This window comes from Phyllostomus discolor, chromosome 1 (genome assembly GCF_004126475.2).
Source record: "Phyllostomus discolor isolate MPI-MPIP mPhyDis1 chromosome 1, mPhyDis1.pri.v3, whole genome shotgun sequence".
NCBI classification, from domain to species: Eukaryota; Metazoa; Chordata; class Mammalia; order Chiroptera; family Phyllostomidae; genus Phyllostomus; species Phyllostomus discolor.
In genome coordinates this window covers 45379330-45667687 of record NC_040903.2, presented here as the reverse complement: position 1 = coordinate 45667687, position 288358 = coordinate 45379330, and the positions used below count along the sequence as shown (strand labels likewise).

General features: G+C 36.5%; 2 protein-coding genes and 2 long non-coding RNA genes across 14 annotated transcripts; 2 read left to right on the top strand and 2 right to left on the bottom strand.

The window, feature by feature from the left end:
• Window positions 1-68181: 68181 nt before the first annotated feature.
• On the bottom strand, window positions 68182-74478 carry LOC118499734. The gene is made up of 2 exons (XR_004902255.1): window positions 70376-74478; window positions 68182-68624 (listed from the first exon to the last, which is right to left on the bottom strand). It is a non-coding gene; the product is annotated as an uncharacterized LOC118499734 (long non-coding RNA).
• On the top strand, window positions 74476-230568 carry ANKRD17 (ankyrin repeat domain 17). Of its 9 annotated transcripts, none has more exons than XM_036021904.1 (34): window positions 74476-75125; window positions 137048-137201; window positions 143562-143718; window positions 147143-147290; window positions 147539-147686; window positions 148827-149060; window positions 153721-153815; window positions 155661-155898; window positions 157320-157511; window positions 157878-157987; window positions 159891-159978; window positions 163032-163159; window positions 163408-163551; window positions 163953-164055; window positions 165511-166263; window positions 170461-170606; window positions 178551-178662; window positions 178797-178942; window positions 182980-183122; window positions 183666-183879; window positions 184556-184731; window positions 185846-186008; window positions 189276-189371; window positions 190882-190998; window positions 202042-202213; window positions 203318-203768; window positions 204267-204422; window positions 206264-206413; window positions 207672-209308; window positions 216794-216991; window positions 226797-227045; window positions 227562-227740; window positions 228125-228289; window positions 229166-230568. In XM_036021904.1, the coding sequence occupies exons 1-34, from the start codon at window positions 74709-74711 to the stop codon at window positions 229223-229225; spliced, it is 7839 nt and encodes a 2612-aa protein (XP_035877797.1). In that variant the 5' UTR covers window positions 74476-74708; the 3' UTR covers window positions 229226-230568. The 9 variants fall into 9 exon arrangements, with proteins under 9 accessions (XP_035877797.1, XP_028363538.1, XP_035877819.1 ...); XM_028507737.2 differs by having other exon boundaries at window positions 170458-170606; XM_036021919.1 differs by lacking the exon at window positions 74476-75125 and adding an exon at window positions 91740-92474 and having other exon boundaries at window positions 170458-170606.
• A 5051-nt stretch (window positions 230569-235619) lies between these two features.
• Window positions 235620-248241, top strand: LOC114492577 (cytochrome c oxidase assembly protein COX18, mitochondrial). 3 transcript variants are annotated; one of them, XM_028506952.2, is made up of 6 exons: window positions 235622-236111; window positions 237222-237322; window positions 240198-240361; window positions 241050-241171; window positions 243161-243268; window positions 245939-247117. In XM_028506952.2, exons 1-6 carry the CDS (start codon window positions 235692-235694, stop codon window positions 246110-246112), a joined length of 1089 nt encoding a protein of 362 aa, XP_028362753.1. In that variant the 5' UTR covers window positions 235622-235691; the 3' UTR covers window positions 246113-247117. The 3 variants fall into 3 exon arrangements, with proteins under 3 accessions (XP_035877787.1, XP_028362753.1, XP_028362752.1); XM_028506951.2 differs by having other exon boundaries at window positions 235623-236111; window positions 241047-241171; window positions 245939-248241; XM_036021894.1 differs by lacking the exon at window positions 241050-241171 and having other exon boundaries at window positions 235620-236111.
• On the bottom strand, window positions 247128-249577 carry LOC118499727. The gene is made up of 2 exons (XR_004902245.1): window positions 247682-249577; window positions 247128-247639 (listed from the first exon to the last, which is right to left on the bottom strand). It is a non-coding gene; the product is annotated as an uncharacterized LOC118499727 (long non-coding RNA).
• Between the last annotated feature and the right edge of the window lie 38781 nt (window positions 249578-288358).

Sequence of the window (288358 nt, the reverse complement as noted above, 5' to 3'; positions counted from 1 at the left end):
TTATCCAAAGAGAGGATTAGAATGTACCCAAACTTTCATGATCATGGTTGTTCATGACAGTATGAAAATTTAACCACATGCATAAACATGTCCTATGCAGATAGGGTTCTCCTTTTCACCCTAATTGCTTGAGTGCTTGCATTAGTATTACCTACATAGAATGTCTTCAGTTTAGCTCGTAATTAAGCAATTCCAAAAACACTAAAATTTCCCCATCCAAAAAAAATCTGTCAAAAATTAAGATTACAATTAGAATAATTGGTCTTTTATTCCAGAAGGATGAAAATAGTCCAGAGATTGGTCCAGCAGTTTGTGAAGTAAAAGTTGTTGAGATCCATGTTAAGTAAGCTAATAAAGCATACTAAGAATTAATAACATGAATATATTCAGTAACTTCAATATTAATGAATCTGTATACAAAAATGTGTTGCATTTCTATACACTAATAATGAACTATCACAAAGAGAAATTAAGAAACAATCTTATTTACAATTGCATCAAAAAGAATAAAATACCTAAGATAAATTTAACCAAGGGGGTGAAAGACACATATGCCAAAAACTATAAGCCAATGATAAAATTAATTCAAGAAAATACAAATAAATTAAAATATATTCCATGTTTATGGATTGAAAGCATAAATATTGTTAAAATACCCATACCACCCAAAGCAGTCTACACATTTAATGCAATCTCTACCAAAATTCCGATGGCATTTTTCATAGAAAGAGAAAAAGTGTAAAATTTGCATGGAACCACAAAAACACCAAATAGCCAAAGTAATCTTGAAAAAGAAAAACAAAACTGGAGGCATCACACTCCCTGATTTCAAACTACATTGTAAAGCTGCAGTAATCAAACAGCATAGTGTTGGCATACTAGACATACGGCTCAACGGAACAGAATAGAAAACCCCAAAATAAATCCACACATGTATGGTTAACTAATTTATGGCAAAGGAGCCAACAACATACAATGGAGAAAGGACATTTGCTTCAATAAATGATGCTGGGAAACCTGAACAGCTGCGTGAAAAACATGAAATCAGACTACTATTTTAGACCATAAATAAAAATTAGAATGAAGGAGATGGGCAAAATGATTGAAGAGGGTTAAAAATTACAAACATCCAGATATAAAACAAATAACTCATGTGGATATAATGTATAACATAATGACTACAGTAGTAAGATTGTATTGTATGTTAGTAAGACTGTATTGTATAACTTAAAGTTGCTAAGAGAATAGACCTTAAATGTTCTCATCACAAGAAAACAAATTTGTAACTATGTATGTAAGGATGGATATAAACTGGATTTATTGTGGTGGTTATTTTGCAACATATACAAATATCAAACCACTGTGTCATTCACCTAAAACTAATATAACATTATATGTCAATGAGATCTCAGTTTTTAAAAACCCAACTTAAAAAAAGGAATAAATAGATATCTGTTGAATTTAAGAGTTAAGAAGGTAAAATTGGAAGAGTAACAAGAAAACTCACAGACACATAACCTACTATAGATCTTTGACGGGTTAAATAAGAATTACATAAATATGGAAAAAAGTTGATACAAATAATTAAACTTGTCCAAAGAGTCTACCCAAATCACCTCTTCAAGGAAGCCTTCCAGACAGCCTGTGACCCGGAGTGAGTTACCATGGTCCTGTCCTTTCCCCTAACCCACTGTGCTTACAGTCCTCCCTGAAGTGGTGGCCTCCGCTTATTTCTCTTATCCTCCTCCCAGGTGTGGCCCTTGAGACTGAATGCTGTGCCTTTATTTCAGTGCCCCCAGAGCCTACACAAAGAAACATTCAGTAAATATTGATTGAATGAATTGGGAATGGAAAAAGTAGAAAGAGAGGATATTCTTTCATGAAAAAGGGGCTGATTTGTAGACAAGACAGTGCAGGAATAAACTTACACTCCTTTTAATAAATGACAAAACTCTCTACATCTCCCAGGTTATGAAGGAGTTAAGGCCTATGCTGAGTTTCTTCAATTTGCTTCTCAACATCCATGCTATGCCCTTCTCAACCCTTATCTATGTCACAGGAGGCTGACCGTTGTGAAGTGTATCAACTGAATCCCTTGCCCACTAGATTCCAGGGAGTCTGTCAATGGGAATCCCTAGTGGCAGGTTGGGCTTGGTGGGAGGATGAGGTGAGAGCAGTAACTTCCCAGGTTCCTGACCTGCTGGTCACCACGGGAAGGCTGCATCTCTGTGGAAAGCTTCAGTTTTGGTCAGGCAGTCCTCTCCCTACAGCTACCCTCTCTGAATTCTGGAATCTGTCCCCTTCTCTTGCTTCGTGAGGCCTAGAAGGAGCACTATCTCCTTATTGTACTAGCCCTGGGATAGTCTGCTTTTCTGAACTCTGCCCACACCTTCATAAGCAGTCCTCTTCTGAAACTGCCTTCTTGGAGGTGTCTTCTGATTCTTTCCAGGACCCTGACTATGCAAAGGCCTTACTTTACAATTACCCGTAAGAGCTTGAAAAAGGGACTAATTTTACAGTTGATAGTAGGGTCTTTGTTTTTTAATCCAAGGATATAATAATAAGTATCAAGAGGACCTTTTGAGGCAGTGTTAATTAGAAGAGGAGGGTTATAAGGTGCATTGTGGGCAAGAGTCAATGCACTGGGGATTTACTAATATAAACTATAATTACAAAATAACAGAAAACAGTCTATCAGCTATAATTCAGGAAAAACCTTATCATTGCCAAATTTTAGCAATGATGAAATTTAACCTTGAAATTTTAAAGAACAATAAAATATTAAGTATCATTATCCAACAACTTTGTCCATTATACTATCTTTTTTATACCTTGTGTTCCCAATGCTTAGAATAGCACCTTGTGCATAGGAACTGAGGAAGTCTTTACTGACTGAATTAACTAGGAACAACACTAAACAAACAAACAAACAAAGAGAAAATGTCATCTTATACTTGCACGAAGGGGAATATTAAGTAGCACTCTGGCCCTTACCTAAAAATAAAAACATAACGGACCTGAAGATGGATGGAGAAATAATAAATACTCATGAATAAATAAACGAAAATGATTGGAATGTAAATACGCTAAAATAATTGGACCTGTATGACAAAAATAGATCACATCTGCTGCCACACTGTCACGCACTTCACATACACTTCAGTCCTCACACTCCTGCCCAGTGGAGGTAGTCAAAGAAGGCTTGCACAAGGAAGTCATATCTGCGTCAACTCAGGGAAGGGGGAGCAGAAATCATCCACAAAAATGAAAGAACAAAGAAAGTTTAGATAGAATGCTACCACACACAAATAAAGCAGATGCAATAGAGCAGGATGCATCTCAGGAACCTCAGACACTTCCGTAATGAAAAAAGGAAGAAGATCGATGGTAGACAAAGCAGGATTTTATCCTGAAGACCACGGAGGCCCATTATTTCTACATAAAAATGCCATTATCTAAACATTGTTTTAGGCATGTATATGGAGCAACAGAGAAAAGATGATTGTTACCAATACTAAAATAAGTAACGAAGATAACTATAAAGCACTTTCAAAACACTAGTTCTTATTTTTCCTAGGTTATTGCTATACAGCTCTTTGCGCCCCTGTCCTATTGTACCAGTATACTGTTTCAGGCGCACGTATGGCCTGGGTCCCGATACTGTTCCATCTGTCAGGCAGACTCCCAGTGGTGTTCAGACCAACCACGTCTTTTGAGGTTGCCCGTCCTTTGTGTAATGTGTTGCTCTACAGCACTCACTGGGACAAGAGTGCCACCTTGTGTTGCATCACCGACTGCTCACAATCTTCCCACTTGAGCCACTTGTGCATGAGGCCACTCAAGTTTCCTCCCAGGAGTAATTTGGAAAACAAAATTGTTAACAAATGTTTTGCCAAATACAACAGAGAGGAAGCCCAGGACCTTTTTAAATATAGGAATAGTGCCACTGCCTGAGTTTAGTAGTTTGGTTGCTACATGCTGGAAAACGCTTAACCTGTGTCCTTTGAACTCCTGCTATGATTGGTTTTAAGAGATTTATGGGGTTTTTTAAGTTAAGTTTAAAAACACAACTGAAATTATAATCTGGGACTGACATAGGTTAAGTGAAAACCTACCCTGTTGTCTTTCACAGAGGCCTATTTCAATAACAAGTTCTGAGAAGAGATTCCAAAAGGTTATTTGAAAGTACATTCTTTGATGTCTGAAAAAGAGGCTGTAAGCCTTTGCAGACCGACCAACTATTTAAACTATTTTTTAAAAATTATTGAAGAAAGACATTTCCTTAAATTCCTGGAGAAGGACCATGCATGGATTCTTTCTGCCTCCTCCTCCCCACACTTTTCCACAGGCAGTTTTGCTTTATTTTTCTTTTCTTCTGGCTTCGTTTTTTTCATATTTGTTGCAAAATGAGTTCCCACTACCTGAAAGTTTATTGCTATTTTCTTAATAAAAGTAGGAGAAAATATATTGTCACTACACACCTAAAAATGCCTCTGTGTGCACATGGTGAGCTTGTAATGTAAATTGACATTTTGTACAAGAAAATAAAACCTGCCTTTACTGAGCACTTTACATATATTAACTCACTGAATCCTCACAAAAATCTGCTAATGTAAGTATTATTGTTCTCATTTTATGATGGCAAACTGAAACTCAGAAAGCATTACACAAGTTCACATACCTATGAAATGGTAGAGTCATTTCAAATGTAAGTCTCTCTGACTCCATACACCTGTCCCCATAGTCATTATGCTTTATTGCCTCTGACCATAAATCTCCCAATGATAAGGATATACTAGTACCAAGTACCTCTAAGTGCAACCCAAAGACACAAATTTGAAAATAAGATGATCATTCAAAATTTACTGCAAAGCTACAGTGATCAAGACAGCATGTAGTGGCACAAGGAGAGACACATAAGTTAATGTAATACAATTAGGAGTCCAGAAATAAACCCATGTATCTATGGTCAACTGATTTCAGGCGAGTGCAAAGACCTTTCAAAGGAGAAAGGATAGTCCTGTCAACAAATGGTGCTGGGACGAGTGAATAACCACATGCAAAATAAGGAAGCTGTACCCTTATACCGCACACCATATACAAAAATTAACTCAAATGGATGAAAGACCTAAATATAAGAGCAAAAACTATAAAACATAAATCTTTGTGACCTAAGATTAGGCAGTGGTTTCTTAGACATACCAAAAGCACGAGCATCCAAAGAAAAAAGATAAATTGTATTTTATTAAAATTTAAAACTTTTTGCTCCAAAGGATGACATCAAGAAAATGAAAAGTCACCCCAAATGACGAGAGAAAATTTTTGCAGATCTTTTATCTGATAAGGGTCATGTACCTAGAATATGCATATGTAAAAAAGAGAAACTCTTGCAACTCAATAACAAAAACAAAAATAACCCATTTTAAAATGAGCAAAGGATCCGAATAGCTTAGTATTCCAAAAAGATACAGCACCAGTCAATAAGTACATGAAAAGCTGCTCAACATTATTACCCATCAGAGAAATGCAAGTCAAAACCACAGTGAGATATCATTTCACACCCCTATGACTATTTTTAAAAAACAGGAACAATAAGAAGTGCTAGTGAGAACGTGGAGAAAACAGAACCTTCTGACACTGCTCATAGGACTGTAAGATGGAGGAGTCACCTTGGGAAATAGTCTGGAAGTCCTCAAATGGTTAAAGACAGTTACCAAATGATCCAGCACTTCTGTTTCTAGGTATATATCCAACAGAAATGAAAACATAATCACACAAAAATGTGTATATAAATGTTTATAGCAATATTTTTCATGATAGACAAAATGTGGAAGCCACCCACAAGTCCATCAATTGATGAAGGGTAAACTGAATGTGGCATATCTGTACAATGGAATATTATCCAGTAATAAAAAGAAGTGAAGTAATGATACATGTTACAACATGGGTGAACCTTGAAATAACTGTGCAAGGTGGAAAATATAGTTTCAAAAGACCACCTATTGTATGGTTTCATTTATATGCATTGTCATGAGTGAGCAAATAGGCAGAAACAGAAAGCAGGGCAGAGGAGGATGAGGAGATCGAGGGGCAATGTCTAGGGGATGCAAAGCTGGGGGTAGTTTCAGGGCAATGAAAATGTTCTAAAATTGATTTTGGTGAGGGATGCCAAACTCTGTAAATATACCAAAAGCCTTTGCACTGAATACTTTGAATAGGTGAATTGTATCTCATGTGAATGATATGTCAATAAACCATTAAATTCAAAGTTGTACGTGACGGCCATTCAGCAAACTCAGAGAGAGACCTAGAAAGGAAAAATTACTTACTTAGAGTTATACAACTAATTAGGATAAGTCTCTGATAAAGCGGCCCTCCTGTCTCCTCACAATAAAGTTCACCTTTTTTACATGAAAAATCTTAAAGTGAAAAAGCAATAGAGTAGGGCAACTCAACTATGAACTGCCCAAATGAGTAACTATTTCAACGAACAAATTGAAACATATGCTACTACTGATGGATGCCATTTATATTCAACAGGGCACTTAAAAAGAAGCAAAATTATTTCCATTTAATTTTGGAAACATAAAAAATAGAGTCTTGATTTGTTGTTTCAATGATAGATTTAAGTAAATTATAAAGACAATGTTAATGCAGATTAAACTTCAAAGTGTATCATTTCATACCACATTGTAACAAAAAATTGGACAAATATTCTTTCAGCATTTAAAAACTACCTGACTTAGGAAAGAAGTCACACACATGACTGGCAAATGTGTGAAGTTGCTCTGGTTTTTCTTCCATCTTACTTGTTAAAGCGAATTTACCGACGAATATTACGCTGGAACCATAGGGCAGCTTTGGATACCAGAGTTTGGTAAAAACCAATGAAAGAATTCTTTGAGAATCATTTGGCTATATGAAATTCACAATATGAAGCATTATATACTTTATTATTATTTGTAAAGTGTTACATATCCCTTATGTCAATAAACTTTATAATAAACATGTTAAATATATGCATTCTTTTTTCAGAAGTGTAGTTATTCAACATTTACCAGAAAGCACTAGGAATAAAGAGTTTCTGATATTCATCAAATGCTTTCATGTTCATATAATTAAATACCTACAAAGTGTAAGTATCTTTCTCTAATTGCTATATTAAATAAAAACATGTAGTCTCCTTTTTAGTTAAAAATCTGACAGAGTAAAAAATTGGCTTAGCTCACCTCTTGCAGATACTCTCAAAACCCAAAGTAGAGAATATGACTTAAATGCAAATGGATGGTTGAAGTTCAAATAAGCTTCAGATTAAACATAAGAAGATGATAAATAAGTGTCAACGATAGATTCTTAAAATGTTCCTGGTTTTGATGGGATAGAGAGATAAAGAGAAAAAAAAGGGTGAAGAATCTTGAAAAAAGAAAAAAGACTACAGAAATAAGAATCTAGGAATAAAAAAAAAACACTCTAAGCCTTTACATCTTTGACCTCAAAAAATATTGTGGGTTAAGATATTTTGTGATAAAACTCCAATGATAGTTTAGGTTTCATAAAAGTTTTTTGTTTTGTATCATTTTTACGCTGAGAGTACTCCCTGGGACTTTAACTGAGGTCTCAAAATGAGCAGACTTATTTCATTCCCATGAATTCCACATCAGAATAATATAGCTATTGTTTCATTTCATAATGTGGTACATGGAAATAAGATGCAATAATGTCTAGAATCTATTGCATTTAAAAGATTAACTTATGTAAACAGAATTTTTAACTTAAAAAGAATGATAAAAATGGCCTTGACAGTTTAAAAAAATTTTTTAAAGTAAAGTTCTATATACTAAAACTTATGGGGTACACCCAAAGTGCACCCAGAGGGAAATTTAAAGTTTTAACTGCATTTATTGGTTGGGGGCAGAAGAAATGGCAAAGAAACAATTAAAAAAGTAGAATATGTGCCCTGGCTGGCATAGCTCAGTGGATTGAGCGCGGACTGGGAACCAAAGTGTCCCAGGTTCGATTCCCAGCCGGGGTACATGCCTGGGTTGCAGGCTATAACCCCCAGCAACCACACATTGATGTTTCTCTCTCACTCTGTCTATCTCCCTCCCTTCCCCTCTAAAAATAAACAAATAAAATCTTTAAAAAAATAGAATATCTAACAGTTAGATATTTGAAAATGTTAATAAAATAAACAAATTTTTAGCAATGAAGGGGAAAAGAAAGAACTTACACAAATAAACTATATTAAGAATGAATAAAAGAAGAAACTCTTAAAATCATACAATACTATAGTTTACCAACACTTTATGCTTTTATACACTCTATTTTGTTGATTTCCATAGATAGTACATCCACATGGTCTAAACTTCAGATACTCCCAGCGTATATGATAAAAATTGTCCCACCATATCCTCTAACTACCTGGTATTTCTCCCAAAGACATCTCAGTGTTTATCATTTACTTGGGGATACTTCCAAAGACATTGTATTCATTTACAAATCAATACAAATATGACCTTTCTTACCCCTTCTATCACACATAGAATAAATTTAACTGGTAGATTTAAAAGAGTTTCTCTGACAAAATTTTATAGGTATATGTCAGAAACATTCAACAAACAGATCATTCTTGCTTGTGACCATCGTTTCAGACAACAGAAAATGAGGGAGAGTGTCACACAAACACAAGCATAGGCTGGCCCATTTAATACCTACTCCACCTTCTTAGAACAGGCAGAAGCCTCTAAAACACTGACTTTCCTGGAATCTCTTTTGCTCAGGTTCCAGACGTGTTTGGGGCTCTGCTATGCAAATTTACTCATGTGAAACTTTAAATTGGAAGTGAATCAATGGGAAGGAAGGCTGGGTGCCGATCACTTTGCTGTGGGAGATTGTAACAAACAGTGTGATTCCTCAAATCAGCAGCCAAGCAGAGGTGATGTGATTCTGGAGCTCCCAGCAGAGAAACTTCTGTATACTGACTGGCAGGTAACTTCCTGATTCAATGGATTCCTGGTCATGGCAGAGATGGTAACTTCTTAATTTGTCAACTTCTTGATTGCAGCACCGGCAGTGTCTAACCTGATGGCCCACTTCTGTCATATGGATTGTGCACAGTTCCAGAAAAGTCGGACAAAAGTCTCTTTTTCACCCTAGCAGTGTATCTCTAGGTAAGCCATTTAACCTCCTTTAGGGCAAATCCCTTTTTCCCTTCTCCTTGAAAATTTTTATTTAGTTTTTTAAATTATGTTATTTTTGTTCAATTACAATTGTCTACATTTACCCCTCACCACTACCCCCCACCCCAGCCACAAATCCCATTTTACTTAGTGTGAAATCTAGTGTCTTAAACTAAACCCTGACCAGCACACTACACAATTTACTTTTGAACTAAAAGTGGAAAAAGACAATATGAAAATAGAAGATTGTATGTGACTTTCGTTTATAAATATAGATGCAGATTCCTAAATAAAAACTAACTAATCTAATTCAGCTCTGAAGAGCTAGAGATAGAGTGACCATGTAGGTTTTATTCCAGAAACTCCAAAGGTAGATCAACCTCAGAAAACCAGTTGGTATTAATCACTGAATTAATAGATTAAAAGAATAACATTATTATTTCAATTAATTGAAAATGCATCAGAAAAAGTCAATATGCATTCATAATTTTTAAAAAAGTATCAATCCAAGAACAGAAGAAAATGTGTTTAAGATAATTTTTAAAATCTTCCACAAACATCATGAAAGACATAAATCTAGAAATATTCCCTTTAGAATCATAGTATACAGGTGCCTCCTAGAGCCCCTGATTTTCATCAGTGTGCTGGAGTTCTCAGACAGTGAAATCAGGAAACAAAAATAACAATTATAAAAATTATAAAGAAGAAAAATTTTTTCAGTATTCTTCTTTGCCCTCATTGTGTAGCAATAAGCTTATTACTCTTCATAAATAGGATCAATCACCTCTGCCAATACGCAAACCTCTTTTTTTTTCATTTGTCCTATGGTATGAATTGCCCAAACAGCCAGTTGCATGTATTGATTTTCAATTCAATTAAACTCTACTTTTGTTCCCTGGTGGAACCATTTGTCTACATATTAAGACCTCTAAACCAGTAAAAACTAGTGCTCTAAAGACAGAATACAAAAAATTTACAAGTAGGGTATTGTGGTGCAATTCTGTGGCCCACCACTTACAGTCATTGCTCCCCAATACATGCATTCTGGTTATAGAAAAAACTATACCACATAGGGGTTGCTGGTTCTGAGCATATAATGCATCTTATAAAACAACAGTCTGACCTCTGAAGATACTGCTTTCTCACCTAGCACTACAAGTTAGTCTTCAGTAGTATATTCTTACAGCCTGTCAGGCAGATAGAAAGGGATAAACTATAAACTATGAAATCAGCTCCTTGAAGACAATGTCGTATGGGATACATTGAGTGTAAATAACTCACTCAGACACCCCATGCAATAGTGGTGCTGACAAAAACATGGCCAGCAGAGAAATCCAATCTACATGCTTTCTGGTTATGTGCACTCCACCTGTGTACTCTACTCCACTGGATGGTGCTGTAGCAGAAAGACCCTAGGGGTGGCCCTCAAGATCCCCACCTCCTGTTGTAATACCCTCCCCCTGCATGTGGGCAGAACCTGACTTGGTTGTGGTCAATAGACTGCATGGAAAAGGTAATGGAATGTCACCCCTGTGACTACATTATATCACAAAATAGAATAGATATCATTACTGTGGTTATATCATGTTATTAAAAGTCTCCATCTTAACACACTGGAGCTAGAGATTCTCCTTTTGTATAGAACTGGCTACATAAATTGTGGTGCCCAGTACAAAAGCATATTCAGAAGATTTTGTTAAAAAATTATTAAGAATGTGGGCTGGAATAGGAGTAGGGGGGAGAAAACTGTACTTGAACAATGATTAAAATAAAAAAATTATTAAGAATAAAAAAGTTGTGGTACATTTACATAATAAAAAAAAGAAGGAAATCTTAACATTTGTGACAGCATGAATGGACCTGGAGATTATTATGCTAAGTGAAATAAGCCAGAAAAAGACAAATACCATATGATCTCAGTTATATGTGGAATCTAACAAACAAAATAAACTGAAGAACAAAACAGAAACAGAGGCATGGACACATGGAACAGACTGACTGATCTCAGAGGGGTGAAGAGACTGGATGAAAGAAGGTGACAGGACTAACAAAAGAACACACATGCATAACTCATAGACACAGACAGCAGTGTGGTGGCGGCCAGAGGAAAGGTCAGTGGGGGCTGGGTAGAGGTGGACAAAGGGATGGAAAAGGGGGACATCTGCAAGAGTGTCAAAAATAAAAATAAAGTTACAAAAAAGGAATTTCAAAACAGCTACAAAAAGCATTAAACCAACTGCTTTGGGGTGTGAGGAAGTAAGTGGCCATGTTTAAGAAAAGTACATGTCAGAAAATGTGGACCGCCTCCAGACCAGGGCCAGCAAAACGCTAGAGGCATCAATCATATGACCGACAACCTGAATGAGGTTAGAATTGGATTCTTCCCCAATCCAGCCTCCAAATTACAATGCAATCTGGCTGACACTTTGATTACAGCCTAACAAGATCTTGAGCAAAGGACTTGGCTTAGCCATGTGCTGACTTACGAGCCATGGAAACAATGAAATAATAAATGTGTATGGCTGTAAGCTGTTAATTTGTGATCATTTTTATGCAGCAGAAAAACAAATGGATTGACAACATAAAAGGTTGAGGATAAGTTGCTGTTGTTGGCAAGTTAGGCATCCAGCAATGGTAAACAAATCAGTATTCAGGAGTAAACACTGAGTCCATGTACAGCCTCTATTCCTGCAGGATGGCCCTCTTATTCATGAGCCTATTGGAAAAGCAATGATGTGGCCGTAGAGAGAAGCTGACTGACAGTTAAAGGAATTGTTGTTTTCTGCATCTGATTATTAAGACCCTCTTCTATGGAAAAGACCCTTTGATGAACATTCACATGGGATGACATTCTCCTGTTCTGGTCTACTAGAAGAGGTCTACCCATGTTTTTCATTTCTCAAGCCCTCTTGTCTCTAAGATTTCAATCTAATCTTCTTTCATCCTGTTCCATTAGCCAATGACCATGAATGAATATGGATTTGTGACTCAGGCCACACCTTGCATGAAACTTGAAAAATATCTGAAATACTTAAAATCCCACCCATGAGGAAGAATTCCTTCTTATGGTCTTCAAGGGTCAATCCTAAGTGAAGTTGTAAGGCAGCAGCAGCTCACCTCCACATGGTACCAGCAGCACATGTAGCTTTATTTGTTAACCAGAGTCAAATATTTAGAGAATGAGGAATTCACCCTGAGGTCCTAAATGAGGTTGAGGGAGAAATAACAATGTAGTAGAAATAGTATGCTCAGAGTGTGAGTCATTGGCGTGTGCAACTTACTTACATTTCTAGATATTTTCAGATTTAGTTTGATAAATCCTACCCACTTGAGGATGGAATGCTGCAGGACATGACCAACTTTTTGGTTATTTTGATTTGATAACATGTGGTTAATCATGGGCAGCTATGATCAAGCAGTTAGTTGGTCTCACAGCCAGGATTTACTGTCTCTTATTATGATAATCATTCCAATTTGCCTCTATTGATTAAGGACATCTAATTAGCTACTACCAAGCTAAAATCTTCTCGTCCTCACTGAAGCGAAGGGAGTCCATAAGGTGCTGGCACTCTCCTCCCCAGTGAGTTTCTCAAGATTTTAGTAAAGGGGTTGCCTTCTGTTTCCATTTGAGGAACACAGTTGAGTGAGAAAAGCAGAATGTGTACAACAAATTAATCCAGCATTCCTGTTCATTCTTTTCTCTTTTCTTCTCTATGGTATGCCAATGTCTTTCAATGTGAGCTATTGTCTACATTTATCAACCAACAAAGAAAACAATGAAAACCACTCCCAGATGTTCAAGCTAGTACATTAGAAGTCAAATTCTGATAAGAGTACTCATGTAAGTAAACTCAGTTAAATTTTAAATTATATTCTTCCTTTTTTATTGGTCTAGCATGCTCAGATTCCATTATCATACAGACCAATACATATGATAATGGAATCTGAGCATGGTCATATATACAGTTTTAGGACATATATATAGTTTTCAATATACATCCTAAGTTAAAAATTTGAGAATATCATTCCTTTTTTAAAAACTGTTCAGCACATTTATAAACAATACTCCCTGCTCACTCCTAGTGCCCATTAACATCAGCTAGCATTTTTAGTTGGAAATAAAAAATAACAAAGTTCTTTTGACTTATGCAAAATATGAACTTATTAAAAGAATTTTGCATAACTCATAGAATCATTAGGAAGCCTAGAAAATTAGAGATGGGGCTTTGCTCCAAACATCACACCATAGAAGTGGTCAAATGAGAAGCCTGCTGTGGCCCCCAGCAAGCAACAGTTGTTGCGGCCTGCACTGAAAACAGTGCTGGGTCTGTACACTAAATGACACCAGTGGGATTGATGCGACTATTGCTACATAATGTAATCATGTTGCAATGACCTACACAGCTGTCCAGAGTTCCTCTTATCTGACGCACTGACTCCCCATTCTGAGTACAGAGCCAAGATTATGTGTCCATATCCTAGCTGGAAGGGAATGGAGGAAGCATTTGACATTTTCAGAACTGTAACAGAAAGGAGACTCTGCCTTTGACCATATTTATAAAATAGAAAGTTTTGAAAGCATAGCAAGGCAAATTAGTTGATAAGCAGCCACGATGGATGACAAATGCCAACTATGGTGAAAGTTGCATGTATACTATATGATCCACAAATTTGACCTCTAAAATTTGGAAAGAAATTGTACATATGTACAAGACAGGGACAAGTATGCTTTTTGATGTGTTGTATATAATAACAAAAATGTGAAGAGAATTCAAATGCCATTGATAGAGAATTGAATAAATACATTGTGATATGTTAATATGTCATTTTTAATTTGGGTATCAAGAAACTGTTGTGTCTGATACAATGCTAAGCACTGTGAGCAAAGATTGGGATGGGATGGGGAGAAGTTTACAAATAAAAGTTTTTAAAAGACTGCCTGTGAGATGCTCCCTATGGAGCAGAAGGACAGACTTATATCAGTAGCCCATCTGTAAAGTACCAAAGGCTCAAATGAATCAAGTATATGGTGCTGTGAGGGTACACTTAGAAGAACATAACTGCCTGCATTAATAGAAAAGGCATCACAGAGGAAAAAGATACAAATGTAAGTTGGGCCTTAAAGTACACACAAGAGTATAAGCAGGAGAGGTGAATTCCACACAATGCAAATTTTATTTGTAAAGTCACTAAAGCTTGTAAAACACACAGTGTTTTACTGAAAAGTGCTTTTAGTATCTGCCATGCCTGATATTAAACAGACAAATAGTGCTCTGTATGCATACTATATAGCATGTAAGGAAAACCTCTGGGGGGGATTTTGTTTCTTCATAAGATCACCTTCAACCTCAAACTAATGTAGAACAAAACATAAACAGATAGAAAAAGAATGTAACACTCCAATTTCTGTTCACTTAGACCTCTAACATTGCTATTCTACACTCTTCAAAACGTTTTCTAGAAATACAGCAGTCATAATTTGGCCAACTGAAGATAAATAATGTCTTCACAGAAAACCAATCAATAAGAAAATTGATGCCAAAATATTGGACAACCCAGAATAAATGGATAAATTCCTAGAAATACACAACCTGCCAAAACTGAATCATGAAGAAATAAAAAATCTGAACAGAGTAATTATTAACAGGGAACTTGAATCAGGACTCAAAAACCTTGTAACAAAGAAAAGTCCAGAACCAAATGGTTTCACTGGTGAATTCTACCAAACATTAAAAAAAAAAAAAAACTAATACCAATCCTTTCTACAGTCTTCCAAAAAAATAGAAGACGAGGGAACATTTTCATACTCATTTTATGAGGCCAGCATTACTCTGACACTAAAACTAGAAAAGGATACCACAAGCCTTGGTAGAAAACGACAGGCCAATATCCCTGATGAACACAGATGCAAGAATGTTCAACAAAGTATTAGCAATTTGAATTCAACAGAATATTAAAAGAATCATATACCATGGCCAGTTGTAATTTTTTCCTGGGATGCAAAGATGGCTCAATATACACACATCAATCAATATGATATGCTACATTAATAAAATGAAGAATTAGAAATCATCTTATTAGATGCAGAAAAGCTTTCAATAAAATTCAACAACCCTTCTGGATAAAAACTCTCAACAAATTAGGTGCAGAGGGAATGTACCTCAACATAATGAAGACCATAAGACAAGATACAGCTAACGTACTCAATGGTGAAAAGCTAACAGCTTTTTTTCCTAAGATCAGGAAAAAGACAAGAATGTCCATAGTGCCTCCTGTTTAACATAGTTCTATGTTAAAGTCCTATGTTAGGCATGAAAGTCCAGTTTGGCATGAAAAAAAATAAATAAAAGGCATCAAAATTGAAGAGAAAGAAGTTTTTGCTTCTATTTGCAAATTATATGATACTACATAAAGAAAACAATAAAGACTCCATCAAAAAACTATTGAAACTAGTATACATATTCAATAGTTGCAAGATACAAAATCAATATACCAAAATCAGTTGCCTTTTATATATTAACAATAAACTATCAGAACAAAAGAATTACAAAGGCATTCTTAATTACAATGGCATCACAGTGAATAACTATCTAAGAATAAATTTAAACAGGTTAATGAAAAGACCTATACACTGTAAACTATGAAATTCCTAAAACAATCTGAGAACACACAACTAAATGGAAAGATATTTCATCTAGATATGTTTTGGAAGAATTCATATTGTTAAAATGTTCCTTCTACTCCAAAAGTCTGCACATTCAATGCAATTCCTGTCAAAATTCCAATGAGATTTTTCACAGAAACAGAAAAACAATCCTAAAATTTGTATGGAGCCATAAAAGACCCTGAATAGGCATCTCTGAGAAAAAAGAACAAAAACAAAGCTGGAGGCATCACACTTTCTGATTTTAAACTATGTTACAAGCTATGGCATTGGCCTAAACAGACACATAGGTCAATGTAATAGAATGGAGAGCCCCAAAATAAACCCCCGCATACATATATGATCATTTCATTTATGACAAATGAGCCAACAATACACAACAAGGGGGTAGTCTCTTTAGTAAATGGTGTTGGGAAAACTGGACAGGTACACACACAAAAATGAAACTATACCCCTATCTTACACCATAAACAAAAATCAACTCAAAATGAATAAAAAACTTGAATGTAGGACCCAACAATCTCAACCTCCCAGATGAAAGCATAGAGCTTAATTCCCTCGATGTTGGTTTTGGCAGTATTTTATTTTAATTTTTTATTAAGAATAGTTGGTATACAATGTTATATGGGTTCAGGTGTGCAGTGTAGTGATTCAACATTTTTATACCTTACAATCTGAGTACCCACTAATTCTGATAATCAGCTGTCACAGTGTAAACTGATCACAGTACTATTGACTCTATTCCCCTTGCCCTTCACCACCCCCAACCCCTTCCCTTCTGGCAACCATTGCTTTGGTCTCTGTTCCTATGAGCCTGTTTTTGTTTTGTTTTATTTTTTCATTTGTTCTTTGTTTTAGACTCCAGGAATAAGTGAAACCATACAGTGTTTGTCTTTCTCTGTTGATTTATTTCCCTTAGTATAATACCCTCAAGGTCCATTCTTGTTCTTGCTGGCAATGATGTTTTTTTTAAATTTGACGGCAATAGTAAAAGCACCAATAGCAAAAATAAACAAGTGAGACTAAATCAAACAAAAAAACTTCTGCATAGCAAAAGAAACCATCAACAAAATAAAAAAGCAACCTACAGAATGGGACAATATATTTGCAAATCATGTATCTGATAAGGGGTTAATATCCAAATTATATAAAGAACTCATACAATAGAAAAAATCTGATTTTAAAATAAAGGATATGAATAGACACTTTTCCAAAGAAGACATACAAATTGCCAACAGGTACATGAAAAGGTGCTTAACATCACTAATTATCATGGAAGTGCGAATCAAAACAGCAACGAGATGTTACCTCATAACTGTTGAAATGGCTATCACCGAAAAGCCACGAGATAACAAGGGTTAGCAAGGAAGTGGAGGAAAAAACCCTTGCTCACTGCTGGTAGGGATGGGAACTGGTGCAGTCACTATGGAAAATAGTATGTAAGTTCTGCAAAAAATTAAAAACACAACTACCCCATAATCCAGCAACCTCACTTCTGTGAGTATATTCAAAAGAAATTCAAACAGGATATTGAAGAGATATGTGCACCATCATGTCCACTGCAGCACTGTTTACAAAAGACAAACTATGTAATATCTTAAGTGTCTATCGATAAGTAAAATTATATATATGTATATATAATATGTATAATATTATTCAGTCATGTGAAAGAAGAAAACTCTGCCATTTGTGATAACATGGAGGGAACTCGAGGGCATTATGCTACGTGAAATGAGCCAGACAGAGAAAGACAAATACTGCGTGGTATCAGTGATATGTGGAGTTTAAAAAAAGTTCAAACTCTTACAAACAGAGATTAGAAAAGTGGTTTCCAGGAGGTGGGAGATGGGGCAAATGGAGAGAGGCTGGTAAAAGGGTACCAACTTTTAACTAACTATAAGATTAATGAGTTGTGAGGGTCTAATGTAAAACATGGTGACTCCAGTTTGTAACACTGTGTTGCATAGTTGGAATTTGCTAAGAGAGTAAAACCGAAATGCTCTCACTCAAAGAATAAACAAGCAAACAAACTGATGGATACAGTAATTAAATGGGATCCTTTCACAAAGTATTCATTTATCAAATCACCATTATGGACACTTTAAATATAATCTGGTTTGTCCATTGAACCTTAATAAACTAAAATTTTAAAGTAAAAATACAGTTGTTACTTTTCCACATTAAGCAATAAAAAACTTTTGAAAATGATGCCATCTAGTGGCATCACACTTACAAAATGAAAAATAAAACAGTACATCAGCCAACCAAGTTTCCTAGGAAAAGTTTCCTTAGCAGTTTCAAATAAACAAATGTCACAATGTGCCTCTGCGGGAAGAGAAAGCACTCTGCATTCAGGCTGCTGAGATTTTAAAATTGGACTTCATCATTTACTAGCTGAATAACCATAGACAAGCTGTTCCATCTCTCTGTGAAGTTCACATAAAAATAGCACCTCCTCTCAGAGTTCGTAAGAATTTATGGGAAAATCTATATAAAGTTGTTTAGCACAGAATTTGGCCCATAGAATATACATGATAAATAGTAATTATTATGTTACTTGATGGGAAAAGTCACTGCCAGTGAGACTGAAGTTGCAGTATTATATCACTTAAACTATGGCACTTAATTTTGTCCATTCTTATTGCAGTAATTCTTGAAGTAGTAGAAACATGGTATCGGGATGTGCTTGCTGTCTAGATGGTAGGTGTTAATGACTGGTATTCTCTAATTTTGAAAGATCCCTGAATCAAACTGGGATTGTGATTTACTGTCAAAAGATTTATGACATATAATTTACCCCTGATTTAGTCTGCTGACAATTCTACAAGAAAATATAAATCTTTCTATTGGAGCTTTGCTACTTGGTTAAAAAAGTCTTGGCCTTTATAATATGTAATCAGCCCTGTCTCTCTGGAACTGCTTCTCTCCACTTCTGATATCCTTTGAGCTATAGCATTGCTCTGACTTTTATTTTCCAGTCCTTGAAGCTTATTTTAATGTGATCTCAACTGTCCAATGAAGTGTAAGTAGTGTGACTTTTTACGATGTCTGACAAAAATGTGTCCTAAAAGCTCCAAGGACATGATGATAAAGTGTTAGTCCAATGGCAGCACTGTTGAGAATTCACAGCTGGGCAACCAGCAACAGTCACAGTATTTCTTAGTGGACAGGAATCAGCCTGGGGGTAGGGAAGCATGCCACAGGACTCTGTCATGAACACCACTTCTTTAATATGTCCTTATCAACAAGTTGGGTAAATAGAGCATGCTTTAAGTTGCAGAAAATTCTAGATAGACTGATGCCGTACGCAACCCCCAAGATGGTCCCAATGATTTCTGCCTCCTGGTAGTCACACCTTGGTCTAATCCCCTCCCTTGTTTGTGAACAGTCCTAATGACTCATTTATAATGAATATGATACAGCAAAAGTGATGGGAATCACTTCTGAAATTAGGTTACAAAGAGACTATGGGTTTTATTTTACATGTTCTTTGCTCTATCATGCTAACTTACTGTAATGTAACCCAGTTGTTCTTATGGAGAGGCCCACCTGGCAAGGAACGGAGGGACACCTATGGCTAACTACCAGTGAGGAACCAAGGCCCTCAGTCCAACAGCCCATGAGGAACTGAATCTGCCAACAACGACCACATGAGTGAGCTTGGAAGCAGATCCTCTCTCATTTGGGGCTTCCAGTGAGACTCCAGCACCTGACAGCACCTTCGTTAGAACCTACAGAGGGACTCTGAGGCAGAGGCACTCAGATGAGCCATGCTCTGGATTGCTGGCCCACAGATCATAATGTGAGATAAGAATGTTTGATATTGTAAGTCACTGTGTTACGGTGTAATCTGGTATACAGCAAAGGATAACCACCACAGTTCATCAGGAGTCAACAAACTATAGCCTGTGGGCCAAATATGGTCTTGGGACTGCCACTGTATGGCCCATGAACTTAGAATAGTCTTTATGCTTAAAAGAGTTTTTTGTTTTAAATAAAAAAAAAGAATATGTAACAAACACCCATGGCCCACAAAGCCTAAAATATTCAGTATCTAGCTTTTCATAGAAAAAGCTTGTCACCCTGCAGTAAATAATATAGCCAATAAGAGAATCGAGATTCAAAATTATCTTAACAGATTACAATAAAAAAGTGGCGTAAATGAGATAAAATTTGGCAGTCATTAATAAAAAGTTCTGCCCTTAAATTCAAAAATATAATCTCAAAAATATATTGTAATGATCATGTGAAAAGGATTAGAGGATTTTAGTGGATCCTAGGCTCACAAAGAGCAAAAAATGTTATGTGAGTGCTTTAAAAAGAGCTAACACAATCCAAGATTGCATTAAAATACACATAAATCCAGTTCATAGAGAAATATAACCTCAAGACTATTCTATATTAGACCACATGTGGAGTATTTTAACATGGATCATTTAACAGCTATCTAGAGATCATGGGAAAGACTTCTGCTTATTTCAATGGAAAAAGTTTTAAAATTTATTTCTTTAACTAATTTCAAGACACATTTTAAAATCACATTACAGGTAGAACAACTAGTGTACAAAACTATGTATTTTATCTGTTTTAATCTCTCTCCACATTTTTATGTGATTCTTCCTTTGATGCCTATTCATATTTTATAACATATTTATGTTCTTCTGCCTGTTTTCTTTCCATATTTACACATAGGGAAGGGAAAGATATCCAAGTTCATATCTGCATTTGATTATGGAGGTGGGAAACTGTCTGTACATTCAGCTGTATTGTGCCCTAAGTATCTTTATAGCTTCTTGAAATTAGGTCTATCTCCATTTATCTGTGTTCACAAGCTGTACACATCTGTGCCTACAAATATGTCTTTGAAATTTGAGATAAAAGTCACTGCAGAAAAAAATGCATGTACAAACAAAAAGCAGATAATTTTAAACTAAGTCCACATTTATGTATGTTATGAATGACAAATGTAGAAACTACCAAATGTTTCAATTTATTTGAGTTCAAAGGATTTTTTAATCAAAATGAATTAAAGACTTAAATGTAAGGCTCAAAACCATAAAAGTCTTAGAAGAAACATAAGCAGCAAAATCTTGGACATTTCTCATAGCAATATTTGTTCTGATATATCTCCTTTGGAAAGGGAAGCAAAAGAAAAAATAAACAAACAGAACTACATCAAACTAAAAACTTTTTGCACAGAAAAGGAAACCATCAATAAAATGAAAAAAATAACCATTCAATGAGAGAACATATTCGCCAATTACACATCTGATAAGGGGTGAATATTCTAAATTTATAAAAAACGTATGAAAATCAATGCCAAAAAATCAAACAATCCAATTTAAAAATAGGCAAATGACTTGAATAGATACCACTCCAAAGAGGACATAGAGATGGCCAATAGACATATGAAAAGATGCTCGACATCACTAATCATCAGAGAAATTCAAAAACCACAGTGATGCTTCACCTCACACTTGTCAGAATGGCTATCATCAGTAACAGATAAGGGAACCCTCGTGCACTGTTGGTGGAAATGCAGACTGCTGTAGCCACTTGGAAAAAAGTATGCTGTTTTCTCAAAAAATTGAAAATGGAACTGCCTTATGACCCAGCAGTTCTACTTCTGGGAGTATATCCAAAGAAACCAAAACACTAATTCAAAAGGGTATATACACCCCTATGTTCATTGTATCGTTATTTACAATTGCCAGAATTTGGAAGCCCAAGTGCTCATCAGTAGATGAGTGGATTAAAAGGCTGTGCATTAAACACTAATCAGTCATAAAAAGGAATCTTTTTGTGACAACATGGATGCACCTGGACAGTATTATACTCAGTGAAATAAACCAGTCAAAGAAAGACAAGTACAACATGACTTTACTTATATGTGGAATCTAATGAACAAAATAAATTAACAAACAAAATAGAAATAGACATAGATATAGAGAACAGACTGACAGTTTCAGAGGGCTCAGGGGTTAAGGGGCTAGGTGAAAAAAGTGAAGGGATTAAACAAACAAACAAAAAAATAGACAGCCAACATTATGGTGATTACCGGGGGGTGGGAGGAGGTAGAAAAGGGTAAAAGGAGAGTAAAAGGGGGACAAATGGTAATGGAAGAGACTTGACTTGGGGTGGGAATACACACAATACAATATACAGATGATGTACTATAAAATTGTATACCTGAAACCTATATATTTTTATTAACCTATGTCACCCCAGTAAATTCAATTTTTAAAAAAGTATTTTTGAAGACTTACTACAGATATGATGTACCTCCCATAGACTCAATTAACTCCATTCATTCCTTACATACAAACTCTCCTCTCCTCTTGTTTTTGTAGAAAGCTACTGTTTTTTATTTAACCTTTATAGTCCACGACTCCTTGTTGTTTGCTGTTACCTCTGAGAAATTGTTCTGAATGGGGTGAGCAGTGACTGAGTAAAATCCAGTGGCTTCTCCAGCTTTCATGCCAGCAGGAGGAATACAATCAGGGAGAATGGCGATAAAAATAGCCTTTGATGTTAAACCGTGAAAAGCAGAACTCTGGTAACACCAAAAAATCCCTTTTAGGAAGTGTATTTCCCCTCAACACAAGAGAACAATGACTGCTATTTTCAGACTCTGAAGGAAGGTGCAGATTTTACTAAGCTGACTCAGTGGTGAAAAGATACAAGAGAGATTAAAAGAAAGAGAAAAACAAAGAAAAGGAGAAAATTGGATACTGTGTCTGCTCACATTGAATCACTATTTGAATGAGACCACCTAAGCACTCAAAATAAATTTAAATCCGAAACTTATATTTGTGTAGTGCTTACAGTTGACCATGTATTTTCTCTAAATCCAATACTGGTAGTCCTCAACAATAAATTTCATTTAATGTTTAAGTCATAGATCATGATACTCTATAAAAACTTTTGATTGCTAAGAATATAGAAGGAAATCACCATTATAATATGTTTCCTAATTATCAGTGTCTCCATAAGAAATTATTTCTTATAATATCTAATTTGACTATGATAACTACAAGATGAAAAAATACTTTTAAGTCATTTTAATAACTTTGGGGAAAAGAAGAGAAAACCAGGAATAAAGAAAACCAATAAGTTAACTTGCTTGTTAAAAAGGAAATTACAAACATGTATGGCTAGCCTTCTATTTATGTATTTATTACAAAGTAATTTACTAGAGATTATTGAAAGTATTCAACATGTTTAAAAGATGACTAAATGCTCAGTATTCTTTCACTTGTCTGAGAATTGAAAGCCACATGTCAAGAAAATATTCTTTTTGGTATGAAGTATATGGTTAAATGCCCACTGCACCTTAATTTTGAATTCGACTTTTCTTTGTTACCGCCTATTGGCCATAACAGATTTTAATACATAGGTCATCTAGAAATGAAAATTTCTCTAGAATTAGTATGGTTTAATATTTATTTTATCATTTAATTATGAAATATGCTATTGTTTCTATTATTAAATATCATCATTATAAATTATATATACATATACATATCATGCAGAACTTTATTTTCTCCTGATTTTATGAAGTAAACAAACAGAATGGCAATAAAGAAAGGGAATATTAGTGACATGCTCCTCTCACACAGTTGCTGCGTTGTTTCCTCTGCTCTCTTATCACGGTCCCCATGTGTGTGTATTTTAAATGGTTGCTTTCAGTACAGACTAAATGTTATGCCTTAATGCATTTTCACTTAACATTATATCAAAACTGTTCTTCTACTTACTACATAGATTCATAATTATTATTATAATGTGCAGATACTCAAAGACTTTGCAAAATGAGATAGGGTGCTAAAATCAGAAAAGTCAGCATTTGTGTTGCCTGAATCAATACCAGAATCACTACCAGAATCAGTAAGTAGAGACAAGCATCCTTATGGGCACTTTATTCAGATGCCAGCGATCTGAGGAGATGACAGTGGGTTATGTATCATTAAAACCATTTTAACAATCTGACAGTAACCAGAGGGGAAATGGGGGGGGGGGGGGGTGGAGGGAAAGGTTTTCAGGAACTACTACAAAGGGCACATGGACAAAACTAAGGGGGAGGGCGAAAGCAAGGGAGGGAAGGGGGTTTGGCTGGGGTAGTGGGGAGTGGTGGAGGGGAAATGCAGACAACTGTAATTGAACAACAATAAAATAATTTTTTAAAAAACCATCTTAACATTTCACCTCAAGCCAACATTTTTATAAAGAAAAGGAAAGGGTAGGTAAGGGGTTTGGGAAAAAGGTTAATAAGACAGATATGAGTCGCAGTCCAGTGGCAATTTTCCTAGTATTTCTTCCTGTACAGATCAACAGTTCTTGATCTGCATCAAGATGTTCCCTCCCTGGAACACTATGGCTTAGAGACTGTTTCCATGGATGAAGACACCCTGGGGCACAAAGGTTGAATTGTTCTTCGAGTCCTGGAGTCACGTAGGTCATGTATTCCAGTTCCTAGAATAACTTTCCATGTGCATTAAACACATGGAAATATTAAATTTATCATATTTTAGCTGTATTTATACAGCTGAAACCTTTAACTCTTGAGTTCCTCTATCATTCCCCACTGTTAGTTTTCAATTATCTCATTTCTGAGATTAGTTTCATATGCAAGTAATCATTTTGCTGTTGAATAAACAGTCCTTCCACAAAGTAGAAACCATCCTGCAGGCAATTTGACATGACTAAAGGTATAAGATACATTAGTGGTGGTGTTACGATTTATCTCCACATGTACTGAAAGCATAAAACAATTTTTAGTACAGTTACTAAAAGCTGCACACTCTCCAGCTGGGGCTACATCTGCAATTTTTAAAGAAAACATCTCCCTGTCCTTTAGAGTTACCATAGGATCCCAATTATAAATATTGGGCATCCAAAGGTCCAGTTGCTTTTCTTCTTAGTTGGCTTTCTGGGGACCCTGTCTTCAAAATCTTGAGTAACAGCTTATCTCCAGGCTCAAAGGAATGTAGCAAACCTGTGAGGGAGAGATCTCTATTACAAGCGAAGTCAGTTCTGACTTAGATGCTGTACATGATTCTTTACCTTCACTTCTTGATCTACATATGTGCCTCCACCCCAATCATAGCCTGAAATGGTTACCAATACACAATTTCATAAGGACTCAATTAAATCCCATTTTGAGGAGCCACCCTTATGGCAAGCAGGGCAAGAAGTAAAACTTAATCCTAATGTAGATGGGTTTTTTGACTACAAAAATGTAGTTTGCCTACATTTGCCTACAAAATGTAGTTTGGCTACATTTTTCTTCAAGATGTGATTCATCTTGTCTACCTTCCCAGAAATTTGTGGTCTTCATGTGGTGTGAAGTCTCCACTTGATTCCTAAAAATTTACTAATCTTTCCTATAATTTCTGAAACAAAAGCAGGTCCATTATTGCTCCATATGCTTGCTGCTGGGTAGGACTAAGTGAGGTATTATTTCCCCCAGTAGGGCTTCCATCACCTCAGAGGGTTTCTCGGTTCTATAGGATAGGACTCTACCCATTATGAAAAGATATCAGCAAAGACTCAGGTAAAGTCTCATCTGGGTCAAGTCTATTTGCCAGTCCTCACACAGGCACTGCCCTTGGTACCATTTCCCTTCTTTTTTCCTGGTGGGAATCTGTCTTAGGATTGTTCTTCTGGCACACATGGCTTTGGGACCTGTGAGCCATGGTTTATTACAGGTGGTTCAAAACCCCAGCCCTTAGCTTTCTCTAAGTCTGCAGTTGAATAGTCAGGGTCTAATTGTGACAAGTCTAGAGCAGGTACCCAAAACACTGTTCCTTTAGCAGCTTCTTTCACTTCCTGGCTGGCTAGATTGTCTCCTTTAGCCACTCCATGTCCTCTTTCTGACACCTGGTGCAGTGCATAACTGCCACCTGTAAAGGTATTTCAACAGTCTCTAATAATGTAAATTTTCTGTTGTATGCTTAATTTCCTTTTTACTGGAGATCAATGGACCTTTTTCCCTTTAGATACACATCCACTCTTTTTTAAATCAGTTCTGCTAGAATAAACGCCATCAATTGTTTCCACATAGTCATGCATTAGCATAACCAAGTCAGGCCCTGGCACAAGGGAGGTAGGATTTAATTTACTTATAGTTTTGAGTTGCTTGGCACCTGCCAATTCTTTCAGCAGTGAGCCACAGATTTCCTTTTTGCTCTAGCAGGTTTAAGGAGTACATAAATGGTGATAGGCTGTCCCGGGGAAAACTTCAGCTTCCTGTAAAAACTTGCAGGTGGCTGCCACAGCTCTCTAACAGGCTGGCCACCCTTGGACAGTGTGATCTAGTTTCTTTGACAAGTACAGTAAGAGTCCTTTTGCCAGGTTCAAGCAGAAATCCAAGAAATCTTACTGCTCATTGGCCAATCTGGGCCTTCTGCGCTGAAACTTTGTAGCCACAAGATGCCAAGTGGTCCAAGGTAGCTATAGTATTAGTTAAATGATGCATCTACATATTGTAACAAAGTCTCTCCTTCTAGTTTTAGATCTTTTAAGTCCTGGCTCAGGGTCTCCCCCCAAATTAGGGGCTTATTGAACACTTGTGGTAATGCTGTCCAGCACCTCTGAGTCTTGACCCAAGATTCTAGGTCCTACCATTAAATGCAAACAATGATTGAGAGTCTTGGTCAACTGGAATGCAAAAGAAAGTTTGTTTTAAGTCTAATACAGAATCTCAGAGGCTGTCCATGCAGAATGGTATACCCCCCATCAGAGGGTATACCGTTCTGCACAATGTCATCAATGTCATTTATGGTCCTTAAATTTTGTATTTTATGGGGAGAGGCAGGGCTGAATGAGTCTATATTTCTGAATTATTGGGCATATTCCTTCTAGGGTCTCTTTTTGCAAGAGACCCTGCCTCTTACTGGGAGTCCCCACCTCTTATTCAAGGTCAACTTTAACAGGGGAGGCTTGCTTGCTTCCCCTCCCTGCCCCTCAGCAGCCCACACAAGGGTGTTTACGTGATTCTCAATTTCTTTTGGCCACGGTTGCTTTTCTTCTTCTTCCCAGTTTCATAATGAACTGCTGGGAGTGCTCTGGAGGTACCTATAGATGAAGCTGTTGTTCTTCCAGAGAGACAGTGATTTGAGCATGGAGTTTTGACAACAAATCCATTCCCAAAGAGGAAAATTGTATCTCTCACAGCACCTTCTGATGGCTTTATGAAAAACTGGCTTTCAGATCTTCCAGAAATTCTAGTTATAATTCAGTTGGAGGTCTATTGACCATAGACTATATCATTCTGTTATCAATCAAAAAGGTACACAATTTGTCCCCCTCTGTTAATTTTACCTGCTGTTCCAGAAGTGACTTTAATAGATTGTTGTAATGATTGATACTCTGGGCCCCATCATTCATCATCAGACCTGTTTCTTTTCCCCAATATAACTCTCAAGTTCTCAGACTCTGACCTCTTTTTCCCTAACTTGGACACTAATTTTTCAGTGCTCCTTTCCCTTACAACACAACTTCCCTGCCCTGGCAGGGGCTCATCCTTCATTGAATTTAGTTCCCTGATGGGTCTGAGATGAAGAGACCTATTCCCTTCCTTCGGCTCATTCACCAAGTGAGGAAGAGGATCCCTTAGGGCTGGAGGAACCAGGGGAACACTCACCATGCTCACAACAGCCATCCTGATTTTCCTGGTCCTTCTGTTTTCTGAGCTTCTATAAATTCCCCTTTCCCTGGATCATTGTTACAGAACACAACAAGGGGGGCCTGGGATGATATACTATTACTGAAAGAGGCCCCCAGGTCCGTTATGTCCGCCGCCAGAGGAAAGACGTCTCTCAATACCAGAGATTTGTGAAAAGGAAAGGAAATGTTTATTGAATGCTATACTAACTTAAAGTAGGGACCTAATGTCTTTACCAAAATCCCAAAGTCCCTTAAAACACCCACAAACACACAGTCCTTCTTTCCTTCCCCCTTTGTCCAGTCCAGAGTACCGTATCTCAGGAAAAGAAATAGAAGTCCATGGCTCAGGCAGTCCTCTAGTTCTTCTCAGTTAGTACTCCCTCTCAACTGGGAGACCTCCCTGGATTCCCAGCACCCTCGGCTGAGTCACCGGGATCTCTGCTAAAACCAGGTGGTGGTTCCCCCTTCTAAAGCTGTGGGGGCCCCACTCTGCCAGGCCGCGTGGTTCTCTCCTCAGGGATGTGGGAGTCTCCACTCTGCTAAAGACGCGTGGTTCTCTCCCTCAGGGCTGCCGCGTGGTTCTCCCTCTCTCAGGGCTGCAGGAGCCTCCACTCCATCAAATCCGCGTGGTTCTCCTCCTTAAAGCAGCATGATTCTTCCTAAAGCATCATGGTTCTCCTCCCTAAAGCAGCATGGTTCTCCTCCTCCCAATGGCCACCAAGTCTGGGTTTTAAATCCCCGCGGCCAATCGTCTCCTGCAGTCCCATTTCCGACTCCTCCCACACTTGGCTTCACATGCCAGAACTCGTATCCTTCCAGCTTTACTGGGCTGCCATCATGAGTCTGGGCAGGCATGGCCCCATGTCCTGGAGCCAATCCTCTCTGAGCTCCCACGCAGGCGCTGTAACTCAGGGGACCCGCCCCCCCCCCCCAGTTACATCTGGGTGGGGAAGTTACTTCCATTCCCCTGGCTTAGAGCTGATCACAGCTACTTAACATATCTATGCAACCAGCCAAAGGCTATAGGTATGTTAAATGACCACTCCAGAGCTTAGCTGCAAGGCTGTTGCTATGCTAAACAGCTCTCAATGGCCCTGCTCCATTTGTCCCTTCCCCCAACCCACACCCTGGGCGGGGGAGGAGGGGGGATGGAGACATCCCAAAATCTCCTGGACACCTTAAGTTCTGGACCTCATTTCAAATGCCTATTTGGGGCCCCCCTCTTGGCTGCACCCTGTAACATCATTAACCTATTTATTTTTAATTCTGCATTAATATTACAGGAAGTCATAAATGCCTGTACATAAGGTATTTCATCCCATTTCCCCAATCTGTGACAAAACAACTCTAATTACAGTATGGCATAGTAGTTTGAAGACCCATTCAACATTTCCCTGAGCCTAGATTCTACATAAGCCAGGCAGTATTACAGTAAAAAAAGCATTTCCTTAGATTCATAACTATAGGTTGACCAATCAGCCAGAATTCACCCCACAGGGCTGTTTCCTGGAACAGAGGTTCTCCTGCCCATTCTACCAGACAGAACTCTGTAATCACACAAACCAGAAGGCACCTTGATTCCTGACAATGGTTCTAAGTCACCACCTGGGGCTACAATTCTACCTGACACAGCTCTGTAATGTCACACAAACCAGAAGGCAACTTAATTATTGACAACCATTCCAAATCATAACCTGGGACTGTAATCATGAACCAGAAAGTGTAGCAATTCAATCAAAAGTGAAGGCAATGGGGAGTGCCAAGAATCAGAAAAGGAGAGTCCCCAGGTGAAATCACTTGGCAGCTGCTAGGGAGTCCCCATATCTGCACCCACCTTCCCCCCCCCCAAGTCCAGGCAGCCAATAAGACTCCCTGCCAAATACCCAACTTACTGGAGAGTCCTGAAGGTGTCCCACCAGAGTCACTAGAAAATGAAACCAGAAAAGCCAGCATTTGTGCTGTCTGTTGCTACCTGAACCAATAAGTAGAGATAAGGATTGAATCTTTATGGGTGCTTTATTGAGACGCCAGCAATCTGAAAAGATGGTGGGTTATGTGCACTAAACACCATCTTAACATCTCATCTCAAGCCAACCTTTTTATAAAGAGAAGAAAAGAGTAGGTGAAGGGTTTGGAAAAAGGGTGACTTAACTAAGAGGTTTAGTCTGGTGGTGGCAGTTTTCCTAGTAGTTCTTTATCCTTTGAAAAACAATTCTTTATCTGCATCACAAACATTCTCTCCCTGGAACAATGGCTCAGACGCTGTCTTGATCAGTATCACCTGTGGAAGTTCAGCTGACTACTCATGTCCACAAGGAGTCACTTACTTGGTAAATTCTTCACTATCCCCTCATTTTATGGATGGGGATACGCAATGTGTTCCCTGTTCTAGAACTACTTGAACTGATCAATTCACCCTAACAAACCTCAAAGAGATTGACGTATGATGAAACTAAGATAATAATTCATTAATTTACAATAAGAATAAAGGGATAAGCCGAACTTCCTATATTTGCTTCCTATATTTGCCAACTATCACATTGTCTCACTCTAGGCAAGCTACATGTGATGGTAAATGATAAGGAGATTAGAATGAGATAGTACAAACAAAAAGGCTCCCTAATGTAATTTGAATACCTATCCATAGTTGCTTCAGGCACTCATAAACAAGGTGAGGTCCTAATCAGTACTGGATGGGCACACCTGTTTTGTTTTTAAGAATTCTTTTTTTTTTTCCATCACAGAGCTTCCCTACCCCTAATTAACACATCCTTTCATGAAATGTATCAACAAGTTCATTCTGTTACACATATTATACTATACAAGCTCTGTTTGGGAAAAGTCCAGCCATTGTTAACATAATGAGAATGATTTCCACGAAATCAATGTAACCTGGCAGCCAACGAGAGTGGACTGGAATGCGCATGTGTGAACAATTACAACATCACTGGACTAGTCAGTAGAGGCCGTAGATGCCTTTCAGTGCACATGTGCAGTGTGTGGCTGTTGCATTCAAAATGAGTGAGTAGAGCAATGAATCTGCATCAGATTTTGTGTTAAGTTTAAACACTCCTCCATGGAAACTATGCAGATGATTCAGAAGGCCACAGCTATGGGCAACTGGTGATTGGCAGCTTCATCACAACAACACACCCACTCATGCATCACATCTCATGTAGTTTTTTCATGAAACATCAAATCACCCAGGTGACTCAGCCCCCCTACAGCCCAGTTTTGGCACCCTGTGACTTCTGGCTTTTCCCAAAACTGAAAACATCTTTGAAAGTGCAGAGATTTCAGACTGTTGATGAGATTCAGGAAAATGCAATGGGGCAGCTAATGATGATTCCAACAAAGGATTTTGCAGAGTGTTTTGAACAGTGGAAAAGATGCTGGGAGAACTGCATGAGGTCCCAAGTGCCTATTTTGAAGGGGACTGAGGTGTCATTGTCCTATGTTTCTTGTATCTTGTCTCTTTTTCAATAAATGTCTCTATTTTTCATATTGCATGGCTGGATATCTTCTGGACACACTTTGTATATAATCTTCTGTCCTCATCCATTAAGCTTTAATTTTACTGTCTCACTCTTGCAAAAAAATAGTTTTTTCTTAAATCTTAGTTATTGATAAACACTTTATTATTGCTTCCATGTACCCCAAATATCTTTTAAAAATGTCAACATTAAGTTCTCCACCATAATTTATTTATTTAAGCAATTCACTATCATTGGCCATTTGTAGTTTTCCCTTCCCCACCCTATGAGATCATAATGCACATATTTTTTCTTGTTTGGAATTTTGCTCTAATATTCATAGAATAAGTGCTAGTGAGTATTAGAGAAACAAAGAGAGAGGATATTATATAACTTTTTATATTTTCTGCCTAATAATTTCACAAAATGGTTTGAGTAATTTATACTGATACCCGGAAAATATAAGTATTTCAAAATAAACTCACCATTAGTCATGATAATTTCCCTGAAATGTTTAGTATTGGAATAAAAAAATGTTGCTGTTTCTTAATGCATTTTAATTACTACTGAAACTGGTCATTTTCTCATGTTTCATTATTTTTTTATTGTTAAATGAATCAAATTATATCCCTTGTTCTTTTTTTTTTTGAAAATGTGAACTTTAAATTATCATTTTGTATGACCTCTTTATCTGATACAGAAGCTAATATTTTCCCAATTTATTGGGAAATAATATTTTTAATTTAAAAAATCCAGATATATTCTGTTTTGTAAACCTCTTCAAATTGTGTTCAAGTCACCTAATATATTTTAAAGTTTCCTTTTTTGATAAAATCTTCCTCATTCACTTCCCCATTGTTTCAAAATACCTGATATGTCATATGTTAAAATAAGTAATTATATAGGGATCCAAGGTAGTGGAGGAGTAAGGGGAAGCTACACTAAACTCCTCCAGGACCAATCTGGAATTACAACTAAATTGAAGTGAAATCATCCAAAATAACCAACTGAACACTAGCTGGAGAGAAGCCTTATAACCACAGACAGACAGAAGAAACCACTTCACCACAATGTGACTGGTAGGGAGCATGAAGGAGATATGAGAGGGCTGGCTTGGCTCCCATGGGGGGCAGCTGAAGTGCTGGAGGGATATTTCAGTGGCCAGGGGTTCCCCCTGATAATTGTGGGGTCTAAACCCAAAGCTAGGCTCTGGGTTTAGTACCTACAGTACCAGAACCAGAAAGGAACCCAGATGACATTCATCTGTGAAAAGCAGCAGTTTCTGTCTGCCAAGGATAGATAGCTAGAGACACAGAAAGCCTCTTAAAGGGTCAAAGCACAAAATTTCATTTACAGCCACTACTCTGGAAGCCAGCAAAGGGAGGTCAGAGTAGACTAGAGATGTTTGAGGAGAGTCTGGGGTTGGTGACTCTGGGGAGAAAACTGAAGGAACAGCCACCAACATCCCTGTGCTGAATCATCACCCATACTGCAGGAGACATTGCTCTAGCAGAGCACACTTCTCTGAATGGCATCAATAGATGAAACCATACCCCCACCTGCAGGAATTCATTCTGTAGGGTTACACTCTGCCCAACCCTGTGGTGCTTAAGCCAGGCTGCTGATTACAGTTGGACTAGATTAGCAATTGAGCAGTTTAATGACTAATTAGTTTAACAATTAAGGCAGAAAATACAAAAGAATATACATACTTTTCAAGTGCACATGGAACATTTTCTAGAATAGATCTCATGTCAGGACACAAAACAAATCTCAATAAATTTAAGAAGACTGAAATCTCATCAGGCATCTTCTATGACCACAATGCTATAAAACTGGAAATCAATCACAAAAAGAACACTGAAATACATGCAAAGACATGGAAGATAAATGACATACTATTAAACAATGAATGGGTTAAAAATGAGATCAAGGAAGAAATCAAAAGATAACTTGGAACAAATAAAAATGAGGACACAAAAATCCAAAATCTGTGGGACACTGGGAAAGCAATCCTAAAAGGGAAATTCACAGTATTACAGGCATAACTCAAAAAAAAAAAAAGAAAGAAAAGAGAAGGTAGGAAGGAAGGAAGGAAGGAAGAGAAAAAGCTCAAATAAACAATCTAACCTCACACTTAAAGGTACTTGAAAAACAAACAAAGCCCAAAGTGAGTAGAAGGAAGGAAATAATAAAGAGTATGGCAGAAATAGATGAAATAGAATCTAAAAAATCAATACAATAGATCAATGAATCCAAGAGCTAGTTCTTTTAAAAGATAAACAAGATTGACAAACCTTTAACGAGGCTCATCAAGAAAAAAAGAGAAAGGTCCCAAATGAACAAAATCAGAAGTAAAAGAGGAGAAATAATGACTGACACCAAAGAAATACAAAGGGTTGTAAGAAAATATTATACAAAATCATATGCCAGCAAACTGGACAACCTGAAAGAAATGGATACATTCCTAGAAAAATACAATCTTCCAAAAATAAATTAGGAAGAATCAGAGAATCTCAATAGGCATATTACACCTAATGAAATTGAAGCAGTAATAAAAAAAACTCCCAACAAACAAAAGCCCTGGACCAGATGGCATCACAGATGAATTTTACCAAACATTTTGAGAAACAGTAATGCCTCTCCTTCTCATGCTATTTCATAAAATTCAAGAGGAGGGAAAGCTCCCAAACTCATTTTATGAGGTCAACATTATCCTAATTCGAAAACCAGATAAAGACACTACAAAGAAAGAAAATTATAGGGCAATATCCCTGATTAACATAGATGCTAAAATCCTCAACAAGACATTAACAAACTGAATACAACAATGCATATATCAAATACATACAACAATGCATACATCAAAAATGTCATTCACCATCATCAAGTGGGATTTATTCTGAGAATGCAAGGTTAGTACAACATTCACAAATCAACACATGTGATTTACCACATAAAGGAAATGGAGGATGGAAACCACATGATCATATCAATAGATGCAGAAAAGCCTTTGATACAATGCAGGACCACTTATGATCAAAACTCAGCAAAGTGGAAATAGAGGGAACATATCTAAACATAATAAAGGCCACATATGACAAACCAACTGCCAGCATTATTCTCAATGGGCAAAAACTATAAGTTTTCCCCTTAAGGTTGGGAACAAGACAGGGATGTTTGCTTTCACCTCTCTCTTTCACATAGTGCTAGAAGTCTTAGCCACAGCAATCAGACAAAAGAAAGAAATAAAAGGCATCCAAGTTGGAAAGGAAGAAGTAAAACTTTCTTTATTTGCAGATAACATGATACTGTACATAGAGAACCCCAAAGATTCCACTAAGAAACTACTAGATCTGATAAATGAATTCAGCAAAGTAGCAGGATACATAATTAATATCCAGAAATCAGTTGCATTTCTATGTGCCAATAATGAACTAACCAAAAGCAAAATAAAAAAAAATCCCATTCATAATTACTTAAAAAGAGGAAAATACCTAGGAATAAACCTAAACAAAGATATAAAAGACCTGTACTCAGAAAATTATAAGACATTGAAGAAAGAAATTGAAGAAGATACAAATAAGTGGAAACACATACCATGTTCATGGATAGAAAGAATTAACATCATTAAAATGTCCACACTACCCAAAGCAATTTACAGATTCAATGCAATTCCTATCAAGATTCCAATGATGTACTTTACAGAACTAGAACAAATGTTTCAAAAATTTATATGGAACCCCAAAATGTCCACATAGCAACAGTGATCCTGAGTAAAAAAAGAACAGAGTTGGAGGAATCACCCTACCTGATATCAATCTACACTACCAGGATACAATAATAAAATAAACTTGAGTACTGGCATAAAAACAGACACATAGATCAATGGAACAGAATAGAAGGCCCAGAAATAAACCCACACCTTTATAATCAATTAATATTTGATAGAGGAAACAAACACATACAATGGGCTAAAGATAGTTTATTCAATAAATGGTGTTGGGAAAATTGTAGAGATATGTGCAAAAAAGAAACTAGACCACTTTTTTACACCACACACAAGAATAAATTCAAAATGAATCAAAGACTTATGTGTTAGACCAGAAACCATAAAAATCCTAGAAAAAAACATAGGTAGCAAAATCTTGGACATTGCTTATAGCAATTTTTTATTGGATAGATCTCCCTTGGCAAGGGAAAAAAAATAAACAAGTGGGACTACATCAAACTAAATAGTTTTTGCACAGCAAAGGAAAACATTCAAAAAATAATAAAATGAAAACCCACAGAATGGAAGAATATATTTTTCGATACATCTGATAAGAGGTTAATATCCAAAATTTATAAAGTACTTAAAAAACTCAACACCAAAAAAACAAACAACCCAATTAGAAAATGGGCAAAGGACCTGAATAGACACTGCTCCAAAAAGGGCACACAGATAGCCAATAGGCATATGAAAAGATGCTAAACATCACTAATGATCAGAGAAATAAATTAAAACCACAATGAGATACTCATCAATAAACTGGCTATCATCAATAAATCAACAAACAGCAAGTGATGTTGAGAATGTGGAGAATGGAGAACTCTTTTGTACTGTTGGTGGGAATGCAGACTGTTGCAGCCACTGTGGAAAACAGTATGGATATACATCAAAAAAATTAAAAATGTATCCACCTTTTGACCCAGTGATCCTACTTCTGGGAATCTATCCAAAGGAACCCAAAACACTAATTTGAAAGAACATAAGCAGCCGTGTTCATTGCCGTGTTATTTACAATCACCAAGATATAGGAGCAGCCCAAGTGATAATCAATAGCTGAGTGATAAATAAAACAACTATGAGACATTTACATATTAGAATTCTACTCAGACATTAAAAAAAAAAAGAAATTTTTACCCTTTTCAACAGTATGGATGGACTTGGAGAACATGCTAAGTGAAATAAGCCAGTCAAGGAAAGACAAATACCATATGATTTCACTATTATGTGGAATCTAGTGAACAAACTAAACTAACGAGCAAAACAGAGACAGACTGATGGAGAGCAGATGACAACTAGTGGAAGGAGGTGGAGGAACAGGGTAGAGGGATGGAGCAAAAAGGAAATGGACTCATGGGCATGACAACAGTGTCGTGATTGCTGGGGGCAGAGGGATATAAGGGGACTAAGTGGCAACAGAAAAAAATACAACAAATATAAAATCAAAAACATTAAAATAAAAATTTAAAAAAGAAAAGAAACAAAAATGTGGTTATGTTTCAGAGAGAAAAAAAGAGAGAGAGCAAGTTTTTCTCTCCAGTATTGCTCAAGAGATTCATCAACCATTATTTATTTTTCATTATACTTTATTGTTATGCTATACAGTTCTCTTAATTTTCCTCCTTTGCCTCCCTCCACCCAGCACCCCCACTCCCTCAGGCAACCCCCCACCATCATTCATGTCCATGGGTCATGCATATAATTTCTTTGGCTACTCCATTTCCTATATGGCACTTTACATCTCTGTGGCTATTCTGTAACTACCTATCTATACTTCTTAATCCCCTCGCCTCTTCGCCCATTCCCCTACATGCCCCTCCTATCTGACAACCATCAAAAATGCTCTCTGGATCCATGATTCTGTCTCCCTTCTTTTTTGCTTAGTTTGTTTTTTAGATTCAATTGTTGATAGACGTGTATTTTTGCCATTTTATTGTTCATAGTTTTGATACTCTTTTTCTTAAATAAGTCCCTCAAACATTTCATATAATAATGGTTTGGTGATGATGAACTCCATTTGTTTTTTCTTGTCTGGGAAGCAGTTTATCTGGCCTTTGATTCTAAATGATAGATTTGCTTGGTAGAGCAGTCTTGGCTGTAGGTCCCTGCTTTTCATAACTTCGAATATTTCTTGCCAATTCCTTCTAGCCTGCAATGTTTCTTTTGAGAAATTAGCTGACAGTCTGATGGGAACTCCCTTGTAGTTAATTAACTTCTTTTGTTGCTGTTAAGATCCTCTCTTTATTTTTAACCTTTGGCATTTAAATTATGACGTGTCTTGGAGTGGACCTGTTTGCATCCATCTTGTTTGGGACTCAGTGCTTCCTGGATTGCTTGTCTATTTTCTTCACCCAATTAGGGATTTTTTTTTTCATTATTTTTTCAAATAGATTTCCAACTTCTTCCTCTTTCTCTTCTCCTTCTGGCACCCTTATGATGGGAAAGTTGGACCTCTTTCTTTGGATCCTTTTTAATTCTTGTTCTAATTGGTTGTTTTTTTCTTCCTTGTGTTCCAAGTCATTGATTAGATTCTCAGCTTCATCCACTCTACTGTCATTTCCTATAAATTTGGCTTTATTTCAATTAGTGTATCCTTCATTCCTTGAGCATCCTGGTAACCAGTGTTTTGAACTGTGCATCTGGCAAATTGCTTATCTCCATTTCATTTAGCTCTTTTTCTGGAGTTTTGATCTGTTCTTTCATTTGGGCCATGTTTCTTTGTCTCCTTGTTTGGGCAGCCTCCCTGTGTTTGTTTCTGTGTATTAGGTAGAGCTTCTATGACTCACTGCCTTGGGGCACAGACTTCCCTACCCAAGCTGGGTACTTGAGGTGCGCACTTTGTGTGGACTGCGTACACCTTCTGTTTGCAGCTGAGTCTTGGTTGCTATTGTCAGATCAATGGAAGGGGTGTGCCCATTCCAGTCAGCTGCAAAGCCTGGCTATGACCACTGACCACCAACCTCCACCCTCCATGGAGGATTGGCTCTGCAGGGGCAGGTTGGTGGTGCTTCAATGGTGTCTATAGCTGTCCACTGGGTGCACTGGCCCTGGGGTTTACTGGGTGGTGCAGGCAAAGGTCAGCCCCTTTGGTTTGCCTGTGGTTTGCCTGGGGCCACCCTGCCAGAGCTATAAAGCAATCTGAGATGGCTGCTACTTGTGCAGTGCTTGGAGATTCCCAAGGAAAGCCAAGCTGTGAATCAAGATTGGGTGTCGCTAGTGCCGAGCCTGGGGCTCACTAAGGCCAGCTGTTTTTTTGTTTGTTTGTTTGTTTTTTTTTTTATAGGATTTAGGAAGTTGTGCAGTGTAAGCCAAGACCAGCCATTCATATGGAAAAGCAGCTTAGGTGGACCTGTAAATTGGGCAGGGCAGAGTCTCTGGGGATTTCCAAGGTGGGTCACACAGTGTTAGTCAGGTTAATGGAATCCCAGATATGGCACCAGCTTGCCTCTTCTATGGCTTTGTTGGGGAAGGGTTTAGAAAAGGGACAATGGCCTAAGCTCATTTTGATACCAGACACTTCAGTTCTTCCCTGTATGCCCCTGGTGCCTTTCAAGCTGCTACCCCAGTGCTGGAGGCCAGAGGGAGTAAGTATGAGTAGGTGAGTCCATGTGTGGGTTCTTTAAGAGGAACTGCTTTGGGTTCCAGAATTTTCTTCCACCAACTCACTACTCACTGGTTTTTGCAGCCAAAAATTGTGGGGACTTATCTTCCTGATACTGGAACCCTGGCCTGGGAAGCCTGGTGTGGGGCTGGGACTCCTCTCTCCGGAGATGTCCCTCCTGAATTTGTCTCCATCAATGTGGGTGTGGGGCCTTCCCATTCCAGCATCTGCATCCCTCTTCTATCAACCAATCTTAACAATGAATAAAATCCCTATGGCCTCACATCCACCATGCACTACACAGAGGTGTCCCTGAGAGAAGCAGCTCAACTGCAAATCAATGACAAAAATTGAAATTACTTCCTCTGTGAATTTTGATTGGGCTCATATTCAAAACTCTTATCTGTTTTCTTTGTTCAGTATGTTTTAATATGTAAGACCCGTTTCCCACAGCTGAAGTATCACAGGCCTCAATTTGAGCCGTCCCAGAGAATTACTGCCTTTTTTGTAGCGCACCCCATAAAGGGATTTATAGATCCTCTTCAATTTATAATGTGGTTACATCCTGAGAAACCCATTGTAAGTTGAAAATATCCTAAGTCAAAAAGGCATTTAATGCACCTAACCTCATAAACATCACAGCTTAGCCTAACCTACCAGAAATGTGCTCAGAACACAATATCCAAAATACACTGGCAACTTGGTACACCATATAGCATAGGTCATTCACCCTTGCAGCCGTGTAGCTGAGTAGAGCTGCAGCTCGTCAACACTGCCCAGCATCATGAAAGAGTATTGTACCACATATTGTCGTCTCCAGAAAAGGTCTAAATTCAAAATTTGAAGTGCAGTTTCTACTGAATGCTATCACTTTTACACCATTTCTAGTAAAAAAAATTGTATGTCAAACCATCCTAAATCAGGGACCATCTTTATTTACATTGGGTCTTCCTGAGCTTCTTTTTCTGACTACATAACATATTATGTCATATTTACTATATTATCTTATATGTTACATTTTATTTTTGCTCACTTAATTCTTTTTCATTTTGATTTGCATCTCAGTAGTCTAAGGGAATGCTAAATCTAATAATTATACATATTGAAATAGGTTAAAAATAATATTCTTCAAAGTATAATAAATTATCTCTATTACATATACCAGCTATCAAACTCTGCAAAAAGAAAAATGAAGGAAAGGAGAGAAGAAGAGATGAAGCAAGAGGGAATGAGAACTTACAATTATGGTCATGTAACTTTTTGTAGCATAGAAGTGAAAACACAAACTGTATTTTTTTATATTATTTGTAAATGACTGCTGTTTTTACTTCCAAGATGCAAGGCTCTCTACCATTCCTGAGAATAAATACTATCCTAGGCTTCAGTCACACTTAGACATTCTGTAAGGTACAATTTTGTTTATCTTCCATCCTTTGTGTTCCCAGATTCTAAAAACAGGAATGTAGAGATTTAGATATATACCCCTCAGGGCAACAAAGAGAGCCTCTCAACTATGCAGGCAAGTCTTTTCCTGTTAGGCTGGTCTCCTCTGTTTCACTGAAACCTTTATGTGTGTTTTTAAATTGTCCCAATGTTCAGCAGTAATGTATCAGAAAATGAAAAGTAAAAAAAAAAAAATTGTGCAGAAGACCTTGGATTAATAGCTCTAAAATAATTAAGGCACTTTGAGGTGGCGACAACTAGCATTTACAAGAAGAAGATATTGTTACAATTCCTTGCTCTTAGTGTAATATGAGTATGAAAAGGAAGGGGAGTGGGGGGAAAAGTCAAATATTAAGATGCTTACGCAACTCCCGGGTTAGCCCCACGACTGTGTTTAAATGATCCCTGGTATTCACCCAATGTATTCAAATCACTCTGAAGGACAATGATTTTTAAGTCTTTACCACCCTCAACAAACATATTTGAAGGTGGATTAGCCTTTAAGAGATTAACAACAATGTTTTCAGTTAAGACTTTAACTGGGCCAATAGGTGGCTCAGTTTGCAACAAAAGTTATTATTTGTCCTTTGAACATGGAGCCAACCAAAAGTACTGAAAGTTGTAGACTGTCACAATTGATTTTTTATTATTTTTTTAAATTTTACTTTTTAATTGCAGTTTACATTCAATATTATTATTCGTTTTCTCCGTTGATTTTAATATACCAGGTTTAACATTAACCCTAAAACCCTAATTGAAAAAGAAAAAGTTTTTTAAAAAACAATATATCTTTGGTAAGGATATCTAACTTAAATTTTCAAAAAGATATTATTGGCCCTTAAATATCCTAGGAAGAAAGTGATTTTTTAAAATCTGTTTATGTTTTTAAAATATAAAATCTTAATAATCATGCCATAAAATTATATGAAAATAATTTCTGCTTCTTCTTTACATGTTTATGACCTTCAGTTAATGAAAACAGAAATTTCAGCCTTTAGATTTTATGTACTGTTGATTTTTTCTATTAATGTTTCATCATACCCATTTTTACATGTTTTAACTTCTAGCTAAAGGTTCGAGTAGAAGGCACAGAGTAGAAGTTGTACAAATTGTTGCCAATATAATCAATCTCCTTTGAAAAGTATTTTCAACAATGAGCCCCTATTCAAACTACCTCCAATCTACTCGACTTCTCAGGTCCTAGTGTTTCCATAATCTGAACCTAACTTTCCTACTTTATTCCCAATGAGGCTGAGCGCTCTTCCTCTCTTCTGGTTGGGCCCATTAAATTCATTGGTTCAATAACTATGTGTTGAGCGCCTCCTAAACAACAGGCACCAAACCACAATGTAATGGTGGCACGGATCCAGAATCAAAAGTTTTTTGTAAAAATTAAAGGAAAAAATATATGTCAAGTGCATAGAACAGTTCCTAGCAAATAGTAAGCCTTCAACAAATGTTAGTTATTACTAGGGAGCATATAGTGTTTAAGAAAAAAAATTAAAACAATATTGGGTAAGTGCAATTCCAAGGGAAGTAAGGGGTTTATGGCAGGGCAAAACAAGGCAACTACATTGTCAGAAAAGGCTGCCCAGGGAAGTGACATCGAAGCTGGATCCTGAAGTATAAGTTGCAGTCAGCTTGACAATAGGAAAAAGGAGTGGTCTAGGTGAGGAGAACTTTTTGTGAAAAGGCCCAGGAACGAATTAACATGGTACTTTGGAGAAATTGAACGAAATTCAGTAGGGCTGAAGAATGAGAGATGAGTCCAGAGGAGTGGCATAAGATTTAGGTCAAAAGATTCTGTAAGAGAATTTTAACTTTACCCAAAAAATAATAAGCAATTTGGGGATTTTAAGAAAAAAGACATTTGACCATATTTGGGTTTGCAAATTAAGGACTGCAGGGTGGAAAATAGATTGGAGGAGAAAGGGATTCTCTCTTGTACCCTACAATTATGACATGCTTTACTATACTTCATGACCAGATCAATACCATAGTAGTTTGAAAGGCTTTCTTCACTTTTGAGCTCTCATTGACCACTTTCTTTTACATTCTAACAGTATTTTTTTTATTCTGACAATACACCTTTAATGTATAACCTCATCATAATGCCAGTATCTGAAGAGAGAAGGGGTGAGAGGAATATTAGTCATCTGTCTTTCCAAGCACAACTCCAAGAAAAACTCACAAGGTATACAGGTGGTGTAAGTTGGATTCCTAAAAAGTACACTCTGAGACTGAGTTTAGTGTACAAGGAGTACCCATAGGATTGACATCTGTGGAGGGAGGGAAAGGAAACAGGAGTGGGGAGAAGAAGTCAAGCAACAGCCTTAACCAACCTTATGAAAAGCTTTGGAGCTAGAATGGACTTTCAGATGGCAAAGCCTTTATTCTCTAAATCAATCAGCTATTGAGGATGGGACTTCCTGTGCCTCTGTAACTAGGGCAATTGCTGAAGGTGCTGAAAACTCTAGGTAAATATCTCCTTCAGCAGCAGAGGCCTCAGTACTTCATTGAATGGGATCTAGGTGGAGTACCACATACTGGGTGGGATAAGATGGCCCGGACTGCTTATCCAAAAAACCTGACCAAGTTGACCAAAATCTTTTTTTTATTCTTTTTCTTAATCATTGTTCAAATACAGTTTTCTCCTTTTTACTCCCAACCCAGTCCCCCCCACCCCTCCCCACTTCCCTCCCATTACCACCCTCCCCTTAGTTTATGACCATGTGTCCTTTAAGTTTGTTCCTGTGAACCCTTCCCACTGCCCCCTTAAATTCCCTCTACTCTCCCCTGTGGTCACTGTCAGCCTGGCCTCTATTTCAGTGTCTTTGGTTACATTTTGTTTGTTTCTTTGTTTTGTTATTTAGATTCCTGTTAAAGGTGAGGTCATATGGTATTTGTCTTTCACTGCCTGGCTTGTTTCACTTAGCATAATGTTTTCCAGCTCCATCCACGCTGTTGCAAACGGTAGGAGCTCCTTCTTTCTTTCTGCTGCATAGAATTCCATTGTGTAAATGTACCATAGTTTTTTGATCCATTCATTTACTGATGGGCATCTTGGTTGCTTCCAGCATCTAGCTATTGTAAATTGTGCTGCTATGAACATTGGGATGCATAGGTTCTTTTGAATTGGTGTTTTAGTATTCTTAGGATAGAGTCCCAGTAGTGGAATTGCAGGGTCAAAAGGCAGATCCATTTTTAGTTTTCTGAGGAAGTTCCATACTGCTTTCCATAGTGATTGCACCAGTCTGCAGTCCCACCAACAGTGCACTAGGGATCCCTTTTCTCCACAACCTCTCCAACACTTGTTGTTTGTTGCTTTGTTTATGATGGCCATTCTGTCTGGTGTGAAGTGGCATCTCATTGTGGTTTTAATCTGCATCTCTCTGATAGCTAGCGATATTGAACATTGTTTCATGTGTCTTTGGATTTTCTGTATGTCCTCCTTGGAGAAGTGTCTGTTCAAATCCTATGCCCACTTTTTAATTGGATTCCTTGTCTTCTTAGAGTACAGTCTTGTAAGTTCTTTATATATTTTGGAGATTAAACCCTTGTCTGAGGTATCATTGGCAAATATGTTTTCCCATACATTTGGTTCTCTTTTAATTTTGATACTGTTTTCTTTGGCTGTGCAGAAGCTTTTAATTTTGATGAGGTCCCATTTGTTTATTCTTTCCTTTATGTCCCTTGCTCTAGGGGACAAGTCAGTAAAAAATTTTCTGCGTGAAATATCTGAGATTTTCCTACCTACGTTCTCCCCTAGGACTTTAATGGTGTCACGTTTTATATTTAAATCTTTTATCCACCTTGAATTTATTTTTGTATATGGTGTAAGTTGGTGCTCAAGTTTCATTTTTTTGCACGTGGCTGTCCAGTTCTCCCAACACCATTTGTTGAAGAGGCTATTTTTACTCCATTTTATGTTGCTGCCTCCTTTGTCAAATATTAATTGACCATAGAGACTTGGGCTTATTTCTGGGCTCTCTGTTCTGTTCCATTGGTCTATGTACCTGTTTTTATGCCAGTACCAGGCTGTTTTGATTACAGTGGCCTTTTAGTATACTTTAGTGTCGGGTATTGTGATCCCTCCTACTTTACTCTTCTTTCTCAAAATTGCAGCAGCTATTCAGGGTCGTTTATAATTCCATATAAATTTTTGAAGTGTTTGTTCTATGTCTGTGAAATATGCCATTGGTACTTTAAAAGGAATTGCATTGAATGTGTAAATTGCTTTGGGTAGTATGGACATTTTGATGATATTAATTGTTCCAATCCATGAACATGGTATATGTTTCCATTTGTTTGTGTCTTCCTTGATTTCTTTCCTGAGTGTTATATAGTTTTCTGAATATAGGTCTTTTACCTCTTTGGTTAGGTTTATTCCTAGATATTTTATTTTTCTTTTTGCTATTTTAAATGGATTTTTTTCCTTGATCTCTGCTTCTGATGTTTCATTGTTGGTGTACAGAAATGCCTTTGATTTCTGGATATTGACTTTGTATCCTGCTGTTTTGCCAAATTCATTTATTAGGTCAAGCAGTTTTTTGGTAGAGTCTATAGGATTTTCTACATATACTATCATGTCATCTGCAAACAGTGACAGTTTTGTTTCCTCCTTTCCGATTTGGATTCCTTTTATTTCTTTTTCTTGTCTGATTGCTGTGGCTAAAACTTCCAGTACTATATTGAACAGAAGTGGTGAAAGTGGACAGCCTTGCCTTGTTCCTGATCTTAGTGGAAAAGATTTTAATTTTTGCCCATTGAGTATGATGCTGGCTGTAGGTTTCTCATATATGGCCTTTATTATGTTGAGGAACGCTCCCTCTATTCCCACTTTGCTGAGTGTTTTTTATCATGAATGGGTGCTATACCTTGTCAAATGCTTTTTCTGCATCAATTGATATAATTGTGTGGTTTTTGTCTTTGCTTTTGTTTATGTGATGTATTACATTTACTGACTTGCGAATATTGAACCATCCTTGCATCCCTTGAATGAATCCCACTTGGTCATGGTGTATGATCTTTTTAATGTATTGTTGGATGCGGTTTGCCAGTATTTTGTTGAGGATTTTAGCATCAATGTTCTTCAGTGATATTGGCCTGTAGTTTTCTTTCTTTGTTGTGTCTTTATCTGGTTTTGGAATTAGGATGATGTTGGCCTCATAAAAAGAGTTTGGTAGTCTTCCATCTTTTTGGATTTTTTGGAATAGTCTGTGAAGGATAGGTGTTAGCTCTTCCTTAAATGCTTTGTAGAATTCTCCTGTGAAACCATCTGGTCCAGGGCTTTTGTGTGTTGGGAGTTTTTTGATTACTGCTTCAATTTCTTTTGTTGTTATTGGTCTGTTCAGGCTTTCTTCTTCTTTTTCATTGAGTTTTGGAAGATTATATTTTTCTAGAAATTTGTCCACTTCACCTAGGTTTTTAAATTTCTTGGCATACAGCTCTTTGTAGTAATTTCTTACAATCCTTTGTATTTCTGTGGTATCTGTTGTAATCTCTCCTCTTTCATTTCTGATTGTGTTTATTTGGGTCTTCTCTCTTTTTTTCTTGATGAGTCTGCTTAAAGGCTTGTCGATTTTGTTTATCTTTTCAAAGAACCAGCTCTTGGCTTCATTGATCCTTAGAATTGTGCTTTTACTCTCTATGTCATTTAATTCTGTTCTGATCTTGGTTATTTCCTTCCTTTTGCTTGCTCTGGGCTGCCTTTGTTGTTGTTCCTCAAGTTCTTGTAGACGTAGGGTTAGGTTGTTTGTTTGGAATGTTTCTAACCTTTTTAGGTGGGCCTGTATCGCTATGAATTTCCCTCTCGGGACTGCCTTGGCTGTGTCCCATAAGTTTTGGGTTGTTGTGAGTTTGTTTTCATTTGTTTCCAGAAACCTTTTGATTTCTTCCCTAATGTCATTCTTGACCCATTCATTGTTTAATAGCATGCTATTTAATCTCCATGATTTTGAGTGTTTTTGTTTTTTTTCCTTGGGGTTGGTTTCTAGCTTCAGTCCCTTGTGGTCTAAGAAAATGCTTGGTATGATTTCAATTTTCTTGAAATTGTTGAGGCTTGTTTTGTGTCCTATCATGTGGTCTATCTTTGAGAATGTTCCGTGTACATTTGAAAAGAATGTATATTTAGCTTCTTTTGGATGGAGGGCTCTGTATATATCAGTAAAGTCCATTTCATCAAGGGTATTGTTCAATGCCATAATATCTTTGTTGATATTTTGTTTAGAAGATCTGTCCATTTTTGATAGTGGGGTGTTAAAGTCTCCCACTATAATTGTGTTGCTGTCCATATCTTTCTTGAAGTCCTCTAAGATTTTCTTTATGTATTTGGGTGCTCCTATGTTGGGTGCATATATATTTACAATATTTATGTCTTCTTGATGGATTCTTCCCTTGAGTATTATGAAGTGACCTTCTGGGTCTCTCTTTATGGACCTTTTTTGGAAGTCTATTTTGTCTGATATGAATATTGCTACCCTGGCTTTTTTTTCCTGTCCATTTGCTTGGAAGATTTGTTTCCAGCCCTTCACTTTCAGCCTGTGTAGGTCTTTTATCCTGAGGTGGGTCTCTTGTAGGCAGCATATATGTGGGTCACTTTTTCTTATCCATTCAGCTATTCTATGTCTTTTGAATGGAGCATTTAATCCATTTACATTTAAGGTTATTATTGATAGGTACCTATTCATTGTCTTTTATGTACAAGTGTTCCTCTCTCTCCCTCCCTCTCTCTCACTCTCTCTCTCTCTCTTTTCCTTGTCTTCCTTAAAGCAGTCCCTTTAGAATGTCTTGCAGAGCTGGTTTGGTCGAGGTGTATTCTTTTAGACTTCTTTTGTCTGGGAAAATTCTTATTTGGCCTCCTATCTTGATTGAGAGCCTTGCTGGATAAAGTAGCCTTGGTTGCAGACCTGTGGTTCTCATTACTTGGAGTATTTCTTGCCATTCTCTTCTGGCTTGGAGTGTTTCCATTGAGAAGTCAGCTGTTAGCCTCCTTGGGGCTCCCTTGGATGTTACTTCCTGTTTCTCCCTTGCTGCCTTTAAGATTGTCTCTTTGTCTTGAAATTTTGCCATTTTAATTATGATGTGTCTTGAGGTGGGCCTCTTTGGGTTCCTCTTGATTGGGACTCTCTGTGTTTCCTGGATTTGTGTGACTTTTTCTCTCATCAAATTAGGGAAGTTCTCCTTCATTACTTGTTCAACTAGGTTTTCGATCCCTTGCTCTTCTTCTTCTGGTGTCCCTATTATACGGATATTATTACGTTTCATATTGTCTTGCATTTCTCTTAATCCCTCTTCATTCTTTCTGAGCCTCTTTTCCTTTTCTTGCTCTTTCTGGATGCTGTTTTCTACTTTGTCCTCCAGCTCGCTAATCTGATCTTCTGCTTCGTTGATCCTGCCTTTCATTCCTTCTACTGTGTTCTTCAGTTCAGAAATTGTATTCTTCATTTCCTCTTGACCTTTGTTAAGAGTTTCTATTTCCCTTTTCATGTTTATATAGTTTGCAGTGAGATTGATGTAGTTTCCCTCTAATTTCTGAAAGCTCAATGTGAGTTCATTGAACTTCCTGGTAATCATTGTTTTGATTACTCACTATCTGATAGTTGTGTTGCCTCTATTTCATTTAGCATTTTTCCTGAGGCTTCCTCGTTTCCCTTCATTTGGGGGTTGTTTCTTTGTTTTCTCATTGTTCGTGTGTTTCTTCTTTTTTCTTCTTGTTTGTTAATTTGATCTGTTCTGATTCCCTGTAATTATGGTGTGAACCTCTGTGGTAGAATATTTGTGAGATTCAGTGGTGCAATCTCCTTTGTGTATCCTGGTGTCCACAGCTTCCTCCACTGTGGTGTCTTCTCCTAGGCTGGCTCGCCAAAAACTGTCACAGGTGTGCACAGGTAACCAGGTTCTTAGTGATCGAGGACAAAGAATTGAACCGAACACACAAAGTTTTTAGCATAAAGAAAGAGGGAAGATTTATTAAGTTATAGTACACTCCACAGGACACGGGAGTGGGCCAACTCTGAGCAGAGAAGGGCGACCAAAATCTTTTTAAACTTCATACATAGAAACCTAATCATACCTCCTAGTAGCTGTGACCTCCTTCTTGGAAGGATGAATTTCCACTAGAGATAGACAAGTAGAGAGGAGGACTGTGGAAGAGAAGAAAAAGAAACTGAGTTTGTACTGAGCTCCAACCAGAGCCAGAACATTTTGGAGGAACATATCCAGGCATATAGGTTAAATAGGCATCTGCTGTTAGAAGGCTACTATCAGCTAACTAGAGACACAGTTCTGTGAACTCCTACAGTAAATTAGACACAAAACTTCCCGAGTCTAGCATTCCCACAAGTCATGGGATAACTATTATACCCGATGCTCTCACTCTTGAAGTATATATATATATATACATACACACACACACATATGAAGTATATATACATATACATATGTGTATATGAAGTATATATACATATACATATGTATATATGTATATATAAATATGTGTATATGTATACACACATACACATATACATGTGTGTATATATGCATGCACATATATATATACACACACATATATCCTTAAGATATATCTAGAATACCATATGCCATGTACATATATATTATGATGTTCTTTTTAAATATTTTGTGTATTTATTTTAGACAGAGGGGAAGGGAGGGAAAAAGAGAAGGATAGAAACATCAATATGTGACAGAAACATTGATCAGTTGCCTCTTGTACACCCCCCAACTTGAGACCTGGCCCACAACCCAGCCATGTGCCCTCACCAGGAATGGAACCAGCAACCTTTTGGTTCATGGGATGACACTACACTCTCTGAGTTATACCAGTCAGGGCTATTATGGTATTCTTGAAACAGGAAGCAGATATTAACTGTGAATCAACAGTTGACTGCATGATCTATTTTGCATCTGTGGCTCAAATTCAAAAAGAAAAATGTATGTACTCTACTCTTTAAAGATTCCTATGTCCTCTAAAATTTCACAGCTTACATATCTATGGCAATCCCTCAACCCTCTTTGCTTTTTTTGCTGAGGGCCTGGTACTCTTTAAGAGAAGAATGAGAAACCTGAATTCTACTAGAATTATTGTAACTTCAAAGCTGCCCTGGTGTGAGGCTTCTCATTCCCAAGGCCTTACAAAAAAAAATTCAGAGGGAGCATGAAGTCTAATCCCTATTCAAGAGAATATTATCAGTCCCCGGCTGGGTAACTCAGTTGATTAGAGCATAGTCCCCATAGGCCAAGGTTGTGGGTTCAATCCCCAGTCAGGGCACATACAAGAATCAACCAATGAATGCATAAGTAAGTAGAAAAAAATTGATATTTTCCCCCCTCTCTCTAAAATCAATAAATAGAAAAAAAATTAAAGAGTACATTATCAGAAAAATGGTCTTCTAGATACACTTGGAGTAATTCAAGTACTTGGTGATACTCTATAGTCACTGGAACATTCAAGTGTTTTTCTGATTATCCATGATAAAAAAACATAGCCTCATATAATTTCCTGGGTTTTGTGGCCCTAGGACCACTATATGATCTTTACCTCTGAGGAAACTCCAACAAATGTATCTTTGAGAGCTTTGGATTTGAAATGTCTATGCTGGATTGTATCAACAATTTAGCCAATACTGAAAACTACATTTCCCAAAATTTCCTCCCTTCTATGCTGTTAGGTTAGAATTGACCGAAAGAAGAACTGCATGAAATCTGGAAGGCAAAAGTGAAGCAGAAGTCATTACTCTGTGTAGGTCATTGAAATAAGAGGTGGTGACAAACACAAAGAAAGCATCAGCAAGTCTTCACTTGTCCTCCCGTGCATTTGGCTCATTTTTCTGGATGCTGACCTTGTTGGCCAGCAGTGATCCCAGGCCTTCCACCAGCTGCTTGACTGTGGTCCCACCATGGCAATAGCTATATGAAGTAATAACTTCCAAGAGGCAGCAATTTCCATTGACCTCGCCACGAGTCTCTCCTTGCTGTTGCACTTTGGCAGCCTGAAGTAGTGGGCTTCTTGCTTTTTCCTGCAAGTTTTGACTTGTCCACTAGGCAGGTATTTTTAAAATACCAATTGGTGATGGTTTCTCTGAGGCTCTAACTCCCTTCTTTTAAAATTTCATTTCCACAGCTCCTTTCACATTTTATAAGTCCCTTATTCCCATAAACTTTATAGTGGCTCTGTCATCCTGACAGAACTCTAAATGATACCCTTTCCAGCCAAGCAAGTTAGAGGAATCAGATATCAGTGGTCTACACATGGTAATTACCTTTCAAAAGTGAAAGAGCTTCTTCACCTCAGTCTCAATCATACCCTGCCATCCATTTCCTACTCTCATCATAAAAATCAGCCTCCATCATCTCCATGGAGGAATGCATGCCACAGGGGTACCTCAGGTTGAGGTAAACTCTGCCCCTGCACGTATTTCTGGAGAACACATCATATAGGTCAATGATTAATTACACAATATATGAGACTGGACATGGTCACTGTAAACACTGTCTTTAAAACCTAAATTCACTTACTTGAGAGGACTTAAAACTCTTCCATGGCCTGATATTCTTAACAAGGAACAGCACAAATGACAAGAAAGCTAAACGTATGTCAAGTGCAGTGTACCATATTCTTCTGGGAAGTCAAACTCCATATCATATATATACTAGTAAATATAAGGCAAGATGATCCTATAATTTATTGATAGACAAGGCATATATGTCCGAGTGTCTTTGCTCAAAGACTGACATGGCCCTACAACTGCAGATAAGAGTAAAACATGTCATCATGGGGCAACATGAGGCAGACACTTGGGTCAAGCAGCATCTGAAGGAGATCCAGAATTACAGCAAGTAGCCTTGAAGAATCAAGATGTTGCTTCACCACCCTGGCCAGGTAGCTGGATTGGAGTGTGGAGTGTCATCCTGATATATCAAGGCAAGGTTGCAAGTGCAATCCCCAGGCAGGGCACATACACGAATCAACCCATGAGGACATAAATAAATAAGTGGAACAACAAATTGATGTTTCTCTCTCTCTCAATCAATAAGTAAATTAAAAAATTAAAAGATGTTGCTTCACCAAACAGAATCCCAGACAAATGTTGTCCTGGCTGCTTACTGAGGTCCATTCAAGACCCTAAATATGATGCATGAGGATGTCTGGTGATCCTTTTTCTGACAAAACTTTCCAATGTATAGTTTTTGTTTCTGACAAAACTTTCCACTGCTGACAAGATTTGCATCTAGAATCAAAGTAGTTTCAGGATGCCCTGGGAAAAACTATGCACTGATCCCTCAGAACTCATTAAAAAACTGTTACCATGGTTTGTGGTAGCCCTTCTCTTTCTTACAGATTTGGTATAATTCTTAGTGCTTCCACTGAGATGGGGCATAAAGTATTCTTTACATTGGGTCATATTCTGTTTCAGGGCTTGCTGCCTTGCTGATTAAGGAGGTGTTCTATCTCCTTAAACTACCTGAAAATTGAGAGTGAGTCTATGTATTGCAATTAGTCTTGTGTTTCTAAAGTGCATCCCTCAAAATCTTCAATGTCTGAATTAACCCCTCTCCTATTCATGATCCACAGATGAAGTTTAAAAAGAATGGTCAACCAGATAAAGAAAGAAAACTTTTACAGCTACATAACAAATAAACAATATTACTAAGTCACCCATCTCACAGCAGAGAAGTTGGCCTTTAACAATTTTTATATAATCCCTCATCAACAAATATGGGTGCCATGCCCACTGCTTTCCTTTATGCTTAACATCACCATCACTTTTGTCACAAGTCTATTCCTGGAAGAAATCCAAAACAATCAAAGGAGTTATGGACATCTGATACGAAGCTTTTGTGGTTTCTACTATCATCCATGCCCCAGAGCATGTGAGTTTTAATTTCTACAGCCAGCATTGTCCAGATCTTTCAATGTGTGGATTGCCAATTTCTATGTCTATGACCACCCTGGTCAAATCCTTTAGCTACTTCCCACCATCTGTCCCCATCAAAGAAATTCACCATGCCTTTCACCCATGCTTCCATTATATAGCAAATTGTATGGTCACTCATCCTCTACTTCAACCTCATCACCATATTACTTTCCATTCCCTTTCTTCAGATCTGTCCCCATCCTTTCTTTTACTTCCAAACTTTAGTAAAGACCCCAATGTAACTGCCAGGACTTAATCAGAAAACTCCACTATATCCTTAGAAACTTCTCGGAGCTCCCTTGCTTTAACTGAAATCTGGCTGTCTGTCCCCTGTAGACACCACTTCTCCTAAGCCCCTCTCTAGTGCACGTCTGTTGGCAGGTAAATAAGAAAGTTATTGTCTAATAGCTCCTATTTTCTTAGTAAAATAGGAGATGAGATTATCTAAATGTGATCAAGGAGGTGTGTGGGGGTGTGGTTGGAGATTGGAGTAAAAATTGCCCTTCATTTTCAAATCATCAGCAAGTTTTATTTGCTCTGATTTCAAAATACATTTTGAATCCAACTACTTCCAGCTTCCTCCACTATGAACACAGTCTAAGCCAGCATTACATCTTGCCTGAAGATACCAAATCAGCATTGCTGCCTGGTCTCCCTACATCCCTTTTGTCTCCTCCACATACACAACTAAGACAATCTTTTCAAAACACATAGCATAGCACTATCTGGCTTAATACACTTCAGTGGCACCCCATCTTTCTTTGGGTAAAGACAGAAATCTTTACAAAGTTCCTCTATGATTGGCCTTTACTTGCTTCCTAGACTCATTTTGCAATATGCTTTTATAGCTTTCTGACACAATGGCAACAATAGTGTTCTTTCAACTACTTGAAGCCACCATAATTCCTTTTACCACAGGGATTTTGGATGAATATAGTTAATCCCTCTTCTACCTAGTTAGTTCCTACGTTCCCTTAAGATCTCAAATCAACCATAATTTCTCAGGAAAGCACTATTATATTCTCTTATAGTACCATGTACTTCTTCATTATAGCACTTACATAGTTATATTTTTCCCTTAATTACAGTTACATTATTATATTTATATTTGGCTAATGGGATAGTTACAATATTATATTTCGTAATTATGCTCATTAAATAATTTTTGGATTAATGCAAAATTTCTTCCCCCTCCTTAGCTTGTATGCTCAGTAACAATAGGGACCATGTCTGTTTTTGCTCACCATTTGTATCCCCAAGTTCTAGCCTAGTGTCTAATACATAGATGGTCAGTGCTCAATAAGAATCTATTAAATAAATGAAATCTTAAGTTGACAGTCTTAAACACTGAGGGAGACAAATACAGGAGCAGATTCTGTGGTTCTTCTCTTAATAGATAGGTACCACCCACCCATCACTACTTTCTAGCCTATACAAGAACAAGGTTCCTGACCCATAAAGTGCAGACCTTCCATGTCTAGGTTTACCATCCTTGTATCCTATATTCATTTTTATTAATCCCTGTACACATGGGCTTAGAACTCCACTTTGAAACTAATACCTTTGCCACTTACCCCAACTGCCAGGGATGAGGAGCCAAAATACACAATAGAAAATGATCTGGACTTTGCCATTATTATAGCTAGCCCTGGTACTTCATCTGGTAGAGACAGTACTTAGAGGAAAAAACACATAAACAACCACAGATGTAATTCCCTCATGTAAGGTCCAGTGGTCTTGGCTGAGGCACTGCTCCATAAGCAGAAATGGGATTTTGGTCCCTACAGAAATGGGGTTGGATTCCTACAGAATAATGAAAATGAAGTAGTCTGAAGTGGGAATGATCATTAGAACATTTTTTTAGAGCAAGCCGAGAATCAGAAAGAGGAAACCAAATACCAAGTCTAGTTCAAAGGACAGGCACAGGACTATAAAATGGGAATGGAGCCACCATCAGAGGCCAGATGGACTATGGAATGAATGAGTGCAGATTAGGAACCGGGGCAGGCAGGAGGGGGGCAGTGTACACTACAATTATAGTGAACAGATCAGAGCAGGCAAATGCCCGAAGCTATGGCCATACATAACTTATTTAAGACATATAGGAGGAATAGAACTTCAGACCAAAGAGAACTGATACCTTTCAGGGCAAGCCCTGGGAAAGTCTTCCCTTCCTTGAGAGGGGAAGCCTGGGTGTTTGTGTAAAGATCAGAGGGAAAATCACCTCACTAATCAGTTTCCTTTAATTCAGACACCTCACATATTCAGCATGTGACCCATACCCAAGATTCTCTGGTAACTAACAGGGAGCTTCCCACAGTCTAGCCCTTCTCACATCTAGAGTTCTAATACACTACCTCATTGCCACCTTGCTTCTGCCTCCCACTGTATTCTTGTGTCGACACAAATGACTCTGAACTGTCCTCTGGCTTTTGGCCCAAGCAATATCCATTCCTTGTTTCTGACAACATACTGAATTTTATCAACTTGCTCTCCAGCATTTTACTTTGGGCAATGATTTATACTTATTTTTTTTCCTCCTTTTGTTTCTAGCTACCCCAGATAATGAAGTAAACTACCTGATTTTGCCTCTGGAGTCCCTTATCTAGCATGAACTTGAGTGGCTGAGTTCTCTCAACATGTCTTAAACCTTCCCACTCTCAGAGCAGCAAGGGCAGGATTTATAGAATATGTAACTTCATGTGCATTTAGTTATTATCTTTTTTGTACTTATATTTCTAAAAATCCTCACCCAAGGATATGTTTATTGATTTGAGAGAGACAGAGAGACATCAGTGTGAGAGGAAACATTGATCTGTTGCCTCTCATACATGCCCTGACCAGGGACACAACCCATAGCTAGGTATGTGCCCTGGCTAGGGATCGAACTCACAACCTTTTGGTGTATGGGATAATGGTCCAACTAACTGAAACACTTGGCCAGGGCTAGTTAGTTTTTAAATAATTGGTCAATTTCTTTTGTTTCCTGTATATAGGCCTTACCACACTAAATAAATATTTACTTTCTTGAGGAATAATATTGATTTTATATTACCTCTCTGGTGCTTATAATACTGAGTTCCTAATCAATATGTTGCATTTGCAAATAGTGACAAATTGTAGGTGAGATACAATGGGTTTGGCAATCTTAAACCTAATTAAATACTACCAGATCCCACTTAACACTTCTACAATCAAATTTAATAAAATACTATAGTCTTAATAAATAAAATAATTTTCAAAATTATGTGTTCATTTTCAAAGAATGCACATTATCAGACTTGGCCTGGTAGTTCAGTTGGTTAGAGCATCGTTCCAATACAACAAGGTTGCGGGTTCGATTCACTGTCAGGGTGCATACAAGAAGCAACCAATGAATAAATAAATAAGTGGAACAACAGAACTCTCTCTCCCCCCCCCCCGCCTTTCCCTCAAAATCAATAACAACGAAGAATGTCAAATCATAGGAATTTATAATTGGAAAGACCCTCAAAAATTATTTAACCTAATACCTCGATGTATTACTGACAATCTGCTTAATATTAATATTGATCTCTAAGCCTGTGGAAACAATCATAGAAAGTTAACTTACGAGGTAGGCCAAGGGCAGGTTCCCTGCAAAAAATGACATTCAAAGCAAACTCTGAATTACAGGTATGAGTTAGCTAGGCAAACAGAGGATGCACAAAGTATGAATTAAAAGCACGGGGTAGGAGAGGCAGAAGTGTCTCTAATATATATATAATTATATACATTCATAATCAGACAAAATAGATTTCAAAGCAAATAATATTACCAAAGTTGAAAAAGCACACAAAATGGACAAATTGCTTGAAATACACAAATGACTAAAATTCATTCCAGAAAAAATACATAACCTAAATAACTTTATTACCATTAAAGAAACTGAATTCTTAGTTAAAAACTTTCCCACAAAGAAAACACTATGCCCATATAACTTCAATGGCAAGTTTTACCAACCATTTAGACAAGAAATAATACAATTCTACATAAACACTTCTAGAAAATTGATGAAGAGGGACTACTTCCCAAATCATTCTTTGAGGACCACATTACTTGATACCAAAACCTGAAAATAACACTATAAGAAAACTAAAGGCCAGTGTATCTCATGAACATACATGTAAAACTTCTTTTATTGATTGATTGAATTTTAGAAAGACAGAGGAAAGGAGAGAGAAAAAGGAGAGAGGGGCAGAGGGATGGGGAAGAGAGAAAGAGAAACTGATTTTGTTGTTCCATCTACCCATGCATTCATTGGTTGCTTCTTGTTTGTGCCCTAACCAGGGATTGAGCTCACAACCTTAGTATATTAGAATGATGTTCTAACCAACTGAGCTACCTGGCCAGGGGCATGCAAAACTTCCTAACAAAATACAATAATCTACAACATGGATAATGAATCATGGCCAAGTGGGATTTATCTCAGGAATGTAAAGTGGGTTTAATAGTAAAAAATCAATGAATGTAATTCATTGCAATAACAGACTAAGAAAGGAAAACCACATGTTCACCTCAGTAAATACAGAAAAGGCATTTGAGAATACAAAATTTGTGCCTGGTAAGAACTCTTATAAAACTAGAAGGAAAAAGAAACTTCCTCAACCTGATAAATGGCATATATAAAAAACCTACTGTTAACATTTTACTTATAGTGAAGGACAATGTTTTCTTCCAAAAATCAAGAACAAGGAAATGATGTCTATCTTACCACTTCTAATAAACACTATAGTGATGACTCTAGCCAGAGAAATTGGGTAAGAAAAAGAAATAAAAGACATCAGACTGGAAAAGACAAAATATAATTCCCTTTATTCATAGACAATTGATTACTTAAATCCACTCAACATTGTCCACCAGCAAATGACTATAACCACTCCAAAACAATTATAACTAGTTGAATTGAGAACACTTTCAATAAATTTGACTGTAACTAACATCACATCCCATTTTTCTTCATTTTTATATACATTACAGTTTGGAGGAGCCAAATATAAATTAGCAAATCTTGCCATACATCTGTGCACAAAACTTTGCGTAATGGATTATTGTTCTAGTTACTGATCTGGACTGGATACAAGAATTGGTAGTGGCATGACATGAGGTAGCTTCCTCAAGTGAGGTTGCTACAGGGATTGCAGGCCTGGAAAGGACAGTTTTGACATAAAGAGAAGAGGGGCTGCTGGCAAGGAAGATACAGTAAGGTTTCAGATGTTTTGTGGACCATTTCATTATCTGAATTCACCCAAAAGTTCTTAGGGTCCCATTATATCCCATATCTAAAGTTCCTGTCTACACATCAGCCCTAGAAACTCTGTAAATTCATTTTAATTTGATTTGGAAGACCAGACTCTACATTTTATTTTCAGGTATGATTGCTTTAGACTTAAAGATATAAGAGTTTCTTTCTCTATTTATTGATTTATTGATTGATTGACTTTCCCTTCCAATCCTCACCCAAAGATATGTTTTTTATTGCTACTAGAGAGAGAGGAAGGAAGAGAGAGAGATACATCAATTGTTTGATCCTCTAGGCCTCACAGAGGCCTGAACCTGTAACCTAGATGTGTGCCCTGACAGAGGACTGGACCCACAACCTTTTGGTGTATGAGATAATGCTCTAACCAACTGAGCCACCTGGCCAGGGCACAAGAGTTTCTTACAGGACAAGAAGCTCTTATTTTAGACCTCCCTGAATCTCTAATCTTGCCTGAGCCCAGAATTTAAAATCCAGGGTTTATTATGGCCTTTATTTAATGCTTCTTGGTACACTTAAACGCAGACAGCCCACCTCACAAAACTTGTACTACTCATTCTCACTGTTGTAATATGGTTTCTAGTCTTGCCTTCAGTAGACGCCTCATTTTGGGCTATCACAAAGTGGTTATTTAAGTAAAAGATTTCTTGGCTCCCACCTGCTGATGCTAGAGAGTATTTTTGCTTCCATAAAACGCACCCAGGTCAGTTAACCAATCACAGGCCCCCCCATTTTCTTGAAATGATGCTGTCTATAGCAACTTTTGGTACTTCTCTACTGGTCAGAGTTATGTTCAAGACTGTGGAATATACTGTAGTTTAAGCAGAACGAGATATATTACAGAACATTAAGTGACTTACAAAATTATTTTAGTGGACAGATGAAATTGATTTTAGGTGAGCTTCCAGAATTAATACTTAAAGCCCACAATTCCCAATAGTGCCACCCTGAGAGTGGGGAGCAAGTGATGCTCCTGCCAAGGTCAGTAAGGTGCCTGCCAAGTTTAAATCATAGCTGAAGCATCTGGCTCCTGAACCCTATGTAGCTCTCTTGCTAAAGGTTTTGGGTAAAAAGGATCATCATGGTTATAATCAGAAAACTTCCTCCCAAATCTTATTTATGTTTTTAGAAGTTTCCATCAAAATTTGTACCAGCAAAATGCATGTCCTATATTCCTATACATTCTTTCTCTCTCCTATTCTTAGTTCTGACTTCAACACTTTCATAATTTGAATGTGTTTGAATGAGACTACATCAGATATGGACCCCTATTTGCAAGGAAGGCTGGGAAAAGTAGTTTTTACTTTTCCAATGTCTTCTGTATAGGAAGACACATTAGGAGGAGGTTAGGCCTTTCTGTTTCCCTGCATGTAATGCTTGATCCGCGCTCCCCATCCCCAACTACTTGCACGCTTCTCTTCCTCCATTAGTTCTCTGTTCAGCTGTCACTTTTAGGGGGTCATTTCTAACTATCTTGTGGCAGATACAAGTTTCCTCCTCATTCAGCACACTCTATCTCCCTTTTCTTTTTAGTTTTTCTTTATGTTTTATTCTCCAGCTGAAATAGAAGTTAAATATGGGCAGGAATGTGGCTTATTTTGTCAACAGCTGGGTCCTCACTGTCCCTTAGTCCCTTACTGGAACTAAGTAAGTGTTCATTATGTGCATGAATTAATGGTGAGCCACCAAATTCACTAGATGCATTATAGATATCTTTGGTTATAAGAAACGTTTCCTTGTTTGGTTGGTAAAATTTATCATATTTTTCCTTATGGATTATGCTTTTTAGCATTTTGTTTATGAAGTCCTAACCTCATATGTAATACACACACACACACACACATATATATGTATATAATTTTTTTAGTTTCAAACTTTTACTTTATTATTAGTTTTTATGTATGGTACTAGGTGGGGTACTAGTTTCACTTTGTCCAGTTGTCTCATCATTTACCGAATAGTCCATTTTCCCCTCTAAATTATAATACCCTCTCTGTCGTGTACCAACTACCCACATATGAGCAAGGACTCCCCCAAACAGGAATTTATTTACAAAAATTTGTGTACTTATTCTTACATGTTTAAACTATGATCACCTTCAAAGTACTCTCCATTTGATGCAATATACCTATCAAGACTGTTTTCCACTGTTCAAAGCAATTTTTAAACATGTTAATTTTGATGGCTTTTTATGCTTCCACCATTTTTTGTTTCACCTCTTCCACATCGGCAAAATGTTTCCCTCTGAGAACTTTTTTTCATCCAGGGAAACAAAAAGAGTCACTTGGGGTGAGGGGTGAAGTCAGGTGAATAGGGAGGATGGGGCATGGAGGTCAAGCCATTTTTGGTCAAAAACTGCTGAACACTCAGTGTGGTGTGGGCAGGTGTGCTCATAAATCACCCAGCATGAAAGAGCAAACACATTGAAAGATTCTTAAAAAAAAAAAATCACTGAAGCCTCTCACAGCCTCTCACAACAATGCCAGCTGGTACACCAATAGAGATCGGTTCTTAGAACACTCACGTAGAATGGGAAGCCTGTACTGCAAGGGGCCCGCCCTCCAGAAGATAGTTCCAGTTTGGGGGGGGTGCCCCCTCATATCTATGTTTCTGATTCTGGACTTGCTATTGCATTGGTCTATTTCTGTATTCTTGTTCTATTATTTCACTGCCTGCTTTCTTTGATCCACCCTGAAAATTCATATGCTTTGATTAATATATTTACACCATTGACATTTAAAGTGATTATTGATAAAGTTAAATTAATATTTATGTATTTGTTACTATTTTCTATTTGTTGCCTTTGTTCTTTGTTCCTATCTTTTGACTTCCATATTTTTATTTCTTTTGTGTTGTTATTTGATTCTATTTTCTCTCCTGCCTTAGCATATCAGTTATAATTTTAAAAAAAGATTTTTAGTGGTTTTCCTAAGGTTTACAATATACATTCACAACTAATCCAAGCCCACTTTCAAATACACTATACCATAGTGTAATTTATAACAAAATATTTCTAATCCCTTCCTATATCCATTGTATCAGTGTTGTTGTTCCTTTTACTTATGCATAAGCACATACAGGCATACTTTATTTTATTGCAATTTGCTTTATTGTGCTTCACAGATATATATATATATATATATATATATATATATATATATATAAAGAAATTGAAGGTTTGTGGCTGCCTTGAATCATGCAAGTCTATCAGGGCTATCTCCCCACTTCGTGTCTCTGTGTGACATTGTAATATTTGCAATATTCCAAATTTTTTCATTATTATTATATATGTAATGGTGATCTGTGATCAGTCACCTTTATTACTATTGTAATTGTAATATGGGGCACTACAAAGCAGCACCCATATCAGATGATGAACTCAATCAATAAATGTTGTATGTTCTGGCTGTACTGATTAGCAGTTACCCCATCTCTCTCCCTCTCATTGGGCCTCCATATTCTCAGAGACACAACAATATTGAAACTAGGACAATTAATAACCCTACAAAGGCCTCTAAGTGTTCACTAAAAGGAAGAGCCCCACATCTCTCACTGTAAATCAAAAACTAGAAATTATTAAACTTAGTGAGAAAGGTGTGTCAAAAGCTGAGACAGGCTGAAAGCTAGGCTGCTTGTGCCAAATAGTTAGCCGAGTTGTGAATGCAAAGGAAATGTTCTTGAAGGAAATTTAAAGGGCCATTGCAGTGAATACACAAGAGACAAAGAAGCAAAACGGCCTTATTGCTGACATGGGTAAATTTATAATGGTTCAAATAGATCATACCAGCCACAACATTGTTTTAAGCCATAGCCTACTCCAGAGCAAGGCTGTAACTCACTTCAGTCCTATGAAGGCCTACAGAGGTAAGGGAGCAGCAGAAGGAAAGTTTGAAGCTAGCACAGGATGGCTCATGAGGCTTAAGGAAAGAAACTGTCTCCATAACATAAAAGTGCAAGGTGAACAGCAAGTGCTGCTGAAGAAGTTGCAGCAAGTTATCCAGAAGATCTAGCTAAAGACAGTTGATAAATGTGGCTACTCCAACAGATTTTCAATTTAGATGCAACAACTTTGTATGTATTGAAAGGAGATGTCATCTAGGATTTTCATAGCTAGAAAGAATTCAATGCCTGGCTTCAAAGCTTCAAAAGACAAGACTGATTCCCTTAGGTGCTAATACAGCTGTTGGCTTTAAGTTGACACCAATGCTCATTAGTTACCCAAAATCCTAGAATACTTAAGAATTATGTGAAATGCACTCTCCCTGTGATCTATCAATGGAAAACAAAGCCTGGATGACAGCACATCTGTTTACAACATGGTTTATTGAATATTTTAAGCCCACTGTTGAGACCTACTGCTTAAAAAAAAGATTCCTTTCAAAATATTACTGCTTATTAACAATGCACCTGGTCACCCAAGAGCTCTGATGCAGATGTACAATGAGATTGATGCTATTTTCATGCCTGCTAACACAACATCCATTCTGCAGCCCATGAATCAAGGAGTAATTCTGACTTTCATGTTTTAGTATTTAAGAATGTACATTTTGTAAGGCAATAGCTACCATAAATAGTGATTCTTCTGATGATTCTGGGTAAAAGAAATTGTAGTAAATAGGTCTTTAGTACTGTAATGGGAAGGTGTGGGGAGGGGGAAGTGTTCCATTGTCCTCTATAGGTCTCAGTCTCTGGTGAATCTCTGCCCCTAGGCCAGTGATTTTCAACCTTGTTTTTTAATCTTATGGTACACATAAACTAATTACTAAAATTCTCTGGCACACCGAAAAATTTATTTTTTGCCAATCTGACAAAAATAGTTATAGTTTTTATTGATTTACAAAATTAATAATAATAGTAATAATAACCCATACTTTTGCTCCAAAGCAACTTTTATTGTTGTTGTTCTGGTTCTGTGAAATACACCTTGGTATCTTGATAGGAATTGCATTGAATCTAGGATTTTTAAAGATATATTTTATTGATTATGCGTTTACAGTTGTCCCATTTTCCCCCCTTTATTCCCCTCCACCCTGCAGAGCCCCTCACACCTGCATCCTCCCACCTTAGTTCATGTCCATGGGTTGTATATACAAGTTCTTTAACTTCTCCATTTTCTATACTATTCTTAACCTCCCCCTGTCTATTTTCTACCTATCATTTATGCTACCTATTCCCTGTACCTTTTCCCCTTCTCTGTTTCTCCCACTCCGCCACTGATAACCCTCCATGTGATATCCATTTCTGTGATTCTGTTCCTGTTCTAGTTGTCTGCTTAGTTTGTGAGTGTGTGTGTGTGTGTTTTGTTTTTAGGTGTGGTTCTTAATAGCTGTGAGTCTGTTGTCATTCTACTATCCATATTTTTTATCTTCTTTTTCTTAGATAAGTCCCTTTAACATTTCATATAATAAGGGCTTGGTGATGATGAACTCCTTTAACCTTATTGGAGAAGCACTTTATCTGCCTTTCTATTTGAAATGATAGCTTTGCTGGATAGAGTAATATTGGATGTAGGTCCTTGCCTTTCATAACCTTGAATACTTCTACCTAGCCTCTTCTTGCCTGCAAGGTTTCTTTTGAGAAATCAGCTAATAGTCTAATGGGAACTCCTTTGTAGGTAACTGTCTCCTTTTCTCTTTCTGCTTTTGAGATTCTCTTCTTATCTTTAATCTTGGGTAATGTAATCATGATGTGCCTTGGTGCATTCATCCTTGGGTCCAACTTCTTTGGGACTCTCTGAGCTTTCTGGACTTCCTAAAAGTCTATTTCCTTTGCCAGATTGAGGAAGTTCTCCTTAATTACATTTTCAAATAAGTTTTCCATTTCTTGCTCTTCCTCTTCTCCTTCTGGCATCCCTATAATTCGAATGCTGAAACATTTAAAGATGTCCTGGAGGTTCCTAAGCCTCTCCTCATTTTTTTGAATTCTTGTTTCTTCATTCTGTTCTGGTTGGATGTTTCTTTCTTCCTTCTGCTCCAAACCATTGATTTGAGTCCAGGTTTCCTTCCTGTCAGTGTTGGTTCCCCGTAGATTTTTCTTTATTTCACATAATGTAAATTTCATTGCTGCCTGGGTCTTTTTTATGCTGTTGAAGTACCGAGTGAGTTCCTGGAGCATCCTGATGCGTGGGCTTGTGTACAATCTAGGACCCTGTGGATCTCTCCAATGTATTCCCTTGTGAAGTTGAGAGTTTCTCCTGGTGCTGCCCCAACCCCCACAAGTGTTTCCAATCAGAGGTTTGAGGCTTTATTTCCCTGCAGTGGAGCCCTGGGTTGCACTGTCTGTCTCACTCCCTGGTTGTTCCTCCTGGTTTATCCACACACAAATGTGGGACTGTCCAGTCCACCAGCCACCACCTTGCCTCGAGACCCCTCCACTCCAGCTGCCTGTCTCTGCCCGTCCTATCAGTCTGGATGAATATTTCTTCTTTAACTCCTTGGTTGTCAGACTTCCGTACAGTTCAATTTTCTGTCAGTTCTGGTTGTTTTTTGTTTTTAAATTTGTTGTCATCCTTCTTTTGGTTATGTGAAGAGGCACAGTGTGTCTACCTACACCTCCATCTTGGCTGGAAGTCCATGAATCTAGGATTTTTTAAAAAATGGGTGCCTATATTTGTATATAAAAATTTCTGGTACCAAGTATTAACCAATCAGATGCAACCTTATACCATCTGACTAATAAGATACAGCTGTATTATATGACCTATATATTTATGGTTCAAGACAAGGCATTCACACCTGACAAGCACTATGTTGGCTGTTGTCACTTTTGTATTTGACAATGTAAGGGAAAAGTGGTCAGTGTCCCTGACTAAATAGTCAGGTATTGCATGTTTTTTTTTTTTAAATTTTATTTATTTTTAGAGAGGGAAGGGAGGGAGAAAGAGAGAGAGGGAGAAACATCAATGTGCAGTTGATGGGGGCCGTGGCTTGCAACCCAGGCATGTGCCCTGACTGGGAATCGAACCTGTGATGCTTTGGTTCATAGCCTGCACTCAATCCACTGAGCTACACTAGCCAGGGCCAGGTATTGCATGTTTTAAAAATTCTTGTGGCACACTGGTTGAAAATTGCTGCCCTAGAATGAATTTCAATAAGCCTTCTTAGTCTCTTCCCTTCTCTCCCTTATCTCCCCTTAGGAGGGACAGGATGGCTAAAGGGAGCTACAGTTGGGTATTTCCCTTCCCTAGGTAGGATAGACTCTGATAAAACACCCCAGCAGGTTAGGCTTTGATAAAATAGTCTGTTTTTAGGGCAGGCCTTGTTAAGAACATAATGCTCTGGCATATTTCGAAATGGTTACTTTCCCCTCCTCCTGCAAGAAATATGAACACCAAATTTACCTCCAATATTCACCAAGAAGACCTGTTGGGCTACTGAAGGTAAAACCCACTAAAGCATTGGGCTCCCCTTTGATTAGATCTCCTGGGGTTTTAACTTCTCAGACTTACTCACTGTAATAAGCCTGTAGCAACTTTTTTTTTTTTTTTTTTTTTAATTACAGTTCAGGTTCCTACCACAGGGCAGGTTCTCATGGAGGTTTCTGTGCTAGTATGTTGCAATTCTGTGTCCATTTGTCTTGTGTATCCATTTTGGGCTAGTGGTTTGTTCTGTGACCTCCTTTCTCTAATAGAAGTACATAGGGCTTTTTTCAGCTGGTTCAGCTTTTTGCTGTGAGGATGGAATGTCAACTTTTAAGCGTTTTATATGCCAGATCAGAAACTGTGCATTTTAAAAATTCATTATGTGTGAAAATACCAAAGGTTAGTTTTAAATTTATTCTATTTTCTGGGTTAAGTTATATAAAATATTTGCATACTTGAGGATTTAAGGTTATGGAAGAATCCCTTGTGTGTATGTCCAGGGCCTATTATTCTATTTCCTGCACAAAATGCCTTCATAAATTTTGCACTTGTGTATGAGCTATATCAGTACCCTAAATAGTGTATATCATACAGTAAATATTTAATAAATATTTGTAGGATAATCAATAAATGAATGACTAAAAGATCACCTTGGGAATCCATGGAATCTTTCATGTATTACTAGGTCACTCCCCAACCTTCTAATGGACTTAATTTGTCCTGAGAAAGAAACAAACTAGGAATTGTTCTAACTTTTAATATTGCTTCTAGTAGCTAATATACTTGCTTGCTCTGAACCTGAACTCAGCAAATGTTTCTCTTGATGTTCAACTTGAAAGTAACAAATTTAGGAACTCTCAGATCTCTATGTAGGAATTGTTCTATGCAATAACCACTTTAAATCTTCCAAACAAAGAAGGACAAAAATTGTCAAACTGACATAAAATGGAACATGAAAGGTAAATATGGGTGGCTTATTTGTTTAATAACCAAGAGCTAATGCACATTCTTAGTTGTAGATTATCCTTGGCATATTTTAAATCACAGATGCTTTCTCTTTCTATCCAGAAATCTCTAAGTTTTTCCATTCAGATTTGTTCCCTTCCTTATCCAACTTGGGCATACAAACAGAAAAGCAATGCTGATTTTAATTTTAATCTATGTGAAATATAAGAAATGAGACATCTTTGAACAAAATTAAATTTAAAATATATTTATTATTCAACAATATTTAATTGATTATGAATTATGTATCAACTATGTTCTACCAAAGTGGCCAGTAGTTAATCAGTATTTGTGTTAGATTGTCATCCATCTGGTCCTCTGTTTAACTATTTCCTATTTGGCCCTTTTCAACTCAAATGTAACTCCCCTCCCCCCAAACAAAAGCAAACAAACAAAAAAACATGTAAACACGACAACAATGAAATAAACCAGGTGACAAAAATGAGGGAATGCACTGGACATAAGACAGTATGAGTTTGTGGAATTCTGGAAACCATAAGGAATTGTAGAGAGTTGATCTTATATAAAAGCACGCAACCTTCAAATAATTTTGAAATGCTATGATGATAAAATATAGCCATGTCCATATACCAGTTTTAGTTATAGGCTGCCAGATTGTACTGCTTGTCTTAAATAAATTGATATATTCATTATATCCACAAAACAAATGGTATTATTGAGGAAATGTAATGCCATGATAATATGCTCACATATTTTTTAAAAGCATGGTAAAAAGCAGCAGCAGCAGCACTCTCATTTTATTTAAAATACATAGAAAACACTGAAAATGTCTGTATTAAAATGTCATCAGTGGCTATCTCTAGCTGATGGAATTATATATTCTGCTGAGTGTTTTCCTGTATTTTCTTAATGTTCTACAATGAACATGTATTGTTTTTGCAGATGGAAATACATTGTTTTTACAAGGTAGAGAAGTTATGTGGCAATATGGAACAAAATGGAGTAGAATAAGATCAGAGGCATAGATTAATACTATTGCTTAATATGGGTGAAAGATGGTATAATATGGGTGAAAGATGATAAAGCCAAATTAAGGCAATGGCTGTGAGAACAGAGAAAGTAATACAACATAAGACAGAAAGAACAGGATTTGACGATCTTAGATTTTTTTTTTTTTAGGGTGAAGATAAGGTTAAGAAAACATTAGCTTAAACATGGTGTTTCCTTTGGTAATCTTGGATCTATGTGGGGTAGATATATGGGTTATAAATTCATTATCCTTCAACATGATAAGTGAAATTGTGACCCTAAATGAGATTCCTTAGGGAGAATATATAAAGTAGAAACAGAGCAATGGTCTGAATTATGGGGAACTTTTAATAATTAAGAGCCAGATAGAAGAATAAAAAAGCATATAAAGAAAACTAAGTAGGAATGATTAGAGAGATAAGGTTTCAAGTAGGATTTGGCCCACTACCCTAAAAGAGAAAGCTAACACAGAAAGGTCTCAACTGGTTTGAGGTCTTTCTCTGTACTTGGAGAGATCGATAAACTTATATTAGGAAATTTGTGAAGAATGTCTAGTTTAGCTTTGTCCTCCAGCCTCCAAGAAGATTGTCTAGAGACTGAATTCTCATTTGATCCTCCATGCTGTCCTTGTCAAGTGTTGCTAGGAACTGGAGGTATAAACCTGTCTAATCCTGAGGATGAATTGACAGGCCTATTTGGTTTTCATATAAAGCAACATCAACCAAATAGTTTTATTAGTAATGAAGTAATATTTTAGCTTCCATTTCTACCCTTTGCTTTATTTCCCAAATTGTTCAGAACCTAGCCAAGAGGGGAATTAGTTTATTGGGATCTCCGTGTAAACTGTAACAATTGTCAAATTTCACAAGTCAGGCAAAGAGCAAAAAGGCTAATGATTTGGCAGTTAGGAAGTAATCACAAATTGCTGTCTTCCTTCATAAAGTTAGTTTCCGTAGGGAAGGCAATTAAGGAGTGACTCCACGGTGGTATTGGTGGGGCAGCTGTAACTACTACCCCAATCCTTGTTCTGTAAGTTTCTCTAAGTATAGGACTCTGCCACCCAGGGAAACAATACCAGTCAGGGTGATTTTATTTGCAAATAAAATGTACCTTAAAAATGGCTTAAATGAGGGTGGCTGGGGTAGGTGGGAGAAAAGGCAGACCTTAGTGGCCAATTAGTTAATAAAGAACAATGGGTGCATCCACGATCCTGGCTTGCAAATGATATCATCTGGTTTCTACCCTGTACTGCTCATATCTGCTTTCCTCTGTTCTTGTTATATGGTAAGAAAGGCTTGTTCCATGCTGTGTCAGAGATAGTCAACAGTACATCCAGCCTCAGGAAAGTTTTCATAGATGGCTCTAGGAAGATTGGCTTGGCTCATATACCTATCTTCACAGCAGGGAAAAAAAGTCACATTTTTTTTTTCCTATTCCATGTTGGTTGTATTTTTATCTTTTCTTTTTAATTGGTGTCCAACTACAGTTTTCTGCCTTTTCTCCCCACCCCTCCCTACCACTCCAGCCCTCCCCACCTCCCTCCCGTTTCTAGCCCCCCCTTTGTTATTGTCCATATGTCCTTTATAATTGTTCCTATAAACTCTTCACCCTTTCCCCCCATTATCCCCTCCCCTCTCCCCTCTGGTCACGGTCAGCCTGTTCCCAATTTCAATGTCTTTAAAAGTCACATATTGACTGCTTTATTAGTCAGGTAGAAGAAAGGAATTTCTAGAAAGGATGGACATACAAAAAGTAACTGTTGTCTACTACATTCCACTCTTTGGCTATCCAGCATCTATATTTGTGCTTCTTTCAGTACATATAATTTTAAAAAATGCCCTAGTCCAAGACAATGTAATTATCCCATAGACAACTCTTCTCCCCAGTGGTAGACATGCCCAAGTCTCATCCAATTATTGCATCTTGCCTGAAAACCAAGACTTCTGGATAATGTGCATTTCTGTTGGTCAGGTCTGGACATAGCTCTTCATGGTACAGCATAATAAACATAATTTTAAATAGTGGCATATACTTAACAAGAGCAAGAGCACCCTAATTACCTATTAGATGAGGTCTTGGTCAGTTAATCTAGTGGTCTTGAGTTTGCTCTCTGGAAGGCACTCCCTTACCTCTTGCCCACACATAAAGGATACTGGAATTAGGCAATCATAGGCCTTTGTTTGCAAGGCTTCATGTTTCTGTCAACATAATTCTCTTGCAATCTTAGCTGCCTGCTGGCCACTTTGCTTTTCAGTAACTCTGTAGTTTAGAAACCAAAAACAGAGACAGTATTTCAATGCTTTCTATCCCCTTGCAATGGGTTTCAAGGTTGGAATGCAATACCTATCTTCCAGCCAATTAAACTAAGTATTTCTATTTCGACCTTTGTAGCCAAAATTATAATCTGAAGAATGCGTTTGGGAGAAATACGGCTAGGTTTTATCTCTGTTCCCTTGCCCCAAATTCCATCTCAGTGAATGGCTTCTCACAATATGACTAATTTGGCAAACGTTGCCAGACAAGATATATACAGCAAGAGATGCCTGAGGTGAGCAGGATTATGCTCTTTTTCCAGGGTTTGAATGACATCTTTTAGTGTGTTTCCAACTCCCTACCTCTGTTTGCACTAACTTTAGCTCAGGAGAGAGAATATGGGTTTTCCAAATCTACAAACTGCAGGCTGTTTTGATTCTTAGATACATGGCTTACTGCATACATGTGGAAAAGGGGTGTCAGAAATACATTCCTTTTGCATTTAATTAGCTAGCTTGAAATGTATCTCTTGTAGGACCTCATTAATGGACACACTCCAAAACCCTGACATTTTTTCTACCAAATCCCCTAAAACTTCAATCTTTTATAATATAAGATTATATCTTCAATATAATCATCTAAGACCTAAAATTCAACAGGCTGTTTGCTACAACATAGTAAGTTTTGCCAAAATCCTCACCAGGGCTAAGAAATTCTTATTACTGTGCATCCTGCCTGACTCACCAGTTCTACATTTCAGGGGGGCTCCTTTGTTGATGACACTGGTGCAATCTTATGTACTTGTCAGGTATAAAAATCCAAACCTTGCTATTCTGAGATTTCTTACTCTCTTCCCATTTCACAGTCTGTTTTGAATTTCACATCAATTTTGGATTCAAGTTCAGGGAATTTAAAGTTTAAGGTACTATTAGGCTCTTTTCATCTCTGCGAGATTTTATCTGGTTGCTAAAGATAAGTTCTTCACCAGCATGATACAGGAAGAGGGGCATCTATTGAATTTGTTGCTGAAAGGTCCATTGTTGCTACAATTTGCATCTATTGTCAAATGTGACTGTTTTCCCTCCACCCTTAACTCAGAACTTACTGATGTTAGTGTCCTCTCAATAGGATCCTCTGCCCAACCCACGGATTCATACCACTGCCTCTGCCATGAGTTTCCATCACCTTGTACTGCAACCCCCTGGAAAGCAATGGGGCTCTCACTGGAAAGCAATTGTACTGCAGCAACCCCCTGGAAAATAAATTCACATTCCTTTTCAGTCCACTGTAGTCAATACGCAGGAGTTATCCATGCTGCCTGGTCCTCTCCACTTAAATGTATTTTGCTGCCGTTTCTAGATTAGTTGCCCATGTGAGGCATATTTCCAGGTGGATGCTGGGCACAAGCCATAAGCTCCCCATTTTTTAATTCCAAAGTCTTCCTGGCTGTATCTATCCCTTCTTCCTTAAGGTTTCAACCTTCAGGGAAGAGCCAGGAAGTATGTGTCTCAATTCTTGGGCTCTTTTCCCCTCCTACAATCCCTTGACTCTGCCTCCATTTTCTTCTGATTTCATTCTTGGACAGGTTCTCTCTACATGCTGGCCAAAGCCATAGTTCAAGTTTTTTGCTCAATTCCAGAGTGAGGTACTTTTTCTCAAGTGTTAACCCAAATGATGAGACTGTCTCTGATTGGCTTCATTTTGTTAATTAACCTGCCCATTCCCGAACCAATCATTATAATTGAGGAATAGGGTACTTGGGCTGGCCTGATTCATGGGACCACCCTGTTATGGGAGTTAGGACCAGGTAATGGACGGTTGCACCTGGAGAAAGAAGGGTAGGTCTGTATTAGAATAAACTCTCATCTCAATGACTAAACACAAAAGAATGCACATTATCTCTAACACAAGTATTCCTAGTAGGCAGGCAGCTATCCTCCAAGAAATGATGCAGGAAACCAGAATCCTTCCACATTGGGTTTCATCATCTTCAATACATAGCTTCCAATACAAAGGTGTTTATCCTTCCTCAAGTTGGTAGGGAATGGGGAGATTTGGGAGGACTTCACGTCATATTTTTATGGACTAGAGCTGCAACAGCAGCACATCACTTCTACTCACATTCGTAGTTAGAACCTAATTGGCACATGTAACTAGTTAGCCTAACTGCAAGGGAGGCTGGAAAGTGTAATCTGTGTGCTCAGAAAAAGAATCTAGTGTCTTTGAGTCCACAATTATGGTCACTAAATATTTATTTTACCTCTCTTCATACATAAAATACATCCTGCCCCAATGGAGACAACTTAAAATTTTAACCAGTCACTAAGTCAGGCTTAAAGTCTAGATTTTTAGGTAACTCTAGTCTTTTTCTTTTGGTCCAGATGCAACCTATGAACTAAAAAGACAAGTTCTCTCTCATATCACCCCATGTCCCAGAAAAACAATGTACAGGGAAGGTGAGGGACATGTAAAAATGCATTCATGTTTAGAAAAGAGAAAAATGTGACACTAAGCAATACACATGCATAGCAATAAAGAAATAATGCATAGGCATTTTGTGATCTGTTTCTCTCCCTCAAGAGTGGAAGAAGTTTTGATAAGACCTCAACCTAGTCTTTGAGAGGAACTCCCTTGTCCTCTGTCTCTGTATGGACCTGACACCAGCCTCTGAAATGTCCTTTGACCATCGCTGCCCATGACCACATCCTATGTAAATATTGGGGAGCTGTAAAGCATTTATGCCCCATTTCCTACTTATGCAAGTTTGGGGTTCAACAATTGCCTGTTTTAATACCTGAACACTATTTGAACCAGGTTCATGATTTGATTAATAAAATTCCTTCAAAAATATATTCTTTTATCTATTTACTTGCAGTAATTCTCCCAAAATTCTTTCTTACATAATTGTCAAACCTGAATTACTTTTTTGCTTCCTTGTTCCCATGACAGTTTCTCTAAAATGTCACTGCAGTGAAAATCATGGTGTTGGAGGTGAAAGCCAGAGCCTTCATCCGATATTTGTTCTGGAACTGTATCTTAAGAAACTGTACTCAAAGCCTTTTTGTTTCTTTTCTTTTTTTACTATTCAAGGTCTAGAAAAAAATATCTCTTCTAATCCTTTCAAGTATCTCCATGCACTTTAATTTCTGCAATTATTTACAGAGCTTATTTCTATAGTAAAATCCATCTGGATGTAAAATGTAAAATTCAAAATATACTATTACTTTTATTCTTTTGAACTATTTTCCTCTGGACTACAGTCTCAATAGATGGGTGATATGCTTTTCAATTATTGCAGGTAACAGTTTTACCAATTATTTTGCCACTACAAGACATGAGTCTCCTTCCAGCCTCTGATATCAGTTTATTCAACATGTGCTGTTATCATTGCAACACAACATATTTTAAGTTATTGTCTAGGCAGTACCCCACTTCTGATACCAATTTCTGGATCAGTTACGGTCATTCTTGTTCCTGTTAACATATAAATTCTCAAATCTAAATTTTCTCTTCTGTAATAAGTCCAAAAAGAAGCATTTTCTAATTTGGAGGTAGCTGTCTTCCACGTAGTGATTTAGCCAGTCATGCTCCTTCTCCCTCCTAGCTCTGGTATCTCTAATATATAGTTTTCAGGTCTACCATATGCACTAGCTTCAAGCTGATAGGGCAAGATGAAGGGAGAATGGGAGGACCTCATCAAGCCTGGAAATGAGCATATTATGTTCATTCATATCTCACTGACTAAAAGTCAGCCACATGGTCACAACTAACTGCAAGGGAAATTTAGCCTAGCTGTATGACCAGGGAGAAGAACTAATTCTCATGAGTGGCTGGTCAAGTCTCTGCTACAAGATTCTAAAAGAAAAAAAAAATACTAGATAAAAATAACAGGAAGTCACTCCATTCTAATAGGTTTGACCTTTTCCTATTGGTTCCACCAAAATAGTTTCACTACTATATAAAAAAGTAGCAATTCACTTTCTTCTAAATAATGGGATTACTTTGAAAAGAGCATTTCTGATAGTGTAATAGGTACAGAATTTAGACTGCAGAGGGTTAATGAATGAAATTCAGATAACAAAGAGACATTGAACATAGAATACTCTTTAAAGCTTGACTGTGAAGGAAACAGTGGAACTAGACATGTGGAAGATTAAAGACAGAAAAGATAATAAATGGAAGAGAAAGATGATATGGAACTAGGGTACAGATGAATAATACATCTTTTGTAAGAGCGGGGAGTATTTCATTCTTCTAATACTGGAGAAGAACAATGAAGTATCTAATTTCCTAGCATTTAGAAAAATTGAAGGAATTTGTGCCTAACACCATTAATTTTCTTGCAAAGTATGAAGTAAAGTCATATAATGAAATGCGGCTGGAATTTAGACTGCAAAAAGTATTCTGGTGGGAAGGGAGACAAAGGTGCTGAAGGATATACAAAGTAGGAGGGAGAAATCTAGCTGAGGTTATAGAACTTAAATCTGTAGTGGTAAAATATACAATGTTGCCTACTGTTCTGCACAGGAACTCAGCAACTACTGTAACAGATGATTGGTACTTTGTGTGTAAATTTAGTACAACTCTTATTACACCGTAAAGCCTTTGGAAGCAGATACTTTGATGTCCTAAACTATGCACACAGTAGGCACATGACTAATTTTTGCTTGAATGGATTGATTCAGTCATTGCCAATTCTGCTATAGTATTCTGTAGGGTACTGGCAGCTGCCCACATTTCATTCGGGATGCCAATGCCAAAAAGAAAAAAAAATGCTAAAAAAATTTCAGGCATATGCAGCTAAACTTAGCAGTCTTAACATGGCAACTATGTCAGCTGAGATATACTTTTTATCTTGTGCCAGCACATCTGCTTTTGACGTTTACTTCATTTTCCTTATGCCACTGTGCTTTAACTGGATCAGAAAGAGATAATTCTGAGTTTAATAAGCTAGGCTATTATTTTGAAAGTCTCAGACTTTCGAGGTTCTTTAGACAACAACAATAAATTCAACCCCCCCATCACAATAGTCTTTCACAGAGGTGCATAGACAAGGTTGTTCGTGATGCACACTTCATAGATAAAAGCTTAGTGGGTGAGGGGTGGGAGAACTATACCGGGGTCTTTCAGCGAATCTCCTGCAAAGTCTGGCACAGATCCTGTTTTCTTCTCCACTTCGGAAATTTACCGTTGTAGTGATCGGAACTCCTTATTTACAGAAACATATACTCAGATTCAGGAAGTCTATAACCCAACACAAACTAGGCAGAGTGCTCTTTCCCTTACACTAGGCCCTCTCTCAAGATCCAACCCCCAACTCCCGATTCGGCAGTGGGCAAAAAGAAGGCCGAGAACAAAACAGTGTACAACAATGCAAAATGAGGCTCCACCTCCCAGACCTGGTGGTCCCGGGCTCCCGCTAACAAGGTGTCTGGATCGTGCTTCCGCACTGGCTTCCCACCCAGCCGGAGCCGCTCCTCTGCTGCCTGTCCCAAGCACCGAGAAACTGCCCGCCCGCGGGAGCCAGCACCGGCCCTTGAAATCTCACTTTCGTCCACTCGCGCGCCACTCAGGCGACGCCTGATGGCGTCACGTGTACTTCCGCTTGCGGCTGCGTTCTAGTCTAAAGCGGGGAAGGAAGAGGGGATGGCTAAAGGGTTGTGAGAGGAGGAAATAGCGAGGAGAGAGAATAAATCGCGGCATTCGCGGGTGCTACGGCAGTAACCGCGGTTCTCCTCTGTCCCCGCTGTTCCCTCCTTGGAAGTCGTCCTGGGCACACTTTCCTCGCTTCTTTGTAGTCTCCCTTCTGTTGAGTCTCCCGACACCCGGGTCTTCCTGTACGTCTCACCCCCCCGCCTTGCTCCCTTACGCTCCCCCCTTCCTCCCTCCCATCGCCAGGCTCCCCGCCCTTAGTATCGCGAGACGAGGTGAGAGCTGGCGGAGCGGCGGCGGCGGCGGCTGTAGAGGTGACCGAGACGGTGGCGGCGGAGGCGGCACCGAGTGCTGTGTCGGCCCCGGTGCGGCAGAAGTCGCGGTAGAGGTAGCCCCCTACGCCCCTCCCCCGTCCGCGCCCTCCCTCTTTCCCTGGGGATGGAGAAGGCGACGGTTCCGGTGGCGGCGGCGGCGGCGTCGGCGACTGAGCGAGAAGGGAGCCCCCCGGCGGCGGCGGCGGCGGCCCCCCCCGCGGCGGCGGCGGTGGTGGAGGTCGGCGGCGGCGTTGGCGGCGGCAGCGGGGCTTGCTCGGCCTCGTCTCCTCGTGGGATGGTGCGAGTGTGCGACCTGCTCCTGAAGAAGAAGCCGCCGCCGCCGCCGCAGCAGCAGCAACAGCACCACAAGGCCAAGCGAAACCGGACTTGCAGACCCCCTAGCAGCAGCGAAAGCAGCAGCGACAGCGACAACAGCGGCGGCGGTGGAGGCGGCGGCGGTGGAGGCGGCGGCGGCGGCACCAGCAGCAACAACAGCGAGGAAGAAGAAGACGACGACGACGAGGAAGAGGAGGTTTCTGAGGCAAGGGCCTGCTTTAAAGGAAGGAGGGAGGAAGGGGCTGTAAAGGGTAGGGGCCGAAGGTGGGAGGGCACTTGAGGTGGGACAGATTCCCGTGGGTTGATTTGTCTTAGGGGCCAGGCGTCCACTGCCCTCTTTCTTTCCCCGGCCTAATTCGTGAGGTGTGGGGCTGTGGGGGAGGGTAGCTGACACGTGGGGGTGGGAGGACCGCAGAGTCCACAGAGTTGGTGAACAGTACGTTTTCCGGGGGTGGGGGGACCTGGTTAGATTCCCTCCTTGCAACACCAGGTGGGATCGGCCTGGGGTCGGTAGGGCCTTCTTATTTCTGTGGTGGGGTCGGGACCAAAGCGGTAGGGGTAAGGTAATGATGGGTAGATGAGTCTCTTGCGGAACGACCGCAAGTTGGTAAATTTCTCGCAATTGTGAGGTTTGAGGAGCAGTTTGGGGGGAGGTAAGGTTGTAATGGATTTAGACCTAAGTGTATATGTGAGAGACACGTGAGAAGCTTGTACTTTTCCATACTCTTCAGCTGCAGGTTTTTTTCATAATGTGGCTGCCGAAGGAACCTTCACTTCCTCCATCTTTCAAGGGTTTTGCGTGAACTGATCTTATATCCATATACATTTATATAAAATGCAGTAGATGAGAAATACATATGATCCTTACAAGCATATTCACGTGTATCTTGAAATGCTTCCTTAGCGAGGAAGAATTGTTAGGTGCTGCTGTTTTCCAGATGCTACGGGGCAGCTAACGTGTCTGTGTGGAGCCAGCTTTGGTAGTGGTGAGTTGGAATGGGAAGGCCTCTTGGTTTGTCCTAGTGCTCTGGTTTCATAACTGTTTATAATTGTTCCTGGGACCACAGACAGGCGGCGTTGCAGGACCTCTTTCTTCACAGAAGGCCATGTTACCCCGCAGCTCAGTAAAACATACCTTCCTGACAACAAACTAAGGGTTAGCCTTACTTGTTACCAGCTTTTTTGGTAACACTCTTGTCCACTCTGAAATGGAAGCTAGAAAATTTTGATGTGGATAAAGAAGTTGTAACTTAAGGCAGCTGAAGGAAACAGCTTTAAAGGCTGATTATGCATTTAGTTCTGAAACAACAACTAAATTTTCTTGAAGTACCACTTGCCATTTATTCTCTTCCACAAACACAGAGCTTAACTTGGCTCAAGGCTGGTTTCTTTAAAATTGCATTATTGGATCTTGGGTTCTTTTCAAATAGAGAAATACCTTTTAAACAGTTTGAGACTGGCCTGTGAGTAGAACACCTGATTCTTTTTTACCTCAGACTGTGTGATGTTACATAAGTAGAGATGTGACCGTTCAAGTATGTATAGCAAAGAGATGAACACTCCCTGCTATTTCACTAACCTGTTGAATTCTATGGGTAGGCTTGTATTGATAGATTTTGTATTGCCCTAGTTGGATGTTTCAGAAGGTAGGCTCAGGCTGCACTTGAAACATTGAAGGATGTGATGGGATCCTTCTTCCAATAAACTCTATAGGTAGGATTATTCAATTGCATGGGTTATTCTCAGAGATGAGAAACATTGTACAGAAATCTAGTTCAACCCTTTTATTTTAAAGATGAGGAAAACAAGGCTTAGAGGAAACTGGTGGGTAGTAGCAAAAATAGGAATCAGAGTTTTCTAATGGTTCAGATCAGTACACTTTTTTTATGACAGTTTTATTTCCTTGTATTCCCTTCCTGACCTCTTTCAAAAAATAGGCAGCAAATTGCATGCCTGTTTTTGTGGTAACACAATCATACAGCTATGGGCAAAATACCAATAATAAGATGTTAGGTTCTCCCACACAATGTCAAGTTCTGGTTTAGAACTCAATGTCAAGTTGAGTGCATTACTTACTGGAATATTATGCTATAAACTTCACATACCTAGGTAGTTTTGTTCATTGTATTGGCCTGATAAGCAAAACTTTTAGTTATTTCTTAAATCATGTAGAATAGTCATAAGTTTAGTAAGTGTGTTCATTTTGTGTTGGTTTTCCCTGAAAAGCAGAAAAGGTGTATGTTGACTTTGATCAAGTAGGTTTCGTTGTTTTTGATTTATTTTGTCTTCTGCACAGTGGTGTAAACAGTAGGTTTGTTACTTGTTTTGACGGCAAGTCAAAAGAAGTAAGAAAGTACAGCCATTTAAAATAAATCTGTACAGGTACATGATGAGGGATGAGTAGACAGAAAGGAGCACAGTATGCCTACAACTGCTTGTATCCTTGACCAAAATAAATAAATAAACCTAACAGTCACTGTATATTATAAGCTAAATCGATCACTTCTGCAATGTTTTTCACTTCATTACCATTTTATTGCCATGTCAGCAGAAGTTGAAATTTCTAGTGTTAGGCAATCATGTGGTTAATACTCATATTTAAGTCCTTTTTCTAATTCATTATGTTATTGGCTATACAATGAAAAATGTGGATAACATGGTCCTTGAGATTATCCTAGCATTAAAAATCACAAGGTTAAAGAGGACTATAAAAAGTTATTGTTTTGGGGTATTTAACCTGAGGAGATGGAGGATAATTTAACAACAGTATATATGTTTGTTATGAAAAAGTGCTAGCTGGATATTCACTGTATCTGCTAAAAGGAAAAGTTGGAAAGAAAGGAGATACAATTTAAACGAGCTTTATTTGAATGTCGAAGAACAAGAATCTTAATTTTTACTAAACATTAGAATAGGTTAATAAGATGGGTTTTCTGTTCAGTATTTCAGAATAGAATAATCATGTTTTAGAATATATGTAACTTTGAATATACCTGGGAACAAAAATATAAGACCAAGACCTATCCCTTCATTTGACACAAAACTTTAGATCAGAAATGGAAAAATGTATAATTATCTTGTCTTTTCAGTGGATGGCTGACCAATATGGAGAACAGAAATGTGTATTCTAACAGCTTTTATGTCCTCACAGCTTTTTGTTACAATATACATTTCTGTTTTCCATATTGCTGTGATGTACTTCTTTTCAAATTAGTGGACTAAATTAAATTACTAACTCAAGTACTACAAAGAAAAACATGTTGAAATTGCAAGTTCATACTTCATTTCAGAAATAACATTGCATTCTACTGAATGTGTTTTTAAATGTAATTAAACTGTGTCAGTATTTGCTAAAGCAGAAATCAGGGAAAGAACTTGTTTAAAAGTAGGACTCATGTACAAAAGTAACATTTGTGTGTGCATAAAATGAAAATGTAGCAAAAGTTAATCAGAATCCCATATATTTTTTATAGATAACTTAAGGCTTTAAATTTAAGGGACAAACCTAGTAAAGAAATTTTAGACAAGGGAAGCCAGTAAATAAATTAGTACTGACTTAGTTTCAAAAGGATTTGGGGGAATCAGTTTCTTGACATGAAAGAGGTAGGGTTGAAAATAAGAGAGAAATCTTATTTCAGAAGTAGATTGTGTTTCCATAGGTTCACTTCCAAATCTTTTTTGTTTGTTTGTTTGTTTTTAATGGAAAAATGCCATTTAATGGTATTAATGGTAGTAATGGTAGTATCCCAAATAGCTCCGAGAAGCTTACTTGTTTCCCATTTTCATCTCTTAATTGATGAAGCAGTATTTGTAAACCAGACATTAGGCTCTTTAAAGCAATAGTTGTGTCATAATTATCTTGTCTCCTATTCTGCATAGTACTCGATAAAAAACATTTTCCATGAACTCGTTTAGGAAACCAAGAGAAGTAATGGTGTTACTTTTTCTTGGATCCAGGGCTGCTGAATAGTTGAAGTTTGAATTTCAGCATCTTTCAGTTACTTAACTCCTTCTCTTAGTGATGATGATCCTCCATGTGAATTTGGGAGAAAGGCACTTAAACTAATAGACATTGAATATTGAAGGTCTGAAAAGTACCATAAGCCACCTAGATATAGATACATTTTTTAAAAAAACATAATAAAAATTGTTACTTATTCAGTGCCTATCATGTGTCAAGTCTAACATAATGGTTAAGAGCATGGCTTAGAACTTGTATTCAAATCCTTGATCCATCACCTTGATCTTGGGCAAGTTACTTCTTTCTCCCTCAGTTTTCTTGTATGTAAATGGTGATAATAGATTCTACCTTACAGCATTGCTGTGAGATTTAAATGAATTAATACAGTTTTCATATATTCTCATTTTATTTTCACCATAACCCTATGTGAAATAGGTGTCATTGTATTTGTTTCATTATTCAGTAAATGTTTGGAGTTTTGTACTCTATGTCAGGCATTTTGCTCTACTGGGTAGGCAGTGGTGAGCAAAACTGTCTTAAGACACATTGGTTTGAAAATGTGCAGTGATGAAATACAGATTTGGGGAGGTGTTGAAATTAAATCGTTACATGTATATCTGAATATTTTGAGAAGTATACAGATGTTGGATGGAGGTATTTATTTTAAAGGCAAAGATACTAGTTTAGAAGGGTTCTAGGTAACTTCATTAGTGTTACATAGCTAATACGTGGCAAAGTGGGGCTTAACCTGTGTTATTTTGATTCAAACCTGCTCATTCATTCACTCATTCACATGCTCTGTTATGTGAATTGGTTTTATAATGTTGAGTGTAAAGGAACATCTTTGATGTTGGCATATTGGATAATGTTAAGATACATTTAGATAATACAGAGTAATAGACTTTTTGGCAATAGGGCCCCCATTGAAGACAGGTTAACTATCCTGAGTTTTTCTTTCCTTTTCTTCTGAAAAACATTTAAAGAAAGAAATACAGAAAAGTACAGGTAAATATATCTATATATCACAACTAGAATTAACAGTTATTAACAAAATGAAACTTTGTAGTGAAAACTGCCCTCTCTAGAGGAATCCTGTTTTGCTTCTCCCAGCCTCTCAAGATTTTTACTTTTAAGGTTATCTTCCTTATTTGAGCAAAAAAAAAAAATCCGTTTTAAATAGGAGTTGTTAATTTGGAGTTTTGATAGGTAGTTGATGGTGCTTATAATTTTTTTCTTTCTTCCCTACCTCCACAGTATGTGTGCAAAAGAAGTCTGTGACTGCCTACTCCCTCCCACCATGTTATTTTGAAACTTTCTCACTGCAGTGGTGGTGGGGAATCTGGCAGGCATTTGTGTGGATAGTTTGTAATTGGGAAACTGTGGTAACAAAGAAGGCCTATTTGTTTTGTGAAGTAGGGGAGTCCAAGATTTAACTGTTCTTTTTGGTAAACTAGCCCTATATTTACTCTCTCTTCTCTTAAATTTTCATTTTTTGTCTTTTAATTGATGAAGCAGTTTTCATCTAGTCTGCTGTGGGCTTTTAGATCTGGAGACAGAAACGTTGTCTCATACATCTTTATGTCTCCTACTGCACTGGGCTATATGTATTCTTTAAGGCTTAGCATCTTCTGTTGGATTTTCATAAAGTCTGATCTCCAGAGTAAAAGTAGTTCATAAATATTACTTCTTTAGCCAGTTTTCTGGAAATATTTGGAACCTCAAATCTTAAGGTATTCAAACTTCATTGCAGCTGTTTATGGCGGACCTCTGTCAGATGTTTTAATTGGACTGTACTCAGTTTCATACAGTCATTGTTAAACTTCATCAACCTAATCAGGGTATTGTAAAAATTTTCACTGTTGAATAATTATCAAAGCAGCACATTTGTGACTCCCAGAAATTCACTAGATTATTCATTAGACTGCTTCTACTGGCATCCAGTTAACTAGGAAGTTGATTTTTTGGGGTGGGGGGCAGGGTGGTCCTTGAGGCAGTATATTTGCTCTTCTAACAGTATTCTATTCTACATTTTTATAAAGGTAATTTACTGGGTTAGGGAATGTGCATATAGTGAATTTCCTTATAATTTCTCCATATTTGACCATATATGAAAAAGAATTTTTGCTTCATAATTGTAGTGCCTGCTAATACCACTTAGGTTTTTGTTAGGGCCAGTAGGGGGCACCAGTATTCTTGGTAAACTATGCCAAACCTGACTTGACTTTTTTCAACTTTCCCCTTCTGGAAAAGCAAGTATATTAAGGGATTGAAGTTAATGGGTAAATATGAATATACTTCTAGTCCGTTGAACCTTTCCTGTCTGGTAGAGTTATGCTTATCCATTTGCCATCCAGAAGCAAATTACCCCTTACAATGCTTATTAACTTTTTTTTTTTTTTTGGTCTTTGGAAAGTATCTTATCCCATCATGAGGGGAAGTGGAACGTGGAGCAGTATAGTTATCATTTATCCTGATTTATAATTTGGGATTTTAATTGTTGAAAGCAGCATGTTGAATTTTATTTTCACCAAGAAGGCTATGAAATTTAAGATTAATATAGGCCAAATCATTGAAAGGAAAACTGAGGTCACTTTCTGTCATCCTACACAACTCAAATTAGAAAGCGACACTTTAAGTTTACTTCTGAATGAGACTAGAGACAAAAGAGGGTTAGGTAGCAAACAATGTAAAAATCACAGTACTTCAGGAAATCATTTTGGAGCCAGTGTTATTTAGTTTCTTTATAAAACAAGTTTGATATATGATGTAGTCTCTCTCCAAAGGTACAGGTAGATCATATTAAGTTGTGGGGATGGGAGTGAACAAGACTGTTGGGAATAGGTCGAAAATGTTAAGTAGGTTTATTGGGTCATGGGTAAAAAATGTTCTTTTTGTGGTAAATGGTCTGACACTAAGTTCAGTATTATAATGAATAAGATTAAATAAGGTATTGGAGATAACCAAAATCATAATCCTTATTTAAATAAGGCAGCTATACAAAATACGTTTTATACTCACATATATATATATATATATATATATTTTTTTTTTTTTTTTCTGCATGCTGAATTTCTGCCTGCATGAAAATGTCACTAAAACTAAGGAAGTTCTAGAGGGAGGTAGTTTAAAAATGTTTGGAGGTTTAGGGGTGGAAACCATGAACAAGGAGGACTGCAGATTATACTTAATTATATTCTTATTGCTTGGTAATTAATGTTCAAATTAACCAGCCACCCAAACTGAATAATACATAACATGGAGAAAAATGTGAGGTGTATTAAATAGTGATATTTTAGTTTTGAAAATAAGTCCTTGTTTCTCATTTCTTAAAATTATTGAAAGTACAGAGTAGACATGAAAAATTTATGAAACTAGCCTATAGCTATGCATCTCTAGCAGGGCATGTCCCTTTCCTAGGTTGTCATTTGGTCTTATTTAATCTTTTATTTCTTTTATCCTCTTCCCCTGCCCCCCCACCAAAAATCCCAGAAAAGTAAAAACATTAAAAATAAAAATAATTTTAAAACCCTATTCTGAAATTAATTCTTGATCTGAGTTTTTCCTCATGGATTGTCTTTAATTAAAGGATCTTTGATTAGAAACTATTCAGATAATTGGAAAAATTGGTTTTATCAGTTTTGAATTTGGAATAAATAACATAGAGTTCTATTTTCCTTTTTCTCTTTTCAATCACCGTAAATATGAGAACTGAGAAGAAAAGGAAGTGTTCCTGTTTGTGTTACACCAGTTCAATCTTTGACACCATTATTATCTCTCCTCTGTGCCATGTTTCCCTCTTTTTACAAGTTAGTAACAAGAATAGTTCTGGTGCAGAGCCTCTGATTGTATAGCTTTTACCAGTGAGAGATGCAATATAAGAGTTAATTCTTTGCTTGACAAACATAAGTATTATTTCCTTTCTGTGGCTCTTCAGTATATAATAATCTCAGTCATTTCCCTCTCAGTGGATTTGAAAAAGTTTGCTACATTTAAAATCATAGCTGTATGTGTTGAATTCAGTAACTTCATACATACTGTAGTTAGTAAAACTTTTAAACTTATATACTTAAAAACAGCACAGTGATGTAATTTTTTTTTAGAAGATGTATCACTATTAGTATATTTTTCTAACTAAATTTATTTAAGAAGCATTGAGACCCAGCAAAATTACTTGTGGATTATGAGGGATTTGAAGAAACTGAGACAGTATTCCTAGCTTTATAAAATTTAAATTTTGTTGCGATAAAATGATAATAATTTAAAACTCTGAGGATGATTTTAATCCTATGTAATTCCTTTACTTGGGACTCTGTTTTCAATGTAACTGTGCGTTTAGAATTGGTCTCATTATAGGGGTTGTTTTGTTTTTGAATACTAGTAGGCTACACTTTTTATCTTTTAAGAGTATCCTTTGAAATGCTCAGTAGTATTTTGTTTTTTGGGTTTTTGTTTTTGTTTTTTTTTTTGGTAAGATGAGGTCGGTACGTGATGATATATTGTAGAGCATACTTAACAATAAATTACACCAAAGAATTATCCTGATTTTTATCCTGAAGATTTTGTAGTAAGAAAAGAGGTTGCTTAGCTGTATTAATACACTTGTCGTTGCTGCAGGTAGATATATGGTGAACCATGAGAAATTGAGTTATAGGACAGTGGTAGGGTACAATATTAAATAGCTTTTAAATTTGATTTTAAATAAAATGTTCCTATTAATATTATTATTAAACATGCATATGCATAGAAACATACATATTTATGAAAATTTGACAAGATCAAATATATCTTAAGAATATAAAAATTAGCTAATGATCCTACTCTCCAGAATTAATCATTATTATTTTAAACTTTTATTTTTCCTTGGTGTGTTTAATCAGACTACAAATTATGTCTGCTAAAAGTTTAATTGATGAGCATTCTTAAAATATATCAGTTGAAGAGATGAGATAATGATTATACATTTATTTAACTAAAAATTAATGAATTTATACTTCTAAAAAAGAGAGTCTTCTAATATATAAAGGCTTTATCCTACTCTTTGCCAGGATAAATGCTGCTAATAGGTTGGTGTATATCAAATGTTCTGCTTTCTTTCTTGGTGGAAGAGTGTGTGTGTGTGTGTGTCTGAGAGTACATTAGGATTTGCCTCATTGTTCTCATTTATTATGAATGTTCCATAGTATGAATGTGCATAATTTACTTTTATGTTGGTAGACATTTAGGTTTTTGAATATACTGCTATTGCACATACAATAGCAGTGCTGAAATTAACATTCTTGTACAGTATTTTTGAGTAAAAAATATTTCTTTGAGATGGATTCCTGGACATGGAATTGCTGATCCAGAGGTTTTGCACATGTTAAATTTGATGAACACTCCCAAGTTTTACTTCTATGAGCAGTGTATACGAATGCTGCTGGACATGGTCAGCCTTTTTAGTTTACAAAATCTTTTAAAGATGGTATTTTATTTGTTTTCATTTTACTGATTACTGTTGATGTTGAGTAAATTTTCGTGTTTATTTTTCTATTGGATTTCTTTTGAAAATTTAGTTTTATCCTTTACATATTCTATTAAAGTTGTTTTCTTAGTGACTTTTTGGTGCTGTTTATATTTATGGGTATTAATTCTTCACAGTGTTGTTACATATATATTCTCTATCTGTTTATTTTCATGATGTAGAAGAATGTTTATTTTTGTATAGTAAAATGAATTATTCTTTGATGACTTCTGAAAACCCTCAACCCCATATTTTTTTAAAGCTTTTAGAAATGTTTTCCAAAGATACATTGATTTCTTTTTGGATATAATAATTTAACTGTGTTCATTTATTTACTTTTTTCATGTAGCATTTCACTTTGTGGATCAGTTTTTGTCTCTTAAAAAGTGCTACCCTCTTTGCTTTTATAATATTATCCTCTCCTGTTTCTATGTTACTAGTTGCTTTTTGTTGTTCTTTCTTCCTCCTCCTCCCTTCACTATACATTCTTTGATTATTTAGTATCTCTTTGCTGAGTCCTGGGCCCTTTTCCGTCTTGTATGTGGGCTCACTTTTTAGGTGATTTTCTCTAGTCTAGTGTGTTTATATACACATTTACTAGTGACTCTCAAGAGTAATTCTCCAATTTAAACCCTTCTTTTTGAGTACCAGGTGGACCTTCTGGCCACCCAACATTTCTACAGTCTTTTCTTCAAACACAATCTTCTTCCCTTCTCAAGAGAATCAATCCAAAGTCCTATCCAGTTACTCATATAAATTAAAGTGAGGAATATCTACATAATGCTTTTCCTCCTAATTCAGTAGTCTGTAAAGTAATAAACAATGTATCTGTCTCTGTTTTGCCCCACCCACTATACAGTGGTGAATAGGAATAGGATAATAAAGGTTTTTTGGAGAAGGGAAGAACAGAAAGTAGATAGCTGTCATTGGTCCATATTAATAATGAAATCCTCTGGGCAGGAGAGTACTTTGCCCTGGCAACTATGTAAATTCCTTGGTTAAACTCTGATTTAGCTATGTGGGGGATTGCCTTTTTGACTATTATGTGTGCCCTTGGCTTTGTTCTTAGGTAATTCTTCCTTGTTTGTTATCTTCCCTTGCCACATCTGAATTAGTAGGCATTTGAGAATACGACATCCCTAAGGATCGCACAACTTTTGTAACTCCCTACGAGTTGGTATAGATTAGGGACTATAAGGTTAAAGTTCAATCATAGGTTTTTATAGGTCAGTAATATAGTTTGGTGGTAAAACTCTTTCAAATGCTTCATAGATTTCTATTGTTGGTACTGTGTGAGAATAATTACAGCAGGATCTCTTTTATGTCATAATTTTTGACAGTCTACTCATTCTCTCTCTTACTAGTCTCTGTGTTAGGTTCCTCTCTCTCTTTCTCTCTCTCTCTCTCTCTCTCTCTCTCTCTCTCTCTCTCTCTCCCTCCCCTCCCTCCCTCCTCCCCCTCCCCACCTCCTTTCTATATGTGTGTGTTGCCTCCCCATCTTGAGGGCATCTGAAATAATAGGCCTGGATGGTGTTTCAGTTAGGGTTTAATGAAAGAAGCAGAATAACCAGGAGATTTATAATATGATAGAAAGTTAGGTATGTACTAAGAGATTTATTACAGGGAATTGGCTTGTACAATTCTAGGGGCTGACTAAGCAAGTCCAGAATTTGTAAAGCAGGAAGTTAGGGAGGGAAGATCTCAGACAGGTTGGAACCCATGGGCAATATGCTTTCTCCATAGGCAGTCTAGAACGAGGATCCAGGAAGAGCAGTTGCAGACTCAGCTGCTGTTTGGAGTCTCATTTGCCAGGAAAAACCCATTGTCTTTAATAAAGAGTTGGACTAGGTCAGGCTCACTACGGATGATCACCCTAGGTTAAAGTCACCTGATTGGGGATTTTAAATACATCTGCAGAATTCTCCCAACAGCACCTAGGTTAGTTTTTGAATAATGGAGAAGGTACTTACAAAATGGCTGCTGCCCTCCTTTCCTTTTAGTTTAGCCTAACCAAGTTAACACATAAAAAATCATCAAGGGTAGGAAAGCAACACTATTAACCTGATGGTGTTTGTTACAACCTGGCAGAGAACCTTGGAGGTCACAAAGTTATCTCCTTGTACAGGGAGAAGTAGCTGCCTTTTCCAAATGGAGAGGCCTCAAATTACTGGGCTCTTAGTGGTTAGAATTTGCTGTTGAGGAGCATTGTTTTTATGTCTATCTCTACTTGCAAACCACCTTATTTTTAGTTAAGTTGATCTTTCTGGTTGTTCTTTAAACAGCCAACACACATCAGTATTCTGAGTTTTCCTAACTGCTTTTCTTGGAGGTACACATTTGGTAGTAATGTGATATCCCTACCTTTTTCACAGTGGCTTTTGTAAACCACTGTTAAAGATGCCCATTGAGATTTTAATTGGATTTACATTAAAATTTCTAATATTTTACAAATAGATAATAGATAGTAGATAGGTGAAGTAGATAGGTAACACTGAGCATTCCCATCCATGAACATGGCATGCCTTTTTTTTTTTTTCAGGCCCTTCTGTCTTTAATGAAATTTTACAGTTTTCTTATAGGTTTTGCACATTTATTGTGGAGTTTAGATTGTTTTGTAACTCTTATTGCTATTATGAATGGCATTTTTTTCTTCCATTACACTTTCTAATTAGTTATAGTTGGATTATAGAAATCTATTGATCTTGTGTATGTAGTCACTAAACTGAATTGTCATGTTGAGTTTATTCTGTGTGTTTTCTGACTAAACTGTTGTTTTGACTTTAGTAAATGATTTTTGTCTTTTGTCTGTTCTTTTTCAACATTTATACCTCATTTGTTTTTCTTCTATTGTGTCAGTTTTGAACAGTCCCTAAATGTTAACTAGTAGTGGTAGTACAGGCTTATCTTTCTTTCCATTAGTTTAATGGAGTGCTGTTGTATCACTATTAAGTATAATGCAAATATCCTGTACTAACTGAGTATATCTCTCTTAGCTTACTATGTTTTATCAGAAATACATACTGAATTTTATCAAATGCATTTTTGGCATCTATTTAAATGATTTATTTCTCTCCCCTCCCCTATGTCTATTCATGTAATGAACTACAATAATAAATTTCCTAATATTAATCCTATCTTTAGTATGATGTAGTATTCCTTTAACTCACTATTGGATTTGATTATATCAACATTGTAATTTATGTTTTCTGTGAAGATTATCCACTTTTTATTAGATTTTCAAAGTTCCTGGGAGAAACCATGAATAATTTCCTTCCTTAAATCAGTCTTGAAAAGATTTGTGCTTTGTAGATTCAATTTATATGCATTCTATTTCTTTTTAATTTTACATGTTTTATTTATAACCATATATGCCACTGAGAAGTGGCATATTCCTTAGAAAGGAATTTGATCAAGTGCTTTATCTGATCTCTTTATAGTTTATTAATTTTTAAGTGGTTTATATAATTTGGTCTGTACCTCTTATTTTTTTAATAATTAAAAATAATTGTGGTAGAGAAAAACAAATTACCATTTTATACATTTAAATGTAAAGTCGGTAGTGTTAAGTATATTCATATTGTTGTGCAACATCTCCAGAACATTTTCTCCTGCAAAACTGGCCCTGTATACGCATTAAACAACTCCTCCCTTCTTCCCCGACTCCTGGCAACCATCATTCTACTTTTTGTTTCTTCGAATTTGACTTCTTTAGATACCTCATACAAGTGTTACCATACAGTATTTATCTTTTTGTGACTGGCTTATTTCACTTAGCGTAATATCCTTACGGTTCATCTTAAGTGGGCAGTCTTTGGACTTGGACATTTTTATGTACTTGTACTATTAGGGCAGGACCTGTGAACTCGAAGAATGTGTTTCAGTTCTCTTTCATTATCATTCCAGTGTTCTTTAGTTTTGTTTCCATGTTTTTAAAATATGTGTCAAATAAACTATATATTCCAGTGGCAAAAGTGCTAGACCAAAGGTACATGGGTCTGTTTTTGTAATTCCCATTTTAGTATGTGTGTCAATGCCATATTTTTAAACTATAGTGGTTTTGTAACAGTTTAAGATGTGCTAGGCCTAATGTCAGCATTCAGGCCCTATTTAGTAATCTGTTTTCTCTGGATGTCGTTCTCTTTTGACGCTGATTTGTCCATTAAGAGCCAGATAAAATATAACTTCTTCTCTGGGGTATTCGTAACACTTAGCACATTGAATAATTATAACCTCAGTAACTAATATTTTAATAACTAATATTTTCATGAATGCTTACTATATGCCAGGCAAGTTATAATTACGTATAGTATCTCATTTAATTTTATGACAGCTCTAAGGTAGATAATGTTATTATCCAAATTTTATAGTTAAAAAATCAAGGCAAAGAATAACTTGCTCAAGGTCATAAAAATGATAAAAATGGAATAAAATATGGGCAGTTTCACATCAAAGTCTGCTTTTTAACTCCTGTAATCCACTGCCTCCTTTCTATTCTTTATGATTTCCCTAGTAATGCTCAAGAAATATGTTTTATGTGAGTGATAGAGTTCACTAGCTCATTTGATCTTGCATCTAGGTCCTTGTTATAGATCTTTGTGAATGACCTCTTACTGTCATTTAGGACCTACCTCTAGATCGTTACACCTAAATATTATAGTAATACAGTTCTGTAACATTTTTAAGAGTTGGTTAGAACACCAGATTATAAGGCAAACTCCCCTTGCCCCCCAATGACTTTATCATAGTGTAGCAAGTTAATGTTGCTCTGTTCCGTTGCATCTTATTTTCCTGATCCCATCCATTTTGGGAAAAATTTATGTGATTGATCTTGAAACATTTCATAGACTGTGAGTGAATACTATTCAGCTTTGCTAGAACATCGAATCCAAGTACATGTCTTGTAGATGACCTCTTTTATAGTAAGTTCTTAAAATGTGAAGTGAGAAGAATGCAGGTTTAGACCCTGTTATATCTCTTAATGCGTGCTGTCAAGTAAGTATGGTATGCAGGCTGAATCTCAGATCCTCACATAAAAGGGACACAAGAATACCTTCTTTTGGTGGGGGGAGGGGTCAGATTAGATAATGTATGTGAAAACATTTGTAAACTACAAGGATCTCCAAAATTTTAACTAAATATTAGCTATTAAAGCCGAACTATGAGGAACAAAGGAGAGCTTTGTGCAAATGGGATTACTGACTAGTAAGTAAGATGTTTGGCTGTTTTTAAAAAATACAATAAAAATATGTAATTTAGAAAAATGTAGCTTTTTTCTTTTTCCATTTAATTTGAATTTTTGTTGAATTCATAGATTGCTAATCAATTTCTTTAGCTGTAATTTTGCATTTGGGATAATTTATTTTCAGTGGAACCAGTGTTAGCATAGAGAATGGGAATCTGTAATGAAGATTTCACAAATGATAGTTGTATGGGATAGATGTCCTTCTAGGATTATATTCTGGATTCATTAGATCTTTAATATTTAAATAGAATACGTTCATAAATTTGTTCAGAATTTAAAAATCTATAGTACTTTATCAGACTGTTAATAAAGAGGGACATAAGATTAATGGGGGAAAAGATAAACTCTTTATCTCTTTTTTTCGGAATTATGGAGCAAATCATATTTCTGTGACTTCTCTGCCATAGGCTTAGCAGATGATTATATGGTTCTAGATAAAATGACAATGCATTAAAGCAAAGATATGACCATGCTCTTTCAGAATCTTTAAAACATCCCTAACTTGCTGTAGATTGCTTTCACTTATAGCTTTTCTACCTTTCTTTTCTTACTCTGCTGCTATATAAATCATCTCACAGGATAAAATCTTCTCTACCCTTCAGCCCAGCTTTCTGGCTCCAACCCAAACACTAGTACTTCAGTTCTCTTGACTAGATCCAAGTAATGGAGTATGTTTTAAGTTGTGAATGTACCTTAGTATGTGGGAAGTCTTACCTATTTTAGCTTCTCACCAGATTCTTGACTTCTCTGCCAAGACATAAAACACAGAACTTGGTATTGCAGCTTTTTGTTTGTATGCATGAGCAACTTTATGGTGTATTTTGTAGAGTTCAAAGAACAGCTTTACTAACAAGACAACCCATTCATTGGCTTAGACAGCCTTGAACATTAATAAGATTCATTCATCTTAATCAAATACTAAGGTCTTCTCGACATCACTACCAGAAGCAGAAGTTTCCCTTGAAAATCTTAAATAGCCATTAGGAAGAAGGGTCAGATTCCAATACCATTAAACCCAGGGCGTGTGAGCGCTTGGCAGTTTCTGTGTCTGATATAACATTATATTCCATTATGAAATAATCCATTGCTTTTGTATTTCCTTATCAATATTTCTGGAAAAAAGGATTACATGGAAAGAATTTGAAATCAACTTGGGAAACTTGCTTTTGAATTCTGCTTTAATAATGGGTAACTTTGGAAAGTTACTGCTTAACCTTATTTTCTTCATGGTGGTGCTAATAATACTTTTCTGACAATTTTTCTAAAGAATGGAGATATCTGTATATCTAGTATACTACTGGCTTATATGTTGGAAGTATTCATTACTTATCAATTTTTCTGTATTTAATTATTCATATAATTCTTAAATGAGATTGTCATTGTTATCTTGCAGTCAGGAGCAGTTTTTACCTTTTTTAGGTCATGGATTTTAATTAGATTCTTACAAAAATTATGGACCTATTCTCCCCCAAAATGTACTTATATACATAGAGCATTTTACGTTTTGTTTCAGGAGGGTTGTAGAGTCCTTCAGGCATAGGCCAATGAACCATGGATTATGAGCCTTAGGTAAAGGTACCGGATTTTTATCTTCCATTCATTGAAGAGTTCAATGATGTTCTGTGCTCTTTATCACCTCCAAAATTATAAAGTACCTTATAAACAACCTTTTCCCTACCTGTGCTCTAATAATCACACTAAGAGCTACAGAATTTTTCTTCCAGGGTTTACCACTGTGTAACTATTCAGAGAGGGTTTTTGTATAGTTGTAGATTTAGAAAATTTTAAATCACTACACTAGCATTATTTCCTTGTTCTTTTTGAGATAATTGGAATCTTGACTTAAAAAATCTAAGAGATAATTATAATATAATTGGATTTGATACGTTTTTTCCTCCCTAGAGGCATGAAGGCTGCCTTATGCAGTAAGATGTACTTAATAAAGTTTACATCTATTTATTCATTATATGTTTAACACCAAACTATAATGCTTTAATTTCATTTTTTGTGCTTATTTTGTAGTATTATCCTAACTTTTCTTTTAAATGTGGTAAATGGAGCAAATTTTTAAAACATTTTTTTATTGATTTGAGAGAGAGGGAAGGGAGAAGGAGAGAGAAAGAAACATTGATTTATTGTTCCTCTTATGTATTCATTGGTTGATTCTTGTATGTGCCCTGACTGAAGATTGAACCCACAATCTTGGTTTGTAGGAACAACATTCTAACTAAGTCAGCTACCCAAGCAGGGTAACAAATTTCCTTAACTTCCTTTCTTTTGAACGTCCCACTGATACTGTTTAAAGATTGAATTAAATTATAGTTCTGAAAAGCAGGAACAGATGTTGTTATATTAGTCAAAACTATGATAAAGAGGAGCAGAGGACCTCATTAGCTCTCAAACTTCGTGTTTGCATGTGTGTGGGGAAGGAGGGACCAAGATTCTCCTTAGGCATAGATAAATCCAGATTTGTATAGTGTCATCAGTACTGTTTTTCTCTTATGTTTTTCGTCTCTCTTTTCTTTTCTAACTATATTTTCAGCCAGGCAATGATGGCTGCCAAAGGAGAGAGGTATGGGATTTTCTACCCAGATCTGGTCATATGGCCACCACTGTGATGGTTGGAAAAAATCACCTCTACCCAAATCACATGCGGTATTTTCCGTAGACAATAGGGATTATTTTACTAGAAAAAGGGGGTGGGGGAAAAAGCATCTTGAGCAGTAAAATTACAGTTCACAGTCCACTACAGGTACCATCAGAGGACCAGAAATTTTGGAGAAGATAGAAAGTTCACGAGATCGGATTGACAGCAAAATCTCAGAGGAAACTGGAACCCAAGATAACAGAGGTAAGCTCAGGTTTTCTTAGGGGAATCTCAGAAAGGCTCCTAGCTTGGAGTCAACCAATACAAAGAACAATAGTGGGCAATTGGGTAGTAATCAAGAATTTTTAAAAGAATTATTTTCCAAAGTGCTGTTAGGTGGGCCTTCTTGCTGCCCTTTCTCCAGTCTAAACAGCTCTGGTGGCAGTAGTGCCTGTCCTCAGGCCTGAAGTCTAAGAACTGAGCTCTTAACAAAATATATCAACAGTTCAGTAGGACAGCTACTGAGATGTTGGAACCTAAGAGAGAAGCAATAGCATTAAGGCATGCTACTCCAGACAAAAAGCAGTTTTGGCAGTACCCAGCAAATTTGACTTCATGTCCAGGTACCTTTCTGGGATGCCTGCTTATCCATGTGCCCTGTTTAATTAGTACTACTCTCGAATTTAAGGGACAAGCCAGTTGGGAAAACAAACCTGAACAGTCTCAGAAAAGGTCACACTGGCTTCCTATACTCTTTCTCTAAAGTAATCATTCGTTTGCTGGTATAAATAGGGACAGTCATACAATTGAGAATCACAATGGAAGAGGATTAACATAATGAAAGAACAACTAACCTCAGATATAATTCAGAAGAAAACTTCAAAGAAAAAGTATAATTGTATTTAATTTAAGATTTAAGAATATGTTGCAGTGGAAAGGGGGCACTGAAAAGGGGGCAGAGAACCAGAAAGATTTTGAAAATTATAATGAAAAATTTAACGGATGGGCTGCATAACAATTTAGCATGAATGAAGACTGAATTGTTGATGTACAACTAAAGAGGAGGAACTGTGTGTATGAAGCAAAAAAAAAAAAAAAAAAAAAAAAAGAAAGAAAACCAACTGGAAAAGCAGAAAATTAAAGAGGTATGGAAAATACATCACAAAGCTTTCATGACTGTAAATATGAGTTCCTTAAGCAGGGAACACGAACAGTGAAAGGAGAAAATACTGAAAGAAGCAATTGAAGAAAAGTTCATGAGTTGAAGAAAAATAATGAATTTCAAACTGAAAGAGCCCATCTAGCACCAAACAGAATGAATGGAAAAAGATCTACATCTAGAATCTAGACACATCTGGTAAAATTTCAGAACTCGACAAATAACAAGGTAACCCCAAGTTACTGTTAGAGGGAATAAAAAATGGAAAACCAAATGATTGAGTTCTTAGCAGCCTTGCTGAATGCTTGAACACAGTGGGTACAGGTCTTCATTATTTGGAACGAAATAGATTTGGACCTAAATTTTCTGTATTAACCATGCTATCCCATGAGGATAAGTACATATTTTACATGAGTCAAAAAACTATGTATCTTATATGAAAATATTTGAGATACCCCAGTACAATGAAAACTATAAGATAGAGGATATCATGATAGGGCAGTGTGGAGGGGAGGAAACAGTGGTAGCTACAGTGGCAATCTTTGGCCTTCATAAAGAACTGAAGAAAACCAGAAGAAAACTTCAGAGTGTTATCAGCCTAGCATACGCGGGCAATTCTCTTTCAACTCGTAATATCTAAATGACATAAAATTACATTTACTTTAGTGATTAGTATTTACCTATTCACATTATATATACATTTAGTTTTTAGAATCACCTAGAAAATACATAAAATTTAGGATGTATTATAGTTATGAAGAATGTAGCATAACCATTATATAAATAATATAACCTGTAAAATTAGGATTTAGAGGGCAACATAGTAAGGTTCAGTGCTCATTTCTTCAATGGACAGTTAATCGCATATAAAATTGGTGAATCAAGAAACAAATAAAATATTGAAGTTCAGCTGGTAACCACACTAGAAGACTTTTTAACATTGTGATATTTTAATGCCATTTTGTTGCAGGTAGATAATAAGATTTATTTTTCTTCCTTTGTGGCCCTTGAGTTTTTAAAAAATATCCCACTTGCATGCATCACATTTATAATATTAAAAAGATTGCAGACATGCTGCACCTTCCTAGTTAATACTTTTATTATAATGTGTCATATAGGACCACATGGTTTTTAGAAACTATCTGAGACAGAGATGGGAGCACATAGGGATTAATTCCAGAAATTGGGAAGTTGTATAGAATACATGTGTGACTACTTTTATGTAAGATGCATAATTATTTCTTGACTGGCTTACATTCTTGATTTTATGTGTCAATTCCTGAATCCTTTCCATGATTCTTTTTTTTAAGTTTATTGTTAAAAATGTGGATATATGGTAAAATTTTGAGTCCTTTCTGACAATGCCACAAAATAAGGTGACATTTTCTCTTGGTGTATTGGAGACCCAGATTAGAAGCCTGGCTTATTCGTAGGAGGAAGTCATGTCAAGAAGAGCCATAGCTGCTGGAGGCTGTGTGTGTCTTCTGGGACAATTGGAAGAAGGAAGATGCCAGTAGAAATTATCTTTTTTACCTTCTGTAGAAGGAGCTGATACTATGGCCCTAACCAGACAATATTTGTTGAATGAAATAATTTTATTTTGATGTCACTTCAGTTTAAAGGCAGATTGGCATCCTGTTTTGCTCCACATAGTAAATTGTATTTTGGAAGCTTAGTTTAGGAGAGTTGCATCACAAACACGATCTTTTGGGATGCAGGTTTCTAATTGTATGCTGTTTGGATTTGATTTTTTAATGTAAAATCTTACGATATCACATACCTTTGAGTATTGAAAGTGTACACTGGAAAAGACCCTATGACTTAAGAACAATATAACTACTTAAATTGTATAGCTTTCTAAGCAAGCTGGAGTGTTAAAAAAATCAAGTTATACAAATGTATACCTTTAAAATAATTTAATTATGAGAAATACTTTAAAAATTGAGCATTTTACTGGAAATTACAGAATTTGTGTAAGAGGGGGAAGGTTTCCTTGAGCATTCAAAAGCAAATTATTAAGTATAAAGTGTTTCACAGTTCAGTTATGCTGTTAAACATTTTGTAAGCTATTATTCAGTGGCCTTCCCTTTAAACAATAACTACGTTCACCTCAGTGATATCTTTATGTCTTGAAGAGGATGGGAATTGATCAACTTAAAAAATTCTTGACTCTGATAAGAAATTTGTGATAGAGAGGTTGAAATATATGAATGTGGGTTAAATTTAATTTCATGGAGCATCCTAATGAGATAACTGTTACACACCAAAGTTCATAGATACTGCCTTTACTGTTTTCAGTATTGTTAGTTTTTTTTGGAAATTTGGTAATAAAATTGGATATCTGAATTTGGGGTGAGGGGATTGAAACTGATGATAACATTGCTTCTAACTTAGTTGTGTCTTGATATCCTCACGATAATCGAAGAGATAGTTCATAGTTACGTTGGCTGAAAAAATTTTATTCATATATGAGCATTGTGTGGTAGTCCTGTTTATATATCTCCTTTGGGTATATTAGAAGGTCACAGTTATGCTCTGAGAATGTCGTAACTGCTCTGAGGTTCTTTTTATGAGAAGACCCCTAAAGATCCTCTGTCTGGTCAGGTTTAGGTTAGTGGAAAGGGAGTGGTGCTCCTTTTGTAATTTTTGGTCTACCCAGAGTTCTCAGGAAATACAATTATGAGTTTGAAAAAGGAGTCTTTTGGTACTTGGAATAATTGCTTACAGGGAAACCATTAAAGATTTGGTGTGAATAGGATAGAAATAGCATAGTGGTAACAGGCATTTTGAGGGACCAGACTGATGGAGCTTGTTACCAGCAACCCCAGACCATCAAGGAACCAGAGGAAAGCCAGTGACACCACTTGGATTCCAAGGCTACTTCGGTAGTTTTTACCTCTTGTTTATTGTCCATGCCTTTGATACTATTTTAAGTGAGTTACCTGGCACTTCTTTTTTTTAGTCTCCTAGGGTAGAGCATTGTCCTTCAGAAGGGTGGTAGAAATTGGTGACTCTAAGACACAGGCTTTGGACTTAAGTCTTTTCTTGTAATTTGTGTTTTTATTCCCAGCCCCTTCACACTCCACCACTGTGCATGTGTGGAGTATATGGCAGTGGAGGAGGCTCTGGTTATGTTGGTATATTTTATTTGTTTGTAGATACTTGCTGCTTTGGAGCAGAAGACAGTTCATGTGTTGCTGACCAAATAGAGGATGGTATACTCAATAGATAGAGCCTATTTAAAGCAAAACAAAAATCATTGACATAATTTCTATTACATATGCCCTTGTTTTATTTTTATCTGAAGATGTACGACACAGACAGATTTGAGGGGTGAATGTAATCTAAAAACAATAAATATGTTTTATCTATTTGTATACATAGAGCCTATTGTGAAATACTGGAAAAAGAATGAATTCATGGGTAGAGACAACAAATACAAGTGTCCAGCAGGCACGACTATTATTGGAGATGTGAAAAGATGGGCAAACTGCTTTGTTTTTTTACTTTGCATAATATGTTACTAATGTTTGGACAAGACTGTGCTTGTATTTCATTATGTACACAGGATACATCTGGGTGAAATAGTTTGTTTAAATGTAGTATTTTTGTACTCGTCAAGTGGAGTTGGATTTTACTTATTAGTTGGATTATAGGAAAATGAAAAGGTCTATAAATCAGAGAAGAGGCAAAAATTATTGAAGAATTTGATATTAAACTTTGTCTAGAAACTGGATCAATATTATAGACTCAAGAGTCTTAATTATAGACTCTTCGAGGTATACTGATTTTATTTGCCAATCTATTATGTAGTGTAAAGCATGTAACCTAGTAAGCACTTAGTAACATTTCTATAAATGAATGATCAAAGTTGGTAAGTATGATCTTTATAAAAAAGTTTACTAGGCCTTATAATAATATTAGCCTTGAGAAAAATTTAACCAATTAAGTAAGTTATTATAAAATATTTTATTTGTAAAGTTACAGTTTTATGTATTATTACTTAATCCTTTGTTACCTAAATCTTTTAGTTATTCCTACACATATCTGAAACAGTGTCCAACTGTTAACATTTACTTTGAAGGCTCTCGTGAAGTTCTAATTGTTCTTATTTTTAAATATTATCAAAATTAGACTGTATGTCAAGAAGCTAAGATAGAAACTATTTAGGGACCTTTGTGTTAATAAAAACTGCTTATGTGTGGCCCTGTCTTCTTAGTACACATTTGATTTTGGATTACTTTTTTGGAATTTTATGCTTTAAAAATGAATAATATGAAGTGTGTCAGGTAAACTAATAAATATATCCAACAATACAGTATTTTATTTAGTGACAATATAGTCAAATAATTCTAGATTTTTTTAATAAAGTGGGAAATAAAGATGAGTAAGGGAGAGGTTTTGTTTTTAAAGATTTTATTTTATTTTTAGAGAGAGGGGAAGGGAAGGAGAAAGAGGAAACATCAATGTATGTTTGCCTCTTGCATGCCCCCTACTGGGAACCTGACCCACAACCCAGGCATGTGCCTTGACTGGGAATTGAAGCAGTGACCTTTTGCTTCACAGGCCCATGCTCAATCCACTGAGCTACACCAGCCGGGGCTAATTCTAGATCTTTAGAATACTACATTCTGTCAGAAACTTTAAAATTTACTCCTAAATTTAAAAAAAAAATACCATGAAACCCAGATGGAATTTTATTTTAGCGGAAATAGATATACACCTCATTTTTGAACCATAAGACACACCTAGGTTTTAGAGGAGGAAAATAGGAAAAGAAATTTTGAAGCAAAAAATGTAGTAAAATATTTAATAACATAAATAGCATAACATTTCATCAATGTAAATGTAAACAATTCAACAGCAGCATTAACAACCATTATGCCTCCCAAATGGGGGGGAGGATGCATCTTACAGTCAGACAAATATGCGTGTGGGGGGGTTTTGTTTTAAAGGATAGATTATTTGACTTCTCATTCTTCTCTCTTCTCTACTCATATGTATACATATATACATAGTCTGTTGTGGCTTTTTCTTTTCTTTTTTCTGTTTCTTTTTGGTAAATAATTGAAGTTCTTAACCTGTCAGGGAATGAATTTATGTGATTTGGTGGGGTGAGGAGTAAGGGGCAAAAGTTAGATGAGAGGAGGTGTAACGTTCATTTGAGATTTCTTGAAAAATGGAAATGATGAGGAACTAAAAATAAGTCTAGATACAGGTTTTAAAACTAATGCTGTTTCCTGATCTGGGTTTTATTTGTAGGGAAGCAGGCAGTCGTCTTCACTGTCAGAGTATATATTCAAGTTGTTCGGAGGGTAATTTAGTAACAAAGTTTTATTTAATTAATTTTAAAAGATTTTATTTATTTCTTTTTAGAGAGGGAGAGAAACATCAGTGTGTGGTTGCCTCTTGTGCACCCCCTACTGGGGACCTGGCCTGCAACCCAGGCATATGCCCTGACTGGGAATGGAACCAGTGACCCTTTGGTATGCAAATACATATACCCATTAAGAAATTCACCATACAGTTATATTGAGGCATGTGCAGAGTATGTGTGCCCTTTCATTGGGTCTGTTCATTTCAGCGTTATGAAATGTTAGAAAACGACACAAGTGCCATTCAGTAGGGAACTGATTAAGTAAATTGTAGAACAACTCCAGTGAAAATTTAAGCAGCTATCAAATCAAAGAGATCTACATGTGCTAATATGAAACAATTATGGAGAAAAATATGCATACTATGTTTTCTTTTGTATAAAAATAATCTTACACTAAGATATGCTTCTTGTATGTAGGTTATTCTGGAAAAATACACTAACTGTGTCTTTAGGAATTGTGAGAAGTTAGTTACTTTTCCCTGTATAATTTTTTTCATGAGCATGTTATTACTTTATAGATAAAAACCATAGTTAATAAAAAGGTAAACTATGAAGGTAATGAAAAGAATATTACCGTGCTATATTAGCCATGTATTTAAAACCCTCAGTCATATTGTGGCATGATGGATTCTGAAGAAGTAAATGGTAAAATCATGGAGTTGGTATTCTTTGATAAGTGGTATCAAATGTGGTTGGTATAGGCTTTCAGAAATTTTACCAGATTTTATTAGCCTTTTATTTTAAATGCTCTTTAACTCTTTAACACCTCTATCTTAGTTACATTCAGTCCAAGCTGTTTTACAGTTGAGTTTCATATTTCTGCTAAAATATAATTTACAGAGTAAAGAAGAGAAAAAAGATATTATAAAATAATGACTATATTTCATACATTTTATGTGAAAGGTGAAGTGGGTTCAGATTTTGTTTTTATGTGAAATCATCACATTTGTCCTACCACAAATTATCTGTCCTTATTTTGTTTGAAAATGTGAATTTGAAAAGTCTTGCCCTTTCCTAAATCGAAAAAATATATAAAAATATATTTGATGGGAACAGAACTCCTTTACAAGTAATTTTTGATTAATGTGGGGAAACAAACATAAAAATTTAAATATTACAATATATGGTTGCTTGTTTCTCAGTACATTTCTGTGCGTGTGTTTGGTTTTCTTGTTCCTTTTTCAAAAATTCTGTGCTTGTACTAAATAAAGTTGTAAATTTTAGAGGATTCCTTTATTGAGCCCTCTTCCAGCATCACCTTCCCCCTGCTTTTAATGGCAAGCTTTTCACTTTGGACATTTGAATCTTCTTATTTTAGTGTTTTATATTATGATTTAAGTTATTTATAGGTATTGGTTTAGTTTGCATAACTGTTAGTATGTTAGCTACTATTTAGACTTTAATGCTTTAGCCATTAGCATAAATAAAAGATCTTGTAACACTGAAATCCATTTTAGGCAGATGGAAAAACAGGGGTTTTTTTTGCCTATAAAATGAGGTTGAAATGGAAGGAAGGTGGCTCTCTTTTAAAATATGGGGTCTTAAGGCAGATAGATGTATATGAATCTCTTTTCATACCCTTTTGCCCCGAGTATCTTATACTGTGGCATACGTCATCATACTAACAGAAAAGGAGCAGAAAATAAAATTAAACTGTTGTATAACAAAGAATTACAGAAATTTTGAAATATATTATTTATATTTACTATTTCTTATTGTGACCTATAGGTAGTAGTCACAGAACAAATGTTTTTGTCATCAGAAGTTATGACAGAATAATTTAAGAAGAATTAGGATGCATCACTGGATATCAAATCATTCCTTTATTTATGCATTTGTTATTTAATCAACAAATACTTAAGTTCCTGTCCTGTGCCAGAGACTGCTGGTCCTGGCTGTACATTGGTTAACAAAGTGTTGCCTACTTTCTTGAAGCTTCTTCTGTGTAAGGGAGAGAGATGACAGATGGTATGAAAACACCCATAATTCTGCAGAAAAGCCATAATCACATAATTATTGGTAAAAAGCTTAATGGTAAAAGTCAGAAACCATAAGAGAAGTGCCCTTGTAATCCTTTAACAGAAAAAGAAGGAGAGAGTGAGTGGTTTGATTGACTTGAGCCTTAGGAGGCCAAATTTCTTATCATGTAAGGTTGGAAAGACTTTGGTTTATGGGAAATGAGTACTCCAACATGAGAAGCCTTTGAACTCAAACCTTTCTTTGCTTGCTTGTGTTAGAGGAAGGTTGGAGAAAGAAACTTTATTGATGACTTTTCTTAGTCCAAGAATGAAGCAGTTATTTTGAAGCATAAAAAGAATTAACCTGGAACTCCTGAAATAGTAAAAACCGGTTTGCTAGTTCTTTTTAAGCTTGATTTTAACAGTGGAATTACTTTGTTTGAGAACCTTCCAAGTGCCAGACTTATCCATACATAAGCATTTTATTGGGTTGGCCAAAATGTCAGTTATGTTTTTTATATACGATAGCTCTAATGGTACTTAGTTGTCTTTAATTTAATTCAGAACAATTTTGTTGTATTGGGACAGCTGTTATATCAGCATGCACTTTTTAAAAAAAACTCACCAAAATTGGTGAATTTTTGTGCAGTCATTTTAATATTGAAGATGGAAGTAGATATGCAACATTTTCATTGAATTATACTTTATTATTTTAAGAAAGGTAAAAACTCAACTGAACAAAACTGAATAAAAAAGATTTGTGCAGTGTATGGAGAAGGTGCTGTGACTGAATGAATGTGTCACAAGTGGTTGGCGAAGTTTCTTTGTACTATTAATATTTTGGTCAAATAATTCCTTGCTGTGGGGCAGTCTTATGCATTGGAAGATGGTTATCAGTACCCTGGCCTCTACCCACTAGAAACCAAAAGTGAGAGATAGTGGACATACTCAAAACACCCAAATCAGTAAAGTTATTGGTGAAATTTAAAAATGTCTTATTATACTCAAGAAACATAACAGACTTTTTGGCCAACCCAATATATGGCGTGAGGGAAAACATTATTTTTAATAGTATTTGTTTTCCCATAATTTCACACAGGCTTTGGTCAGATTGTTCTTGGTTTGAGTCCCAAGCTCTGCTACATAACTGTATGTACTATCTGAGACTTGATCTCTTCATCTGTAAAATCAGGATGACACACCTGGAGGGAATGTAGTAGATGGTTCACAGGATGGAGCCAACTGCCTATATTCAGATGTTAGCTCCTCAACTTAACTAACTCCATTAGGAATAAGTTTGGCGAGTTGCTTAAGCTATCTGGGCCTCAGTTTCCATGCATGTAGAATGGAAATAGTTCTTTTGTTCTTTTAGGTTTATTGTGAGAATTAAATGAGTTAATATATACAACACACTTAAAATGGCATATGGCATATAGTAAACGGTGTAATTATTAATGTTATTGTTCTTTTAAATTATCATTTAGGGTTATTTGTGAGGGTTAAATAACATGTTTATGAAAAAAGAAACATATTGCCTGACAGTATGGGTACCTCCTAAATATCAGAAACTGAGTAGTAGATGCTTGATTACATTTGATCTTCATATAAACCTGTAAGGAGCAATTTTACCTGTCCTGTTGACTGTACCTAGGACAGTTTCTGACAAAGAATAGATGTTTCATGTTGAATAAATGTTATCTCATTTTACAGATTAATAAATTGAGGCCCAAGAGAACTACAAAATCTCTTTCCATGGCATCACTTTGGGGAGACATTACTGGCAATGCCTTTGCATAACACTTTCTCAGCATAGATTATGTATTAATAATAAAAACTCCCTCCTACATTTTTCTGTTTTTTTTTTTTCCTAAAAACTCTTTTTTTCTCTCTCTTTTTTTTTTTATTAGGAAGTTTTAGACTGGAAGAACTCTTTACTTTAGAATTATAATTAGATCGGTCAATCTGCACATTAAAGAATCACTTCAAATTCAGTTTGTGTGGCAGTCCTGGAAGTGCAGAGTTATTTTATTAATGCCACAGAGCATAAGACATTGTTCCTTTCCCATTTAATTTTTTAATATTCCAGATTACATAAGGAAGAAATTTGACAAAGTAACAAACTTTGTAAACTGAGGAGCAGTTATAATAATGAATATAACATAAATTGGTTCTGTCACTCATTGTGTTTGCTGTTTAATGATCCAGATATGATGTTTCTGAATTTCAGTTATCTGATATATCTTTGTCTCGTGATATTTATGATAAGGGGAGTGCATTTCTTTGGAGGTAAATCAAATTAAAGACATTTCTCTCTAGAATATGCCTGTATGAATATAACTGATATGCTTTGCTTCAGTAATTATAAATCAGTGGAATGTTCATCTCATTCTCAGATATTTTCAAAGAAATTTGTTTACAGAAAACCAGTTACCACTTAAAAAAAACTGCATTAACTATTTTTGACCCCTTCAAGCCAACACGTGTAATAGGTATGTTATATAATGCATTTGTTTGCTGTAGCGAATTGCTAATTTTGTATTGCCTTGCCTCCTTTGCATGTTTAATACAGCCATTAATCTTACTGCAAGGTTTTACTAAGGATAAATTGCTATGTGACCCACTTCAACCTCTTTTGTTTAACCAGGAAGCCAGGCGTGTTAAATAGCTTTAAATAAATATGTATATGTGTTTTTTGAAATTTTAGGATTTTAAGTTTTAAAAGGGTAAAATAAGAGACTTTATCTATTTTGCCTATTAAAATTACTTGACAGAAGTTTGCTTTGGAATAGAGCTTCTGTGTCTTTAAAAAATACAGTATGTGTCACCCCCTGCTCTTTTGGTAGGTGCCTGGCTAGTGAACAGCTAAGCTGCTTTAGGCATGTAATAGAACATTCCATTTCCTGTTCCCTTGCTGACACAGAGGAGTGTTCCTGCTGGCAATGATCTAATCATAGTGCAGTAAGAAACATGGCAGTTTGATAAAACATGGTGGAGACAGCGGCTGAAATGGAAGCATATGTTCTAGAAGACATTCTTGAGGTAGGGCTAGATTTGTAAATGAAATGAAAGTTGAAATCTAAACAAAGAAACCTTATGTGACGGAATTATTTTACAGATGAATAGATTAGAGGAGAGAGCAAAGAGAGGCAGAGCATAAAAGCAAGATACGGTCAGACCTTATTCTGTGTGAGAATGTTCCAGTCTGATTCATGTGATTACTAAACAAGGCTAGAGTTATTTTCGTTAAACTTCATGTTTTATAAATTGTAAGATATATGTCTGATAATAAATTTTAAAAAGAACGGGCCTCGGACTTAATAAAAAGCCTGTGCTGGTGGTGACCTTTAGATTAACTCATTAGAAGGTGGGGTCTGAAAAGCAGCTTTGAGTAGGTTTAGTATCATATGTCTTAGAATTCATTTACATATCTATGCCTAAAGCTCTGCTGGCAGTTAACCATTAAAAACAACTGATTATTTTACTTTTGAGGGTAAAATTAAGGCTATATGTATATCAATTTAATTGCTTAATTTAGCTGGTACATTCTGGTTCTAGATTTTTCATGTAACTTTAATTATTGTAAAATAAATTATTAAATAAAAATTAAAGGGTCCTAAAATTTAAGGCACTAGTGCTTCAGAGCTCACAATAAAAATCTGCATTTTGAGTCATGAGAATTTTAAATTTTGTGTTTTTTTTCTGGCTGTATCAATTTTATAAGAACCTACTTGAATATATAAATCAGTTCAAGGAGATACATGTCAAAGTGAAACTATAGTTGATTTTTGCCTTGGATGTAGTGTATTGTCAAACATTTGTATTTATAGGTATAGATATCTAAAATTTTCTTATCTATAGGTTGTAGGGTTCCCCTCTCCTCATTAAGATAAGACTGGCCAATTCAAATAAAGAGGTTTCATGATGGTGAGTGGTATTCCTAATACTCAGACTGTTAAGATAATTTATTAAATATTTCCCTATTTTCAGGAAGAGATTTGATTAGGGAGAGAGGGCTTGAGAGAATAAGCTGCAGAAGGAAGCTAGGCGGGGTTAGTAGGAGAAAAAAGCCTATGCGCATTATAAAGTGCTGCATGATCAATGAGCATTTTCTGGAGTCCCACAGTGTGTGCTTGGAGCTGACATTGCAGCAAGTCTCACGGTGCTTCTGCAGAATGAAAACTGATTCCATTGTACTATCTACCTTCTTTCAGACACCTGCCAACACACTCTTTCCTCCTCTCCTAACAGCTTGTTGTCTGAGCTGAATCCTCTGGTTAATTTCCTTTATTTCGTTTTTTTTTATGGTATTAGTGAGTTCCCTTAGAAATGATATGGTGAATTATCTACTTAGAAATAGTGGCATATACACTGTCATCAAGGAACTGTAAATAGGAGCGGTCACATGACTTTAGTGCTTGTGTTTAAACAAGTCTAATTTGATTATAAGGTTCCAGTGCTACATTATAATTTGTTTTTAAAAATATTTGCTTTGGAATTTAAAGAAGTGTATTTAATAGGTTTCAGTAGGTCTCTGATTTTTTTTACCCATTTAAAATTGCAGTAAATAACAGATTTTAAAAGTCTTATTTTCTAGGAAAACCTACCTGAACATAGTTTTGTGCCTTAAGTACAGATTTTTCTAATGGTGTCTTAGAAATTGGCTTTATATGATTTCCACTAAAATTTTTTAAAAAGTTGTGTTAAGATTTTACCGTACCTAATTAGTTCATTGTTAATAGTTATTAAAATAACCTCTGTAATTTTAATTATTTGTCCTAATTTTAAATCTCTCTTATTTTGGTTCCTATGTACCTGTTGCATTAAACTATAGTAAGTGAGAAGTTCTCTCTTTATTTAATATTATGTGATTTAACTGAATATTTTTCCATAACTGGTAAGCCAGATGTAAAAATTTTCCAAGTGGTAATAAAATATACTTTTATTCCCAAAGTTAAAAGTATTTATTATGACCTAAGTCTAAAAATGAAAGTTCAAAGAGGATAAACTTGCCAACTCTCTGAAGCTAAGTGTACCATTTTCTAAAGTTTCTTGTTGCAAGTGAACAGATTCAATTACACAACCAGTTTTCCAAAAATTTACTTTTATTTATTTAAAGGATTAACTCCTTGTGAAAATGTCCAATAATGAACAATGAAGTTCCCCTTTATACAATTTTACTATTGTCACTGAGGCTATTTTAAGTGTGTTACCTTAATATTCATCTTTGTGATTTTATTAAGCATCTGGAATTTTATGTAGATTTTTGCTTATTTACATTAACCATTGGATCCCTTCTGTTTTCGTCTGTCTTTCAGTGTAACTGGGTTCTTCCTTTGAATCATACATTTTGGTGGTGGTTCTATTACAGTTGTCCCAATCTCCCACCCCTCCACCCCCCCACCCCGCCCCTTGTTCTCCCCTTCCCCCTCCCTTCCCACAGTCAGTCCCCACCTTGTCCATTTAAAAGGCTCTTTTCTTAAATCTGAATCATCAGTGACTATTGTGTAGATTAATTTATATAATGCTGTGGTTCATGGTGATTGTTTTATTATATAACAATTGTTATTTAACTTGAATTTTTAAATGATCTCAAAATTTTAAGTAAAATATAAGTTTCTAAAACTCATAAAACTGGAAGAGGTTGATTTCAAATTGTATCATTGCTTCTCAGATATTCCAAGGTAATGCATTAAACTGAAAAACTTGATAGTTTAAATTATCCAAATAATCCAGTCAGTAATTTTATCCTCTAAACTAAAGTAGTCAGAGTGTTTCTGTCCCTTTTGCTCACCTTAACTAGTACCGAGGGAACTAGCCAAATACAAGTGGTAGAAAAGGGCTGGGAGAATTTTGATACTTTTCCTTTAAGTCATATGTGATAATGGATCTTAGTATTTAGAAAGGTCAATAAGAAGGGGAAATCCTCCAAATTTTTTTTATATACTTCAAGTTTGACCAAAAGCTGTGTATATAAACCTTAAGTGGTTTTTTTTTTGTTTTGTTTTGTTTTGTTTTTTGTAATAAGAATACATGTAACATGAGAGGTCATTTTAGAAACATTTTCCAGTTTTATTTATAATTGAATTAGTACGTTTTTATAAGAATTGTTTTAGAAATGAGAAATTTTCACAAATACTTATTTTCATTTCAGTTATATTCAGAATGTTTTGTTCAGGGTATATCATTTGATATACTTTTGCTTAAAAGGAAGCAATTTTTATGAAAATAAAAATATTTACAGTGAAGTGAGACAACTCTCATGCCCAGTCTTGTTCATTTGTCAGACAAAGGCAGGGTTTCTAACTTCACGTGTATTTGATTTTACAGGTTGTAGTATGTAAGATAAAAGTCTCAAATCTTTATAATTGTTATTTAGATTATGGTGGGTGTGGGGCTTGGTTGAACCCTTTTTGGTTTATTATGGAACCGTATCTTGCTCTGTATTTATTTGGACACCAGAGGTTTGGTGTTTTGTTTTTTAAGTTAGATTGAAAGTTATGGGGAAGTTGTTATGTATTGATTATCAATATTATTGGCTAATGGTAAGTAGTGCACTCTAGATCAAACAGGAAATCTACTTGCTATTATTTTAGTAATAATATAAAGTTGCTTTTAGTACTGATACAAAATCTCCATGAAGTAGACTCTTTTGACCGGTACTTGCTATACTTCTTTTTATTATATAAAATGTATTGGCTTATGTGATACACATACATTTCTAAAGTACTATATTTAGCATAACCATGGTGATGTTTTTCACTGGGAAGGGTTGGAGTACCTCGTAAGACATAAGTGTGTATGTTGATCTAGAGACAGAAAAATTTAGCTAACATGTAAATTATTTGAATTGATATAAGTAATGTTTTTAATTTATTAAAAGGTTTTGGAACAATTAGACACGTTGGGTAGATTGAATCTTAACAATTTCATGCCAGTACTTATTGAGCACATTCAATATGTTAGGCCTTGAAATTCAGTGAAATTAGTCTAGCTAATTTTTCTTCACAAAGGTAATAAGATAAAATGTCTACCATTGATAATTAATCATTCTTGAATTTAGAATGCCTACAGATATGTATTTGAATGCTAATATTTTACTTCATTTGTTTATCTGGAGAGTTTGAAATCCATGTTTTCAGTATTCTGAATTTGTCAATAAGCAGATATTTTTCTTTATCTGAGTACCTTTAGTTACATTTTTTATGCTTATTTTTGTAATTGTTATGTATCATTAGGAATGTTGGGCTATCTAGAAGGTTTCTTGGATCCCAAGTTTATCTTTTGGTCTTTAAAGATTTTTCTATTAACATTTAAATCAGTATATTATGTGTATGTGTATATGTATACACACATACAGTACCCTCACATATGTGGTTACATAAATGCTACATACACACGTTTGTTCCTGACATATTATGCATTGTGAATATATACTTTTACTTGAGATTGGAGTTTATCTTGAATGGGGAGTAGAAGTTGCAACATTGCTTTCGCACTCTAAATTTGAGGGAATGCAGGGGGAGTAGTAGAAGACACACTTATGATAGCTAATAATCCCTGTAAAGAAGACTGGTATTATAGTGGAGTATAAAGACTATAAACAGGTATCAAACAGTAGTGTAACTAGAAATATGTGAATTAATCTGTTATTGTTATATGAGAGTAAAGGCCAGGTTGTCCAAATGTCATTAGTCCCACATTAAATCCTTTTAGCTCAATGTTTAATACATGCTATAGAGAATGAATTTGGCAAGTTCTCTATCATGTATTATCTGCATATACATGCAACAACATGGGCACTTTCTTGGTTCTAAATCGTCATGGGCCTTTGTTCTGACACTCGGATAAAGAACCTATTCTGATATGAAGTGGCTTGATCACTACAAAGTTGGTGAGCATCAAAGTCCTGCTTAACCACTGGTTTGGTTTAGTATATAGTTTCCTGATTTGCCAAGACAAAGGCCTTTTAGGAGGTGTTCATAAATGTTAAATGTCTGTAAGGTAACTTTGGTTTAATAAGTGGTTAGATTAACATTGGCCATTAATAACTTGGTCTCATTATGGAATCTGCCTTCTGACTAGCTGCCTTCTAACTTGTACATAGGGTGCTCAGATCGTTTTATGGTGGTAATAGCAATTAAGCACATTAACATTTATTAAAAATTTAGGTTATATAGAGGGACTGTGTCAAGTGCTACACAAGTATTGTTTTTTAATTCACTAAATGATTCTGTGAAGACATAGGTATCCATTTTCTAGAATGTTTGTAAGGGAAAATTAGATAATCTGTGTAAACATTAAGCCCTGCACTTACACACATAGTTAATACTACACTGTTAAGTATTTTTAAGTGATGACCCTCGTGTACTATTTTATAAGTATTACCCCCTATTTGATAGAGCAAGAAAATTTTAGCCTCGCAGATGATTAAAATAGCATTTATCAGATTTTTTGATATCAGGACTATAAGATTCTTAAAAATTGCTGAGGACTCAAAATTTTTGTGAGAGTTATATTTTTTAATAATTGATAATTAAAATTTAAAAACATTTACATATCTATTTGTAAAAACATAATGGGTTTAATAACATTTCATGTTAACATACTTTTATTAAAATAATAATTATTTTCCAAAATAAAAAAATTTGAGAACAGTGGTGTTTTACATTTTTTCAAATATATCTGGAGTGTAGTTTTAATAGGAGAGTAGACTCACCTATCTGCTTTTATATTCAGTCTGTTGCAGTACCTTATTTTGGAAGAAGTCTAAGAAGAAAATCTGGTCTCCCACTTATGTGAGGATACAAAGGGAAGAATATTTTAATAACCCTTTTAGATATTTGGATGTTTTTCTTTGATATTACTTCTAAAACTACTCAAATGATAGTTTCTTAGAGGGCATAGTGTGGAATCTGAAATACTATCAGTGAATTTTCTGAACTTTGTTAGGTTAAAATCCACTGGTTCATTGTATATTTTTAATGGATTTTTTTACCATGCTTAATTTCTAACAAGTACAGTGGTCATTTGGAAAATACTGGTTTACTTACTGACTTCCCAATACTACAATATTTTTTAAAAAATTACATTTGCTAATATTACCAGTGATCTCTTTAGAAAGGTCAAAAACTGGGAAGATGACACATTCACAGTGCCAGATATGTTTGACAAATTGTTAATTTTTGCTTTAAAGCTTGAATTTTATCATGGATGACAAAGTGAGTTGTTTCCCTTGTAATGACAGGCTCACTTCACTTATTTTCAAGAAAATGTCTGCCAGATAAGTCTGACTAACTATGCTGTATTGTAAGTAAAAATGATATTCCATGAAGAAAAGCTACTGGTTTAGCTCACATTTGCACAAATATTTTTGCTGAGACAACTATGTAATTATGTATGCAGTAGGATTTTTTTTTATTTTATTACAGAGAGTAATGAAAAGTCATTTTCATGTTAAAAATTTAAATATTTTTTGCTGCTTCATAATGGAAGTAGCCTTTTCACCCTTTATTTTTCTTTTAAAATAAAAAAATACAAATCATGGCCTTGATTTGTATTAAGGGGCCAACAGTTTTATCCACCATTACTTTTATTCAGTGTAAATGCCAACAGAGTGAAACAGACAAATAACATGGTAGGATTATAAAAATGTTTTGACCTTGTAGACCCTCTGAAACAGTATTGGGGATCCCCTTGGGTCTCTCTATCTTTCAACTACAAAACAGTATGTTTAAGAAGTGGGGAAAAGTTCGTATAGGAATTTGAATATTGGGGTTTTTTTTTCAATATCTTATCACAGGTACCTGCATCCAGTCAAGAGTATTTTTCTGAGACTAGTTATCTTTTATATTGTCTATGAAAATGAAAAATAACATTTCATTAATGTATGGTTATCCGGAGACTAAACTGTTGGTTTCAGACTCCTTTGGTTGGTAGCGAAATTAATTAGTTAGCATGTATACCTTGTATTTATATTTATATAAGCATGTATTTTTATTTGGACTATATTTTTGCTGAAATTTGAAATTGGCATTGAAATCATGTGTTTTATAGGAAAAGAGAAATGTCAGTCATATCTGCACATCTCTTTCTGTTTTTCAAATGCTAACCCTTCCCAGCTCTAAAGTTCTAAGCAACTATTGAGGAAAGTTGTTGAGCTGTTGTTAAACTGCTTTGTTGGCGTTTTCTTCTGTTTAGTCTCTGACCTTTTATTATTTAGCCTATTTCTCTGACTTTTGATACTTGCCACCAACTTCATTTTGACTTTTTTTTCCTATTATAGATTAGTCAGATTCTGATCCTGTACTTGATGTTTGGATATTATGATCAGCCTAACTCCTTGTTTTCACACAGACCTCATTTGTTGACCTTCTCATTCGTCTACCTAGAGTTTATTCTTAGCTGGCTCTAACCTTGAATTTATCCAGTTGCCACTTCCCCAGTCCTTGTCACATGTTCTACATTTGTAATTTATGCCTTGTCATCGTAACAAAGACTGACGTATATTTGTGTTGAAATGTTGTAAGCAAGTTTGAGAAATACAGTTTCTAACTTCTCATATTTCATAAGGAAATACTACTTAGGGTTTTCCAAAAGTATGTGTTGGTATTTTAAGTGTCCACATGAATTGGAAAATTTTCCTTGTTAATATTTTATCACATTTGTATAATATTTTATCTTCTCAAAATATTTTCTTTAGTTTCTCTTTCTATTGTTTATAATATTCTTCATGAAGTAAATACAGATAACAGTAAATAGAAAGGTTTCTCCTCTATGAAACTATCCACTTAAATAACCAAAATATTAACATTAAGCCTTACATGTGTCATTTAATCTTGTCAGGTGGATCATCATTTTATGTTTTATGAATTATAAAGGCTATATCTTTTATTAAGTGATAGGAAAGTGAGAATGCTGAGTTATATTGACATTGATTTTTAAAATTTTCTAGATACAATTTAATTAGATTCCTCTTTCATTGTTTTGAACTTTTAGTGTTATTGTATGATTTTCCATGAATAGTTTTATTTTTCTTGTTGTCTTTGGTAACTTAACATTGTATCTCAAACACAGTAAATGCTTGTTTTTCATTTTAATTTGAGATAGTGTGTAGTGAAAGAATCAGCTTCCTATCTTTTTCCCTTGGGAAGTTCTTCAAACTCTTAGCTTTGGTTAAGTTCATACGTAGAATGAGGACTAAAAGTTATTCATGTTACTCAAATCACCCAGGTGATTAGTAGGGTGGAGTATTAAGACTCATAATCTTTGTATGTTATTTGAAAAAAGTATTTTTAAATTTTTTCTTGATTTTTAAAGTTAACTTGTACCATATAGTTTCTCTAGGATTTCTTCTAGATGTAAAACTCTAAAGCTAGATCACGTTAGGTAGTGGCCTTAAAAACTTCTAAACAAAAAAGTTTGAGATGATGTTGTATCTCCTATATATTTCAAAAGGTTTACAGTCTGTTTTACAGCATTATTTCACATTTAAGAATCAAATCCAAGCTCACTTTTGCATCTGACCCATTATATGACTTCCTTCTACCCACCCGACTTTGTATTTACCATATTTAATCTGAATCATTTGCTTTACATTGTATTCTAATACTCTGTTACTATTCACATTGTCTACTTGGTACTCTCTTATTCAAAGTCCTACTCCTTACTTGGTTTTCTCCTGTTTTCCTTTTATGTTCATTATCTTCCACTGTTTTCTTCTCTTAAAAGAAGTAATGTGAGACTACATACATTTAAAGTAACTTTATGATATTGCCCTGACTGGAATGGCTCAGTGTGTTGGATGTTGTCCCACAAACCAAAAGGTCACTGGTTCGATTCCTGGTCAGGGCACATGCCTGGATTGTGGGCCAGGACTGTGGTTGGTGGGTGCACATTAGAGGCAACCAGTTAGTGTTTCTCTCCCTCCTTTCCCCTCTCTCCAAAAGTAAATAAATGATGTCTAAAAAAAGAAAATAATTTTATGGTCTTTATTATGTTCTTGATGAAATAGTGAATTCTTTAATATGGATACAATAGCTCTCTTTAAAAATATTACTTATATATTTAGATTAAAAATATTTCATCTCAGAAAAGAATTTAGATGAAATATTCTAAGAAATAATATAAAAGGGCAATATTAGTAAATTAAGATCAGAGGTAAAAGTATATACAGAAATGCATATATAACTGCTAAACTTAGATCAAATTTAATACCATCCGGAGCCAGATTAGAAACTTGATGAGTCGTGGGGTTAGTGTTGTCCACAAACACTATAGACGTGCTAGATGATTTGGAGAACTGATATATTTTGTGCATTTTAGGTCTCAGAAAAAATTTCCCTTTGGGCTCCTATGGTGAGGTATTGCATTGTTATAGTAAATAACTTCTACAACATTCCAAAAATAAAAGAGCTTTAAATTGTTTCTACAGAATGTAAGTTAAGGATATACTGGTAGAATGCACTTAGGTTAAAAAAAACTATGTAGTCTGAATACTTAGTTTTCTCTTGATCTGGTTTGTTCCAAGGGTATTTAGAACATTCAAAGCAAAGTCTGCAAACTAGTGGCTCAGTAGACTTAGAAATTTGTTTTGTTTAGCAGGCATAACCCTAGCCCACATAATAACCATTTATTTACACTTTCTTTAATTTCTCCCAGCTTTGTTGTGTAGTTTTGACTGTTCAGGTCTTGCAAATATTTTGTTAGGTTCAGTGGTTGGGGCTGATAATTAAGCTGATAAAAGAAAAGAGTAATAGGAAAGAAGATTTGTTATGCATGCATGTGATAACCTCACAGAAAATAGGTTAAAACCCAAAGAAAGCAGTTAGGCTTGGGAGCTTATATATACTAGTTTAAAAAAGGATGATTAATTATGAAGTGACTAGACAAAGAAAAAGGAATATGGGTTTCTAGGGGTGGTAAATTGTAGCAAGGCAAATACAGTATATGGGAAACTAATGCTAGATAAGGGTTATTTATTAAGGTTTCTTAGGCAGACTTAAGTAAGGAGCAACACCGGTGATAGCAGTCATCTTCAGTGATTAAGCACCTTTCTCTTCCTGGTACAGGAGAGCAGGAGGGACCATTTCACAAAGGGAAATTGATGCCCTGATTTTAGGCAGAAAGGGGGAGGGGCACAAAGTTGCTTCTGCATCTGCTGTTTCTCAATTACCTTCAGTCAAAATAGTCCTTATGCCAAAGTTACTTATTATGGGATGGCATATTTTGATACCATTCATCTTCTGGGTGTTTTATGCTTCTTTAAATTATGGTAAATGATAATTCTTTTAATTTGTCCAGTGTGTGTTGCTTATATATAGAAGTGCAATTGGTATTTGTATATTGACCTTGTGTCATACAGGCTTGTTGAGTTTTCTTAGTTCTACCAGTGTTTTCACATTTGAAGTATGTTTTTTTTGCAGACAGCATATAGTTAACTTGTCTTTTTATCTCTACTGTCAAGCTCTGACTTTGAATCATTAGTCTATTTTAAATTAGTATAATTATTAATATTTTATGTTTGAGTCTACCATCTTGCTAATTGTTTTCTGTTCTAGCCATTATTGCTTCTTTTCCCTTTGTGCCTTTTATTTCATTACTTTTAGTATCCCATTTTATTACCTCTGTTGCCTTACTACTTCTTTTTATTTTTGGGGTGGTGGTTTTAGAGTTTGCAGTATATGTGTTTTAACTTACAGCTACCTTCACATAATAATATACCAATTCACATGTAATGTTAGGAACCTCACACCAGTATTTTTATTTCTCTCCTTATGTTTCTTGTGGGATTATTGTCATATACTTATTTCTATGTATGTTGGAAATGGGCAAAATAGATTGTTATTATTTAAAATATTTTCTTAAATGAGGAAGAAGAAGGCACCCATTTTATATTATTTTTGGCACTGTTCATTGTGTGAATTCAGTTTCATCAGGTACCTACTTATATAATTTCCATCCACTTGAATAATTCCCCTTAATTTTTTTTTATCATGCAGGTGTGCATGCATCGGATTTTCTCAGATTTTGTTTGCAAATGTCTATTTCCCCTTAGGTTTGAAGTATATTTTCACGGTACACAGTATTCTTGATTGAAAGATTTTTTTCTTTCACCACTATAAAAGAATCTTTTATCTGCTGGTTTACATTCTTTCTGATGAGAAGCCAGCAATCATTCTTACTTTTCTTCCTTTGTACGTAGTGTCTTTTTTCCTCTGGCTGTTCTAAAGATATTTTTCTCTATTACTGGTTTTCAGTAGTTTTATTGTGACATGCCTTGGTATAGTTTTCTGTGGGATTATTCTGTTTGAAGTTTGTTGAGCTCATTGGATTTGCAAGTTTATATTTTTCTGTCTAATTTCAAGATTTTTTGGCATTATTTCCTCACATTTTTTTTCTACTTTCCTCTTCCTGGAATTCCAATTACATACATACTATGTTATAGTCATCTAAAGGTAAATAAATGTTGCTTCTGAATGCTCTTTTCAGTCTCCTGTCTTCATGCTTTAATTTGGATAATTTCTGTGTTTTGCCTCAGGTTCACTGGTCTTCATTGCCATCCAGTGAATTTTTTGGAGACAAATACTTTTTTTTTCAACTATGGAAATTCTATTTGATCCTTTATTTTTATAGATATCACTTCTGTCTTCATTATGTTCACATTTTTCTTTGAATCCTTGAGCATATTCAAAAGAGATGAAAGTCCTTGTCTGCTAACTCCACACATCATTTCAGTGTCTATTTCTATATACCTGTTATCTCTGTTTATGGGACATTTTCTTGCTTTACAAGTCTGGCAATTTTTTATGGTGGACATTGTAATATTACATTATTGAATGTCTGAATGTTGTCCTCTTTTAAAGAGTATTGGATTTTATGTTTGTTTATTTGTTCATGGCTACCAGTGTGAATCACCTTCATTCTTTTGAACCATGGTTATGGCATCTTTCTGGTAGCCTGTATTGCACAGTTGGTTAGGTAGCCCTACCCTGTAGGAACTCCTATAGTTGTTTAGCTTACAGTTCCCTGATAGTTCTTTTCCCAGTTCTCCCCAATTCTCTGCTCCACAGATTTTATCTTTCTCAGCTGCTTCAGTTTCTGATCTTCATCTCGTGAACTGAATAAGACTCTAGTTCTCTGCTGTGTTTTCCTCAAACACTGCTGGACATGGCAGGAAGATGGGAAAGTAGTAGGGTTACATCTTTGTTTCTTTTGAAAAATGTTATACTCCTGTTTTGCCTGCTGTTCATTGTCTGAAGAGAGACAGGAAACCTAGTTAAGTACCAGTTACTTTATTGTGACTATAAACCATATAGTCACTGTATTTAAACTACAGGGTTGTGGAGAGAATTATATTAAAATAGACTGGGTAAGTTGTGGCAAATGTGCAGTGAAATGTTTTTCATGACTAATAAAGTGCCACATCTTTCTAGCTCTCATCTATTTAGTTATAAAGTCGTTTCCTATCATATAGATGGAGTAAGTACTCAACAGATACAGAGTCACACAGTTTCATTGCAAATGCTACTACCACAGATGACTGCCAGTGGTAACTGTTGCTAGTGTACTATGTTTGTATTGCAGTATGTAACATGCTTAAGTTTCATAGTACATTTTAAGGAGCCCTACACATATAGTAAACATTTTCAAAAATTGCTCTCAGCTACTTGTGTTTAGAAAAGTGAATGCATTTTGAAGCAATTTAAAATAAACTATTTTAGGTTGTTACTAATGGCAGTCACTCTATTGTCAGCTCTGTAGGGATATGATGCAAAACTTTATATACTCTCATAGAAAACTTGGAAAATTATAGGGTGGTTGAAAGAAAGTTAAAATGAATGATGCTGTATTTTGGTATTTTTCTTTCAGTCCATTCTCTGTGCAAATACAGATATATGCATATTTTTAACTTTGGGACCATATTATATAAAAATATTACCCATATTTTTCTGACTATAAGACATTCCCCCCACCCCCAGATTTGGGAGGAATAATGGTTGTTAATGATGCTGTTGGTACTGTTTACATTTACATTGGCAAAATATTATGTTATTTATGTTATTAAATATTTTACCACATTTTTTGCTTCGAAACTTTTTTTTTCCTATTTTCCTCTAAAACCTAAGTGTGTCTTATGGTTTGAAAAATATGTTATATATCTTAATAATTTCCTTCACACTTTTATATTTTCTGTATTATTTAATATTAGACATATTAATTTAACTAAATAAATTAGTTATAATTTATTTAGCTGTTTGTTATAAATAATACTACATTATTTTTCTGTGTTTCCTATGGATATTTAAGAAATTTCCAGTATATTGCTAGATCAAGAGATGTTGATTTGAAACGTTTTCTGTTAATTACATGAATACATACTTATTATAAAGATTTTAGGCATAAAATAAAAAGATGAATATTTTAGTATTTGTATCCCAGTCTTTATGCTCATGTCTGGAATATTTTAGGCTTGACAATTTCATGTTCTAATTTTTAATATATGTATGTCTTGAGATTTTCCTGTGTTATTTCTTTTTTGAAAATAATTCTTGTGATTCTATAATACTTTATCTTGAGCATATAACTTACTGTATATTTATATTATTTGATATCTGGGTTAATTTTAGTTTTTCTATTGGACAAAAAGTTTTTAAAATGTCTTTTGGCCATTTTGCTAATGAAAGCATGGCTTTATTTTTTGAGAGAATATGTATTGATGTGAATCTTAGTCCAATGTGATTAAAAATTTTGCTGACTTTATCCTTTTTCGTTAAGGGTGCTTTTTAGAAAACTTTTATATGAGCATGTCTTTTTTTGTGATTATTTTCTCTTATACTTAGTTAGAAAAATCTTTCCCTCTGGAGATCAGATTATATTAATATGTATGTTTTTATCCAGTCTTGCTAGAATTTATTTTATATTGTAGTTCATGAATATGGTAAGAATCTGAACTCCCTCCCCTTCCACCAAGCATATGATTAAGTGAGGACACACTTTGTATTCTGGGATATCTATTCTTTACAGAATGAATTTCATTTTTTTTTTAAAACAAAGATTGACTAAGTCTTACAAATAATCCTCGAGTAAAAGCAGAGCTTAACGTCCAACAAACCTGTAGTTAAAACTGAACATTGGTCCCATATATATATATATATATATTTGTCATTGCAATTGTATTCTGATTCAGTGCAACTAGTGGAGAGAGCAATGATGGTGGTGGTTGAGGTAAGGACATCTGAAAGATAGAGGTGCATACACGAGTACAGGGATCCAGTTTTATCCATCAGTGCCTACCACAGGGCTAAGTACATTATAGGTATTCTGATAATGTTTGTTTAATAACTAAGAGAGATGCATGAGAAAAATTCTGCTGGTGCCTTTTATGTGACTTATAAAACATTGCATTATTTTTTAGTATAAACAAATCTAAGAGCAGTTAAAATGACCAAATGCCTTCCAATTAAGAGAAGTTATGTTTATCTTTATGTAATAAATTACTTTCATGATAGAACTATTAATTTTTATCTTTTAAGCAGTGGTTTAACCTTGGTCTTACATTAGGGAGCTTTTAAGAATTCTTATGCCCAAGCTATTCCCTAGAATGATTAAAACAGGATATCTGAGAATGTGGCCCGGGCATCAGTGCTTTTTCTCTTAATTTCAGCATAGAGCTATAAAGTTTAGAGCCACTGCTCTAAGACTGTGGATAAAAAGGATTTAAAGCAGTGTGTCCCCTAACTTTTCAAGTGTCTTCGTCAGTTTATAAACAACAGAAATTTCTGTTTTACAGTTCTGGAAGCTGAAATCTCAGGGTGCCAACATGGTGCTGCGTTTTGGTGAGGATGCTCCTTCAGGTTGCAGACTGCCAGCATCTTGCTGTACCCTCAGGAAGTGGAGAGCAAAGAGGATGCATGTGCTCTCATGATTTTTATAGGGGCACTAACCCCATTCATAAGGGTTCTACCCCCATGACATAATTCTCATTACTTCCTAAAGGACCCACCTCTTAATACCATCACATTAAGGGAGGTAGGATCTTAACATGTAAATTTTGGAGGATACAAACATTTAGTCTATAACACCAAGGAAATAAAGTTGTTTCTTTATTGAAAGCTGAATGGAAGCAGACCTTTGAATTGGCTGGCAGTTTGTAAAAAATTTCAGGTGGGGCTCTGGCCTGTGTGGCTCAGTTGGTTGGAGCATTGTCCAATAAAACAAAAGGCCGAGGGTTTGATTCCTGGTCAAGGCACATGCCTAGGTTGTGGGGTTTGGTCCCTTGTCACGGCTTAAGGAGGCAACCAGTTGATGTTTCTCTTGCATCAATGTTTCTTTCCTCTTCTCTCTCCCTGCCTTCCCTTCTCTGAAATCAAGGAGCATGTCCTTGGGTGAGAATTGAAGAAAAAATTTCAGGTGATAAGATTCATGGAAAAGTCTGTCATGTTGGACTTTTTCAGTGCTTAACTAATCTGGACAAAAATGTTTCTGCTGTCTTTAATTTGTAATCCAAACCTATTGTATTTAATAATGCAGAGACAAAAAGCCTTTCTATGTTTCTTTTTTGGGGACTCTGAAATTCATGATGGATTAAAAATATGTGTAAATCTCTGTTAGCACAAAAACATTTTTGGTGGTTAATGTTTTTCTGGCTTCAAAAAGGGATAGGTACAAAACTGATAAAATTTTTCATTGTTAATAGTACTCTGCTAGATGAAAAAGATAGTTTACAAATATACTCTGCTGTTAGAAACTTTTTAAGGAGATGAAAAAATATGGGAGGCATAGAGATGTATTCTAGGGTCTCCAAATTAAGGACTTGTCAAGCTTAAATATATTTAATATGTATTTAGTAATATAGTCATTCAACAAGTATTTATCGACTGGCTTGTAGGAGTCCCGCACTGCTCTTGACTTAGACATAGCATTGAAAAAGATTGATGAAGTTCCTACTTTCATGGAGCTTACATTTTAGTTGTAAAGACTAAAATGTAATAATGTATATTGTATGACAGTATACAATTAACCTATAAAATGAATAATACAACTTAATGTGATCATTAGTACTATTAAAAAATAAAAGCTGAGTTGATGAAGTAGACCATGACAGAGGGGAGAAGCTATTGTCATAAGGTCAGAGAATATCACTCTGAGGGATGAAAAATTTAAGGCAGAGGGAACTGTAATTGTAAATTCCGGGGGTATGCCCGTACAGTTAATGTTTTGAAGGGGGTTAGAAGAGGTAGAATTTTGAGGGTATTTTATATGAGATAATGAATTGGAAATTGAGACAATGTTTTCCTCAGTTAAATAGGGGACTTCTTGCTGGGAGGTGCATGGTAGCCGGACTTTCTCTTTGTCCTTGGGTTTTCATTTCTATTTTCATCTTTTACTTTCCTTGACATACACTTTACCGCCCATAAGAAAGGGCCTAGGGAAAGCATGGATATAACTTCTGTAGCTGTGGCATGATTGCTGATGTCCTGTTACCAAAATCTTGAGGCATGATTTGAGGCAATTGGATCCATGCCTAGAATGGGATGTGTTGGGAAGAGAATGGGAAGTTTTCAGAATGCACTATTGCCACTTTCTATTGGATTTTCACTCAGAGAGTAGGAGGTTGAGTTTTTTGACACTGAACTCTTCAAATTCTTGTATTTTTATGTTATAAGGTTTAGGTCATCTTCCTTAGCTAGGATGTTTAACCTTCACAACTCTTAAAATGTGTAATTTATTTTGTTCACGACTCATTTCATGTATTGTATCATTCATGGAGAAAGGATTTGGGTATCATGTTGTGGGGAAAGGATGGCTTTGATGTTGGGGAATTTGTGAGGGAGTCCAAATGTCCAATGAAAGAATTTTGATTTAATCTTCATTGTGATTTAGGGTGAAGCTATAATTACTAAAGTAAGTTGTAGTTTTTTGTCTTTCTCTCTGATACTCGACTCTTTGTACAAAGGAATTGCTTTTTGAAATTAATACTGAATCATGTGACTGTTAATAACATTCAAGTTGTCTTCTTTTACAAAAGTATGGATTTTGGATGAACATAAGTGGTATTTGCATAGTAACTGCTTTTCCAGCTTCTACTATAAGAACCAGTCTTATAGATGGGCTGTATTAGCAACATAAGATCTAACAACTGTGTCAGAACTGTTGCTCAGTTTAGAGTGACTGGCAAGGAGTTGGTGCTCAAAGGAGACTGCTCAGAATACATCCTGAGTTTTAAAGAACTAGACAAATAGAACATTTAAGTTAGAGAATACTCATAGACCTTTTTCTGAAAACTGAATGTATTAATTTCCTTTAAACATTTTAAATGCAGGAAGTACAATATGCTATTTATGTTAAATTTAACCAGCAATTATGACCTTCTATGTATGACATGTGGTGAAATCAGAGATGAGTAAAGACATAGATCTTACCTACCAGGAGTGACTGATCTCATCATTGAGATACACATCCAAATTAATTAGCTAAATAATGTCTACTGAATTGCCCATAAAGGTTCTTTTTTTTTTTTAAAGATTTTATTTATTTATTTTTAGAGAGGGAAGGGAGGGAGAAAGAGTGAGAGAGAAACATCAATGTGCGGTTGCTGTTGGCCATGGCCTGCGACCCAGGTATGTGCCCTGACTGGAAATCGAACCTGTGATGCTTTGGTTCGCAGCCCGCGCTCAATCCACTGAGCTACGCCAGCCAGGGCAATGATAATACATTTTAATCTTTTTATCTTTTTATTGGATATTTTTGGGATTACACCAGTTAACAAAATTATACAGGTGTCGGGTGCACAATTCCACAATACATCATCTGTACACTCTATTGTGTGTTCACTACCCCCAAGTCAAGTTTCCGCCCATCACCTTTTATCCCCCCATACCCTCCTCACTGCCCCCACCTCCTGCAGTCACCACACTGTTGTCTGTGTCCATGAATTTTCTTTTTTCTTTTTTTGCTCAATCCCTCTAGCCCTGCCTGCTCCCCCACCCCCACTCCAGAGCTGTCAGTCTTCTGTCTTGAGTCTGTCTCCATATGTTTGTAAGTTCATTTTCATTAGATTCCACATATGAGTGAAATCATATGGTACTTGTTTCTCTGGCTTATTTCACTTAGCATAATGCTCTCCAGGTCCATTCATGCTGTCCCAGAAGCTAAGATGATCTTTTTTCTTTTCCTCCTCCCCCTCCTTCATCCTCTTCCTTTTCCTCCTCTTTTTTTCTTTTTCTTCCTCCTCCTCCTGCTTCATGGCCAGTTAGTATTCTATTGTGTAAATATACCACAGTTTTTTATGCACTCACCTTCCAAATCTTGGCTATTGTAAATAATGCTGCCAGGAATGTAGGAATGCATATACTCTTTCAAGTTAGTGTTTTGAGTTGCTTCAGAATAATTCCCATAAAGTATTTAAGATATTTTAATTTCTTATTTGCTTAAGTCAGCTGCAAAAGAGGCCTGTTCCTAGGCTGAAGACAAGACTTTTGTGGTAATACTGTGTGATTCAGACTACATGTCTACTGCTTGTCTGCCAGCAAGACAACAAAATCAGTGATTTCTGTGGGAAACCATGACAGGGCAAGTTATGAATAATCCTATAGTTTGAATATTTTTTCCTGAGCATGTGTTTTCATGATTATAATTTTACAGAAGTACAATAAAAGTATCTCAAAATGAGAGTTACTTAATGATAGCTAGCAAAAACAGTATTATTTCGCCCTGGTTGGCGTAGCTCAGTGGATTGAGCACGGGCTGCGAACCAAAGCATTGCAGGTTCGATTCCCAGTCAGGGCACATGCCTGGGTTGCAGGACACGGCCCCCAGCAACATCACATTGATGTTTCTCTTTCTCTCTCTTTGTCCCTCCCTTCTCTCTCTAAAAATAAATAAGTAAAATCTTAAAAAACACAGTATTATTTCCAGGGACCATTTGAATAATTTGTGCACCCTTTATGAGGCCAAGCCAAAAAACAAAACAAAACAATAAAACAAAAATAAAAAGCCAACCCACAAACTTAGTTATGGAAAGCTCTCTATGTTTTTCTGTTCTATGAAATGGTTGTAAAGATCAGTGCTGATCAAGGGAATCCATTGTAATAGCTTCTTAAATATAAACTTTAGGGTATACAGGAACTACTTAAATGTCTACTTATTGATAAAGTAATTTTGAAAAATACTGATTCTTATCCACTCTAACATTTTATAAAATAATTTTATTCTTATTCTTTACATATACCTTTGACATTAATATCTTTAAAACTAAATCGATGTTTTGGGTCAGTAGCACAGTTTTGCAGAACACATCTTCCCTCTAAGATTTGTGAAGGAAAGTACTTTCACATCCATGTGTAATGATTGTATCTCAAACCACAAGTACCTGTTACAACTTTAAGACAACTTGGGGTTTTCATTTTTTCTCTTTGTAGCTATCTACTTTTGATCTACACAATGAAATCATTTAGTGGTTATTTTTTAAAGTGATCTTTAAAAGCCATCTTTATAATAACATACAACATTTAGAATTGAAGACTAAGAGTATATTTTTAGTCTTCTCACATTTTTTTGCCTTGAAAACATTGCCATGTAAATTTTACATAGACTTATGAGGTCTGCCCAGAAAGTATCCAGCTGTGTAATATGGAAAACAGAAACATTTATTTACAAGAAGATACAAGAAACATTGTACATAGGACTATGACATCTCAGTCCCCTTCAAAGTAGGCACCTTGGGATCTCACATAGTTCTTCCAATTGCCATCACTGCCCCATCATATTTTCCTGAATCCCATCGACAGTCTGAAATCTCTTTTGTTTCAGAGGTGATTTTAGTTTGGAAAAAGCCAAAAGATGCAGGGCACCAAATCTGGGCTGCAGGGGGCTGAGTCACCTGGATGATTTGATGTTTCAACAAAAAAACTGCAGGAGACATGATGCAGGAGCTGGCCCATTGTCGTGATGAAGCTACTAATCACCAGTAGCCCACAGCTGTGGCCTTCTGAATCATCCAAATAGTTTCTTCAGAGGAATGTTCAAGCTTAATGCAAAATCTGATGCAGATCCCTTTGCTCTACTCACTCAGTCATTTTAAATGGGATGTCTATACCCCCACTGACTAGTCCAGTGAAGTCGTCATTGACTCATGTGCATTCCAGTCCTCTCTATCTGTCTGCCAGGTTACATCGATTTGGCACAAACTATTCTCATTATATTAACAATGGCTGGACTTTTTCTGGACAGACCTCATATATCCTAAACTTTCATTGCTTTAGGCTAATGTGTCTTCCCCAAACAAGGAAATATATAAGTTGACTACCTCTCTTTTGAAGGATTTATTGAGGGGGAAGGTGGAGGGTAAGCATTGCTTTACACATTTGGTTGTATACTTTGCATCTGTATGCAAATTCAGATTTTAGGAATAGTTTCTATGTAGAATGCAATTAGTTTTAAAACTAAAAATTATTTTTCTCAGTTTCATCGGGATAGATAATCCAAATGTTCTAAAGCCTCAGCTAACAAAAGATTACCATTTTCTCCAGGTTTAGGATTTTGAAAATCAGTGAAAATCAAAAATAAGCATTAGTGAAGCTTTTTTTTTATTCTTATTGCATGGCATAGATATAAATATTTCTTCTTTTGGATACCACATTTAGACTTAGCTAAAGCAAGATGAATGCTTAGAAAAATAATGGACAGTGATGACTTGTTTGAATTTGTGAAATATGGTACAATACACTTATCAGTTAAAGTAAGTAAGTGTCTAGTGTTTTAATGTTACTTCTGCTCACCATTGTTTGCTATGCCAAGAATATTCTTTCTTGTTGGGTCTTGCCCAAATATTGGAAATTATTTATTCAGCAACTGTTTTATTGAGCATCTATTATAGTCTTGTAGCTTGGGTTATGTAAATGACTGAAACCATAATAATTATTGTCATCTCAGGAAATTGTAAAGACTGGCATTGATCTAGGTGTAATGGCAGCCATTTTATAGTCTTGAATAAAAGAAGGGCAAAGACCAATTAACATTTTAAAGGGAATCAGAATACTTAGAAATCTGACTTTTCATTATTTGAGCTAGATTAAGATTTAAGTTATATATATGTATATATATAGATAGATAGATATGTAAAATTAAATTAGGGTTCTATCCCCTGCTGTTGCTGCCTTCTATATAGTATTGTTTCTGATCAGTGGAGCCAAAGAGAGGAAGATCGTAAAGGCAAGGCTCTATACTTTTCTCTGGAAAACAGAAAGAAGAGGTTTTTTGTTTTTTGGAGGCGAGGATATGGGGAAGAGAGTACAAAAATGGTGTCAGTTTAATTGAGGTGTCTGTAGCACATCCAGAAGACATCTCTAGAAGTTTACATTAATACAGAACTGCAGCTCAGCAGAGATGTTTGGGGGAGAGAAATATCTCCAACTTATTTTGTGACAATTTGTATTATCTCAAAATAATACAGATTGGCATGTACTGACAATTGGAATGTTTGTTAGGAATATGGAAATGTTTAGGTGATTCCTGATATTTTTCTCTGAAGGTCTAAAGTATTAAAAATTTTTTTTTTGCTAAAAATCATGCACAAGGAAAGTATGTGGTCATTTTTTTTAAAGCTAAGCAAAATAGAAGTATACAAAAAAGTAAAGAGTAGAATTCATTGATTTCATTCTTTGATTACCACTGTTAATGACTTGGGTTTGTACATCTTGCAAATTTTTGTTTGTATTTTTACATATGCATACGTTTTTTTAATCAACAAATAGATACATACCATGTGTGCTTTTTTTGCAGCTTTTTCACCTAATGTAATGTGAATATCTTTCTGCACCGATATTTATATTAATTCAGTAAATATTTTTAAGTATTTTATATTTAAGGCTGTATTCTTGATACAAGGATAGAAAAGGAACATAATAGGGTTCTTTCTCAAATGAACTTATATTCAAGTAAGAGAAAGCCAATAAGCAAATTGGGGGCAAAGGTCATTATCAGCAAGTTTCATAAAGGAAAATAATGAAGGCTAAAGGGATGAAAAGTGATGGGACAGAGAGAGCAGGACAGGTTTATTAGATAGGTATGCTTTATAAGTAGATCTGCTTTCTTTATTCAAATAGCTGCTATTTCATAGTATTTAACCATTGTGTTGGTGATCACATAGATTATAATTTTTTTCTGTAATAGTATTGTAATTAACACCCTTGTACATTTTTTTTTTTGCTTACATGTATGCACAAGTATTTCTGTAGACTAAATTCCTAGAAGGAAAATTGCCGTTTTAAATGTTGGTTTTTGATTTTGTCAAATTTTCCTCTAAAACCTTAGACATTATCTGTTAATGGATGAAAAATAATACCTTATTTTAATTTGTATTTATTCACCTGATTCCCAATGAAGATTTCTCATATAAATTGCCTATTATTTTGCCATTGTGGGGTTTGTCATTTTTTTTACTGAAATTTTAGGATATGTTTATCACTCTGTTTCTAATACTTATATTTTATAATTTTTTTTCCAACCTGTCAGTTGCCTTACTTCATGGAATCTTTGGGTTTTTCATTTTTATACTGTCAATATCTATCACTTTTTTCCTACCTAGCTTCTAGGTTTTGTGTCTTTCAGAAAAACTACCTTAGAGTAATTTACTCTCATATTTTTTTCTTCTTTAGTTTTATGTGTTTCTAGTAGATTTTATTTCATCTGGAAATTTTAAAAATATATATTCTGTGATAGAGACTTCACCATTTTTTCACTTTCATAATCATTCTCCCAAAATAATTTATTAAACAATGTCTTTTTTCCCATTGACTTGAAATACTACCTTTATCATATTTAAAAAAGTCCAAAATATAGGTATTCCAGATTTAATACTTCATTGTTTTAATTATTGTCATTTTATATTTGACATCTGGTAGGGCACCCCTCCAACTGTTTTTTCAAAGAATTTTTGGCAATTTCTGTGTATTTTCTCTTCCAGATGAACTTTAGAATCAACATGTCAAGTTCCATTAAAAATCCCTTTGGGATTTTGATTGGAAGTGCATTGAATTTACAGATTAATTTGGGGAGAATTGACATCTTTACACTGTTGAATCTTCCCATCCAGGAACATGGTATGCCTCTCCATTTCTTCAGGTGTTCTTTTATGTCCTTTAGCAAAGTTTTAAAGGTTTTTTTTTTTAATGTAGGTTTTACACTTTTCTTATTAGGTCTATTTCTGGGTATTTTATAGTTTTTGTTGTTATCGTGAATTACATCTTCCATTTTACATTTTGTTTTTCAATTGGTTATTGCCAGTCTATAGGGAATCTATTGGTTTTTGTATGTTGATCTTACCATTTATTTAGTTTTCAATTAATTCTCTTGAAATTCTAGAAGGGTGATTATGTTTTCTGCAAATGATGGCATTTTTATTTTGTTATTTAGTATTTCTAGTTCTCTAGGGCTTTTTTGTTTGTTTTGTTTGTTCTTTCTGGTTGTGTTGCATTGGTTAGATTTCCAGATCTGTTAATAGTTCTGATTTGGGCATCTCTCCTGATATAAATGGAATACTTATAATTTGTAAACTTTTGCATTTATATGTACCTTAGATTTCTGATAAAATACATTATCAGGAACTGAAGTTTCCTTCTTGGCTTAAGAAGTATTTTCATGGTAATGGATATTGTGTTTTATCATGTTCCTTTGCTGAGATGATCCATATTCTTTTTCACCTCTAATAATTTAATGTAAGGAATTATATAATACATTTATCTCATATTAGTTATAATGTTTTCATTTTTAATATTCAGCTAGTATTAATCTGGATATTGTAGTATGCCAGGAACTTTGCCACACACTAGTGAGAGCTGGAAGTCTGAATGGATCATCTTTTTTTATGTGAAGAAGAGAGAAAATAAACAAGTACTCAAGACAAGATAATTTTAGGCTGTGATAGTACTGGGGGGAAACAAAGAGGGTGGAGTGGTAGAGAGATGAGGAGAGTACCTCCTTTTGTAGCATCATCTGAGAAGGTAAAATATAACACAAGACCCAAAGAAAGCAAGCTTTGAGAAAAGCATTTCAGCAGGGGAAGATCACTATTTCTGTATGTACAGTTAGTTATATTTTTGAGTATTCTCTCTAACTTCTTTCTTGTATGTGTTGAATGATATTATTTATACAACTGCCAAATTTAAGTATTTAATGGTATATTTTATGCAACTTTTTTTAAATTTTATTTTTGTGCTACTCTTTTTCAGGTTTGCTGATAGGATTATTTATGCCTATGTGCTAGGTAGTTTTCTCATCTGTTTTCTCGGCTTTGTAAATAACAATGCTCTGTTCCTTCTAAAGGGTAAATCTGTGACTACCCTTAATATTTCTTTTATGGACATACCCTGTTAATATTTCTGTGATCTCCTTAGTTAATTTTTATAATGTTTTTTCTTAGGAAAACATCCATTGTGGTTAGACTTTCATATTGGCTGATTTATAGTGCTGAGTTTTCAAATTTTAATGGTTTTCTTTCTCTCATTTTCCATAATCAGATTTGCCAAGACCTTGTTTCTTTCTTGCTTGACTTACCCAAGAAACAGTTTTGGGTTTTATTATTTCTGTCTCATCAGTTTCTTTATTTGTATTTTTACTATATATAAATTATTCATATATTTTTGTTTTATTCAAGTATTTTTCTTTTTGAAGGTTTTCATTTTATGTATTTTAAATGTTGTTGTGTTGTAATGAATACATTTAAGGCCCACATTTTTTTCTTTAAGGACAGCTACAGCCAAATCCCATAGGAGATATGCTCACAATTTAAATTCTCATTTCCTCTGTACTCTTGAAGTAATTAGGGGGCTTTTTTTTTCTTTTTAAGTTTTCAAGTACAGGATCATCTTTCTATTGTTGATTTTTAGTTTCTTTTAGCTTTATGGACCAAGAATATAATCCTTATTATTATTTTTTAATTTGCTGAGATTTGACTTTGCTTAAGAGATAGTCAGGTTTTTGTTTTCAAAGACTATATTCTCATAATAAACCGAGTTCTGTGTCACTGTGAAAGAGAATTATAGTTCATTGAATAATTTTTGAATCCTCTGTATCCTTGCACAATCTATTGCTCTCCTCATTTTCTGAGATAAGTATGCGGAAATTTCCCACTAAGTTGTATGAACTTCCTGGTTCTTTATATTTCTGGTGTTTTTACTTTATATGTTTCTATGGTATATTGTTAGGTGTGTAAAAGTTGAATGATTACATAAATACTTTTGGTGTATTATATTTATTATAAAATATCCTGATTACTATTTAATGTTTTTGCATTTAATTCTTTTTAACTGATATTAATAATAGCACCCTTTACTAGAATTGCTTTTTCATGCCTATATTTTCAACCTTTATGACTAAAATTTTTAGGTATTGCTCTTAAAATAGCATATAGCTGTTGTTTTCTTTTTTTAAACACTAATCTATGGGTCATTTTTTTTTTTTTTAATAAGAGAAATCCTCCCACTCACTTTTGTGTTAACTTGGTCTTTTTGGCCTTTGGTCTTTTTCCTAACATTGAAGGTTATGACAAACGTGTATTTTCTTTTTACCCTCCACTCTCACCTATCTTTAGCCAAATTTATGGAGTTTTTTAATTTTGTTTGATATCCAGTTAGAAAACTTTTATTTCAATTCTTCTGCAAGCATTGATTTGAGTTAAACAGTATAGTTGCTCCCTTTCTCTGAAAATAGGCTTTTGGCATTATTTCATTCAATTTTGGCTTTCCTATTTTTTAAGTAATCCGACATTTTAGTAATATGTTTGTAATGTTGTAATATGCTTTTTATTTTCCAACTTTAAGGGTTTTTTTTTATTAACAACTACCTGAAGTGTTAGACAGGCAGTATTATACTAGCTTTTTTCCTACCTGCTTAGTCTTATTATTCCAAGGCTGCCCTTTTCTTGAATGAATTTTTGTTGTTGAATACATACATTAAGTTCAGAATCAACATTTTTTTATAACATGGGGTTTGTGTTCTGTAATTTAATCATTTTATTTTAGTGTATACATAGATCAATGTTCAGTGACTCAACTGAAGATTTTATCTTAATTATGTTGAAGTATATTAATTTTGGAATAATTTAATCTTTAGTAAGAATTGTAGTGTTTTAGCTGAAGTTGACTCCATTTAACAACAGTCCAAAGAAGTTTTTATTAGGCTCCATGGCTATGTGCAAAAGAAAATAAATTATTACAACTATAATTATGAATGTCTTATTTTACATATAATAAATCTGTGTTTGTATTCAAAGAATAAGGAAGAACAAATACCCAGTGTTTCTGGGTTTAAGAGACATAGCGTAAACTATTAAGAATTTATTCAGTCAGTGTTAATAGATTCAAATTCAACTTCTTAATATCTACCTATTTATATGTAGCTTTTTAATATGTTTTATATACAACAGATATCTTCATAATGATAAGTAATACCAAGATTCACAACTACTGTTGCTTTGAGTGAGTGTTTATGTAGGCTGTTCTCTGAATATCAGTAAATAAGGGATGACACAAATTACGAAGTTCAGTCCATGATGGATGGTCTTGCCTTAAGTCAAGTTCTAATGAACTTTTATTTTTTTGTGGGTAAAATGACATCTGTAAAACCACTTTGTCATTGAAATGACAAAATTGGTTATAAAAATCAAAAATGCTAACATTTATTAAAAGAAGAAATCATCAAAAATCTTTTAAGATTTTTCTGCATTGACTGGATTAAGAAATCTTCATATTTCAAGCATGGTGGATTTTTTGATTGAAGATAATCTTGTTTTCCTGGACCAAGAGTGAGAATTCTTTGTTATTCCAAAAACATTGTAGTATAATCAAGATCTAGATAACCTTGCTTGAAATATAGATTAGCATCTTGAAATTGCCATTACTAGCTTGAAATTCAGTGGTAAATAAACAGGGCAGTTTCTAGGAAAACAGAAGCAGTAATATTGGTGGATAGGGGTGGGATGGGAGAACGGGGAGGGTTAAAGACCAAGAAGTTCAAATTCTGGGGTTACTGGGTTCTCATTTTCTAAAGTATGTTTATGTTGAGAGACTGACCCTTTTTCCCATTTCCACCTTGCATAATGTTATTTGACATTATTGAAGTAAGTTCCTGCTCGGTTATTTTGTCGTCACATCTATCCAAAACTATCTTTTACAAGTTCTTTAGTTATCTTTCTCAAACACTGATTACACTGCAGTAGTCATGTGAATATTTTAGTTTCCCAGTGCATATAAAATTATATTTATACCAGTCTATTAAGTGTCTAATAGCATTTTGTCTAAAAAAGTACTTAGAATACTTAGTTGCTAAAAAAATGTTAACCATTATCTGAACTCTCAGATATGACTCATAATCTTTTAGCTGATGAAATGTCTTGCTGCTTACCTGTCAGGAGGGTGGTTGCTGAAGGTTAGGGTGGCTGTGGCAATTTCTTAAAATAAACAATTTAGTTTCACTCATCAGTTGACTCTTCCTTTTACAAAAGAGTTTTCTGTAGCATGTGATGCTGTTTGATATATTTTACCCACAGTAGAACTTCTTTCAAAATTGAAGTAGATATCTCTCAAACTCTGCTGCTCCTTTATAAACGTTTATGTAATATTCTAACTCCTTTTGTCATTTCAACAGTCTTCACAGTATCTTCACCAGTAGATTGTATCTCAAGAAACCAATTTCTCTGCTCATCCAGAGATTGCAACAATTCACTCACATCTTAAGGCTCACGTCTAATTGTAGTTCTCTTGCTGTTTCCATCACATCTACAGTTATTCTTTCCTGAAGTCTTGAACCTTTCAAAGTCATCCATGAGGGTTGGAATTGGCTTCTCCGAAATTCCTGTTGAATGTTGCTATTGGGACCTCTCATGAGTCACAGGTGTTCCTAATGTCATCTAGAATGGTAAATCCTTTCTAGAATCATCAGAGAAATCACTATCAATGGCAGCTATAGCCTCACAAAATGTTTGTTCTTAAGTAATAAGACCTGAAAGTCAGAATTACTCCTTGATTCATGGCCTCCTGAATGGATGTGTTGGTAGCAGGCACGAAAACAATATCAGTCTTATTTTATATCTCCTACAGGACTCTTGAGTGACCAGGTGCATCATCAGTGAGAAATAATATTTTGAAAGGAATCTTTTCCTGAGCACTAGGTCTCACCAGTCAGCTTAAAAGATTGAGTGAACGTGCTGTAAACAGATATGCTCTTATCCAGACTTTGTTATTCCCTTGATGGATTACAGACTGAGTAGATTTCACATAAGATTCTAGGATTTTTGGAACAGTAAACGAGCATTGGTGTTAACTTAAAATCACCAACTTGCATAAGCTCCTAACAGGGGAGTCAGCCTGTCCTTCGAAGCTTTGAAGCCAGGCATTGACTTCTCCTTTCTAGCTATAAAAGTTTTAGATGGCATCTTTTTCCAACATAAGGCTGTTTTATCTACATTGAAAATTAATTGTTTAGGGTAGTAAACTTCATTAACTATCTTAGCTAAATCTTTTGGATAACTTACTGCACCTTCTACATATGCACTTGCTGTTCATCTTACACTTTAGTGTTATAGAGACAGCTTCTTTCCTTAAACCTCATGAACCATCCTGTGCTAGCTTCAGACTTTTCTTCTGTAGCTTTCTCACCTTTCCAGGCCTTCATAGCATTGAAGAGAGTTAGGGCCTTGCTGTGGATTAGGCTTGGCTTAAGGGAATGTTATTGCTGGTTTGATCTTCTATCCAGACCACTATAACTTTCTCCATGTCAGCAATAAGGCTGTTCCACTTCCCTATCATTTGTGTGTTTACTGCAGTGACATTTGTAATTTCCTTCAAGAACTTTTTCTTTGCATTTACAACTTGGCTGTTTGGCACAAGAGGTCTAGCTTTCATTCAGGCTTTCTAGGCTTTTTGACATGTCTTCCTCACTAAGCTTAATCATTTCTACGTTGTGATTTACAGTGAGAGAGATGTGGGACTCTTCTTCTCAGTTGAACACTAAGAGGCCATTGCAGAGTTATTAAATGACCTCATTTCAATGTAGTTATTTTTCATTGAATAGGGAGGCCCAATGAGAGGGAGAGAGGGGATGGCTGGTTGGTGGAGCAGTTAAAATACACATGACATTTATTGAATACACATGGCATTTATTGAATAAGTTCTCCCTTTTGTATAGGTGCAGTTTGTGGCACTCCAAAGCAATTACAATTGTAACATCAAAGATCACTGATCACCTATCACAATAACAAATATAATAGTAATGAAAAGGTTTGGAATACTTCCAGAATTACCAAAATTGAATATAGAGATAGAGTGAGCAAATGCTGTGGATAAGTTTTACTGATGGATTTGCTTGACACTAGGTTGACAGAAATATTTAGTTTGTACATAATGAAGTATCTGCAAAGTGCAATTAAGTGAAGGTCAGTAAAACAAGTATGCCATACTTTATTTCTTCAGTAACCTTCCATATACAATCTAAGCTTCTTTGCACAGTATTGAAAGGTCTCATCTTCCTTAAGCATTATTTTCTTTATTACTCATTCAGAATTGTTTTTCTCCTCTGTGTAATTATTAGTACCTATTTAAAACAATTTCTAAATCTTGTTTGATATATTAGCTATTTGCACATTGAGTTGCCTTTCTAGCCTTTCTATATTACGTGTTTGTGGAAGGCATTGATTATGATAAAATTATAGCATTTACATTCTCCTTTGGCTGTCTTATTGCTTTGCACATACTATGTAATTGGTTGTAAATGAATATGTAGTAAATTGAATGAAGGTTGTATATATGCTGTCCCATTATACTATCAGAATATACTATATATCCTTTGAAATGAATACCAGTTATTATACTATAAAATGGACTGGTCTTCTGTAATGGCAGTGCTAATATATCTTTTGAAGAGGAGTTAGTTCGAAATGTAATGCTTATATTCGCTATTGGTCTAGTGCAGGGCTGTCTAACTCATTTTCACTGGGGGTGACATCAGCCTCACAGTTGCCTTCAAAGGGCTGAATGTAATTTCAACTCCTTAACAGTTAAAGAGTGGTTACATTTATACAGTCCTAAATTGTTTCAGCCCTTTGGAGGCAACTGTAAGGCTGATATGGCCCCTGGTGAAAATGAGCTTGACACCCCTGGATGGGTGTCCATACATTTCCAAGGTCCATGTGTCTTTGTGTTTTGAGTATAGAAGAGTACCATTAATGACATAAACATATCTAGACCTTGTTTTATATTGTCAAGTGTTTATATGAAGTTCATTTTGGGAAGAAAGTAAAAAGGATTTTAATTATTTTGGTAACCTGAATAGTATTACTATTTAGTAAAAGAATAATTTTAAAAATTAAAGGATATTTTTTAATTTTTAATTTTATTTTAATCATTGTTCAAGTACAGTTTTCTGTTCTTTACTCCCATCCCACAAGAATAATTTTTAAAGAATAATGAATAACTTAAAGAATAACTTTTTAAACAAAAGCAATCTACAGTAAAATGTCACCTTTAATCTTTCAAAACCAAAAGGATTTAATATGCACAAAAGTATAGAAGCTAGTATAATCAATCCTCTATAAATAATCAGTGAAGATAGCACTTTGCTTTACCTGCTTTCTAATTATAATTTTTCTATATGTATAAATACACCCTTAAATTCATTTTTTGTAGCTAACTCACTTTCTCTAAATGCTTTTTATAATAATCTGAAAGGACAAGTTCCCCAAACCATCTTTTATTAACTCTAGAATTATTTAAGTTCTCAAAATGTGATGAGCATAGTTTTAGTTGCTTGATATATATCAGTGAATCAAAGAAGTTCCTGTTTCCATGAAGGATAGAAAGGCAATAAATATATGTAGTAAGTCATGTGTGATAAATTTGTGAAAAAATTATGCAGAATAGAAAGTTAGAGGTGGCTGAGAGTGCTGTTTAGATCTCATAGGTAGGAGCTGAAGCAGTTTTGGTAAGCTGATGTTCGGATCCAAACAGTATCCTTGAAATTAGTTAATCATTAATCTTACATTGGCAGTAGGGAGCCTATAATAGATATTTATTCCTATTCTTTTCTTATCCTAATATCTTTTAAAATCTATGTATAGAATTTCATAGTTATTTGAGTTTACTGCTTTTTAAGTTACCACAATTTTCATGTAGTAAGGATAGTGTACTTAAAAAACAACATAAGAGCCCTGGCTGGTGTAGCTCAGTGGATTGAGTGCCAGCTTGCAAACCAAAAGGTTGCCAGTTGGATTCCCAGTCAGGACACATGCCTGGGTTGCAGGCCAGGTCCCTAGTGGGGGGCGGTGTTAGTGGTAACTGATCAATATATCTCTCTTATATCAATGTTTCTCTCCCTCTCTTTCTCCCTCCCTTCCCCTCTCTCTAAAAATAAATATTAAAAAAAATCAGAGTTTGTGGAGAAGTTTTAAGTCAATAAGAAAACATTTCTGTAATTACCTATCTCTCATGAAGAGACTGACATGCATTTTTCTTAGTAAATTTTTACCAAGCTTAGTTAAGATGCCAGGTATAGGGAAGTTTGTGTTTGAAAATCACTTTCAATTGAAATTTAATACTTTCTATGAATTAACTTTTAACTTTCTGACTTTTTCTACAGTAAACCCTCTGTTCTAGTATATAGAAATTTTGTATTTGTCTACCAGGGACACATTCTTTTCTCTCCCCTTTTCTTGTACAAATTAGTTATTTCAGTCAGAATCCTTTCATGTACTTTCATATTTTCATGTACTCAGTGCCTTCTTTAAACAGTTTTAGTACCTCTGATCTTTACTTTTAATTTGGCACTTAACCATGCGTTACCCTTTCAGATCTTTTGTTTTCTAACACTTTAAAATGTTATTTGTTTTCATCTGTTTAGTTTACCTATGTTCATTTTTCTATGTGTATTTCCTTTACTTTTTTTGTCTTCTCTCACTGGATTGAAGAATTGTAACATTGTTTATCAGAAAATTTTACTGCAAGGCAACTTTTTCGTTAGAAACTTGTCTTAACTCACTTCCATCTTAATAGTTGTTATATTGATTGGTTAAAATTAACACACTAAAGTTTTTAAAATATTTACTGAGATTATCTTCAGACTGCTCTATGTTTATTTGTATTTGAAATATTAGAAATTTGCAGTGTTACTTTACGTTAAACTGCATTAGTTTAGGAATTTGGAGAGAAGCATTATTACCTCCAAATTTAACTATCTGTATTGAATGTATTAATAAAATATAAGTTATTTCTGTTTACAAGTAGCACTATGATAAAAAATGTCAAAACAAACTTGTCCCTGTGTCTTAGAAGTTTGCTTTTTTCTAATTCTTAAAACTGTACTAGTATCATTGTATTCTTCACTGCCATATACTCAGATTTTTTTAAAAGGCCAGTTTCACCTTAAGAATAATCTTAATGAAGTGGTACATGTTAATTTTATGAAATTTCCATTTTTGACTACATATCATTTTAAAATCAATGTGTGTGACAAAACAAGAAGTACATATAAAGCACTTTGGCCGTGTACAAAAGGATGGTTTTTGGAGGAAGAGCATTTGTGGGGATTTTGGGTGTCAGGTGAATTAGCTCCTTTTTTTTTTTTTCCTGAAATGCCATTTTTGCTTGAAAATATAACTGACAGACATATTACACTGATCAAACTTGTATTTTTGTCAAAAGTTCTTAGAAATGATAGAAGTGAACCTATCAAGGAAAAGAAACGATTGGCAGTGTTTTGTTGCTGGTGATAAAATTAAGCTTTCAAGCACAAATGAGAATTTTGGAAATGTATTTGCCTGGGCTTGACAGCTTTCCTGAACTTAAAAACTTTTCTGATGAAACCAGTGGTGATGTTAATGAATACGTATTTTTTGATATTGTAGTTTAATTTTCAGTATGGTAAATAATAGTACATTTAACCTTTGTGTGAAGTTTTTGGGATGCAGTCCTTTATACATGTAACAAAGGGGCCCTGAGAGCAAATCATCTAAGGACAGCTGATTTAGGTTCTCTACCTAAGTCAAAGGTTTCACAGTCTTAAGAATTAACCTTGTAACCTCCTTCTACTAGACCCTCACTCCACCAAATTAAAACTGTTTAAAAAAATGAAAATGCATGTAAATAATACATTTTAAATTATTCTACATGTGTAATTTTCTCCTTTAATTAAACAGTGGGTTTATGTAATACCATTGACTTTAGGACTGTATTGCATTTATTATCATTTATATTTACTTTAAAATATTTTTTCTCTCCTCTTTTTCTTCTGTTTATTTCTCTTCTTTCCCCTTCTCCTTTCATCCCTCCCTTCCTTTCTGTTTGTATTTGTTTCCTAGGTGGAGTCTTTCATTTTGGATCAGGATGATTTGGAAAATCCAATGCTGGAAACGGCTTCCAAGTTGCTCTTATCAGGTACTGCTGATGGTGCAGACCTCAGGACAGTAGATCCAGAAACACAAGCTAGACTGGAAGCTTTACTAGAAGCTGCAGGTAAGTCTGCAGATTATACATATGTAATAAGTCTACTTAATCATGTCAAGTTACAATAAATCTGAAGAATTCCTGTTATCAAGGTATGATCTTGGATGTTTAGTATAATACTGTTCATAAAGGTTAATGTGTTATTTTTTAGAGAATTACATGGAACGTTTCATTAAAAGAATATTGTCATTACAAGAGTAAAATATAAGGTTACTGTCAACCTTTTTATAAAGAGGGACTTCTTATATGCAGTCAATTTTCACTAGTCCCAAATTCCATGTTTGTGAATTTGCCTACTTAATAAAATGTATTTGTACCCCAGAATTAGTACTTGAAGCACTTTTTTAGTCTTTCATAAAAATGCACAGAATGAAAAATTTGAGTCGCCTCACACAGTGGTGAACAGTGAGTGCTCCCCACTGAGGTGGAATAAGGCGATATTCTGCCTTGTTTCAGCTCTCATTGTGAACAAGTGTCCTTTTCACGATCCACTTCATGCCACATTTTAAAAATTTTTGTGCCTTTTGTTGGTAATTTCACTGTTTAAAATGGCCCCCAAGTATAATGTTGAAATGCTACTTAGTGTTTCTGAATGTGAGAAGGCTGTGATGTGTCTTAAGAAAAACACTTGTTAGATAAGCTTCTCTCAGGCATGAGTTACGGTATATAGTGCTATTAGTCACATGTTTAATGTTAGTGAATCAACTGTATATTTAAAAAGTTGTTTTCAAACAAAAACACATAAAACAAACATATATTGATTGTTTAATGAAAATATTGTAACTAGAGGCCTGAAGAACCCTACCCTTGTTTTCCTGTAGGAGCAGTGGTTGGGTATGCATTAATTCAGTGTTCCCAGCAACTCTACAGAACATAAATACCATGAATAATGAGAGTTGACTGCATATAATTTCCCCACTTTTTGTCATAGTCTGTCTCTTAAAACCCTGTAAAATGAGACATTATATTTTTGTAAAGTGTATCATCATTATATTGTTCCTATAGGAACAGTTTTAATTACTAACATAATGAGAGATCACATAACATAATCAAAGATTTAGCACCATGGATATGTGTGTGTGTATGGCATTAACTATAAGAGAATAGCAACTCTTGATTATTTAAATAACCATATGTTTTGTTAACTTTTCTAAGGTAGACATAAATATACTATGAGCATTAATTGTTTAATTTTTTCATGATTTGAGCACCAAGATATGCTGTATATTGTACATGCAATGCTTGTAAACTGCTACTTAATTATAGCGTAATGCTGACCAGCTACTCTTTGGTAATTTTTTTTCAGTAAATACCTTTTAACACAGCATCTAAATATTTGAAGGACTCATGTTTAAGTTTTATTTCTATCCTGGGTAAACTTTTACAATGGATTATTAAAGGGATCTTAACCAAATACAATAAAAACATAGTAAGGGCATATGCAAGGTTCTGTCCTTAAGTGTAGAAACTATTTGTACAGAAGAATAGAGATACAGTTTAGCATTTGCCATAAATTTGATGTTGTTATAGAAGTTTATGTGGGGGGGATTGTGAAATTATTTGAGATTGTGTTATAAGAGGAACAGGGAACCTTTCTCCTGGAGATGAGAAGACTCAGGTTGAATACAGGAGGGATGTTTGTTTTCTGTGGCTCCAAGAGGCAGAACCAGGTTGATTGCAGGTGAAAGGAGCTGGTTTTCAAGGTAGAGTTCCATTCTGTTTTCTTTATAGTAGCTAACAAGTAGCAGGCCCCCTCCCTCTCTTCATTTTTCCTTCTCTCACTTTTCCTCTCCTTCCCTCGTTTATTTTCTTCCCTTTTAAAATAAAGCATGTCACATACAACACAGAGAGAATAGTACAGTGAATCTTTGACATATCCATCATCCAGCTTCAACAACCATCAGTGTAGGGACACTCCTGTTTCACCTTTGCACTTTACCACCTCACTAACTCCCAGTCCATGTGTGAATTTTAAGCATCACATTTCATATGTAAATATATACTTCGGTATATAACTCAAAGTTAAGAACTTTTTTAAAAAAAGAAATCTAACCATAATACCATTGCATATCTAAAGAGCAAAGTAATAGTAATTTCTTAATATTGCCAGATAATCCTGTCTGTTCAGATTTTCCCAATGGTTTTATAATGGTCGTTTTTACTGTTGGTGTATTTGATTTAGTATTCAAGAAAGTTTTACATTATTTTTGTTGTTAATGATCTTTCTTAAGTGTCTTTTAATCAGCAGTTCTTCTTTCCTTTTTTTTCTGCTTACTTTAAAGAAATTGAATCATTTCTCTAACTTTATGGATTTTCCCAGTTGTACTTCTGTGTGCTACTTCCCAAATCAGAATTTAGATTCAGATATTTGACCTGATTTTAGTTCATTTAGTTTTTGGCAAGAGTAGTCATTCCTGGTATTTATGTTTCCTTATATATCACATAGATATTGTTGTTGTTTCTTTTTTTATGATGTTGCAATTGATTACAGTTTAGGCATCTTGAGAACAGTTTTTGAGAACTTGTTTGAAAAGGCCTTTCGTATGCTCCTCATACTTGATAGTTTGACTTGGTATATAGAAGGCTAGTTTAAATATCACTTTTCTTTCAGACTTTGAAGTTACTGCTCCACTGTCCCCTAATTTTTGGTGTTACAGTTCAGAAGTTTGACATTATACTTATTTGAGATATTCTCATATCTCTGCCACTTTTTCTTACTCTTTCTCAGAAGCATTACAGTTTTTGGCATTTTAATATTTTGATCTTACTTTGAATATTTATCTCTCTTTCACATTTAAGATTTCAGATGCCAGGTGAACTCTGGGTTTTGTTTGTAGTCAATAACAATGCCATTAAAAGCTAAATTCAAATGTGTACATTCATGTTTTGTAAACTGGTAGGTTTTACTATGCGTAGAGTGTTTATTATATATTATATCATATATATTATATATGTAAATATAACTAGTTTTCTATTGCAACATAACAATTTACAGTAAACATAGTGTGACACGATACCCATTTACTATCTTTTAGTTTCTCTAGATCAGACATTAAGGCATACAGTACAGCTAGATTCTCTTGCTCAGGGTCTCATGGGTTGAAATCAAGGTGTCACCTGAGTTGAGTTTTCATCTGTAGGCTGTAGGAGAAAGTCCGCTTCCAAGTTTACTATTGTTGGTAGCAGAACTCAGTTCCTTGAAGTTGTAGGACTGAGGTCCCAGTTCCATCATGGACTGTTAGCTAGGGTTGCTCTTACCTCCTTGAGTTTACCCACATTCTTTAACATGTGGCACCCTCTATATTTGACTCCTTTTTATGCTTTGCACCTCTGACTTCCTTTTCTCCAGTCAGCCAAAGAAATCTTTATATGGGTCATGTGATAAGGTCAGGCCTATCCAGATAATCTCCCTATTTTCAGGTCTTCTGTGCCCTATAACATAACGTAATAGTGGCAGTAAAAATCTTTCAAATTCACAGTCCCAAGAATTATGTAGAGTGTGTATACTACAGCTGGGTAATCTTGGGAATATTTTAGAATTCCTAATATACAGTGATCGGACAGAGACCTGTCCATTTCCTTGAGAACTCTGAAATGTCAGTATCTTTAAGCCTTTTGTCAGTGGCTGTTCAAATTCTTGAGAGAGACATCTGCCAGTTTTTGTCTAGTGAAGTCTGGCTGCCAACATTTAGGGAACTAAAAGTTGGCTGGGGGCTGAGGATCTCACTGTTCATCGCGTGCATTTACTTAACTCCCTGATTTTCACTTTAGTATCTCATCCCCTCTTTCTCTGTACTTGGTCTCTTAGTGCAAGGCCTTTCTGTTCTGGTTTGTTTTGTTAGATAATAATCACCTGGCTGTGCAGTTTGGAGATGGAGTCTAAGTGTCTGACTGCTTCTCATGGGTGTTTAGTTAGGCTCTCTGCTGACCCAGGCCTCACCCTTGTATCTGCTACCTATAATTCCTGAGTGCTATTGGGATGATCACCTTGTTTTTCTAGATATCTATGTTTTCATTTATTTTCTTCTGCGAAGCAGTTACGTCTCTTACTTACTTTGCCTTCATAAATGTTACCTTAAATTTACAAATGTCTGTTACTTTTATCAAAGATGGAGTTCCTGTTGGATTTTAGCTCTCCTTTGAGTAAGTTATAAGAGGAAAAGGGGAAAAATAATTACCCTAAAATTATCTTAAAATCTGAAATCTAGGTAACCTTCTTGTACTTCCTTTTTGGTTCCCAGGCTGGTGCTCAATCCACTGAGCCACACCAGCCAGGGCATCTTTCTGAGGTTATATGGCTCTTTTGTTCAATTGGTTAAAAGTCAGCATTTGGGAGCAATCTGGCCATCATATGTATGTACTGTTTTTTGACATATACTGATAAATATGTAATAACTGAATATGACTAGTTAAAAAAGGATTTCCATAATTCACAGTAGATAAAATTAAGTCCCCATCACTTTTGATTCATGTGAGAGGTTACCATATATATTAGTTTACTTTGTAGTTATCCTTACTAAAATAGTTATCTTTACTTATGAAAATGAGTTCATAAAAATTTAATATGAGATATTTTGTTTTCTTTGTTTTTTTTAAGCAGTGAATGATTACTTTCTACTGATCCAGATGTATCCTCACTGTTGCTAACACTGAGAAATTGTTGTTAGATAGCTAATCTGAGTTGGTGAAAAAAATTGGAGCTAATTCTCTCTTATAAAAATGGATCTGTGACCTTGGCCTCAATAGTGCCTTAGGATACTTATCTAAGCATGGTGTCTTTTTGAAGAAATATTACTAGAGCAGCTTTAGTCTACAGTTGGCTTTTACTGTTGGTGTCACAAATTCTACAGTATGTATCAGTCTTAAAAGACCAAAAGTGCTTTTATTCTTTGCACGTCTTGATTGTAGCAGATACTAAATTTGACTGCTCTGAACACATGTTATATCTAAAACCATAAAGGCTACTTGCCAGATTTATTTTTTATTTCACATATGTAATATTTGACCATTTAGATTTCTCAGAATAAAAGGCAAATTAGGTACACATTTTTCTCTTTTAAACTTTAAACAAAATTTTTAGCCCTTCTGCTGTTAGGAGAAACCTGCATAAAATGTTTATTATTTCCAGTTAAGTGGTCTTTTTGGTCTGCTAGTTAAATAGTATGTTTTAAAACCTATAGTAGTTTTAAAAAAAAAACTTGAATGTGCATGTGAATCACTTCGGGATCCTTTTTAAAAATGTACATTTTGGATCGGTAAATCTTAGGACCTGAGACTATGCATTTCTGACAAGCTTCCAAGTAGTCACAATGCTTCTAGTCCATAGAGCACATGTTGAGTAGCGGGGGTTCTGTAATATCCATCATGATATTAGATGTTTGTCTTCAAGTCAGAATGAAGGTTCTTAATGCTAGATGTGCATCAGAATCTTCTTAGAGCTTTTATAATATGTAGATGCCTAGGCCTCACTTCCTACTTATTAAATTACATATAGGCTAGCTCAGCATCTATATTTTTATAAAGGTCCACTCCCTGATGGACAACCTGGATTAAGCACTACTAAGTTAGAATATTAAAGGTTAGAGATAAACTTACTTTATAGTGATATGTGGAAGAGAATAAATTATATTTCATGCAGATGGTTACTAACCATTTCTGCTTTTGAAATTTTTTTCTGTTTTGCTATTCTGAATTTTGAAAATATGGTATGTTAAGATTTTGTATGTAATTCATAGTCATAATTTGAAATAAATAGGTATTCAAATATAAGTTATCTTTTACATAGCCTATAATGTTTTATTAGGCCATTTTTGGTCACAAGTGATAGTAACCCAACTAAACATTCTTAATTAAAAGTGGGCATTTACTAAAAGTATAAGGATGGTGCTGGCTTCTGGCACTACTGGTGTCAGTGAGTCAAGAATAACTTTACCAGAACCCTGTCTCCTTTCTATTTTTCTGTTCTTTTTCCTGTGTTGACATATTTTGGGGTAGTCTCTTTCATATGTGGTGATGAAAGAGGTCAAATAGTTCAAGACTCACATCTTAGCAACTTAGCAGCCTTTGAACATAGGTTCTTCTTTCAAACCTATGCCAAAAGTCTGAGTGAGGATTCCTAATTGTCCCAGTATAGCCAGAGACTCATTTCTAGCACCAGTGAGTCACAGGATCAAGTGGTTATAGAACACTCGGAAGGAATAAGATTATCAAAGAATTGGAGAAGAGCAGTCTCCCAAAAGATTCAGGGCAGGTAATGTATATTTACAATGTACAATTTGTAAGTTATTTAATAGCATATATAGTTAAGTAACTTGAATTTTGCTTTATTTCTTCTTTTGGGTGCATTCACTTTGGTGTGAAAATATATAGGAATAGGCAAATTGTCCACGGCTGATGGTAAAGCCTTTGCAGATCCTGAAGTGCTTCGGAGATTGACATCATCTGTTAGTTGTGCGTTGGATGAAGCTGCTGCTGCACTTACTCGTATGAGAGCTGAAAGCACAGCAAATGCAGGGCAGTCGGACAAGTAAGTACATTTCATTCTGATCAATATAAGAAAATTTCCTTTAAATAACTTAAAAAATAAAAAATAATTAAAAAATAACATTTATTTTGTTCCTGGCACTATACCATATACTTTGCATGTGTTGTTTTGTTTATACTCACAAGAAGTCTTAGGCAAGGAATTTGTTTTTATACCCATTTTACTCATGAAAAGCATAAGAAATGTAACTTAGTCAAATTTAAATAGGTAACCTAACAGGTGGCAGAGCTGGGACACCAGTGTCTGCCTGACTGCAAAGATGATTTCTTAGTGGATATGTTATAAAAGACCTTTTGCTGATTGAGGTTTAGTTTTCTTTTAAGGTTTTGGTGACAAAGAAGTAAATGCTTTCTAATTAGTCATGCCATTTTCCAGTGCATATGCTTGGATCTAACTGTTTTAAAGGGTGAAGTTTTTATTTGTTTGTTTTATGATCAGTCGAAAAATGTCACAGATCTAGTTCCCATTACTTGTATGTAAGTGCTACATTCACGCACATTGTAGTACATGCATTTATTTTTGTATATACTACCTTTCCTTTTATGTAGCACAGTAAGGGCTTACTACTACCTATTTTGTGACTTAGCTTTTTAAGTTTTGCTGCTGATGACATGCAATAAAAATCGCTATCTCATGTAAAAACATTTATGTATATAGTAGAGTAAAAAATGAACGTAAACTCCAAAGTAATGACTAGAAAAAAGCATTAATACATCTTTCTTTTTTCACTTAGAAACTCCTTTTCCCTTTAAAAAGAAGCTATTTTATTTATTCTAGCATTTTCCTTTAACCAGTTGAGAAAATGGGAGTATTTTTTTTATTATTATTATTTCTTACTCAAGGATGTGTTCATTGATTTCAGAGAGGAAGGGTGGGGGGAGATAAAAAGATAAATATCAATGTGAGAGAAACAACAATGTGAGAGAAATATCGGTCTGTTACCTCCCATATACACCCCAGTTAGCAGTCACACTGCAGCCTAGGTATGTGCTCTGACTGGGAATTGAACCCTCAACCTTTTGGGATTGCTTCAACCAACTGAGCCACTGGCCAGGGCAAGAATTGCCTTTTTTATGGTAGTATATTTTTTATGCAACTTCTTTTAAGAGCATGAAAGAGTGGTTATATAGTATTAACAAGAGTATGAATTTGCTGTTTCTCTTGGCTTTATTTGCTACTTGTGTGGGTTTTTGTGTTCTTATTAATTTGTTATTCTTTTTCATATGTTGATCCTTCTTTCGGTAACCTCAGATTGTATTTCTTAGCAGTTCAGTTTTTCTGGCCTACAATATTACTGATCTCTAGATGTATTTAATGTGATGCCTGCTAAGACTGGCAAGAGAAAATTAAAAGCTCCTTGAAGAGTGTATTGAGGCCAATTAAAAGTGGAAATAGAATAGATAAAAATCATAGATTCTTTGACATTGAAAATACTAGAAATTATCAGCAAAACAGTAAACATGTTTATGACAACCATATTTATTTAGCAAGGCTTGAGAAATACAGTGGGGTACAGTGAATGCTATGTGCCAGATTTTAACAGTAGTTAAGTGCAATATCATGTGCCAAATTCAGTGTACCCTTTGCTTATAAGTTCTTAAGTTCAGCTGTTGTTAAAATAGTTTTTATAAGGTTGTTTTAAAGCTGGCATACAAATATGGAAATTGAATGAAAGTCTAAATGGTAAGGTAGAGGACGATGTATGCCTGAAGGGGAGGGAGAGAATGAGAGACCACCTGAAAGAGAGAAAAGGTATGTTCTTAATATAGGAAATGTCTTGTGGGAACGACTTGTTCTAAATGTGTTTAAAGATGATAGAGAACACTGAGAGTCTAGGAGAAGTCAGTATCCCATAAAATGGAAAATGAAAGACAAGCTTATTAACTGCTGTTCAAAACTTTGACTTTGGTAAGGAGACAGTACAGTTAACAAGTAGATAAAATATGTAGTATGGCACACAATGTTATGTATTATGGAGGCGACAATTGAATGGGAAAGTGCAAAGGCAGTGTTTGGTGTTGAAGGCAGTGTTTGGTGTTGAAGGCAGTGTTTGGTGTTGGGGGCCACGTGGCGTTTTTAATAGCTTGGTTAGGGAAATCCTCACATAAAAGTTGGCTTTTTAGCAAAGACCTAAAATAGGTAAGGGAATGAGCTGTGTCTGAGAGAACTGTCTTGGTAAGAGAGACAGCAAATACATATTTTTTGGTTTTGGAGTCTAATTAGCATTTTTTTATAAAAAGGAAGAAAGTCAAAGTGGCTAAAGTGTGAAGAGCAAAAGTAAGAATAGTAGGTGATAAAACCGTAGAAGTAAAAAAGAAGAGTGTGGGATGCTACCACTGCCCAGATCTTGTAAGGACTTGGGTCTCTATTGAGTGAGATTAGAGCCCTTCTGAGCAGAAGAGTGATGTGATCTACTTTCCTTTAAACAAGATCTCTCTGGCTTCCTCACTGAAAAGAACCTGAATGAGAGCAAGAGTAAAATCAGGGAGACTGCTTAGGACACTTGGCCATAGTCTGGGCTAAAGATAATGTTCTGAATTTAGTAATAATAGAGTTAGAGACAAAGATGTCATCAATGATGCCTTTAGTATCTGGATTGACAGGGCCATCTTTCAAGAGGGTGATATATGAATTGCTTTAATATTTGAAATAATGAGGATATTTACTAACAGTCCTGAATTTAGTGTTTTTTTTAATAATGAATTTTATCAAAAAGTGAGAGAATCTTCAGAAATGTGCATTGTTGGAATTGTTTGGGAAGTTTATAGGGCAGACACTTTGCTCTCAGTTTAATTTCCTGTCACTCTACTTTTTCCATTCTTCTTTTGCTTGAATTCAGCCTTTGCCTTGCCAGATATTTTTTAGGCTCTCCCAAAACATGATAACATAAGTAAATAGTTCAAAAAAGATGATCTCCTTATCAGGTATTTATATAATAGCCAAAATTACATGCTCACATTTTTCCTGCCTGATTTCTTTTTACTTGGTTGGAGATCTTACATAGGCCTTTATAAATTAGTACAAGTTTTACTCATTAAATACTTTGAAACTAAATTTTATTAAAAAATTTCCAATAACTGAACAAAATGAAGTGTAATTGTAGCCTTATTTTGTTCATGTGATATTCTATAAAGTTTTATGTTTTAAAATTTTGATTTCTTTATAATTATAGTAAATTGGACTTTATTTTTTGCCTAACAAAAAACCTTTTGTAGTGTTAAAGTTTGTAATTCATGAGTTTTATATGTAGATTTATAGACTCAATGAACTGAGTCATTTTCAGTGTTGTTTTTGCTATGGATCCTATTGAAATGATTATGCTTGCCTAGCACTACTCTTCAATACTTACACGGTACAGTGTTCTACAATCTCATAGTCTGATATTGTAATATTCTTCCCCTAATAGCCGCAGTTTGGCAGAAGCCTGTTCAGAAGGAGATGTAAATGCTGTGCGAAAGTTGCTTATTGAAGGGCGAAGTGTAAATGAACACACTGAGGAAGGGGAGAGCCTCCTTTGTTTAGCTTGTTCTGCTGGATACTATGAGCTTGCACAGGTTTGTATTACCAAAATAAAGCTTGTAGGTTTTCAAATTTTGTTTTGCTTTTAATCTGCCTTGCTCAGTAAGGGAATAATAATAGCAACCATTAGACTCATGTCAACCAGTAGTTTCTGTTAGTTACATTTCATGTTTATTGGCTCTCTTACTATATATACAGTATGATTACATAGCTGTTAACATATGTTCAAATTTTTTAAATGAAATTATCTTTTTCTAATATTTAAAAAACTTTTTTTCATAAGGTTTTGTTGGCAATGCATGCAAATGTGGAAGATAGGGGAATCAAAGGTGACATTACACCATTAATGGCTGCTGCTAATGGAGGACATGTCAAAATTGTGAAGTTGCTGCTAGCTCATAAAGCTGATGTCAATGCACAGTCTTCAACAGGTTATGTGTATTTTTTTTTTTTTTAGTTTTGTTAAATAGTAGTTTTCTTTGGTAATAATTATTGCACATGAAAGTCATCATTAGTGATGCTTTTGCAATTCTCTTATAAGTGCTGCAAGTTTGCATGAGTCTGTACATTAGGTATAAAGTATATAGAATATATTTTGAATGAAAATTCTCCTGTTTTGTGTATGAGGGAAATTACTTGTCCTTTTAAGATTCTTTTAGACTACACACTGGCCCAGTTAGAAGGACCACTATTTTGGAAATGGAGAGGTGTGAGCTATGGCTCGCGAACCTTGGTTTCCTATTTTTCAGGGAGAAGGGAAGAGAAGATATGGAGAACAAGTAGGATATGGAATAAAAGGCAGGTCTTTCATTGCCTACTTTTATTAAATTGTGTCCTATAGAAAAAGAGATAATATGAAAACCTTATGTCCTACAGTGGACATAACTTCAGTCTAAATTTTTTTCTTTCAAATTTGGGCATAGATAGATTTGTGTAAAAGCTCTAAAATTATATGGAAATATATTCTATGCATTTTTTCATGTAGGATTTCAAAGTTATTAAATATTTTTTAAGGTCCACAGAATCTGGTTTGAAGGAGTTTTAGAAATCCTTATTTTACCCAGAAAGTTGATTTTTTTTCCCCCTTATAATCTGGGAGAAGGAATATTTTCAAAATTACTTTAACTTTCATCAGTTAACTGATGTTTAAGTTGTACAGAAAATAGATATGTATGATTAAAAGGAACAGTATGAGGTATACTTATACATGATGAATATATACAGTTCAAAAAACAAAGATTGTGAAATATTTTTCTGATTAAAGTTAGAATGAATACAGCCTATTCTCATCTGAAAAGTTAGTTTCAGAATTGCTCAGTTGTTTTATAACTCTACAATCATGGTGAGTATATCTGATTATCCATATATCTTTGACCCTGATTTTAGGAAAGAGAAGGGTAGTTGATTTCAGTAAGAAAAAATGCAATGAGGAAGGGAATTATATATATATGTATATTATCTAAATGTATTTAGATTATAGTCTGTCATTTCAGTGGTTTTTAATGCTAAATTAGATTGTTTCATTCTGCTTTTTTATGTCAATGGTTTTTTGTTTTTCTTCACTGAAATAGGCAATACAGCACTTACATATGCTTGTGCTGGAGGCTATGTAGATGTTGTAAAGGTGCTCTTGGAATCCGGTGCTAGTATTGAGGACCATAATGAAAATGGTCATACTCCTCTTATGGAAGCTGGAAGTGCTGGACACGTGGAAGTAGCCAGATTGCTGCTAGAAAATGGGGCTGGCATTAACACGCATTCCAATGAATTTAAGGAGAGTGCCCTTACATTAGCTTGTTATAAAGGTACAGTATAAAATGTTTTTATAACAAAGTTTTAAATATGTGAAATGACAGTTTATATTTTTTAATTAAAATAAGAAGTAAAATTAAAATGTAATGGTATATCGCAACTAATTAACTGATCAATAAAAGTGATTAAAGTTTTTCAAAGTAAAAGTTTAATATGTAAACTTAAAATGTAGACTCTTAAAATTTGGTCAGTGAAAAATGACTACTGCTGCAGTTACTTTATCAGAAATTTGCTTACTTTTAGTATGCTCTTTTAAATGGTGTTGCATTTCAGAATAATTTTTCAGTTTCAAACAAAAGAATTCTATTGAATCCAGCAATATTCAGACTGTAAGTTAAAAGAAAACACCATAAAAGTAGCCAGAATGATCTATTGACAAGAAGGTACTTAACGTATTTCTTACACTAAGAAGAGAATAATTGAAGAAAATGGATGAGAGAAGTAAAATGAAAAGTGGTATAGAAGGAATTTGAATTCAAAAGAAAAATTTTAGAGTATTATCAACACATTTAGTAAAGTTACAAGTAAAAGCTGATTGAAATTGAGAATGCCTACGCCTATATAGCTGTAGAAAGAGGGCATATGATATTTTAAGTGATGTAAACCAGCCTGTAAATGTTGATAATATAAAAAAATACTCTTGGACTTCCAGCCAAGATGAAGGCATAGGTAGACACACTGTGCCTCCTCACAGAACCAAGATAGGGACAACAACACTTTAGAAACAGAGTAACAACCAGAACTGACAGAAAATTGAACTGTATGGAAGTTGGACAACCAAGGAGTTAAAATAGACATATTCATCTAGACAGTTAGGAGAGGTAGAGTCGGACAGCTGGGTGCGGCTGAGAGAGCAGAGAGCGTTGGGACCGGGCGCGTAAGGTATCTGGGGCGCGCCAGACCTCAGCGGGTGGACCCCGGCTGAGGAGTGGCAACCGGCAGACCCAGCGAGGTAGCGATTGTGAAGCAAGGCACTATGCACAACCCAGGATCCCAGCACTGGGAAATAGAGCCTCAGGACGCTGAATGAAAACACCTGTGGAGTTTGAGGCGCAGGGAGAGACTCCCAACCTCACAGGAGACGTCGTTGGAAAGACCCACAAGGTGCACAAGCCCACCCACACAGGAATTGCCACAAGAGGGGCCCAGCTTGCTCAGGGAAAGCAGTGTAAGGGACTGAGGTCCCACGGAGAACAGAGCAAGTGCCATTGTTCCCTCTCAGACCCTGCTCCTGCATACAGCGTCACAACCCAGTGACTGGGGTACCCTGCCCTGGTGAACACCTAAGGCTCCTCCCCTCATACATAACAGGCTCAACCAGACCAAAGGAAAAAAAAAACGATGTCTCCAACAGAAGAACAAATGAAAGCCCCAGAACCAGTACATTTAAGTGACCAAGAGAGAGCCAACCTATCAGATGAACAGTTCAAAGCACTGGGGATCAGGATGCTCACAGAATTGGTTGATTTTGGTCACAAATTAGATGAAAAAATGAAGGCTACACTAAGTGAAATGAAGAAAAATGCACAGGGAAAAAATAGTGATGGAATGAAAGCTGGGTCTCACATTAATGGAATAGACCAGAAGGAAGAAAAAAAAAACATACAATCAGAAAAGAATGAAGAAATAAGAATTCTAAAAAATGAGGAGAGGCTTGGGAACCGCCAGGACATCTTTAAATGTTCCAGCATCCGACTTATAGGGGTATCAGAAGGAAAAGAGGAAGAGCAACAAGTGGAAAAGTTATTTGAACAAATAACAAAGGAGAACTTCCCCAATCTGGCAAAGGAAATAGACTTCCAGGAAGTCCAGGAAGCTCAGAGAGTCCCAAAGAGGTTGGACCCAAGGAAGAACACACCAAGGCACATCATAATTACATTACCCAAGGTAAAAATGAAGGTGAGAATTTTAGAAGCAGCAAGAGATAAGGAGACAGTAACCTACAAAGGAGTTCCCATCAGACTGTCAGCTGATTTCTCAAAAGAGACCTTACAGGCAAGAAGGGGCTGGAAAGAAGTATTCCAAGTCATGGAGGCAAGGACCTCCATCCAAGATTGCTCTGTCCAGCAAAGCTTTCATTTAGAATGGAAGGGCAGATAAAGCACTTCTCAGATAAGGTCAAGTTAAAGGAGTTCATCATCACCAAGCCCCTATTTTATGACACGTTAAAGGGACTTATGTAAGAAAAAGAAGATAAAAAACTATAGTAAAATGACAACAAACTCACAATTATTAACCGCACCTAAAGCTAAAACAAAAACAAAAAGAAACTAAGCAAACAACTAGAACAGGAACAGAACCACAGAAATGGAGATCACATGGAGGGTTAGCAACAAGGGAATGGGAGGAGGAGAGAGGGAGAAAAGGTACAGAGAATAAGTAGCATAGATGGTAGGTAGAAAATAGGGGGAGGGCAAGAATAGTTATGGGAAATGTAGAAGCTAAAGAACTTATGACACATGGACATAAACTAAAGGGGGGAATGTGGGTGGGAGAGGGTGTACAGGGTGCAGTGGAATGAAGAGGGGGTAATGGGACAACTAATAGCATAATCAGTAAAACATATTTAAAAAATACTCTTTTGGGGGAAGGCAAGATAATTGTCTGAAAAGATGCTTTGGTCTTTAGCTAGCAAATGCTATAGATTTTCCATTCTAACAGTACACCCACAGAGCCAGATATTTTTCAGACTTCACCTTTATGACAGATGAATGGCTATAAACTAAGGAACTTTTAAAAAGCAAATTTCATGTAATTTTATGTCTGCATAGCCATTCAATTTAATGTTTCATATCACCTGCATCTGTGCCATGCTTGTGTCATAAAATAAGAGGTGAATTCTTGACATTGAGGCATCAAGAAAGTAATCTTGCAAGGTGAGACACTAGTTCTCAGTGGCTGAATCTTCACTTACCCAACCTTGCAAGTGAATGCCTCTTTAAATTTTCCACCCAGGATTTTGTTGGCCTCACCTTAGTCCTGGCCCTGGTGGTTTTTTGTATCATTTAATTTCAGAGTGACCAAGGTGGTTAGAATTCTTTTGCAATGATTTCCTTAAAAACATGGTTAAAGTAATACATACATAAATGACTAAAATTTAAGTAAATGTGAATATATGGTCTGTCTAAAGTGTTTTTTGATATCTGGTGTTAACAGATTTCAGATACAGCGTGATTAGGAAGCACAGCTGAGGTCCCTTAGTTCCCCAGTTCTGTTGGTTGTTTAGGCAGAGGCTAATCTTCTGGAAGGAGACTAATCAAGCCTCCAGGCAGCCTCTTCAGGGCGCACTGGTTGGGTGGCTCTCTGCCCTTCTCACAGATACTTTTTGAACCTAACTGCATTTTACTAGTGAGGCCCACCTACCCAGAAAAGCAGTACAATGGGCAATAGGTGGCTACTCTTTCCTCTGCTTTGCTTGTAGCCCCGTCCTGCTTTCCAAAAGGGGCATGCAGGCTTTAATTAGGAGCTGGATATAGAACTGAGCTGGTGGAGAACATCTCAGTACTTAACATGGATCCAAGGACCCCTTCCTGTAGTTCTGGTGAGGTCTCCTAGACCATATATAGATTGACAAGGAGGAGATGGGAAGGGATAGAATTCAGACTGAGACTAAACACTGATGTGGATTTTTGGGAAGGGAGAATGAAAGAGGGAAGGGAGGGTGGGTGGTACAGGGTAGGTAGCAAAAACAAGATATGGCAGATGCTATACGTACTCACCAGTGTTAGTTTTAATGGCGTATCACATCTGAAGTCCTTTATAAAATTTGTCTCTATAACTACTCATAAGGTGCCTTTATCTGAACTGAAGCATATGGTTTATTTGAGACTACAAAAACATAAGTATATATGTGTGTGTTTATATATGTATATGTATGTTTATATCTAAATAAATGAATAAATACAGACTAACTAGTATTATTTCAGGGTATTTTTATATATGCAGTTGTTGAGTTACATGCAGTCATTCCTAAAAAGTTTTAATTATTGAAACTTTAAACACATTTTCTAATCCAAATAACTCCAATGATTGTAATTATGCCAGGCTTCTAGTTCATAATAGCTAATTTATTCTATACCATAAATAAAATAACTAATATGCCTGGGTTCTTAAAAGGTTGTAGAGGGGCCTTGACTTGTGTGGCTCAGTGGATTAAGCACTAGCCTGTAAACCTAAAGGTCACCAGTTCAATTCCTAGTCAGGGCACATGCCTGGGTCGCAGGCCAGGTCCCCATCTGGGGATATGCAAACAACCAATTGATGTTTCTCTCCTCCTCTTTCTGTCCTCCCTCCCCCTCTCTCTGGAAAGAAATAAAATAATAAAATAAAATAAAATAAAATAAAATAAAATAAAATAAAATCTTTTTAAAAAAGGATTGTAAAGTGAATGTTCTGGGTGTTGGATTTTAATAGCATCCATCTTTGCTCACCTGTAGCAAGGATTCTAGTAGCAGTACTTTCTAGGGTAAGAAGTAGGACACCAAAGATTACTTGCATGAGTTGTATTCAGTGGTTAAAGTTAGCTTGTAGCTGACTTTAGTATTACACTTAAAAATTTATTGCTATAATTTAAGTAAAACTTTTAAAAATATCGTACTTTGTCTTTTTTTTGGAATAAGATTTTTAAGTAACCTTGATACACTTTTGGTTTAGGACACCTAGAGATGGTGCGATTTCTTTTGGAAGCAGGCGCAGATCAAGAGCATAAAACAGATGAAATGCACACTGCCCTAATGGAGGCTTGCATGGTAAGATTGGTGAAATACATATATGAAATATGTTTATATATTATATATAATAAAATACTATATATTACATAATGTACATTGAGTGCCTTTTCCTTAGGCTCAGAAATTCTCTTTATTGTAGACTTATTATAGAGCAGAAACTTAACTATCTGAATTATCAGTAGTTTCTAGAGCCAGTAGTATATTAACTTCTATTAGAAGTGCTTTCTGAGGCTTTATACTACCTTCATTTTCTGAGTCTCACATAACTATACTGGTTTTACATAGTTGGCATAAAAGTGACTTTTTAAAAGGTTGATTAAGGATATGAAAGAGGACAGTAGTCCACAAGAGTATACACATATTACTAGCATAACATGTTTGTCAAAACAGTAATTTATTTATGAAAAATTTGAAACTAGAATATTACTTGTGTTAACATAATTGTCTATCATGGTCATTTTTGAGCCCTGAATTCCTTTTGTAAGAACTCTGTTTTAGAGTTTGTATGGGGGAATCGGTAATAATAGTACTCATAAACTTAATGTATCTTAGTCTATGATTTGTGGTACAGAAATGGGTCAGAGTAACATTATCAAGAGATTAATAAGAAAAAGATGCAAAAGATAGATAAAGGCCCCAATGAATTTGATGTTTCTTGTCTCAGTTTCCCTTTGGAGAATGATTATTAAAAGATTGCTAATTTTAATTATTAATTTAAAAAAGGTAGTTATATAATACTTTAATTATCTTTTATTTTTAATTGCTATGCCACTGTTTGCTTTAGTAACTTATTCTTTTGAACAAACATAAGCTGGAGTTCCCCATTTTTTTATGATAAATAATATCGTTCTCCCTTCTGGTGGGGGTTGTTAGGAAAATTAAATGCGGTAATGTGTGTAAAACACATCAGTATTATCTGCATGATAAGATTTAAGGGACTTAAAACATCTGCCACCCTTGCTAAAGTAACAACCTATAAACAGATTAAGAAATTCTAAGGAAGTGTTCTGTAGATCTAACTAGCATGTACTTGGAAGTAAGTGTTATAAGTAGATGAAAGTTACTAGTAGAGGCAGAAAATGTAGGAATTGACTCGAGGAAGAAAATTCTGATCTAGAGGAACATCAAAGTAACCTTAGTAATAAGACATTAAAGTGGTATCATATGGTAAGCATGGAGGCAAAAATGGACATGACATGTTAAAAAGAAGATGAAATGCCTGTGAGGTAATAATACAGAAGGAAAAAGTTATCAAAAAAAAAGGAATGGAAAAGGGAGCCTTAGAGTTGCAAATAGGAAAGCTGTGGTAACAGAAGGTAATAAGAGAGTTTCTTTCTTTTTCTTAATTTTCATTGGCATCTGTATGTGGAACAACAAAGAAGTACCATGTGCCTATTGTGTTCCTCCTTCCTCTAACACATCATGCACAATTCTGCCACTCCTAAAAATAATGCATTTTTCTATTTCTACTTAATCAAAAGCTTGCTTGTTCTAAAGGTTTCTAAAACGATCTAGGTTTTGTTTTCTAATCTGTATCCATTTAGCATTTAAGATAATATGCAGGATTGATCATGCAATGTTGTTGTCTCACATTAGTCTCTTATTTTATGTAGTTTTTTCCCCAAGATGGTTAATAAACTTGATTAAAGGTATCATTTTTCTACATGTTTTATAAACTCAATCTGTTTCCTATTTTGTACTAAAGAAATATAAGATAGATGTTACTACTTGCTTACCAAACTATAAGTATAGATTTATTAGCTTTTATATGAATGAAGATCAGTATGCTTCATTGTTTAATAATTGAGACATCTTCATTTTTTTAATTATGCTGATTTAATTTTTTAATTGCATTGCAATTAGGATGGCCATGTTGAAGTTGCTAGATTACTTCTTGACAGTGGTGCCCAAGTGAACATGCCTGCTGATTCATTTGAGTCACCATTGACTTTGGCTGCATGTGGTGGGCATGTGGAACTTGCGGCTTTACTTATTGAAAGAGGAGCTAGCCTGGAAGAGGTCAACGATGAAGGTTATACACCATTGATGGAAGCAGCTCGTGAAGGACATGAAGAAATGGTGGCATTACTTCTAGGTCAAGGTAATCATTCTAATCAAGACACTGAAGCATAATGTGTAAAATGTAAGGTTATAATTTTATAAAATTCAGTATTTCATTTTTCTAATAGATACGTATGTAATGAGAGTTGTCACAAAAACTAATGATAAAATATATGCTTTGAAAATGACTTCCATGCTGTGCTAAACAAAATTGAATAGACTTCTTTAATATAAAGCTTTCACAGCCATCGTGTGCTGCATGATTAAGAACAGAACTGGAGGTGGGAAGGGTTGTGGGTTATGTAGGAGCATATGTGAGGTTTAATACTTCTTCAGTTAATTTAGGAGAATTTCTCTTGGGGCAGAATACCTATTACTATTTCATATATCTAGTGTTTCACGAAACACAATATGAGAAATGTTACCATAAGTATTATTAACTTGATGAGAATGCACATGTAAGAAGCTCTCAAAGAGCTCAGTACACATGGACTTCTTTTTTGGAAAAAATGGAAGAGCACTTTACTGTATTAAGATACCTTAAGTTTAGAAGTACTCTCCCATCTCTAGCTGTATTTGTAGCCTAATTTTTATATTTGTTTTAGTGGTCGAGTTTAAGAGGAATGGCACATTTTAATAAAACCTTTTTATTGAGAGGTAATATTGAAATATATATACATACATATATATGTGTATATGTATACATACTGCTTTTACGCTTTTAGAACACTTTCATATGGTACCTGTTAAGTGTTAGCTGTGGTGATGCTGGTAATAATGATGATGATAATGTTGTGACCTTGGGCAAGTTAATTAACCTCAATTTTCTGAGCTGTAAAATGGAGTTAATAATAATAACATGTAAAATGTTTTTGTTTTTTAGAAGATTTTATTTATTTATTTTTAGAGGGGAAGGGGAAGAGAGAGAGGGAAAGAAGCACTGACTTGTGAGAGAAACATCAACTGGTTGCCTCTCATATGCCCCCAACTGGAGACCTCGCCCGCAACCTAGGCATGTGCCCTGACTGGGAATTAAACTGGCGACCTTTTGGCTCACAGGCTGGTGCTCAATCCACAGAGCCATAGCAGCTAAGGCTAAAATCCTTTTAATACTGCCTGGAAAATATAGTACTAGCATATTAAACATGAGCTGTTATCATCATCAACATCTTTTTTTGAATCTTTATAAGGATAAAATGTAGTTTATTTTTCTAAGTTATTTTATCACCTGACTTGTTACTTCTGGCTGAATAAATCTTACTTAAGCTGTGTATATCTAATATGGACTAGTGACTAGGATTTGGTAGTTTATTTTTCACTGCTTCTCAGAAGGGGAGAGTCACTTTATTATTTAGTAAAGTAATGGAAAGGTTCATTTTTGAAGTATGGTTTATTAAGAAACAATGATGGTTTGCTTATCTTTGGAATAAGTTAATGACTTTCTTTAAATAATTATTTTAGGAGCAAATATCAACGCACAGACAGAAGAAACTCAAGAAACTGCCTTGACTCTGGCTTGCTGCGGAGGCTTTCTGGAAGTGGCAGACTTTCTGATTAAGGCAGGAGCTGATATAGAACTAGGGTGTTCTACTCCTTTAATGGAAGCTGCTCAAGAGGGTCATTTGGAGTTAGTTAAATACTTATTAGCAGCAGGTAGGCATTTTTGCATTTGGGAGTTTTTATAATTTATATAAGTAAAAATGTTACAATGCAAATATTTTTTCTAATATGATACGCTGAATATGTGTGGAAAAGTGATATGATAAAATTTGAGTGTATTAGGAATAAATAATTTACTTTATTGCTGTTTGAAGTAGATGCAGCTTAAATTTCAAGTAGTGATCTATTCTAATTTTACTTTTTTGCTTTTAAAGGTGCAGATAATATTCTTTATTTTTAGAAATATATAAGGCTATTTTGTCTAATTTGAGGAGATAAGGCTTATCTAGAAAAAATTTCTATGCATTTGTGTTTTATGATTGTTTTATTAAGTCCATGTATTGTTCAATAATATTACAGGAGCTAATGTTCATGCAACAACAGCAACAGGGGACACAGCACTAACTTACGCCTGTGAAAATGGTCATACTGATGTAGCAGATGTCTTACTTCAGGCAGGAGCAGATCTGGTAAGCTTTGTCACTTTTTAAATCCTAGTATTTAAAATAATACAAGAAATTAATTTAAAATTATATGGAGAATTCAGACAAAAGGTATTTCTTTATTTCAACTTTTATGTTAGCCTTTTTACCATTATTTATCTCATGTTGTCACATTTCTCTTTTCTCTACTATTTGGTGTCCATTAGTATTTTCCTTATTAGTAGGACTATCGAATCTACTACTCTTCATTCCCCAAAGACACACACAAAAAGTGAAAACTTTGTGTTAGATGTATTAATACAAAACTATTTTCTCTTACTCATTCAGCCATTTTTTAGAAGTTTTTCTGATTTGGTATAAAAAGACAAATGTGGCTTAGATGCATTTCATTGTACTTAGGAAACAAGTTGTTCTTACACTGTTCAAAGCATTATTAAATGTTTAAAATATGGATATTTAACAAATAATCTTTTGTTTCAAATAACTTTTAGTTTAGTAAGGAGATTGAAATACCAAGGTCATTTATAAGGAAATTATAAAGAGATGTCATAGGGAAAGTACAGAGAGTAAACAAGGTCATAAGAGGTAAATATGTCATCTAAGATTGTTGTAATTTTGGGCTGAGTAAAATTTAGGAAGGTACAACATAAACAGCAATGTTGTGACAAAGGAGATATATTCTGGTTGGAAGAAATAGTATAGGGTTGGTGCAGCCTGAGAGGTAGGGAAGCATAAAGCAAATATTCATGGGGAAAATCACGTAGCTAGTCTTCCAGTGTAGCCTGTGAGTGGAGGAGTGAGACATAGAAAGGTGGTTTTAGTTTTAGTTAAAACGTAAGCACTGTTATGTTCTTGGGACTGAGATTAACAATACATGTTTTTTCCTGAAGAAGTTCATTGTTTATAACAAATATACATATAGACAGAAATAGGATGCTTCATAAACTAATTTTGTAATCTTCTTTTTTCTCATCTATGAAAGGAGAGTGTTGAATTAGATTGTTACTGTGATCTCTTTCAGCTCTCTGTGTTAGTATCTCTTGAAGCACTTGTATCACATTATTTTTTAATTAGATATGTGTATATTACTTGATTTTGAGCTTCTACAGTTTAAGAGCTAATGTATTTAGTGTTTACCACAGTGGCTATGAAACATGCAGCAATGTAATATTGCTTAGTTAATTGCAATTAGAATAACCTAATGTATGGCTTAAGAGAAAAATCAAAAGTTGTTCATCAGATGTGAGTATTAAAAATATATACATAAAATACTTTATAAAAGGTATTTTTTCCTCAAACCTATAAATTCTAAGCTTTGAAATTTTTTCCAGTAGTGTTCTTAATTATCCGGAAATCACAGGAATGCAATAGATTCTTCATCCTTTTGAGATCTTGAAATCTCTATTAATATCTTCTAATCAATGGTTTTAGAATTATTTAAGTTATCACTAGCCTTGTTTTTATATAAAGTAAAATAGAGATCATGGAAACTCATAAAGCTGGAGTGATATACTTACAGAAATTCATACAGATAGAATACAAACAGACAAAAAGAAAATCACTTGGAGTAGATGAGAGTAAAGCTAATAATGTGGATTGTTTTGGGAGGTCTATGCTAAAATGCCACCATTCACTGTTCAGCTTTCACAGTCCTGTCTGTAGAGAGGAGGAAAAACTATCCAGATGGATTTAGATGAGGGTATCAAATCACATGACTGTAACTCCAGTTCTTAAATTATTTCAGTAGAACATGTTTCTAAATTCAGATTTCTTAAATTGAAAAATGTATTCCTTAATTTTCCTTCAAAGAATGATATTTAATATATTTAGATTCAGAAATCAGTCCAGTTGTTTTCCATATGATTTTCATGAAAAAGAGTAATTGTTCACTAGCAATTAAATGTCAATTAAGTCTGTATTTTTTAAACAGGAGCATGAATCTGAAGGTGGAAGAACTCCTTTAATGAAAGCTGCGAGAGCTGGTCATGTTTGTACTGTGCAGTTCTTAATTAGTAAAGGTAGGTCTGTGTAAAATAGGGTGTATTTGTATTTTGTTTTTAAAAGTGTCTCTTCCCTTCCCTCAGGTGTTTAAAATTGAGGGATAAAAGACATGTTTTCAGTATCACATGCTGAGATTTTGTGAGTAGGTAGTTGATAAACATTCTACAAGACATAGGACAGTTCCAAACTATGAAGATTTGTCATACCGAGTAACACCTTTGTCAAGAAACACCATGATAAAGAAATTTCTCTACATAAAACTTTTGAGGGTTTAGATAACTTAAAGTGTGTTCTATTCATGTAATAATATATCCTGAAACTTCAATTTTTATGTTTTTTTAAAGTACATTTTAGTGATTATAATATTACAGTTGTCCCATTTTTTTCTCCCTTTTATTCCCCTCTGCCCTGCACCCCTCCTCCCACCAGCATTCCCTCCCCTTAGTTCATGTCCGTGGGTCATGCATATAAGTTCTTTGCCTTCTCCATTACCTATACTATTCTTAACTTCCCCCTGTCTATTTTGTACTTAACATTTATGCTACTTATTCCCTGTACCTTGTCCCTCACTCTACCCCCTCACCCTCCCCACTGATAACCCTCCATGTGACGTCCATTTCGGTGATTCTGTTCCTGTTCTAGTTGTTTGCTTAGTTTCGTTCATTTTTTTTTTTTTTAGGTTCAGTTTTGGTAGTTGTAAGTTTGTTGTCATTTTATTGTTTGTATTTTGATCATCTTCTTTTTCTTAGATAAGATCTTTTAACATTTCATATAATAAGGGGTTGGTGATGATGAACTCCTTAAACTTGACCTTATCGGGGAAGCACTTTATCTGCCCTTCCATTCTAAATGAAAGCTTTGCTGGATAGAGTAATCTTATATATAGGTCCTTGCCTTTCATGACTTCGAATACTTCTTTCTATCCCCTTCTTGCCTGCAAGGTCTCTTTTGAGAAATCAGCTGATAGTCTAATGGGAACTCCTTTGTAGGTAACTGTCTGCTTTTCTTTTGCTGCTTTTAGGGTTCTCTCCTTATCTTTAATCTTGGGTAGTATAATTATGATGTGCTTTTGTGTGTGCTCCCTTGGGTCCACCTTCTTTGGGACTCTGAGCTCCCTGGACTTTCTGGAAGTCTGTTTCCTTTGCCAGATTGGGGAAGTTCTCCTTCATTATTTTTTCAAATAAGTTTTCAATTTCTTGCTCTTCCTCTTCTCCTGGCATCCCTATGATTCAGATGTTGGAACATTTAAAGTTGTCCCAGAGGTTCCTAAACCTTTCCTCACTTTTTTGAATTCTTGTTTCTTCATCCTGTTCTGGTTGAATGTTTGTTTCTTCCTTCTGCTCCAAACCATTGATTTGAGTCCTGGTTTCCTTCCCTTCATTGTTGGTTCCCTGTATATTTTTCTTAATTTCACTTTGCATATCCTTTACTTTTTCCTCTATTTTGCAACCATACTCAACCATTTCTGTGAGCATCCTGATTACCAGTGTTTTAAACTCTGCATCTGATAGCTTGGCTATCTCTTCATCGCTTTGTTCTATTTTTGGAATTTTGATCTGTTTGTTCATTTGGGCCATATCATTTTGTCTTGGTGTACCTGTTATGTAGTAAGGGGCAGAGCCTTAGGTATTTGCCAGGGTGGGGCAACCCATGTCTGGGAATTGTGATGCTGTATATGGAGGAGTGGTCTAGAGGGAACAATGCCTCTTGCTTGGCTCTTGGCAAGCTATCAGTCACTTCCCCCATACACACAAGCAAATTGGGACCTCTGGTGCTGATTCCCAGGTGGGGGTGGGTGGGTTTGTGTACATTCTGGGATACTGTGGGTCTCTCCAACAAACTTTCCTGTGAGGCTGGGAGTTTCCCTTGCTGCTACAACCCCCAGAGATTTTTACAGCCAGAGGTTTTGAGGCTTTATTTCCCTATCCTGGAACCCTGAGTTGTATGGTCTGTCTTGCTCCCTAGTTGTTCCTTCTGGTTTATCAGCACTCAAATGTGGAACCTCCCAGTCCTCCAGCTGCCGCCTTGCTGGGCATCCTCTCCACCCAAGTTGCCCATCTCTACCCCTCCTACCTGTCTGAGTGAATGTTTCTTCCTTAACTCCTTGGTTGTCAGACTTATATACAATTACAATTTTCTGGCATTTCTGGTTATTTTTTGTTTTTTTAATTTGTCATTGTCCCTCTTTTGGTTGTGCAAGGAGGCCCAGTATATCTATCTATGCCTCTATATTGGCTGGAAGTCTGGATTTTTATGTTTATATCACTGCTTAACTTTGTAAAAGAGAAAGTATGTGTTTAGGAAGAATGTATACAATTAAAGAGGCAATTTATGCCATTTCCTTTTTACTGAAAATACTGAAGAAATGTACAGTTTAATTGTTTATAGGTAAAGAAAATAAATAAGTATCTTACTAATTAAATTATTTTAGGCAGTTTGAACACTTAATTGTGATGTATGTTTTTACCGTAGTGTTTTTGAAGAAGGGAATTACTTACATAATCACTATACCCTCTCTTTTGTGGTTGTTTTTAATGAATCCGATTGTAGTTTCTTCTTGCTGTTTTATTTTCATCTTCTACATTGTTTAGCACAGTGTTCCAAATTTGAGACAATACCTGGTTTCATCCTCAGATAATCTCACTGGAAAAAGATTATACTATTACTTTGTATCTTGTGTTCATTCTCTACTATTTAGCCCATGGGGAGCAGTGTTGATTTTCATTGGTTTTTAGTCTTCTTTTCTACTGAATAACTTAAAATGTAAATAAAATTTTATATTTTACTTTTTAAAAGCAGCAATTCCATTAGTAATATATTCTTTTATCTTTATGTTTTACTGGCACATACTGAAATATTTATAGATAAGATTTGCTTTGAATAATTCAAGGTGGGAGAAGAGAAGTCATGCGGGTATCTGTGAAACAAGATTGGCTGCATGGTTATAATATTTGAAACTGGGTAATAGCTATGTGGGGCTTTATTATACTGTTTTCCCTTTATGATTTTGAAATTTACATAACGAAACTGTACTCTAATAACATGATTTTCCGTGCCTTGTCTGTTTCAGGAGCAAATGTAAATAGAACTACAGCTAATAATGACCATACCGTACTGTCCCTGGCTTGTGCAGGGGGTCATCTGGCCGTGGTGGAACTACTTTTAGCTCATGGGGCAGATCCCACTCACCGTTTGAAAGTATGTACCTCAGATGTTTCAGGTAGCACTGTGGATTCTTTATTCTTGAATATTAGAAAATCATGTACAAGTTCCATTTATAATGGCATTCTAAGTGTATTCATTTTCTTCTGTTTTATTAGAGGCAGGTATTCTTTATTAAACCTATGATTTTTAATGTGTCTGAGCCTGTTGCCTTTATCTTCCCTAATTGTTCTGTAAATTAACTTACTTAAAAATTTTTTTTCCTTCCATATTCACTCTTTTAGGATGGCTCAACTATGTTGATAGAAGCAGCAAAAGGTGGCCATACAAGTGTTGTTTGCTATCTTCTGGACTATCCTAATAACTTGCTTTCAGCTCCTCCACCAGATGTCACTCAGTTAACCCCCCCATCCCACGATTTAAATAGGGTAAGATGAAAACTTGAGCATTTTATATTATAGTTTCTTTATTGCTCTTTTTCTCAGTTTCAGTTTAAACTAGATTAGTTTTTGGTTGTAGTAAGTAGTTCTCTTTGTAGATGTACTTGATGTGGTTAATAAACATCTGGTATAATATTTAGATTCTGGATTGATAGGACTTTGCTTTGCTCTCTTATGGCCATAATAAACCATTTGAATTCACTGTTCATCTGAAAAATGTCATGGAAAATAATTGGATACAAACACATTTTAAATAAATATGTCTTTGAGAGTAGTGCCATATTAAGAATATTTTGAAGAAGTCTTTATAACTTCTCCTTCATTTAAAGCATAGTATTTAATGGGGTGGATAGGAAAAGCAGACATGTAATTACTTTCCTTTGTCTTAGGCTCCTCGTGTACCAGTTCAAGCACTGCCCATGGTTGTCCCACCTCAGGAGCCTGATAAACCACCTGCCAATGTTGCCACCACTCTTCCCATCAGGAATAAAGGTCAGTTATACTTCTAAAGACTGTTTCTAACTTGTTCTCCAGGTAAAAATGATAAGATTACAAAAACCTAGCCATTTAAAATTATTTTTCCACAAAAATTGAATTTTATTGAGTTGGCATAATTAAAGATATTTTTACCAATGAAAAAAGCTTGTTATTGGGAGAAAAAATAGTTAATAGCACTAATTTGTGCTAGAACTAGAAGTTATAGCAAGAGAAATTCAGATGTAATTCTGATAATCCATGATTTCTTCTAATAACCAGTCATTTCTATTCATGTTAAAATGTTAGGCTGGGTATAGCTGGGCAATGCTTTTTTTTTTTGTAAATTAAATTTCTTTAGTGACATGAAACATAAAATTAACAGGTTATATTAAAATTAAAATTTATTTTATAGTAACTGGTGTAATACAATTTTATATCTGGGATACCTTTTCTCAACCATTCAAAGTTACTTCAGATATGCTTGTTTGTTTCTCTAGAATTCTGAGGTCCATGTTTGACTTGTGGATGTTGCACAGTGCATGCTTATAAGTTATGTCCCAAAACATTACAGCTACAAGTTTTAATCAGTTTTTCTTTTTAAAAAGTTTTACCTGCAGAACCAATGTGGTTTACATTTTTTGGTTTTTTGCTACCTATAGTATTTTACCAACAAGAACACTAAGTATTACCACCAGCTCTTTCCAATCACTACTATCAATCTAGAGCCTTGGCACCTTTTTCAGTTTATAGCTTCAAACAACTGATTGCTGTACCTGTAGCCAAATCTGTTTTTTCATCTGGCTATCAGAAGATACAGTGGATGATGTAGTCCAACATCTTTTCTTCCAGGGAAACTGAATGCCAATTCTCTACTGGCCAGGTAGCTATGTGAATATGTGAATTTATATCTTTCTTTATCAGTCTTGAAGATGGTAGGCCCCAACAAAGACATATTTAAGTTGGATTTTAATTTCCTGGTACTTATCAGTAGTTTGGGTACTCTTTGTGTGTATGTGTGTGTGTTTAAAAGGCACAGACTACTAGATGTGGAAAAACCTTGACTTAGAGGTCTAAGTTTTCCCTACATCTTAATAATTTAGCATTATTCTTTATTTTTTTAAATAAATTTTACATTATTATGACCAGATTACACATAGCCTTAGATTTTACTTTAATTGTATTTCTTAGATATCACAAACCTGCATCCCTCTATTGTCTAATTTTAGCCATGTGATATTTAAAATTTTTTGAAATTAATTTCCCAAAGATTACTCTATGCACATAATATACATACATTTTATACTTATGATGAAGAAGGTGAATTTGTTTTTAACTTTTTTACAGTGCATTTTCACCTTCTGTGGCTATGATAACTTGGTGCATAACTGTTGGCACTAAACCTCCCAACAGTAACTCTGTAATGAGGATGCCATTCATGTGCACTTCTGAGGGGGTTTCTTTTTCACACAGCTGCTTCTAAACAAAAGTCCAGCAGCCATTTGCCAGCAAACAGCCAGGATGTACAGGGTTACATCACCAATCAGTCTCCAGAGAGCATTGTAGAAGAGGCTCAGGGAAAGTTAACAGAACTGGAACAGAGGATAAAAGAAGCCATAGAAAAGAATGCACAGCTGCAGTCCTTGGAACTGGCTCATGCTGATCAACTTACCAAGGAGAAGATCGAGGAGCTGAACAAAACAAGGGAGGAACAAATTCAGAAGAAACAAAAGATTTTGGAGGAACTACAGAAAGTAGAACGAGAGTTACAACTGAAAACTCAGCAGCAGCTAAAAAAGCAGTATCTAGAAGTTAAAGCTCAAAGAATTCAACTTCAGCAGCAGCAGCAACAATCTTGCCAACATCTCGGACTACTAACTCCTGTTGGGGTTGGAGAACAGCTTTCCGAAGGAGACTATGCACGATTACAGCAAGTGGATCCCGTTTTGCTTAAAGATGAACCCCAGCAGACTGCAGCTCAGATGGGTTTTGCACCAATCCAGCCTCTGGCCATGCCTCAAGCTTTGCCTCTGGCTGCAGGTCCCTTGCCTCCTGGGTCCATCGCAAATCTTACAGAACTGCAAGGAGTGATAGTTGGACAGCCAGTACTGGGCCAAGCACAGTTGGCAGGGCTGGGGCAAGGAATTCTGACAGAAACACAACAAGGGTTAATGGTAGCCAGCCCTGCTCAGACCCTCAATGACACGCTGGATGACATCATGGCAGGTGGGTTTATATTGTTATGAGCAGGTATCAAAATATGATTTGCTTAAGGCGAGTAAGAGTGTGCCAGAATTTTTTGCCATTGCCCAACTTGGGAACTATTTTTGGACTCTTGACCCATGTATATCTTTAGAAGTATTAGTTCAATCTCAGAAATTCTCAGATGGATACAGGTCAAATTAAAGATTAGCTTGTTCAATTCAAGTGACTGAAACTTTCTGGCTTAGCTGAGTAGGCTGGGAATCTAGGTTTTTCAGTAGCGGGGTTGATGTTTGATTTTTTTGTTTTTGTTTTCGTTTTTTGCTTTTTCAGTTCAGAATACTAAGATTGAATTTTGTCTTTTTTGCTTCTGTATTCACACCAATAAACTGAGAAATTGATAGAAGTTGAAGTACAAAACTTAGTAGGACATCAGGAAGCTTATTTGTGAACAGAAATACTTAATATCCTAATGGATCAGACTTCAAACCTGATGGATATTTAAAAAAAAAAGTACCTTTAAAACAATAATAAAGTACCAAACTAAATAGGGTTTGATTATACTGTATGTCAGTGATTTTATCCCCTGTGAATGTTAATGTGTAGTCTCTTTCTAATTGTATTATGGGAAGGTGTGGTCCCCCCTCATAGTATCATAAATATCTCTTTTAATGTGTAGCCAGAGAAATTTTATTCCATTATAATTAATTTTATTGGCTAGAAGAAATACTTTAGAAGGTGGTTTTTTTTTAGAAGGTGGTTTTAATGGTTTTACTTTTTTAGTGCTTATTTTTCCATGAATTGTGAAACAAAGTGGTACGATGACATTTTTCAGGATTATAAACATACTGAGAAGGATCATATTCTTCATTAAAAAAAGGTAAAGGAAAAGAGTAAATTCGAAGAATGAAAGGGAGTAAAATAGTTCTCTCTCCCTTTTTTTTACTCTTTGGTCTATACTGTAAAAGATGATTGAATTGTTCTAATTTTGAAACTATGTTTAGTAGCATTACATATTATGATGAGGTTATATGTAATTGAACTTTCACCTTTTAAAAGAATACAAATTGATAGTGTTCACATATTTAGCCTAACACTCAGAAACTAAGAAACCAGCTGAGACAGATTTTCTGTACTTACCAATTGCTCTAGTTTCCTATTTCCATTCTCGCTTAGTATCACCTCAACACTAATACATGGAATAAAAGTCTGCTAATTTTATAGGGCACAACAACCACCTTGGGGGGGAAATGCTATTATTAAGAACTGTAAAGATTTTCATTGAGAAGTATAAAATTGTTCTATAGATTTGAACACTACTAATCATCATTAACTGGTTATAACAACTGGGAATACAATTTAAAAGAATTAGATATCTTATGAAAATTGGAACACAGCAGCCAAAAATTCCAAATTTGATCGTTACTTATGTCAGTTGATCTACCAAAGAATGTATAAAGTGTTATTTGTCCAGTTAAATGAAGAATGGACATTCCATACCAATGAATACTTAACTTTTTTTGATGTGCTATCAGAATTGACCTGATGTTCTAGGACATAGTTATCAACAGTGATTTGTCGGTTAGTTGTACAGTGTGTGCTGATCCAAATTATCAGAGGTTTGCAAAGTAGTTTTTCTGTTGGTTCACTTACCAAACAAAAACATTAAATTCTGCCTTTGTGTTCCAGGTGTTTTCATATAAAAAATAGTTTAAGCATGTAACTGTTTCAGGAAATATGACAGATATTTGTCATATTATGAAAATATTTTACCTCTTTACTATGCTCATTTACATAGGGATAGGAGAGATGGCCAGAAGGAAGAACAGGATTTTTTAAAACCCAACCACCTACCTGAAACCTGTCCCTGTCACCATGCATGTGCACACATATGTGTACTCATGCACTCACTTCTGCAGCCTTTTTTCAAACTTTGATGCTAGTACTTGTTCTTTCAGTTGTCTGATGACCATTTTCATTCTTTCTTTGGGTTTTTTACTATCTTACAACCTCATTAGGCTCAGTGGTCCTTCCCTCTGTCAGCATAAAGCTCTGTTCTTTATCCTTTATTTCCCACTTATTAGACTGCTGTTACAGCGTTCAGTGTCTTTTTCTCTAGCACTTAGCTGGTCAAAATCTGTCTTCCCTGTTCTACAAACTTGCCAAAGGAAAACCAGTTTTCCATTTAACACTGTTAATACCTTGCCATTGCTATACTCTCAGGTTTCCCTCTTTCCTTACCTGATGTTAAAACTTTTCTGAGCACCAGGTTTTCCCTCTTTAAAATTAACCCTAATGAAGTCCCACATATGTGTAAAGAGCTATACCAGAGTTCCTTCACATACCTATGTATTTATAATGATTACTTTTAAGTATAGAGAATGGATGAGTGACAGTTAGTTATTTAGTTTTAAATAAGGAAAGGAAATGAGGGAATTGATTTTCCTATCTCCTTTTAGATGAAGTGATAAGAGCAACCAATTGACCAAAAATAAGGGAACTTATTTTAATACATTCTTCAAAACAATTTACTCCAGTTGAAATGTAAATTGTATTTTAGTAATTTTAACAATGAAGCTTAATTTTTTTTGTTTGTTTAGTATCATGAAATATAAATCAGTTCTTTGGACAGATTGGTGGATGTTTTGTTTAACCTAATTTTTGTACTTAGCATTTTCATCTGAAAAAATCAATCCAATTAAAGGAGAATATGGAATCTATATTAAGAGCCATAAATTTTATATTTTTGAAATGTATATATTAGAATATGTACATTTAAATTCTCTTGATTTTTTAATTAATATACGAGCTATCAATATGGAGTAATAATGAAGGTCATTAGATGATCAATTTAATATATTAGTATAAGCCCTTTTCTGTTGATCTGATTCCTAAGTAATCAAATAGTGTTTTGTGTTTTGTTTTGTTTTGTTTGTTTTTGTTTTGTTTCCTCTTTTGTTTTTCCTTTGGCTTTTAAGTGGACTTTTAAAAAATGTATAATTATAGAATGTGTGTTGCTATAATGTATAGTGTATGTTTGTGCCTGAACTAAGGATTTTGTAAAATAGATTTCTTAATTGACAATCATGTTTATAATTGTTACAATAAGGTCAATTTTAGTTTTGTTCTTGGCAGGATTATAACCTCTTTTGCCTGGTTTCAGATCCAGTTGTGAATCATGACTCTTTTCTGTCTGATGTAGTTGATAACTACGTTGGTAACACATGTTTACACTACTGGTGACCATTCAAAGATTAATGCCCAGACTTTAGTACTTATAGCATGTTAATAGGGGAAAAAAGGATTGGTGTTCACGTACCAACTCCAGAAATGAGTTGATGAGGGAACATAGTACCCTCAACTGCCACCACCTTTGGAGTTCTCCCATATCAAATACTGGCCTAATTAGCCCCTTCTTAATTTGCATATTTTGGTGAAAATAATACGGTAAATTATACTTAAAAGAAATAACAATAATCTGTATTTGAAGGATGATTGTATGCATACATTTATTTCTACCCTAGTATTTTAATTTTGTCCTCATATGTCAGTGTGATTGCTGGGTTGATTGGTGGACATTTTACACCCCTCAGAATACTTATTGTGAGAAACTGTATTTCTGTGTGAGGATCAAATTTTTATATTTGACTGTGCTGTCATACTGAGGACTACAATTCAGAATATAATCATCCCCCTGTCTGCAGTTAAATAGTAGGAGGTGTTTTCAGATGATTGGATAGCAAGGTTTTCTCCAACAATGATGTTGCTTATATTAGTTTTTAGAATATAAGGAATAAAATCGCCAGGTAAAAATCACATTTTCTCCTTCTGAATATGACTATTTTACCTTTTATTCCTTTTCCAACTAAGAAGATATGATGGACGACTTACCATTTGCATTCATATATAATTTTAATTTGGAAAAATACTTTTGTTTTCAGGATTATTCTGAATTAAGGTTTTGTGATTATATACCAAAAGAGGGGAATTTGTTATTCAGATGACTTATTAGTTAGAAAATAGGTTACTCTTAATATACATTATAATTTTGGACTATTGTCAAAAATCAGAAATAACTAGGAAAATGAGTTAGTTTTATGGCAGTCTACCTGTAGACATTTTGTTTTTTAAAAGTTTTAAAATAATTTCTAATAATTATTTCTTACTGTTACCTAACAATGTTTCATCTTTATTAAGTGCAGTTATTTTGTTTAACAGCAGTCAGTGGAAGAGCATCTGCAATGTCAAACACTCCTACCCACAGCATTGCTGCTTCCATTTCCCAACCTCAGACTCCAACTCCAAGTCCTATCATCTCTCCTTCAGCCATGCTTCCTATCTACCCTGCCATTGATATTGATGCACAGGTAAGCTTCAAAGTCAGGAGTGATGGATTTTACATCATCTTTAAAATCATTAATCAGTGATTTAAATCATTGTAGAGTGCTGTGTCTCAGGGCAAAAAGCCACAATTATAAATAAATTAAATCTACATTTTTTAACATAAAATACCAAATACAGATTATTACTGTGTGATGGTCTGGTTTCTAAGGTCATCAAATAATTTAAAACTTTAGAGGAGGATGTACAAAGAAATAACTTATTTAAGATTTGTGTATATTTTCTTCTAATCTTAAAACATATGTTTTAAAATTCATAATGGTTTTCATGTAAAAGATTGTTTCATTATATATTTAATTGCATTTATATCGTCTTTGAAAATTTGATCCTGCTGACAGGCATATGTAATGAGTCTGTGTGTTTGTGTCTGTTAAACACTGTTAAGTAAAACAATAAACAAATAACAAATAAACAAACAAAAACGGGTTCCCAGGAGGGTGGGTGGAGGTAGAAGAGGGTATGGGGGGATAAATGGTGATAGAGATAGATAGATAGATAGATAGATAGATAGATAGATAGATAGATAGATAGATAGATTAGATAGCCCCCCCCCCAAAAAAAAAACCCCAGCCCACAGCCATTCTTTAAAAAAAAAAAAAATAGTTTACCATGAAATCTCCTGGAAAGTGAGGTTGGAGAGGAGAGGGTAGTTTGTGTTTTGTCGTAAAGAGATGCTAAGTGACCTAGCTTAGAAGACAGTTGAATAAGGTAAAGGGTATATAGCCTTCTTCAAGATTTATAAATGTTTACAGTTCATTTAGTTTTGTATTTTGCCAGGGTATGTCTCTGTAGTGGGGCTATACATTATAAAACTTCTAATTTTGTAAATGATCATTTCTTTATAAACTTGAATTTCAGGGTGTGTCTTTGTGTGTGTGTTGTTGGACCATTTAGACCATATACTCTTAACCTATTTAAAGTGTAGCCTGTCATTAAAATGTTTCTTGGTAATATTTGAAAAAGGAACTTCATTTTTCTTCTTACTTGCTTCCAAAATGTTTATTGTTGTATACATGCTACTTTGTCTTTTTTGAACACTTTAAAATTGTCAGGAACTGTTTTTAAGAAGTTATCTAATCTTCAGACTACATATATGAGATAACTATCTTAAATACTTGTTCCCTGATGGAAAAAACCTAGACTAATAGATTGTTCATTTTGCTTATGATCACTTCATTTAGCTAAGAAGTTGTGGGGCTGGGGGTCAAATTTAGGTTATTTGACTTCAAGGCAGCCTTCTTAAATAATGTACTGTACAGCCTTCTTTAAAAAATACGATATGGCATTCATTTGATGAATTATAATGCCTTGTGTTTTATATTGATAGCATTGTAGAATTGGATTGAACTTGATACTGAATTTGTATTATTTTCTTCCCATCTTTTTTGCTCTTGTTTTAACCAGAAGTATGTTTTGTAGTTTTTGTAGAGTCAAGAACTGATCCATAAGCAAAAGTAAAAACTAAAATGTAAAAGGATTTCTTTTAAAAAATGCTTTCCAATAAAACAGCCACAGAAAAAGTTCCTGCATGTATGATCATTTTATTAAATTTGAAATTATTGTAGTGACAGTGAAATTGTACGTGCTATACCACAAAATCAACCATCACTTAATCTCCGAGAAGTTACACATAAGTGCTTTTAAAGGGCGTTTTTTTTTTTTTTTTGGTTTTTTTTTTTTTAAAGATTTTATTTATTTATTTTTAGGGAGGGAGGGGAGGGAGAGAGAGAGAGAGAGCGCGTGAGAGAGAAACATCAATGTGCGGTTGCTGGGGGTTATGACCTGCAACCCAGGAATGTACCCTGGCTGGGAATCGAACCTGGGACACTTTGGCTCCCAGCCCGCGCTCAATCCACTGAGCTACGCCAGCCAGGGCTGGGCGTTTTTCATTTAAAAAAATAACTTACATTTTAAACTTACATTTTAAATGTAGTAGACATGCTTGTGTAAAAAAGATTTGACTGTGCCTCCTAAAAAAAACTCCTTTTTAACCTGGTCTCTACATCTGGGTTTTTCAGTTGGGTTAACCTAACATGAGTTACACAGCTTTTCATGGAGCGTACCACAATAGCTTAAGTTAGACATTAGAAAATTTCTTCTTTGGAAAACATAAAGTAAATATTCAGAAATAATTCTATACCGTTTTTACTTTTATTTTTGATGATGAGTAGTAACTTTTTAAAAAATTTACTACTGATTTTTTATATCAAGCAGATACATTACGTGATAAAAATATTCTTTGTTTAAATCTGACATTTTCTCTAGACCCTAAAATAAAAGTTCCTTGAGATTTTACTTAATGGAATTTTTGGTTTATGTTTGACAGTACTGTGCCATAACAGGGAAGTGATATAATAAAAAAATTAATACCAAGATTTTTTTCTCTATTTTGAAAGATTAAACATTCCCTAATAATTGGATCCTTTGTTTATTTAACAAACTTTGACATGTATATTTTTAACTCTTTTTAAATTAAATTCTTTAATTTAATCTTGATTACAACTCCATGAAATAAATACCGTTACTATTCACATTTTACATACAAGGAAAGTAAGACTTAGAAGGTAATAACTACTTGCCCAGCAGCTAATTTATGGTAGAGCCACTTTTCAAACAAATGCAGGCTCTTGAATCTCTGATTTCAACGATTGCCTATGCTACCTGTATTTTTGTTTTGTTTTTCATTTTCATTTTAGGTACGAATTTTGAATTTAAATTATATTAACCTGGTAAATTAGATGATAGAAAAGAAAACAAGTCCACCACCTAGTGGTAACAGATCATGTGTCCTTCCTCTTTCAGTCTTTCCAGCATACCCCATATTTACATTAAATCCTAATTTAAGGAAAAACAAAGTTAATTTTTTTAAAGCCTCAGTGTATGTCTCCTTTTTAAAATGCTAATGATTCTTAAAATTGTTCTACCTTAAACTCCTTTAATTGATTATTATGCTTAGGAAATAATAGTTTTATCAAGGATTAGCAGGAATCCTGTTTAACTTCTGGACATTGAAGAATGCTTTACATAAGAGTTTGTATTCTTTATAAGGTTCCTCAAATCTCCCGTTATATAACTAGAATTCACTGTTGGTGTGCAAGTATGTGCCACAGGCTTTTCTCCTCTCATATAATGGTTTTATTGAATCAGGTCTGGATATTTTCACAACTTAAGGTTAATACTACATCAAAGTTTATTTTAGGAAACATTAATGAATGATAGTTTGAAGGAATAACTTGGGACTGTTTTACTATAACTTTTGGTAGCATAGCTCTAACCCTTATTTTTTTTTATTTGAGTGATATAACAAAACTTATACTAGATACTCTAGATATAGAAATTAGGAGTCATGTAGATATTTTTAAGAATCATTGGTTTTATATGAAATAGTAAATCTGGTTGAAGGTTAAAGTTGAATGCCACTGAATTAATTAAATATTTTCTGCACTTTATTGTGTAAATTTTGATTAATAGCCAATAAAAATGAGAAAAAAACAGATTCTGTTCATAGGTTGGAAAAATTTGTGTTCTAGCTCCCCTTCTCCCTTTAACTCATATATTTAGACTGAAATGAAAAGTATGTAAAATTACACTTTACCTATAGTGTTATAAATACCATTTTTTATAAAGATCTCTTTTCCTGTAGGTTTTATAGTACAGAGGCCAGAGAATTGTTTATCACAATGATTTAATGAGAGAACTTCAGACCAGGAAACATAAGTTAATAAGTGATGTGTGATATGCTGCCATTAAAGCATTTCACTTTAAAAATGCATGTATTCTACTTATGGGTACTCTTAAGCAGGTTATTTATTATTTTAATGATTATTCATATTTATTAAATACCCTGAAGTGCTATCATTTTTAATCTCACATGCCCCCTGACATGGTTAGAGGATGTTTAGGATTATTAAGTTTGTGGAGGTCTAAAAAGTTTAGCCATTTAACTTCTAATACTTTTCAAAGTCTTTAGATGCAATTAATAGATATATTTCCATTTTTATAGACAATTCAGAAATGTTTTTTCACCTGCATTCCAGATCATTAAAAGTTGCCTTTTCACTTAATTATTGCATCTGTCTTATGGTTCCTTCTTGTTTTCTCACTCTTACAAATTTGAGTAGTCATATTGATATTTAGGGAATATTTGTACATTATATATAATGTCATCATTTTTATAAGCTAGAATCTTCATAATATCTGTTATGGTACAGAATGGCATATTTTACGATGTCATAGGCTAAAGGGATTTTTATTTCAAATATAAACCTGGATGAGCTCTTAACAAAGCTCTCGACATCTTTCTCCTTTTCCCAGTGTCTCTTAGGTGTATCACAAAGAATGTTACTTGTTTTCCTGTATAATATAACATAACTTCCATGATACTTTGCCTTCTAGAAAGTCATTACCTATATAGCTACCAGATTTCTTTGATAATATTAAAAATACCTACTTTTTTCTGTACCTTGTAAGTTACTAATTATTTTAACACCCAGACTTCTACTTCAGTTAATTTGTTTCTTGATATATTGCAAATCAGCATTACATTCCTTATCATTCTGGGTTGGACAGATCTCTGCTTGGGGTGGGGAGGGTGTCATTATTTCTTCGATTAACCATATTTAAAATACCTACTTTTTTCTGTACCTTCTAAGTCACTATTAATTTTAACCCAAACTTCTACTTCAGTTAATTTATTTCTTGAGGTATTGCAAATCAGGATAATATTTCCTATTATTTTGGGATTTGGTAGGTCTCTGTTTAGGGTGGGGAAGGTGGAACCCTGACTTCAAACGTTCTTTCATTCTCAACTTTAAAAGACAGTCATAAAATACTAGTTGCTATAATTTCTCTGTAATGCAGAAATACAATGAAGTTACCCACTCTAAAGATACCCAAGGAATTTGACTAGACTGCCTTTCTCAGGTTGAAATACTGTTTTTTCAGTTTTCATAATACATTGTTTATGTTTCACTCATAGTTTGAGCCTAAGTTTGTACTGTACGATAATGGGTAAGTTCATAGTGAGCAGGGTCAGTACTATAGTACTTTTCAGAGTACTTTGTTGTAGAAGGTGATAACAGTCAGTTGAAATGATGTTTTATAATGTGATTTAAAAAAATATTTTACTGATCCACTAAACTTTTTCATACTTTTTCAGATTTTGTTCTTTCATTCTCTATTTAAGATTGGCATCACTTTCATAAATTATGTTTTAACCCCCAGAAGATTTTTAGAAACCTCATAAACTTCATAAAGTTGACTCTTCTACTGTTTGTCTATACACTAACATAGAGAGCACATAAGATAGATGGGCTTAATGTTACATTGACCTTAGTCAGCTGTACCTTAGGGCTGCTCTGTGATGTAATGGAAAAACAGGATTTTGTTATCCAAAATCTTCCTGATTTTTTAGTCCAGCATGTACGAGTTATTAGGATATTAGACCATCCTATGGTCATTTCTCTGAGCCTTTGTCTCCTTTTTTCTGAAATCAGACATAATAATTTCTTCCTTATAAACCTTGAAATGAAGATCAAATACTAACACAATCAGAGCTGTCACTCATTTAAGTATTCATGTCCTTCTCCGTTGTTGTAGTTGGTGCATCTCTCCCTTGTGGCCATCCCTGATCTCAGCAGTCAGTAGCTCTGCTCTCTGCCAGCCTCTTCTGCAGAGCAGCTTTTGCGGTCTCCCTCTTCATCACTGACTAGTAGGCTTTTCTTATTTCTTGACTATCAATTTTGCCTTTTGTCTCTTGTTATTCATATTTCTTTTTATAATGGAGTTTGGTTTTTAGAGCTGTTGACCTTCTGGGAGAATATGCCTTTCCTTTTTATATTTATTATGTAAATATATAAATATAAATACAACAAATATAGTATATTTTGTATTTACAGAGTGGGGCAAAAGTGGGTTTATAGTTGTATGTGAAGTATAGTTTATTATTATTTATTAATTATTGTATTATTTTCCATGTGAACAACTGTAAAGCTACTTTTGCCCCACCTTGTATAATCCTTTGGTTTATTAGTAATAGTCTTTGAATGTGACTCTATTGTCATTTAATAAACTTAAATATTATTTATTATTTTCTAACAAAGCATCAGTTATAGGTGGAGAATGCAAACATAAATAGGAAATGTTTATGGCCCTCCAGGAATTTATAGTTCTCTGAGGGTGATAGCCACATAACTAATATTAGCACAGGGAAGACTGGCGTTAAGTGCTATAATAGAGGTGCATATGTAAAAATGAGATAAGATAGCTTAGACCAGTGCTGCGCAGTAGAAAAATAATGTAGGATATGCATGTAATTTAAAATTTTCATATAGCCACATTTAAAAAGCAAACAAATAGGTGGAATGAATTATAAGAATATATTTTGTTTAACCTAGTATGCCTATAATACTATTGTTTAAATATATAATCAGTATTGAATTGCTGAATTATTTTACATTTTTATTTCATACTAAAAGTCTTCAAAATTAAGTGTGTATGTTACACTTACAGCTTAAAGTGATCAAATAAGTCTGTCCCCAGCAAACTGGAATATTTTTCACCCTATTTAAAAAAATATCTCAACTTGGACTTCACTGGAAATACATGATTTCCACTTAGGTTTGATTAAGTACATTAAGTAGATTTGATTAAGTTGGAAAAGTAAATTTGTATTGCTCACATTGTTCCAGGCATACTAAAAGTTTTCCAATAACCAAATCAAGTATCAGTTTTAAAATTTACATTAAATCAAATTTAAAATCCAGTTCCTCAGTCACATTACACATATTTCTAGTACTAATAGCCATGTGTTGCTAGTAGTTTCCTTCTTTGTACAGGACAAGTTTAGAGCATTCAAAGTCAAGGGGTTTGATAGTTCAATAAATAAGCATTTTATGATAGAGTATGGCCACCAGTGAATCCAGCATTGGTTACTATCATTAGCAAAATCAGAAATAAATTGTGTATAAACAGTGTCTTGTCTCCATTATAATAGTCTTTGTCTTTCCAAATACTTTGTTTTTATATATATATCTTATATATATATATATATATATATATATATACACACACACACACACACATATTTCTTTTAAGTATTTGGGGATTTTGTTTTTAAATGCAGTTAAGTTACTCAGAAACATTTTTTTTCAACTCAAAGCTTGGTTTTCAGCTTTTTTTTTTTAACCTGGGTCCAGAACAGCTAATACGGCCTCACAGCTGAGGATTTTACTTAATATCCTTTATATTTTGAGGTTTTTCTGCTCTGGTTAGTAGGAACCAAACTGTTTCTGGCCCTGTGTAAGACCTGGGTATTGTTCAGCCTGATTCCTTCTGGTGGTCTTTCCTGGACCTCATACATATGTGCTGATCAAAACTCAGCTGAAGACTGGAACCCTCTGCAGATCTCTGGAGTACTCACGCTCTGTAGCACTTTCCTCTCCAGTACTCTGCTCCATGAATTCTAGCCACCTTGACCTCTCCAAACTCTGTCTTCTTGGGGAGACTACCAGGCTCTTTCCCGGTGCCCTCTTTCTACATTGCAGCCTGGAAACTCTCCAGGCAATAAGCTGAGTAAATCATTTCTGTCCTCAGACATTCTTGTCATGTAACTGCCATTAATGGCTGGAAGCGAAAGTGAGTCCACTGGATTTTTAATCACGTAGTTGAAAACAGCATATGGTTGAAAATCATACTTCTTTTCTTAATGTTTGCTTCAAGAATTGACCATAAACATTATTTGTAGACTTTTAAAAAAGCACAAGTTGATCACTAATGGAAAAGAACAACTTACTATCAAAATACTTGCTACAGTAGAGTGGTACATATCTATTTGTGTATACATATTACAGAATTGGTGTTAACATTTCTTAATTATTTAATGAGCTAATCATAAAATTAATTTTTTACAGACTGAGAGTAATCATGACACGGCGCTAACACTTGCCTGTGCGGGTGGTCACGAGGAGCTGGTACAGACATTGCTAGAGAGGGGAGCTAGTATTGAGCACCGAGACAAGAAAGGTATGGCCTATGTTAACATTTTCTCTAGATTATTTTTGTTCTGTGAAGAAATACTACTGCTAGCCATATTTTGATGGAAAATGGTATTGTCCCTTTGCTTAGCATGTAGTGAGGTGATCATTATTTTTCTTCAGGTTTTACTCCACTTATCTTGGCTGCTACAGCTGGTCATGTTGGTGTTGTGGAAATATTGCTGGACAACGGTGCAGACATTGAAGCCCAGTCAGAAAGAACCAAGGACACACCACTATCTTTGGCTTGTTCTGGGGGAAGACAAGAGGTAACATTTTTTCCAGTGTATTTTTTCCTCCATTTAGCAAATGTATGCCTTAACTTACATGATTTATGGTAATAATCAGTTGACACTTAGATTTTCTATCACAGTAACTGAAACTATTATCTGTTAGCAAAAGGAAGAATATCACTGTTAACATAAGCTATCTCACCAGAACAATCATATGTTGTTATTCACTTCATCTAAAAGTAGTACCTGCATAGGAATCCCACGTGCTACATTCAGGCTAAGAGAATGATTAAGACATTCCAAATAAAATCGGTAAGCTCCTGATAAGCAAGATTTATCTATATTCACTCATCTTTTCTTGTCCCAGAGCACCTAGCATGAAAGGTACTTAAACTCAGCCACTATTGCTCTCTATGTATTCAATTTTCAGTTGTTCTGAAGACTTTTGTCTTTTAATTATTCCCTACTCTTTTTCAACTCTGGGAGAAAGGATCTCAGGTAAGATCATGGGAACTTTTAGTTTTAAGGAAGGTAGAATAGCTACTATGATCAGGTGGAGACCCAAGAAAGTATAGTTTACACTGTCTTGTGTCTCTTCTTCTGGCATTTTAATAATCAGCTGGATAACCTCATTTTAAAATCTATTCCTATGTACAATGGATTTAAGGCTTTGAATTAATCAGTCATGCTGTCATTATAGATTGACAGCTTCTTATTCAGAGAGTTGTTGAATCTTAGATTTCAGAAGTACCCTAGATCATCCAGGTAAGTTTCCTACTCAGCTTAAAATCTCTGCCCACCCTCAGCCCCCATCCTAATTATTATAAAGTTTGTCTACTTATCAAGCCTGAAGTATTTCTTACCTCAGTTTCCCCACTATTTTTACCTCTGGTCTTAAACCAATGGAAAGAGGTTTATACTATCTTGTTTTGTCTTCAAATATTTGAGTCTGTAGTTGCCAGTCACCTATTCTGTATGTGAAACACCCTGTTCTTTTGATTGTTAGCTTGAGAGTGCCTTTTCCAAACCCTTCACCTGGCTTATTTCGAATACCCTCAGTATTCCTCCTAACATATATCTTAACTGTACTCTGACCATGAACGGGGGTACTATTATTGGGTCCCTGTTTACACATCTTATATTGGCCTCCTCTGCCCCTTTGCTGTTGAACTCTAATCAGTTAAACCCACTAGGGTTTTTAATAAAATAGTAAATAAAATGTTTTAACACGCAGAATAATTCCTGCACAAAAAAATGGGAAATCTAATAAAATGATATATAGAAAGAAAATAGGGGTTAGTGATCCCTTATTTTACAGATTATGAAGAATTGGAGCCCAGTGATAATATAGGTATAATTTTTTTCATATGATTTTTCCTTTCGGTATCTTTATAACGTTTGCTTTTTTACATTTGGAGTATATATTTACATGTGTGGATAGTCAGATGCACTTGCTAACACATGTTCTGCACAAGAGACAACGAGAGACATTATCCCTACCTGTCATGCTATTCCTTTTGGTTGATAACATGAATACATTGTGTATTCATACACAGTGAGCACCTGGCTGGTGCTCTTTGGTTTTGTTGTTGTTGTTGCTGTTGTTTTTTTCTGTGCACAGTGGAGGTTATTGGTATGTTAAAAGGATTTTTAACCAAAAAATATTGAGATGTAAAAAATAAACTTCATTTGATAAATTATTTCTCTATATCAAAAAAAATAGACATTTCTATCATCCTTGAAATGTGATGGTAGAAAATTTTGCAATTAAATACCAACATTAAATGGAAAAGCTTGTATCAATCAGAAATGTAAATGCTTCTGTTTTGAAACATAATGAAAATGAAATTTTGCCTTAACTGAAATGATCAATTATTATATAGCTTGAAATAATACCTTTTTATATAACAGATTATTCAATGTTGAATAAAAAAAATCAATTGATTTCCTTCCTTTCTAGGACATAATAAAGCCTACAGTGTACATAATCTTCAGTCTATCTTTGCATAGTAGAATTCAGAAAACTACAGAAATATGATTAGGGTTTTCTACTTTGTTGCTTAAGGGGCTCTTGTAAAATAAAATGGCCTCATGCCATTTTTTGGTCTCATTTTTATGTATAAGACAAAAAGGTTTTGTCACATAAGCCATCTAGTTTTTTGCCTATAAAAGCAAAAATGTGATGGACAGGAAGTCTATCTTAAATTACTCACTGCTTTATTCAAACAAAAAAAGTATTAGCTGATATGTAAACCAAAACACTATTTATTAACATTTGTTACTTCCCAGTTAAGTATTCCAGGATGTATTATTAATAGTATGAGCAAGGGGAGGAGTTATGATCTTAAACTATCCCTAACTTCTCTGTGCCTGATTTTGTAAAAGGAAGATGAAAATACCAGGACCTGTTGTCACAGTTATTTAGTATATTAAATGACATAATGGACGAAAGATTTGTGAATGGTCAGTAAGTACTTAAATGTTAAATATTTTTGGCTATCAGGGAATGCATATTAAGATACACTACATACCCACTAAATGGCTAAAATTATAAAGACTGATAGTACCAAATGTTGTCAAGGATGTGGAACAACTAGAACTCCCTCATGGTTGATGGGTATATAAGTAGTACAGCCATTTCAGGAAGAAGGTTGGGCATAAATAAACATACCCAGAAATTCTACTACTAGGTGGAACTTGTGAGCAATGAAAATATATTTCTACAAGAATGTCCATAGCAACTTTATTCAAAATTCAAAAACTAGAAATGGCAAAGTTATTCATCAGTTGGAGAGTAGATAAGCTATCCCATATTCATTTAATTGAATGGTACACAGTACACACAAATGACTATCAAATACTGTGACTTCATGTAAGTGAAGACCTAGGTAGATGAAATTAATCTGTGGGTGGAGTTGACTTGGCAGGGGCATGAGTAAATAACAGGGGTTTAAATTACATTAGGTTTATGAATGTTTCAGTGTTCAGTGAATGTACATTTAAGTTTTGAGCAATTATTGTTTCAGCTAAAAAATCTTACTTAAAATTTCACCTAAATAAAACTGAAAACAAATACATAATAGTCTAGTTAATGATACACATGTCTGTGTACTTAAAGAAAATTGCAGATGCCTGCAATTTACTTTGAGATGGAATGCATCAAAAAATGATGGATTAAAAAGTAATGGAGAAATATGTAAAAGAATAGTAGAATACTGTAGAATCTAGGCAACTTGTAAATGTAAATTTTTAAGCTTTTCTGTGTGTTTGAAAATTTTCATAACAAAATGAAAAGATGTGTTAGCTTTACTCCAAGTTTTGTTTTAAACATTTATTTATTTTTCTTCTTTTTTTAAGGTTTCATTTCATTAGTTTTAGAGAGAGGGGAAGGGAGGGAGAAAGAGAGGGTGAGAAACATCAGCTGCAACAGGGGACCTGGCCCACAATCCAGGCTGTGCCCCTGATTGGGAATGAAACCCATGACTTTTTGATTTGCGGGACAATGCCCAATCCATTGAACCACACCAGTCAGGGCTAAAGTTTTTTTATAAAAGTATTTTAGCCCTGGCTGGTGCTCAGTAGATTGAATGCTGGCCTGCAAACCAAAGGTTTGCTGTTTCTATTCCCAGACAGGGCACATGCTTGGGTTGTAGGCCAGGTCCCTGGTCTGGGAACAAGAGGCAACCACACATTGATGTTCCTCTCTGTCTGTTTCTCCCTCCCTTCCCCCGCCTCTAAAAATAAATAAATAAAATCTTTTTTTTAAAAAGCGTTTTCAAGACATTCACTTGTTCAAATGAAAAAATTGTATTTTATTTTACCACAATGTGGTGAAATAACACAAATATTATTTCCAAAATAGCATTGTAAAGCAGCAAATGGAGGCCAGATCTTTCATGAACACACTGCCAGTTCAACTTCTTGCTATCATCTGAGGCTGAGTTTGTGCAAAAGATGAGACTTTCCCTTCTTTTGTTATATGATAGAACAGAACAAAAAGAGAAATAAAAAATGTATACCTTGCAAATTGTCTCACTGTAAGAAGAAAACATGTTTTCCTTTTTTGTCTCCAGGTGGTGGAGCTATTGTTAGCTCGAGGTGCAAACAAAGAGCACAGGAATGTTTCTGATTACACACCTCTGAGCCTGGCTGCTTCTGGTGGCTATGTGAACATTATCAAAATATTACTAAATGCAGGAGCCGAAATTAATTCCAGGCAAGTTTTATTCTCTTTTAAAAGCCCCTTAAGAGTGTTATGTTAAAATATTTGTAGAACACTTATCTTTTTAAATGCCATATTTCAGAAATGCCTTCATTGCAAATTTAAAATGCAAATTGTTAGAGATTTTTAATTGCATTTAAAACTGTTGACAGAACTTGAAAAACCAGTTAGTCTATTTCTTATGGTACTAAAAGTAAACACATCTTTCTTAGGAGTTTTTATTAAACAAGTATGTACTTTAAAATGGATGTCCCTCTTAATCATAGCCTAATAACTGAATAATAATTTTTCAGCCCTAATCATTATTTTGAATGAGATGCAGAAAGTATTCTAGTTCTGGGTGGTAAAATATTCCTAATGGAGTGTTGGTATTATCTCAAAGACTTACTGCGGCTGAGAAAAATTATTTTAAATAATCCTCCAAGATATATAATCTTAAATCATATCCTGAAATCAAATTCTATAATGTCACCTAATTTTTCTGGGATATTTAAAATGTATATTTCCCTTTTGTTCTCCTCATACTTCCACCCCCAGAACTGGTAGCAAATTGGGCATTTCTCCTCTGATGTTAGCAGCTATGAATGGGCATACAGCAGCAGTTAAACTCCTGTTAGACATGGGCTCGGACATAAATGCTCAAATAGAAACCAATCGGAACACTGCCCTTACCTTAGCCTGCTTCCAAGGAAGAACTGAAGTGGTTAGTCTTCTGCTTGATAGAAAAGCAAATGTGGAACACAGAGCAAAGGTAAGAAAAAGTTTGAGATTTATACAGGATTTATTGGTGTGATACGGTGTAGAGTAACAATATGCTAAATATAATCTTAGTGTTTTCTAGTAACATTTTCTTATTAAACCATGTATGTTTAATCAGCAGTCACTCTGTATGACTCTTTCAAGCATTAACTCTTGAAAATACCTCAACAATAAATTTTATAGATAATAATGACATTAGGATTATCAGCTAAAAAATACGTATTTTATGAAAGAGAAGAGAGGAAACAGTCATTAAGTGCCAGTTACATGTAAACTGCTTATTACATCTTACAGATTTTTTTAACAACAAATTGATATTAGGTGGACTTGTCTTTTTTTTATTTTATTTTAATTGTTGTTCAAGTACAGTTTTCTGTCCTTTACTCCCACCCTAGCCCACCCACCCCTCCCTCCCCTCCTCCCTCCCCACCTCCCTCCCATTCCCCACCCTAGTTTTTGTCCATGTGTCCTTTATATTTGTTCTGTTCTTCTTTTAATAGATCGTACTATAACTCAAAGAGCTAGCAAGTGTCAGTGTTGAAATTTAGTTGCAAGTCTTTGTAACACCTATACTATATCGCTCCCCCAGATTGTTGTTCTTTAACATTTTAGCTTTTTCTGTTCTCTTACATGTTATTTTTATTCTTCACTGTCTTCACTGAATTTAGACGGGACTCACACCACTAATGGAAGCTGCCTCTGGTGGATATGCAGAGGTGGGCCGAGTACTTTTGGATAAAGGTGCTGATGTTAATGCCCCTCCAGTGCCCTCCTCGAGAGATACAGCTTTAACTATAGCAGCAGATAAAGGGCATTATAAATTCTGTGAGCTTCTCATTGGCAGGTATGATGTTAACACACCCTTGGTATGTGACCATGGTATTAACTAGTCATTACTGTTCTCTCTGGGCAAATATTTTTTTGCTCAGTTTGTACTGTTGAAAAGTCAAACATAGCCACTTTTATAAACTACATGTTTTATTTATTAAACCTACCTCTGTTATTTTCCACCCATTCAGAGCTATGCTACATTGCTTGATTTATTTTAACGCAATCTAGAAGTATTTTTTTTCCTTTTTTGTGTGTGTGTACATTTTGAAAATACTCTGACAAGCTGTCTGAACATCCAGCTATTGTCATCCATATTCACATCTTCCACAGAGTTTGAGTTTTGCAGAGAGTACTACTTCAAGTTCTAAAAGTCGGCAGTAATTTAAGTCTTCATTGTTGATTTTTTTTGTTCTTTATAGTAACTTGGACTTTAAATGACAAGTTCTCAGATGAGATCCAAGATAGTTTCTACTGTTAGTCACTTAGAAGTTGCCTGCCAGTTTTCCAAAGATACTTGCCTGTTTAATTGGATTTTCTGAAGACCTTTGTATGGTGTTCTAAACAGTAGTAATTGGTAGTAGTAGCTACTAACAATTACTGTTATTCACTATGAGTCTCATCTGTTATGATGCCTACTGAGTTTTAGACCTACATGTTATTCCGAAGCTAAAACAAATGCAGGAATACAAATAACCCAAAACAGATGCATTTGTCTCAGAGGATACTATTTGTGTCTCTAGGATACTGTTTATTTCACATTGATTACGATATTAGCAGGATGTACTTTTTATTTTTCACTAAATAGAATTTCAAATTTTCTCAGGATTTAAAATTCAGAATTATACTGTCATTTTTAAAATAAAAGGCAATTATTGCTATATGGTTAATTTTTAATTCAGTGGCTTTTAATTCAACAACTGGAAATTCTTATAATGTTATTTTGAGAGAAAAATGTATTTTAGTCCTTGAATATTAAACAGTATTTTTGTCATTTTCACCAATAGCTTTATTGATTTAAATAATATTAAACAGTTTTTATCTTTACAGAATATTTTCACAAGTTAATGGTTGAATTTTATTGTTAGCTGTTTTATTTTAAACAGTGATACCTGTTGTCATTCATTTAGGGGAGCTCACATTGACGTACGTAACAAGAAGGGGAACACTCCATTGTGGCTAGCTGCAAATGGTGGACACCTCGATGTGGTTCAGTTACTGGTGCAGGCAGGTGCAGATGTGGATGCAGCGGATAACCGCAAGATAACTCCTCTTATGGCAGCATTTAGAAAGGTAGGAGTCTTTTATCCTCATGCACATGATGCTTTTTTGTTAGTCTGTGAAATGCATAGTTTAGTGATCACTGAGGACTCATTTTAGGATTTAACAGCAGTGAGGGTAGCACTCTGTTGGCAGCATTGAAATGGCAGGTACAGGTATCACAAAAAGCTATTAATATAACCCATATTGGACATAAAAGCTAAACTTTTAAAAACTTGTTCTTAGTAGTATTTTTAGAATCTAGTTATAGTTTTAATCTTTCATAAAATGTAAATCCAATTAGGAGTAACTATTCAATAATTAGTTGTTTATTAATGTTTTCTTGTAGTAGCACAAGAGATAAAATTTTAACCTCCATTGATTTTTATATATTCACTTAAAAAAATACTTTATTTATTTTCAGAGAGGGGGAAGGGAGAAAGAGAGTGAGAGAAACACCTACGTGTGATTGCCTCACACGCCCCCTATTTGGGACCTGGCCCACAACCCATGCATGTGCCCTGACTAGGAATCAAACCTGTGACTCTTCGGTTTGCAGTCTGGTCCTCAATCCACTGAGCCACACCATCCAGGGCATATGTTCAAGTTTTATTAATGCTCAAAAGTGTTTGCATCATCATTGTTCTCATTTTTTTTACTTTGAAATCTTATTTTTTTTTTATTTTTATTGTTGTTCAATTACAGCTGTTCCCATTTTTCCCCCATTACTCTCCCCTGCTCTACTCACCCCCCACCTCCCACATTCAATCCTCCTCCCCAGTTGCCCATGACCATGGGTCCTCTATACATGTTCCTTGACTTGACCTTTCCCCTTCTCCCCTCCCACTATCCCCCTCCCCTCCTCCCTTCCCCTCTGATGACTGTCAGTTTGTTCTTTGTTTCCATGTATCTGGCTGTACTTTAAATTGATTTTTTTTATAATCAACTTTAATTACTAAGGAAAAAGGAATTAAATGAAAACCCAGCCACCAGTATTTAAAACTACTGAAAATCAAGTGTGCTAATTCAGAAATGGAAATAAATTTTGTGAAAGCAAGAGAAACTTTTTTGCTCTTTCTATACTGCATAGCATAGAGCTACATGTAAGTAATTTAATGATTTAGTTGATCTCTGAAATGCAGTTTCAGTTTGTTACTGGGAAAATGAGATAACATTTTGGGGATTATAATTGTGGGTTTTGTCATTCTGAGACATGCAGGTAGAACCCCTTGTATACCCCAAATTATTTTGTTGTATTGAAAATCTTCAGAAATTGCAAGAAATTGTCTCTTTTTGCTTATTTTTCTTTTTGATTTCACTCTCCCCTGGGTGTTACAGACTACCTAGCCACTGCCTGTCTTGCCTTAGCATTCAAACTTACCGTATTTTGCTGTGTGTAATTCGCACCCACGTTTTTGTGAGCATTATACACAGTGTTGTTATGCCCATGGTATCTGACCATTATACCCATGTATAACACACATCCTTATTTTTCTCTTCAAAATTTGGGCAAAAAAGTGTGCATTGTACACGGCAAAAGATGGTATCCTTTGTCACTGGTTACTTGCCAGCTAGTATGTCATTATCAAGTTAATCTTCCTAACCACTCTGCTATGTTAGTGCCATCTTCAAGAAACTTCCTGTCTTCTCAGTCTCTGGAATACTTTGAAATTCACTTTTAGTTTGTTATTCAAAGCTACCACACTCAAATGCTCTAAGAGCTCATCTCCCATTATGAGTCCCTAATATGGAAGGCCTTCTTGCTTGGTCTGTTCTTTGTCCCTGTGTCTCACATAATCTTTGTTCTCATCTCAGGAATGCCCACACCCCTCCTAACTTTTTCAGATTTACTCGTTTTTGGAAGTAGTTCATTTTTTAAAAAGATTTTATTTATTTGTTTAGAGAGCAGGGGAGGGAGGGAGAGAAATACCGATGTGTGAGAGAAACAATCAATTCATTACATCTCACATACCCCCTGTTGGGGACCTGTCCTGCAACCCAGTTATGAGCCCTGACCAGGAATCGAACCAGCGGCCTTTCAGTTTGCAAGCTGGTGTTCAGTCTACTGATGTTCAGCCACACCAGCCAAAGCTGGATGTAGTTTGAATCTCCCCTTTGACAAAACCTATTCCTATCCTATTTGAGCTCACAGTGAGATATCTAATCCCCTAAAAGTTGAAGTTTTATAATTTGTTAATATGTTCTTCATTCAGTTTGACAAATACATATCTTTATACTACTCTAATGTCTAACTTGCATATATCTTATCTTTCCAAATAGACTTAGCCACTTAAGAACAGTGCTTATCTTTTATACTCTCATATTCATTCTGTTATTTATTTTTTTAGTACCCACTGTGTACAACTGTAATGGTTGAGATATTACATTATACACAGTGCAACAGCTGTTGTTTTAAAATGTGTGATTTAATTAGGGAGGCAAGGCCTACACACAAACTCAGGTAGCTGTGGGTTGTCCCATATAAATAATTAAATACTATAGAAGTATTGGCAGGATATCAAAACATGATAGAAATGGCATTTGAGCTATTAATTAAGAGATAAAGGATAGTTTATCCTTTAGATAAATGAAGGGGATAGATGAAAAGGAATAGATGCAATTAAGGAAATATATTAAATATAAACAGCTGTTTTTCCAGACTGGCTAATTTATAGGTGTTGTAACAAAGCAGCAAGTAGGGTAGATTAGAGAAAGTGGAAAGCCTTTTAAATGCTGAACTTTATAAAAACTGAAGATTTTGAACTTAGATGGTGAACTATGTTACAGTGAATAATATCACAGTTAATGCTTTAAGAAAGTGTTTTTTATTTATTTCACACTACCTAGTACAATACCGTGCATTCAGTTTTTATCTGAAAGAAAGAACAAAATTGTTATTTCTACTCCTTCAGTGCTTGGAATAGAACACTTAGAATAGAAATGAGAGGTGGTTCATTTCTACTGAATTAGCTGGGGGAAAAAAGATGAGTTGTAGGTGTTGTTTTTTGTTTTGTTTTCTTTTTTCAGGCATGTCCCCATTTCTTCATACTCATTTTGGTTTTTTTGTTTTATTCAGAGTGATACAGTTTTTAAGTCAGGTTATTCTGTAATGTTTTGGAGAGTGGGAAAAGAAAGGACAACGTAGATTAGAAACAAAGCCTCTTTTTTCACTTACAGTGCAAAAAATTCCCAATTAAGTCTTTGTTGCACTAATGCCAGAAGAATCTTAGTTAAGTCAGACTGTAGAATTACTGAATTCTGTTAGAATCTGTTTTAAATCTGACAATATCTGTTTTTTAGGGTCATGTGAAGGTGGTGCGCTATTTAGTCAAAGAAGTCAATCAGTTTCCATCAGATTCTGAATGCATGAGATACATAGCAACCATCACTGATAAGGTAATAAATTGATCAGATTCACCCTACTATATGAGCTAGGAATATCATTTGGTTTTATATACATATATCTCACACTAAGAAAAAAAATCTTAGTTTGAGCAGTAATGTGTGGTATATAGCAAGTTTCATTTATCTAGTATTGGGGAATGGAGTATGCTATTTAAGAGATGCAGCATTATTTACCTATGTAATGAAACAGTAAATATTTTCTGTGATAGGTTTACTTTTATCTTTTTAAATAGTACTAAACTAATTTAATTTTATCTAAACACTAAACAGTCTAAAGCAAATGTTATTATTCATTAGTGCTATATATGTTTATAATCTATATGTTTATCCAGATTGATAATATATTTCAAAAGAAGCCCAAATGATATTTTTTAGTGCCTAAACAAAAATGAACATAGTACTTTTAATTGTAGGAAGAAAACTTTAATGTCTTCAATGTAATACAAAAGTTGGAGTAACTGTCAGCTTAAGAATGAACTGATTATGATTTTTGCAGAAAAATAGGGAAGATAAATTATATTCCTATTAGAAATCTAATTGAGATATTCCTTTTATGGCATTTTGATTTTGAGCTTATAAGACATGCTCTGAAAATCTAAAGAGGTCAACAAATATAAAAATGTCTTACATTTTCTCAGCAGGTGTTACTCAATAGTAAGCAACTTTTCCCCACAGGGTTTTTTTTTTTTTTTAATCTTCAGAGGATATGTTTATTGGTTTTAGATAGGAAGGGGGTGAGGGTGGGGAGGAGGGAAGAGAGAGATAAGAGAGAAACTTTGGTCAGGTGCCTCTGGTACATAGAACCTGCAACCTTTTGGTGTATGGGATGATGCTGCAACTGAGCCGCCTGGCCAGAGCCCCATAGGCTTTATTTAATGTCAGTAAGTCACTGTCTTGCTGCCACTATTACTCTAATGATAACATTCCTGGATACCCCTAGGTTTTTTTGAAGATTAAAAGTAAGCATTTTTTTCTTAATGGGGAAATAACCCTTTCCTGTGAAAAACAATGTTGTCCTATCACAGAGAATGAAATCACTAAGAAAATATATAATACCTGCATCTATTACTTTTTATGAGTGATTCTCGCACATGAAGTTATAGCAACAAAGCTGAAATATGTGACAATTCTTGTCAGTTAGGTACTTCAAAAATTGTTAAATCTTTTTTTTTTTTGACATTCATTGTTTTCCCCTTAAACCCATTCGTTAACCAGCCGACATAAATTGTTACCGTTCTGTTTGCTGTGTGATTTCTTATATTCAGATTATAGGAGTAAGTAACTTTAGGTTCCAAAGTACCAGTCAAATTAGTATTATTTTGAAGAAGAGTAGAAGCTCTTTGTTTTTATATTTTTAAAAATATGTTTCTATTTTCTTCTTTGCCACTGATCTTACAGTTTATGTTTGTTTATTCAAGTACTTAATATCTTCGTGTTTTCAGGAATCTCTCTAAACGTGAGCTGTTTTTTTTGAGGCTGGAAACATCTTTTTTTATTTTAGGAGATGCTGAAGAAGTGTCATCTTTGTATGGAATCAATAGTACAAGCCAAAGATAGACAGGCTGCTGAAGCAAACAAAAATGCCAGCATTTTATTAGAGGAGTTAGACTTGGAAAAGGTAATGATAACCTTTACATGTAAAAATACATATTTTTTTCTTCCTGCTCCCCCGACATTTGTAATCTATTCTTTTCTGTTTTGCTTCATGTTGTTGTTGCTTTTGCTTTAAATTATGTACATGGATTTCTCTCTAAATTTGGCTCAAGCAGTAGAAATAATTTTGAGTATTTAAATATCATTAAAAGAATTTTCTTTGTAACAAATTAACAAAATTTGATTACAGGAATTGCATTAATCTGGAAGTTAGAAATTCTACCCTCTAGTGCTCAATATTAGTTTTATCCCAACTAATGAGCTCTTAATCCCCATCCAAATCTGGATTTCATTCCTCTTAGACCTTGTAATTTGTTGATAACAGTTTACTAGAAGGACCAAATATTCAGCTAAGGCATAACCAACTAGTGAAATTCCACCACTTGGTGGAATGTTTAATAAGTACATTTTTAAATGGATGAATTCCCTTGTACTCTTCTTTTTCAGGCAGACTACAGCATCATTTTCATCTGTTCCCAAGGGGAACAGCATATACCAAACAACATACAGTTTGGATAGTCCCATAGCTTCTTCTTTACTCCCCTTCCTGTCACTCACTGTGTCTTCAAGTGAATAATAAAAATAGTAATCATGCAGGAAAAGAATCGGTTGGCTTTGAATATTATGGAATACATATTCTACCACATTTTATCTATAAAAAGGTTAAAATGTTGTACAATTTAATATATACAGTTTAAATTTATAAAGGATATAATGATAATTATCATACAACCTTTTGTATTTGAGTCAGGTCCATTTTTTACCATTATATTTGTTGACTTTGTTAAGCTAATAATGTATTATTTCATTTTTTCATCTTGCATAAACACTTTATTCTAGTTTAAATGTGAAAATACACTGATATTTTCTGGAAAATATATTTAATATTGGAGATTTCTTCATTTAAAAAATTTCTGATATGCATTCTGATCAAGCAAAATTAGCTTTTTTGGCCATTTTGAGTTATTTTTTTAAAGGAGCACATTGGGAGCACTTATTGTTGTAAGCAGTGTAACTGTTACTTTACCTACTTTCACATTTGTTTTCACCTGATATTTACTTAATGCCTAATAAATACCAGGTAATATAATAGGGCCAAGTATGCAAGAATATATATTATTTAGTCTTCTCAGTAAAAATATTATTACCTTAATATTACAGGTGGAGAGGTTGGCTAACTTACCTGAGCTAGGTTAGGATTTGAACCAAGTGTTTTTTTTTGTTTTGTTTTGTTTTTTAATTGTACATTTCCTGGTACCCTCCCCTCCCATAATTGAAGTTAACCTACCTCTTAGTTCTTTATTCATAAAGTATTATGACATCCTCTTTTTTAATTACTGTCTTATTTTTAAACGTTAGAATCTCTAAGTAAGTTATTTATTTTGCATTTTTATGAATCTAAAAAACATGTTTTCTATAGCTGAACATAGATACCATTATTAAATAAAATCTTTATTTTCTCATAATTTTGATGTTTATAAATTACATTAAATACACAAAATTCATTGCAAACCTGTGAGTTACAAAGTAGGGAGCACTTTTTAGGAGATACTCTATTAAGGAGGTCTGTTCTCAGTCAACTTCATTGATTTCTTTTTATTACAATAATGTGTTCAGGTTAAACTGTGAAATATGCAAAAATAAAAGAAAAATACAATGTCATCATTGTGAGTTAACTAAAGTTATAAACCTTGTATGGTAACTAAAGTTCTCACCTCTACAATGACCAGTGAAGCCCCTTAAGACCGTACATGGTATGTCCATCCACACTGTTCCTTACATGTTTCTCATCTTATTTTTTTTAATTCTTTCTTTTGGTCACTTTGTTCCATCCATACTGATCAACCTTTCTTTGCTCTTGCTGTGCTTTTCCCCTTGAAGTCCCATGCAGATGCTCCATATTTTATTCTCCCTTCCACAAACACTCTTCCTGTTCTTCTTCCTTATTTATTTTTACTTTCTAACATTCTAAATACTGTATTTTATTTAGTTATCTTATTTATCTCGCTTTACCACTCTTAATACTTGCCTTTCCCCCTCTCAGTAACTGGTGGGTATTTTCAGTTGATAGTGATTTAAATGACTGCAGAATATACTCCATAATAAGTTTACATTTTGGTCCTTTTATTTTTACAGGGTAAGCCTATTCACTTGGGCCAATATATTTCAAAGTTGATACTTTCAGAATACTTTCTTAACTACCATCAGCAATATGAGTGTCAGTCAGTGACTTGAATTCTTGCAACATTTCTTACCTTGATGTTCATGGTTTCAAGAAACTCAGATTTAAAGCAAGTCAAATGCAACTTTCAAATATCATTACACATTTTTCATAATATTAAAACTCATAAAGGTGATAAGTAATTTTTAATTATAAATTAATTAGACATAAGTGGATTGTTCCACATGTACTGATACTTTATAAACAGTTTTGAATTGGGGTGGTACATAGATAGAATCTATACAGGAGGTTCTGTAATTTCAGTATTTCTATTTGAAAAATTACCAGATTGGGATCTGATAGGGTGTAGTTCACTATTTTAGCTATGATTTACATCTAGGAAAATACACTTTTTTGCCTTTTGAGAGATGGTACATTCGTCAGGTTCCACTATTTCTGATTAAGAAACACCACTGGGGTTGGTTTTGTGTCTGGTCTCAATTGATGTTCTTCCTGGGAAACTTACTGCTTATATAAAAATGCTTTTTTGATCCGGTTAATTTGAAAGTTTTGCTTAATAGGATTTCCAAAATTGCTGCTGGGAATGCTTCCCCTTTTATTTATCAGATTCATTCCCTTATCACTATTCAGTAAACATTTACTTACGGAGGATTTACTGTGTGGTAGAGTCTCTACTCTGGAGCAGTTTATCTGGTTAAACCATGGAATTTTCAGTCAATTCCTTTTTCACTTAGGGCATCAACAGCTAGATTATGTTCTTGGCAGTTAGAACCCTTAGTGGATGTTGTTGGTTTTCATTTTTGATATGCTTCACCCTTCCACTTTACTACTTATGCTCTTCCTACCTTTTTCTTTTGTAAGCGTTTATAACCTTTTAGGGAGCACTGTAAAAATTCCAAATAGGCATTTTCATTTGGGGTATTTTTGCCATCACCATAATCTCAATTTTGTATATTTAATTCTCTGATTAAATTTCCTATCTTTTCAGCTTTACTCCCTTTAGAATTCTTCCTCCAACAGTCCTGGCAACACTCTGCTCACCAATGAAATGTAGGATCCATTTAGTCTTCCACCCTTCACTGTTCCGTACTCTTTCCTTTCTCCTCTTTTTCATTTGTACCCCAGTAACTAAATGTGTGTACAAGGGGGAAAAAAATCAACCTCAGTGACTAATTGTATTTAAACGTGTGACAATAAACCATGTGTTTCTCTAGTTTAATCCATTCTCCCAGCCACGTACACCACCGTTTAATACTTTCTCCTTTCACCTCTGATGTCTCCTTCACCCTCAGTTGATCACCTAGCATTCTACATCATTGCAAAAACTGAAGAATCAGAAAACCGCCAAGACTTTTCCTACCTCATCTACCCACTCATCAATCTTCGTACCCTTATACTTTCTATCAGTTACTAAATAAACTTTTTGTAACCATTTGTGAACTAGCATCTGGTCCCCCTTACTCAAAACAGTGCTGTAACAATTCTCTTTTCTTCTGTATCGTTTATCCCCCTCTCCTGGATTATTGTCATCATCATACAAATGTATTTCTCCCATTTAAAAAAAAAACATTTGATTCTTCCAACCCCCACTTTCCCCCATTTTCAGCTACAGACCTGTTTCTTTACTGTCCTTTGTATCAGTCCCCTTGGCTATTTTGCCTAACTTCAACTCTTTTTTTTTTAATGTACTCCTTCCAGCTTCTCACTCCCACTCTCACTCCACCTGAACTATACTTTGATGGTCTCTGGTGACTTTGATGTAGCTAAATCCAATAATAAGTTCTCTGTCCTTATTGTGCTAAGCCTGGTAACACCTGACACACTCTCTTCACTTGGCCTTTGTAACACTACATGTTTTTAGTTTTTCTACTACCTCTTCTGTGTCTCTTTTGCTAGTTCTTCCTTGTCTCCCCTCTTAGTTGGTGAGCCCCTTAGCTCATTACATGATGTACTTCTTTATCCACTGGTCATCTCATCCTGCTTCTTAGCTTTAAATATATACCAGTTAGTCCCAAATTTATATTAGCCCAGATACCTTCCCTAAATACTAGTCTCATATATTGAGCTTGCTACTCAACATGTAAATTTGAATACCTAACTAGACTTCTCATACTTGTGACCAAATGTGAACTCCAGGTCTTCACCCATCCCAAACCCTCAACCCTCTCTTGTTGAGGGTTCAGGGTAAAACCTTGAAGTCCTCTCTGTCCTCCAGTGTGTTGGAAAAATCTTGTTTCCTTTGTCTTAGAACTATACTTAGAATCTTAATCACCTTTGATCACCTCTCACCCTGGTTGAAGTTGTTAATATCATCTCTTACATGTATGACCCCAGTAGTTATTTAACTGATCACCCTGATTCCATTATTGCTCTCTACTCTGTTTAGCACTAGAATGATCCTCTTACATTATTTAAATCAGTCCATCTTCTGCTCAAAACCCTCAGAATAAAAATATAAAGTCTTTAAAATGCCCTGCCAGGTATACAAGATGCCCGATACTCTTGAGAATTGTTTTCTATTGTGAGCTACACTGGTGTACTTGAACATTGCAGACCCACCTGAAAAAGCTTCCAGTTTATGTACTGGCTGTTTTCTTTGTCTGAAATATTTCATACCTTTTAGATGTTTGCATAAAACTTCACTTTCATGAAGTTTACACAGATCACCCAGTTTAAAATCAAAACCCTTTATCTGTATGTACACACTTGTCTTCCCCTGCTCTTGTATTCCTGTTTGACAATGTACATAACACCTCTTTAAAAACTATATACAGTTGGCAGGTTTGGAATATATAAATTTAGGTGCTGTGGATCAAGCACATTTGTTGGGGGAAATGTTATGTTGTTGCTCACCTGTACTTATAGTTAGACCTAGCATGGTTGCATCTGTATCAAATGTGTACAGGCTTTTTTTCTTGTCATTATTTCCTAAAAATTACAGTGTAACAACTATTTATATAACATTTATAGTATATTAAATATTATAAGTCTTCTACAAATGCTTTAAAGATTTTATTTATTTAGCTTTAGAGAGAGGAGAATGAATGGAGAGAGAAAGAAAGGGAGAGAAACATTGATGTGTGAGAGATAAATCTATCGAGTTGCTTCTCACACGCCCTCAACTGGGGACCTGGCCCATAACCCAAGCGTGTGCCCTGACTGGAAATCGAACCTGCGACCTTCCTGTTCCAAGGCTGGTGCTCAATCCACTGAGCTACACCAGCCAGGGTCTAGAGATGATTTAAAGTATACAGGAGGATGTGTGTAGGTTATGCACAAATACTAAGCCATTTTATGTAAGGGTCTTAAGCATCCTCAGGTTTGTTACCTGCAGTGAAGGAGGGGGGAATGGTCCTTGAACCAATCCCCAAATGAATACTGAGGGATAGCTGTAATGCGTTTATTAAGATTATCATCTGTGTGCCTCCCAAACCCCCAACTAAATGTTAGTAGCTTCCGCAGCTTCATGAGTGCAGGGATATTTTTGTCTAGTTAACTAAAGAGCTTTAAGAGACTAGAACCATGCTTGTTATATGACAAGTTATCAATAAATTTTTGTTCGATTCTGCTCCTTTTTGATATATTTTCTGTCGATATCACTGCCCATTATTCAGAAATGAAATCTTGATGTAACTTTCAGCTTCTCACTTATCTTCCTTACCATTCCCTACATCTATGAAATCAGTGTCATCATCATCAATTTAACTGAGCTTTGACAGTCTCTGTAAGAGCCTCTGTTCCTTCCCCTTGAGTCATCCCTTCTTGCTATTGTGGTAGGCTTCTGAACAGTCTCCCTTTTAGATAAATGTCTTTGCCTCTGTCACCTTTTCTCTTCAGTCGAATACTTCTTTGTTCCAGTGTAACTTTTCCACAGTTCCCTAAGTTTTCTAACACAAAAGTGGGAATACTTACTCCTTCTTCAGAAACCTTCAGTTTCTTTAGTCTGCATGGAAAATTCCAAACATTCAGATCCTCCTACCTTAATTTTCTGGGTTCATCACATGATTTTCTATTCCTCACATGTCTCTTTCACTTTCATAGATCTACATTTGTGCAGATGGTGTTTCTTCAGTCGGGACTACCCCTTCCTAAATCCTTAAATTCCATTTTAAAAATCTTACCTGTCAAACGGTATTTTGTTCCTGAACCCTCAATTAAAAAATACCTGTTGGGTTGGTGCCCTTTCCTTTTCCATAGTGAGGTTATTGTGCCTCACTTGACTCTTCGAAGCCTCTTCCCTCCCCCACATACACTCCCAGTTCCCCAGTAAGTGAAATGAGGCACAGGTAAGTCAATTTTAGGATGTAGACTGAATTTCTTTTTATTATTGCATTTTTCTATTACTGTTTAGTCCCCTTATACCGTCCTCTCCCCGCAATCACCATACTGTTGCCATGTCCATGAGTCCTTTTCCCTTTTTGTTTAATCCCTCCACCTCCTACCGCCCCCTGCCCTTAGCTGTCATCTGATCTCCATCTATGAATCTGTCTCTGTTTTGCTTGTAGTTTAGATTCCACATATGAGTGAAATTATTTGGTATTTATCTTTCTATGACTGGTGTGTTTCACTTAGCATAATGTTCTCCAGGTCCATCCATACTGTTGCAAAGGGTAAAATTCTTTTCTTTTTTATGACTGAGTAGCATTCCATTGTGTATATGTCCCATAGTTGTTTTATCCACTCATCTACTGATGCACACTTGGGCTGCTTCCATATCCTGGCTATTGTAAATAATGTTGCAATGAACATAGGGTGCTTATGTTCATTAGTGTTTTGGGTTCCTTCAGATATATTTTCAGAATTATGGTCGCTGGACCAAAAGGCAGATCCATTTATAATTTTTTGAGGTATCTCCATACTGCTTTCCACAGTGGTTGCACCAACTCCTACCAGCGGTGCAAAAGGGTTCCCATTTTTCCACATCCTCACCAGCACTTGTTTGTTGATTTATTGATGGTAGCCTTTCTGACGGGTGTGGAGTGATATGTCATTGTAGTTTAATTTGCATTTCTTTGATGATTAGTGATGTTGAGCATCTTTTTATATGTCTGTTGGCCATCTATATGTTCTCCTTGGAGAAGTGTCCATTTATGCTCTTGCCCACTTTTTAATTGGATTCTTTAGGGGTTTGATGTTGAGTTTTGTAAGTTCTTTATAAATTTTGGATATTAATCCTCTATCAGATATATTGACAAGTATGTTCTTTCATACTGTGGGTTGTCTTTTTATTTTGTTGATGGTCTCCTTCACTGTGCAAAAACTTTTTAGTTTGATGTAGTCACATTTATTTATTTTTTCTTCCATTTCCTTGAATTTCTTACCCAATTTTTTTTTTTTACCTTCAGACTTATTTGAATCTTAATGGTTTAGTTATTGTATTTTCACCTCTTCTCTTTGGGATCTTGTACCAGTAATTACCATGTCCCCCATACTCCTTTATCTTGAGTGTCTATTTCATTAACTACTACCCTCTGCCTACAACTTAATCAAGGTAACTATCCTAATGAAACTTCACCTCAAACTTAGTATTTTATTTGGATCTCCAAATATTTTAAGGAATAATCTTATTGACTCTACTTTTTATATTTTTAAAAATAAAAAGGATCCTCAATCCAGGATTATTTGCCTGGTCCCCCACTATTTTAGTGAACTATGGCAAAGATCGCCAATGGCATCTTCACTGCCAAATTCTGTTAACCTCTTTTCAGTTCTTACTGATAACTTTGTGAGACTTACCAATGTTGATTTGCCTTCCTTCATGAAGCTCTTTTCCCATTGAAGCCACTTTCTCCTCTTTGTCTTCTTGTGCCAGATTAGGCCTTTCTAAAGTCTCATGTACTTTTCTTTTTAAATAGTGGATATTTGTTCCCCCTTTACACACACATAAATATACACATGCATAGTTGATAACTTTTCCTTTTGGTAATTTCATTTAATTCATTAGATTCAGCTACCATCTGCAAATACCTCTTAAGTTGGTATCTGTCTTGTCTAATTCTTAGTTTTAGAGACCTCCTTGTAGGTCCTTTTGCAGCCATTGAGATCTCTCTTCCAAAAAAGTATTTCACTAGGACCTCTGAATTTTTGCCCCATTTTTTAGTGAGTCTCAAAGGGTTAGTAAGATTCGTGAGATTATCAAAATACTAGTCTTAGAACTTCAAATGAGAAACAAAAGAGTAAATTCCTAGCCCTTATGGCTGATCTCTTAAGTTTGATATCTAGCGTCTTCCTGTTGCCAAAGGGCCAACTTCTACTGAACCCTGTAAAGCCTGAAACATTAGCACACCTGAGGCACAGCCATGCCCCACACTAAGACCTACCCACTCCAGAACATCACTCCCACCCACACAGGCCATATGGTCTTAGATGGAAGCCTACTTTCTGATTTAAACTTTTCTATTTTAAAAAAGTCTTCCTCTCCTTTGAATACTGATCACAGTTACCTCTTGCCACTGGACAAATTTAAAAATCCAGCCAAATCAAAAACCCATTCTGGCTGAGTACAAAGTCTTGAACTTCCCCCATAGCTATTTTGATCCCCCATAGCTATTTACTGTACTTTTCTCAAGACTTCTCTGTTCATACAGACAAAATATAGATTAAAATATTTATCCCTAATTCTGAATTATATCTATAGCGTCAGTTGCTTTGAAAATAATTTTCTGGCACACCACCCCGACTTTTATTCCTTCTTCCCCTGACACTCACCTATTCATTCCATCAGAGTCAGAGCAAGACAGAACAAGCACGGCCTCCCTCACTGGGTGGGGCTCAGGAAACACTTTTCCTGAGGGCTGGTAGGTAGCTGTTAAAAAAGCAAGTTTCTTTTTAATGAGCTGAGGTACACATGCTCAGTTTCTTCTTTTAAAAACACCCCCAGTCATATGTTATTCTTCCTCCCTTGCAGTGAACTAGGAAGTAAAGGTCACCAAAAAATTACCATTTTTTTCCCAGTCCTATGAAAAGTCAAAAGCTCTTTTCTTCATCTTCAGACCTGAGCTTGTGTACTTCCAGAGGACCAGCAAAAATTTCTAGGGGGTACTAGTAGGACAATTTCTAGAACTTGAACTTTCATTTGTAGTCTTTCCTGAAGTCTTAACTGCCTGAGTTTGTGATTTTCCTTAAACAAATGGGGCATTGCCCCAGGATATAAAAACTTCAAAAGTGGACAAAACCTTTCAGGCACCTAAAAGGGATGATTTGAAAAGGCAGGAGGAGTATCTAGCAAAAGACTTTAAAAAAATGAAGTCAGACATTTTACAATGAAAAATAAGTCAATTTTTTAAGATTTTTTATTTATTTATTTTTAGAGAGGGAAGGGAGGGAGAAGGGGGAGAGAGAAAGAGGGAGGGAGGGAGGGAGGGAGGGAGAGAATATGCCTGGTTCGCAGCCGGTGCTCAATCCACTGAGCTATGCCAGCCAGGGCTAAATTTTTTTTTTAAAGACTTTATTTATTTTTAGAGAAAAGGGAAGAGAGGAAGAAAAACAATGGTGAGAGAGAAACATGAGTCCATTGCCTCTCATAGGTGCCCTGACCTGGGACTGAACCTCAGCCTATTCCCGGACCAGGAATGGCATCAGTGACCTTCCGCTTTGTGGAGCAAAGCTCAACCATCTGAGTCACAGCAGTAGGGGCAAAAATAAGTCAATTTGCCTTATGAGCTTGTCTTTAAGCTCTGGTTTCCTTAGTTAGATATCGTGATGCTTTCCGTAAACTGAGTGTTACTGTTTTGACACATAATAGTTAAAATACATATAAAATATACAGAGCACTGGACTGTGTATAGGGAGTACCTAGTTTGAAAACATCTATAAAGGGACATGCAAACAAAATATTTTGAAGATTTTTCCCATTTTATGAACCAAAGAGGAAAATGTAATAGTTAAAATAGCTTATTAAGAGATATTAATACACTTCTAAACTTACTCTTAATTTTTTTTACTATGAAAGTAATATGTACTCATTTTGACAAATAGAAACAATGTACAGTTATGTAAAGTAAAATGAAAAGTCACCATTTTTCAGCTACCCTTTTCCAGTCCCACTCTCTAGAGGTAGTCACTGGTAAGCCTTTACTTTTGTATCCTTAGTCTTTTTTCTGTGTTACTACAAACGGATGCACTTAAGGGTGGCCTTCCCCTATAAGTGGGAGAACTGGTCTGCAGTGTGCCTTCTTTATTTCCTAAAACTATGTAAATTGTGAGCATTTTCCCAAGTGTATATTTGAATACTTTTCATAGATGCCTAGTACTTTGTGAATGTGCGTTGTTAATTTGTTCCCATCATTGGATAGGTTGACCTTTTTTTCTGTTTATTGCCATTAGAATTCATTTTATAATGAAAATTATTGAACCTGTATATTCTCACTAGAGATAGATACTCATTTTATAAAGAATGAATTCTTAGGATAAGCAGTTTGTAATTTTCGTAGGAGGCTTTCATATTACCTTTCTGGAAATGTAAATATTTATAACCATAGCAGTGTAAGAAACAACTTATTTTCTAAAACTTATGCTGATATGTGATATCTTTTTTTATTTTTGCCAAATTAATGAACGAAACATGGTACCTTGTTATTTTAATTTAGATTTTTTTTAGCGATTATGAAGCTGCATAGCTCTTTATCATTTACTATTTTTAAAGTCATATTTTTATCATTAATTTGGTCTTGATCCTGAATATGATCTTGATCAAACAATGAATTGAGCTGTATGACTTTGAATTTTATGGTATCTCAGTTTCCATATGATAAAATGACATTATGTGCAACTTTTTTCCACAATAAATTCCAGTGTTATCATTTTCTTTTATTGATCCTTTAATAGTTAAGAGAAGAAAGCCGGAGGCTGGCTTTGGCTGCCAAAAGAGAAAAGAGAAAGGAGAAGAGAAGAAAGAAAAAGGAGGAGCAAAGAAGAAAACTAGAAGAAATTGAAGCCAAAAATAAAGAGAACTTTGAACTCCAAGCTGCTCAAGAAAAAGAAAAGCATAAAGTTGAAGGTATTTTCTTTAAAAACCATCAAATTTGTTTCATGTAATACATTCTATTGAAAGTTATATTTTTAAAATATCGGTAACTTAGGTAAAAATAGATTTGTATGTTATTAAGCCCTTAAAAGTATTTATGTACTATTTTCATTTATAGACTTCTCTCTAGCTTTTTATTATGAAGAATTTCAAACTTAAAAATTGAAAGAATGGTACACTTCACCTAGATTTTAAAAATAAACATTTTACATATTTACTTGTTTTTCTCTAAATATATATACAGATTTTTTGTAGGCCATCTAAATGTAAATTGCACACATTCTGATACTGCACCTATAAAGTGTCAGCAGCTGACATTTGCTTACATAATCGCAATACCTAAAATATTTAATGATAATTTGATTCTATTATCTACAATCCAGACCATATTCAGATTTTTCTCAAATGAGGGAATTACTTTTAACTAGGTTCTAATTAAAAGATTGTTTGAGATGAGGATGTTGTGAGCAGGAACCATGGCTACTGAACCACCAAGTATGCATGCAAGTATGTGTGTGCGTTTGTGTGTGTTAATTTCTTCCTCATTCAGCCTTTTATTTTGAAAAAAAATTGAACTAAAGAAATGTTTAAGATGAGTATGATGAACACCTGAATATCACCTAGATTCTTACAACATTTTGGCACATTTGTTTTATCTTCTTTCTCTTTTTTTGAACAGTTTGCATGTAAGCTGTATGCATCATGCGAAATCACCCCTAAATACTTGAGTATGTATTTCACAGAAAAACAACATTATTTTACATAACCACAATAACATTATTACACCTAAGAAATTTAATTATTAAAATACATAATATAGAGCATATATTCATTCATATTTCCAAGTATGTTTCCAAAATAATTCCTTACAACTGCCTATTATGCATTGTTTAGGACAGAGGGGCAGAGAACAGATCAGTCATATCCATCTCACACTGATGAATGCTGGAATGACTGATGGCTTTATTTCCGGCAATAGCAAAGTAACTCCTGGTTTTATTTCTATGGAAGTGCTTAAAGCTAAATATATTCTAAGAACTCTCAGAATTTGCTAATTCATTACCACTGCTTTTACAGATGAGCCTGAAGTCTTGACAGAGCCTCCAAGTGCCACAACCACTACTACCATAGGTATATCTGCAACCTGGACAACTTTGGCAGGTTCCCATGGTAAAAGAAATAATACCATAACTACAACCAGTTCAAAGAGGAAAAACAGGAAAAATAAAATTACTCCAGAAAATGTTCAAATTATATTTGACGATCCACTACCAATTTCATACAGTCAGCCTGAGAAGGTGAACGGAGGAGAATCAAAAAGCAGCAGTACCAGTGAGAGTGGGGACAGTGATAACATGAGGATTTCCAGCTGCAGCGATGAAAGTAGTAACAGCAATAGCAGCCGAAAAAGTGACAATCATTCTCCCGCTGTGGTCGCTACCACTGTGACCAGCAAGAAACAGCCATCGGTTCTGGTTACATTTCCAAAGGAGGAGAGAAAATCTGTTTCTGGCAAGGCTTCAATAAAGTTAGTTCCAGTTTTTGTTTGTACTATTTATAGTCTCATGAAATGCTTTGTTGATGAATTTTTTGATAAAGCAATCAAATAAAGAATGGCAGGACAAAGATTTGCCTTTGTGCTAAAGAAGGCATGATTTCCTTTGATTTAAAGACTAAGCTACTTTTAGATGTTGTATTAATGAGAGATAAAATTATTTTTACTATATAATTCATTCATTGTGGTGGTTAAACTTAGCCCATGAAAAGTATTGATTGTGGCTTCTCAGGGATGATTATTGTGATTCATCTCTGCTAAATACCACCTCTAGATGCTATCTTTTTATATATTGGCTTCTCGTATTATGTTGAAAAGTAAAAAATATTAAAAAGTAAAAATTAAGTTCTTCATTTACTTACCATATTTATTCCAAAAATAAAAGAATAAATGATCTAATTTATTGCCTTTATCAATTAAAAATTCTACATTTGTTCTATATCTAATGTACTTTTCCTCCCTCTGTTAAAGATTGTCAGAGACTGTCAGTGAAGTGACCAGTAATTCTCTATCCACTTGCACAAAATCGGGTCCATCTCCCCTTTCCTCTCCAAATGGGAAGTTAACAGTAGCAAGTCCTAAGCGTGGACAAAAGAGGGAAGAAGGATGGAAAGAAGTTGTAAGAAGGTAGTTGTTCACTTGATTGTTTTTCTCATTCTTTTTATGTGTTCTATTTCATAGTGAAATGTGGTTTATTACCTTACAATTAAATTCCTCCAAGTATTCCAAAGGTTGCAAACTAGAGGCCCAAGGCCAAATCTAGGTAACAGAGACAGCCTGCCTCATACTTTAGATGGGAAAACAAAAGTATATGTTAACACTCCTAACATTGGGAGCCTTCACATAAAAAGATGACTGGTTTTGGTAGAGAACTAATTTAAGTTCTTTACAGTGATAGTATTTTGTTCAAATTTGTAATCTCAGAGCCTTCGTAATATTTACTACATGCTTGTAACTATTTGAAGGATGAATCCTGGTTTAAAACTATTCTAGTCTTTAAATTACATGATACCTTTATTTCAAGGATTTTAGGAATAAAATAGTTTTATATTTTGCTTGGGATTTTTTAATTAATGTGTGTCAAAAGTAAGGCAGTATTCCTGAAACTAAAACTATAAACCCAGAAAGGACATTATAAGTCTTTGGTAACCTATTTTAAAGAACTCCTCAGAAATTCCGACAAAAAATTAAACTTTTGATTATTTCAAATAAGAACTGTCTTTATCTCTACCTCTGTCTTTGTTTCATAGGTACGCACTAACTTACTCACATACACTATTGAACTAATTGAAATATCAATTATCAGAGCACACAATATCAGAGCACTCTCTATACAAAAGAAAAGTAATTCAGTTTTTCTACATGCTTTTATATTGTGACATACAAAGATATTTGTAACTAATTTGAAAATAATCACTGACACATTGTTACTCTCTTTGTGGAAGGAAGAATAGTCAAGTATTTAATTATGTATATAAAGGCCAGGAATCGTACCTTACCTTTTAAAAATAAAGCATTTTAATTTAATATTTAATCAGTAATTCTGAATATTTTACTTGTTCATTAAAGCATAATTGGCTCATTCTCTTTATTGAGGGCTGTATTGTACTTTAGAAGTATTCTTTAATTTAGACTGGTCAGAAATGTTTCTACCTTTCCTGAATCTGAATGTTTAAGATAGTAATATAATTTTGCAGGCATCAGATATGTTTTGCTTTTTTGGAATTCCAGTGAGCTTTTCTTTTTTTCTCACACTACTGAACATCCTTTTAGTGAATTTCCATATCTGGATAATTTTAATGCCTCTGGAAGAATGCAGGAAAACAATAAATTTTTAATATCATCCTTTCAGTTATTTTCAAGAATAAAAAGAGGAATGTACTAATCACCCAGATGTACCCAAAAGAAGCCATTCTTGACTCCTTAGGCTGGATTAGCTATCCCTACCACTGTGTGTTTAGTTCATCCTATTAAACCTATTACGATTTTCTAATGTGGTGTGTACATAGTCGGTATACATGTGGCAGGAACCCATGTCTCTCTCTCTCGCTATTCTTTTTGCATTAGCATACTGCATATCTGCATAGCATGTACTTTACAGATGTTTATGAAGGATGAAAGTCAAAAAAGCAAACAATCTTTGGTAAATGAGATGTGAAACTATGGTAAAGCTTTATTTTTCTCCCCCTCTATTTTCTTCTCCCCCTGCTTTCTCCCTCCTGTCTCCCTTCTCTCCCCCTCTTTCCCTCCTCTCCCTGTTCTTCCCTTTTTCCTCCTCTCTTCCTTTTTCCTGTAATTCCTAGTTGCCTTTTATCACCTAGAGTTGGAATAGATAGAAGACATTTATTCAACAGTAATTTATACTGTATTTTCAGAAACATACTTTAGTAATACTCTTTCCTCTTATTTTAATCACAACCACTGAGACTAATGGTCTATCTTAATTTATGTTTTCAACTTTTAAACAGGTCAAAGAAGGTGTCTGTTCCATCAACTGTGATATCCAGAGTGATTGGAAGAGGAGGCTGTAATATTAATGCTATTCGGGAGTTCACGGGTGCACACATAGATATTGATAAACAGAAAGACAAGACAGGAGATCGGATAATAACTATAAGGCAAAACTATTTCTCTTATGTTTTCTTCCTATGTGTTATTGCACTATAGCGTAATAAAATATAAGCATTTGAGTTTTCAATGGAACTTTGTATTTAATAGCTCACTTTTTTAAAATGGGAATTTAAGAAGATAACCTTTACAATATTTTTCTCTGATTTATGTGCTGTTGTGAAGTATTTTAATGGGCTGTAAAGGAATTTTTTTGTATGTGTGGCAGAGGTTTCTATTATCTTTTCCTCATATAAACTGCTCATATGACATAGACTTTTTAAGAAGGAATATGTCTCTAACACATTTTAAGCAATATATTTCCATCATTCTTTTAAATTAGCATTTGAGCTTTGTTATTCTGAGATTGTATCCTTAGAATATGAACTCAGGAATGGATTTAAACATGAAGTGGATATTTGTCTTGAATTGAATATGCCTGTGCCTAAATATTCTTAAAATAAAGATGATATTTTAAGAAATTAAAAATTTGGTTGTGAGAGACAGGTGCCTCTGCACAGTAATAGAAGAGCTAATAGTTTTATAGCTTACCTCAAAAGGAAAGAAGCTGTGTTTTGCACTTATCCTCCTCTCCTATCTTGTTTTTTCCCTTTCCTGGGGTAGGTGGGTAGGTAGCCTGCCTTATCTAGAGCAAAGGGAAGCAGATACCCTTTAGAAGTGATTTTTCCTTGAGGGTTTCCATAAGGCTTTCCTTACAATCAAATATTTCCCTGGAGACCCATCACTTTGGTTTGACCTTATGGTTATTGTTGGCATTATCAGGATTCCTCTTATTTTTGAGACATCATTTCAGAGGAATTATAATATCACTCTTAATAAATATATTATAGATTGGGTCATCATAGGTACTAGGATTTTAAAAAATGCTCTTTTCTTAGTTATATTATTTTCCTTGTTTATTTGTATTGCTTTTAGTGTCAGTCATCTGGTTAACTTTACAGTAACATTATGGATTAAATGGGCTTTTAAGTGTAGTGATTTTTCTGACTGTAATGTATTTTGCATAGGAAAATTATTTCTTAGTTTAAGGAAACAGTAGTAACATGAATTTCTGGAAAATCACTGTTCCTTTAAAAATTACAGTGGCATATCAGGACAGTTTATGGTTTTATCTGCAGAGTACCTCAAGTGAAGTCAGGAAATTGCTGCTTTGGTTATTTTTCTCTGTATGTACATATATACATGCATACAAATGAATTTTGGCTTTACATATTAAAAAATAGACCTAATTTTTTTGTCAACTTACAGGGGTGGCACTGAATCAACAAGACAGGCAACTCAGTTGATCAATGCTCTGATCAAGGATCCAGACAAAGAAATTGATGAACTTATTCCAAAGAATCGTTTGAAAAGCTCCTCAGCAAATTCCAAAATAGGGTCATCAGCACCTACCACCACTGCTGCTAATAGTTCCTTAATGGGAATTAAAATGACAACTGTAGCTCTGTCATCAACATCTCAAACTGCCACAGCACTCACTGTGCCTGCAATTTCTTCTGCATCTACTCACAAAACCATTAAAAACCCAGTGAATAATGTGAGGCCTGGTTTTCCAGTTTCTCTTCCATTAGCATATCCTCCTCCACAGTTTGCACATGCTTTGCTTGCTGCTCAGACTTTCCAGCAGATCCGTCCACCAAGGTTGCCCATGACCCACTTTGGAGGTACTTTTCCACCAGCTCAATCTACTTGGGGTCCTTTTCCTGTCAGGCCTTTGAGCCCTGCCAGAGCTACTAACTCGCCTAAGCCTCACATGGTGCCTCGCCATAGCAATCAGAATAGCAGTGGTTCTCAGGTGAATTCAGCAGGTTCTTTAACTTCAAGTCCAACAACAACAACCAGTTCATCAGCTTCAACGGTGCCCGGTACATCTACAAATGGCAGTCCAAGTTCACCTTCAGTCAGGAGGCAGCTTTTTGTCACAGTTGTGAAGACATCCAATGCCACCACCACAACAGTCACAACCACAGCAAGCAACAACAGCACTGCACCCACAAATGCCACATACCCTATGCCTACTGCCAAAGAACACTACCCAGTATCGTCCCCATCTTCCCCATCACCACCAGCCCAGCCAGGAGGGGTTTCTAGAAACAGCCCTTTGGATTGTGGAACAGCATCTCCAAATAAAGGGGCATCTTCCTCTGAACAGGAAGCAGGTAGTCCACCAGTAGTAGAAACAGCAAATAGTAGACCTTCAAACAGCAGCAGTTCTTCTGGGAGTTCATCAGTTCATTCTACCCAGCAGCAACCTCCAGGATCTGTTTCTCAGGAGCCAAGACCACCTCTTCAGCAGTCTCAGGTTCCTCCTCCAGAAGTTAGAATGACTGTTCCTCCTTTAGCAACAACAAGTTCTGCTCCAGTGGCAGTGCCTTCTACTGCCCCAGTGACTTACCCTATGCCTCAGACGCAAATGGGATGCTCCCAGCCTGCTCCGAAAATGGAAACCCCTGCTATTAGACCACCCTCTCATGGCACAACTGCCCCTCACAAGAATCCAGCTCCAGTGCAAAATTCATCTGTTGCAGTCCTCAGTGTCAATCACATTAAAAGACCTCACAGTGTTCCCTCTTCTGTTCAGCTACCTTCAACCTTAAGTACACAAAGTGCTTGTCAAAATTCAGTACATCCAGCAAATAAGCCTATTGCTCCCAATTTCAGTGCGCCCTTACCATTTGGGCCCTTTAGCACATTGTTTGAAAACAGCCCTACTTCTGCTCATGCCTTCTGGGGAGGATCTGTTGTTTCATCTCAGTCAACACCAGAATCTATGCTATCAGGAAAATCCTCGTATTTGCCAAATTCAGATCCTTTACATCAGTCGGATACTTCCAAAGCTCCAGGTTTTAGACCACCATTACAGAGACCTGCTCCAAGTCCCTCAGGTAAGTTTGTATTTTCTGATATTCTGCAGCTGCTCATTTACACAAGTGATGTGAAAATTCCTAGTCGTTTTCTAATATTTTTACTCTCAGCCAGATGAACAGAGATTGCTATACTCATGCAACTCAAATGCTTTAATCTTTTCAGAACTACAGTGTATTTTATTTTGAATTTTCTATAAATAAATTTATCAAGTTTATTTTTCTGTCAAAGTAAAAAAGTCTCTTATGGTTTAATTTAATGAGATAATGGCATCAAAAGTTAGCTTTTGTTTCAAATAAAATATTAATATAATTAACAAGAATTTTACAATTTGATTTCATTTTATTGTTTTTAAAATAATGAGGAAAATATACAGTTACGTAGTTTAATAGGATAGCCACTAACCAATGTACTATTTAAACTAAAGTTATATAAAGGTATTTATATAACTTGAAATTGAAAGTGTATTTTAGTCAAGCTGGTCACATTTCTTTTTATTTTAATTTGTTTGCTGTTTCATTGACATTTGTTGATATTTGTTACTGCATAAGTTTAAGGTGGAAGTTGGACAGCATAATGGTTTGACTTACATATATTATGAATTGATTACCGCAATTCAGTTTAGGTAGCATACGTCATTTCCAATAGGTACAATAAAAAGAAAAACCAAAACAAATTATTTTCCCTGTGATGCGGACTGTGGAGGATACCATCCAGCAGTATTCATCTCGGCTGCGGATGTTCGTTGAAACATGCCAAAAACATACACAGAGACAACCAGGTCCTGTGGGGGAATAGGAACAGCAGAGCCACTCCTCACGTGGGGAGCACCTTGGCCACCCTCTCTCTGGTGGGGAGAGCGTCCCGTTCCCCCTCCAGAGAGGCTTTTTATTGGTTTTGTTTGAATAAGAATTCAGGTAAAAGCTCATTAGTCATTGCTAGGAAGTAAGGATCAAACAATAGATAACAAGGAAGTCTGAGGGCCAATTTTGAGTCAGGGTCAAAGAGCTGTAAAAAACTTTAAGGAATAGACTTCTTTCTTGGACCCTTATCATTTCATTGAGAGCATTCTAAACAAAGCAGGTTTCACAGGATCTTACATATTCTTTCTTAGGCCCGATCACCCGGGGAACCCACTCTTTCCAGCACGGAGCTGTACCACCCTGTCATTGTTTCAGGCTTAGGTGGAGCAAGGGAACTAAGGCAACCAAGAGATAAGGAGATTTTCTCCCAGAGATGCGAGGAGCCAGGGTCCATCACCCCCTTTTGCTGTAGCCCCCAAAGTCCTTTCTTGGGGGCCTCCCATGTGATCATGCCTGTCTTAGGTTGTTCCCCCCTTGGGGAATCTTACCTGTCATTGGCTAACCGACCAAGCATTGGGGTTCGGTTATGAATGAAGCAGCAGAAGCAGCGCCCCTGCAAGGGGGACAAGCTTTTGTCTCCTTGCTGGCTTATGGTCCAAGGCCACTCCCTCAGCCTTAGCCTTGGCAGGGGTTACAGCTTCTGATACCAGGCAGGGCAGTTCCCAACAGCGAACTCTTAGAATTTACTCACTAGCAACTTTTATATATACTGTATTTTGCTGTGTATAATGAGTGCTTTTTTGCCCAAATTTTTTGGGGGAAAATAAGGGTGTACATTACACATGGGTAGTACTAATTCCTTACCTATATAAATGTTTTTAATTCTTTTATTTATGCTTATGCATTAAAAGTGTAACTCTAGAAAGCAGTAATGATATCTATATGCAAAGTAATACCCTGGAATATAATAACTGGTTTTGTTTCTAAATATAAATAAATAAAAAAATGAGTTAAACACTTAAAATGAAAGATTTTTTTTTCTGAAAGTTTGGGCCAAAAATGTGGATGTGCATTGTACACAGTAGCACATTATACATGGGAACATACGGTGTTATGTACGGACGTTAACTATAGTTATCATTTTGTATGTACACCCCTAGCACTTCTTTATCCTGTACTGGAAATTTGTATCTTTAAGCACCTTCCTTCATTTCCCCTTCCTCCCACCCCCCAAAATTTAATCTCTTTTTGTAGAATGTGTTTATTTTTAAATTCCACATATAAGTGAGATTCACAGTATTTGTCTTTCTCTGACTTTTTTCACTTAGTGCAGGAGTGTTAAACTCATTTTTACCAGGGGCCATATCAGCCTCGTGGTTGCCTTCAAAGGGCCGAATGTAATTTCAACTCCTTAACAGTTATGTAGTAATTATATAGTCCTAAAATTATTTCAGCCCTTTGAAAGCAACCATGATGCTGATGTGGCCCCTGGTGAAAATGACTTTGATGCCCCTGACTTAGTGTAATGCCTTCACAGTCAACCCGTTGTCAAAAATGGCAGGATTATTTTTTATGGTTGAATAATGTGGTGGATCTCGGCCAGCAGTATCCATCTCTGCTGCGGATACTCGTTGAAACAGGAGAAAAACATACACAGAGATAACCAGGTCCTGTGGGAAAATAGGGAAAGAATGGCCACTCTCTCTAGTGGGGAGCGCCCTGTTTCCATTCCCAAGCACATTTTTATTGAGAATACAGACCTAGTTTGTGGATTCACAGTCTGGCAGAAAAGATCAAAAGAAATAGGTGACTTACAAAGGTGCAGACAGAACCCCCGCTGTGATTCTGGGCAGAGCTTGGAATTTTATCATTTGAAAGGTATAACAGGGCTCAAAGGGCTAGTTTTGGTTTCCTGTCTGTGCCTTCAAATTCTAATCTAATAACATCCTGCAGCAAACAGATTTCACAGGATCTTGCATATTCTATGTCCCAGGCCTGATTTCCCCGGGGTCCGCTGTTTCTGGTCTAGGCTGCACCACCCCTGCTATTTCCGCAGGCCTGAGTTAGCAGAGAAGACAAAGGCAGCCAGAAGACTTGGATTTCTCACATCTAAGAACAAGGACTCAGGCTTTGACAAAGCCGAGGGGGCAGAGATTGATATCATTACCCCTTCATTTCCACAGCCCAGAGTCTCTTCCTAGAAGCCTCCATGTGATCATGCCTGTCTTAGGAGATTCCCTCCATGGGAAATCTTACCCGTCATTGGCTAACTGATCAAGCTTAGGAGGTCAGGCACAAAACAAGCAGTGTTCATGCCAGGGAAATAAGTTTTGTCTCCATAGTGGCTCCTGGCCCAGAGGTCTCTCACTCAGCCTAAGTCACAGAGTGTTACAGCTTCCTGAGACCAGGCAGGGCGGTCCCCAACAGAATAATATTCCAGTATATATGTATACTGTGATATATGTATGTATGTGTATGTGTGTATATATATATTATATATATATATTATATATATATATATAATATATATATATATATCTCACAACCTCTTTATTCATTTATTTATCAAACGGACACTTAGGTTATTTACATATCTTGACCATTGTAAATAATGCTGCTATGGATATCCTGAGTCAGTATTTTTTGTTTCCTTTGGATATATTCCAAGAAATGGAATTGGTGAGTCTATATGGTACTTCTGTTTTCAATTTTTTGACGATCTTCCATACCGTTTGTTTTCCTTAGTGTCTGTAACCTGGCCATATTTCAAATGCAAAATAAGCACATATCTCTAGTAGCTACCATATTGGATAGTACATACTGGAGAGTGCAAACATTGAACACATATATTATCATAGAAAGTTCAAGAAAAGTGTACTTGAACAATGATTAAAATAAAAAAAATAAAAAAGAAAGTTCTGTCATTGCTATTTATAGAGTGTATTTGAAGTGATTGCTTTGTTACTTTGAAATAATTTTAGATTTATAGAAGAGTTTTTCTATAATTACTGGTGCTTCCCCTAAGGTAAACATCTTACATAACCATGATGCATTTATTAAAACTAAGAAATTAATATTAGTAGAATATAACTAACTAAACTTCAGGCCTTACTTAGATTCTATCAGGTTTTTTTCCCAATAATGTCCTTTTTCTGTTGCAGTGTCTAACCCAGGATACCAAGTTGCATTTAGACCTATGTGTTATAATATGAACATTTCAAGCAATTAAAGATAATCCATGCAAGCAATAGACAAACCTATGGTCCATGGGCCAGATATGACCAGCAGCCTGTTTTACATATGTAATTTTTTAAAACAGATGTAACATTGTGTAAGATTTTTAAAATATATTTTTATTTTTTTAAAGAATAATATTAGTGACACAAAAGGAGGAAATTCACATTTTAGTGTTCATACATAAAGTTTTGTTGAAACAAAGCCATGCCCATTCATTTAATATTGTTATAGCTGCTTTCATGCTTTAATGACAGACCAAAAATATTTAATGATTGGCCCTCTACAGAAAGGTTGCCAACGTGATCTATGTCATTAAAGATGTGACACTGTATTAACAAGAAATTTCTAAATTTAATATGAACCAAATGTTATTTTTCCCTATTTCTATAACATGTAACTATTGGGTTAGCCAAAAAGTCTGTATTTTTTTTTCCATAAAAGATACATTTTTTATTCTCACAAATACTTTATTGATTTGGATATTTTGAATATGTGGGCTATCTCCTGCCTGGTATAACCGTGATTGTTCTCAATTAATATCTCCATTTGATCACTGTGAACTTCACTTGGTCTACCTGACCATGGAACATTGTCCAGCAAGAAATTTCTAACACAAAACTTCACAAACCACTTTTGACACATTCAATCAGTCACAGCACCTTCTCCATACACAGAAGAAATATTTTGTTGCATTTCAGTTGCAGTTTTACTTTTCTTGAAATAATTCAGATTAATATGCCAAAAAATGTTGCATATTCTATTTTCAATATTAAAATGGCTACACAAAAATTCACCAGTTTTGTAAAGTTTTTTTAAAAATGAATGCTGATACCATAGCTGTCACAATACAGTCAAACAAAATTGTTTCAAATGAAGTTAAAGAAACTAAGCGCTACTAGACGAACATTTTGGCCAATCCAATATAATGTAATTCCATTAGTAGGTATTTCTTTGCTAGGTGTTTATTTAAATATTTATGTGTACTTTTGAAAACAAAACAGTATAATCTACGAGGGGCACCCAAAAAGAACTGGAATTACCTTCTGGAGGGCAGGCCCCTTGTAGTACAGGCTTCCCCTACTAGGTGAGTGGTCTAGGAATCCATCTGTAATCAGTGTACCAGCTGGCATTGTTGTGAGAGGCTGTTTTTGGCTTGAGTGAATTTTTTTTTAAGACTTTTTCAACATGTTTGCCCACTTCATGATGGGTGACTTACGAGCACAGCTGCCCACACTGAGCAGAGTGTTCAGCAATTTTTGACCAAAAACAGCGTGATTCTCGTGCTCCACCCTCCCTATTCGCCCTACTTCACCCCAAGCAACTTTTGTTGTTTCCCTAGATGAAACAAGTCTTCAAAGGGAATACTGATGTGGAAGAGGTGAAACAAAATTAAAAAAGCAAAACCACTAAAAGACATAAAAATCAATGAGTTCAAAAACTGTTTTGAACAGAGGGAAAAAATGTCTTGATAGGTGTATTGCATCAAATGGAGAGTACTTTAAAGATGACTGAAGTTTAAATATGTAAGAGCAAATGAATTCCAATTTTGGGGAGTCCCCCCCTCATATAATTTGATTTTAAAAGATATAATACTGCAATGGAAGTGCTTTTTTAAAAAAAGAAATTTAAGGTTCAGTAGCTTTTAAAGGGCTGCTATTTTTATTTATTTTTTAAATTTTTATTTATTTATTTTTAGAGAGGGGGGAGAGAGGGAGAGAAACATCAGTGTGTGGTTGCCTCTCACGTGGCCCCCACTGGGGACCTGGCCCACAACCCATGCATGTGCCCTGACTGGGAATCAAACCAGCAACCCTTTGGTTCACAGCTTGCACTCAATCCACTGGGCTATGCCAGCCAGGTGGAAGTGCTTTTATATTTCATTTTATAATAGTTGGAATTTAGTGGCAATGCTTCACCTTTCAAAAAATGAAAATCTACGTAATGTGTTGAAAAAGACTAAAATTAACATTTAGAGAAAAAGGAAATTCTTACTTTGTGGAAAGATACTAAGCTCTATAATAAGGGAGGTGAGATTTAGGGGGTGGTTATAGTTGATGAGAGCCAAAATTAGCATTGAATTTTAACTTGAGGGTCCATCCTATTCACTAGATTGAGGTCAAAACAGGCATGTTTGCCTTTACAGCTACTCCACTATTACTACACCCAAGAAAATTAACATCAATTTAGTAATGGCACCAAATATGCAATAACTTCATCCCAAAATACTTTTTATGTCTCTGTGTGTATGTGTTTTTTTTTTTTTTCCATTTGATCCAAGGTCAAATCAACATTCACACATTGCTTTTGGCTGTTATGTCTCTTTACTCTTCCCAAGTCTAAAACATCTTACTACCTTCCTTTATTCTTCTTTATATTTGAATCCTTTGAACAGAGTCAGGTTGTCCTAAAAAATGTCCCACATTTTAGATTGATCTATTTTTAAATCCATGATTACATTCAGGTTGGACATTTCTAGCAGGAACATTAGATAGGTGGTGTTTTGTTTTGTTTTTTTTAAGAGTTTGTTTGTTTTTAGAGGGGAAGGAAAGGAGAAGAGAGGGAGAAAAACATGATGTGAGAGAGAAAAAAGATCAGATGCCTCTCATAGGTGCCCCTACTGGGGACCTGGCCTGCAATCCAGGCAAATGCCCTGACCTGGAATCAAACCAGTGATCTTTTGCTTTGCAGGAGGATGCCCAACCAACTGAGTCACATTGGTCAGTGCCATAGGTAGTGTTTTAAATCTCACACTGCAGTACATCTGGAGGCAGTGACAGATCGTGTCACTGTTGGATATAGAAAGTATGGCCTCTTAGCTAAAGTGCTTATTAACAGATCCCTCTGTTGGAGAAGTATAGCCACAGCCTTTTCTTCTTCCCCTATAGTTTTCTTAAGACTTTATTAATTTTTATAGCACTTTTAGGTTCCAGCAAAATTGAGAGGAAAGTACAGATTTCTTACATACACCTGTCGTCATGAAGGCATAGCCTCTCCCATCAACATCTCCCACCAGATTGGTACTTTGTTACAGTTGATGAACCTGCATTAACATATCCATATCAAAGTCTTTAGTTTACATTAGGGATTACTCTTGGTGATATATATTCTGTGGGTTAAGTCCTCTGTGTTTTACCTATTCATCCTTCCTTCCCCCCTAAATGTTTTAAAGATAAAATTTTTATGCAACTCCTTGGTATTAAACCTGTTTAGATTCCAATGTTGATATTAAAGTTATGTGTATTTTATAATTGATCAAATGTCAAATATTAAAATTCTGTTTTCCTTGATAGTTATTTTTTAAGGGGGGAAATGGTGAGTCAGTGGACAAAAAATAAGTAAGCAGGGAGACTTTTTAATCCAAAATATTTTTTGATATATTAGGGGCTTCTTGAAATTTTAAGTTTTTCTAATTATTTTTCTTGGGGTAGGGTAACTTGTAAATCACAGTTATTTTTTACATTATAGGTATTGTCAATATGGACTCACCATATGGCTCTGTAACACCTTCTTCTACACATTTGGGAAACTTTGCCTCAAACCTGTCAGGAGGTCAGATGTATGGACCTGGGGCACCCCTGGGAGGAGCACCTGCAGCTGCTAACTTTAATAGACAGCATTTTTCCCCACTTAGTTTGTTGACCCCATGTTCATCAGCATCAAATGGTGAGTATTATACACTGTAATTTCATAAGAGTTTGCATGTTTCCTTAAAAACAAAAGGATTTAAATTTTTCAAAGTTTGGAATTTTTAACTTTTAAAGCTTACCATAAATTTAATACTATATAAAAGTGTAATTTGTATTCATGGCAATTTATGAAACTAGGGAGAATTTCAATTGAATTTCTAGGTTTTTAAATTACTGAAATCAGCCCTGGCTACTGTAGCTCAGTGGATTGAGCGCAGGCTGCGAATCAAAAGGGTCGCCAGTTCAATTCCCAATCAGAGCACATTGCCTGGGTGGTGGGCCGGGTCCCCACTGGGGACCATGTGAGAGGCAACTACACATTGATGTTTCTCTTCCTCTCTTTCGCCCTTCCTTCCCTTCTCTCTCTAAAGATAAATAAATAAAATCTTTTAAAAAGAAATACTGAAATCAACCTTTAATATGTTTTATCAAATTTAGTACACTTTATTAGAGTTTATTTCTAAGAGGAATTACTTGTTGAGGGGGAAAAATACCTATTGTACCGCCTATTGATTTATCTTCACTTTTAGTTTTATTTGAGAACACAGCTACCAAGGAGAAAGATTTCTGACCTTAAAAGTATAAATATCACATGCTTTTTATCCCCCTTTAAATCTCATTTACTGCATTAACAGCACAACTATCAGATGTGTATTTTTAATTGTAGTCAGACTTTGGAAGCAATGAATAGATTTTCAAACTAAGGAAGATCATCTATAGATAGGAAATTTGACTCATATTAAGAGAATTATGTAGTAAGGTTATTGCATTTTTGTGTTTGTAATTTTCAAGTTTATGTGAAGATAAAAATATGAAATTGCTTTCTTCCTCAGGAAATTACAATAAGAACCATTTTTTAAAGCTGAATTCCTTTCTAAGAGTATTAAAACCCAGTTAATACAGCCTGGTTAACTGAATGAACTATAAAAATAAATAAATAAACAAATATATAAATATTTAAGAAATGCATATCAAAGTACATTGCTAGTTAAAGCATGAAGTTGTGAATTTACATTCTGTGTATTTTGTGTGTGTGTGTTTGTCAAATAGTGAAGACTGTCACAAAGAAAGAATATTTAATTGTCCTTGCACAGATGTTCCTAAATGAGAAGAACTGGTTTAAGAAAGAATTCAAAGTGATTGTTATTGTGAATATGCCAGAAATAATGTAAGAAATGTTAAAATAATGTTACCAATATCAAAAGAAAATAATGTACCCTTCAGGGGAAAGACAAATAGACTTCAGCCAGATCTTCAGTTCTACTTAGTACATTTGTTTAATAATATTATGGATAAGCAATTCTAACACTATATGAGATGGATGCACTATAGGACTGCGAAAATGAATAAAGAAGTATATTGATGATGATGCGATCTAGATATTCTGTACATTTAAACAGAATGTTGGAAGGTTACTGTTATTTTGCTTTTGCTTTTGTTTTTGGAAGGATACAGGAAAGGAAAGAAACTAGGTCATATACAGAGGTTAGGGCAGGCTCCCAGGAATGGGCCTGGGGGAAGGTAAGATTCATTCATCCCTTTTTCTGATCATTCTTCCTGCCTGCCTTCCTGCCTACTTCCTTTGACTACCATATTTTGCTGTGTATGATGCGCACTTTTTGCCCAAATTTTTGAGGGAAAAATAAGGATGCGCATTATACATGGGTGTAATGATTACATGCCATGGATGTTATAATGGGTATGATAACCCTGTGTATAACGCACACAAAAACGTGGGGGTGCATTATGCACGGCAAAATACAGTATGTCTTGGTTTTAGTTGTTCTGGGTTGATTTCTCACAGGTATGTAATTCTGCCCTTTTAATACATAGTTTAAAAAACAATTTTTAAAAACTTTGTTTATCTTTTATGTTTACACCATCTTGTGTTCCTTATAGTTCAATTTAGTCTTTTCTAGAGTTTCTTTCATTTCTAATACTTTCCTAAGTCTTGCATGTTGTTTCCAGTTTTACTAATTCTGAATTATGCTGTTCTTTCATATATTTTTGTAACTCACTTTGGAATTTTAGACTGTGGTTTTATTTTTTCTTTTTTTAAGTATATTTTATTGATTATGCTATTACTGTTGCCCCAATTTTTCACCCTTTGCCCCCCTCTACCTCGTACTCCCCCTTTCCTCCAGCAACACCTCCCCCAGTTCCTGTCCATGGCTCGTGCATATAAGTTCTTTGGCTTCTCTATTTCCTATACTGTTTTTAACCTCCTATGCCTATTTTGTACCTACCATTTATGCTTTTTATTCCCTGTACCTTTTCCCCCATTCTCCCTTTTCCACCTGCCAGCTGATAACCCTCCATATGCTCTCCATTTCTGTGATTCTGTTCCTGTTCTAGTTGTTTGCTTAGTTTGTTTTTGATTTTTTTAGGTTCAGTGTTGTTAGTTGTGAGTTTGTTGTCATTTTCCTGTGCATAAGTTTTTTTCCTCATTTTTTTAAATAAGCCCCTTAACATTTCACGTAATAAGAGCTTGGTGATGATGAACTCCTTTAGCTTTAGCTTGTCTGGGAAGCACTTTATCTGCCCTTCTATTATAAATGATAGCTTTGCTGGATAGAGTAATCTTGGATGTAGGTCCTTGCCTTTCATGACTTGGAATACTTCTTTCCATCCCCTTCTTGCCTGCAAGGTTTCTTTTGAGAAATCAGCTAATAGTCTTATGGGAACACCTTTGTAAGTAACTCTCTCCTTTTCTCTTGCTGTTTTTTAAAGATTTTCTCTTTAACTTTTGCCATTTTAATTATGATGTGTCTTGGCGTGTTTCTTTCTGGGTCTAACTTGTTTGGGACTCTCTGTGCTTCCTGAACTTGTATATCTATTTCCTTCACCAAATTAGTGAAGTTTTCTTTCATTTTTTCAAGGAAGTTTTCGATTTCTTGCTCTTCCTCTTTTCCTTCTGGCATCCCAATAGTTTGGGTATTGGCACTTTTGGAGATGTCCCAGAGCCTTCTTATTCTCTCTTCTTTATTTTGAATTCTTGTTTCTTCATTCTGTTTTGGTTGATTGTTTCTTCTTTCTGTTTTATATCATTGATTTGAACCCTGATGTCCTTCCCTTCACTGTCAATTCCCTGTAGAATTCTCTTTATTTCGCTTAATGTAGCCTTCATTTCTTCCCTTATGTTTTTGCCATACTCAGTCAGTTCTCTGAGCATTCTTATCACCTTTGTTTTGAATTCTTCATCTGATAGGATAGCTGTCTTCATTTTGTTTAGTTCTTTTTCTGGGATTTTTGTTCTGTTCTTTCATTTGGGTCACATTTGTCTCCTCATTTTGGCAGCCTTCCTGTATTTGTTTCTGTGTGTTAGGTAGAACTGCTTTAACTCCGTTAAAATGTACCTGTTACATTGTATGGGGTACAGCCTTAGTTATCACCAGGGCAGGGCAACCCACTTCACCATTTTGTGGTTTTGTATGTGGGGGAGGAGTCAGACAGGAGACGAAGCCGCCGACTGGCTGCTGGAGGCTTTCTTGGCACTTGCCTCACTTCTTAGTCACTTAACCCCCTTCCCATATACAACTGGCGCCCCTCTAGCTGTTGCCCTGGTGTTGGTTCGTAGAGTGGGTGTGTTTGCATATATTTTGCGACCATGTGGGCCCTTTAAACAGACTCTTCTGATAGACCAACTGTTTCTTCTACCGCACCAAACCCCACTGGTTTTTATAGCTAGAAGTTATGAGGCTTTATTTTCCCAGAGCTGGAACCCTGGACTTGTGGTCTGGCCTGGGGCTGGGATCGCTCGTTCCATAGGTATCTTTCCAAATTTTTATCCACCACATGTGAATGTGGGGCCACCTGTTCTGCCAGCTGCCACCACTCCACATGCTGTCTGCCCCATCACCTCATCTCTGGTTTCCCTTCCCATCTGGATGAATATGGCTTCTTTAAATGCTTGATTGTTGGCATTCCATACATTTCAGTTTTCTGGCAGTTCAGGTGATTTGTGTTTTGAGGATACTTGTGACTTTTCTTATGGTTGTGCAAGGAGGCGAGGCATGTCTACCTACACCTCCGTCTTGACCAGAAGTCCTTAGATTTGTTTCTTTTTAATGTGCCTTTGGAATATTAAGATACAGCTTTCTTTCTAGCATGCTTTTATTATCTATAAGGTGTTCTGGATTCATATCTCTTTTATTTCATATAATAACTTTGTATGATATATGACTCCAGTCCTTTTGTTCTGCAGTTTTAAAGTTTTCCTGAACTTATACAAGGGATAAGTAGATCAGAATATGTTTTCTAGCTTAAAGGTGCCAGAAATCCTTCTTGTGGGGAAGTGTGCAAAAATATGGCCTTAAGGTTTATTAAATCTGCTGTCTTTGTTGGCCTCACCACCCACCCTTATCACTTCTGTTCCACTCTTGACTGGATGTTCTCTTTGCTTCTATTGTCCCTTTCCTGCTCAGTTTGGAATCTGTTCCTAGAACTTTCTTATCAGTATGTGGCTTTATCCTGGAAGAAGGCTTCAGCAGGTTCTTTTGAGAGTTCATGGAACTTACACTACATCAGCTCTTTTGGACTTTACTGCACAGGTGGCAAACACAAGGCGCACAGGCCGAATCCGACCCTCCACCTTGTTTTATCCAGCCCAGCACCTTGTTTCTGCCTGGCGGCAGTACCGAGCTCTCGCTAAACTAAGGAGTAACTACACTTATACAGTCCTAAAATTACACTCAGCCCTTTGAAAGCAACCTCGAGGCTGATGTGGCCCTGGTGAAAATGAGTTTGACACACCTGCTTTACTGTGAAGCCCCTGCAGTTACCACACTTAGGCAGAACTCTCCCAGTTTCACCTGCTGTTCTCATATTGGCCTGCCTTGCTTTCCTATGAGTAGTTTTGACTGTTTTGTGGTTCTTGTATTCTGTTCTTAGGTCTGGAGAGTTGCTTCCTTCCACACAGATGCTGACACAACCTGAGCCTTGTAGCTGTTGGTGATTTGTCCCCAATAACTTGTGTCTTTGGATTGATTTGGATACCTTGTCTGTTTGGATTTAGATATTATCAATGTGCACGAGGGCTGGGGGGATTGTTGTTGTTTTTGGGCTTTGGTAATTTAGTAGTTTTTGTTTGTTTGTTTGTTTGTTTAATTTATGGAAGGGTTTGAGAAGAATCAAACCCTGTGCTACTGCTACCACTAAAATCCTAGAATTCCCTCTTTTACCAATATAATTTTAAGGTGGATTTTCTTATATTTATAATTGCTTTAAAGACACTTATGTGACTTTTCCATTTTCTTATGATGTGTTAAAAGTAAGTACTGTCACATAATACTAGTGATCCATTACCATAGGAGGTATACTTTAATTTGTTGTTAGAGGGGAACAGTTTTCTGGGTTTACTTTTGCAGATAATAAGCCCATCACATTTTATACTTTCTTCCACAATCATACCAATATCTTCACGTTATAATTTATGAAGGACTTTCACATTCTTTTTAGTTAATAGTCATTACAGCTCAGTGGTAGGAGGTACTAACAATTTAACCAAAAATAGACCTCTGCAAGTGCTAGTAAGACGAATTTGATCTCCATGGTACTTTTCATTCTGTACAATTCTAAAATATGTATAATAAGTCTTTTAAAAAACATACTCAGGCTAATAATATTACTGAATTTTTCTTTGTCTTCCAAATTCCCTGAAAAGTACCTTGGGAAATAGAAGCACTATGCTTTTGTGTCTGTGTGCATGCGTGCATGCAGATAGATAGATATTTTTTATTGTATTTTTTTCCATTACCATTTATCCCTCTTGTACCCACCTCGCCCTGCAATCACACTTTTGTCCATGCCCATGAGCCCTTTTTCCTTTTTGCTTGATCCCCCCACTCCCTAACTTCTCCCCTGTCCCCCACCCCTGCCCCGCCAATAGCTGTCATTCTGCTATCTATGAGTCTGTCTCTGTTTTGCTTGTTGGTTCAGTTGTCATTAGATTTCACATGTAACTGAATCATACGGTATTTGTCTTTCTGTGACTAACTTATTTCACTTAGCATAATGTTTTCCAGGTTCAACCATACTGTCACAAAAGTGTAAAATTTTCTTCTTTTTTTACAGCCACATAGTGTTCCATTGTATAATAGTCCCATAGTTGTTTTAGCCATTCATCTACTGATAGACACTTGGGCTGCTTCCATATCCTGGCTATTGTAAATAATGCTGCAATGAACATAGGTGCTTATGTTCATTCGTGTTTTGGGTTCCTTCAGATATGTAAGTTCTTTATACATTTTGGATATTAACCCCCTATCAGATGTATTGACAAATATATTCTCCCATTCTGTGGGTGCCTTTTTATTTTGTTGATGGTCTCCTTTACTCTGCAAAAGTTTGTAGTTTGATATAGTCACATTTATTTTTTTCCTTTTGTTTCCCTTGACTGGGGAGATAAATCAGATAAAATATTGCTGTTATCAATGTCCAAGTTTTTACTGCCTATGTTTTCTTCTAGGATTTTTAATTTTGGGATCTAATATTTAAGTCTTTAATGTATTTTGAATTATATTCTTGTGTGTCACCTACTTTCATTTTTTTCTGCATGTATTTGTTCAATTTTCTCAACCCTGTTTATAGAATAAACTATCTTTAGCCCATTGTGTGTGTGGGTTTATTTCTGGGCTTTTTATTGATCTGTGTTTGTTTTTATGCCAGTACATGCTGTTTTGATTACTATGGCCTTATAGTATAGTTTGATATTAGTGTGATTCCTCCAACTTTGTTCTTCTTTCTTAGGATCACTGTTGTGATTCAGGGCCTGTTTTGGTTCCATATAAAGTTTTGACATATTTGTTCTAGTTCTGTGAAATATGTCATTGGAATCTCGATAGGAATTGTGTTGAATCTATATATTGCTTCAGTAGCATGGACATTTTAATGATGTGAATTTTTCCTGTCCATGAACAGGAATGTGCTTCCGCTTACTTGCATCTTCTTCAGTTTCTTATAATTTTCCAAGGACAGGTCTTTTATATCCTTGGTTAGATTTATCCCTAGGTATTTTATTTTTTTGAAGCAATTGTGAATGGGATTGTTTTCCTAATTTCCCTTTCCCTTAGTTCATTATTGAAATATAAAAATTAACTGATTTCTCTATATTAATTTTTAAGTACTTTTTTTATTGTTGTTCAAGCATAGCTGTCTCCATTTTCACTCCATTTCAGCCCCCCACCTCACCCATGTATATTAATTTTGTATCCTGCTACTTTCTTCTGTTCTCCTCTTCTCGCTTCCTCAGCCTCTTCCCCTCCTCCCCTTCTCTCCTGTCCTCATCTATTCTTCTTAGCCCTTTAACATTGGTGCAGTTCTGGTTTGGTATTAACAACTCCTTTAGCTTTTTCTTGTGTGGGAAGCTGTTTGTTTCTTCTTTAATTTTAAATGATAGCCTTGCTGGTTAAAGTGGCCTTGGTTGTAGGTCTTTGAATATTTCCTGCCAATCCCTTCTGACATTTCTGTTGATAAATCAGATGACAGTCTAATTGGAGTTCCCTTGTAGGTAACTACCTGCTTTTCTCTTGTGGCTTTTAGTATTTTCTTCTTCTCTTTAGGCCTTGCCATATTAATTATGATGTGTCTTGGTGTGGACCTCTTTGGGTCCATCTTGTTTGGGACTCTCTGTGCTTCCTGTACTTGTGTGTTTTTTCTTTCACCAGACTAGGAAAGTTTTCATTCATTATATTCAGTCATTATATTCATTTGTTTACTTGTTCACTCTTCTCCTTCTGGTATTCCCATTATGCAGATGCTATTACACATCATATTGTCCCAAAGGTTTCTTAAGCACTCATTCTTTTTATTATTTTTTTCTTTCTGCTACTCTGCTTGTGGAGTTGTTTCCACCTTGTCTTCCAAATCGCTTATTTGGTCCTCTGCTTCATCTGACCTTCCTTCCATTGTATTATTTATTTCAGATATTGCATTCTCTATTTCTGACTGGTCCTTTTTTATTTTTTTCTGTCTTTGTTCATACTATTGAGTATCCTTATAATCATTATACATTATATCTGATAAGGTTTTTGCCTCCTTTTCTTTCAGTTCTTCTTCCTGTGGATTCTCTTGTTCTTTTATTTGGGGACCATCATTTTGGCTGCCTCTTTGTGTTTGTTACTAAGTGTTAGGTAGATCTGCAAAGACTGGTGTAAACCTATGTTAGATACTGCCTGTGGCTGTCCCTAGGCAACCTGTTTGGGTCTATGAGCAATCTTCCATTGTGGCTGTCTCTGCTGGGCCTGGCTGTGTGTAGAAAGAACCAAGCTATGCACCAAGGCTGGCTTTTATCAGCATGAAGGTCCTGGGGAAGGTCAGCCAAAGTCTCAGAGCTCCCAGAGATCCACCTTTTTGTTAATCTTAATCACTGAGATAACCTCCAGCAGTACTCCTCAGCAACTGGGCTTAAGCTCCGCAGGCTGGGACAGAATCATTCCTGTGGGCAGGACTACTGCGTCCCCTCAGGCAGATGCCACTTGGAGGGGAATGCTCTGCCTGAGCAAGATGACTTCTACAGCATGGGGAATGACTCAGCACAGGGATCCTGGTGGCTATTCTTTCAGTTCTCTCCCCAGAGCCACCAACCCTAGTCTCTCCTCAAGCATCTCTACTCCTCTCTGCCCTCCCTCTGCCAGAGCACAGGATAAGTGGCTGCAATAAAAATTTGTGTGTCAGACCTTTAAGAAGCTCTTTGCATCTCTTGCCATCTTTCCCTGGCTGACAGTAACCCTGCTGCTTTTCACAGCTGGATGTTATCTTGCTTTCTTTCCCTGCTCTGTTGCTATAAGCTGAGGAGCCCAACCTGGGGTGTAGAGCCTACATGTCTTGGGGGGAGCCCCCCTGGCCACTGAAAGACCTCTCCAGGACTTCAGCTGCTGCCTGGGAGCCTAGGCAGGCAGCTCCCCTGTGCTGTCTGCCCTTGGTTATATGGTCTTTCCAGCTCATGTTCAGTTGGTTATACAATGTAGCTGAAACTCCATTTTGGTTCTGGGAGGATGTTTGTGGAGCTGCCACTTACTCCTCCACCATCTTGGATCCATTAGATAGAATTTTGCAAATTTATTAACTACCTGAATGCTTTGGATAATACAAACACACACCTGCACAATATACAATAAAGGAAAGTTGGTTAATGAGGCATAACCTTCTCTTGACTTTTTTTTTTAGATTACAATTTATATTCAATATTATTTTGTTTTAGGTGTATAGTATACTATGCTGGTACTTTATAAGCATATTAAGATTCTGTGATATCCTGTTTTTAAGAAACTTTTTTCCTTCAGCTAACCTTTTTAGACTTAGTAGATACCCAAATCCCTTTGTTTTTTCATCATAATATACCAAGGGACAAGTGTTTTAAGGAACAGTTTGGAAATTTCCAATGTAGATGTGATTATCCCCACCTCCACTTTGTTGTTGTTGTTTGTTTCAATTGATTGTCTTCGCATTGCTCTGGTGTTGTATTTTACTCAGTGTCAAGGATTAATTTATTTAAATATTAATTTGTTTAGTGGTTTATTACATGGTAGTTGCCACATTCACATCTTCACATTCAACTATCACATAACTAAATGGAAAAGTTTTGAGCCAGATTAAAAGTGACTACGAAGTCATGGGACTTTAATCAAATGTTAAATGCATGATTGATTATTTAAACATTCTCATATTTTATTTTTCCTCAGAATGAATATTTAAGGTATCTTTAGAATTTAAGATTTAGTTTTACAAAATTACATATTCTATAGGTGACATGTATATACTATTTCAAAATGTCTTTTTTCTAGATTCTCCTGCACAGTCAGTGTCCTCTGGAGTTCGTGCACCTTCTCCTGCCCCATCATCAGTACCTTTAGGGTCAGAAAAGTCCAGCAGCGTCTCTCAGGACAGAAAAGTTCCAGTCCCTATTGGGACTGAACGTTCTGCACGTATCAGGCAAACTGGAACTTCAGCTCCGTCTGTTATTGGGAGTAATTTGTCCACATCAGTAGGGCATAGTGGCATCTGGTCCTTTGAAGGGATTGGTGGCAGTCAAGGTATGATAGCTATACTGTCCTGCTTACAGGAAATTAAGCTTATGCATTTAACTACAATATTGTAAGCAGTATTTAACATTCATAGTCATTCTTAAAAGATGGGTACTCATCTCTCTTTTGTTTTGACTAATCACTTTTATTTAAAAGTTCAAAACATTTATTGTTCCCATGTTATCTTCCATTTAATTTCTCATTGCTTTTTGAAAATAGTCTAATGTAAACATGTTTTTTTCATTTCACATTAAGGAGATGTTAATACTTCCTTTGGTGCTCTGTAGCCTTTTATCTTAACTTTTTTTCTTTTGTAACACAAAGTGTTTGGGTAATTTTATTAGGATATTATATCATTACCTACAAACATGGAAATACTACATTAAATGTACAAAAGTAGGTCATTATTCTGAAGGAATTCACAATTTAATGTGGAAAATATTATCAGTACTTATAAATATTTTATTTTACTGTCTTCTGATTTTAAATATCACCAATTTTTTTTTTCTCTTTTTTTTCTCTCAGACAAAGTAGACTGGTGTAACCCTGGGATGGGAAATCCTATCATTCATAGGCCAATGTCTGATCCAGGAGTGTTTTCACAGCATCAAGCAATGGAGCGAGAAAGTACAGGAATTGTAACTCCTTCTGGTACATTCCATCAGCATGTTCCTGCAGGATACATGGACTTTCCTAAAGTTGGGGTAATGGTGATTTAAATGAACATTTTATTATTTCCAAATGTTTTTCCTATTAAATGATTCTAGGGCTTTTAGCCTACAATTATAGGTCAAAATCTGACTAAAATATAAATATTTATAAATCCTTTTTTACAGTTAATTTTTTTGACAGAATATTTTAGATATAGTATATATCTAAATGCTAAATGCTTTATGTAGCATTTATCTAAATGCTTTATGTATAATCTAATGTTAAAAGAAATCATAATGGAAAATAATTTTTTGATTACCTGGATAACTTACACTTTTCCAAAATGAGGTAAAGTTTCAGATATGAATTTGATGGCTATTGAATGTATTGGGAAAAGCAGTGAATTGAATGTGCATAACCTTTCTTCTTTTTTTCAGGGTATGCCTTTTTCTGTGTATGGGAATGCAATGATTCCTCCAGTAGCACCTATTCCTGATGGAGCTGGAGGACCCATATTTAATGGCCCTCATGCTGCAGACCCCTCTTGGAACTCCCTGATAAAGATGGTTTCAAGCTCTACAGAAAATAATGGCCCTCAAACAGTAAGACTGATCATCCAGTGAACATTAATTTAGTGTTTATGAGATGCCAAGACAAGTAGCAGACAGATAAATCATGATAGTGAAAGTATGGTGAATATGGGCAGTTGAGAAAATTGAGGGAAATTTAATATAGCTGAAATGTAGTGGAGGGATGTAGAAAATGGTACCAAAGGTAGTAGTTTTGGACTAAAATTATGAAGGCATAATATACAGGGTCTTGCAGAAGTAACACCTGCTTGAATATATCAATTGGTAGGGTAGTGTGGATATAATAATTTATAGTTTTAATTTGAACACTCACCTAAAATGTCATATGGTATGCTTGAGTGTGATGTTATGTTACTGAACTATATGCTTATGATTTTGTAATAAAAAAGGCATTATTTGTGCCTGACCCTTATTTCATTGGGCAGCAGATGCTAAGTAAAAATTTCTAAGTTTTAAAGTGTTACAATTTTATACATCAGAATTTACCAGTGTTATGGAAAGGGCCATTTAGAGGTTATTTCTTGAAAGAAACTTAAATGTCATAACCGCGTATAAATTATAACTGCAAATTCATAGACATATTTGTATATTTTAGCATTTTTTGGTGTATGTTTAATATTTGACTCATTTTCCTTCTACAGTCATAAATCTGAATGTACTCTGGTAATGATTGTTTTAAAATGCTGATAGATCTTGTTTGAGCAATAAGAGGAAAGGCAAGGAAACAATAGAAGTGATTTATCATTGCTTTTCTTCCTTGTTTCCAGCTATGTTGCAAATTAAATGAGATTTAGATATTTTAGTTCATAGCTAGAGTTTTATTCTAATCAGGTAATCAAGTATGTGTTGAATAATGTATTTAATAAAATGCCTGTTCTTTATTCTTAGGTGTGGACTGGACCCTGGGCACCTCACATGAATAGTGTGCATATGAACCAGCTTGGCTGATGAGGATCAGCTGTTAGCCTGCAGATTCCTTTTCATTCAGAGGAAATCACAAGTGGCCAGAAAAAAAAAAATTATGCTCCCAAATCATTCTACTGATGTGCTTGACTGAAGTGTGTAGGCTTTTTGCAGAAGAACTTACTAACTGACCTATTTTCTGTGAACATTTGTGACTGCCCATTCCCCACCATCATCCGTTTTACCTTAGTTAGCATTTTTCTTATCATTTCTCTTTTTTTTTTTCTCCCTCTTCCCTTTTGGACATAACTTTCTGTTGAAGCTGTTCTTTGGCTGGTTGGTATTAGTACTGTAAACTGCTTCTGAGCAAACACGGAAATTTAGCAAAATTATGTAAACTTGATCCTGAAGTTTTAGAATGGCAAATAAATGTACAATTGTTTACATAACAGAAAAGGCTAAGCAGAAAGTAAATTTCAATATGTCAGTATAGAGGCTCTACTTTATGTAGACTTAAATTAATGTGAGGTATGTACCTTCATATTCAGAAATCTGGATGTGTCCTTCATACATTAAACTATTAATAAGCATAACTTTTCTGCTTGTGTAATTTAAGTATAAAGTAAAACAATGGGCATTATCAGTGGATGTTTCTGAGATTGGCTTTTTAAATACCCACCTTGCTCTCCTTTGAATTTGTTTGCAGCAAAGTGCATATAGAAGAAGAAATTGATCACTTTTCTATTGTCTTTTAATTACCTTGTCACGCTTAAAACTAATGCACACTTCACTCTTCTCTCCTTATCTTTACCACTAATACCAGTAAAATTCTCCTGCTGATCATGAAATAATTTGTAAACATTTCTAATGTAATGGCTGCTACAGGGACATGGAGCACCTTCATCATTGCCTGTGGTTTCTTCTAACCATAAAATGTTTAGCTTTTCTGAGAATTTAAAAAGCCACCACTGGTTCCCAGTCAGCATATACAAGCTCTTAATGTATTGTTTATTATTAAACAATTCAGTGTACTATTTTATATTGGACAATATTGATTCTTAACACTGGCTTCCTAGTCATCAAGAGTCAACATAAAATTCCAGTTTTCAGTTACTTAGGGGAAAGTATTCTTTCCCCAATTTTAAAGGCTTCTTATTCTTTACACTTGTGTATTATCAGTGAAAAGGATCAACAGCTAACTTGGGGCAAGTAATAAAAGAAATTTTGCATTTGTCATGAAGACAATTGATGGTGGACGTGAATACACAGATTGCAAAATAAAGTCGTCATTTAACCTGTTTATATAAAATACAGGACCACACTAAACTATTCAGTGGGATTTATCTCTTCCCTTCACTTGAAACAATAAATAATAACATACCCAAAAAGAATGTGTCCTACCCTGTCTCATATGGAAAAATAAATTTGTATGTTTGAAATGTAAAAGTAATCATAAAAGTGAAGTAATGTATGTATCAATCTGTTTTTTTTTATTTTTAACTAAACAAATTCCACAATGGTGAAACATTAACTAAAATTCAGATAAATCACACAGTACTGACAGTATTAATATGGTTCTTTGGCTCTTCAAACAAATAAGATATTTTTTTAACTCTGATAGCCTGAATAAAGAGTAAAAAGGAGGTTTCTCAAACATATCTTAAGGTTCCTAAACATAAGTTTTAATGTAGGAGGTGGTTTTTAAATAGATGAAATTGTTTTTCTATGAATGATTTTAATTATTTTATTTTTTTTAGAGAAAGAGAAACATCAGTTTTTGTTCCACTTATTTATGCATTCATTGGTTGGTTGTTGGTCATCTCCTGACCATGGCTTGAATCCACAATCGTGGCATACTGGGACAATGCTCTAACTGAATTTCCTAGCCAGGGCCCATCTGTCTATGATTTATAGTCAAATTTAAAGGAAAAACCAAATGAGACCCTACATATAAATATACCTATGAAATAAAATTATAGCACTTTACTAAGAAAGGGGTGTAAGGCTTTTTAACAGAATTATATATGACTTTTGCCACTATCCTATAATTTTTTGGCTAATTTCTTTCCTGTATTAACTAGGGTTATTTTCTAATTAAAATAATCTTAGTAGACAACAGATATCACCGAGCATTTATTACAACATGTGAGTTGCAGTGCTTCACAAAACTGAGTATCTTAAAATGGGGTATCTTACCAAAAAAAAGAAGAGAAGAAACCCTATATTCTCTTAACTTTAAAACTGGTAAGGGGACATAGATTGAAATGTTCCATATTTAGTTTCAGAGATGAGGCTTGTTAAGTACAATACCATGCTTTTAGATGTCTATACTGTGAACATTTTCAAAAACATTTTTTTATAATTCAGATGAAATGCTGTACATTTTTATTTGAACAATAAAATAACATTTATTGAGACCATACAGGTCCTTCCCCCCCCCCCCCCCCCCGCCCTTTTTGAAAGTATGTGGTATGTGTACTTGTAGATTACCCAGTGTATTTCTTTTCTCTCTTTTAAGAAGTGACTTTTAATTCTTGGGAATAACACTTAGGATAGTTAACACTTTAAATCCCAAAAAGTTAATATCCCAGTTATTGTATAATCTGTTTATACTAATCATTTTATTTTTTTAAATACTTTATTTATTTTTAGAGAGTGAGGAAGGGAAGGAGAAAAAGAGGGAGAGAAACATCAATGTGTGGTTGCCTCTCTCATATCCCCTACTTGGGGCCCGACTTGGCTCGCAACCAAGGCATGTGGCCTGACTGGGAATCGAACCGGTGACCTTTCAGTTTGCAGGCCAGCGCTCAGTCCACTGAGCCACACCAGCCAGGGCATATATTAATCATTTTATTTTAGAGGTGATTTTGTTTACCTCTGCCAACAGAATCCTCATTTCATGCCTTTCAAACATACTTGAACATATATCAGCAAACTTTTTAAAAAACATTTTAAAATCAAGATTATTTTGAAATGATTAAAATGCCAAAGGAAAACCAATTCACTATTTTAAGTAACTAATATAGTCAGTATTCCATTCACTAGGATAAATGAACCTATGCAGATTTTTTCTTTAATATTGTTTTGTATACTTAGGCTATACGTTACAAATTCTGAATGCTCCTGAGTCTGGAAATAAACATCCCATTGATAAATGTTTGCTTAAACAAGTCACAACACTTGAGGAGCCAGTACTATAAATTAACCAGGGTTAATTCTAGGTGACTAGAATTTTAACATGACGGCATCATTAGTGCTTTAATATAACTTACTATGTTACACACCTTGATTGACTGCAAATATACCATCACTTGTGGGTAAGTGAATATGGAGAGAAATGGGCACTGTGGCTTTGACATAAATAAGAATGTCTTCATAATGTGACAGTTGGAATACAGGACTAATAGATGTAAGAGATTTCATACTACTGCCTCTAAATGAATCACACTTTAAAAAGGTAAAAGCCAATTTTGCATGTTCAATGTTCATAAGAACTAATCCTAAGAAAGCTGGTTAAGAGAAGATGTTTTTCAATAAAGAGAAAAGTACAAGGGGGGACCCAAGGAAAAAGTTATCTTTTGGAGGGCGATCCCTTTGTAGTACAGCCTTCCCCTATTAGGTGGGCATTCAAGGAACCCATCTATATCGGTTTTACCACCTGACCTTGTGAGGCTGAGTTCAGCTTCAGTGAATTTTTTTTGAAGATTCAATGCATTTGCCCATTTCATGATGGGTGATTTATGAACGCACCTGCCCACACCACACTGGGTGTTCAGTTTTTGACCAAAAATGGCTCCGCACCCATGGTCCACCCTCCCTGTTCAGATCATACATTGTGCTGATTTAGAAGACATGAAGCAACAGGAAAAACACTTAAGTCATCCAAATCGGTGAGTTCAAAAACTGTTGTGGATTGGAAAAAAATGTCTCAATAGGTGTATTGCATCAAATAGATAACACTTTGAAGGTTACTGGAGTTTAAACATGGAAGAATAAATACACAATTTTTATAAATTACAGGGTTATTTTGATCCCCCCCCCCCCCCCATGAACTAACCCTGCATTAGGTAGCTTTGGTTTTGAAAAGTAACACCTTACAAAAATAAAAGGAAAAACATGAATGTGATTCCAGAGGTAACACGAACAGTTTCTTGTGAAAATACCTATCTTTTGAAGTGTCTATTGTGAAACATTTCAGAAAGTGTATTTGGGAAATGAGAAGTTTAAATGACATGTGCATACAGTTTTTAATGGCCTGTATTCAAATTTTGAGCTCCATTCCTTTGTTCAGCACTGTGTTGGGTAAGAATTTCAGAAGCTGTAGAGTTAAATATATAATCTGTTGTTAAGGACTTTAGAGTTTAAAAAAGTTCTTAATCTTGCACAAGTTCATTTGCAGCATGTTAGGATTGACATGATTTTGTGTGGTTTGCTCAATATTTGAATGGTCATTTTATACTGTACTCTCCAACTCAAAAAAAGACACAGGACAGAGAGTCACACTGCTGGATGACCAGTGCATACAGATACGTTACTGCCGACACTTGTATTGGGCTTTAGTGTTGACATTTCCCCCCAACATTCTCTACGAAGTAGATAGCATCCCTATTGTGAGTTAAGAAATGTATGTTTACATGGATGAAATAAAAAATATTCATAATTTTTAGATCACAATATTCACACAAAACAATGGAATAATCAAGTGAGAATATGTGACCTCAGTTAGTAGCAGAAAAGGTAGACCTATACTGTTTGAAGAGGTCCCAGTCCTGACCCCTGCGCCTGATACAGCCCCACAGTAGGAAGTCTTGGGGATCTGAGCAATAGCTTGAAAACTTCATTTGTTGATTGATTTTGATTACCCTGACTTTATTTTCGTTGTTGACACTACTACAGATGTACCCCTGCCCCCAGCCCCTGGAAAACTTGATTTAGATTATATAAATAGTGAATGCATAAATAATGACTTTTCTGGGATATTTTTAAATCAATTCCCTCCTGAGTATTAACAGGTCAGAGTAACTAGGCTTAAGTGACACTCTAAGGACCAACTCCCAACCTCAACAGTTCTCTGGAAGGAGGGGAATGCAGCAGAATTCCCTTCTTTCAAAATCTATAAGCAAAGATACTTCCATATAAAATCTTCCCACTTTTATACCAGCAAAAAAATTTTTTTTCTCATTTTGTTTTAAAAAACCGCGAAAAAGTGTTTCCCTTTTAGTCAACAGTAGCAATGGGTTGCTTCTTTTTAACTTAGACATTTTCAACTGGTGTGCTGCAAGAGGCACTCTGATGTGCCACAAGAATTTTTAAAAGATGCAATACTTGATAAATCAGGGGCACTAACTTTCTTTCCTTAGACTGTCAAATTAAAAAATGACAACAGCCAACGCAACAGTAATTGGTGTGAGTGAGTCAAAATTATACCTATTTTTTGTCAGCAAAAATATATGTATTTGGTGTGCTGCAGAATTTTAGATACTAGTTTTTATATAGCATATATTGAGGTGTGTTTAATCACATTTAAAAATTCATGTATGAATTTACCAATTTTTAGAAAGATGACTTACAGGATTCAGAGGAGAGTATCTGGTACCAGTTGCTACAACTTGACAGTATCCCAACATCTGTCGCAGTCTTTGTTTTAATCAACATTTTCATTCCACGAAACACAATTTGGCCTCTTTAAGTCTAGGGGTGACCCTCCTGTGGAAGTTCCTTCATGTCCTTCCAGTTTACTGCTGCCAGCAATAATTCGTCCATGTAGACTTAATGTATTATTCCTTTTAACCAAAAGACACCTAATGTTGCTATTCAGAGTGTAAAGCTTACGTCGGATACATGTGAACGCTAGTCAAGTGTTCGCTGTGCTGTCAGTGATAATTCGCATAACTCAGGAAATGGTACTTTACCCTAAGAGCGTTGGTATTATAATGAAGGCTAAAAAGTAGGAAACTTTTGCAGGTGAGGTTGAAATTGATAACTGGGAACAAATGAGTCCATTAAACTGAACTGTGCCTAGTGCGTAAAGGGTAGTAATGATTAAAAGGGGGTCGGTCAGAAGTCCGTGCCAGTGTCCCAGCTGGCATTTCAGCCACGTACTAATTCGCAGTATAATCTTGGTCTCCAGCGGAAGCAATCAGGGTGCACTTAAAGAGGTGGGGGCCACCCAATGACCACCAAAACCACCCACCAAGCTTAAGCCACTGCAAATGATAAAATCAATTTAAGAAAAATAGAATGAAAAGGCGCCCGGTGAAGACCGCCTTTACAAAGAAACAAGCCCCGCCCCTGCATGAGCAATCCGGGTTCAGCCTTGAGGACGGACACGCCAGCAGCGCGAAAGTTTCGTCTGAGCGCAGTAGGCCTGCCCCGTGCCGCGTGGGAAAGGCGGGACTCCCTATCTCCTACGTCATCTCCAGTGCGACGCTAGCGTCACTGACTTGACTGGGAAGGTCAACAGTAGCTGCGGGCGGCCCAGCACTCACTTCACGCCGGTGGTTGTCGACGCATGCGCCTGACGGCTTCGACGGAGTTAGAGTTGCCGCTAGTTTGGGAAGCCCGTGTTTTGGGCTCAGCCTTGGCACACATGCTCTGCCGGCTTGGTGGTAGGTGGCTGCGGCCGCTGCCTGTGCTGCAGCTCGGGGCGCAGGGTCCGCAGTTTGCGCAGGTCCCTAGTGGCGGTGGCGAGCGCTCCTCGGCGCCGGTGTGGGCGGTGGCTTCAGTCTCTGCAGTTAGCCCGGGCGGTGCGGGAGGCTGGTATGAGGCCCTGGCCACGTCGGCCCCCGTGCGGGGCGCGGAGGAGCTGCTGCTCGGCGCACACGACGCCACGGGCCTGCCTTGGTGGAGTACCGTCGTCCTCACTACCGTGGCCCTGCGCAGCGCGGTCACGCTGCCCCTAGCGGCCTACCAGCACTACATCTTGGCCAAGGTGAGGGGCGCCGACCCGCGCGTGGGCCCTATGCGTCAGTTTAAGATACCCAGATTATTTCCGGAGTGCTTACTGTTAATTAATCGTGACCACTTCGTTGCTAAGATTGTGAAATAAGATATGTTTAATGACACAAGTACTCGTCATTTCATTTATCCTACTGGGTTTGCTCAAAGCATAAGTGGTTACTAACCTTGTTAGAGAAATGAATCAGCAGAAGTATGGTGAAACCTATAAAATTACTGTTTTTGAGGTTGGAACAGCTTGTATGGCTGCAGCACATTTAGTCCTTAAATATTCCAACAGATCGTTTTAGGAAAAAACTGTTAAGCTAGCGATTTGCACACTTGATTACCTATTAAGGCCGTTCCACCAACAAGCCTGTGTTTGGTTAGTTTTAGACACTCAACTTTCAGTGCTTTGTTTTCTTTTCTGTGGAATTAGGATAGCAATACCTTCCTGCCCTACTTCACGAGGTTCTAAGATCAAATCAAGTAATATGGGTTAAAGTGCATTGAAGGAATATATTATTCAAAGGTGAGACTTAAGAAAAAATGGCTTCAATATTTTAAGATTGTTATCATTAGGGGGAAAAAACTTGTGGATGCAGGACAGAAAGGGATTCATCAGCATCATTAAGGCTGTGAGCTAATTTACAGAAAGAACACAGGGCAGATATAAATGCAAAATTTGGGGGACTATGTGGCTGTCACAGCATGTGAAAGACTTATTAGTAGACTTATTTTCTCAGTTTATGTTACTAGGAAATCCAAGGATGAAATATAAAAGTGTAGGGCTCAGTTCTTATTTAATCCTTACAGTAACTCTGAAGTAGGTACTATTACATGTTTTGTATATGAGGGAACAAGATCTTAGAGGTTAATTAACTTGCCCAAGATCACAGCTAAGTGTATAATCTGGAATTTCAATTTGGTTGTAACTGAGCATATTTTAAGCAAATTAACCTCTTATGCTTACATTTAAAGTTTGTTGATATGCTCAGTAAATCACATTTTTAAATGTGTTAAGGGAATAGAAAAGAAAATTATGAGTGGTTATAAATAAATATCCTTTATGTGCTCATAACGAATTCTACATTTTTTTAGCTAGGTGGAAAATTTGCAGCCAGAAATAAAAAACATTGCGAGTCATCTTAACCAAGAAGTTGCAATTCGTGCACATCAGTTGGGGTGGTCCAAAAGAGTTGCCAGGTAGGCTGATTCTGTGCATGGAAGACCATGGAAATGTGTGTATATGGTGTGTAAGTAATGATGATAATTATGTAACATATAGTTCTTTTTAATATTTTAATAATTTTATGTGGCATAGTTTTATTATTTTTATTTTACCTTTTTAATTTATTGATTTTAGAGAGGAAGCGGGAGAGAAAGAGGAACATCGATTTGTTGTGCATTCATTGGTTGATTCTTGTATGGACCCTGACCAGAGATTGAACCTGCAACCTTGGTGTATAGGGGTAGCACTCTAACCAACTGAGCTACCCAGTCAGGGCATGATAGTTTATATACTGGGCTGAAAGCAAAGAAATGGAGAAACAAAGATAAGAAGATTAAATTTCTTATTCTTAAGGGTCCCCCGCCAACTGAAAAGACCTGCAATCAAATAATGACTGGACTAAGTACTATAAAAAGGTTTTGTGCAAGGAGTTGGGTCATTATGGAAGGTCAGGGAAGGCCTCACAGGATGAAGGTACTATGCCAGTTTGTTGGAATTTTAGTCAACAAATGATACAGGCTATTTACAGACTTGACCTTTTTGAAAAGATACTGTAGGTGATAGTCCACAGGGATAAGGAAGTGGAAATGTGAATGTCATGACAGAAGCAACTGGAGAGCCAGGGTGCTGTCATCCACTGTATTTACCTTGTGTGGTAATCTGCCTGGTCTCTTAGAAAAGCCTTGCCCAAGGGTGCTTGGCCATGCTGCAGCCATCCAGGGGGAACTTCTAGGTCCTCCTGCTTCAGTCATCCTAAGCTACTACTTGCTTCCCAAATTCTGATTCTTATTAGACTGTAACACAGTGTTCACCTTTTCCCAGCAATGAGGAAAAAATACATGTTAGACACACACACACAAGGTCTGTCTGGAAAAAGTCCAACCATTGTTAATATAATGAGAATGGTTTGTGTGACATTGATGTAACCTGGCAGCCATGGGAAAGTGGACTGGGATGTGTATGTGTGAACAATGATGACTTCACTGTACTAGTCGGTGTCATTCTGTGAGCATGTGTACTGTGTGGCTGTCGCATTCAAAATGACAGTGAATAGAGCAATGAATCTACATTAAATTTTGCATTAAGCTTGAACATTGCTCTGTAGAAACTATTCATATTATCCAGAAGTCCACAGCTATGGGCAAGTGGTGATTGGCAGCTTCATCACAACAACACACCCACTCATGCATCATGTCTCGTGTAGTTTTCTGGCAAAACATCAAATTATCCAGGCGACTCAGCCCTGCTATAACCCAGATTTTATGCCCTGTAACTTCTGGCTTTTCCCAAAATTAAAATCACCTTTGAAAGGGAAGAGACTTCAGACCATGGATAATATTCAGGAAAATATGACAGGGCAGCTGATGGCCATTGGGAAAATTGTGTGAGGTCCTAAGGTGCCCTCTTTGAAGGTGATGGAGGCGTCATTGTCCTATGTACAGTGTCTCTTGTATCTTCTTCAATAAATTTCTCTTTCATATTACATGGCTGGATACCTTCTGGACAGACCTCGTTTATGGGTATCCATATATTTTATCTATATAGGTGTAAATTTGCCAACTATCTTCAATATGAAATTGCTTCTCTTTAGTGTTAAAAAGACCTGACATTTAAGTCATTGTGATAGGTTAATGTCTTTACTCAATAAAATAAAAAGTTGGCAAACCTTTAGTTTTAAAGTTTTATTGATCAGAGAAATCTCAGAACTATTGCTCTAGGCTGAAAGAGCAGATTTGTAACTGCTCACCTGGGTTATAAATGTAGCTGAGATAAGTCTGTGGCACCCTGTTTATGCAGCACTGGCAGGATGATTGTCCAGCTACATCCTTATGCAGCTGGGTGGACACCTTCTTGGAGGACACATCTGAAGGTTTTCTGCATTTTCAATGGAACTGAGTCTTGACAGGTGAAAGCGAATTTGTCAGATGGATAGCCAAGATAGTGGATTGTCTACACCGATGGTATGATAATTTCCAAAGGCATGCTGATGTGGAACTCTGATTTGTTGGATGACCTAAGTAATGCAGGCACCAGAAAATACAGGTCTCTATAGAGGAGTAACAGGAGATAAAGATGGTAGAGTAGGCAGGGGCTAACTTAGAAATGGCCTGGAATGTCGGTGAGTACCACCTCAATTCAATACACTATAATTCAGTTAAATTTAATACACTATAATTCGATTAAATTCAGCGGACCTATTGAATACCTTACCTTTATACAAAAACATGCTGCAACAGATTTAGAGATGAGTAAGACCCAACACTTGACCTTCAAGGAGACCGTAGTCAAGAAAGCGAGGCTTAAGACAAGAACAGGAATAAATAATATGGTTAACAGAAACAAGTGAAGAAAATCTACATGAGAGAGAATCGAAGAATGGAGACTGTTTTGACAGGCTAAGAGGATACACTGTACAAAACAACACTGCTACAAAAAGTGTATTTAGGAACCAAGTAATTGAGCTTAGCCAGAGTGGAGGGATTTGAGTAAAATGTTCTTTCACTTTGAGTATTTTTTTTTATAGAAATTGCAGTAGCACCATGTTGTGGAGTGTCCCTTGTTAAAGCCTAACTGGCCCAAGATCACCACGACAAAGCCTGTAGTCTGACAACATTAGATTTATTGAATTGTTAATGTAATTTTTATACATTGCCAGAGAATTTTAATAGAAGGCTTTATTTACCTTTTGTGTAGTCAGCCCCTTAGTGGAGCTTATGACAGTTAAAAATGCTACATAAATCCTTCGGCCAGTAACCACCACCTGGCCGTGTTTGTGCTGTGGTTGTGAAGCACCACAAGTAGTCAAATGACATTTTCTCCTTTCCCGCGTCCCCTCTTCCCTCACAATAGACTCACCTATCTAAAGAATATGCGGAGGCTTGTTTCAGAGCTGTATGTTCGGGACAACTGCCACCCTTTCAAGGCCACAGTGTTGGTCTGGATTCAGATTCCCATGTGGATCTTCATGTCTGTTGCTCTCCGGAATCTCAGCACGGGAGCAGCCCACGCAGAAGGTAGCTATTGCAGAAGTCTGCTTCCTGCAAATAAGTTCTCTAACACATCTTTGTACTCTTAAGAAAAAAGAAGAAAAACCCCATATTTTCCTTAGTTAGAATACTTTAACCATGTCCCTTATAAATGGCATAAATACGGAGTTTGAAATGGGAGCGCAAGCAGACGGTGTTGAGGAAACAAATCCAGGAGGGACAGCAGTGCCACTGCTTCGTGGAGGACATAGTCAAATTAGTGTTAAGGTTTCAAATTTGATGTCCTAGCCGAGTTGTTTCTCTTTATAAACTTAAGGAAACAGAAAAGCTTTCACAGTTACAAGTATAAACATTAAGAAACAATGTAATCTAAAGCATTTTGTTTTTACTTTCACTTAAAGGCATTTCACAAGAAAGCAATCTGAATAGACTTGGAAGAAGCAGCCTATGGCTACATAATTATTTAAAAATTAAGTCTGAAAAGATTACTGCTATGTATTTTTATGCTCTCTGCAGCTGTTTTTTTACAGAAAGCTGCTTGCCTCCTTCTCCATATGGGAAGGGCTGACTTGTGTTGTGGCATGGAAATAGCCTGAATAAAACCAATGCAAGTCTTCAGTGTGAGGGACACCTTATTAGAATTATATTACTATGTCTTATATATTTCCTTCTGCTGTTTTTAGAAATTCTTTATTATTTGTAAAACTTTCAGCAGGTTTTTCTGTTCAGGAGCAATTAGCTACTGGAGGGGTCCTGTGGTTCCCTGACCTCACTGCACTGGATTCCACTTGGATTCTGCCTGTCTCTGTTGGTGTCATCAACTTACTAATAATAGAGGTCAGTGGTTTTAAGGGAGATTCATTTGCCAGTTAACTTTTTAGGATTTCTGTGGCTGCTATTCTGACATCAAATATAAATGTGTTTGAGTCTTAATTCTAGTTTGTAGCTAGAGTTAAGCTTGTTTTCTGGTTGCACATCAGCCATTGACAAACTGTCTTAGACCAGTTCCTTAACCTGTTTGGGGGACTGAATGCTTATAATTAAAATAAGAGAGCTGAATTAGAACACTTACAAAGTCTCTTTCAGCTTTAAAATTCTATGATTCAAGTGCCCATCAATAGATGATTGAATTTTTAAAAACGATATATTTACATGGTAGAATTCTATGTCCCCATAAAAAAAGAAAATCTTACCTTTTGCAATAGCATAGATGGACTGGGAGATTATTATACTAAGCAAAGTAAGCTGGTCAGAAAAAGACACTTATATGAATCTAATGAATAAAATAAACTGATGAACAAAATAGGAACAGAGGCGTGGACACATGGAGGAGACTGACAGCTATGAGTCGGGCAGAGGGACTGGATGAAAGAAGGTGAAGGGATTAACAAAAGAACACACATGCATAACTCATAGACACAGGCAACAGCGTGGTGAAGGCCATATTGAATATGACCTCTCAGCCACATCTTACCATTATCCCTTGCTTCTTTATTCAGCAGTTTATGGGACATTTGCCTTTAATTTCATAAACAGCTGTTCTCAGACTCTGAGAGAACATAGACTCTTTGAACTGGAAGAAACCTTAGAAATGATCTACCTCAGTTGAGATCTCATAGACCCTATATCCACTGGTCTCAGAAATCTAACACACCCCTTATTTTTTTAGACAAGAAAAATGAAGGTGATACTGTAAGGTGTTGGTTGAAAGTTTCTTGAGGAAAGACTCCAGTCTAAGTGTGTGGTCTGAGTGTATTTCCTAGGAGCACCTAGCAGAGTCTTGTGAATGTGGTTGGTACTTAGTGAAAGAGGTTGGTACTATTTGTTAGAAAGAAGAAAGTGATAAACACAAGGTCACCGTGGATTAATATCAGCCCTCTAGTCTTTCCTTTATGCCATCCACGAACCCAGTATGCATATGTTTAATAAAAGTTTATTCTCAGTTCACGTACCCATGTTTTAGGCACTATTTTAGCAGGTTATGTTCTTGAACTCGTTTAATTCTTAGACTAATTGTGATGTAGGTACTATTGTTAATGCCCATTGTTAGGTGGAGAAAGTGAAGCACAGCCCTCTACGCTTCACTTTAAGTAACACATTAAGTAACTTGCGCAAAGTCGCACAACCCCTAAATACAGTGTTGCCTCTTAAATAAGTAATTCATAACTCATAACTGCTTTTTCCAGTGTTGGTTCTTTCCCTTAATCCATATACCCAGATGGCAAACCTTTGAGATACCAAGTTCCTTCTTCATGCCAGGTACTATATATAAGTTCTGAAAACAAGAGTAATGATTCATACATAGTACTTATCTTGAATGGACTTTCAGTCTTACAGTCTTTTTAAAAAATTGACTTATAAAAATTATGCTGTGATTCTCTTTAATATAACTGAATCTCTTTCTTGTTGCTGCATTTAAAACTTCTGCATAATTCTTACATTTTATAAAAGATTCAGAGGTGTCAAACTCATTTTCACCAGGGGCCAAATCAGCCTCTCGGTTGCCTTCAAAGGACCAAATGTAATTTTAGTGTATAAATGTAACTACTCCTAAACAGTTAAGTGAGAGCTCGGTGCTGCTGCCGGGTAGAAACAAGGTGCCGGGCTGCATAAAACAAAGTGGAGGGCTGGATTCGGCCCACGGGCCTTGTGTTTGGCACCTGTGAGATAGATGATCAGTCACATAAACTTATCCTTGTCTTATCTTTATTTATTTATTTTTGCTTTTATTAAAATGTGGAGGCTAGTCGAAAATCAGTTTGTCTTACAGCTTGTTTAATATGCATTTTAATAATAATTTTGTGTGTATATATTCTATGCCTTCAGATTTTTGCTCTACAAAAAATCGGAATGTCTCGTTTCCAGACATATGCTACGTACTTTGTTCGAGCGGTGTCTGTGTTGATGATCCCAGTGGCTGCGACAGTACCTTCAGTGAGTAAGCACCAGCGCTGTTTGCTTGTTAACCTTGTCTGAGCTTAGCTTGACTGGCTGGGTTTCTGCCTCTTCTGTTGAGCTTTTTCTGACTACTCAATCCGAGTTTTTTCCGTAATAACTAATTTATTGTCTCTGTTACCTTGTGACACTTAAATCTTGGGACTGGCCCTTTATGTGTGTGTGTCTTCACTCTCCTACTAAATTAGACTCCTTTTCTCTTTTTATAATCTTCCAAAATACCTTGCACAGTACTGTGGACAAAGTATTCTCTCTGTTTGGTTAGTTGCTATGTTGAATTTTCTCTGCCTACATAAACAGGGCCAAGGAATTTAGCACTTAAAAAAGAAGCAAAACTTTGTGCTGAGTCCATGTGGGTTCGTAGGTAATATTATTTAACTTCGGACAACTCTTTATGAGATAGGTACACTAGTCCTTATTTATTTGTAATTAAACTTTGGTAGAAATAGCAAAAGAAATAGTTATGTTTTCAGTTATTTTGTATTTTGTATTTTTATAGTCTTTTGCTTATTTGTCATGAATACTTAGTGCTAAGAGGGCAAAGCTATGTCAAAGGTAACTCACTCTTTGCCCACACTGATACATAGATCATAAAGTAGAATCTATTTATTGCTGATAATTAGGCTTTTATCAATTTTTCATATTATTTGTCTTATAAATCTGAAACAGTATGCTTTCAGCATCAAAAGTGTGTTTTTAAAGTTATCCCTTGGACATAATATTGTCATTATTCCTGTGCAAAGTAAGTCTCCACACTCCTAAACTAGACATCATAACGTCTGTGAGAATTAATGGAATAACATCGAGTACCTATTATAGTAATTTTTATATAAAAGTAGTTGTAAAATGCACTAAAAATAAAAAAAATACAGACTTACTACATTTCTGGGTAGAAGTAACCTCAGTTATAACTAAGGAAACCCCCAGCTCAAATAAAATAAGAGCAGTGAAGTTTCCGTGATGGGCTGGGTTCAAAGTGAGTAACAGATCTGAAATAGTAATAACTTGAATACCCAGGGTATATTCTCTTAAATATAGAGCTTCAATTAGGCAGTTTAGTGTAGAGCTCTTAGGGGATGTAAGAGGCCCAGCCTGCTGCTTTCTCAGTGCTCCATCACCCACAGTCCGTGATTTCCATCCTTAAGGCACACTGTGGCTGTGACGGCTGCTGGGACTCACTACCCAGCAGGAATGGTAAAAAGGAGCTTCACGTGAAGTCAGCCCCTAGTAAGGAGCCTTGCCAGGCGTCCCACCAAACACTTGTGCTTACGTGTTAATTACGTGGCCACACCTAACTGTGGGAGAGGCTGGGAAGTCTGGGTTGTTGTTTTGTTTTTGTTTTTGTTTTTTTGAGATGGCAGTATACCAGCTGAAAGGTAGGACTTTATTATTAGTAAGGAAGAAGAATGATTTTTAGTAGACAGTCTGTAGTCTGTGTAGTTGAATTCAGGATTCTTTTTGCTTAGTGGATAAATCAGATGATGATAGGTAATGTTTAGTCAACACTGACTTTGTGCCAGACACTATTTAAAGTGGTTCACGTATATCAGCTCATATAGTTCTCCCAACAATGCACTGAGTAGGTGCTGTTATAATCTCTACTTTAGTGATGAGGAAACTTAAGCACAGAGAGGTTAAGTAAATCATCCAGGGTCACTCATATATTAAGTCTTAGCACATCCAGGCAGCTTGGCCTTTGCTCCTAACTACAAGCTAATCTACCCTTTGATGATTCGTCACTTCCTCTTTCTAAAAACTTGCTTTTGGAACAAATACAAGAGCTTAATATGAGCCAAACACTGTGCTTACCTCTCTGAATTATCTCATTTATTCTTCACCACAACCTTCTAAGAGCTGTATAATCCTGTGCCCATTTTATGAATGAGAAAACTGAAACAGAAGAAAAATAACATACTCAAAGTCAAGTAAATAAAATGCAAACTCAAGCAGTTTGACTGCAGGACCTGGGTTCAACCACCACATGCCAGTTCATGCCTTGGGGGTCTGGTTAGCTTCTGATGCCAAACAGACGTTTGGGACACTTGTAGGTATTGGATTGGTATTAGAGGCTGCAGAACTTAGTCACTGGCCTTTATAAATCAATCTGGGTGGTAGCACAAAAGAAAATTGCAGATGTTAAGACTATACGTCTCAAAAAAGTCAAAGGTAATGCCTTCCTGACTATACTTAGCACAGTTACTGGAACATTTTGGTGGGTGGAGGACTACATGGAGGAAAATGAAGTCTAGGAAGGCTGAATTTGCTGTTGTAAAGGACCGTGCCTCCATTGCCTTACCTCCAAGATAGCAGTTTGTCCGAATGCTCGGTGGGGGAAAGCATGGTTAAGAAAGGAAGGGAGACTGCTCTTGGGCCTCTGGGAGCCACTGTGTTTCTTCTGGTTTCTGTCATGAATGCCTTGCCTTTTGCTTTCTTTTCTGCTTTTGGTCTTCCTTTCATCCTTCCTTCCTACCTAGGAGATCCGTCCCAGGTACCTAATAGCAATTGCAGCTCTTGTTCCCTCCTGGTGTACTTCTCTTGGCAGAGATTTTAGTTTTCTTTTTTGTTGCCTGCCTGTCTCTGGAGCTTGGTGTCCTTGGAGAATGGAGAGGTGTTAACATTCATGTTGGTTATTTTTGTGTTTTTTTATAGTCGATTGTTCTCTACTGGTTATGCTCCAGCTTCATGGGCCTTTCACAGAACTTGCTGCTGCGTTCTCCCAGGTTCCGCCAACTTTGCCGAATACCCGTGACCAAGGGAGATTCAGACACTCCTTATAAGGATCTTTTTGCCGCCTTTTATGCCAAGTTTATTTCAAGAAAATGACATATTTTTCAGCAGTTTTGAAACAATTACAAATATCACTACCACTTTAATATACTTAGAAGATTTATTCAGATATGAATTAATTTGCCTTTATTTAAAATCATGAACTCTGTGAAGTACTATTGGTTAAAATCCAGTTATGTTTGACAACACTTAAAGTCTTTTAAGTGCTAGAAATGTAGTGATATTATGTTTAATTGTGTCCTAAGAATATAAAAGTGTCTGGCTCTGTTTATAAAATTACAATTTGCTAGAGGAAACTAGAACTTTGGAAAACAGAAATAGATATTCAATGATGTCAAGTCGTATTGAACAGTCCCACACATTAAAACTTTATAAAACAAAAGAATCCAGTGAAGTGATTCTTAACATTTTGGAGGTGTGAGTGATTATAGGCATGTTTGAGCATCTGATAAAACCATTTTTCTCTTCAGAAAACTCACAATGAACGGGCCGTCATTGACCACTTACCCTGAAATGCCTCCAGTAACTCCTGGCTAAGAAATCTTATTCTGATGGAATATACATTGACAATGGGTTAATGTGTGATTTTTAAAAATGGACTTGAGATGCCTGGTAGTTGAGTAGTCCGTGCACGCAAGACGGCACCTCATATGGTAGGGGCGGCCTTTCAAACACACTCAGAGAATACAAGAAGAAGTGTACATTCCTTTTCCCATCACCCAAAAGGTCTGGAATACAAAGTATGGAACTAAATACTACTAGAGACCAAAGTGGAAAATCTTAAGCATTAAGTTCTTTGAGTCAAGGGAGGATAAACCAGAAAGGAAGTACCTGTTATGGAGGTGATTTTATAAACTTGTTTATTTGAAAGGATTAAGTACTCCAGTGGGTTAAAACTATGGTAGATGTTTAATATGGAAAAATTCACAGGTAATATAAATTGTGGACCCATCTGTTATTTGTTGAACTAAAAAATGTGATAAAATTCTGGTTGAGATTTTTAGGAATAGATTTGACAGGCATTTGAGAAGATTATAAATTGTAAGTTTTTACTGTATTGGAGTATGAACTAGATTCCGAAATGCCCTATCATTCCATCTTACGTTTTTTAATAAAAACTAAAGTGAAATTATTGATAATCAGCCATTTCTTGAGTAATATCTGTTATGTCTTAGCCATTCTGGTTGCCATATTACTGCGACTGAGAACGTAGAGCAGTGGAGGCTAGGTTCTCTTCCTGACTTCCCAGCCCTGGCTTATAACTATCCTATTGAGAATACCGTGCTTCCCAGTAAGGAGTTAAAACTTAATGTACAGTCAGTCCTCATTAGCAGATTTTATATTTGCCAGTTTGCCAACCTGCTAAAACTTATTCGAACGTTCAGATCAATACTCACAATGCTTCTGATGGCATTCTTGGGCATGCACAGAGTAGCAAAACATTCAAGTCACCCGAGGCACACTTTTCCCAGCAAAGTCAAACAAGGCAATGCTGTGCTTTCACGTTTCAGTTTTCAAACTGTAAATAAGTGTCCTTTTTCCTGTGTATTTAGTGCTTTTTCCCTCATTTTTGTGCTTTTTGTTAGATATTTCTCTATTTACAACCCTCATTTTTGTGCTTTTTGTTAGATATTTCTCTATTTAAAATGCCCTCCAAGTGTCATGCTGAAGTGCTAGATAGTGAAGTTTCTTAAGGAGAAAATACCTGTGTTAGATAAACTTCAGTTGTGAGTTTTGTTGGCCGTGCTTTTAATGTCAGTGAGTTAACGATACATTGTATTGATGGTTGGTAAGCTTGTGACCAGAGGCTTGCAGGAACCAAGCCCTGTGGGAACAACAGTGTAATATTCACTGATTCAGGCTTAGTTCTGACTCGACAGCATAGCTACCTCAAGTAACTGTTTACAAGATTTGCAATCAAGGAAGCAGAGACAGAAATGTGTGTGCTCCTTTATAGCAAAAAGAGGGAAGGAAATTTGAGAAAAATTTTGGATATCTCTGGAACAAATTGGCCCTTAGTCTGTGTATTATCATTGTGTACTGATTCAGATATTTTTCTCATGATGGGGTGAGGGAATTTAGCCCACTTCCTTTGTCCTCAAAGATGTTTATCATTTTCTGAAAAGCAAAAAATAAAGGAATGCTTGACTCCCCCTTTTCAAATAGGTGAATCTCCTTTCATGAGCATGCTTGACCTGGTTTGCTGTGATTCTCTTCGATTTCAAATTGTACATTTGTATGTTTTTTCCAATGTATATTTTACCTAACTTCCTATTGTGCTGCCACTTTCAAACTCTTTGAATTGCTCCTCAAAGGCATACAATAAATTTGAGAATAAAAGGCCCTTCCAGATCTCAAAATAATTTCTGATGGGGCTGGGAGTGTCTGGGATCTTGAGATACACTCATGTATAAAGACAACTAGTTATGAACTGAAGTGAATCCATTGCTTGACTTCAGACTGGTAAATAATCCCCTTTATTTCTGCAGGCAGATTTTATAGTAAGCAGCAAGTCATATTTCAGAAATTCTGAGTCTGTGATCTTTGATCTTATTTCCCCAACAGTTAGAACCTGGAGCACTTCAGGGCCTGAGGTCAGGCAGGTGGGTACAAAACGGGCACAGAGAACACATGCTGTTAAGATACGTTGACACTTTCTGTCCGGTCCTTCTGTCTCTGCTGCCGAGGGACTCCTGGCCGAGCTCGGTCCTGGCCCTGCAGTTCTGAAAGCTTTTGTCTTCAGGTCATGGCTGTGGTCTATTTGTACCTTGTCTTCAGGTCATGGCCATAGTCTATTTATTTGTACCTTGTCTCCAGACAGGGTTCAATTTTTTATGGGTGTATCTCAGCCCAAGAGTCAGGAAAAGAGATGCACACCTGAATCAATTTACATCATACCTTATGATAACTTCAGCTCAGAGTTCTGTTAGAAGGTGAAATAGGTTTACCTGGAATGACCCAAAAGTAGTCTTCCCAGGAACCATTGGGAGAGAAAACCTGAGCAGTCCTATCCTGGCCAAACATCATAGGTGGGAAGATGTGGCTTTACAAAAGAAAATCAAAATCCTTGATTGCCACTCTTGCAGATAACCCAAGAGAGGTTGCAAAACTACATGAAGGACCTTGAAGGAGAAACCACACCTGCGGCAAAGCCTTTCCAGGTACCATATCTTTAAAGCACTCAAGAGCTAAAGACAAACCCCTCATGTCTCAGAAGAGGTTCAGCCAGTCCAGGACCACACTGAGGAAACTAGTTTCTGGGAAAGAATGGAAGAAAAATCATTTCCCAAATAAACCTGAGTAGCTTCTCTATTTTGTATCTATACTTAAATCACCCATTACAGGTCTGTCCAGAAAAAAGTCCAGCCATTGTTAATATAATGAGAATGGTTTGCGGGATGTCAGTGTAACCTGGCAGCCAAGAAGAGTGGACTGGAACACGCATATGTGAATAATGACACCTTGACTATACTAGTCAGTGGGGGTGGTAGGTGCCATTGAGTGAGCATGTGTACTGTGGCCACTGCGTTCAAAATGAGCAAGTAGAGCAACAAATCTGCATTACATTTTGCTTTAAGCTTGAACATTCTTCTGTGGAAAACTATTTGCATTATTCAAAAGGCCACAGCTATGGGCAACTGGTGACTGGCAGCTTCATCATGAGAATGCACCTGCTCATGCATCATGTCTCATGTAGAGTTTTTTGGCAAAACATCAAATTATCCACCTGACTCAGCCCCCCTATAGCCCAGATTTGGCGCCCTGTGACTTCTGGCTTTTCCAAAACTAAAGTCAGCTTTGAAAGGCAAGAGATTTCAGGAGACTTCTGGCAAGATGGAGGAATAGGTGGACACACCGTACCTCCTCGCACAACCAAGATCAGAACAACAATAATTTACAACAATTTACAGACAGAATAACGCCCAGAACTGATAGAGGATTTATCTGAATGGAAGTTGGACAGCCAAGAAGTTGAAGTAGACCCGTTCATCTGGACTGGTAGGAGAAGACGAGCCAGGCGGGCGCTGGGCGGCGGCGTGCGGAGGTCGGGGAAAGTTTGGCGCGAAATCGGCGCGACAGCCATCCGGGGCACAAGAACGCAGCGGTGGTCCCTGAGTATGCAAGCTGCGGCTGGCAGACCCAGAGGGGCAACGATTGTGGACCAGGGCAGAACTGGTGGCCCAGGATCCCAAAGAAGGGTCTGGGCCCAGGAGAACGGAACTGCCGCCATTGTTCCCTCCCATCCCTGCTCCTGCCCCCGCCCCCACATATAACGTCACAATCTAGCGACTGGGGTGCCCAGCCCCGGTGAACACCTAAGGCTCTGCCCCCCACCGTAACAAGAGCAACCAGACCAGGAAAAAAAAAAAAGGAGAGATAGGAAACAATATGTTTCCAACAGAGCAGATCAGTCCCCCAGGACTCATCCTTTTGAGCGACCAAGAAATAGCCAATCTATCAGATGCACAGTTCAAAACATTGGTGATCAGAAAGCTCACGGAATTGGTTGATTTTTGGGCGCAATTTAGATGAAAGGATGCAGGTTACCATAAAAGAGATGCAGGAAGATATGCGGAGGAGAGCCAATAGTGAAAGGAAGGAATCTGAGTCTCAAAACAATACAGTGGACCAGAAGGAAGATAGAATCAACCAAGCAGGAAAGCATGATGAAATAAGAATTCAAAAAATCGAGGAAAAGCTTAAGAGCATCCAGGACACCTTTAAACGGTCCAACATCCGAATTATAGGGGTACCAGAATCGGAAGGGGAAAAGCAACAGATTGAGCACGTATTTGAACAAATAATAAAGGAGAACTTCCCCAATCTGGCAAAGGGAACAGTCTTCCAAGAAATCCAAGAAGCTCAGAGAGCCCCAAAGAAGTTGGACCCAAGAAGAAACACACCAAGGCACATCATCATTACATTAGCCAAGGTAAAAACAAAGGAGAGAATCCTAGAAGCAACAAGAGATAAGGGGACAGTCACCTACAAAGGAGTTCCCATCAGACTGTCAGCTGATTTCTCCAAAGAGACCTTACAGGCAAGAAGGGGCTGGAAAGAAATACTCCAAGTCATGAAAGACAAGGACCTACATCCCAGATTGCTCCATCCAGCAAAGCTTTCATTTAGAATGGAAGGGCAGATAAAGTGCTTCTCAGATAAGGTCAAGTTAAAGGAGTTCATCATCACCAAGCCCTTATTTTATGAAATGCTAAAGGGACTTATCTAAGAAAAGAAGATAAAGAAAAGACATGTATAGTAAAAGGACAGCAAACTCACAAATATTAACAACTGCACCTAAAGCAAAACCAAAAGAAACTAAATAAACAACTAGAACAGGAACAGAACCACAGAAATGGAGGGCACATGGAGGGTTAGCAGCAGGGGGGTGGGAGGAGGAGAGGGGGAAAAGGTATAGAGAATAAGTAGCATAGAATGTAGGTTGAAAATAGATAGGGGGAGGGCAAGAATAGTACGGGAAATGTAGAAGCTAAAGAACTCATAAGTATGACACATGGACATGAACTAAAGGGGGGAAACGTGGGTGGAAGGGGGGTACAGGGTGGAGGGGAGAGAAGGGGGGAAATGGGACAACTGTAATAGCATAATCAATAAAATATATTGAAAAAAAAAAAACAAAGGCAAGAGATTTCAGACCATTGATGACATTCAGGAAGATACAATGGGGCAGCTAATGGCCATTGGGAGAACTGTGTGAGGTCCCAAGGTGCCTACTTTGAAGGGGAATGAAGTGTCATTCTATATACAATGTTTCTCGTATTTTGTATGTTCAATAAATGGCTCTGTTTTTTCATATTACATGGCCGAATACCTTCTGGATAGACCTCATATCTTCTAGTTTCCTCTGAAGATATCAGGAATTACTTTTTTTTTAAAGAATCACCTTTTAAATTGCTTAAATAATCAGATTAAGCCCTTAAAGCAACATAAACAAAGACCCCAGAAAAAAATTAACAAAACTAGCTTTTTTTTCCTATACGGTGGTAAGTGGAGTTATGACAGAATGCAAAATTTGAAATTCTAGGTGTGACATTTGAATCATGAAAGAATTCAGATTTCTGTAATAAAGCTAAATATTTAAAGCCATATACAAATGTAATGTAAAATATGAGATTGCAATTACAATGGTCTGTCATCACAGATACTTGTGTCTTTGTGAGGTGATTCTACAATAACACAGATAATCTGGAAATTATCCGAATGTATAGAAAATTTTCTCTTTGAAATTTATGGGTTTCAAAGTTGTAATAACTGATTGCCTAATAGATACATATTTTTGTGAAATTATTATTTGGCTTTGGGATATTTGAATTCCTGCAGTATTCAAATCATGTATTTGTCCAAAAGTTTCTGAAACTTTTGACTTCTGTACCATGTTTACACAATTGAATTTGATTATACCCTAAGAATCCTAAAACACCAAAAGAACCTATGCACCTCAAGTTCATAGCAATGTTATTTACAGTAGCCAAGTGCTGAAAACAGTCTAAATGCCCATCAGTAAATGAATGGATCAAAAAACTATGGTACATTTACACAATGGAATTTTATGCAGCAGAAAGAAAGAAGGAGCTCCTACCCTTTAGGACAGCACAGATGGAACTGGAGAGCATTATGCTAAGTGAAATAAGCCAAACACTGAAAGACAAATACCATATGATCTCACCTGTAAGTGGAGATCAACCAACCAAACAAGTAAACAAAACATAACCAGAGAAATGGAAATAAAGAACAAATTGACAGTGACCAGAGGGGAGGGGGCAGGGGTATAACAGGGGAGGAAGGGGAAGCGTCAAGTCAAGGAACATGTATAAAGGACCCATGAGCATGGACAGTGGGATGGGGAGACAACTGAATGTGGGAGGTGGAGGTGAGTAGGCCAGGGGAGAGTAATGGGGGGGGGGGGGGGAATAGGATCAACTGTAATTGAACAATAAAAAATAACATATTCATCTCTATATATGCCTATATAATTTTGCATTTTGAATATTTCAGGCAAAACCTACAAATCTTCACATGTATTGTTTGCTAGTCATATGTAACATGAATGTAACAGATATGTCCTTGATAAACCTTTTAAAAATTGAAAAACAGGCTGAGGTCAAGCCAATAGTAATTGGGAGAATCCTATAGGTAGACCTGTAAACCTTGGCATGACAACATATAATGTTGGTATGGGGAACTTAATATATTACAAAATTCATTATTTCATGTCTTGGAAAAAGGAACAAAGTAATTTTTTTATCTTTATCCATGAACATGCTTTTGATTTTTTAGAGAGAGTAGGGAAGGAGAGAGGGTGGGGGAAAAACATGGAGGCGAGAGAGAAACATTGATCGGTTGCCTCTCACATGTCCCTAACTAGGGACTGAACCCGCAGCCTAGACATATCCGCTGACCAGAGATCAAATTTACGATCTCTCAGGCTACAAGACAACGTTCCAACCAACTGAGCCACACTACCCAGGGCAGAGCAAAGTGATTTTGAAAGGGTTAAAAGTTCCAGGATAACATCAAGCAAATTTTAAAGTAATTAATGAATATAAGGGGGGCCCACCCCCCAAAATGGAATTCATTTATAAAAAATTATGTATTTTTACGTGTTTAAACTTCTGTCACCTTCAAAATTCCACTTGATGCAATACATCTAGCAAGATATTTTTTCCCACTACTCAAAATAGTTTTGAACTCGTCAATTTTGGTGCCTTTTAAGTGCTTCTTCCATTTTTTGTTTCACTTCTTACACATCAGGAAAACGTTTTCCTTTGAGGACTTTTTTCATCCAGGGAAACAGAAAAGGAGAGATCTGGTGAAAAGGGCGTGGAGGTCATGCCGTTTTTTGTCAAAAACTGCTCGACACTCAGTCTGGTGTGAGCAGGTGCACTTGTAAAGCATCATCAAATAGGCAAAGACATTGAAAGCTTAGAAAAAGTTAACTGAAGCCCAATGCAGCCTCACAACACCAGCTGGTGCACTGATACAGATGGGTTCCTAGAACATGCACCTTGCAGGGGAAGCCTCTACTACAAGGGGCCCACCCCCCAAAATGTAATTCCTTTTTTGGGGGGTCCCCTCTCATATGAAATGAGTACATTCATTTTAATGAAAAGGAGTCCATTACTTTTAATGTTACTAGAAATTAAATAATAGGTGAAGACTTACCTTACTGAGCTAGAGAGTGTGCATATGAATCTTGTTCCTATAATTTATGCATTCAGTCATTACAGAATGCAGGTAGATCAAATGATTGTGAAGTAAGATTGTTGGGGAGCATTCTGAAAACAGCTGCTTGAGTGTTTTCCATCATCTCAAAGTATGGCAGACCCTTCCACTGGCAGCTGAAAGATACCACCTTCTAAACTTCCCAGTTTTGGGCTGCGACAATGCCAAAAGACAGAGTGAACTGAACGATGGAACCAAGCTTCATCAGATAAGGAGCACACGTGGCCTCAGGGAGGGAGTAATTGGCCAGCTCTACAAATTAACCTGACTGCAATCATGAGTCAAACACAGTCTAAAAGCAGACGGGATTATAAGAAAAATTTAACCTTTATTCATTAATTGTGTCACTCTTGTTAATATTACATTGTCATTTTGGTGCTCATTTATTTTCAGATAAAATATATAATGATATTTACTAGGTGTTTTAGAGTTTTCCAGGAACACTGAACAAATTTCTTATGCTGCTTTTGCCAATGAGAGGAAAATACTGAATGTATTTGTTGGAGATATAAGATACAGTTGACCCTTAAACAACAGGTTTGGTCTCTGCTGGTCAATTTATAAGTGGATTTTTTTTTCCCTAATAAATATATGGTGGGCTTTTTGTATCGCTGGTTTCCCATTCGCAGAGTCAGCCAACCGCAAGTGGAAACTATTCTCCATCAGCAGCTGGGAACCTGGAAATGCGAATCTGTGGGTGTGGGTCCACGGAATCAGAGGACCAATTTAGGTTGTGCCTGGAAGTCCGACTGTGAGGGAGGTCCGTGCCCAACCCCGCGCTGCTCAAAGGTCACTTGCACGACATTTTCAAATGTTTCTTTTAGGATAGATTTAGGGATTGCCCCTGCGAAAGAAGTCAGTCCCCCTAAATAGGTTGGTCTCTTCCCACAATTCTCCACCCCGACACTCGGAAAGCCCAGCCTTTACATCTGCTTCACCTGAGACCTCCCACAATCTCAATGAAGAAAGAACCAAAGTGTTCTTCCACAGAGGACTGGTTGGCGAAGATGGGGTACATAGATATGATGGGATACTGTTCAGCCATCAGAAAAGATGAAATACTGCCATTTGCGACAACCCAGATGGACCCTGAGAATATTATGCTAAGTGAAATAAGTCAGAGAGAGCTAAGAACCGTATGATTTCCCTTGTGTGTGGGATAGAACACTAAAATTCATAGACACAGAAAATGATGTGGTGGTTACCAGAGGGAAGGGGGCTGGGGAGTAGTGAAGGGTAAAGGGGGCCAAGCATGTCATGATGGAAAATGATCTGACGTTGGGTGGTGGGCACACGATGTGATATACAGATCATGTACCAGAGAGTTATATACTTAACTCCCATAGAATTTTATTAACCGATGCCACTTCAATGTGCGTAATTAAAAAAGAGAACTATATATAAAGGCATTTTGATCCTGGTGGATTCCCATTCATAGGAACCACAAGGCCTGGCTGATACCACAAGAAAAGAATATAAAAAAGTACCAGCTGAGGAATGGCAGCAAAATTGCCAAGAATCAGCTGGACTACACCTAGAAAGCACTTTCATATGGAGGCCTTACTTAGATCTTACAACAGCAACTTTTTTGCTTTGCTGTGCCTTGAACACAAGGGAGGTAATGGACACCACCGTCCCTAAGAGGCAGGTGACAGAGAGGACCCTGTTCCCTTGTGTCCTACCGCTGACTGCATTCTCGACCGCCCAGGTCTGTACTGCTGCTTGTGTTTTAGAAAAGGAGGATGTCTAGGTGTTTGGGAGCAAAAGTCTTTATGGAAAGACCTGAAAGAAAAATAAAAATAAATGCTCCAAGAAAGCAGCTGCTCCTATGGAGTTTTTCTATCTGAGGCCAGAGAAAGTAAATTTCTGTCCTTGAAGCTCTCTGCTAGACTCCAGAGATCCAAGAATTTCATGGGAAACTACCCAACTGCTGTCTTCCATTTTGAGAGAATTTCACAGGCATGCCTCTCTCTATATATCCCTGGTAAAGCAATTACATTTGTTTTGCCTTAGTTGGGAAAGGCAACATTGTGTTTAATTTAGCACCGATTTCTGGCTAAATTGTAGTTCTCCAGAGGAACTTAAAAATAGAATATGAGACATATCTAACTATATTCTTTTCATTGCAGCTGCATTTCTGAATGTCCCAACTAGTACAGTTAATTTGAGGAATTTCTTCTACTTATAACCTGAAGCTTCCTGGATCTTCTGTGAATGATGGATGCTTCTAAGGGTAAGGAATATTAAAAATATAAATTCTGTATCTATGAGAGCATTAACAGCTTCAGAACCCATGCCACTTAAAATTCATCCCATGTATTACTATAGGTAAGAAACTCCCTCTTGTCGGTTTTATTACAGAAACTTCAGCTTAAATTTATTTGTGTTTCCACATACATATATACTGTTTGGGGTTCAAGTCAAAACTCAGGTTCCTATTTAAAATTACAGTCACAATCAAGTATAGAGTTAAAAATGAAATATCTTTTCCCTCATCTCTAACTTTCACCTACCTATGAGATAATGCGTTATTTTACTTAAAAATACAGCCAATCCTCATTTTTCACAGATTCATATTTTGAATTCACCTCAGTAAAATTGACTTGTAAAATGCTTATGTTGATTTTGCTGCTATTAGTAGACATCACACATGCATGCTTAGAGCAGCAAAAAATGTGAGCTGCCCAGCACACACATCCCCTGGGTGACAGTCCGCCTGCTTGTTTCTGCTCCGCACTGTAAACTGTTCTTCTTGTGGTCTACTTTAGTACCATGTTTTTCTCATTTTTATACTTTTTGTTGATTTCTCTGCTTAAAAGTGCCCATGGGCATTAAGTGTAGGAAGGCTATGATGTCCTCACAGAGAAAAAATGTGTTAGATATGCCTCATTCAGGCACGAGTTAAAGTACTATTGGCCATGAGTTCAATGTAAATGGATCAACTTTCTCTGTTAAATGAGGAGTCTTTAAAGAGAATACACAGTAGGACAAGGTTATGTCTAGACTGGCTGACAAATTGTTGTGAACACAGGCTTGCAGGAACCTAACATTATATTTCCCTTAAGAGCAATGCCTCCCTGCTCTAACCAGTGTTTCAGTGTGATCAGTCACTAATGCAGTGTTTCCAGGGGCTTTATAGAACGAAACCCCCACAAATAAAGAAAATTCACTGTACTTCATCCTACGCCATGTAGTGTATATAATATGCATGGGATAGTTTCAATCAGGGGTCCTCAAGTTATGACCCATGGGCCAAATCTGGCTCACTGCTTTTTTGTACAGCCTGAAAGCTAAGAAGAGTTTATATACCTTATTTTTTTTCTCTCAAAACAAACCATTGGGGCTTATAAACAACAGAAATTTATACCTCACAGTTCTAGAGGTTGGGAAGTCCAAGATCAGATGAGATGCCAAAAAATTCAGCGTCTGGGGAAGGCTTGATTCCTAGTTCAAAACTCCTGATTTGTCTGTGTCCTCACATGGAAGAAGGTGGCTGGGAGCTCTATGGACCCTTTCATTCTCCCCCCGCCTTTTTTTTTTTTTTTTAAGATTTTGTTTATTTTTAGAGAGAGGGGAAGGGAGAAGGAGAGGAAGAGAAACATCAATGTGTGGTTGCCTCTGGTTTGCCCCCTACTGGGGACTTGTCTGGGCCCTTTCTTATAAGGGCACTAATCCCATTCATGAGGACACCACACTCATGACCAAATCACCTACCAAGGGCCCCACCTCCAAAAAACATCAGGAATTAGGTTTTAACGTATGACTGGGGGGGGGGGGTGGGCTACAAACATTGAGCCTACAGCAGATGCTTTGGTTTAAGTTACTGTCAAAGAACTGTAAAGTAAACATCTTGGATTCACGTATCCATATGCCCTATTCCCCATACAAATTTGATTAATGCTCCTCCCCAGGCACCAGCCTCCATCCCTGTCTTCCTCATTTTAGGATTCAGTAATGCTAGCTAAAGTTACAGGCTTAGGTTCAACTACTCCTTACCATGTTTTGTGTACACTTGGGCATGATTCTTAACCTCTTGAAGCCTCAGTGTTCTCCTTTGTCAAGTGGGGATTAAACAACCCCTAACTCACCAGGTCCTTGCAGGGGGTAGATGAGCTAAAATATAACAAGCTCTCAGCACAAAGCTTGACATTTTTTTCCTACCCCTATAATGTAATGCTGGGCAGACATTAACATGGATGATGGAGAAGATAATGAATCTTGGAAATGTTCATGGTATAATTAATGAGGAAAAAGCAGAGTATAGAACACAATATATAGATATTATTTAAAAGTAAACTTTAAATGGATAAGTTACAAAATAAAAACAATGATATTTTCCAGATGTTAAGATTTGGGAAAATTTTATAGCTTCTTGTGACTTTTCTGAAGTTAAAAATTTCTGTAGTGAAACATACGACTTCCTTCACCATAAAAAGTGCTGTTGCACACATCTTTTTAGAAACACCTCTGTTTGGGCAAAGTGGGAACCTGTGTAATTGTTCTGGATCATTAAATACGATCTTAATTCTTTTTTTAACAGTTACAGTTTTAATGAATTGATATTTAAATGGATAATTGAAGTGATTAATGATTGAACTAAAATGATATCACTTAGAGTGGGATCTAATGATTAATTTATAAAGAAAACAATAATATTAAGCTTTTTATTCTTGACATTTTTATTGATTTACTTGGCAGATGTATGTTATAGCCAACACAAGAGATAGTGATTACAGCAGCAGGTAGGTGGGCTGCAGACCATCATGAGAAAAACATTGCCGAGGTTATTCTTTAGTGCCAGGGGAATCGCCTTGCCTACCCTGCAGGTTGTGTCTTAGGCAAATAGACCAACACCGCCCACTAGTGGTTTGAGGAACAAAGTATCAGTGCTAATAAAGGATGGGCCTTTCATATAGGCTTTATTACACCCATGACTTTCAAATTACAATGAAATTATTTTATATTTATAGACTTTTATAATTCATAATAAACAACTTTATTTTATAGATGAGAAAACTAAGATGTTAAATGAGTAGCCTTAGATGCCACAGCTAGATAGTAACGAAGAAGGGACTAGAACCTGGAACTCCAATGGCCCCAGCCAACATAGTTTCTGCCCAGCTGAGCTGCCTTCTAGTTAGTTTGCTGATATCATGGAAGTCCAAGGTATTTGTCAAACATAGTCCTGAGTTGGAGACTCAGTCATACACAGGAAACTCATAGCTCCTCATTATTTTCAGTTATCCCTTAACTGTGCCTGGTGAGTTGTGAAACCTTGGGTATAGATAGGCCTTCGAATTTGGGGGGCCCTGTTTATTTACCCCAGTTAATGTTATAAAGATAAGATGTACAGGTGACTAATTTAAAACACCACCCAAATGCTTTGTTACTGGTGATGAGGTAAAGCCCACTGGCGAGGGCAAGACTTCCTGGAAACTCATTCCTTTGGGAGCAGCAATAAATGGCAGGATCTAAGATAATTTGTTGCAGACATATTTTCATTGTTAAAAGGGCATGCTGCTCCTTGAGTTAAGGCTAATGTGAAGTTACTGTGGTTCCAATTTCATGACCCCCTGACTCCACAAAGGCAGAATCATGACTTTTATGTCATACATTTTTCTTGTGGAAGAGACAGTGAGGGAAACCACAAAGGTGCTAAGGAACGAGATAGTGACACAGATAAGTCTCAGGATGGGGCAGGACGTGCATATTAGCACGTCTCCTCTTCATTTGGGTCCACGCCCCTCCCCTGACAGTGTTTAGAGATGGGGGAGCGCTTTAAGTCCGTGATGAGGGAGAAATGGACTTCAAACTTCGGAGTTGATTGAAGTGGGAGTTGGACTTATGATTAATGCCTCTAGGTGGTGCCTGTGACCTGCGTTTGGATTCAGCAGCTGTGTCTATCCCAGCAGAGGAGGAGCACGACTGAACCACTTTTCCCTCCTATGTTCCCCTTCCTGAGTTCTGTGGGGAGGCAGAGTTCAAGACCAAAAGGTGACCTCTGTAGGGTGTTCAGTTCCCTTTTCCCAATTTTCTTTGTTTTCTGCTTCCTTTGTGAAGAAGATCATGAAGCTGACATAATAAGCAAGAGGATGAAACCCAAGGAGGAAATGTGAATTTTTAAGCTCATGACATAATTTTATATTTTTAGGGGTGATGAAATGACTCCTTTGTGTATATATTAGCATATAATATTTGTATTATAAGCATACACAGAAGGCATTCTGGTAAATTCCCATATCTTTTACTTTCTGACACTTATGCATAGCTAGTCTTTTCCCCTCCCTTTGTATTTTAGTCCTAGACTGTACAGAATCGCCCCTGTTTTCAGCTTTTGGTGGTTAATTTGACCACTCAGGTGTTTTTGTCCAGGTTGATGTCATGTATGATTGGAGGTTCTGTGAGTGTTACAGTGTAACTAAGGCAAGTGTCCACGTATTAGCCTAGAAAGCAGACCGGAGGAAACTTCAGAGAGCAGCAGGGAAAGGAGTTTTCACATCTTTGGTTTTTGTGATCAGTAACTTTCCAAGGGCAGAGTCTAACCATATCTTGGGTTTGGAACAATGAGGCACAGCACACAGGTCACATAGTTCATGATAAACAAAGCCTGGGTTGAGTGATCAGAGCCCAGCTAACAGTGTCCAGATTTCACTATCTTTCTACCATATCCTTGCTTTTGGTGAATTAAACTGATTTCACAGGCCCCAAATTTGGGGTCAGCTTAGAGTTAGCAATGTTTTACTTGGTAGGGACATTAAAATCCCCCCTAAAACCATGTCCCCACTGCTTCATAAAAGAAGGGATACTTTAACAGCATATGAGTTACAGAAGGATTTAATCTGAGAATCGATGGTAATCTTTTAATTTGGTAGTATAACTGTATGTAGAGCTCCACAGTGTTCCTTTCACCAGGGATGAAGGAACACCCTTTGTTGGCAGTCCTGAGGTATACCAGAGAACCACTGATCTATAGGAGAGGCTCTTCGTTTTTCACATGGAGAAATTGAGGCCCAAATAAATTGATTTGTTTAAGATAGTATGTCTGGAAAGTAGCAGAAAACTATGTTTTCCCTGTGCGTTTCAGTGAGTAGAAACGTGGATAGCTGGCTCCGCATGTGTTAGTTGTTGTGGAGTGGAGGGCACACCCAGAAGCTAAACAGATGCAGTAGTCTATGGCAGGCAGAAAATAGGTTCCATAATGAAATTTTAAATTCTATATCATTATGGCATTTTGATTTTCTATCAAGTTTATTTCTCCCTTTATTCTCTGTTTTGTTTTCATTTTAATTTTTCCCCAGCTTTTCCCAGAATTGTAATTGAAAAGTAGAATTGTATTTATAAGTGGGGACATCCCAATTAAAGGGAATTATCTTCTGGAGGGCAGGTTCCTTGTAGGACAGGCTTCCCCTACTAGGTGAATGTTCTAGGAACCATCTGTATCAGTGTACCAGCTGGTGTTGTTGTGAGAGGCTGCATTCGGCTTCAGTGAATTTTTTTTTGAAGACTCTTTCAACATGTTTACCCATTTCATGATGGTGATTTATGAGCACACCTGCCCACACTGCACTGAGTGTTCATCAGTTTTTGAGTAAAAATGTCATGACCTTCATGCTTCACCCTCCCTATTCACTTGATCTCTCCCAGAGCAAATTTTCTTTTATTTCTCCACATGTAAAAAGTCCTCAAAGGGAAACATTTTGGTGATGTGGAAGAGGTGAAACAAAAAAATAGCAGAAGCACTAAAAAGCATCAAAATTGACAAGTTCAAAAACTGTTTTGAGTAATAGAAAAAAATGTCTCAATAGGTGACTGAAGTTTAACCATGTAAGAATAAATACACAATTTTTTAAATAGGTAAATTCAGGTTTTTTGGGTCCCCCCTCATATTTAAGGAGAACAACACAATGATTTGATATTTGTGTACAATACGAATTGAATATCACAATCAAGGTAATTAACATATCCAATAACTCACAGAAAGATACTTTTTTTTTGGTCCATTTTGCTTCTGAACCTGTTTAGAAATTTATCAGTAGTTCTTCAGGGAAGGGAGCCACGTCTACTCAGTATCTGCTGTGTGACAGGCTCTTTACTAGGTGTTTTGTGTAGTTATTCAGTCTTCGCCCATCTCACAGCCACAAGTGAGATCGGGATGAATAACATTAAATGCCCCAGTTTTCCACACCCTTGGTTTTCACGGTGTTTGGCCTTTTCTTTAGAGGTATAGAACAGTATCTTCTTGTCAACTGGAATTAACCATGCTATTGCCAATATATGTTTATAAAGTCTTCCTAGTTGGTCATTTTACTAAAGCTGTGGTCAAAGGAGGGGCTTTTGGGAAGCACCAAGCAATAGGATTGGGGGAGGGAAATAAATCAAGATGAGTTGTATTTGGATGTAGAATGCGGGGGTGGGGAAAGTAGGAGAATCAAGTCATCAAATACCGTTTCACCTTTTGGAATCATCGCCCATATAGGAAAATGGGTGAAAAGTCCTGGAGTAACCAATCTTCACTAATATGACCACCAGAGGGCATTCCACACTGTCACATTGCAGTGGTTTCTTCTCCAGTAAAATCATAGCAAAGCAGTTTTTCTGTAATTATGTCTTTCTCTGTGTCCATCCTTTCGTCTTCAGGATGAGTCCACAAGGCAGATAATTTGTTCTTGAATGTGTCTTGACTTCTGGTGCTCCCATAAGATTCCATGGAAAATAAATAGTCTTTTAGGGGATTAGATTCTTTAACATATATGAAGTGTTAAACTTGTCAGTTACCTTGATTGACCACTGACTCCTAGGATGACCCTGCCAAAGCTTTCCGTGAAGACGGTGCTGCAGGACGAACATGCCGCTGGAATACCCTCTGCCTCCCAGCTCCGGTTTTCTTCTTTTATTCGGCTCCAGCCCATCGTTTACAGCCAAGCTTAAATTCCTTTCTCTTTAATGAAATATTTTCTGACCCTTTAGTTTTCAGTGAACTTTCTTCTAAAACCTTTTCTTTTTTAAGGTTACATTTATTGGGGCGACACTGGACAGTAAAGTTACATAGGTTTCAAGTGCACATTTCTATGACCCACAATCTGTACACTGCATTCTGTACCTCCACCCAAAGTCAGATCATTTTTTGTAACAACGTATTTGGCCCTCTTTACCCTTTATTGCCCGCCACCCACCTCCTTCTAAAATCTTATCAGCATTCGGGCTTCAGGCCCTAATTCTCCACTTGGCCCCTACTGTCTAGTACCATCAACTCAGGTGTTGCTTTCCCTCTCCACAAAGGTTTAGCACTCCTGGGGGAAAAACAGTGGAAACCTTTTCCCCAGGCCACACCAGGTTGGAGTGGAACTAAGGCCTCAATGACAATGGTAAAACATATTTTTGGCCCTTCACCTTGTTGCACCCAAGAGATTCAGGCGGGTCACCAGCAGCTCTACTGGAGCGGTTGGGGAGAATTCCGCCAGCATTCTCGGCCTTGCCGTCTGTGCAAAGGTGCGTGGTCTGATCTGGAAATAGGGCCCCAATATTTGTCATCGCCAGGGTTTCTGTCAGTGTGCAGAGGATACAGGCTTCATTAAGTTGGACTAAGTGAACTTCACTGAATGGGCCATTCAAGACACCTACCTTACCGCAGAAACAATGCTAGCTCTTTGTACATAAAATCTAAAAAAAAAAACAACACACACACACAACAAAACTTTAATACACATGTTTTAATGTGAATGCAATAGTCATGAGATAACAGAAATCTCCTTTTAAAAAATTACTATCATTATTTCAGTGGATTCATCTTTAAAATTTGTGGCTTATCTTCCTATTGGTTATTATTATTTATTATTGTTATTTTGTAAGCAACTTCCCCTCCCCCCATAGTTTATTTTCCTCACAGTTACTCCTTTCCCTTCTCAGCGGGACAAGGAACCAAATAGCATTTTCAGGGGCAGCTCTGGCTGTGAGAGCGACAAGGCTTCCTGCACACCCTGCTACCGGGAGGCCAGCCTCACCTGGGCTCTGCTTTCTACTGGGTTGGTGTGCTTTGTGAGGCAACCTGACAACGTGAGAAGCAAGTGCTGCAGTTGGCAAGATAAGTTCAGGCCCAATTCATTTCACGGAGCAGGTCTTTTTAGGTGCTGACTGTGTGCCAGGCCTTTTCCAAAGTGCTAGAGGCTCAGTGAGTGGGATGCAGTCCCTGCTGTGAAGGAGCTTTACAATCCAGACAGGACACGAGTTAAACTAAACTGACCTGAAAGCATACGGATGATAGGGAAAGGGGATAAAAGGGTGCTGTTTTAGACAGGATAGACTGGGAAGGCCTCTTTCGCTTGACGTTTGAGCAGCGAGCTGAATGAAAACGGAGGGCGCCTCGGAGGAATCCCAGAGAAGGATGGTCCAGGCAGAAGAGCAAGTGAGAAAAGTCCGGAAGCTTAATGTGTGTGGCGTTTGGGAAAACGCCAGGGTGTTTAGAGATAGTGAGCTTCTTCCCCCCTGGGTTCCACTGTTCATGTTGAACTCTGGTAAATGCCTGCTTTGTTTTTATGCTTAAAAACACATGTTTTGCTATGTAAAGTGCTTGCTATACGTATACAGGAACATCTAGCATATAACCAGCAACAAACTATCTCACGGGTTGGGGCAGTGACAATGAAACTGTTGAAAGATGAAAAAAACTAACATATTTTCAGGCTCCAATTTCACCTGTTTTGTGAGAAGTCCAGTCCCCCAGATTCTTCCAAACCAGTTCTGTGAGTCTCCGTGGGTTCCCCCCCCCCCCACCACCACCCCCGCCCTGCCTGGTCTGTTAGTCCCAGTGGCCATGGCGCCGGTGCTCGCTCCTGCTCTTCCCTCCTGCAGTGATGCTGCTGCTTCTGCTGCCAAAAGCCTTTGGAGACTCTGCGGCGCAGGTGGCTCCTGCCAGGCTGCCCATGCTCCCAGGACTGCCCATCAAAGCTGGCCTCCTCTCCGCTCCTTCCGCAGCGGGGCCCCTCCCGCCGCCCTGCGTGGGGCTCCGTGCTACCCAGGTGATGTGAAGGCAGTGTGCAGTTAATCCTCACTGTGCTCTGTTCTGCGCAGTACAGCCTTGTGAGTGTAACTAACACCGTAAAGAAACCTTAAGGAAATAGGTATTTTAGTGTTTCATGCCCTTTATTTACCCCCTTTTTATGAAAAACCATCTTTCAATTTTTTCCCAATTTAGAACATAAATCCAAGGCCTTTAGTCAAAAATTTTACATGCGGAAGTGTGTCCGTCTATCCTGAGGTGTGACTGACTCTCTTGTACATGTGTACATGTGTGTGTGTTTACAGAAGACTTTTTGTTTTTACAAAAGGGGCATATCACTATGTAATTTTAATAATTTATTTTGAAAAAGTCTGTGTCCACACAATACAGCCATCTCTCCATGAGGTATCCAAATAACAATGGCTTGGGCACCAACTGCACAGAGGAGCAGAAAGTCTGCTCTTTTCCTGGGTGCTTTTTTCCTAGCATCCAAAAACCCTCCCAGGTGACTCCCACCCCTACCTCCTTTCCTTGCCCTCGTTGCTTACCTGTGGCTGTCCTCTGCACCTGAATGCCACCCCAAGGGCCATGGCTGCACCCTGAAGCCCCAGGAGAATTGCCCCAAGGATTTTCCCCAGTGTGGAGCCACCACTGTCAGGGGTTCACCAATGCACTACTACTTGCCTTTGTCCTTGGTCCTGGTGAAAATATCTGTGCATCTACACTTGGAGCGTTAAAAGAAATACTTCTCAGCAACCGTGCTTCACTGAGGTACCCATAGCAAAACTGCCTGGTCCCAATTGGTCCCCAGGTGTTCAATTTTGAGTCATTTATTGATTCATTGACTCACTCTTTTTTTTTCATTCGAGAAAAATGTTCATTGAGTGCTAACTGATTCCACGCCACGCACAGTGCTAAGAGTAGGACAGATGTTTCCCTCTCTTGGGTCCTCAGTGGGCCTGTTGGAACAGCATTAAGTGCATGTTGGTTCTGAAACCTGTGTTCCCTTCCATTTCTTGGACCCTGGGTCTCAATTCTGGTGATCAGTGGCCTAACCTTTCTTATGTGGGTTTCCTTGTGGGCAATAGCTTGTCTTGACATCTGGCTCTGGTTTGGATATATCCATTCTCAGGGGTGTGGCTTTGGGATTCATTTTGTTTTTTAACCAGAAGGCATCTCTTTCTCCACACACATTTATGAAAGCAGGTGGTTCTACTCAGCCCCACCACACAGACCTGGGCCCTAGATTGAATTTCTGTGTTGAGAAGGACCATAATTCTTTTACCTACAAGATCTAAGCTCTGCTTCAGCTGTGACATCCTGTAATAACTGTGTATAATTTGGAATTCTCTTTTTTTCTTGCTCATTCCCCTTTCCTCATCCTTTTAATTTAACTTTATAATAAATGCTAGCAGACATCATCCAATATTTCTTGAAAACATGTCTTTAATAGTTGCATAATCATCTATTGTGTGAATGTACCATAAATGATTTCACCATAATATCGGATAGCGTGTGGGATTTTTTGGTGAGTTTTTGTTGTTATATAAAATGTTGTGATGAAAAACTTCAGATGTAAATCTCAGTCCACACTTATTTCTTTAGGAATGATTTCTAGGGGTAGAATTAATGGTTCTTTCATTAAGAAACATTTTTTAAGAGATTTTTTTTTACCAATTTTTCCTCCTGTCTGCAATGTATGAAACACTATCCCACTGTGTCTTTGTTAACAATGACTTTTAGCATTTGTAACGTTGGTAATTCCATAGATGCATTGTTAGATGCATTGTTTTAATTTATATTTTTTGATTACCACTGAGAATGTACATTTTAATATGCTCTTGGTTTTTCATTTCTATTAGTCTTAATGCTTTCCATACTGACATATAAACTTCCTTTATAAGGTAAGCATAATGGCCCTTTGTTATGTTTGTGCCAAGAGGTTTTTTTCTTCATTATGTTGTCTTTTCATTTTGGCTATAGCATTTTTGATATGTATAAACTTAAAAGTTTTATGTGTTCAAATCTTTGTGTGTGGGATTTCCTAGCAAGTATCATTCACACTCATATGTCAGCTAAATATTCACATATATTTTCCTATTTAATTGCTTTACTTTAAAACTGTTTTTAAAACATGAGCTTCATTAGGTTTTATAGAATAGCTTCTTTTTTTTTCCCCTGAAAGTTTGATCTGGTGTACCTTACCTCCTTTGTTGAATAATTTATTTTCCCTCATTGTTTCATAATGCTACTTTCATGCTAGAGTGGGTTCTTTCATGAGCTCTGGCTATTTTGGGTTTGTCATTTTTGTTTATCCAATCTGCCCCTCTCTTTCCTCATACAACATTGACTTAATTACTATGATTTAAAACCAATGTTAATACTTGCTAGAGCAAGACTTCTTTTTCACTGCATTAAAAACTATTTTTACAGTCTTTTCTATTTATAATTTCAGATTAAGCCTAGAGTAATTTTATCCAGTTGGGATTTTTAAATTATTTCATTTAACAAGTATTTATGGCATCCTTCCCTGTGCCAGGCACCCACTGTTTTCGGTGCGGGAGACTGGCTGCGGCCGTGCACGCGAGGCGCCGTCACTGCCCTCAACCTCTTACCAGAGACCGAAGAGAGACACCGGGATGGCGGCATGGCCCAGCGGGAGGTGGTGATAGGTGTGACCAACAACGAGAAAAGGCAGAGGATGATGGGCATGGTATTAGACAGTGTATTCTGAGAGTGCTTTTGTAAAAGATGGCATTTTGGTAAAGTGAAAGAGCAAGTGGAAAGAAAGGATTAGCCACGGGCAGTGGGAACCCAGGTGCCTGGTGGTCTGCAGGGTGAGGGGAAGGTTTGTGTGGTTGGAAGGACTGAGGGGTGGAAGGGATGAGGTCAGAGATACAGTTAGGGCCCTGGAGCCCTCTGGGGCCTGGAAAACACTGCGGATCTTAACCAGATGTTTTGACTAAGATTGTAAAAAAATGTATAAATTAACCTGGGGAAAAATGATGTATTTTTAGAATTCTATGAGTCCATTGAAGAAAATATGTGTCTCTAACCATGTTTTTCTGTACTCCCTCCTCTTCCTTCTTCAAATTTTATGGTAAAAATACATTGTTTCTTATTTTTTACTTTTCTAGTTCTTTTTTAAAAATACATTTTATTGATTATGCTATTACAGTTGTGCCAATTTCCCCCCATTGCATCCCTCCACCCAGTACCCCCGTTCCCTCCAGCATCCCCCCCACTTAGTTCATGTCCATGGGTTGTGCATATAAGGTTCTTTGGCTTCTTCATTTCCTGTACTATTCTTACCATCCCCCTGCCTATTTTGTACCTACCAATCATGCTTCTTATTCCCTGCATGCTCTCCCCCATTCTCTGCCTTTCCCCTCCCATCTGATATATTAATGCCTTATTGATATATGAATATCAGCTGTTACAAATATTTTCTCCCATTACTTAGCTTTGCTTTTCGTTTTGTTGATTGTTTCTTTTGCTGTGTGGAAGTGTTTTAGTTTGATGTTATTCACTTGTTTATTTTTGTCTTTCTTACATGTATTTTGGTATTATATCCCAAAAATTGTTGCCAACATCTATGTCAAAAGATTTTTCCTTTGTTTTCTTTTTAGGACATTAACTGATTCAGGTCTTCCATTTATGTCTTTAATCCATTTTAATGTTTGGTGAGCAGTATAAGATAGGGGTCTAAATTCATTTTTCTGCATGTAATTATTCAGTTTTCTCAGCACATTTAGTGAAGAGACTATTCTTTCCCCACTGGATATTATTGATTCCAATATTAGTTGGCCATTAGATTAATTTTTTAATCAAATTTGAGAAATTATTGGCTACTACTCCTTTCCACTTTTCCTGCCCCATTCTCTCTGTTCTTTCTCTCTGTGACTCATTCCGCACATGTTGGGGAGGCAACTTCATGGCTTCCCACAGGTGTCTGAGGATCTGTTCATTTTCTTCATTCATTTTTGTTTTTGTTTCTTGATCTGGATAATCTCAATTGACCTAGTTTCAGATTTGCTAGTTTTTTTTCTTCTGTCAATTCTGCTATGAAGAAGTAGTCAAGATTAACTTTGGGGTCGGCACTACTTTATCTGGAGTGTATATGGGAGGCTGCTGAGGGGGTGCCCTTCGAGGTGAGACTTGGTGATGGTGAAATATCTCTTTCCTAAAGATGGGGGGCTGTTCCCAGACTTAAATGTAAAATCTGGTTTTATGGATTGGAGAAGGGGGGTAATTCTTCTCTTGGGATCTTCACAAACCAGTGCATTAGATGGGAATTTCTGTGTTCCAATTTGAGCTATATAAATAAATGTTCTAGTTCTGAGGGCTTTATTTTCTTTAGTAACTCATTACCAATTGTTCTAAAACTCCTGCATTGCAAAGGAACCTTTATTATTTAGACAGACTTGAATTTTGTCATGGAGAAGTGGGAGGACTTAATTATAGTTTCAACACACATTGGCATGCTTGGAGCAATTCAGAAGGAAATCAAAGAATTTTCAGAATTTAAGTCAAGATAGTTATTCCATCTGAGTAATGGTTTGACTTGCTATTTATTTACCAGTAAATATTCCTGTAGGTATCAGGTAATTTGGGCTTTGTTCTATGACCTGAAGGCCAATATTCCTGCATTTGGTGAAACCAACTGAAAAAGTGAATTCTGAAGATTGAATTTCTCCTTGGAAAGTGCGGTGCTTCCAGCACACGGTACTCACACCTAAGGCCTGTTGGCGGCGGCCCGCTGGCCGGCTGAGACAGGCATGGTGGTGCGTGAAGGCGGTTTCTGTGGGAACCTGAGCCCAAATGATAGTGGGGTTTTGAAGTTCAAAGGCAACACCCTGAATTGTTTGGAGAGCACATTGAAGGTCAGAACTTTATTGTTCTCTACAGAAGTCACTACAGCCAACACTTTGGAATATTTTCTTCTCCAGGTGCTTTAGAATTGAGTGCACAAATACAAGTTTGTAGTTTGCTTGTGAATTTGTCTGTTTTAGTTATTTTTCCAGCTATTTTACAACATCCATCTCTGCCACAAGGAAAATTGTCATCTTTCATTTTTCCTTTTCTCACCTGTAATTTAATAAATAAGCAAAGTGATAAGACACAAGAGTATATGCTGAGTTTGTAAATTTGGTAGCAGATAATGATTTTTTCCCCTGTAAATCATGGATAAACTATTCAGTGTATCATTTTTCACACACTTTATGTGTACAAACAACCAGGTTGCCAGACGGGCCCCAGCTGGTTGCAGTTCCGCCTGGAAAGAAGATTCTGACCTACGTCGTGTCTCCTTGCAGCCGCATGCTCGGGAAGCAATTCCTTGTTTGGTATTTGTGTCACAGACCCCATCACAGCCTTGGTAGAAACTGAAGTAGAGAGAAATATGGTCCTATCAATGTGACTTCCCAGGGTACATTTTCTTTTTATTTTGTGGATTCCAATTTAGAATCCACAATTTTATTTTCTTTTCCACAATTTTCTTCCCAGGTACATTTTCTTTTTATTTTGTGGATTCAGATTTTTTTCTGACAAGCACCCATCTTATAGAAGTCCTGATGAATGACAAAGGGGCATTTTCTTCCTGGCTGATGGAGAATGTCAAGTTAAATATGTGCATGTACCACTTCTATCTGTGGAAATTTGCATCCTTAGTTTCAAGGGCTTTCTTTTTTCTTATTTGGTTGGACATATTATGGTTCGTTGCACTGTGCAAAAGCATCATGTCCACCATGAAGTAATAAAATGAAGACTGAGTGTGTTACACCAGGACTGACTACCATAAGAATCTGTGCCCGTAAAATATGGGGAGAGGGAATGGTATAGTTTAGAGAAGCTCTATATTAAGAGTTTCTTTAATCTTCAATAGCTTTTAGTTCTCATAGATGTCCAGAACCAAAGTACTCAAGCTACCAGACTGTATTTACTGGAATCTAGATTTTTGAACATTTTGGTAGGAAGAAGTTGCTTTTTTCCTACCTCATAGGAGCATACCTTCTCTGCTCCTCTTCTTTGTGACAGATACATTCAGTGCCGGCCACATTTCTAAGAGAGTTCTACATATTTTCTTTCCTTCTCACTCCTGCTTTTGTCTCTCACCTCTGGAGAATCAGGTGCATGCTTGCCAGCGTCTTCTCTCCTGATACCTCTACTCTCTCCTTCCCCCACAGCAAAGAAAGGGCATTAGACTGAGGATTGTGATATACCTTAATCTAGAATTTTAATTGCTCTCTATGCAAAGCATTATGTTTCAATTATGAGCTGTAACTAGGGTTTAAATCAAACTGGCTGTTCTGTCAATACACAGAGCCGTAGGATGAGAAGATACAGAAGGGATTTTGGAGAAGGTTTATCTGTATTTTCCCATCATTCGCACTGAAGGTCTTCTAACACAAAGGGAGAAGAGCCTATTCACCAGATGTCTGGAGGCACAGATAAAGTTCATCCAAAAAGAGCATAATATGTCTTTGAAATCTACTAATTTTATCTTTAAAAAAACCCTAAAACTTTGAAATTGACTCCAAATTTATGTCTTTATTTTTGTTCTAATGAAGGTAATTGAGTACAATGATTCCTGTTTATCCTTCACCTTTGCATCGCACCCAGCACGTGTCCGTGTCCTTTGAGAAGTTTGTAAACCCAGACACAGAAAAACGCAGACTGGAACACCCCACGGTGGACGCGTGAACCAAGACCTGCAAATGTGAAGAGACTTGCTCACCGTCACCACGGCAGCACCAGCATGGGAACTCGGGTCCAGTGACTTCCAGCCCAGTGGGTTTCCCGTCACAGTCTGACACATGCTTCAACCTGATGTCTTTTCCACATGGGTTCTTGGAAACCAGGGTTTCTGTCAGTCAGGGAAGCCACCAGCGCTGGACTGACCCTGTTTGACCTGGTTGCTGACCTGTGTGAGTGCGGCTGGGAGATGGCTGTAAGAGTGATGTGCATCCATATACAAGGTGGGGCGAGGGTATGCTCACAGTTGTGTGTATGGAAAACAATAAGTAATTAGTGATAACACAAGATTAAACTCAGGGTTTCCTGTACTTACAACTGTAAATCCACTTTTGTCCCACCCTGGGTGCCTGCTCAGAAGGGCAGTTGTGAGGGCATTTGTGGGTGTGCACGTGTGTGTGTGTGTGTATGTGGCAGTGGATGAATGGGGGTGAGTGGTGGTAACACTCAACAGGAGGTCGTGTGCTTTCTCACTTTACAAAACCACTGCTCTTTCCTGAACCCATTCTCCTGCATCGGCTCCAGGCTGCCAGGGGGAAGCATTGCTTCGTGAGTGCTGCAGGGGCTGAGTCTTGTGGAACTCATGAGAAATGGATCTGGCTGGTGTCAACATTTTCATAAGATTTTGAATTTTCATGGTCATTCTGTACTGTCTTTGTGAGTTTGATATAAATAATCTTGTTCTCTATCTCTTAGATAAAACCCATGGATTCTAAAAAAACTCATTTATTCTATATGGAAGATACAAAATATGTTTGAGGGACTAAATAGGTGGATCAATCTTTGTAATAACCATTACTTAAGTTTACATCACCAGTTTCACAAATAACAGGGAAAACTTGCTATTCTAAAGTAAATTGATGAGGAAAGGTAACACTACATTTATTGAAAGATTGTAATACAAGTCAAATGTATATAGTACAACCAACCAGGCAGATATAAGGGGAAACTTTTACTGCTTCCTCTCTTGGATGCAGTGAGAGAATTCCGGCTCCTCTCCTTGGTCAGGTGGACTTCCAATTGGTACTGATTACATGAATGCTTTTGCCATGAAACCCTGGACTTGGCAGGACACCTACTGAGTGCTGGCACTCAGGTAGAAGTGGTGAATACAAAGATGACTCAGGTTACTGAGGCTCAGGTTCCTTACTGTCCAGTGGAAGAACAGCTAAGGGAACAATCAAACATAGTGTAATGCAATAAATGAGGTTTACGCTAGTGAGAAAGACCAGAAGAGGGATTGTGTTAATTCATGTCATCTTGGGAGGTTAAGGGGGGTTTCACTGAGATGATAAGTCAACATGCAGGAATGTATAAACATTTTTTCCCCAGACAGAAAAGGGGGAAATGCAGGGAGGAAAGCAATGACAAGGTGATGGATGGAAATGGGGAGCTGCCGTGATCTTTTAAAGAAGTAGCAAGGAGGAAAGGTAAGTGCAGATTAGATCGAGAAGGGCTTTGGTGGCAGGCCAGTGTGGAGGTGGGAGCTAGATAAGATTCTCATCCAAGAAATCAGTGATTGGATTCGGGCCCTTTAAAAATGCCACCTCTGACAGGCGCTTGTAGAAGTGCTTGGATGGTGGGTGGTGAGAGATTATTGGAGAGAAGTGCACCAGAGTTATCTGGTTCTGTGGCTCCTTTTTTTCCATACAGACTAAAAAAAAATGCTGCTAAAAATAAAGGCAGGTTTTAGAAAAGCTGATTTCATCTCTGACTGATAGGCAAGGCAGCGGTAAGTATGGGCAAAATGGAGGTACATGCAATGAGAAAGAGGTGTAGGTGCAGGGACTTGTGAAGAGGGAATAAAATTTCCTTAAAACAAAACATCCAGAACCAGGGGCTTGTCCAGGGTTGCAGGGATGTTGGAAGCAGTCCCAATGTGTGACAATATGACCCTTTAGCCCCCTAAAGAAGGGCGAGAGCACACCGAGAAGGCATATCTGAATTATGTATGTATTTATTCCACGTGATTTAATGCTAAGTGAAAAAATACCCAGATGATAAAACTTTTTAAATAGACAAACGCTCTGCCCCTAAACATTCACAGCCTCCCCCACTATCAGCACCCCACACCAGAACGGTACATCTGTTACAATCTGTGAACCTGTGTGGACACAGGATTGTCACCCAAAGTCCTTAGGGGACACCAGGGTTCAGCCTTGGGACTGTACATTCTGTGGGTTTAGACAATTGCGTAATGACGTGTACCCACCATTACCATGTCCTGCAGAATAGTTTCTCTGCCCTAAAAACCCTGTGTGCTTTGTAAAACTTTTAATACAGTCTAAAGAAACAGATATAGTTCTTAAAAGTGTTTTAATATATATGTTATAACACATATAAAAATCCATATACTAAATCAGAATCAAATCTGGCAGCCCATTTTAAGAGCACCAATTCTGGCTTTTAGGTTCAGACTTCCCACGTGCGCACAGGGTGTCCTCTCCTGCTGCCCTTCGCTCCCCGCCTTTCTGGTCCTCCCCACATGTGCTCATTGCTGCAGGCCCCCAGGGGATAATTCCTTTTTCCGTGGAAATTATGGATATAAGAAAGCATGTGGGGGACGAGGCTCCTCTTCACTCCATCCAAGAGCAAAAGAATAACTATATTAAGGACACCTAAATAATTTAAAAACCTGTACATTTGTGTGGGGGAGGGCAGCCGTGTAGAGGCCCAGAGGCTCGCACCTCCCACACGTTCAGAACCTGTGGCAGCGGTGCAACAGTGTGCGGGGGGGTGGGCGGCAGAGTAGGAGGGGGCAGAGTGCCGCAGCACTGCTCTCGGCAGGCAGCAGGGGCAGCGGGGTGTGCAGGGCAGTTACTTATGCAAAGAATCAGATGCCAGGATTTTAAAAAAGTGTAGTTACCAAGTGGGAACAACAACAAAATTAACGATAGCTTTTAAAGAAAGAAAATGGCATAAGCGAAAACATTCTAGGAAAAAGAAAATTTAGCAATATAAATGAAATGTCTCATACTTCCTTACTATTTTGTTCTTCTTAATTTGGGGGATATACTGGTTAGAGAAAGATTTAAAAAATGAAGAACAAAATTTTGTCCAGTCATGAATGGGATGAAAGAAAATTTCCATAGCGTTCCTTAAATAGGAGCTATCGCTTTGAAGAGAGGTGGACAGTTGTAGGATTGCAGCTGGGATAGAACAAGTTCAGGAGAGTTTCGGCAAGTAAAAGGCTGATATTGTAATTAAATACAAAGCTGGAAAATTAAAAAAAGGGAAAGTGGTTGGTTGTGTTTTACAGGACAAATGAATAATTCTAGGAAAGCTTTTTCTCTATTTACCATCCACTTTCCTGTGAATTAAACATGGGCACGAATGTCTTCACAAGAACACTGGAATACCACCCTTTGGAATAAGTTTCATTTTTTATGGTGTTTAAGGCCATGTTTTGGAGAAGCTTGGGAAGCAGGGAAGGCTAGCTTGCATCCAGCTGTAAGTCCAGTGTCTGTGGCTGTTGATCTGTGAAGGCAGCATGGAGAGGCAGCACAGCGCAGGGCGAACCCACGGACGGAGACAGGAAAGGGTCTTTGGGTCTGTTGTGAGACCCACCTCCCATGCTTAGCCCCCGCTCCTGGAATTGATTGGAGTCCATTATAAATACAACTCCAGTGAACTATGCAGGTATCTCTTCTTCAGATTTTGCACACAATGTTAATATGTATTCTATTGCTGGAATGAATGTTTCTGTGTCAATAAGAAGTGTTACTTAAAGTCAATACATGGAAGGGTACAAACTAAATATCAAACTTTCAAAGCTTACTCATGAAATAGATTACTGCTGACTTCCTCATTAGGTAGTAAGAGCTTGTGAGAGTACGTGTGAGTGGCAGTAGCAGAGTGGGAAGGTTCTTCCTTGCTCGAACCAAAGATGTGAGGATATCAAGGACCATTATCAGAACTCTTTGCAAAGGGGTCTCCAAAATTTTGGGGGGAAGCAAAGTAACCAACTCACTGACCAATACAGTGAAGAGATTCATCAAACTGGGCAATTGTGTTGGGTGTATTTTTCTGAATATGTGTTATACTTAACACAGTTTACACTAAACAATAGTGGTGAGTATTTTGGGATTAATAGGCAGTGAGCCCACTGAGATGAGGGCATTTAAACCACAAAAAGAGAGAGGTACTGACTGCTGGTTTCTGGTGAAACTGTCACCCACAGGTAGGAAACTTTGCTGGAGATCCTTGACAAATGGTTCAAATGCTTGAGACACTGTTGGATTGTTATTGATGGTAAATGTTTTGAAAACATTACTAATTCTCAAAAAATATTGCTTCCACATTCTATCAGGGAGGTGACCATAAAAACTGAAATAGCGATCTGTTTTTTAGTTGTCAGGCGAATACACTTGTGGATGGGTGCTTGTGTGCTGAAAAGAGACATTCATCAAAGGTGAGTCATAAGAATTAGTTAAAAAGCTACAGGATAAACATGGCCGCTGGGAGAAAGAATGGACATGACAGAAGCAATGACAGATTGGTTGCAGGGTGTAATCCAAGTGGAATGACCCCTCCAGGCCTCAGGGAGACAGAGAAGCATCAGGGAATTTGAACTTGCAGAGCTCAGTATTCCAGTATCAGTGGGATCCTTCCTGCACCCTCAGTGTCCCTGTCGCCCCCCTCCCCTGGCTAGCACACCTACAATCGATGGACCATATTCTGATGGCCATTTTAATTGTCATCTAATCTTAGTTGTTTCCTAAACTGGAATTATTTTAGAAATTAATTTATATTTCAAATTAAAATAGCTGCAGGGTGGAAGTTGAACTTCATTTAAAATGTGTATAAGTATAAATATATAAGTATATTTAATTCTATCTCATATTCAATTCACACATAGACCACAAGCAACTATTTAGGGCATTGTGCTAAGTGTTGAGTGGGGAACCGAGATGTGAAGACCCAGTCTTCTTCGCTCTCAAGAGAATTTAGTGAGAGAACTGACCACTTACTAATCCGTTTCCAGGTTTTCAGTTCCAGGACTGGCAGGTGGTTGTGTAGTGAGTTGTTCAAAACAGGCTAACCACTGTGAAAATGAAGCAACACAACCCCTAGATCAGGCAGTTTGCACACTGTGATTTGCTGCTTGTCAGTGGGTGGGGGGGCCGTCTACTCCACGCAGGAAGTCGGGGTCCTAGACTTCTTCTATTCCAAGCCTCCAGCATCACCCAGGGCCGAGAGTCATCCACTGGATTCTCTGCTTCTGGGCTTCCCTTAGGGGCCAGACTTGGGAGCAGCAAATTTTACTTCTGCCACATTCTCATGGCCATGTGACCCATGACCTCGAGGGATCTGAGAAACGCCTTTGCTCTGGATTCCCGGAGGGAAACCAAGTGGCGGTGTGATGGCACGCAGCATGGTCCATGCTGTGGGAAGGACCTTTTCTGCCTTCTGAGAGCTTACGTTGGATTTTCCAATCATACAATTTCCCGCCTTTTCACAGGAAATAGAGGCAGGGAAGACAATGAACACTTACCAAATGCCTACTACATATGTGCATCAGTCTTCAAACAGTCTCCTGGGATGGCTGTGGTTCTGGAGGGCATGTGTAGTTGCTGAGGCCTGTAGACACCAGGCGGCTTGCTGGAGAGCACTGAGCTATAAATTGGTGGGATAAATATTTGGATCTGCATGTCCGTTTCTAAGGCATTTGCTCTTTCATTATCTCTGAAGTAGGAAGTTTGGCTCAGGAGAAACAAATATTTGCTGAATGAATAAAAAAGATAAAAGAATTAAGTTATGTAAAAAGACAAAAAATAAACAATTTGCAAAAAATTCAAAAAACATTTATGGGGCTTAATCATGAAAGGAAGGCAGAAAAAGTAAATATGCATGCTTAGAATTATAAGTAAAAGTGCTCAGCGCTTAGCTGGAGTGCCCCTCTAAACCTAGGGAGCAGCGACTTCTTTGGAACAATTCATGCAGTTCTGCAACCATGCGCTCATCGTGAGATTCAGGGATAAAGAAGACAGACCTAGTCCTTTTCTTTATGAAGCAAACTCACACACGTGGGACTCTCACGTAGCTTTCGTTGGCTTTGGGCAGCCGTCTCTCTTCCGTAAGTGCTGCACTTGAAACCTGCCAAACGACAGCTTTATTCTTTCTGGGCAGAGGAGAGGAGTCCTTCTTACTTTGTCTGGAGAATACTTTCTGCAGGGAAGCGCTGTTCCAAGCACCAGTCTGCTTGTCTAGAATTTGTGGGACGGCTTCTCCCCAACCCAGGGGGAGCTCAACATTGAACTGCCAATGCCCCAGAGTATTTCCAGAATGGGGTAGTGAGATAAGTTTTTCAAGATTAAAAGTTATCTTTTCAGCTCTGCAGAATTGGCCTTCCTTGTGCTTATAGTCCTCCTTTGTCAACTAAATGCCGTGATCTTGCACTTCTGAAACTGACCTGGGGCAGGAAGGAGACTGTCCCTGGAGCTGGGGACACAGAAGAGGCCATGTCAGGTGCCGGGCAAGACACTTCCATGAACTCTGCAGCTAGCGAGTGCCTGGCTGGGACCATACACGTCAAATACAACGTAATAGAAGAACAACAATTTGTTTAAATATAGTGTTTAATATACTTAATAATAAAAATATTGATCTAGTATTATTTAATAGGCTTCTGTTTGTGTAGAGAGAGTTGAACGACTGGAGTATTGAACTAGTCGTTAATCCTGGTAATGGGAGCAATTTTATTTTGGTAGCTGGTGGGCTAAAGCGGTATGAGGGAGGGGAAAGCTCTTTTTAACCTTTTTATTAGGGTTGCTAGCTGGGTCTGAAAATTAAGCAAAGGCAGATTCACAGAGGAAAAGCAAACAAATTTTATTAAATTTCTACATGTACACGGGAGCCTTCACAACAGAACAAAAACCTGGAGAAGTGACCAGAGCAGGCTTTTACACCTTGGAGACAGAGAAACCATTAATTTGTGAGGAATTGTCCAGACAAAGGGTTTGGGCAAGGCGCAATCCAGCTAGGGCTAGGTGGTCCCTATCCTCCTTGACTTGGAACGTAAGGGCGAGTTTAACAAAGTTTGTTCTCAGATTCTTCTGGTTCCATCTCTGGGCTGATAAGAGTCTCCAGTAAAAAGAGAAACCATTTCTGCCTTTAGGCAGAAAGGGGGGAGATTTTTCTGCATTTGCTGTTTCCTAATTTCCTTCAACTCAAAATAACTTGTTAAAAAGGCGTATTTTGGCTGACATATCCTGGTTTCCTTTGGTGAGTTTCTGGCAGTCCCCGTAAAAGCCTAAGGGAGAGCGGTGGGCGCAGCCTCCATCCGCCTGTCATACAAGCCTTGTCCAGAGGTGCAGGAGCAGTCCTTCAATCCGTCACGTGGTCCCGGCCCCTCACCAGGACTGGAGCGCCGCCGCAGTGAGATGGTTCCCATGCCTCATCCCGACCCCTGTGCACACATCACTTCGCAGGCACTCAGCGGACCAAAGTCCTGATTTTCGTGGGCACCTGGCTTCATTGACCCCTTTTGCCAAAAAAGTACTAAAAGTAATATTCTACAACTCTGATAGTATAAAGACACATATATTTATATACTATTTCAAAGTATTTTTTGACCTAAAAATGTATTTTTCTCCTGATTGTAAAAGAGATGAAAATATTTTTTATGCACTACTGAATTTACTGTGGGCGTTAGACACTGAGTTCCTGCTGGGCCAGGTGGGCAGGTCGGTCCTGAATCTGCAGGGGATAGTGGAGGAGATGGAAGGAGGGGCAGGATTCAGGAATCCTGGTCTCAGCTGAGTATGGTCTGATAATCAGGAACAATTTAAGTCTGAGGATGTTGGAATGTACTGGGACATGCAGGACCTAAGCCACCGCCTGTGCCGGAACAAAGAAGGTATGCGTCACCAGCTGAATACCTGACCGAAAGGTTCCCTACTACTGAAAGCAACTGAGGCAGAGCTGTGGGCATCCTGCTGGAGACCAGCTGAGTCTTCACTGCCCCTCCCCTCTTCCTTGAGCTTTTCCCAGAAGGAAGACCCATAAATCTCACGGATCTTTCTGTCGCTGAATCGGCCATCCCTGACCAGAGCACATTGTCTTGCAAAACACCTGTGTCCTGGACACCTGGGACACATCAGCAAGGTGACTCACCATCCCTGGGCTCTGCTATACACCCCTAAAAACCCTTCCACCCTTTCCCTTGCTGCCGAGGTCTGCTCGGACTTAGCCAGCCTGATCTCAGTTCCCGCCTCGAATAAAAGCCCTTAATTGGACCTTTTTGGCTCCTGGTCCTGTCTTAGCCACCTCAGTTACCCAACAGAGAAGAGTCTAAAGGACCAAGCCTCCATTGCTTGTTAAAAAATATATGAGTCTTCTAACAACTGTGAAGGGAAGTAAGTGCTTTTGTTGATGTTGAATCATTTCTCTCTATGCAATGGCTGTATTGGATTGTCTCTTGCCGAAGTATAACCACATATTACCATTAGGTCAAGGGTAGAATAGGAAGACTTTGGGAAGCAACACACAAGCCAAAGACTTTTCTACCTCCACTACTGCAGCATGGGATATTTTAATTGCTTAAACAACTGGTTAAATCAATCTGAGTACTTAGTATGTGCTGCCTGTGTGGTGCTGGGGTGTTGGTGAGCAATGCAGGAATGCTCCCTGACCTCGGGGTATGTAGTCCTGTGTGAGGGAGCAAGCAGGGAGAGGAGGAGAGAGGTGGTTGACCAGGCAATTATAACATAGAGTGTTACACATTCATCAAAGCAGAAGGTGAGTGTTCCGAGAAAGCTCAGGGAAAGGGCACAGGGGCAGCGGGTAAGGCTTTCCAGATGGAGTGTAATCAGAATTGAGGAGTGTAGGGTAAGTAGGGTTAGCAACTGATGAGGAGGAGAAAGAGGTGGAGGAGGAGAAAGAGGAGGGAGAGATGGTAAGAGGACCTCAAGCAGACAGAAGAAAGCTATACTGTGTTTGAATACAGTCCTGTGTCACCTAATGAAAGGGATACATTCTGAGAAGTGGGTAGCTAGGCATTGTTGTGGCTGTGTGAACATCATGGATGTACTTACACAAACGGAGACGGTGTAGCCCACTGTACACCTGGGCTGCCCAGCAGAGCCTATGGCTCCTAGGCTACAAGACTGCACAGCGTGTTACTGTACAAAACAACAACAGAGTGAATCAAGCACAAGATGATGCAATGAAGAGAAGTGGTAAATACCAGTTGTGTGAGGCTGCTTGCTGCCTGCCCAACATGGCATGATGTTTTACAGAGAACTGTTTTATTTTTAGTAAGTAGAAGGAGTACACTCTAAAATAGTGCTAAAAAGTGTACCACAGTAAATACATAAGCCAGCTACATAGTCATGGATTGTCATTGTCACGTATTATATACTGTATGCAACTGTGTGTGCTGTGCATTCATGCAAATGGCAGTGCAGTGGTTCGTCTGCATCATCATCACTACAAACACGCACTGCGTTGTGCCACAACATCATGACTGCCTCAGCATCTCTGGGTGATAGGACTGTTTGTAGCTCCATTTCAATCTTATGAGACCACCATGTATGCAGATTTCTAAAACTGGAAGACAGTTTAGAGATGTAGTCCACCCCACCCATTTTTCAGATTATCATATCTGTTTCAAATCCTTCAGTGCCTCCAGATCACCTTCATAATTAAACTCAGGATCCTTCATAATACATGTTTTGATGTCTCCGTACTTCTCCACCTTGTTTCTTGCCACTCTTTTTCTCACAGATCCTTCTTCAATTAGACAGAAAAACGTGCCTTTCCTCTTTCTCATTTCTCTGTTTCTTGCTCCCCTGGACTGTTCTCTCTTCCTTGCCTATTTTGGGATTATCTCAACTGTTACCTTCTCTGGAAACCTTTCCCTAACTCTCCTCCCTCTCCTAACTGGTTGGATGCCCCTCTTATATTTTCCCACAGCACTTTATGGGAATAATTCTCATAACACTTACTTTGTTTTATTGTAATCATTGGCTTGATTTAGGGACTTCTTGACTAGACTAGAGCTCTTCAATGGCAGAAGAAGACATTTTGTGACCCTAATTTCTAGCTTAGTGCTTGGAATATTTTCAAATAAGTGGACAAAATATCTCAGCAAGTATTGAGTGCTTCCCATGTTCAGGGCACTTTGATAAATGCTAAGGTTCAAACGATAACCAAAAATCAACAGGGCCCTTGCTGTCATGAAGATTGCCCTCTTGTAACTAAGACAGATATGGATCAGACAATCACACAAATAAAAAGACAAGCTTGTTAAGTGCTGCACACATACATATTCCAGCTCTAGGTCCTCTCTAGTGTGATTTCTCAGCACTTGAGCACAAAAAATTTATGATTTGGCACTCAAAATTATTGCAGTTTCGGAACATGCAGAATTATTGATTCCCATAAATAATAATCATATCTATCAGATTATTATGGGTGAGGCACTGTGCTAAACTCTTTAAAAGGATTATTGCATTCAGATCTTCTTGACCCTCATGAAAACCCTGTCAGTTATAGACTATTATTGCAGAGAAATACATTTTTTTAGGTAGTGACCTTATTTTATTTTTTTATTGGTTATGCTATTAGAATTGTCCTAATTTTTGCCTCTTTGCCCCTCTCCAGCCAGCACCCCTAACTCCTTCTGGTGATCCACCCTCCTTTATTCATGTCCATGGGTCATGCATGTAAGTTCTTTGGCAACTCCATTTCCTGAACTTCCTATTAACATCCCTCTGCCTGTTCTGTAACTATCAATTTGAACTTCTAAATCCTTTCACCTTTTTCCCCATTCCCCCAGACTCCCCTCCCCACTGGCTACCATCCCAAGTTCTCCTTACCCATGATTCTGTTTCTGCTCTGCTGTTTGCTTAGTTTGTTTTATAGAGTCAATTGTTGATAGTTATGTATTTATTGCCATTTTAATGTTTATGGTTTTCATCTTCTTTTTATTAAATAAGTCCCTTTAACATTTCATATAATAAGGGCTCGGTGCTGATGAACTCCTTTAGCTTTACCTTGTCTGGGAAGCACTTTCTGCCCTTCCGTTCTAAACGATAGCTTTGCTGGATAGAGTAATCTTGGATGTAGGTCCTTGCTTCCCATCACTTTGAATACTTCTTGCTAATCCCTTCTGGCCTGCAAAGTTTCTTTTGAGAAATCAGCTGATAATCTTATGGGAATTCCTTTGTTGGTAATTTTCTGCTTCTTTCTTACTGCTTTTAGGATTCTGTCTTGATTTTTAACCTTTGGCATTTTAATTATGATGTGTCTTGGTGTGGTCCTCTTTACATCCATCCTGTTTGGGACTCTCCGTACTTCCTGAATTTGCATGTCTATTTCCTTCACTAAATTAAGGAAATTTTTAAAATTTATTTTTTCAAATAGGTTTCCAATTTCTCATCCCTATGATACGAATGTTGGAACATTTGAAGTTGTCCCAGAGGCTCCTTACACTATCCTTGATTTTTTAGATTCTGTTTTCTGCTTGCTGTACTGATTGGATGTCTTTTTCATCCTTATGTTCCAAATCATTGATTTGATTCTCGACTTCATCCACTCCTCCATAAATTGTTCTTTATTTTAGTTAGCAGATCCATTTCTGCCTGAGTCTTCTTTATGCTGTTGAAGTACCCACTGAGTTCCTTTGATATCCTTAAAACTGATGTTTTGAACTCTGTATCTGATGGAATGCTTACCTCCATTTTGTCTAGTTCTTTTTCTGGAGTTTTGTTCTGTTCTTTCATTTGGGCCGTGTTTCTTTGTCCCCTTGTTTCAGCAGCCTCCCTGTGTTTGTTTCTATGTATTAGGTAGAGCTGCTTTGACTTCATCTTTTGTTAGTGTGGCCCAATGTAGTAGGTGTCCTGTAGGGTCCAGTGGCACAGCCTCCTCTATCTCCCAAGCTATGTACTCAAGGTGTTCCCTCTGTGTGGATTGACAGCTTCCTCCTCTTGTAATTGAGTCTTGATTTCTATCAGCAGGTCAATGCGAGGGATTTACCCAGTCCAGACAGCTGGTGGGACTGGCTGTGACCCCTGGCCAGCAACCACCTCTTTCCATGGCTTGTGGAGGTCTTTGGGTGGTGCTCTGATGTGGTCTGTAACTGTCTGCTGGGTGCACAGGCTCTGGGGTTTCCCAGGTGGTGCAGGCCAAGTTTAGCCTCCACCTGTGTTCTGTCTGGGGTCCTTTCACATAAACCATAAAGCAATCTGAGATGGCTGCTACTAGTGCTGGGCCTGGGGCCACCCAGTGAGAGATGGGGCCTGGACTCAGCTGTTGTTTATCTGAGAGGATTTAGGAAAATCTGAAGCTTGTGCCTAGCCCAGCCTTTTATATGGAAAAGCCACTGTTACCAGGGTGGGAGGGTTGCTTGGGTGGGCACGTAAATTGGATAGAGCAGATCCTTGGGTAATTATCAGAGAGGGTCTTACTGTGTGAGCCAGATTGATGAAGATTGAGATATGGTGCTGTGGCTTTGTAGGGGGAAGGCTCAGAAAAGGTACCATGGCTGCTGTCCGCAGTTCTGTCTGGAAGAAAGCTGTCCTCCAGCTCTCGCCCTGATTCCAGACACTTTAGTTCCTCCCCATGTGCCACTGATGCCCTTCGAGCTGCTGCCCTGGTGCTGGATCCCAGAGGAAGTAAGTCTGAGTCTGTGCAAGGCCCTTTAAGAGGAGAGGCATGAGAATCCTGCAGTTTCTTCTGCTGACCCAACACCCACTTTTTACAGCTAGAAGTTACAGGGACTTATCTTCCTGGCACTGGGGCCCTGGGCTGGGTCATCTGGTGTGGAGGTGGGATCCCTTCGTCTTGAGCTATCCCTCCATTTGATACCCCCCACATGTGGGTTTGGGACCAGCTGGTTCTATATCTCCGTATCTCCTCCCCTCCATCCCTCCTACTGATCTGGATGAATGTAGTTTCTTTAAATCCTTAGATGTTGGACTTCCATACAGCTTGATTTTCTGGTGGTTCTGAGTGATGGTTATACTATATTTTGGCTGTAATTTTTGCTTTGATGGTGTGAGTAGATGAGCTGAGTTTATCTATGCCTCCATCTTGACCAGAAGTCTGCAGAAAGCTAAATGTACAATTATGGCCAGCAGAGCAGACTTAGAGTCAGACCCATTGATATAAAAGTGTAGTCAGACATAGATTGGGAAGTTAATTTTCAGGGATGCCATGGACCAAGCTCTGATCTGACATCTAGGGTTGTGTGAGAATTGGCCTACAACTCCCTTTTTTTTTCACAAAGAGAATTAAAAATGGGATGCTTCTCAGATCTAGTAAAACTTCCCTCCAAATCAGTAGTATCATTGGCATCTCTTTATTCCTGTGACCACCTGGGGCAGTCTGGGAAAGTGTTCATCCACCTAAGGCTTCCTGTATGCTCCTTCCTTCTTCCCTTCTCCCCTTTTTCTCTAGCTTTCTTCATTTTCTTCCTTGCCTCCTTTCTCTTCCCTTTCTTGGTCTTACCTTCCTTCCCTCCCTTTCTTCTTCCTTTCTCTCTCTCTTTTCTTTCCTTCTTTTTTCCCACTCTTCATTGCCTTCACACAGTTATTCCTGCTGTTCAGATGGGAAAGTTTGGACCTAGGGGGATAATGTTGCAGGGGTAATAAGTAATAGATCTGGAAGAATAATGTGATTGGCTTAAATTCAGTTATAAATAATAAAGCTCCATTTTCACTCATAAAAATTTGATGGCTTATAGAGATAGTAAGAATAATTTATAGGTTTATAATTTTAGCTATCTACAAAAAGGAGGCATTAAAGTTTTTCCAGGTACACTTTTGGCCTCCAATTATAGAAGGAATTATTGGTGGAATTTATTATCATTCATTCATCTATTCATTTACATATGGAAGTGAGAATGTTCCATAGAACATTGTCATTTTCAGAACAGAATAAAATAGATATACAAGCAAATGTAGGGAGACAGTGGCATTTGATCTAGTCCCTTTAGTTTGAGTAGAAATTCATGGAACTGAGAGAGAAAGTATGAACCAGACCAAGCACACAGTATACAAGAGCTGAGAGGTATTTCTGTGTACTTGGGAAGAGAAGGGAGTTGAGTACACTTGTCACAGAGGGTCCTGGGAGTGCGGTGGCAGTAAGAGAGTGACTGGAAAGAAGGTGGGCCAGATCATGGAAGGCTTTATAGGCTATGAGTAGCAGTTCAAATATTATCTTATATAAAATATAAAATGTAAATTTAATGAAGAAATTTGGGTCAGGAAAAAGATATAAACAGATCGCTGTTTTTGAATGATAACAGTGGAGATAGGAAAGAGGGATCGCTTTGAGATAAATTTGGGAGATAGAATCTATGAGGCCTGAGGTAACTTAGGTGAGGGTAAAGAATACAGTTGTGCTTTCCAGTAGAACAGCCACATGTGGCTATTTAAATGTAAGTTAATTAACATTAAATGCAGTGAAAATTCATTTTCTACTGGCCACATTTCAAGTGCTCTATAGTTACAAATGGCCATACTGGTCACCAGAGACACAGAACATTCCCATCATCACAGCAAGTTCACCTGGACAGCAGTGGACTAGAGAGTTACTCTGTTCTCAATTTGAACAGTGACTGATAATGGCACTTACCAATGCAGGGAATATAAAAGAAAGAGAAAGTTTGAAAAAAAAACCACCTTCTGTTTGGACATTGTGGGTTTGAGATGCTGTCGGGCATTCAGTTAAAGTGCCTGGTGCTCAGGAGGGAGGCAAGAGTTAGAGGCATCTAGGTCAGTGCCTTCATAAGCACAGGGTGAAGCCACAGAAGTGAGTGTGAGAAGAGGACTATAAACACCGCATGGGTCTCCCTCACTCAGGGGAAAGTGGAGTACGGCATGGAAGGCAATCCAGGAGAACCGGCATGAAAAAAGAGAGAAGCATTCTGGGAGAGTGATAACTATAAAGTCAAAAATAGCAAATTAGGCAAAGATGTCCAAAGCCTTAGAGCATCCAAGGAGGATTTGTCCTGAAAAGACTCCTCTGGTTTCAGAGGTCAGGAAGTCATTAGTAATCTTGCCTGGAGTGGTTTCCGTGACCAGTGGGAGAGAAGGCCAAACTGTGGCAGAGCTGGAATGGAACTGGTGTCTGTGGGCGGACGGGTGGTGCAGGAAAGCGCTCTCTCCTTGGTAATATTTGGCTGTGAGGGTAGCAAAGAGAGGTCACTAGCTTGAGGGACAGGAACGGAGATGGGAAAGTTTTTATTTTTTAGAAAGTGTGAAACTTGAATTTTCTTTACCTGCAAGGAAGAAGTGGGTGGAATGGAAAAGCCTTACACAACCTTGGAGTAAAGGTATAATTACTGAGTCAAGTGTCAGAGAGAGTGGAAGAAAAAAGGTAGTGAACCTTGCAAAGGGGAAAAAAATACTTCTGATTCTTGGAGCCAGGCTGTAAGGAGAGTAAGATTAATATTTTAGGGTGGAGGTAGAGAAATTTGGAACCGCTCACAACTTGGTTTTATAACTTATCTTTTTCAACTCTGACTTACAGACAATACAAAAACATTATGTGAATGACTAGTGCTGAACTATGATAAAAGCCAAAGGCCTGGCACCAGCAAGTTTAACTCACTTCATATGATTTCGTATTGTGGAAGTTTTCCGTGCTGAGTGACTTGGTGGTGTGTTCTTGATGCTTGCCTCTCCTGTGTCATTCTCTGCACTGGACTTCTGTGTAGCAGGTTAATAATCTGCCTGAGGCTGAATTGTGTGGTAAGTGAGGCCTATGGAACACAAAATAAATAAATAAATAAATCCACGGGCACATCATAATCAAACTGCAGAGCACCAAAGACAAAAAAAAAAAAAAAAAGAAAAGAAAAGGAAAGAAAACCTGAAACACTAATGGAGAAGGAAAGATATTATCCCTACAAAGGTAGGTAATCAGATTAGCAATAGACTTCTCCATGGCAACAATAGAGAACAAAGAAAGAAAGAAAATATCTTTCAAGAAAGCAGAGTTGCCCAACTGCTATAGCCAACTGAACTAATTTAAGGGCAATGGTAAAATGAAGGCATTTAGGAATAACTAGTTATAGATTCTTTTAATATATTTTATGGATTATGCTATTACAGTTGTCCCATTTTCCCCCTTCACTCCCCTCCCCCCTGCCCACCCCCTCCCACCCACATTCCCCCCCTTTAGTTCATGTCCATGTGTCATAAGTCCTTTCGCTTCTACATTTCCCACACCATTCCTGCCCTCCCCCTGTGTATTTTCTACCTATTGTCTATGCTACTTATTCTCTATATCTTTTCCCTCTCTCTCCTCCTCCCACTCCCCTGTTGCTAACCCTCCATGTG

Excerpts from the sequence above, each read along its gene's own strand:
- ANKRD17 (XM_028507737.2), top strand. The coding sequence starts at position 74,709 with ATGGAGAAGGCGACGGTTCCGGTGGCGGCGGCGGCGGCGTCGGCGACT. Across the intron at positions 159,979-163,031 it reads GCAGTTCTTAATTAGTAAAG|GAGCAAATGTAAATAGAACT; the intron begins GTAGGTCTGTGT and ends TGTCTGTTTCAG. Across the intron at positions 190,999-202,041 it reads AGGAGTTAGACTTGGAAAAG|TTAAGAGAAGAAAGCCGGAG; the intron begins GTAATGATAACC and ends ATCCTTTAATAG.
- LOC114492577 (XM_028506951.2), top strand. The coding sequence starts at position 235,692 with ATGCGCCTGACGGCTTCGACGGAGTTAGAGTTGCCGCTAGTTTGGGAA. Across the intron at positions 237,323-240,197 it reads TGGTCCAAAAGAGTTGCCAG|ACTCACCTATCTAAAGAATA; the intron begins GTAGGCTGATTC and ends CCCTCACAATAG. Across the intron at positions 243,269-245,938 it reads TGGCTGCGACAGTACCTTCA|TCGATTGTTCTCTACTGGTT; the intron begins GTGAGTAAGCAC and ends GTTTTTTTATAG.